Here is a 243,793-nt window from a genome sequence, read left to right on the forward strand (position 1 = left end):
TTTGGTTCTAATGTGTTTTGCTTTTTGTCTAACGTGATGCTTCCAATTTAATCTACCGTCAAGATGGATTCCAAGGTATTTTGCTGATTCTGCTTGAGGAATCGGGCATCCATTGAGTGATATAATTAAGTTTTTATTATTTCGCCTTAATGCAAAATTAACGTGGACAGATTTGGAGCTATTAAGTTGAATTTTCCAATCTTTTGTCCATTTGTAGATTTTGTTGACTGCCACTTGCACTTTTTCTATTGCCCTAAACGTAAAGATACATATTTTTAAATTTATTTATTACACTGTTACTAGTCGCTTTTGACTACAATTTGTCTTTAAAATAACTTAAATCGAGACCTGACTGACCGGCAGAAACAAGTCGGATCTTAAAGGCCTAAATTATTAACTACTTCTAAAACGTATTAAACCATTTATAAAAATACCAGATTTCTAGTTTGGATTTTGAAATCACCACTCGACAATCGACCAAGTGCACAGATTAACAGCGCTTGTTGAAAAGGCATTCGAAGAAAATAGATAATGCCCTGTAATATTCCTGGACCTCTCACAAGCTTTTGGCCGGGTATGACCTTTGGTATTAATCTACAAAATGAGCAAATTGCTACCGGGGAATTATTGTCATCTGCTGAAATCATATCTTTTCGCATGAAGGGGCATCCCAACACAAACCGATTTCGGTTAGAGTTCCACCGGGTAGTGCCTTGGACTCACTGTACTGTGCTGTATCTGCTCTACACTGCTGATATCCCAACAACAAAAGAAACAATACTAGGAACCGACGACACAGTTATCATGGCAAAACATGTATCTCTGCCTGTAGAAAACGTAGAAGTAGCGAGACCTACAAATGGTCTAGAGACTGTAAAATACAGCTTAATAGCAATAATAATAAAATCTAACTATATCACTTGACGGATGCCTAATTTCTCAAGCAGAATTAGCTAAAAATCCTGGCATACATCACGATTATAGGTTAAATTGGAAACATCATGTTAGACAAAAAGCAGAGCAGTTTAGACTAAAAGTCAAGCAACTGTAAAAGCAAAAGCAAAACCTGCACGATGACCTCCAAATCAAATGGAACAATGTCGAAGCAATACAGCTAATGGACAACACGCAGGAAATCAGAAGATTGAAGCAAACCAAACCACACGAACTTGTTTAGTGTATAAGTGTATTCTTAACTTTTGTGTGTTAATGTAAGTACAACAGAACAGTAGTAATACATTAATATGTAAATTAAAATTGTATATGCTTAGTACATTAGTTCTAGTGAAAGATGTAATTAATAAAAAATATATCTGGGAAGACTCATCGGTCCTATCTTAGTCTCTAGTATATAATGATTATGTATTAACACTGCTGTTTTTCTATTAACTGCGCCTTAGTACACTACATTACACAAAATGAAATGGTTTGGCTCGTTTGAGTCTGTGTCCTATTTTGATGCTATCCAAGACAAGGTGATACGTGAGACAAGTGAGGGTGGAAATAACTAAAGGCGTGTATTATTAGAGGATAACTGTAGAAAACTTTATTGTAGAGTGTGAAAGATTTGTGTGTAATTGTTCAGAAATATACATGAGCGTTAGATTAGAATTAGCGTTAGGAACTATGGACTGAAAACAGTTGAAACAGTCGATAGTCGCAAAACAGTCGATAATCAAAAAACTAGCGACTGAAAATAGTTATGAGAAAGGAAATAAGGGAGATAATTGCTTGGAGAAGTTCATTTTATATGTGCTTATATTTTCCAACGGTAGTATAAGCGAGACGGAGATGTAACTTCACGTACTAAATTTAAAAAAGAAAAGGAAAAAATATTTACTGAGTACTATTAACATGCAATTAATAATTCCATTTTAAACGAAGTAGAATTACTTTTATATTTGAATGTTCCGTGAATCTGTAAAAAGGAATGGAATTTTTCTATGAAATGGATTAATACACCACAAATATTTAATATATACTATAATAAATATCACTACATAGTATAAAACAAAGTCGCCTTTTCTGTCCCTATATCCCTATGTGCGCTTAAATTTTTAAAACTACGCAATGGATTTTGATGCGGTTTTTTTCAATAGATAGAGTGATTCAAAAGGAAGGTTTATATGTATAATACATGCATAATATACTAAGGCAACATTGCTAATTTTAGAGGTTTCTAACGTGATGTCGTAAATTAACCTATTTTTTAGGCTTATTTAGCAATTAGCAAAAACGCTGCCTAACCCTACGAGTTAGATCAAATTAATGTACTACAGTATTGTACACCATAAAAAGGTCTACAAAAAAGTCCGCGATGGTATATGTTTATCTTTTAGGGATAACCCACATTAACCATTTTTATTGTTTACTTTTTACGTGAGAAAATGGCTTATTTACGAAGCTATTTTAAGCAATACGGCATTAATCCTTATCGAATTAAGTACCTTAAATACAGTGTGCAATTAATATAGATCAATATGGTTCCTTACAGCATGTAAATTAAACAAATATTTTCGGAGATATTACAAATTTAAAATTTGCGTTTAAAAATGTGTAATATAATAAAAATTGTATGAATTTAGATATTCCAAAGATAGCAGGAAATCTTCATAGTAAGTATAGGGGAAGAGGAATTGTTTTACTCCAAATTTAATGCGTGCAGGCCAAGGGCAGTAATGAATGAACCAAAAATACTGGATCGATTTTAATCATGTTTTCATTGAGTGACATAGGCATATATATTTTATGCCCGTGCAAAGTCGGAGCGGGCCGCTATGTTTTCATATGCAACGTTCATATTTTTTCTGTAGTGTATTTAATTTAGTATCAGCATTGCACCCGTGTGAAGCCGGGGCGGGTCGCTAGTAGACAATACAATAGAACAAAACTAATTCATGAAATAATTAAAAATGACCGAAATGAAATGAAAATAATGTCAATTACTAAACAGTCGATAGTTCCCAACACTAGTTCGAATGTTTGAGAGGATGAATACTGGTTTGCAAATATGGCAAATGTATTAGAGATTAAATCTAATTATATCAAGAAAAATACAGGTCTAAAAAAATATATACAATCTATACAGAAAAATCTAACAAAACTAAGTATTGCCAAGATTCAAAGTAACAACTACCTTCATAGACCTAATATGTATGTTAAATTAAATTGAAAGTGCAGGTAAGTTATTTTTTATGAAAAATGAAAAACGCCTTATGTGACGCCACTGACTTGTATTATCAGCATATTTATTTTAGTTTGACATTGTCCTGGAACTTTTAAACTTCTTAATAAAATTCCTGTAAATTAGGCAATTATTGTATTTCTAAGAAGTTGTCTAATAAATAATGAAAAAGTAATACGATTTTTTGATGTATTATATATTATTTAACCTAGTTTTGTCCGAGTGAAAATTAAATACGCTGAATCATATTAAGTTATCACAATAATAAGTTATTTAATATACATTATTAAATAATGTTATAACGATGCTTCACAAAACTACATCACACAAGCCGTAATATATGTTGTTGTATATTTATAAATATTTAGACGCACCCTATATATTGAAAAATAATATTCAAAAATTTATAAACCGTATATTTTATCAGTGTCTTTATTGACGCCTTCACAGCAACATTATCGTAAGTCATGACCATAAAAATATACCGCTTTTATGATACACTATCTAATCTGTAACTTTTATTAAACAAGTAAATCAACCGTATAATTATTATTACAGTTTATCACGACCTCCAATAGATAGTCTGTACTATAATTAAATTCACCATTTAATGATAATAATTAAGAGTATTTGCTGGATATGAATGCTAGAATACAATAATAGCATTATATCAGAAGTATAACTTAATTTTTCAGCATATTAATTTTAGCTTAACACATGGACTGAAAAGTATCAGATGTAACAGTGAAAATACGTGTTTTTGTTCAAAATTGGCTTTATTCAGCAACGTAATCTCCATCAAGAGTCGCACAATCATTCGAGCGCCGCTCTAACATTCAATACCACTTTTGTAGAACGATTTATTTTTTGCCTCAAAATAGGTCTCAGTTTCAGCGATAAACTCTTCATTCCAGCGAAATTTCTTACCGGCGAACATTTTTTTTTGAGGTCTGAGAACAGCCAGTAGTCTCTGGGAGCCAAATCTTGCGAATACGGTCGATGTGGGAGCAATTCGAAGTCCAATTCATCTAGTTTCGCCATTGTCTTGTCATTCTTAGCACAATAACTCATAAACTTACGTGTAGAATATCATGAAATTTTAACAGCTTTCTTTTGAAAACTGAAAAAGCGATGAATACAAATAAAATCTATGTGTTAGGCAGAACTAGATAAGGCCCGAAAACGCTTTTTTTTTGGAGAAAAAATATCTCGCATTCAAAAAGTTAATCACGTACCGAAGTGTCCTCGTATCTTCTAATTATATCTAAGTTATCTACAAGATCTTGTAAGGTTCCTATTGAATATTCATCCTACAGAACCTATTACAGCAATTATTAAAATCAAAATCTTCTAAAATATTCGAAAGAAAAATTAAGAAATTAATTTAATCATATTCTCAGGCCTATAAATCAATTTTCAAAGATTTACAACATATCGTGTATGTATGTTATGTTATGTTAAAATGTATTTTAAATCGCGACAGATACATTTGTAACCAACTTCATATTGAAGCCTGACCAAACCGTTTGGTATGTGTCAGTTCGTCTAAGAGGGAGTAAAAAAAAAAGTTGCAAATGTCAGAATTTGTACCGACTAAACCGCATTTGCGGGAAGTTTTATTTTTTTACTAGAATTTGAAGAAAAAGGCTGTGTGAAGCTTATGGCAAACATGCTCCACCGACATCAATATGTAGATGGGGATAGTTATCGACTACAATTGATACGTCAAAGCCAAACACTGCGCAAAAACGACCGGAATACTAGCAAAGACACAATTTTATTCTTCAGTATGATAACGCTGAACCACATTGTTGCAAAACCGGTAAAAATATACTTGGAAACATTAAAAATGGAAAGTACTACCCCTCGAGCCTTATTCTTCAGACGTTGCGCCTTCTGAATACTACTCATTCCTACATCGTCCTTTCGAGATGGAATGCGTAAATTGCCTGAAAGGTGAGAACCGATTTTTCAAAATAGTTTCAAATTTAAAAAAAAATTAAAGTAATTTATAGGCATAATAATCATGATAAGTTAGTGTTAAGGTATTTCACTTCGCCCAAAACTTAGTTCGTGACTTTGGAATTACACAACGGTTAAACAAAATTCCGATACATAAAATGCAACCCACGTATGTATTAAAACACACACAGTAGTAATAAATCAATTTAATACAAAATTTATGGGATAAATAGAAAAACTAGCTATCACTTCATCCATCTATACTTGAAATAATAAGGAATGATTATGACTTGTCCATGTTGTAAATGATAGATAATTTAAAGAAAATATATAAATACAACTAAAAAAATACAATATTAATCACTGTTCAGAGAAAAAAGTATTCTATAAATGTTGGAGCAACTATTATCTTATTGATAATTTGAGGAGAGTAAATAATTTAAATAAAATATATTTGGGTCTCATTTTGGGCAAATTAGAGAAGCACAATCTTTCGCATCAAGCATACCAAGTGACCAGCTTAGAGATCATCAGAAGGCATTCGATCGTATTGGAAATGGTGGGAAGGTTGTTCCGTGTTGAAAATGTACAATTACTCCTGTCTATGGAAAAACAGTAACAAAAAATGATTAAAGGAAAATGCAATTTGAATTTATTACAAGTTTTTTCAAAGAGAATTTGTTTAATGCCCAATAAAATCAATGCATGTCATCAAAATTTAAGAATTTTTCAGATATTTGGCAACACTCTGATTCGGTTACATGTTCCGGTGCATCAGACAGAAGTCTATCTCTTTTTAGCTGGGATGGAATGAAGAAAAAATAGCTACGAGTTTTACATTTTACAAACTGCAATTGGCAATATAGTTTATCCAATGAAACAGCGATTGCGCGTCATCAAAATGTATGACGTCAGCATGTCATATGTATTGTATGTATTGTTGCATTACCTCAGAATTTTGGTTTATAACTTTTGACGGTTAGTAACCTCTAATTATTATCACTAATTTTGAAGAATATTGCACATATTCGACAACGGCGTCGACCAGTATCAACAGAAATCGAATTTTATAAACTGATTCGTTTACACGACCCAACGCATCAGACAACATTCTGTCTTCTTCCAACTAGGATGAAATGAGAAGCAAAAATCCGCTCTGAGTTTAAAACGAATTTGACTTTTTTATAAACTGCATATGGTAATATATTAGAAGTCATCTATGACGTATATTGGCTGTTTGATTTGACGAACTATAGACCCTTTTTCAGATAAATCGATTTTCACAGGTCTCTTTTGATACCAACACCAGTGTAAGTTGATAATTTTAATTAAAAATTAATCAAATTGTTGCTGGCGAAAAAATGGAATTAAGATAAAAATTAAAAAAAACAAATTGATTGTTCTCCCTGAAATAATTTTTTGACGTTTGCACAAAAGTCAGAGAGATCTGAGTCTGGCAAATAAATTAAACATTAAAACCGTTCCATTCTTTTTGATTTTTATGAGATATGAAATATTAAAATAGCTCTACTAATTTCTCGAACAACCTCGAATATCATTTTATTTAATAATTAGACCAGTACAGTATTTATTAATAAATTTGTGATAGATACAATTCTGAAGGTTTTATCATTCCACTTTTTTAAATATGAATACCTCTAATCGATTTTTCTCCAGCAACACAAATCGATAAATTATGTTTTCTCCCTTTTTTTCGACGGGCCACTGATATGCAAATAATTTCGTGATTACATTCTCAGACTTCATACTGAGTGTTGAAAAAAATCTTTAACTTCTCCTGAAAGCAACTTAATTGTTTTGAGATAGCTTTGCCGTGGTAGATATTTAGAGGGCGTTATATCCAAACTATATGATGTCCCAAAACTTTCCAACCAACGAGACTTCGAATCAACACAAGCGTTATTATTATCACTAATGTTTTAAAGAATTTTACAAACATTTGGCAACATGGCCCATCAATAACAATCCAAATTGACTAAATTCGGCTACGTGTTCGGACGAATCAGACTACACTCTATCCCTTGTTAATTACAATTAAATTAAATTAAATACGATTAAATCTAATGTTATCAAGAAAAATGTACACAGGTAGTAACAGAAGAGACTAAGGAGAAATACAGTGATGACAGTTTTGACAAGAAAACATAGCAACGGAGAGAATAAGAACTAAACATAAAAAGGTAAATATGTACACTAATGAAAATACATTACTTGAATGTACGATTATTAAATTAGGTGAATTAAGCTTCCAGGGGATATCATAGGTGGTTTAGAAAACATTTCAATGTAAATATAATAAAATAACTCTAACCTACAAACTACTGTGGCTGTTTAATTAACTGTAGTTAAAGTACTTCGATAATATATGCCTCAGACGTACTATAATGTTAAAAAAAATGTTATTTAAATATTTTATTTATATTAAAATATTGTTATATCTCGAAGCTGAAATAAATTAAAATGAATAAAATGTCAACGTTAAACGCGGTAACATTGCACCGCTTTGACGTCATAAATTGAGACTATGTGAGTTCACTGCTACTTTGGATATGCTTTATCATTTACGCTATAGCTATGTTAGTCCTTTAAAATTAATTTACCCTTCTATTAATTTCAATATGTCAAAATCTAAAACAATATACAAAATTCTACAAACATTAATTGACTTAATTTCGAATTTATGGATTACCAGGCGCTGGTGTATCAGTCCACCTATAGCATTGATACTTCATAAAATATTAATGGTTATGGTTTTGCTATTACTCTATTGATTTTTGTTAACCGACATAGCAATCGATGGATATTTTACTTGTTCATATAAGGATATTCAAAATGTCGACACGGTAAAATCGCAATAAACCAAACACTCGTTACGATAACGATAAAAAGATGATCTACAACGCTTAAAAATAAATATTTGGCCAAGTTGTGATACAAATATAACTACAGTTCCAAGAAGTTTCACATTATCTATCATTCGCATAATGTAGAAGTTATGTAAAGTTGTCCAAAATAATTACTGATGCACTGAATAATATAATCAGCATATGACGGATTATTTAAATATATAGGTTTTTCCTTTATTATTTATTTTATCCTTACTCATCAGGTATCTTTTATATCTTACATTATTTCAGTTGTGAAAAAGTCCAGTTAAATAAATGCTTGTAAATTAATAATTATTATGACGCATTGTAAATAAAAGGTCCTTAGACACTTTATTCGTACTTAACTACTACGTATTAACCTTACAAATAACTAACTAATATCCATATGACCACAAAATGAACATTCATCTATAAAAACAACTATATATACATTATTTAGGCTCCATATGTTTTTACTGCACAAATATTTATAATTGTTGATGAAAGTTAAAACCAAACCATCGCTTCATTGATTATAACTGATTTTATTTAAAATAATGAATAGAACATTTCCTAACACTATCGAATTAAAAAAGAATTAATTATTGTTATAAAAAAGATATTATCACATCTTACTAATACTATAAATCATACGTTCAATTCAAAATGCATCAAGTAACCTTGACAACTTAAAACTACTGAAAGTTGTCGATAATAAACAACAAAACATTTTCTAGAGCACTTATTTTCTGTGAATATTTTTCCTTTACCTAAATTCGAATGCATTAAATCTCCCGTATGATTATTATGAACGCTATTTAAACATAACTGCAGAATAGCCAATACGATTTTTACTTTTTGTTATAAATATTTTATGGACTATGAGAGTTAAAATTATGCGGAATAACTAAAATATAAGTAAATATATTTACTAATATTATATATGAATTACAAATAACACATTCAAATTCAAATAATACCATGGCATTATTTTATATTTGTTTACATTGTTACGTTATTTTTTATTAAAACGTTTAACTATTAATTTGCAAAAATATGTATAAAGGATATCAGAGTATTAAATTTTAAAATAAAATGCATATTTATAAGTCTAGAAAATAACTACAAGGTGGCGTCGAAACATAAGTATTGGTGATTTTTATTTTGCTTAATAAATCGAAATAATAAACTTGTTATATATGTCGAAGGACCAGTTAACATTCTGAACGAACAAGCAGATATTTTTCGGATGTCGAAATTGTTGTGATATAACAATATAATTATAAATAAAAACTATTTAAAAACAGATATATTTAAGTTACTTCCGAATAACTAAATGTGTCAATTATTCATATACATAATTTCGAACGTATTTTATATAACTTTATACAATTAAATATTATAAATAATACTTACAGCCAACTCGTTGCATTATAAAATTTTAATAGACACATAATTTTATTAAGTATACAAAGAACGAAGCATAAACAATAGAAAACAACAGTTAGAACTGTATCATTTCGCAAAATACACCTAGCCAACAAGTAAACATAAAACCTAACCTACAAATGCGGAGAAAGTAGCGGAAAATGGTAAAATTATCACATACCCCAATTTTGGTAACTGTCCAGGCCGCTTCGAATACGCACACAGTTTAAATGTCATGTCATGAGTTTTTCCTTTTATTCTTTCTTAACTTTTAACACTTAGGAACACAAAAATACAATACACCTGTTTTGAACCCACCTGAGTATATGGAAAAAAAATAAGAAACGTAAAAATTGCAGAAAAGAGACAATAAATTGTTACTAAAGGACAGAAAAATGTTTATTTATAAAAAATAGAGTGCTTTAAACAATTATTTCCAATTAATGACGGTAGAGAGCGCACCGCTGCTTAAAAGTAAATAGTTAAAATCAGAGACGACAGAATGCGCCACGGGAAAGGAAAAACTTACGAGCGCACTTGAAATCAAATTAGTGATGACTTCCTTAAAAGATGATATTAATGGAAAATAAAAATGTGTTCAATAAATTGTTTTTATTTATCAAGCTAAACAATATCAAAAAAATTAACACAATAACATCAAAATGTGTCATTTGATACTGTGTTTTACAACAAAATATATACGTACTAAGAAGTAATAAAAAGTATTTTATGTTCAAAAAACAGAACATATAGAACTAACTGTAAACTAGAGCAAAACGTTATTTTATTGTTAACATTAAGTCATTTGTACTTATATTCATCATTCCTTATGTATTGTGTCATTTGCCATCGTTTCTGTTTCCTTACGTCTATCTTACCAGCTAATTATTTATAACATATATTATTGTATATACTATTTGCTCTAGTTTAACAAACAAAAACACAAACAAATATTTAACGTCTATATGGGTGATAAGCTTGCGAATTTGGAGTTCCGTAAGCAGAGTTTCTTTGGGGCCCCCCTGAGTAACAATCACCAGCTGCTGCTCCCGGGTGGTAACCTAGGAACATTAAGTCCGTTTTCAATACTCTGCATTTGTAGAAGTAAACAAACAGAACATCGAACCTGAGGAAGATTTAGATTTTATTGCATTGATATTGACACAATACAAAGGGAAGGTGGGATTTGCAATGGGTCTGCTTGATGATGGAACTAAAGCGGAGTCCAAGGAACCTGAGACTGTATTGAGCTCTGGCACTACGTAACAGGTGGTTAATGAACCTATGTTGGACGTATATCTCGTGAACGTTTGCATTAACTTATTTTATAACATATTTTATAAGTAACATTAATTTTAACACTATTAACTAAGCTGTGATATATATAACCAAAGGTGAGCATCAAATCGATAATCCACTAATCGTTAATTGTAACGTTATTTATTTACAATACTATAAGTGGTGTACACACTACAAGATCTTTGCTTGTAGTATTTTCGCATATCTTCGGCCATTGTCCTATTATATCCATTAAAAAAATATGGAAGCTTCCAGAAGCAAAGTCGAAGATACTCAGAATAGAGAAAAAGAACCAACTGGTTAATCAAAAGCTGGTATTTTTTAAAGAAAAGGGTGATTTAGGATTAGATAAATGGATGGATCTCTGAAAACAAATTTCAGAATTTGGTGAAAGCTTGGACAAAAAAACACGATTTGTGTGGGTTCTACTTTTCCAGTTCTTAGACGTCCTAGATATAAGATAATATTCTTATTATTTTTACTTACTTCTTATAAAAATTATGGGAGTTTCCTTTTAACGAAGTTAAACTTTTGGATTAATTGTGCCCACCTGGTCTACAGCACATAATGATTTTAAAGCAACACATTCTGTTTTGAATGTTTACGAAGTTACATAGCGATACAGCGGTGGTTTACAAAAAAAAACAATGAAAAATACATAGCATATATCTGACAAATCAATTCTAAAAAATGTTTGCAATTGTAGTAATATAAAATATGTTCACATTTATTGATAAATAATGGATTGGGGAAAACGTAATTTCGGTTCTATATTTTCCAAAGCAAATTTATTTATATAAATGCTAAATTCTGATGATATTTATGCCGTTTTGATCACTTTTCTGAAAAAAATCATGATTCCGTCGTTATAGAACACAAAGCTCTGTTTGAGCCAGCTTTATACTGTTAAGACTTGTACAGAGACCGAAACAAATAGTAATCGGATGCGGCAACGGAGATAGCGATGTCATGGTTGATAATAACTCCTTTCCCCTTAATCAACTCTGGTCTCTTAAAAAAAGTGTCTGCTTCAGACACTTTTATTTTCTACGGTAGTCGAATTAATGATCTTCAAAGCGCTTTTAACCGAAAAGAATTAGGCTACCTTTATATCTAGAATGTTATATATAAACACCATTAAGATTTTATCAGGATAAACCGAAATTTTTTTTACCCAGTCTCTTATTTAATGTTCTTAACGTTTTATCCAATATCGGTTCACAACGAAACGGTCCCCAAACAAATGATTAGTAATACCATTGATAAAATGTAGTGCAATGCGAATGACAAGCATCAAGAAAACAACTATTACTACACTTACCAGTCAAAAAAACCTAGGATATGTCACAAACATATTCGCATTCGTTAAGTCAATGGAAATATGTTCATTTTTCCCAAATATCCTTTCTTATAACAATGTGAGACGTAAGTTGCTGTAAATATACTTTTACAGATATCTATAAATGTGTGCGAGGGAAACTGGAAAGGGGACCAAATCAGAAACCTTTTAATTTTTTCAACTTATATTTTTCATTACCAATGATAATGTCGAAAGTTATCTTTTGCTTTAAACTCTAAAAGACAATTCTGAGGCTAGATAATGATTAATATTATACTGAACTAACTAATGCTACTATTATACCCCCGAATTACAAATGCACTACGACAATATTTCTCAATAATATTTATTTTATAGTTAATATTCTTTTAAAATAGTTAATATTACTTTTACTAAAAACCAGGTCTCCGTGTCATCATAACAATTACTTCCTACTTATAATAGATTTTTTTTCTTTTTGTTACCGACAACCCAACACTTAAAACACGAGTGAGTCTGTTTATTTCCCTTATATACAGGGCGGTAAGTGTTTTTATACAAAGAACTAGCAAATAATCCAACTATATATTATTCGTTTTAAATTGCACAGCTTCATACTTATTATACATTTTAAATTACTCTATACTATAATAATTGTACTTAGTAATATTTACTGTCTGAACGAAAGGACCCATATATATTATATATTAATTATTATTAGACACCGCCCTGTATATATTTTTAGTTAAATTAATGACCAAGTCAATAGGCTTATTTTACTAAGATTCCGGTGGTCGGGGGAGTGAAACGACATGGCTCCCCCGCCCCATAAATACATATAGATTTATATATATAATATATATATTTAGATTTGTTTGCAAGATATTGATATTTATTTTTGCTTTTTAATATAATTAAATCCATTACGTACACACATAATGAAATAATGATCTTTTTTTTTCTAACAATGACAACACAAAACGAAGTATGTTTTTTACTGCTAACGTATCAACTATGAACACTTCAGTACCCGTTTCGAATAATCCTAAAAGGAACATAGAAGAGCATAGACCATAATAGAATGCTTTTTGTAACTGTGAAATGTATCCGTAAGGAATCCAAACCTTTCTCGCTTAAAATTATACATAAATAAATAATAAAAACCTTATATACTCCTTTCTTAGACTAATTAAAAAATATTCAGGCAACAATAATTAAGCATAAAAAACGAATAATTAAAAATTATACTGATACTAAGGTGAGATAAAATGTAATATAAACTAACACATGACTGTTTTAAACTTAAAAACCTATTATTCCTTACTCTAAGTCTTAGTCTATGCTGATCTTTTAAAAATTATATTAATAATAGATTTTTCTTTACTTAAACCACATTAATTCCACATATATATTTTTTCTAAATAAATTTTAAAAAATACAGGGTATCCGAAAACCAAAACATCAACCAAAAATAATCGAATTCCGTAAAAATTAATGGTTAATATCTCTTGATTCAACTCAACGTCGTTAAGGCACAAAATGTTTAAGTTGTAAGAAAGCATGGACAGATGATTTCGCAATTTTGTGCACGTACAGATTACAAAGGATCGATATTTTACCTGAATACCCTGTATAATTAATTACAACAGAACGTTTTGTGTGATCATTGCTCTAAAATTATACTAAAGAGGGAAATCTGAGGAAGTCAAGAGGAGGGACATGTAGTGAGTGTAACGTTTCTTTGCGTGACTATTTTATGCATATTTCTCATTTTTATCATTACTTAAACTATAAATTAGCACGATAATATTTATCAGACTTAAGAATTAAAAAACAAAAAAAAAGCTTCAACACACTAAATTTAAATTGCTCACACTCATATATAAATATACAATTTCTGCATTATTCCATTTAAACATTTTCCTTTTTTCATTACTTTTTTGGGTGATTCCTTATATGTAAATAATAATACAAAATAATATCTTTATTTTTTGAGCAAGACTTGTTAGTTTACTAATTAAATTTAAAAATAGGCTTGTCGTTTTGGGCTCGTGGCACGAACGAAGAGGGACGGTGGCGTTAAAATATATTAGTTTTTCTTTTTAAATACTTCGTTTGGTCCCCCTAGAAAGGACAACTTAACTTACCATAAAACTACTATTAGCACTAAATCACACTTACTTAAATTTGATTTATAATTTATCTAGATTTATTTACGATCATAATTAGATACATATATATATGAGACAAAACGCCTTGTATTATTTGTACAACAATAAAACCATCCCGGCCATCTTCGCTACCCCGCACCGACAAAACGACTAGTTTCTCGTAATCTTACATAACTATTTCGCTATTTTATTCAGAAAATTGCACTATAATAGTAAAAAGGCCCTAAGATTTGTTACTCTGCGTTTTTCATCTTATAAAAAGATTTAAATTTAAAACTTATTCAAGTATATCTCTGTACATCAGTCGAATAGATCTTACTTCAACTATTAAATTTGTAAAAATTACACTAACAAGATCAAATAACTATTTTCCTCATTTATTTAGGTTTTTACTTATCTCACTTAAGAACGTCCTCACAAAACATCACCATATGAAATATTATTGCTTTTGGAAAGCTCTACTTTAATTTCGGAAGACACGTCCGGGTAGTCGTCGAATTTTAGCCGAAATGTACATTCATACTTATGATATAGTGCCGCTTAATCAGAAACTTAACAGATATATCTTCCAGAATCAAAACATGATCCGTTCACATGTTATTTCCGATGGTGATGGTTGAGTTACAATTGAAAAACTTATTAAACAATTTATTAATCATAAACTTTATCTTCTAAGAGCTATTTTAACACAAGGAAAAAATAATATTAAGTTATGCATGTATATTAATATATTCGTGTGGTTCTTTCTTATCAGTTTTGGGGAAATATCTACTTCGAGACTTTGAGGTCGAAACACACTTTAATATTTCGTTTTATTTTTTAATAAACTGTAGGGAATATTTTATCGGCCACACGCCCCAACTTTTAACTAGACTCGGCGTTTAGATACGACTCAAAATTTTTAGAAAGTTAATTGTTAAAACAAAAATTAATACCGAAAAAGTGAAGGTGTGCAAGTCAAGCATTGATTTTCTCCTAGATACTTTAGTTATTTACAGCAAATTTTAGTCCCCCCACCGCATAAGAAAGGGATTAAGTTTATTTGGTCTGTATAGCGATGTATATTTTTGTTTCAATACACATAGAATAGAAAAAAAACGGTGTTTTTGTTCCTATGTATATCGCAAACCCATAAAAGAAGTACAAGACATTGCTTTAGGATTGTCACAATGAAGATTGCAAAATTACTACCAGAAAAACTCAAATATCCTACCTTGAAAAGTGTCTATTTTATTTATTTGGTTTGTAAATGTGGTTTGAGTCCCTCCTTGATAATGTTCGGCTAGTTAGAGCGATTCCACTGATTAAAAACTTGACGAGAACTAAATCAAACTCGATCAAGGAGGGGCTGAACATAAAAAAAACATGTGACAATGTCGAAAAGAGACAGGCGCGACGCAACAGACAGTCCGGATACGATCTTTCCGAGCCTTATTTCCTTATCAAGTATAGTAAGAATCGATATATATATAATATATATATCATTTTCCATTTAAGTTACCATAGATATAGATCACAACCACATAGTCCGTATTTACTTTTTCTCTTTAATTAATCTATTACAGTTAAATATCATTAATTTCTTAACTAAGTTAACGTTTTTAGACATAATTAGGTAAATAAATACAGCAAAAATTAAAAAAAAAAACAATAACCAACAATACAGTATTGGCGTTTAGAACTAAATTTTACGAAAGAAAAACCTGTTTCCTAAATGTTTCAGTCTTCTCAGCTAACGAGTAAATATTTATAAAGAACGTCTTATGGGCGAGCTAAACACGGAGAACAAAAATTAAATTAAACAAAAAAATTATAATTATAAGACACCTAATTCAGAATATCCTAAGAGTAATTACAGCCCAGATCTACAATAACGCGTAATTATTTATCCTTATTAAAGCTAATAATAATTACTCTTTGTGGTGGTTGTGCACTATTTTTATATACAAAAATTAGTTTCTTACTAAATATAACAATTAATGCGTTAAGTAGCAGAACCGCAGTTAGCCCTAAAATGCGAACATTCTAATTTAAAAACAGTCAAGGAAAAGTATTGGATCGGGCTAATGACGGAGCTGCGGGGGTGATTATCCAGGCTCGCTCTCCAGGCACTTAAATAAAATGATGAACCACCTCAGTTGCATTAACTAGGAATTTATATACAGAGAAGGGGCGTCTTTAATATTAGAACAAGCGACTAGAGATTGCTAAATGAATAAATTAAAATACAGGATCAGTTAGAACCGTGTACGCACTCCTTGAAACATCCATGATAGTTACGATACCTTGCAATTGAAAGCATCCGCTTGGATGTTTATTGATCGAACTTATCTTGTACATTTCAAGGGATGGGACAATTTAAATAAATATTCAACACCTTAGGCTAGTCCTAACAAAACTTGTGGGAAACCTAACTAACACTATGCTACTATAACATACAGATTGAGACTACAGCCATAAGATAATCGAGAATAGAGGCCAGGAGTGCGAGTAAAGGGAAGCAAGAATGGTTCCTAAACTTACATTACCGTTAATTATAGTATAGTCAATTAGATATGAGGTATTTTTGCCTTAAAAATCCACTTACCACTATCAGTGACAGTAGTTCCATTAACAGTCATTCATTATTTAAGTTACTATCTACAATTACTTTATAAATTATTGTTAACAAGTGTCAAAAATATATATATATTTATAGATCTCTGTGTTCACCGTCAACAAGGTAGACGCGATGATCTACGGAAAATTAACGTTTCTCCTTTAATTCGAGCGTAAATTTTGTTATATCGCTAATTCTTATTTCAACTAAATTCAGACATCACTAATAGGTGTAAGTGAACGTGGAATCTTCGGTTACTCAAACAATTACGTACTTATAAAAAATAGTTCAACAAGTAGTGGTTCTCGTAGGCCGAGGAAGAAAAGAGGCTTCCTAAGTCCCCTTTGCTCCCCCGCTAATACTTAAAAATAGTCAACGCGGCCAGAAAGAGAAAAAGATACCCGTCTGTCTATGCGTCGCCCCTATCGGTGGCGGTGGTCGTTATCATCGTCCTCGAATAGAGCATAACTTTACTTTAATCCTAGCGCATTGTTACAACAAACTACGACATACCCCTAGTTTTTTTAATAGGTTATATAGGTGGTGGCTGCCTGCGCAGACGCCTAGACGCCGTTATGGCGTCGCTCGGTCAATGCGACAGCTCGACAACGGCAGCCGAAACCGCCCGCACGGCTAAGGCCGCGCCGGCGACCGCGGGACCGCCTTGTGCCTCCACAGGTTGTCATGATGCTGGCCATTCCTTGAAATCACCGAAGTGTTTCGCACCTGAGGCTGGCGGCTGAGTGGAGTATCCGCCCGTCGAATCGGCCGCACCATACTGAGCGGCACTGCGTCCGGGATAGTCCGAATATGATCCGTAAGCTGAGCCGTAGGAGGCGGGACCGTAGTCAGAGCCGGGTTTCGATGCTGTGCCGGCGTTGGGGCCCGTGCCAGGTGGACCGGAGGGCGTAGCACCCGCGGATTGACCAGCCCGGGAGTAGACGTCGCCTGCCATATAGCCTGTGGATGAGAGGAGAATGGAGGATGAGGAATGGCCCAACAGGGCATAGCCCGATGATGGGGAGGAGCCGCGCGCTCACTGGGTCAACGAAATACCCACCGACAAAATCGTTGACCCATTATTATTAGTAAAAAACATCAATAACCACACTCAAAAACCCAAAATAAATTGAAGTCGTTGTTTCCACTATAAAAGCAGTACAAATATAATTACAGCAAAACGTTTTTTGACACAAACTAGCTTTTATGATGGATTAAAAGACCAAACCTATTTCTCCACTGTATTTAGCTAAACAAAACCCCTAAACTACAGTCTGTTTGATAAGGGGGCATACGACAATAGTGGACATTGATTGATAATAATCAGATCGAAGTTTTCGAGGTATTATTCAGAGACAAAAACCTCAATTAAGCAAGGGATTAGTATCTTATCTTCTTGGAGTAACCAGTATGTACTTTTATATAATGGCTATTTTAACAGCACCTGAATTACCTTTATATACGGGTGAGGTACAAAATCTGTTTTGAAAAACCAAGATGAATTATTACCAGATGTAACTCTGAAAAAAGCTTCGTTTGAAAATACTCCTCCACCCAAGGAAAACCGAAAATAACCGAAAATTCGTCTCGAATGGCCGTAAAATAATCATCGGCCTACTTTTTCATTCTCTTCTATCTATTCAACATATTTTTTACTTTGTGTAACTCACTACTTAAGATGTCTTCAATTTCTTTATGTATTTTCAGGAGTACGACATCCCTCGTAGTTTGGAGAAAAGAGCGACACTACTTCATAAAGCAAACAACTAAAACTCCGTGGCATCTCAGACTATATACTTATAACAACCCCCAAGTTAAAAAATTGCCATACGCTCTCTCGTCAAACAGACTATAAACGGCCGAATATCGAACAAAAACCCAAAACGTGGTAGTCCACGCCACAACAAGAGTATTCAAAGAAAAAACAAAGGAGTTAAAAAAAATTTGCTTTATTTTATCTTGTTATGGGCAATCATGTTAAGGAATAAAAGGTTAAAATCTACATCGTCTTTATAACACCAGCCGCACAAGTGACACAACACCTAATAACCGTTCACTTCTAATACAAGCAAAGTATTACAGCTAAGTAAATTCCTCTTAATTTTTATTATTAGATTCTGAGATCTCTTCTACATAATTATATTCTAATTGCACTATATTTACTATAATACTAACCCTACTTTGTTGGGTTGAATAATCAGTACGCCAAACGTACACATATAAAAAAAATGTTATATATCAACATAACTAAAAATAATTTACTTATACCCCAAGGTAAAGCTACAAATCACAGGTTATTTATTTGCTTGTATTAACGTGTCAATTATTATGATGTTGATAAAAAATACACACTTCAAAAGAAAACAGGGAGATGACCTTACGGCTCTTGCAATAATAAAAAAGAAACTGCTTCTCAGTTACCCTTTTCCCAGGAGTATTTACATTTAATCTGAACGCATGAAAAGTAATTATAGGAATAAAATCATCCCCGTTTCTTCAAACTGAATGGTTAGAACATAGGCGTCGCGACGTCCTCCCCCAATGCGCCAGCCACTAGATGGGTGGCGTCGTTGCTTGCCGTTAAAACCCTTAGACACCTACCCGATGGACCCGTGGAACCACTGTTTTGGGGCATGTTCCAGCTGTTCCAAGAGGCTGCACCGCTGCCTGCGTATACGTAGAGAGCCCCAGATTGATATTTTGTTTTTTACATCGCAACTACCGACCGAGACTAACTCCGTCAAGTGACAACCCAAGCAGTCGTAGCAGCTTCGTCTCGGGAGTTAGTCTCTAAGAGATACAACATAATAACGCAGGAAACGACTTACCATAAGATCCATAACCCTGCTGAGCTGGAGGCCCTCCATAACTGTTACCCCATTGTGGTGGTGGCCCTTGAGGAGCCGGTGGGGCACCCCATCCTTGATAAGACCCTGGTCCAGATGGTGTACCATATCCTGCATTATACTGTTGCTGAGGCGACGTACCCCAACCCTGCATTACAACCAACAATTCTAAATTAGGATTTAAGATCCCGAGGTGTATATGTTTCTTCTTATAAACTGAACATCTCCAAAAATAACAACATTATTTATTACTCACCAAATAACCTTGATTCATATTAGGACCCATTGGCGTACCCATATTCATGGGAGGTCCCCCCATCTGCCCATTGGGGCCTTGCATCATACCCATTGGAGCTTGTGGAGGGCCCCAAGCAGAGGATGCATCATTGGGACCCATTTTATTACCTCCCGAGCCATCTCTAGGTTCGGCTTTCTTAATTTCAACCTGAATATAATTCAATATAATTAAAATCGGAAAATAGGACAATAAATGAATAAATACCTGCTTCCCATTCAAATTCACAAAATGTTCAGAGACACACCTATCAACAGAATCTTCATCTTCAAAAGACAGAAACCCAAACCCTAGAGAGGAACAGACTATTTATTTAGCTGAAGAACATTATTAAGAACTATTACCTCTGGATTTTTTCTTCTCCTGGTCATACATAATTACAACCTCCATGACTTTACCGAATCTTGTAAAAAAACTCCTTAAATCTGTCTCTGTAACATTTGAAGGCAATCCACCCAGAAATACTTTAGGATACCCCCCTCCTTTTTTTGGTTTTTGTAAGGTTCTTGGGTTGCAAGGCTTCGGGTCGATTGTTCTAATTTAACAAAATTATAATTTACATATTGATGTCACAATTAAAAAGTAATTATGAAAAACAGAAATATTAATAATATACTTTGTTTATTTACCTTCCATCTAGTGTATGAGGACCATTCTGCAAAACCACATTTACATTTGATGCATCTGCAAATGTAACAAACCCAAATCCTCTGGATCTTCCAGATTCAGCATTTTTCATCACTACACAATCAATAACCTCGCCATATCGAGAGAAATACCGCTGCAGGTTGTCTTGAGTTGTTTCCCATGAAAGACCCCCTACAAACAACTTCCTGAAAAGTTAAATAAAAGGACTGTGAATTAAAAGTGCTCTAGAAACAGATGTCAAAAAAAATTAATGATGAGGTAAAATAGTGAAAGTTGATCATTGAATTACAATATCTTTATGATTAAATTAGCTGAATTTGAGAAAGTTGTTTACTTTCAATATTGAACTAAGTGATAATTAATGGAGTAATGATTATACACTCCCAAACATAACATATTTTCACTAAACTATAAATACTACATATTTACACACTGTCTTGTGTTTACTCAATGATAAGGCTTAGGAAAAAGCGAAAGATTAGTTTTGATCAGAAAATTGGGCGACATAAATTGTACCTGTTAAGGTTCAATATAACCTTAGTCACAAAATTACCCAGGTAGAACTAACTTTCTTCAAAGAGTTAGTTCTGGAAAACATTAACTGTTTATATATATATATATATATAATCCTATAAATATAGAAAACATATTGAAACAGAGCTAAGAAAACATATGTTGATAAAGGCATATTCAAATTAAATTAAGACCAGATTTAAAGACAATTAAAAAATAATAGTATAAATGAAATTTAATAATACATTTGATCAGCCCAAAAGAAAACGAAAACCAACATGGAACCTTCTTCATTTTGCTCAAACCAATGCCCATTGAACTAGATGCACAAAATGTGGACCTCAACGGACGTTGCGTTCCTTGACCGTTTGATATATGTCGCTTGGGGTCGGTGAACGGTGATTTTGGAAAAACCGGTACACTATTGGAATATGCCAGGTTTTTGCTAACCAGCTGTTCATCACAGAACATAGATCTCTCTAAAAAAGATCAACCTCCATAACACATTCGAATAACCTAAATATGAAAAAATCTGGGAAACCATCGTGCGTATACGACGTGTGACGTGACCTATATAAAATCCCAAGAGCTATGAAAAATAGTGTAAATAAAGCATCTATACCCCTTTTCATCGTCGTCCATACTTTCGTGCTTGAGCCTCAACATTCGCATGCTATTCCCAAACCCAGATAGTTCCAAAAAAGCGACAATTCGCGGCCGGTCTCGCGCACAACATCCACCACGTACCACAAAAGCAACGACGGAACTTGAACTACAATGGCAGCTCAGCGACTTCCGTCAATTTTTCGAGTGCGTGATTCAAGGCGCCACCGCCACATCTCGCGCACCAAATACATGCAAAAAATGGCTTACCCGTACTCGTAATCCTCCATTTTAATGTGTCTTCTTATAAATCACTATGTTTACTTCTTAAACTAAACTTAAAATTAATTAAATCTAGAGTACTACCCTAAATAACTACTAGCTTAGTTAGGAATAAACAGATATGTCACATACTGGAAAGCTTAGAGGGGTATTGGACACCATTTTTGATGGCGAGTGGGGGTAAAATGTGCCAGAGGGCGTGACTTCTGACCAATAGCAGGCGAGCATTTTATACTTCCCCTATATCCCCATTTTAAAATATAAATTTGCAAAGAAAAATATTGAAAATAATGTATGTAAAAATTTTCCTTCTATGTCTAATCACAACATCTTATTAGAAGACCATACAATATTTAATTAAAAGAAATAAAATTAATTATCATATTCCATTTCGCTAGTATGTCTAGTTGTCTAACGATAGTGACAAGAAAGATATTGACCACAAATCATTGAAATTAGTCTGTAGATTTTGTGGTATTGACCGTATAATATGGTTTTCATTATAAAATAAGGATCATTTTCTACTTTTTCAAGAACTGATAATATAATTTATTATACAAATAAAGTTTCCTCATAGACAAATTACTTTTTTTTACCAACCCAATATTAATAATTAAAGAATTTATATATATTTTCTATCTTTGCAAATTAATTAAAAAATATAATACCCAATAAATTACAAAAACAACTCTGCCCGAAATAAAAAACAACGTGCTTTATTTTAAATACATACAAAAAAATAGTTATAAAGTAAATTGACTTGTAAGTAAATAATTAAGCTCATTGAAAATATGAAATCAATATAGAAAATAGACTCTACCAAATATTAATAACAATTAAAGCACTTTTTCAAAAAAATTAAATTTAGAAAATTGCTTTTGGGTTAAAAGGATCTAAAAATAATTAATTTAATAAATAATTAATTTAAAAAAATAGAAATTAATTGCATTTTATTGAAATATAAAAAATATAGAATGGCCCGAAATGTAAAATATTATTGCATTTCAATTTTCATTGCACTTGCTTTATTAAAATAGCTCTAAGATGTTCAATAATATTGCATGCTGGAAAGATTCATGAAATTAATATAAACATATATATTGTTTTCTAAGCAGCATTTTTAAAGTCAGTTTAGCTCCAAAAAGAAAATTTAAGACATAAATTCATTTTATTTAACATCCAGAAAGCCATGAACCTTGCAATTCGTTGGAATTGGAATATTTAACTGACCCTTTTACTATAAAAAACTAAATTACGTCAAGATAACGGTACTAATTTACTTCCTTTAAGAATATTCGTGTTTTCGCCTGGGTAAATAATGGCAAATATATAAAATGAAGCAAAAGGTTCGCCAATTCGACGCTACTATATCGCTAAAGGATGAAATTACATGAAAATAATAAAGTTTATAGCATACAATAACAAATATTTAAAACGGTGAGTGCCTATTTTCATTTGTTAAACCCACAGACAACGAAATAACGTTTTAGTAACGGCATCAACATCAAAAAATTGGATACTATGCAATCAATAAAACCCCAAAAAGGTCACTTTAGAAAGGTTCATACCTAAGAATATTTATAACAGGGTAATTTGGAACCATGAAAGTCTTACATTAAATTATTATAAAACCATATTCATTAATTTCGCTCTTTGCTTATATTTCTAAACTCTTTCTTATATAAAGACTATATCATTGATTTAATGATTCTTTTTGTTCTATATGTATATATATATATATATATACATACATTTTTTTTTTCAAACACGTTTCCACTTCAAATAAATGATAAAATAACAATTTGATAAAAATGTACTTTATTTTTAAGAAATATTTTATTAATAACACTAAATTATTAAAAATAACAATCGTGTACATAAAAAAACCACAAAGTTTGGGAAAGGGCTTAATTGTTGTAGGTGGATAATTAAGCCCACTGTATATATGAAATCAACATAGATAATACACTCTTGGAGATATTACTAACAATTAAGGCCTTTCTCCAAATAATATTAGCTTTAGAACATTGCTTTTGAGTTAAAACAATCTAAAAATAATTGATAGATATGGAATGGTGTATATTACATTAGAATCTTGTAAAATTTATCCTCCTATCTGTAAATGACACACATTATTTGTCGATCTAATTTAAAGCATTTTTTCTCTGAGATACTGAAATATAAGTACAAGCCAACTCTAAAATCATTAACCATTTCTATATGACGCTGTCTTAGCTATGGTAACAAGTTCGGAGGATAAAAAAGAACTATATAAAAAGAATAATGATAAGGAGTTTTAAAACACAAATAAATTGTTGCAGTTATATGCTAATAAAAGTAAAATCAAAATATAGAATGGATGATGGGTATTTCAATAGAAAATGCATTAGAAATCTTGTAATTTTTTAAAATCAATTAACGTATTAAAGCTTCAATATATACACCCTCTTTTAATAATATGAATCACAAACAAATTATTGACGGAGCTGTTTAAAAAATTGTATAATATTAAAAATATAAAATAACTAAAAAGTGTGTATATATATATAACAGGAATCATATAACCAGAATGTTGAAATATACATTTTCATTATACTTGCTTTACTAAAATATCTCTAAGATATAGTACAATAATACTACACGCAGTTGGAATGAATATGGAATGAATTTAAACTTATTTGCTGTCTTCTGAACAGCATTTCAAACTCAGGTACAGTTCGTAAAAAACTCTCTTTGATAACAAAATAAATTTTATTCGTAATCGGGATATTCATGGACTCGGACTTATTTACCACTCCATTCACTGACTCTTCCATTATCGAAAACTAAATTTCGTCTAGGCAACGGTACTAATTTACCTCTTTTAAGAATTTCCATGTTTTCACCAGGATAATATTGACACTGAGAAATGAAATCAAGCAAAAGGTCACCCAACTTTGTACTTGATGCTATTAGATGCTCCATGCTGCAAACAAATGAAAATAATGAAGGGTTATAAAATGTATTTAAAATCACGAATACCTATCTTCATCGGTTAATCCCCCGGACACAATGGAATGGCAAATTTTAGTATTTGCATCGGCGTCAAACAAAGGGACGCCAAAATGGCAGTCTAGAAGGGTCCAAACCTACGAATATTTAGTGTGGGGTTGTTTGAGCTTACACAAATCTTATTTGCGATCTTACAATACTACTTTCATCGGATTCTTTTTCTTGTTTCGGTTGAATTTCTGGATCATCTTTGGAGTTTTCAATTTTGTCTTCTATTCTACTGAATATGCCGATATTTTCATCTAAGGGACTCTGCAACTGCTCTAATGCCTGTTTTTGTTTATCTTGAATAGCCAATTGATCTAATTCCTCCTGAAGGATGGTAGTACAGTCTTGGCTAGAAGGAAATTAACTTGGCCTTATTGGAGAAAAAAAATTCGGAAAAAAAAACCTTGTAAATCCGTTGGTGGGAGATGAACGATGACTACCGCTATCAACTGGTGTCAGAGCGAAATGTGATTCCACAGGAGACTGTAATCTGGACTCTTCCTCTTTTTTTTCAAACCTGAAATTTTCATTCGCGATACTATTAAGGCCATGGCTGGCCTTTGGCTGACCCGGTTTCGATTTTCCCGATCCTATAAATGTACATCATAAACATTAAGAAATCGCCGTGGTACACCAATACGAAATAACCTTTAAGTCGAATTTCCGGGGATTCACCTTCTGGGCGACCCAAATCCAGTATGCCTACGTTAGCGAAGGTAAGATAGCCGCACGTATGTTTCAAATCTAGTAAATCTATCAGATTCGATATAGCTGGGTGTTTGAGAAGTGTCGTTTCGACGTCTTGATTCTGCCGACTAGATCAGAATATTTGTCATTTCATAAAATATGTTCGTTTACCTCCATACCTGTTGGTCGATCCATTTTCGTCTAAATGAAACGGGAATGGAAGAAGTTTGGTCTCGGCCGGTTCGTGAACTCCAAAGCCTTGCACCAATACCGGCGCAAATTGTAAAGCTGCGTTGACGTACAGAAAATTGGCCACTGGAATGACGGCAGGTTCATGTAACCATGAAGTAACCTGTTATCCGTTCATGAAAGACATATCCCGGCATGAAACTGTTTAAAAGGCCTTACCAATAGTCTGGAAAACCCCAAGAACATCCGGGGCAACCTTTTTAGTTGGGTGCCCTTAGCTAAAAGAAGACTCGGCGGGCCATACCCCGTCATATGGTATAAAAACAGTCTAAACCAGAGACTATTAATTTCTGGGTGCACCGGACCCAACAAAGCTGGAGGGGCACTGGTAGCAAACGACGTTATTCTCACCTGAAAGTGTGATATAATTAAATTGCGCACGCGCATTCAAAGTAATACTAACATCACGGCTTATCGGTGCCATCGATATCAAAACACGATATTTTCTTCTCAGCAAACGCTGACACGCAGCCTCATCCAGGGAATTAAGGCTTTCGAACCGAACCAAATCCAAACCAGAGCCGGACAGTTTTTTTAACGCCAATATAGTCGACCTAATTGCAAAACAATAAATTAAGAAAAACATTCATTATTTAATGGAAACTTTAATGCCCGTTACATGAACATGAATCGTTACATGAACAGCGTTTCTCGCATACCATTAGGACCATACCCCAGACAATATGAGTACTGTGGAATGTGGAACTTAATTCTACGCAAATTTAGCTGAGAACAAGGTACAAACAACTCAAAAACCTCAAAAGTTCTACAGTGACGGAATTATGGTTTTACCACAAATGGGGTAAAAAAGTCATCCATCAAAACGGCATATCATTGATTTTATTCTCGATATTTTTCCATGTACTTTTTTCCCCTATTTTAAGAATATGTCATGGAATCATGATTTTTATTAGAAAAATAGCAAAAGACCATTGTTTAAAACGGAACCGTGTAAAATTTATGAGTGTTTGACCTTTATATGAATAAATTCGTTTTGAAAAATATCAAAAATTCCCAAAGATGTTGTCCCTAAGCCATATATAATATATTTTTTGTGACATCATATTACAAATACCTAAAAGGTTTTAAATAACTGTGACGTTTCATTTAAGAAGAAAATCCCAATATTATTTTGATAATAAATAATATTTGTGGCATCTGTGAAAAATTAAGGCTTGTTGTTATGATCTGCAAGAGGGTCTAAGAGGGAGATCGGCTAGAGGCTCTAGGATCTGTTTAACATTGGGATTTCTTATTTTTTATATAATTTATATGCGACGAAAAACACCTAATATTTCTCCTACTATAGAAAAAAGAAGAATTTATTTTCATGAGTATTTTCTGAAAATAAAAATCAGTCTTGAACATTCCTACTCATCGTAACATTTTCATTCCAGCCTTCCCTGGATCTCATCTTCCAACATAGTAAGTTGCAGATGATTAACTTCTACTGTAAGACCCTATAATACAGTTGACTATTTGTTATTATCGACAATGCGCAAGCGACGCGGCAAAAACAAGAAGCAATAGAAAAACAAGCGACTTAAAATCGCTGTCAAAAGGAGCGATGAACGTTTGGCGAGTTCCTCTTTGTTATTTCACATAATCACCTCAAAATTACTGCATGATCGAAAAATCTCCTTGCTTCGCCCTCTCCGTCTGCGTCCATAGCGGATACCTTTTCCAATTCCGATAAGAAGCTGTCCAAACATTCATGCTGCAGCTTGCCCACCTCGAACATGGTAACAGCATGACGTTTCAAGCCAGGAGACAAATTACCCATCATCAAAAACGCAGTAAGTGCCGAATCGAATAAGAAAGCAATACGCAATCCAACTGAATTAGTTGAGTTGCTCGAGAGATGAGACGGACTGTCGGTAGTTGGTGTAGCAGGTGCGATCATATTTAAAGGAGATGACAGATTGAGAGTTAACGGCGTTACATCCCTCTGATGGCTAAAACGGTAAGCGAAATTATTTTAATGTGACATTAAAAATAATTATAACAAACTTTATTTCAGATGGCAAGTTAAGCCAAGATGGATGCCTTCTAGCTCTATCCTGCTCACTTTCCGGATCCAATTTATGTGCAAACTGCAATCGACAATATAAAGACACGGCTTGTTTCACTAACTCAGTATCAACTTCTAAAACTCCTGCCAACTAAAATTATTAATGAATAGATACATTTGAGCTATTAAAAGTAATTCCATGTTTACCTCCCCTACTGTGGTGTGTTCATCAATTGATACAAATATTTTATATAATAAAGTCTCAAAGTAATCTCCTAAAATTCTATTCATTACAAAGCCTTGTAATGGAGGTACCTGAACTTTATCCATAGCTGTTATAGGTACGTCTAAATATATTAAGCCTTTTCTACAATTATTTATATTTAAGATATGTTCACAAACTCTTCTAACAACTTACTTGTATAAACTTAAAACAATATTATAATTTAAATCACCTGCATTTTGGGAACCCAAATCTATTAGTGTATCAATTACTGTCAATTCTTCATCATTAACCATCTAAATATGTATAAAATTAGAATTAGAATATAACATACATTCAAATGTATACTTTAATATCATCTTGCAAAATTAGGCCAGCCTCAACTCTCCACCAAGGTTCCATATGGATAAGGATAGGAACTTTAGGAAGTAATATACGCACATTTTTTCTTCCAAATAATCTTCCTCTATTAGATTTAGACTGATTCATCAGGTCTATATATTCATTTCTACCAATACCTAATAGACGCAAACCTACAAATTTTAATAAACACTGGAGTAGTTTCAAGGATCCTATATTAAATAAAAATCTTACAGTCAGCTGCAGTAAAATTTGGTAAAGTATCATAACTTTTCTCAGCTTGCATTAATCTCTCAACTATTTCTATATAGTAATTAAATGGGGTAATTCTTAAACCTTTAACTATCATGTCAGCCAAATGATATGGAAACAACATAAGTTTATCTCTACTGCAAGACACAACGCGTTCATAATAACGTTTTTCATCTTTAAATACATGACGTACTGAAACTTTAAACTGTAATGTTTATTCAGTTTATAATTTCATAAAATTTACCTAAATTCCCTCGGTACCTTAATTGATTTTTAATGCTAAAATTAACTATGTTCTTATCATATTCTCTTGTTGAATTGCCAAGAATCTACAAAATATATGAATATAATGAATAGAAGCAGACTTATATTTGTTTAACCCTTTCTGATAAGGATTTGCAGGAATTGCTTTAAAAGGAACAGGTAGGCATGTTTTACCTGCTTTACGTGTGTTGGAAGCTTTGTCCATGGAATATTTTTTCGTATATGATCTTCTATTTCAGCACTCATTTTTAAAACTTATATTACACAATTTTAGTTTCCTTAATTATCCACATTTTGAATAATTTGAATACTACTATAATATTTTGATGAAAATGTCAGATGCAAAATCAAAACATGGACGTGTATAAAAAACAAGGTCATTTTATAGGTTTGTAGGCAACTGCAAATACGTTAACTGATATAAATAAAAGTATAAAGTTTATTATTTAAAACTATGTCTAAAATATAATATACTGTAATTTATTATAAAAAATATCTTATATACTTTGTGATATAAACTTAAAAAGAATATTATACAGTTAGAGTAATCTTGTCAGATTCAGAAGTTCAATATGGCCGATATTTTGTTGTCAAACAGTTAACATAACATTTTAAAGGTCTATAAGAAGTAGTAAATTTTGTCAAAAGGGCTTATAATTATGAAATACTTTTCCTGCATTTTTAGTAAATATTATGTTAAATGAAATGGAACCTATGAATTCAAGTTTTATGATAATTGGAAGTATAGCTTCTTCAGTTTTTTTATGAGGGAGTATATTTTAACATAATTTGAACTCTATTCTTGCCAAAAAATGTGATTATTGTTTTGAAAATATGAAACTGATTATTGTTCCTTGTGTTGTACTACTTTTGTGGCTACTTTATGGCTCTAGGGCCGACGAGAGCCTATGTTCAAATAAGTGCACCTGTAAACCTAATTCACAACGAGATGGGGCCAACTATATGAAAATGACTTGTGGTGAAACTGAAAAAATATCTCATTTAGATGAGCTAGAATTATTGAATTTAGCTAGTGAGCTCTTCCAATTGTAAGTTGATTTTGTTTTATTACTTAGTTATAAGTTATATATTGTTTTTGTTATAGAAATCTCTCAAATAATAATCTTAAAACATTTTCAACTAAGGTGGAACTTATAGCTCTACAGAAACTGTAAGTATGGTGATAATTTTATACAGCCTTTAATCATAAACGGTTTTTAAGCAATTTAAGTGGTAATCAAATAACAGAACTACAAGAGAGTCAATTTAAAGAGGTACCCCATTTAAGGAGGCTAGATTTATCAGGAAATGTGATTAAACAAATACACATAAAATCTTTTGAGGGTTTAAAACATTTGGAAAGGTTAAAATTAAATAACAATGAACTTACATCAATAATTGTAGGTACATTTGATGCATTACCAAATTTGAAACAATTGTAAGATTTTCCAACTTCAAGTGATGCTTTTTTACTAATTTTTCTTTATTTTAAGGGATATTTCAAATAATCCATTGCAGTGTGATTGTGGTTTATTATGGGTTCTAGATTATATACAAAATCAATCAGTGAAGCTAATATCAAATCCAAAATGTAATTCCCCACCAAGTTTCAAGGGACTGCCTCTAAGAAAGTTACGTATTGGTGTGAATATTCATTGTAAATCACCCTCTCATAATAATGGTGTACCACTATTGGAGTTGAAACCTGATATCAATCAAGTTGTATTTGAAGGTGACTCTTTAAAACTACATTGTCATGCTCTCAGCATTATGGATACAACAGATGATTCAAAGTAACCATATATTTTCTCTAATTTAAACAAATTGAGTAGACATTGAGAATTTTTAGGTTACAATGGTTATGGGCCGACATGAATCCTAAAAATCGTTTTAAAGATGTGTCAATTATGAATAACTTTTCACCAGGAACAGGATTAATTGATAGTATTTTAACAATAAAACACCTTAAAAGTATACATACTGGCATTTGGTCATGTGTTTTTACATCAATTCAGGGAAATCACTCAAAAAATATATCAGTTCTGGTCATTTCTGAATCTACAAGGTACATGAGAGTTTCTAATATACTTTTGCCAAATTAGTAATAATTATGTTTTTAGATATTGTTCTATAAGAACTACAGTTGGAAATAAAGGTACCTATGTATGGCCCAAAACCGTAATAAACAACACAGTGACAGTACCCTGTGAATCTCTTAACTTAAATTATGATGCTTCACTGCAAACTGCTTCTTATTCTTGTTCAAATAATGGGACATGGAGGGATTTAGATACATCTCGGTGTGCATATATTTCAGACACTACCAAAATTCTAGAACAGTTTTCTAAAGTAAATTCAAGTGTATTGGAAAGTGCCAGACATTTTAAGAATTATACCTCTAATATCAGTATTTACAAAGACCCAGTAGATTTACTGTATACAGTTGAAACTATGGAGAATTATGCAAATATACAAACTTCAGATCCACTGAAAAATATCTTGATGGATGTTTCTAACAATTTAATGAATCTTCCATGGGATTATCTAAGAGATACTGATAGGATATTTAGAAGTTGCTCGAAGATAATTAGTATTATGGAAACAGTTGTTTTGAGTAGCCCGGCAACATTATTTCAAAGAGTAAGGAATATTTACACACAATATAATATATTCTAGTATATTTTTTAGGAAAATATTGTTATGGAGGCTTTTCCAACATCGAAGGATGCATTTTCTGGAATCAGATGTTCATGGTTAGTGAATCCCATAGATAAATTTGATTCAATATTTTCATGTAGTACAAATAATCTTCAAGAATCGCAAATGCTGCAAGGTAAAATTGTGGAAGCTTCAATTACCGTACCTGAAAATCTGCTCTCTCAAATTGTCAGTGAGGTAAGTTTATATTGCTATATTTAAAGGATAATAAGTTAATTTTAATTGTTTTTTGGTGACTTAATTTCTGTAAAGCAAAATATTGTTAAAACTTTTGTTATTTCCTCTAGAAAATGTAAACAATGGTGTTTTGAAGAATAAAATTTAGGTGGGATGGGCAATATTTTATTTATAGTGAGTATATATACAGATTTTTTGAAATCATAAAAGAAATTGAACTTAAAAAGGAAACTAAGGTTCTTTATGACCCTCAATAATAATAAATAAGATTAATTTTATAGAAGGAATATAAAAAAGTCAATAAAGTTATAGTAACAGTGTTCAATTGGCAGCTTTTTTTTCCATACCTTGACATGTGGTTAATTAAAATACGTGTGTGAAAAAATATTTGAAATACCAATTTCGTTTGGTAAATATGTTCAAATTTAGAAAAAACAAAAATAATTTAGTTTCGAAATAAATTCGGAAAGAGTATTCTAGATTTTTTTAATACAAGAAATTCAACATATGATCTCAAGTTATGATAATTAAAACTATATCTTCATCACTATCACTACATAGTATAAAACAAAGTCGCCTTTTCTGTCCCTATATCCCTATGTGCGCTTAAATCTTTAAAACTACGCAACGGATTTTGATGCGGTTTTTTTCAATAGATAGAGTGATTCAAGAGGAAGGTTTATATGTATAATACATGCATAATATACTAAAGCAACATTGCTAATTTTAGAGGTTTCTGACGTGATGTCGTAAATTAACCTATTTTTTTAGGCTTATTTAGCGATTAGCAAAAACGCTGCCTAACCCTACGAGTTAGATCAAATTAATGTACTACAGTATTGTACACCATAAAAAGGTCTACAAAAAAGTCCGCGATGGTATATGTTTATAACTTTTAGGGATAACCCACATTAACCATTTTTATTGTTTACGTGAGAAAATGGCTTATTTACGAAGCCATTTTAAGCAATACGGCATTAATCCTTATCGAATTAAGTACCTTAAATACAGTGTGCAATTAATATAGATCAATATGGTTCCTTACAGCATGTAAATTAAACAAATATTTTCGGAGATATTACCAATTTAAAATTTGCGTTTAAAAATGTGTAATGTAATAAAAATTGTATGAATTTAGATATTCCAAAGATAGCAGGAAATCTTCATAGTAAGTATAGGGGAAGAGGAATTGTTTTACTCCAAATTTAATGCGTGCAGACCAAGGGCAGTAATGAATGAACCAAAAATACTGGATCGATTTTAATCATGTTTTCAGTGAGTGACATAGGCATATATATTTTATGCCCGTGCAAAGTCGGAGCGGGCCGCTATGTTTTTATATACAACGTTCATATTTTTTCTGTAGTGTATTTAATTTAGTATCAGCATTGCACCCGTGCGAAGCCGTGGCGGGTCGCTAGTATTGTTATATATGGAAGTATATTTGTTAATACATACACAGAAGAAATATTGAAAATATTTAGTTAAATTAACATAATATTTAGATATGATTATATGCCTAGTATGTTGTCAATTATTATGAATAATAGTTAATATTGCAAATATTTTTTTATAGAACATTGAGGCAAAAGATGACTACAGCTTAATAATTTCAATGTTAAATTCAAGTAAACTATTCCCTATCGATGATGAGAGAAAAGGAAAGGAAGGAGTAACGTCTACAATTGTTGGTGTAAAATTAAGTAAGTTTCTGCGGAACTAATCTATAGATTTATTATATATCTCCATCTGTTTTAGATGGTTCCCTATATTCGGAGCTGACTCATCCGATTAAAGTAACCATTCGTGCTCCTCCTTCATCATCTAGTGAAGTTACACCATTTACCCCAGTGCATTGGGATCATATTTTGGGGAGATGGTCTACTGGAGGATGTCGCTATGGACATCATATTCAGGATCACGTTGCATTTACGTGTAAACAGTTAGGTTATTATGGATTGTTACAAGACATTACCTATTTAGATGTTATGGTAACGAACATGAAAGAATCATCTATATTTAGTAATGACTAAAAATATTTTATTTTAGGACAATACTAATGGAATTTTCCGTTTATCACATCCAGCTATTTATGTGGGAAATGTTGTAGTATTCTTGTCCATGCTCATAGCGATTCTCACCTATATCCTGGGCTTCACATCAATACAAATGCCCAAAAAAGCTAAGCACTGTTTGATTAATACTTGGCTTTCCATTACCCTACTTTGCTTCATGTACACATTCGGTATATATCAGACAGAGGACCAAAAATTGTGCCAAGTAATTGGATTATTAATACATTATCTCTCGTTATGTTCAATACTGTGGATGTGTGTTACAATTAACTCAATGTATAAGAGACTGAGTAAAAACGGTGATTCTATTCTGCAGGTAATATGTTTACATGTTTAATTTTTAATATATTCTATGTTATATTGGGTTTGGAAAAAAGTTCGTGGCATTTTTTTAAGTACAATTCAACTTTTCAAACCAAATATGTTCCATTATATTTGGGTAGTCTGCAAAATGTTGAATCAAGTATTCGTAGATTTATTTTGAAATTATCTCATGATAGTTCTATTGAGAGTATTTTGCAAGGGTCGAAGTAAATGATGGTCAGAGGGTGCCTTATCTGGACCATACGGTAGAGTAATGCTTGTAATGATATCCAGTTCTGGTCGTTTACATTCGGTAGCCAAGCATAATCTCTCTATCGTCTAACCAACTGGAAGATGCTCATAGTGAACCATTCTCTTTTAACTCTACCACAAGTGATGATGTGCACTCTTATTGGTTTCCATAATTTTTGATTCTTCGACGTATGGTCTCATCATGACTCTTATGACTGCATTTTAAATACATTTAAAAAATATATTTTGATTAAACATTTTTATTTGTAAAAATATATTTATTATGGAAATGTATGTTATGAACATACATGTAAAATTGTCCCTTTGAAATTCTGGTGACTTTTCTCATTCACCAAAACAAATAATACCCACCTATAGTTTACTCAATAAATCAGCCAATGGACGACATCAACATTTATGGCCTTGGACTGTAATTATTATTATATTAGGTCTTGGTCTTTTTGATGTTCTAACGTCTGGTTTTTACTGCCTTAAGCTGAGGGCACAGATTCGTCTCTTTCAAAATAATCTATGGAGGATATCACATAAAATTTCAAGCCAAAGCATAAAATTAAAAGCAATGAATCTGTTAGTTCTCTTTTGTTTTTATAACACCTCCGACCAACTAGTGGTTCCAAAGCCCAACATTTAATCACGAGGTAGTAACTGCCTCCTCTCCTCTTTTCATTCTGTTATTTTTCTATTGTTTATACATCCAAAGTATTACCTTTCCAAGAGCGTCCAGTGTTGCCTATGGCTTCTACTGAAAAACACTTTTTCCCAGACCTCATAGTTTAATATTAATGTCGTAGTAGTAATATATATTGAATTTTTTTAATGCATCTAAAATATTCTTGTTAACAGGATGATGACCTGCCGAGCGAACCGCCTATTAAAAAACCGGTATTAGGCCTGTACTTGGTCGGATGGGGAGTGGCCTTGATCGTATGCGGCTTATTGGCCGCCACGAACATTCGGGAATACGCGTCACCAACTCATTGCTTTCTACGATCCGGGCCTGCTCTCAGCGCCTTATACGGGCCTTTCACGGTTTTATTTATATTTTTGATGATCCATTACCTGCTGGTACGCTGCGCAATTTATAATTTGGATCTGTCGCATGGCGGACACTTGAGCGAAGGCACTCAGGCGACCGAACACGTAGACCTGGATTTGCTCGAGCCGAATTTCCCGCATCAGGATTCGAGGAGCGTGCGAAGTTACTCGTCCAAGACCGCATCCAGCGAGACGGAGGATAACGAACGCTCTCCGTTGGCGCAGTGGAAGGCGCACATTATATTCCTGTTTTTATTCGTAATAACATGGTTGAGTTGCGCGTTCGCCACCGTGCCCCCTTTGAAAACTCTGCCTTACGAATCCGAACTGTTCAGTTGCGCGTACGCGATCTGCTCCATAACGCTAAGTGCGTTCACGCTTTTTTTCTACTGCGTTGCCCGGGTGGATGTCAGAGCGCAATGGATACTGATATTTAGGTGAGTTATTTAAAAAAAAAACACCAATGTACAAGTACATCAAAGTCATTTTATATTTAGTCTGGAAAAGAGTTCCTAAAAAGTGATCAGTCAAAGGGTACTATGCCTAAACCATATAGCAGATATCAGGTTAATATATATTCTATTCAAAGTTATTTTGTATATATGCCATCAAAATTTGTAACATCAAAACGTCACAACATTGCCGTATCAACTCTCAGTTTGGCTTTGACATACAAGAAAATTTATATGTTGATAGGTGTTGTCATGATGGAAAACAACATCTTTCCTATTATTTAATTGTGGTGTAATCTTTCTAACCCACAGTAACATACTATGCAAGTTGCGAATATTGCGAAGTTGCTCATGGAGGATACATTCCACCATACACATAGCATCATCTTTTTAGCTTTCTAATCAGAAGGCTTCCCGACCAAGCTCCCACAATTTTTAATGGGCCATCAAGTAAAGGTGCTCTGATATTTAATTTAGACCATTTTAGTTCGATAGCTTAGAGTAATATTTCTAGTCTACAATAAAATGGTATGGTTTAGGATTTCATGGTTGTTCTTGAGTGATATATTTCTATGGACTTGAAACTGTACTTAAGTATCAGGACTATAAATTAGTTTTAAAGGATTTTTTTAATTTGAAGCTTTATTGTGAAAAATTGTTACAGCGTATTTTGTTCAAGATATTGTCTATCGATAGCCACTACTTCTTCCATCTTTTAATCAATCTACGGGTTCCATCTCGAAAAAACGATGAAACTAAAAGGCCTATGAAATATCTATGCCGAAAATATAAATTGATAATACGTGGCCAACGATGGCCGTTGGTCTATTAAAAAACTATGCAACAACTCATATATCGGATCAAGTAGTAATCAGAAGGTGCAGAGTCTGGAGAATACGGTGGGTGGGCTTGAAGTATGTTTTCAACGGTTTTTGCGACATATAGTCGAGCGTTGTCATGCTGAAGAATAACTTCGTAGTATCTTTGCTCGTATTCTTTATCGTAATCTCACTTGGCTTCAATTCATACAGCGTAAAATATCCACGTTTTTAGATCATTCCCATGTTCTTCAAGCGATTAGAAATGTGTTTGTTTATTTGTTTTTTGTATTACTCCCAACAGTTCTGCACATTCTTCTTGCATTTTACACGGATCATCATCGAGTAATGGTTTCAAATTTTTGTCCAGAACGCTCTTTCTCTTTGGTGTCAAAATCTTCACTTTTATAACATCGAAACCAGTATTCACATGTTGAAATAGGTGACGTTCAACCCTCTTTTTTTCAATTGAAGCGAAAAAGTAAAACGTTTACTATACACAAATACGATTTATTCCGTACAAACTTAGAATTTTCAATGCACTGAAACATTTTTTATTCACACTTCGACGAAATGACACATACTAAAAAGTGGAGCATGTCAGTGAGTCGTCAATATAAAATTGGTTACAATCGTATCCAACGCGATTTAATATATAATAACACTATCTGTTGTAAATCCTTTAAAATTAATTTATGTGCCTGATATTTATAATTGTTTTAAAGATTTAATAATCTTAAGATAATGTTAGATGTTGCACATTTTACAGGTGGATGAGGCGGAAACGATTATTGCGCCCTAGGGCTGTATGTGACACTCCCCCCAGAGTTCCAGTCCAGCCTTTGCCATTACCCCCTATACCTAATAGTGAATCTCAGATAATGTCCAGGTCATCTAGTAGGAGTTCTGGTCGAACAAAAAGCAACTCTGTCAAAGAAACGACCGCAGTGGATTTAAACGAGTCTATCAGTGACAGACCCTCTATTGTGGGTGGTGCTAAAATTAATAACGTCAATTTGGTAAGCAATCAAAATCACACTTTGGCGTACACCAACTTTTATTAACAAATATATCTATATTTTAGATTACCTTGCATCGGGCTCAATATCGCTCAAATGTAGTGCCCCATATAATTGAAAATCCCACTAACGCCGCCGAAGCTTTCTATAATCCCCATCAAAGTACAGTAGCGCGGAAATTCTTTAGAAGACAGAGGCGCGACATGATGAAGAGGAATAACTTACAAACGAAACCGCCCAGGGATGTTAACAGCGACGCGACATCTGTATTTTCTGAACCACGGCCTTTAAAAAACAAAACCAACGCAGAACAGAACATGTTCGGTACCAATTCCAAGGTTAGATATTGTTACGTCTGATAACAGGTCGTTTCTTTAATGGATTTCCGATTTTTTTAAATTAATGTTGATAGGTTAATAACACCAACATTCACGTCGAACATATTAAGAAAATTCAGAAGAAGAATCCGAATATATTTTCGGATAGTGGAGACGATTTTGAACGCATCAGTGAGGTTCCCATCGATAAAATTGTTATAAACGCAGAAAGGCTTAGGAAAAAAGGTAATATGGCAAAAAATGTTGTAAATACCCTGTCATTATTTTTTAAGTAGAAATTTCAAGAAATCGTACGCGAAAAAAGTCGAACATACCTCAGGAACCGCTTCATCATCCGGCTCAAATGAGGACGGTTTCACAACAGTGCACCCTAGAGTATAGTTCTGAGAATCAACTTTCTGATTCTATATTAGACAAAAGTGATTTGATGTCACCACTATCACCTACCAAGATTTTGCCCGCTTCTATGAAGCTAGTGAAATTAAACAAAGAACATCTGAGATCTGAAGAAGAATGTGTACCGATGGAAACCTCCGGAACGACAGAAGCAACCGTTGCTCATTGCTCAAGCACCAGGTATATAAAAATGAATGAAATATTTAATATTCTATAAAGGGATATTCTAAAGGAGCTTTCTATATTCTTTGAAGTGGATCAATCTTCTTCTGGTATTTGATTTTATCCCTTGTTCCTATTACTATAACCAACAAGTCACTTGATTTAACTGTTTCGAAATTGAATCCCTTCCTTTTTTACACTTTTGTTTGATTTATCATATTAATCATAATTCATTGTTATTCTGTTATTGGCCTTAGTATCCTTCTTTCTAGCTTTTCATCCTTTTGTTTCGCTTTTACATTGCCTCTGCATCACATTAAGAGCTTTTTTTAATTGATGTTTTCTGTATTGAAATTTCAGATATTCCTAAGATGGTTTTAATAATTTGCCAAGAAGGTTTTGTTGATTGTCTTTATTTTTGTTAGTTCATTTTTATAACTGTCTTCATGTTTCCAACTGTCATTATTTTTTCTTTTTCTTTTTTTTTTCGGTGCCAGTTTTTATGCTTTTTGTATATGATCAGCATTACCAAGCTCAGCTCAGCTCTCTTGACAAACTTTAGCAAACTTTTCTTTCTTTAGTAAATATAAAATTTAAATATGAACAATACACTTATTTTTTGCATTCTTTATGGTCAACTTAATGTTAAATTATATATTAATATCTTAAGGAGGGAAAATAGCCCAGTTGAGTCATCTCACCATTATGCTGAAATAGATGAACTTCGTAGCAGTGAATCTACAATAAGGGGAGGTAGATTTGGATTAGGAGGACAAGACAGTTCGCTGGCCAGGTAAATTTTACGTAGAATATGAAAAATTTAAAGGATATATTGAAGATAGTAGTAAATTTCTTATTGATTCTAGATTTAATTTCGGTTTTAAAATGGAAAAATCCATAATTACTTTCTCTTTTAGACTTCGTTCACCATCAAATCTTTCTAGAGTTAGTAGCGCATCTGCAACAGACATAGATGAACTTTACCAGCAGATAAGGAGGGGTCCCGCGGCTTGTAGGTCCCGTAAAGGACAGCACTTCAGCAAACACCCCGTGCAGCCCCAAAGAGCTTACTCCAGCCCCTTCCTATCAGATTCGGAAGTTACAAGTTTTTCGGACATACGAAGGAACATCGAAGAAAGTCTTATTTCTGCCGATGTCGAAACCACGGTATAAGGTAAAACTCTAAGAACTGAATAGGGATAGATTACGTTAAGCAAAGAGGAAATTAATGTGATGTTAACGGATTGTTTTAAGATGTTGGATGGTGTTGGTGATTTTTGATTGACTTACTGAATATTTTAAAGATCTCGCATGTTCCAACGCCATCTGTGGCTAAATATTTATGGCAACTCGTGTTGTGTGGCTTAAGTGGCAAGGCGCTCTCTAAAAGGTTGATATTATTCGATATTTAAAAATGTTTAAACAAAAGTATCATCGAAATGCTCAAGCAAAATGTGCAATTAACTTAAAATCATTAATTTTATTTGTGGAGATTTTTAAACTAGTTTCTTATATTGTGGAACCATTCAATTAATCTTTTGCTACCCTCGCGGTGTATTTTGTACACCATATCTACTACTATGAGGTTAAGTCCATATATTATCATATTAGGGAAATAAAAACACAGTCCTGATAAATTGATGTTTACTGTACATTTTCAACCAAATTCCATGGTGTGATGCGACAGAACATATTAGAATATTGATGTATTTTTTACACCAACTTAGGTAGTTAAAGGTTATTTTTTTTAAATACTTCTGTATTTCATATTTATTTATTGCACAATTGTATAGCAAAAAATGATATGAAAGGTCTGTGTGTAGGCCTTCAATCCTTATCTTATGCTAAGGGGATATAATCAGCTGTAATTGTATGCCAGTTACGATAAAATTAAAAAAAAAAACATCAAATGTAAAGATCTCACCTTAGTTTGATGTACAGTGGAGCCAATTTTATGGAAGAACGTAGAACTAATATTTAGTTGACCATGCAGCATTTTTACTTGAGTATATGGAAATCTGTGATATAGTAAAGTTCTATTTAGCATACTTTTCTTTAAGCTTAGTCAATAGGTTATTGATGGAACTATTTATTTTTAGTATTTTTCAAGTTGCTATAAAAAGCTGAATATACGAAGTTATTTTGTAATTATATTTTATAGAATATTTAGTATTTTAAAAAATTATCCTGCTACTATATAGTGTCATATATTTATTTAATATATTTTTCCGGATTAAATTTTATATTTATATACTGTGTTTTATAATATTTGCATATTTATATAGTAAGTAAAAATAATGAATTTATGTTTATATGTTCGGATTTTTATTATTTATAAATATAATGTTTTATAGCAGCTTGTAATTTAGTGTAAATGTTAGGACTATCCAAGTTCATCAATATATTTGGCTAGATTATGTACTTATTTTACAACGTATACAACGTTTTGATACCGAAATTTTAACTTACTTTTTAGTGACATACTTTTAAGCTTCGCCTTATGTAGACCTATATTCACACCATCCACTGAATTAGCGATCAGAACATCAGATGAATATTTCAATATGTTTTATCGTTAATTCGACTGGATGATGGCAATTTAAAGTATCCGAAAATGTACAACATATTGATGTAAAGACTGTTGAAATAAGAGTATTTTAAAAACAATTAAAAATAGTTATATTTGTGAGAAAACATATAATAAAAATATATATACAATAAAATCGTTATTTTATTGTTGCATCAAGAAGCAATACTGTTCACAGTCTTGACGATGATTTCGATGGACTGATTGAGCTCTTCCTCGGTAATAATTAACGGTGGAGCAAATCTAATGATGTCTCCGTGTGTCTGTTTGGCAATCAAACCCGCATCCTTCAGTTTAAGGCATACGTCCCATGCATCTGCATAATCTGATAACAAAGGACATAGAAACAAAGTTATTCCGAAGAAATAGTTCACTTACTCTGATTTATGACTATAGCATTCAATAAACCTCTTCCTCTAACATCAATTACAACTTTTTTATCGAGTTTGCTGGCCAGTTCTCCTCGAAACAGATCGCCCATTTTAGCTGCGTTGGCTGCCACCTTTTCGTCTTCCAACACATCTAGTGCCGCTATGGCTACCTTAGATCCAAGCGGATTTCCTCCAAAAGTCGATCCGTGAGTGCCCGGCTCGATGACCAACATGACGGGATCGTTGGCTAAGGCGGCCGAGACGGGATACACTCCGCCTCCGAGTGCTTTACCTAACACCAGGATGTCGGGCAGCACGTTTTCGTGATCGACGGCCAATCTTTTTCCCGTCCTACCCAATCCCGTTTGGATTTCATCGGCGATCCAGAGAACGTTGTATTTATCGCATAATTCTCTTATTCCTTTTAAGTATCCTTCACTGGGAACTTTGATTCCAGCTTCGCCTTGGATGGGTTCTACCATAAAACCACATACGTTTGGGTCCGAAAGTGCAGTCTGAAAATATCGTATATTTGTTAACTGGCAGATTTAATCACTTAAAAATTAGCGGTGCTTCTTCTGTTAAACATTCTTTACTATATACGCAAGGTCATTTGAAATACCATTCTATTAACGTGAGTGGTGTCTCTATATGTATCATTATTTCTATTATTTCTTATATGAGAGTCGATACCTAAACATCTCGGTATAAGTATAATAAATAATTTCTATATATATAATAGTTTGATTTAGTTGCTATTTATTCCTGATTTTCTTTTGTCAAGTACCATCTCCTTAATTTCTTTGTTATAATTGATTCCTTTAATTTTCTTTTTATGAACACCATATGATTTTTGAATGTTTTGAATTCCTTTCAGTTTGGTCGTTTATTAACAATTTTATAACAATAACTAAACACACAGTGTGCTTTGGCCATTCATAGCTTTGCTTTTTTGTTTTACTTTATGGGCTATGTGTCGATTTTCTGTTTTTTTTTTGTTTATAATAGAATACATGGAAATAAATTATAGTTCAGACAAGAAAATACTACATAGGGATGAAAAATATGTATACGGGCCTCTCGTCCTGATGAATAAGATGCTCGAGCTAGATTCAGAATACTGAATATTAAATTGCCATTTATTTTGTCAATTTCTAACGCAAATACGTCAGCATCTCATTTCCATAAACATTATTATTCTATTTTTTACCCTCTGTAATGAAAACAGTATTACCGTGGACTGACCATTTCTTAATAACGAATTTAGTTATAAAATTCAGGTAAGTATTATGGGAAAATTTAAAATAAATCTTATGCAATATTTTCGCTCAACAATACAATTGCATTTAATATCTTAATTTGTAATAAATTAATGAGAAACCATTTGTTTGTCAACAGTAAACTAAAAAGTGGTCGTCACTTTAAATATCATCTTTCAAAACCAAAATGTCATGATTAAATTAAATTTAAACTGACAAAGACATTGGCTAACAGTAGAATACGGCCAAACTTGAACTACCTCGTACTACGGATGCTAACATTTAAGTAAAACTAATTATTAGTTATTATATTCGGTTTCTTACTTCGAGTGCTTTCAAATCGTTATAGGGAACACAGGAAAACCCTGGCATGAAAGGACCGTATCCTTCGAAACTGCTTGGATCGGTCGAGGCTGATACGGCTGCCAGTGAACGCCCCCAAAAGTTATCACTGCAAAAAATGATCTTAGCCTGATTATTAGGGATGTTCTTTTTTCTGTAACCCCATTTTCTTGCAATCTTACAGGCAGTATCATCAGCTTCCACCCCTAAAACGTTCAATAAGTTATCATTAAAATACCGAAGGGTTATTTTGATTTTACCGGTATTCATAGGTAACACTTTGTCATATCCGAACAGTTTTGTAACTTTTTCGGCATATTCACCGAGGACATCATTGAAAAAAGCCCTAGACGTATGGTGAAGGACTCCGGATTGCTGTTGTAAGGCTTCCAGTATTTTCGGGTGGCAGTGTCCAAAGTTGTTGGCAGAATAACCGCTTAAATAATCAAAATACTTTTTACCTTCCACATCCCAGACAAAAACGCCTGTAATTGAAAATACACTTGTGTATAGATACGTTTATCTTTGCAAATTTAGATAATAAATCAGATATTAAACAAATCTTGCTAGAGCGAAACTAATACAATTATAGGCGAAAAATTTTTTTCTTTTTATCTATGTTACATACATTTACTGATATTTCAATGCTAAGCAATCAGGATTTTGAATTGCAAATATTTTCTATTAGTATGTATAGTAGCATAAAAGAATTACATCAGGGCGTTTTAAAATAATGCTGCAGTATAAAATATATAGATACTGTGGGTATATTAGGTTGGAGAAAAAGTATTTTCGATTTTTCCTTATAGATGATCACATATCTCTACTAATACTAATTCAATGAAGCCATACTACAGCGCGTTTGAAAGGTACCCATAAAACATTTAACATATAAAGGTAGCATTATTCGTTTACCCAATCAAAAGTTATTGTTCTTTTCTCTTATTTTCCTTTTTCCTTTCGAAAAATACAGCGCAGATACTAAGTGTCAGAATTGGTTTGCTTGTTTTCGTTCTTGAAAAGAACCTCAATGCACTGATGTTCCATTTATGAATATCTACTGAAACAAGACGCAATTGAGCCATTTTTTTGAACGAGCTTTACAACTGCTTATATTGTCCGCACTGACATCAAGGGTATTGATACCAAACGTTAGGATTGGAAATGAGTTGGAAAAATGTTCATTCAGTGTTGTTCGAAGCTGACCAAACCATAATTGACTTTCTTTTGTCAATAACTAGTGCGATTGAAGCAGATGAATAAAATAAAAAAGAAGGGTTGGAGCTAACAATCGAAATTAAATATAAAAAATTTAATTAAAAAAATGTTGTAATTGGTAAACAGGAAAGGTGTTTTCCATCGCAACAACACTAAATTAGAAACTTTAATGACTCACAAAAAATTGATTTGACTAAGTTTTGACAGTGAAAATGATAAAAATTGCCATTATAGAAAGAAATTCACTTTGAAAAACATGAACCACCGAAATTATTTTTTCCCCAATCCATTAAATGAATTTTAAAAATGCACTGTCTGATTAAGTCCTAATATGTTTTAATTAAACAAATAAAATACTAAAAATAGAATACTGAAACAAATTAACAGGTTTTTTCCAACTAACAAATATTCGACTCAAAATATCCAATTTCTATAATAACAAAAACTAATTTTGGTAGAAATTTATTTGACAACAAATCATTCTGATTGACGTAAAACGAGCAACGCATAGGTTATTTTGAACTTTTACACAATGCAGAATAATTATCTGAATTAATGATACTACAATTCCAATGTCGTTTTCTTTTGTGCTTGAGTGTTATTTTTAAATATCGCGGTATCTGCGAAAGTGTGTTAAAATAAAATTGTTTTTGTACAAAGCTTCTGTATTATCAATATTACTATGCATTTTGTGTAAGCAATATTTAACCAATCAATAAAAATAAAGCATATAAATAGACGGAAGAAACCTTGCTTCTATTAAGGTCAATTAAATAGTTAATTAATTACCTTTTCCCCTTGCTAAAGCCACTGGAAGAGGGTGATAATTGTGTGCGGCATACTTCTCTTCTTTCTCTATGATCTCCTGTGTACTGATCAGTCTTCTCGGTTCGTTTTGGATAACTTTATGCAGCCTAGCTGCTGAACGGCACTTGGACAACATACTTTTTATTGTCTGCACAAGAAACTGTATATAACAATATAAACGGTATATAAATAGTACGTTTATCTTCTTTTCATATCAGTCTATAGTAAATTTCTAAGAATTTAATGTATATCGATTTCACGAAAAACAAAATATTTCTTTGAAGTGGAATTATCAATTGGAATGTAAACGCGCAGACCGATACAAACCCGAACCACCTGCTCTGGTCGGCTGCAAGTAAACAAATTAAAATTCTGAAAATGTGAATGAATTTATAACTACAGTATGTTTTTTTCGTCGATGGATCTGCGCGGACACTAGTATGTGTTTATCAGTGAAAAGTCAGCGACTTTCGCATGTTACACATGGTGTGGACATCTTCGAATAATTTATTCAATTGACATTTGTATAGTATTTATTTTTATTGTTATTACAATTATTATTTTTAGTAAACGAAAAAAATTATCAAGAAAATGGTCTTTATATTTGTTTCCATAAAACTCTTAACAAAAATGTTTACACTTTGAACACGAGCACACAACGGAAATGAAAAATGTAAACATCCTAGGTTGATTTATATTTTTACATAGTTCCGTTGCCATGGTAAGTGTTATCACGTTGATGGTAGTTAGAAAGAGAATATAATTACGATTTTAATTTAGTCTTAGAGAAATATTAACACAATCTGAATAAATTATAGAATTAAAAATGACTTCATATGCTCAAATAAATCAAATTATGTTTAAGAAATGGTTATGGTTTTTTGTTTTTCCATTGCAATTTTGACACATTACTATTTTCATTTGTTTTCAAATATATAAGAAATATAATCCTTCCAGTAAAATAACCAATGAATGTCATTAACATTTATAATGCACCAAATTTTAGTTTTCGTTTATTTTGACTCCGACAACAAAATACTAATGTGAATAAAATAATAAAATAAAAATGACGTTTTAAAATATAATTCATTTTAGCATTACAGTACATATAATGCATATTTATTGAAGGTATTAAACTAGAATTAATTAAATAACCACAACAGTTCGTACGTTAGAGCTCTTTTATTATATTTACATTTACATATGACAACGGTGTCGGCCAGCACCAACACAAATCGAATTTTATAGTCCGATTTCTGTCTCTTTTTAACTAGTAATGCTATTTAGTAAAATGAGAAAGAAAACTGCCCCAAGTTTAAAAGGGATTTTAACTCTTTATAAACGCAATTTGACAATACGTTTGACAGTTTGATGACGTCCATTGGTTGTATTACTGGAAAGTCTGTATTTTAAATTATAAAGTGACTGTCATTATCTTTTAGCTATATTATTATATTTTTTTGAAATAATAAATGTAAGATAATTTAATTATACGTGTTTCCTCGCTAAATCTGTGGCCCTAGAATAATTTTAACTATTCTCCTAATAATTCCTAACGACGAGCTAGGTTTAGTTAGTCATTCATAACAAATGAGTGAAATGCTTTTACACTATTTCATTCAATCTATACATACCCTTAAAAACCTTACCATAATAAAAAAAATAATCTAAAATATTCTATTGTGTTAATCTAGTTATAACATCGAATATTTATTACTAAATTAAGATAATGTAACGGGTTTCAAGTATTTTGCTTTCAAAAAGAAAACAATTAGTGATATTTGTTATGTGACGATTAATAGTTATTGACAAGAAATTATCGTACACATAAATCTTCATTTATTACGTAAGTGCCCGTTATTTCAACAATAATAAAAGTACCGTGCTTGACATTGACAAATATGATGGTGGTGTTACGATATGAAAAATGTATGGATTTATTCTTGAACAACTAATAAAACACATATAATATTGGAAAATATTGAAAAATTAGTTATCAAAATAAAATTGTTTCACATATATATATTTGACTAGTTAAGTGTTCTACCCTGTATAAATCAGATCGTATTTATTAATTTTAATTACTATTTCAAGAGTTATGTTGAAATTTTTTTATATTATCTTATAAATGTTGATAAATACATTAATCTGCAGTTTCGTAAATAATTAACAAATGTTTAACGAAAATTATACAATGGAATATTTCGCAAATTCAGTTATCTGTTGGTAGTACCATGTCTTAAATTTACATTCTTATCAAGGATTGTCATAACACACTAATTTTTATTTTCTTTTGTTAATATAATATTTCATAGCCTAAGTTATTAATAGAAAAGATTATGTACAAGATAAATGACTATTTAATACTTTTATTTATGTTAGTGAGGTTTTTTAAACTTATTGTTGGGTCAAATAAATACGAATAACTTTTTTATGTTCATTGAGTTCTGAAATAAAAAAAATTGAATGATCGAACTGATCATGTTTAGAGATTAACTGGCTCGAAAATCGAAGTTTTTGGGACGCTTGTCCTTGAGACTTATTTATTGTCATCACAAATGCAGGTATAATTGTGAATTACTAATGAATATAACAAATATAAATATATTTTACACAACGCAGTAGAGGAACTCTATCGATACCATTAAAAGAAGTATTTGAAGTAAACGGTGAATACCTAAGATTTCTATATTTATTTTTTAAAATTTTTTTTATGTTACATAGGCATTATATTTCCTCATAATTAACCAAAAAGATAAATCTACAAATAATATTTAGCGTAAACGTAATAAAATAAACTAGAAACATAAATACATATTGGCAATTTTAAATCAATTATTTGCTAAAAACGTCAAATTAAGTATAAATTATACAGTAAATATTATTGTCAAAAAGCAACATTAGAACGACCGGTTTGTCAATTACTGGTCGAGGACATGATTAAAAATATATTTCAGACAGCTTGGTGACGCAGTGGTAAAGGTGATGGGGCGGTCCTCCTACTGTTGCGATAGCCGCGGGTTCGAATCCTGCTGGGGCATGGTCGTAAATTTATGTTCGTGATTGTTTAAAATTTGTGAATGTTTTAGACATGAGTGTAAAATCCGACAAGGAAACTGATTCCAGTCACGCCAGTAACCAGGCTGGGTAAGACCGGATGTCTTCGGGGACGATTTTCTAAAGTTGGTTACTCGCCAGTCGGTAGGCTTAATGCTGAGGACCGTGGTTCGGAGCCCACGTTAGACTTTACACCCAGTACAGATAAACCCTTAGTTGGTAAAAGGAGACTTTAAAATATATATATATATATATATATATATATATATATATATATATATATATATATATATATAAATATGTTTCTGGTTATAGTCTTTAAATTAATAATAAAGATTTGGCGATATAATGTATAACTTAAAACAAAAAAAGTGATATACTTTTTTATTTTAGAGGATTTTGGTTGAAACAGCGGTACACATATTTTTTTTATATATTATTATTATAACTTTAATTGATTACGATTTCATTAAATTATAAAGTGTATTATCTCAATTGTATGGAGTACTATATTAATAATCTGCTAATCATTTATTACTTTAAAAGAATCAAAGTCATTATATGAAAAGAATAAAATCTTTCTAGCAATCCGAATATTATGATCCGATAAACAATTACGGCAAGTAAAAATACGAACCGTATTTTTCTTTAGATTATTAATACATCATTCAATAAACTTTGGATCTGACATATAAATGACACTATCCTTAATCTTCTCAAACCTAACCTTTAAATTTCACCTGTCAAACTTTCATGGCAATCTAGCGTTTAGTTAAAGTTGCAGTGATGATAATGAGTTTTTTATTACCAAAATAATCGTTAAACAAGAACTCCGTTGGCTGTTAATTTCACCGTAAAGTTGTTTTTTTATTAGATTACTTATTAACTGACAATTCCATTTACTTCAATTTTCTGTCAAACTGTCAGATTTATATATGTTGGATTTTCGATTTCAGTATGCTGCGTAATCAACTGTCAAAACCTTGTTTTCTGAAGAATTCAAGGGACTTAAAAATAAACCCAACTTTTGCTTTTTGTGAAATCCCTTAGCAGTTTTGTTAAAACTGTTAAGGGTTCAGTCAATAGTTATAGTAATTTTGAGATATACTGACGGCTTTTACAAACTTTGACTAAAACAGTTATTATACCAGTAACCTATAATAACGTATACATTAAAATCAATGAACGTAGATGACACTGTAACCACAGTAGCAACAATAGGGGACCCCCAATAAGCATATGAATCCTCTCGTGATAACCAAATCAAATAATAATTATAGATAAAGTTATTACTGATACGTATTCGAAAATCCATTATTGTCTACAGTACATTATTGTATATATATATATATATATATATATATATATATATATATATATATATATATATATATAATTATTTTCCAATACGGTAACTGGTATAATACTATTTTATATTATTATTTTCTTTTGCCAACTATGGCTTTATCTGGACTGGATCTAAAGTTTAACGTGGGTTCCGAACCACGGTCCTCAGCATTAAGCCTACCGACTGGCGAGTGACCAACTCTAGAAAAATCATCCCAGAAGACATCCGGTCTTTCCCAGCCTGGTTACAGGCGTGACTGGGATCATTTTCCTTGTCAGATTTTGCACCCTTGCCTAGAACAATCACAAATATAAATTTACGACCATGCCCCAGCAGGATTCGAACCCGTGGCAATCGCAACAGTAGGAGGACCGTCCTATCGCCTTTACCTAGCCCCCCCCCAACTACCGTTTGTTCAAATCGGTCATTCATGGCCTAGACGACTAACATTTCGTTTTTTACCAAGCTGAACACTATATTGGGAGTACTAATATATGTGAATCAAGTTTCAAGGTTACTATGAAACCACTAAAACTAATTTGTACACCCTATATTATATTAATATATGTTAATATTTATTAATTAATTTACATTACATCGTTTTAGAAACACCATATGTTTTCTATTTAAATTCAAATAAATATAAAGAAATAAAATTAACATAAGATTTTTGGGATTGATATTTTTACTGAATAAGTTTTCTGGAATATTTACTGTGGAAATACTGAATTAAAAATGCAAAAATACGCTGGTGGAATATCTCTAAACTATGCATTAGACAAATATCAAATACAAATGTCCTTAGAAATTAGAGATTTAAATAAGCTTACCGCTAATGACGATGTGTTCTTATTCTCAGGAAATCAACATCTAAATGGTTTCACTTTGTCGGGGCGATTTTCACTGCATATTCTTATCTTAACCGGCACATCAATCGGACAAAATATCTTCTCGAATATTATCAGAAATCACACTTGAAGAATCTTTCGATCGCTTATATCGGTCATGTGTTGCTATGATATTGATACAATTTAAAGATACGGATGTTTGTGTTGAATGAAAAACAATATCAATTTGTTTTCAAGCATCAATAGTTATGAATGATCTTCATTTTAAGTATCACCAATTATAAAGCTGTAATCTTGAATTTTATTGTTTTTGTTTCGAGTTTTTTTAATTTAGGTTGTACTGTACTTAGGAAATATTGGACAGTTTATAAAGGTTCGGGGAAACAGTAATTCCAGTTTCTCATGCTTTTCCAAGTGATTTTGTCACTTTCTGCTGTAGAACTTCTCAAATTTCTGGGTGAAAACTGAATCAACAACTTTTGACTAAATAAATGAATAACGTTATCTATATCTCGGATAAAACCGAAATTACTTTTTCCCCAAAGTTATTTAATATCAGATATATTTTACATAATAAATTCTATATTATATATACCTTTGTTGCATGTACGTGAAATAATTAAATTACATATCGGTTAAGAAAAGAAAAAAGGTTAAATTGAGAAAATATCTTCTATTACCAAATGTCCAAATGATAGGGCCAAGTACCGATGACTTTTCAATATATTTTTGTTTTTTCAATACATTAAAATGGTAAACTGTTTCCCTACTCAACTAGCTTCAACTTCAACTAAATAATAAAAAGATTGAGGTCAAAAATATTATATAAAAACCGTTTAGGAGTATTTTTATTGTTTCTTATCTAACAATATACAAAATTATGATCCCTAAGGCCAATACTCGTTAGCTCTTCGTCCCTTATTCTTCGGTAAGTCTGGTCTCAAAGCTCTTGGGATATACTTAGGAAGCCGATCATTCAAAGCCCTACGATTAGGTTTCTCGAGGAATTCAAAGAATCGCCTTCTCTTATCCATGAATCTTGTGTCGTGGTCGATCTTGTAAATTTTCTCCCAACTAAATACCTCGGGAATATCTCTGTGTCTTGGCCGATTTGATACGAGAAATTTGTATTCCCGCTCTAACCAGGATCGCTTTTCGTCGTCCTTAAAATACAAATTAGTTTCAGGTTTAACATAAATTAACTAAATAGCTAAATATTATTTTGAAGAATGTGCTGTTTTATTAATATACTAAATGTGGCCTGTCAGGCCAAGATCCAGATTTATCTTGCTAAATTAAAATTGTACTATGAAATGTGATACTTTCTTTGCATGTGCAAATTATATGTAAAGGACAGGACGATGACTGAAATTCTAGACATTACACAACGTATGTGCGAAATAAAATGTATCATTAATTTTAACTCACACTCGATGGTTCTACTTTAAAGGGGATTATTCAAAAGGTTATAAAGCAATCATTAAAAGTAGTTTTGGAATAAGTGTCAAAAATATGGATGCATTTACAAAAATCCTTTTCTCCGTTATTTTGTTTACAAAAAAAATTGGTAGCCCTACTGATAGAAGTGGATTTTTTTTACATTAGAAAATATAAAAATTGTATCACGAACATTATGATAAAAATAACTACTAAAACTGTTTACACCACGTTGCCAGTTTGCTTGGATACTTTACTATTTTGTTAAATACATTTATCTTTGTTTTTATATTAATTTCTTTATAGACAATTATTAAAAGGCTACATCTGAGTTGCTAATAAATTGGTACTGATAAAAATATTAACATAATTAATACATTTAAATTCTGTATACACTTTTTAAATATTTTAGAGGATAAATCCATCACATCCTATATATAAATACAATTCATACAATCTGGCAACTCTGCGTAAAACATAAAGTTTTAAAAACACAATGGCGCCTAGATTCAAAATATGATTGCGGTCGATGGAACGTGTGCAAAAAATTGTTCGGTATGTGTTTATAAACAAACATTTTAATATAAACTTGGACCTGACAAGGGAATTTTATTATGTCGAGAATTTTGTAGGACAAACTCAAGATGACTGAATTCACTTACCTCATAGTCTGCTATAATTTTTTCTTCTTGACTCAGGTAAGGTCTTAAATTGACACCCAATCTTTCAGCAGGAGCATTACTGTATAATTTTATTAAAATACTTAAAACATCTTTGTTGAATCCAACAATCTTTCCATCTTTTATATCTTCATAAAGCTTAAGATTTTCACTTGCCCAACAGATATTTCTTTTGGGATTTTCATTAATGTGTTTTGAATGTAATAGGATAGTGTTCAGTTGATAAATAAAGAAGTTAAATTCTTTTCCATTTGTAAGCACACTTTGTGTTACCAAAGGATATGTTATGTCATTAAATGTTGTGAAACCTATAATTAAATATAATATAATAATTCAGGTATAGCTTATTAATAAAAAAAAACCACCTAAATGATTAGCTTGTGCATATAGCCAAGTATATGATGACAATATTCCTTGACGGTACACAGCATCCTGATTATCTTCAGAGTCTTTAATAAATTTTGATCTCTCCAATAAATGCCCTTTCTTCAAGAAGCAAATTACGCCAAAGGAATGATAATCTCCAGGCCAAAAACCTATTAAAAATCAATGTGACAATACAAATTGGCTGTCATACAATTATATTATGCTTATTTACCTGGTACATTGGCTATCCGCTTATGATCAGTAGTAACTCCATGAATTCGAGGATCATACTGAAATTTGGGTACTTCTAAAGAAGGATCTTCAGCTTCTGAAGGAGAGACAATTAATGGTAGAGGTAATTCTGACCTAATTTAAAAGGCTCATGTATATTGTTCGAAATTAAACTATTTGATTGAACTGTTTACCGAATTGTCAATATTGGGAAACCTTTATATGATATTAGTCTATCTGTTGGTTCATTTTCATATGGTTTCATGTGTTCTAAATTTTTTCTATATCTTTTTATATTTAGTGGTGGATTCATACCACCAACAAACCATGATGATTCTAGTCTTGGATCTAAGTCCAACTTAAAACATTAAAAAAATTATTTCCTTTCTATAAAAACCTTCATCAAACACTTACTTCATTAGAAATAAGGTGGGGATATTTACTACATAAATTATTATTTAAAATTCGATTAACTTGTTTTATTATATTAGAACTAATAATATTCTCTCTTTCAGCATCAGTTAATTTTTCATTTTTTAGGTCATATGACTTCCTTAAAAATATAGACAAGTAATTAATTATTATGTTTATTACACATAAACTTACTGGACACTATCTACTTCCATTAATAAAGCCTCTTGGAGGATTTCTGATATTTCTGTCAAATTTTCAGATTCATCAATATTATTATAATAATCTGGAAGGGTATTGTTTTTAATAAGATGTGTTCTTGTAATATGTTGAACAAAATGTAAATCATTGTATGGTATCATTTCCTCTAACAACACATATGTCTTAAAACCATAGTACCTACATAAATTTAAAACAATTTATCTCATTTTTTTTTATTCTTTACTCCTAACCTACCGAGGCATATTAAGTTTTATTTGTTTTTCTTCGACAGTTTTAACTTTTTTTATTTCTTCGTGCATAACTTCTTTTTTCCTTTCTAGTCTCTTTTCAAAGGAGAGATCTAGAATCGGCGGGTATTGAGGAGTTGTATATTCTTCATTTTCTTGTGTAACTGTTGAAAAACATTTTATTTTTTGTACAAACCGTAAAGGTAATACTCTATTTATACGTATTAAACTCATTTTACAAAAATAAGTTATTCTAAAACTTTACAAAGGTTAGAGGTATTTCGAACCTCAACAAAAATTGAGGTTAATTTGATATTATATAGTGCTGGGCAACAGGATCGATATATTTAAAGAAATTCTTTGAATAATTGTTATATAAAATTCGATTGTTTTGGTATAGGCAACTTGCAATACATATATATACTTTATATTATAATATATATATGCTTTTATAATATAAGGAATTGCAATTATCTAATAGAACTTTTGATGATACAATGATATTATTAATTTACGTAATCTAAAATACCTTTATTTCAAATCCAGATTTCTAGTAAAATGTTTAAAATGTTATTGTAATTTTGGGTATTATTTAAAACAATTAATTTATTATTTATTAATTAATTAATAGTTAGATGTCACCGTCATGTCAAATGTAACACTATGTTTGAAATAAATTTTCTTGTCTAAATTGGTTTGATGACCTTTTTCAATACTACACAATAATTTTGTTCTCTATGAAGACAATTTTACACATACTAGATTAAATCAAAATATCTTGGTCCTTGTGAATGATATATCGATTATACAACTCAATAACATAATAAAAATTTTAATTAGTTTTCATTTATTTTATTCCATTTTGTTCATTTAACATTTTACATTCCTGAATTAAACCTACTACTTCATTTCTGTACAGTGAGGATGAACAGCCATGGGTAATTTTCAATATTTCTGCCCCTTTTCTTAGGTGATGAATTGCTTCTTTAATCATATCTTTATACAGTAACAACTTACACAGTTTTAAGTGTAGCAAAGCTGGTAGTGGATGGATTTCAGGATAATATTTCCTATAAAAATAAATATCTATAATGATGATCTAAATATGTTATAAAATTATATAACATACTTATAACATTGAATAAGTTCTAAACCATATTCTAATGCTGTGTCAAATGCTTCCAAATCAATACTACTTTCAAAAGCCAGGTCTAATATTTTAATATGCTTTAAATGGAATTTATATAAAACACCTTTCTGTTTTTTTAAACATACTTTACAAACATCCAAATCTAGTCGACCATAAGAAAAAATATTTATTATAATACTGCAATCGTAATTAATTATTAAAGGATACATGTAGTGGTTTTCATGCTATCTAAATGAATTGATGTGAATTCAACTACACTGTTAAATTCTGCTTTAAATTCTTCAGATATTACAGTTCCACATTTGTGACATTCAGTTTCTGCTTCATCAATGTTTATATTAATACTGTTGTCACAGTCTTTGTTGGGACATGCTGCTCCTGCTATTTCTGAATTGTTCTCTGGCTCCAAACATTTGGGACAATCACAGTTAAAATAATATTTTTCCAACAATTCTCTTCTCCTTTCTTCAGTTGAAGCTAGTACATCAATATATGATATTCTAATCTGGAAATAAAATTTATAAATCAATAAGATATTATCAAAACAGGTACAATACTTTTGACCAATCTAAATAAGGCAAGGTTTCTAATGTCCTTATATAAATTGTAGTTCCCTCAAATATGGCCAAAGCATTGGGTTGACAAGAATGATCAATAATAGAGGCTCCTAGGTATATACCAGTACCTAAACTTTGAAGCTCTTGGTCTGATATATTAAAACTATTGACACACATCTAGAAAATGTATTCAGTTGATTTCCCTTCTAAAGTTCTAGATATACATACTCTTCCATATAATCCCATAAATTCAGCAGAATTTGGAAGCATATCTCCTGAAGAAAATTCATACAACACACCATATAATGAAGTTAAATGCTCCATTCTTTTTTTATCCATTTTTAATTCTGCATAATCTGTATTATTCATATATGTAAATAAGTTATTTTTTATAGACTTAGGGAACACTTACGTGACAATAAATCTCTCCAAGTACGAAATTTATTGGTTGTATAGTATGCTTTAATAAGATCACCACTATTTTCTAATTTTTTATATAGTCTAAAGAGTAGACGTGCAGAGTCAGGTAATATTCTTGGCGATATCTGTTTCAAATTCTTACATTCCTGCTTGTGAATACCCCATCCTTGCCGTTGGCATATTTTGCCACAATAATATACATATTTGCAGTTGGAACATTTAAGTAATTCAGTTGTTCTGTAATTACAGTAATTGTTGGGAATTTACTTACGCTATGTTAGTTTAAAAATTTAAAACAGGCACTTACTTTTTAAAGCAAAAATCACAACACTCCGTGCGATATTTAGAGCTTAGAGTATAAACAAATGGTTTTTCTTGATGAATAACCGTTCCCTGGGGAACTATTTTTTTCTTATCATGCATGATATAATGATTATCTGAAAATATCGTGAGCGGTTATATGAACAAAGGTTGTTGAAACCTGTGCAATTTGTGACATAATTCCCGGTGTATAAATACCGGCTAAATATATTTTTAGATGGTAATGAATCATATGTGTTAAAAACAGCAAAAGCAGTTCATAAATTATTATTAATTAAACACAAAAATAAACCAAAAATAATATTTTTTAAACCAAATACAGGAAACTAAGGATTGATTAAAATTATTAATCTAAATACCTTCATTTTCAGCCATCATTAAGGGAAAATACACTTAAATTATTTAATATACTAATAATTATTTCTTGATAAAAAAATCTAACCTAATTTAAAAATTTTAAAAATGTATACATAAACATACTATCAAATTCAACGTTAAAAATCCACTATTTATGATATTCTAACCTATCACTTTGATGTACTTTATATTTTAGCTGATTACTTTTGTATGGTTATTGTAACAAGTATCTTATATATTTGAGTTAATTTAAAATTTTTAAAACACTTTTTTAAATAAAAATATAAAATTAAGAATAATCTTTTAGTTTTGGGTTTTATAAAGCCTATTATAATAACTAGGGCACATAGGCCCATTAGCTCAGTTGGTTAGAGCGTCGTGCTAATAACGCGAAGGTCGCGGGTTCGATCCCCCCATGGGCCATATGTATTTTTTTGTGTTTTTAATGAAAACAAAAATAACAAAGAGAAATAATACGCGTTTACAATATATTTTTCAATCAAAATTCAATGTATAACTTTTAAAAAATATCTGGATCTATGACTAGTACACTAATAAATCTTCCCAAATAGGACGTTGTTTTTCTTAATTTCATTCTGTTTTTTTTGTAATTTGTTGATTTGTAATTTATTTATGTTTTAGATTTTTGAAACGTGCTTTTGCATATTGAATATAGACTAGTGGTAATATTTAAGTATTAGGACTTATTTTGATATTATAATTGATATCATACACCCGATTCCATAGTTTTCAGTTTTAAATGTGCAATGCCAATATAACAATTGATATTATTTTCTTATGCCTATTTTACAATATACTAGAACTATTCGTATTGATTGGTTTAGATTACTCATATTTCTATTTAAATTTTAAACTTTCTGTATAACATATTGCATAATCTCGGGCGGAATATTTTATGGAATGTATTATAGGGGCCGATTTGTGTGAATGACGTAATTCTGTTAAACAGTTTTTGACATTTTTGTCACTGTTTAAGTAGGAATTAAAAAATATAGCTAATTTTATTTGGTCTTTTTTTAACATAATAAAAAGCGCATTAATATAGAATCAATTTATTTACAATATTTACATGTTTTAGACTCATTAATTGATTTATGTATACACAGAGACAATACACTCTAAAATATTCTCCTTTTAACTCCTGTTTTCTAGCGGTTAGTTAAAAGAAAAATGATCTTGCTATTTGCTTCCTATGTGACAATGATGCCTATATTATTTGTACAAAATGTTAAAAAGAAAATACATTTTCATTGCAATGTCTTTTACAAAATATCTATTGGCATTAATTATTTCCTTGATTTTACATCTCTGTGCTAATGAAGGAAAATGGTGGGGGGGGAGGAAGGTGCGAGAACACATAGTAGTTTGGTCCAGTTATAGAAAAGAAAAAGATGTTAACGATGGGGCGTGGGCTTTAATAAAATTTTATTTATCCGTTTATTTTTCAGACAGCATATTGAATTGAATGACGTTCGTGGGAAAAATTGAAGTGGAAAACAATGCTGACTAAAAAATAAACGTCTACGATGATTCGTGTACACGTTTTCACATTTATTCGACGCATTTACATCTGTCACTCAACTAAGTACATGCACCGTTTTCTAACTCTGCTTGGGATGATGTGGAACAACTTGTGTGGCTGGTGACTTGAAGCATTGAAGTAAGAATGCTGTATATATTACAAAGGCAATGCCGATCGCTAACAGAGCATACATAAAGATGTTTAATTCTGGCTGTCTATACCTGAAATAGAAAAGGTTATGTTTATAATTGTCAGTAGAGTTTATTAATGTCAGAACTGACATTTGTTATTGAGTCTTTCATTTACTACTTTGTATCTATTGGAGCTTTTAATACCTTCTAAAGTTGTTATACCTTCTATGTTGGTATATTTATACATGGTGTTCGAAAATCTACCCAAGATATGAATTAATTAGAACAGTATTTTTTTAAAGTTGTAGTTTTGTATCGAAAGAAATTTTGCGATATAGAACAACTGATAAGAAAGTAATTTTGGTTTTATAAAAAACTTTTTTTAGTTATAGATGTGTTAGCTATTTCGATTATTCGAGTTTGTTTTTTTTGTCATTAATAAATGTTTTTGTTTCTATGAGAGTATTTGTTATAAAATTGTCAAGTTGATGATGCAAAGAGTTATGTTCTGTTTATCGTTGTCAGTTGGATTTATTAATTGTCAAAAGTGACATTTGTCATTGAATGTTTCTTTTACCACTTTTTATCTATTGGAGCTTTTAACATCTTCTGAAGTTGTTTATAGGTACATTTATACATGGTGTGCGAAAATCCACTCAACATATAAATTAAGGAGAAAACAGTATTTTTTTTAAGTTGTAGTTTTTATATCGAAACATATTTTACAGAAAGTTTGCTATATAAAAAACTGATAAGTAAGTAAATTGGGTTCTGTTTAAAACTTGTGTTAGTTACAGATGTGTTAGCTATTATGATTTTTCGAGTTTGTTTTAATTTTCTGTCGTTAATAAATATTTTTGTTTCCATGAGAGAATCTGTTATAAAATAGTCAGATTGATGAGAAACGGAGTGGCCATATATTTTATTATTAAAAACTGTTTTGTTCAGATTGCCATCTTGACTGTCAAAACTTACCGATTTTTCCTGAGCCATTCAAGTACGTCCTTTTCGGAATGTAAATCTCCTCGGTAAATGCTCGGGAATCTTCGCCGGAAATACACGATAGCGGGCAGATTGGTAACGCCCCATTTACGGGCATACCGGGCGTCCGCCATCTTGACAAACGTTATGTCGAAGTTGTCCGTTTCGCTGTCGATATTCTCCAATTTTTCCATTATAAGACCCGATTCCAACGAGTTGATTTCATCTGAAAATAAGGCGGTTTTTATTTACTTCGCCACGAATCATTTGAGTGATTTTACAGAAAAACACGGTAACAAACTCGTTCTCCTCTAGCAATTTCTCCAACATCTTCTTGTTAACTTCTTCGATTTCGTTCTTGATCTCGAATACGTCCTGGGAAGTCAACCAGTCCAGCACTCGATCCGCTTGGGTTAAATCTCCATCGTATATCTGAGAAAAGGGTTGATAGTGGTTTTGGGCGGCTCAAACATTCATTATATTACCATGGGTTTCTTTTTCCTGAAATACATAAGAGATGGCAACGTGTGCAATCCTTGTTCAGCCGCTGCGCTGGCGCTGCAGATCTTGACGAAATCTATTCCGAAAAGGTCGGCTTCCCCATCGATTTCCTCGAGGTTCTCCAGAATATCTTCACATTCTGGACAGTCTTCATCATCTATGGTAATGATGAAGGAATATATTACGAATTCACTTTATAAATAGAGAGTAGAACCGACTAATTTGACACTACATGGAATTTATTAAGATTTATTATAGACCTTCCAATAAAACAGCTAATGCACGTCAACAACACGTATTGCCAAATTCAGTTTATAAAAATGTAAAATCCTTTTTAAACTCAGAGTATTTGCCGTTCTCATTTTAGTATTAGCATTATTCTAGCAAAAAAGAGACAGAATGAAGTCTGATGCGTCTCTAACCAGATCGGTCTATAAAATTTGATTTGTGTTGGTACTGGCCGACAGAGTTGTCATATGTCAATGAAAATATAATAAAATAACGCTAACCTACGACTGTTGTGACTGTTTAATTAATTATAGATTAAGTCCTTCAATAAATATGCATTAGATATATTATAATGTTGAAATAAATTATATTTTGTAACGTTATTTTTGTTTCATTATTGTAATTACATTTGTCTTTTGTTGTTAGAGTCAAAATAAACGAAAACTTAAATTTGGTGCGGCAATGTTGCATTATAAATGTTGAAGATGTGCATTGGCTATTTTATTGGAAGGACTGTATCTTATTGGCAAGATCAACACTGTCAGTACCCATTCCTCACATACTCCTATCATATTTTTAATAAATACTATAAATTTACCAACAGTATTATATTATTATATAGTCTATTCAAGGTTTTTTTTATACATACGTCATCAAGATGTTTAATGTATTGCCTACCGCAATTTGTAAATTTGTTTCAGAATCAGACAATATTTTCCTTCTCATTTTATTTCAATTAAAGAGAGACACAGTGCTGTCTGATTATGTCGAACGCATAAACGAATGAGCCTGTCAAAGTCGTCCGGTTGTCAGACGTATGCAAAGTTCTTGAAAGCAATAATGGTAAGAGGTATAATTAACTAGTTTTTAAATGTACTATAATGTTAAAATAAATAATATTTGTTGTTTTTTTCACTTATCTTATTTAAATTAAAATTTTGTTGTACGTCAAAGCCAAACTGAACTAAAGCTCAGAGTTGATGCGTTTTTATATCACATATTTAGATGACGTATGTACAAAATAACTTTGAATATACTATATAACTATAGTTCTTCCAATAAAACAGGTAATGCACGTCATAGATGACGTCGAATATTCTACCAAATGCAATTTATAGAAATGTAAAATTCTTTTTGAACTCAGAGCGGATATTTTCCTTTTCATTTTGCCCTAATTAAAAGGAGACAGAATACTGTATAATGCATCGGAACATGTAACCAAATCAGTCTGTCAAATTCGATTTGTGCTGGTACTTGTCGACACTTTTGTCATATATCTACAAAATTCTTTAAAATATTAGTAATAATAATTAGGGGTTATAAACCGGCAAACGTAAATCAAAATTCTAAGCTGATACGGCAACATTGAGACATGCTGACGTCATAAATTTCAATGACGTTCATTGACAGTTTTAGGAAATAGAATATAGTTACATTTTACATCCCTTGACATTACACGAGCTTTGAAAATACTACTACAGTATACTACTCTATCTTGGTTTCGTTGGCGTTGTCACAACAAGAATATATTATGATTTTTTCGTATTTTAATTTTAGTTATGTTTTCCAATTAATTTTGTAGTAGCAATATAAAGTACAGTAACAGACACTAAATACTAAATACACACAATAAATATATTCATAAACTCAATTCAGTTGACCTATAATGTGTTAATGATCTCTGTTATCAATAAAATACACGTGTTCTGTTATTTAATCTGGATTTCATCGAATTTTCACAACTATATATAACAAATTAACAAGTAAGTAAAAATATAATCATAAAATTACCAAACAATAAGCATAACAAGGTGTCGAAAAGATTATCGAAATGCGCATGAGCTGAACTAGTCAATCATATAGTCAACGTTGCCAACTTGTGAGAATTCTCCAATTTGCAGGGAATCTCATGTTGGTTGTGATTTATTGAAGATTGGCATTATGCGGGAGACTTGTTTAATAACTTAAAATGATTTTGTGGGGAATCAGTAAATTTTTCTCCCCAATTTGGGGAATTTGACTTGCATCATCTTACATCTTATCAATTTCCATGTAGTCTGACTAATTCGTACTCCCAACAATAAAAAAGTTTTGATATACGTACAGAAAAACACGGCCAAAAACGGAGATTCGTTCAGCAACCTGGCCAGCATTCGTTCGTTGACAGCTTCGATCTCGTCCGCCAATTCTCGGTTATCGTCGTCAATTAACCATTCCAGGACGCTCTGTTCGTTTTGAAGGTCACCCTCAAACAATAGCGGGTTACCGTTGCGGAAGTAGACTAAAGCAGGGAATGTTTTAATACTGTATCTGGAATAAATAATGTTTGTTTATCTAACATGAATATAAATACGTATAAAGTTAAGTTGGAAAATTGTATGTTGTTTATGGTGAATAGCGCTTAAATAAATGCTAGTATCAATTGATTTTTTCGTTTTTGGTTTGAAGTTGTCGATGTTAAAGATAAATCCAGCTAAACTAAAGCCCTGTTGACACCATGGAACGCTGTTGAACCTTGTAAAACCATTAATTCGACTTTCGAGTGTCAACAACTAATGCGATTGAAGTAAGTGATTAAATACAAGACTAGAGAGCTAGCGAGTAGCCCCCAGGGCTAAGAGTTCAACCTATCGACTATGAAGTCCTACGATCGAACCTCGCTTGAGTTTAATGAACGTTAAAAAATAATTTGGTCTGATAAAAAGAACGTATATGTGGATGTGTTTTAAAATCACAATAACAATAATAATTAAATTCAATAATTAAACAATAGACATCGTCTAAAAACTCGTAAAATTGAAATATAAAAAAGCAACGATGTTAGTAGAATCTTTTGAAAGTCATATTCGAATGTGTTAAAATAGATATTGCCAAAAAAATGACAGGAATTAAGCAGAAATGATGATGAATATAACAGCCATTATTGGATGAACTATATAGTGTATCCAAATTAGCAGCGAACTCGCGTCATCAAGCTGTATAATGTATTGCCTACTGCAGTTTGTAAATTCGTTTTAATACCAGTCAGTAGTTTCCTTCTCATTTTATTCTAGTTAAAATGAGACAGAATGTTGTGTGATACTTTTGAATATGTAACCGAATCAGCCCGCAAAAGTCGTTCGGTTTTCAAATGTCTACAAAATTCTCTAATATACAAACTATTGTGGCTGTTTAATTAGTTGTATACTATACGCATAAGATGTACTATAACGTTAAAATAAATTATATTTTATATATAGCATTTTTTTATCATTATTTTATTTATATTATAATGTTGTTGTATATCAAAGCTAAAATAAACTAAAATGCGTAAAACATCAAGGTTAAATGGCGGCAACATTGCGATGTTTTGACGCCATAAATTGAGATGATGTGAATTCACTGGTGCTTTGGATAGACCATATTTATTTTGGATATACAATTATATTTTTACCTTTTTGCTAATTGTGGATCAATAATTCTAACTAAATGGATACCGTATACGTCACATTCGTCGTCGATTTGTTCAAGCTCTTCCAGGATTTGCTCGCAAATGTGACAGTTTTGCTTGTAGAAGTAAACGGCCAAGTACTGCGTATCTTCCACCATCCTTTCCAACATTATTCTAGTAATCAATTCTATCCTATCTTCCGTTCGTTGTTGTATGAGCCACTGTAATACTTCCTCCTCTTCTTCTAGATCTCCTGCAACATTAATTTATATACAGTTATTATGGTACAACATTTAAAATTATTTTACCTTCGAAGACACCACCTATTCCATTTTCAAAGTACATTAAGACAGGAAAATCCGTAGCCCCGTATTGTTCGGCTATCTTCAGATCGTTGGTTTTCACGAATTTGATACCGTGCCTTTCACAGTCATCGTCGATATTTTCCAATTCCTCCAAAATATGCGAGCATTGATCACAATCGTCGCCATCTAGTCGAACCCAAACAGAAAAGCTCACTGTTAGTTTTTTTTTAATAATTACAAAACTAATCAAAAAAGCATATACAGGTATGAATAAAACTATGCCATTAAAAGTAGAAAATGCTAGGTTTTTCTGTCATAGAGATCCTGGTTATGATAGTACTACAATAATAGTGATTTATTTACAGGGGCAATAATGAATAAAACAGGGCCTTAAATAAATACAAAAACGAAAATGAATAAGCGGGTACTAAATAAAATTTTCTAAATTTATTTGTTGGTTATTTTTCGTCGTTATTTTTGTGATGAAAATCCACGTATTTATCTGTATATTTTTGTTTTAATGATAATGTAAGTATAATAATATAGAATATAGCAAGTTTCGATTTAAAAATAGAAAATGAATGAAAATGACAAGATAAATGCATAGATACTGTCTGATATAACAACTGTATTCATTGTTTTTCACCTATAACTGTTTCATACTCAATATAGTGAAAACAATATGACAGGAAAATGACTGTCACTGTCATTATATGTTAAAAAAGTGTCTAGGGTATATTGATTTAAATTTATTTGTTACGTGACAAGTGACATTGACAACTAAATAAGTTTATCTATAGAGTTACATTTACTCCGTAATTTTATCTAAATATTATTAGTCTGAAGGCATTAGGATTAACATTCTAATATATAGTTCTACCAAATTAATTCAAAATATAATCTGATGGTAATAAATGCATAATAAAATCTGATTTTAATTAGAGACAAAAAAGAGGTTACTTAACTGATAACTGGCAGCGACAGTGACAACTTACTAAGAACAATATCAAAATTAAAATAAATGGTGTAGTGTTTTTGAAAACTTAAAAATAACAAAAACCGTTAGTAAAATTAGCAGCCCAAAAATTTAATAATGTTTAAATAAAAACAAACTTAAAATATGGCAAAAAAACTATCGAAAAATTGCGATTCCTTAATAATAACGAAACAAATCCTCTAAAAAAATATAAATAATAAAAAGGGGAATGTGTCCAAAATACTGAAAATTTTGGTACCGTGTATACTGCTCTCCAAATTATCTGCCACGTTTAATTCTTGATTCGAACGTTGTTTTTTCCCCGCTTTCCTGCTTTTTTGTTGTTCCGCTTCTCCTGCGCACTTTTCGCACAGTGTTTTGTTCCCTGTAAGTTTATTAATTGCATACAAGCTAAGCATCAAAATGCAAAATCACTAAAACGTTTCATGTCCAAGTTTAAACCCATCATATTCACTTAATTATTATTTAGTGTCATCATTATTGATATCTGTTAATTTTTAGGTAATGAAAGCTTAATTGGTATCAAAAACTTAAAACTTGGAGACTTAGTAAATTTTTTTGTTGACCAAGTAACAAGTAGACAATCTGCGAAGCTCAAATCTCATTAAAATTGTCACAAGTTTTGTCGAATAAACTGAATTATCAACAATAAACGAAGCATTGTCTCATAAAACTTACTTGAAACTTATTTTTCATGCAAAATTATTAAAATATGAGAAATTAATAGTAGAAATTAGTGGCTTTTCATTCAATCATTGTAGCACAGGCAACTAACAATACAGACCCAACATATTTAGAGGGTTTTAGAAGCTTGTAAAATTATATTATTAATTATTTTATTTTTAGTATACAATATTATTTCTAATGCGAATAAACTTGGACTTTATATATGTGTTATTGACTTCGATAGTAGTAAAAGTTATTTAAAATTTAAGCAGTATCTTTAAAATCTATGAATAAAAAAATCATATCACATCTCTATAATTTATGGCTTAATGGTTATTAGGTAAATTCGGAATAACATTTTTGAACTGTTCTCTGCGATTTATTAGTTTAATTAATGGCAAAACCTTGTCGATACATTTGTAAACATCATTTATCTTTTTAATGTAACGATTAACTGAATATATTTAATATTAGCTGTTTGCATGTGTCTTGATCAGCGTTATCCCTTGAAGAACAACATAATCTAACTATTAAATTCGATAGTTTTGACGTTTCTTTAAATGAAATAGCAATTTTCCATTTAGTATTATTGAGCTATTCAGTATATATCGGCGCTAATCATGGAATATGCTACAGAAGCTCAACAAATACTTTTAAAAATTTATAGTGATTGTCGGTTTTGGTTTCAACGATTTACAAGTGGTAATTCTGACGTTAAGGCTTGGACGACTGAAAAGAGGACCGAAGACAATGAATTGCAACACTTATTGGACGAAAACCTAGCTCAAACTATCAAAGTATTTCTTACAGTTTAGCAGTTGCTGATGCAGGTGATGGGAAAGATCCAAAAAGAGGAATTGTTTACTAGCCATGAAAGGTGGATTTACTACAACAGTCCCAGGAAAGCTATCCACATGGACCACGTAGCGGAATATTCATGGCCATAAAGTTTTGCTGTGTTTTGCTATGATGGGATCAGCAAGGTGTAGTGAATTATGAACATGGTGCCTTGTGATTACCTCAGATCGTCATGCCTCTCATCAACAACTGACAGCGAATGATGTCGTATAAAATATTCTATGGGCCGTTACCTTTCCAAAGCGCTATAGTACGGCTTCACCGAACAAGCGTTTAAAGACGTCTATTAGGAGGAAAGTCTAAGGTAAGCTCATAAATTATAAGATGCCATAAAGAAATGACAATTCAACCACCAGACCTAAATCCTAAAGCTAAAAAACCTGTTTAGTAATCGTTTTGTTAAGAACTCTAACATTTTCTATCAAGAACTAGTGGTGTTAGGACCGAAACCCCGGGATACTTACAGAAATACACCGCCAGCGCCTCTTCCTTATCGATCAGGTGAACTAAATCGCTACCTTCGGATGCCTCGATGATATCGCCGGATGGGTCCTTCTGCGTCAGCAGCCATTGCAGGATTTGCTGTTCGTCGTACAAATCTCCGGCGTATATCACTGGTTCCTTCGATCCGGATTTGAAGAACAAAATAGCGGGAAGGGCAAAGACGCCTGTAAAATTTTAATAATAGTATTGTATTACGCTGTATCAAAAAAAATAATTTTCGATATTATTGTTTGAGCTTTGGCCTTTTTAACTTACCGTATTCTTTAGCTAAACTTTTATCGTCGATTTTAATGAAATTTATCCCTGCGGCATCAGCTTCGTCATCAATATGCTCTACCTCACTTAGAACACGTGGACACTGCTTACAATCTGCACTATCTGGAAAATATATCGGGATATGTCAATATAGAACATAATATTTAATTGCCTTTGAACGTAATGTTTTATATTGTTTATGTTGTTTATTATTATGTTGTTTCTAATAAGCTGATGATGGTAACAGATTAGATGAATAGCTGAAAATAATGTTCTAGTTAGCTAAGAGTGTTGGGAGTGGCCGTGACGCAAACTATTTGCTAAGTTTTTTGACAATGTTAGAGATGAAAGGATTTTAAGATGATTTAGCTTAACACTTATCAGAACATATAACAGCGGAAGAATAAGAAAAATCTGCTGGTTCTATAAGCAAGGGTCCTAGCACTATCTCTAATAACCCAGTACAATCCACATACTTCCAGTTTAAAGGCAATTTCAATGAACAAACAGCCTTCATCTCTGCTATCCTACCCGACATCTACTACAAAGTACTTATTCTGCGATAGAAACATCTAATGACAAAAAAATCTAAACACAAAAGTCTAATTAAATTTTATTAAAAATGACGTAAAAATTGTTTAGTTAAGTATTGTTTACTCAGAATAGAACATGAGTATGACATAAAGTTGACTAGAGAAGGAGTAAAATATATAATGATGTTTTGTTAGTCAGTCATCTTGTAAAACAAGCCTATAGTCTGTCCAATAAAACAGGCGATACACGTCATCAAAATTTATGACGTCAGCACGTCGCGATGTTGCCAAATAAAATTTGACTTTTGGTTTACAAAGTTTGCGGGTTTATAACCTCTAATTATTATCAGTAAAGTTTTGAAGACAGTTGATGATGATTTGATGATCAGGCAAATTTTATAGGCTGATTCGGTTACATGTTCGAACACATTAGACCATATTTTATCTCTTTTTTAATTGGAATAAGAGACGAAGGAAAAATCTACACCGAGTTTCAAACGAATTTTACCTTTTTACAAACTGTTAGTGGCACTATATTTGACGTCATCTATGACGTATATTGACTGTTTTATTGGACGGGCTGATTCTACAATCTCTCTACAGATTCTACAAGAGTACATCTGTGCAATTTTATACATAACTCTATCCTATGTTTCAATAAATCAATTTCTATGTTAATTCATATCTTGAGTAAATTTTATCACTATAAGCGCACATTAACATGTGGCGCAAAAGTCCCGCTACCATTTTGATTGCGCGCCATCTTGATTATATGATGTTTAGCTCAGTTTCGCTTTAACCATTTTGTTGTGTAGACGTCCAAATTTTATTATAGAAAATATACGCCACAATAAAATATACTAGTGCCTCACAAAACCACATTTTATCGTTTACATGCGAATTTTCGACAGCAGACAGGCCTCATTCTTGAAGTCAACGGACATCTTATAATGCTGAAAATGTGGCTCTGGTTATATAGTGTTGCGGAGTCTCCAGAAACATCAATTCGGAGACGTGGTTCCCAGTAACACATTTCTGCACGCAGTTTAAGGCAAAATTTGAAAACTGTTTTGAAATTGTTCCGTACAAAATTCAATTAGTACAAAAATTGCTACCGAGAGATTCTGATCAACGAGTTGAGTACAGTAATGCAATCCTAAGACTGTCTGGTGAAATTGAAGATTTTTCGTCTAAATTGATAATGAGCGATGAAGCCCATTTTCTTCTTAGTGTCCATGTCAATAAACCGAAGAGTCGGTTTTGGGGAACACGGAATCCTCAATTAATTTATGAAACATCATTGCATCCACTAAAAACAACTGTATGGTCTGGTATTCATGCTGGAAACATCATTGGTCCCTATTTTTTTTAATGGCCAAGGTGTTGCAGTTACTGTTATTGCTGAACGGTACCAAGACGTGATTCGAAATTTTCTTGTGCCTGCAATGGAAGAGCAAGGACTAGAGGACATGTGGTTTCAGCAAGATGGGGCCACAGCACATACAGCTCGTTCAACAATTCAATTATTGAATGACGTTTTGATTATTGATTTAGTATGTCCCGTCAGATATCCGGATTTAACACCACCAGACTTTTTTTTATGAGGTTTTTTTAAAATCAAAAGTTTCTGTGAATAAGCCCCAAACGATTTAACATCTTAAAGACAATATTCGTCACGAGATTGAAGAAATTCAGCCTCAGATGTTGCATAATGTCATGAAAAATGTCTTAAAAAAGCCGGAATTTGCATAACGAATCGCGGTCACCATTTCGCCGATATAAATTTTCAATCATAACGAAAAAAAAATGTAAAGATTAAATAAACTTTTTATGAAAACCGAACTTACTTATCCTTTCTTTGAGCAAAGTTATAGGCAATGAAAATAGTAGCGGGACTTTTGCCCCACGTTGTATATTTGCTACAAAAAACTTACACAGGAATACGGCTACGTAGTCTGATCTTTGCCTAATCTTATCAAACATTTTCTTATTCACGCGTTCGATATGGTCTGTCAGTTCCATGTTTTCCGGATCCGTCAACCAGTCGAGGAGTTCTTCTTCGTCGTCGATGTCTCCGTCATAGTTTATATGTTTTCCTAAAGAACAGTCACTTGATGCTACCGATCGTTTTATACTATCGATGAAATGATAAGAAACCTTTTCTGAAGTAGGTGACTCCTGGAGGATTTCTGTATCCGTATTTCTTCGCCATCAGTCTGTCCTTCATTTTCACTATTTTGATACCGTATTCGGCGGCCTCATCGTCGATCAGCTCTATGTGGCGTAGGATTCTGGGACTGTCGTGATCTTCTTCTTTATCTATTAGCAGAGGTAAAAAATCGGAGGTTTTTCAAAGTTGCAGTTTTGCCGAATGCTAGTGAATAGTGTCGGGTATTACTGTCTAGCAGAGGTTATTGATTTTGTGTTCTCCTTGACTGAAAGTTTAATAATAGGTTTTTCCAATACTTAACAGGTCGATTGAAAAGTCCCCGGCCTTACACATAGATCGTGATACTAGAATTAAATCCATATCTCTTTTAGTTAGCCCTAAACCTCAAAAGATGCGTGTATAAATTTAACAGTCGGATCATTAGTTTGTGAATTATAGCATTTTGAGTGAAGCAACTTTTGTGAATAGTTTCTAACGGAATGTTGTCCTATTCTTGTACCAAAACACCCGCCAATTGATGAATTGATTGGATGGAAATCTACTCTCCTCTCTTTGTTACAAATCATCTAGGAATATGGCAGCATTTGGTAGCAATATGTCAGTCAAAGTAAGAATTTAATTATTGAGGATGTCGAGTTATTCATTCGCAGTAATGCGGCCTATGATGTGAATAAGAGGACCAGTTATGAATACCACTTATTACCGTACAATTCATAATGGAACTTTCTCTATGTTTGATTGTACGATGCATGAAAGAAGCTCCATGCATAAACCTTGCCGTTTGTAGAAAACAGTGTATGATCATCATTCATCGAACCATATCACATTCCTTCAATCATCAAGTTTTATGATCGTTATACCACTTTGTTGTTGCACTTTTTCTGCGCCGATGATGATTATCCTCTGTGAGTAATGTTGCACATGAAATATTAAATAATTCAGTTTATTCTGTTTCGTTATTGACCAACGTATTACATATGCAATCTTTTTGAGTTTTAATTAGGTTCTAATTATTATTTTGTTCGATTCTCAGGTTTTATTTAAGCATTATTTTAAATGATGATATCACTAATACTGGTGCTGCTGTTGTAGTAGTCAAGAGACAGGGCTTTCGCCTCTTTGATGGCTAAAATTTGCCTCTGCGAATTCTTATCTTATCGATACTTCTTTATGGCTTCAAGTATAGGACACTGTTATAGTCTAACATATCTAAGCTTGAGATCTTTCTAATGCGATACTTAAATCAAATTCTGCATGTTTCCTAGATGGTGTTATAAATTAAGCTAAGATGCGAGAGATTAGAATGGGTTGGATGATGATGATCATCATTTAACCAATATAAAGATCATCATCTTAGAAGTTTTTGGTAGCGAAACCAGCTGACTAAACATTTACCCGTATCACCAATACCACCGACAGAAATATATTTAGTAACAAGATGCATGCATTCGATATAACTGATGGATACTTACAAAAGACCACTGCTAAAAATTCTTTAGTATCAATATATTTAAACAAGGTTTGTCGGTCGATTCCTTCAATACTCTCATCATTTTTCTGATCAGTCATCCAGTCCAATACCTCACTAACTTCAGAGAGATCGCCTAAAATATACGCTTTGTATTACGATTTTTACTTCAGGGGGTATTCCGGTATAGAAATGTGAAAAAATCGATTTGTTTTTTCATATTTGCAAAGCTTAACCATTTAAGGATATGCACGTAAGAGGATTTATCAAAATTAAAATTATTTTCGGAGATATAAGTTTTGAAAACGAAAACTATCTTTTCTAAACGGCTGACATGATATCTTAAGTTCTATTGAACCGTTTCACTTGAAATTTAATGTGAGCTTTCTCAAGAATTCTTGTCAATTTTTGTCAAATTACGACAGTTAACAAGAAAAAGAGAAATTTTTATCATGTTTTTTAACATTTTCTAACTTAAAAATATAAGAAATCTAAATTTGTTATAGTTTTGCTTTATAAAATAGAAAAAAACTAGTTTCACGTCACTAAAACAGTAACACTATATCTCCGAAAATAATTTAATTTGAAATATCCTCTTAAGGACATGTTTTTAAAGGGTTAAGCTTTTAAAATATGAAAATAATCGACTTTTTCAAATATCTTGTCTGGAATAGCCCCTTAAATGAAGGGTCGAGAAAAAGGTAAACAACTAACTCAGTATAATAAAACATTTAACGAGCAGAAAAGTAAGACATTCATTTTTAGTATCTTACCTGTTGACGTTGCACCACTTTTAACATCTCTTGGGAAAGTTAGATGCCGAGGAAAGTGGCTGTACGAAAATCGGGTACGTAATTAATCGAGTTTTAACTATAAAAACGCTCATGTAACAGTAATAGAAAACATTTATTCAGGTAGACTTTATAACAAAGTAAATTTTGTGATGTTTAACATGCGAGGTGCGCTCTTAGCGGCAGTGATGAGGCTTACATATGCATCCCTCCGTAAAAACAACCAAAAAATACCATTCAAATTAACGCTCTTCTCGCGAAGAACACATTTGACGATAACAAAAACAATAGTATAAAAAGCAACTCCGGATTACATTTCAACTGAGATGTTATTTATACGTAGAGCCATTTGGGAGTCAGAACATTATTCGGAGTTGGTTTTTTTTGTATAACAATATTTTGTAATTTTTTTGTTGATTTTTTTAGAAATTTATCGAAACTTGCAACTGAATTCAGGATTATTTGAATATCGTGTATTTTATATACAAAACTGTCAGGTGCAAGTTTCGTTTTATTATAATTAATACCATAAAATACACTATCAAACACATATGCAATTATATACAGGTTATGTATATAGTATAGTATAACACTAGGGGGTAAAATGTCGATTCAGAAGTTATGCAACTGGTAAAACATCATATTAAAAACGACATGTTTCGTATGTTGTTGGATGTTAGACGAGAAAATTGGGAAATGTTTGTGCTTGTTTGGAGTTTTTAATACATTGTTTAAGTAAAAATTGCATAATTTCTGAATTACGTGTAAATGTGGTTTATAGATTTATAAAGTAATTAATAGTTAGTTGAAATTGAAGCGTTTATTAATTGTAATCAGTAATATTTGCATGTCAATCGAAGCTAAAATAATATTATTATCATGATCCAATTTTTTTTGTTCTAGATCTACGGTATACTTTAAACTACAGTGCGGTTATTTGTAAATGTGTGTCGTATTTGTACAATTTTGTTCTATTTTACGGTTTACAAAACAAACTTGTTCAAATCGAGACGGTTATTACTGATCGAAACATAAAAACGAAAAACAAATAAAAAGTATCTACTAGCGCCGTTATATTGTATTCAGTCAGCGTGGTACAGTTGGATGCTAGGTCAGTTGTGGTAGCTCTTACATCGAATCAACTCATTCAGGCTGCGTCACCATGAAAAAATACATTGGAGAATTTTAGATTGTTACCACCACCAGATATATTTACCCGTTCCGAAAAATCCCTTTTTGGCTTTCGGTTTCGGCTCTTTAATCGGTGGCAGAGGCTTATCCTTCGACTTTACGTCGTGATTAGCCTTGGATACCTTACTCAGAGGTTTTTGCGCTGGTTCTTCGCTTTTTTTGTGAGCGATCTTGGCTGGCGCCGGTTGTTTCTTGGCCGGCGTCTTCGGGGACGAACCAATCTTCGGCTGCAGCTTCACCACCTTGCTACTCTTGGCCGGTTTGCTGGGACAGCACTGGAACGGTTCGTAGCCCGACGAACCGGACGGGTATCTGCCTGGTTTGCCTCCCATACCGATGTAGAAACAGCCATCCCCTGTGAGCATAACATAATGTCAGAACAACATGCACGATCATCGTTTTTTTTTTTTAAATTTAGGCGTTGGTATCTTATATCGTTTTTTTTTCTTCAAATCTCAACAAAAACCATCAAACGGGAGTTAAAAATGGGGGAGGGTGAACGGTGAGGGTGAACTTGTTTAGAGGCGAGAGCAAGAACAAATTGTAAAGGTGAGTGGGGTTTTGAGCGATTCGCGCGTTCAAATCCCCACCTATCGGGTTAGTTTTTCGTGGGAGTGAGTGAGAGAGAAAGTCCGACTGCTGTGTTGACTCGAGTATGAAATGACGTCTGACACTATGCCTGCTAGCAGAGCGGCTTTTCTTTATCGGTTTGCGTTTCGCTTTTTTTTTTTGGTTTCTCTAGACTAACAGTGATTTTCACCCACACTACTCCGAAGCAGCGCTTTCGAAAACTACGGCATTTTTTTAAAAATCAAAATCGATTCTATTCTACGTGAGAAAAAGGAAGATCCGCAAGATCTTATACGTTTAATGTCGGTAGATCGAACAGGTGGGGTGGCCATTTTTATATGGAATTTTGCGACATATAAGGCTAACAAGTTCCGTCAATAAAAACTGGTTTACTCTAAAATATATTCGAGCATAGCGATAGAACGTAATATTGTTTGCGTAACTTCATAACAGTCCCACTAATTTTTGATTGATTAAGAAAAACGAATATTATAAAGAAATTTTTGTATATACGATATATGATTTTTGGTAATCCTGACATCATTCTGCAGAAGTTTTAATTGGTGTAATCTAAACCTTAGTTAAACTTCTACCTTCTCCTGTGACAGAATAAAATATGGAATGAGAATAATTAATACCTATAGATCCAATCTAAACGTTTGGTCGCTTGTTGACTCATTCTTCATCCACACTGTCTTCATGTTGTACCCGCAACTATTAAATTTGCGATGAGAGGATGAGCAAGAACTGTGTGAGTGTGGAAGAGTTCGAATAGCCAAAGATGATTCTGATATTTCACCATTCCTTTCTTTATCGACATTCCTCTTTTTATTGGAGGTTTCAGGTAAAAATAGCCGAACTATTGGCAAAGTAAAGCCAGTGGTCCTTTTTATCTTTCAGTTATTCTTCAATACACTGGGTATGTTGGTAACTTCTTTATGTTTTTTTTCGTGTTATTTACTTTACAATAGATAAAATAATATATTTAAAGTATTGGCCATTGGTACTGCCCATCTATTAAGCAATTCATGTATGCCATTCCAAGATAATAGTTTCTCCTTTGAGACAAAGTACTCATTGAGCCATTTTTTAACAGGTTTTTATCAGGTGAAGGCAGGTTTGGAGAGTACTTTGACTGTTTTTTCTGCATAAGCCGGTGCGTTGTTATAACACAGAATCTTTTATGCATTTAAGTGTATTGTGGACGTTTTTTGGCACTGATCGGTACTGTTTCTCGAGGATTTCAATAGTTCATAATATACGACTCAAGCCTGGTACCACCAGACACGGAGCACAGTCGTACGACCAGTCGATGAATTGGATTCTCGAAGTAATAACCATGATTTTTTTAACTTGGGATTTTCGAATTAAATCCATTTTTCGTCATCCGTTGCTATTCGATGCAGACATAATTTTCTTTTATAATTTCTTCTTCTGCCAATTTCTTTTGAGTTTGCCTTGGGTGATTTTCGTTTTCGGTCAACCAGTTCTTTGCTTTGATCGTTAAAATCACCAGGTTTCACATATTTTTATGGTTGAAGAATACTCACCGTAAGGATCTACCAGCAAACGATGAAATTAAGCAGTGAAAAAAACGTGTATAAAATCAATTCCTTCTTCGTTCAAGATATACAGACAATTTCTTTAGCTTTATTTCGCTGAAATCTATATCATCAATAAATCATCAATGAAACCTTAAAGTTTTACGTGTTGAATTGGAATAAGTAATTTCTTTGTAGCCATTAATACATTTTGCGGGGTCCAACGTGAATAAAAATTTTTCACAGTTAAATGTTCATGCAATATCTAATGGATGCTTGTCATACTAATATTCAAGGATGACTGAATATCATGATAAGACACAAGACAATCTTGCAATATCTTTTTGCGCATAGCTCAACGTTTTGGAAACTATTAACTCCATTTTTTTCACAGAGGCTAGAATAATTTTCAAGTCACTTACTGTAAACAACACAAATTGTGCTCGTCCTGAAGAAGGTTATTGCTATAAGGGTCAAACTTTCAATTGGAAGCATCAGATAGAGCCTAAGAATACTTAGTATTGCCATGAATCAAAATATGATTAATAACCCTCGTACTTGTAATGGATCGAGTTCCCATTTGAAGTTTTTATGAAATTCTTTTAATGGTGTAAAGCTGATTAAAAAAGGTGCTTGAGAAAATACTTTGGTTTAGCTTTTCGCTAAGAAATCTCAGTATAGTTTTAATCTGACGAAATTACGGTTCTTCCAGAAAAGTGGCAGAAGGTTATCGATCAAAATGACATATATAATTAATTAGCGCCTAGGGAAGTGGCTTGTGACCACTCCTGTATTTACTCTACAGTGCTAATATTCCAACAACAAAAAAAAAACAGTAGTTGGAACATTTGCCAGACACATTGATCATAACAAAAGATATATCTTTGCTTAAGGCTGTAAAAAAGTACAAGTAGCAGTCAACAAGATGTACAAATGGGGTAGACGGCAAAATATAACTTTTTTGCGGCCAAATGACAAAAACCTAATTATATCCGAAGGATGAATGATGTCCGCTTCATCAAGCAGAATCAGCGAAATCGTCCGGCATCCATCTCAGAAGTAGATTAAATTGGAAACATCATGTTTGACGACAAGCAAGGCAGATTAGGCTCAAAATCAACCAACTATACTGGCTAGCCGAAATATACTCTCAACTTGACCTAAAATTAAAGAGATTGGCTTATCAGTCAATCACAGCAACATAGCAACGTGGAAGCAATACAGCTACTGGACAACCTGCAGGAAATCAGAAGATTGATACTAATCCCGTACTCGCCTTGTCTGTGTATTGATGCAATTATAATAAAACAATAGTAATAAATTAATTTGTAAATTAAGATTGCACTAATCATATCTAATGTAAGATGTAATTTAAAAAAATAGGCCCTTAATTTTATTTGAATAGATTCACTTGAAAAAAATTCAGAAAAAAAGGAAATTACCTTTTCCCGGAACCATTATTACTGCTATGTAATAGATTATTTGTATTAAGCGTAACACTATAAATATTTGAAATAAAATATAGTTTAAAATTATTATTACCCGCTAACAAATATAATTTTTTTTGTTTCGTATCGCTAAGCTCGATATACTTTATCGTAAGAGTTATTTACTTCTGTTATTATTGGTGGTGGGTTCTGTCCCCCCCTTTCTTTTATCAGCTGCAAGTGATCATCGATCAGAATTAAACAACAATCAACCTAATCTCCATCGAATAGCCACCAGTATAAGTTTCCATTACCTGAGTAAGTTTTAACGAGTTCGGAAAAACTTTGGGCGGCATCTTCGTTCGAATCGTCATCCCCGTCATCGTTTTCGTTCGAGTTATCATCGTCATTACCTGTCGAAAATGAGAGAGCACATGCAGCCTCAATGATTCAGAATCCTCGATTTGGTTTTAAACTTAAGACTAAAGCCAATTGGGCATGCAAAAAGACGCACCTCGCAATTTCTTTATTTTACTTTTTTAGTTCTCGTAAAGCCAGACTGTTTCAATGTCGAAATATACGACAGACTTTTTAAAAAATCTTATTTTGTGTAACAAGCTTTTAATAATAACTCAAAAATGTATTAGGAACAAAATAAGAATTTTTTAAGAGTTTATTCAAACAAATTGTTAATGAAGTGATCTTTTGAGCGCATTTATAAATTATAAATTAATAGAAGTCTTACTTTTCTGCTCTATGAGCCAGTCCAAAACTTTTTCTTCGTTACTAAGCTCTCCTATAACATAAAACATTAAATGTTTTAAAATACGTCGTATCCTCAATGAATCTTTGATGATTATCCAATTGCTTTACGTAGCAAATGTTATTAAGAGCTATGAAGTTTATACATTTTTATATATATCATTGGATAATCATTCTTTTATATACATTTTTAAATTATTACAAAATATTGAATGATTTTTAATATTATTTTTGTAAAAACTTGTACACGACATTATATTAAATGTTCATAATGTTGTAATCAGGAAATGGACAAAATAATATGAACATCTGATATATACACAATATTTATTTACTAATAAGGCATTAAATTATTATTTTGGTTATTCTGGAGTGAAATAATCGAACTTTCGAATTTATATTTTTTAAGATATATATATATATATATATATATATATATATATATATATATATATATATATATATATATATATATATATATATAGAAAGACATCAATTTAAAAAAAAATCACTTTTCATTATAAAGGTTAAAAACTAAAGACTTCATAAAGTAAACATTAAATTCCTTATATTTCTGGAGGTTTCATTAACTTGTGATAATTTGAATGGAAACTACAGTAAACATTTTAAAAAATTTTCACAAATGTGTTATCTTTAGCTTCAATGGGAATTGGTTCTAATTAGGTTCTACTTTGATTGAACTTGTACGGACTCATTATCATCTTGAAATATGACAGTGTTTGCTGATGATGTACCGTGTTTTGTGTGTGTTATCATTACTGTGGAATATCATTAAACAAGATCACAATTTACCTACGAAGCTTGGCATTTAAACTGTGCATACAAGACTTTGCATTATTTATATGGAAGCAGTGTTATCAATATGTAACAGGCTGTAGTATATTACATGATGTTCATATTAATTTGTCTATCTCCTGTACATATAATAACAAAGATAAAAAATTATATAGTGTACTTACAAAATATAGGTTAGACCAGATTTTTTTTGTTTTTTTTAAGTATCTTACCATCATACATGATTGGCACGCCTGTCTCGTAATATACTAAGGCAGGAAAGCTGAATATGCCGATTTCCGAAGCTAGTTTGGCATCCTTTGACTTGACGAATTGTATTCCTGCATTAAATGAAACATATTCGGTATTTTCTTTGCAGAAGACGTTTGTTATTGTTTCAACTTTAATTACCATGGCGGTCGGTATCATCGTCGATGGTCTCTAATTCCTCCAGGATTTCTTCGCATTCCGGACAATTGTCTGCGTAGAACAGAACTGCCAAGTGTTCGACGTCATTGATAAGGACCTGTCGATATAAAAACGCAAATATTGAGTGTCACTAAATATGTCCCAAACTTAATATGTAGATGGTGCCTGACCTCATAACCTTATTAAATCTAATTAGTGGCTATTTCTATACAAAATTCATTATATTTAAGGCATAGTTGACTTTGCGAATATAAAAGGACAGATGAATATGACTCTATATCTTTTTTGTTTGTATATCTCATCAAAATCACAGTTCGTTGATCATATAGTTAAGCCACATAATTAAAATTGAACAAGAAACATGGAAGTTTGGCTTGCTTGAAGATTTTTAAGGTTTGGCGTTACTGTTTTGGTAAAAATATTACTACTTTTAAATTTATGTGTGTATCAAAGGGTCAGAGCTGAGAGTTATTAAAATAAGACAAAACTATGATTGTGGCTAAACCAGCGGCTTAAATCTATTGGATGCTATATTGTATGTTTAAATATTTGTGTTTAATGTTAATTAGTGTTGTACTAAAGTAGTTGGGGTCAAATTGTCACGATTTCTGGCAGCCATTTTTATATTTTAATTATTTTTTTATCGTTTAGCTTTAGAATCTTTAAATTGTTTCTCTATAGCGACTACGATCTAGGGGGAATAATACTTTCGGAACTTCATTAAAGACGCATCTAAAGTTACATATCTAGAGTCATACTTCTTCAATGAAGTCATACTATAACGCGTTTGAAAGGAACAGTCATCTATATATAAAGGAAACGTTAGTCAAGAGTTATTGCGTTTTGAATATAGAGATTCTAAAATGTTATTTCATTTGGTCGTGATATCTGCCTAACTCTCTTAATGATGTAGTAGTCAAATGCAAATGGTATAAATTAGTTTTCATAAAAATGAAAGGAGACATATCCAAATTGTCTCCACTCTTATCTATGATTGAAACTCACCTGTAAAGTTTTTCTGTCGACATTTTCGATAACATCTGGAGCCGAATCCTTCAAATTCAGCACCCACTGCAAGATAGCATCTTCATTTGTTAAATCTCCGGTGTAAATTTCTCTAAAGCGGTTCCTGCATCATCAATGAATACAATTAGAAACAAAATTGATTCAATTTACGACAATGTACCTGTAGAAAATGACACATGGCAAGCTGGGCAGGTCATATTCTTTCACTATACCTTCATCTGAGATTTTCACAAAGTCAATGTCTTTGTCCTCGCAATCGTCATCAATATTCTCCAACTCTTGTAGGATTTTCTGGCATTTCTTATCTCCTTCTTTATCTGCAATCGTTTGAATATAAATTATGAATTATTTGAGCAATCAAATATCTTACAGAAGTAAACGACAACGTATTCGTTCTCAGCTAAAATTTTGTCGAGCATCTTGACGTTGACCTCCTCAATCCTGTCGGGGATCTCCAAGGTATCTTCATCAGTCAACCAGGCGAGAACTTCGTCTTCATCCTCAATATCACCCTAATCCATACAGAAACAATTACTTAATCGATTTCCTTCATGAGTGTTAACTAATTTGAGCCAACCTGATAAACCAAAGGTTCCTTGTTTCTGAAGAATACCAGCTTAGGGAATACCTTGATGTTGTGCTTCTTGGCCAGAACAAGGTCTTCGGTTGTAACGAAGATAATGCCAGTTTCATCCAGTTCGTCGTCGATATTTTCTAGTTCTTTGAGGATATCGTCACACTTATCACCTAATAAAATAATTATGTTAATGAATTTCATAAATTCTACTAGATATATGGCAGAATTCTCGACTTGAAGTGGAACTGGCCACGGCTCTGTGTATTTGAAGGAACGAGACTGTGTGTTTATATTAGGACTAAATGGTTTGATACGTGATATGTTTTGACATGGGGGGGGGTGGTTTGATGTATAATAGAATAGATTAAAACCCTCAGTATCGTTTCCTACTTACTGTTCAACAGTCGCCATTTTTTTTCGTAAAATAACGTCCTTATTAAAGTAAAATAAAAAAAAACCTATTATAAATAGGAAACATTTAAATTTTGAAAAGCACCCCTAGTCTAGGGATTGCCAGCACAGTTCAAGGTGTAAGGCTATCAGGGACTGATTGAAGTTGCTGTGAACTAACACAGTCTACTCGAATTTGGACATAAGTTACGGACAATTCATTAAAATCGTAAGGAAAATATTCAGAAGGTCTCGATATTCATAAACACTAAAACAATGTCAACAAATACAAGGTTCCTAATATGACGAACTAATAGATCATGACTATTGATGGAAAAAGCAATCCGAAATGACTCAGTGGGTACTCACAGGTACTTGTTTAAATATGATACTCGTAAGTTGAGCAGAAGAGTGTCAGTATCAGATCTCCAGTCTTGGAGAAATCAGAAAAGGGGTTTCCATGGTGTACACCGATTATCACAACATCAACTGTATCTATCGGATCTAGTTCTTATTGATTTTTTAAAAATGCTAGAGAAATGCTTAACTCGATATGTTCCGGACATAACATATAAATCATGTCATATAAATGTCAAAATTTAATGAGAATCTAGCGTTTAGTTTAAAAGTTACGGTGGTTTTAGTCAAACAAATTTTCTTACTTTTTAAACAATGAATGGGGCTTCATTTTAATTTGCCACCTTATGCTCCATATATGGCCCTCAGCGACTACTGACTGTTTAAGTTCATTAGTGTTACAAAGAAAGAGGTTTGGCTCATAGACGAGTTGGTTAGCGAAATTCAGTATATTTTGACAGTAAAGACAAATTGTCGAACAATATTGAATTTTGCTTAAAAAATATGGTGGTGTGTGTGTTAAAAGGTTATGTACAAAATAAAAAAAAACCTTATAAACTTATTTGCTTTTGTATGTGTTTCTAATATTGTAAGAATGATTCTCCTTACAATATAGACTCCGCTGACTCACCTTCATCACAGTTGCCTGTGAAATAAACAACGACGTACTCATGTTCGTTGATCAGATCTTCCAAAATCTCGTCGGTGACTTCTTCAATTGTTGCGGTATTTTTCTGTTCAATCAGCCATGCCAATACCTTAAACGTAAATCGTGTTATCATTTCAATCAATCGGAGATCCTTCAAATGGTCTTACTTCATCTTCGTTCATTAGATCGCCTTCATAGACCGATGGGATTTTGTCTTCGAAGTAAATCAAGGTGGGGAGGTGATCGATGCCGAAATCTTTGGCCTCAGCATCGTTGTCAATTCGAACTATTACAATTCCTTCTCTTTCCAAGTCATCGTCGATGTTCTCCAGTTCGTTCAAGACTCGGATATCTTGTTTATCGTCTTTGTCATCTGAAATATAGTTACATACGAATTATTGGCAGGTCATAATACATTGATTTTGAGAGATTTATCTTTATTGGAGAGGCAGAATTTTTTGACGTGAGTCGTGAAAATTTGCGATTTTTTGCCATTTTCAACTTTTTTGTTGCCATTTCTGTTCAAATAATCGCAGGTTACTGAAAATTATAGGGTTAATATAGAATTTTACGCTAAATCGAATGGTAATATAAGAATTTGCATACAGTTTCTAGCTTTTAAAATATATAATAGAACTCTTTCGGAAAATATAGGTGGATTTCAGTTTATGTTAGATATCTTTAAAAATATAAATCCTATGGCAATTTAACATAGATTTTCGTTTATTTCACCTTAAAATACATATATTTTGTGAGTTTCATCTTTATCGGAGAGGTAGAAATTTTTGACAATTTTTCCATGTATATAGTCGTGAAAATTTGCGATTTTTGGCATTATTGGCAGGTCATAATACATTGATTTTGAGAGATTTATCTTTATTGGAGAGGCAGAATTTTTTGACGTGAGTCGTGAAAATTTGCGATTTTTTGCCATTTTCAACTTTTTTGTTGCCATTTCTGTTCAAATAATAGCAGGTTACTGAAAATTATAGGGTTAATATAGAATTTTACGCTGAATCGAATGGTAATGTAATAATTTTCATTCAGTTATTAGTTTTTAATATATATAATAGAAAAATCATTTTGGAAAAAATAAGTGGATTTAAGTTTATGTTAGATATCTTTAAAAATATAAATCCTATGGCGATTTAACATGGATTTTCATTTATTTCACCTCAAAATACATTTATTTAGAGAGTTTCATCTTTATCGGAGAGGTAGAAATTTTTGACACTTTTTCCATATATATAGTCGTGAAAATTTGCGATTTTTTTGCCATTTTCAACTTTTTTGTTGCCATTTCTCTTCAAATAATAGCAGGTCACTGAAAATTATAGGGTTAATATAGAATTTTACGCTGAATCGAATGGTAATATAATAATTTTCATACAGTTTCTAGCTTTTAAGATATATAATAGAACTCTTTCGGAAAAAAATAGGTGAATTTCAGTTTATGTTACATATCTTTAAAAATATAAATCCTATGGCAATTTAACATAGATTTTCGTTTATTTCACCTTAAAATAAATATATTTTGTGAGTTTCATCTTTATCGGAGAGGTAGAAATTTTTGACACTTTTTCCATGTATATAGTCGTGAAAATTTGCGATTTTTTGCCATTTTCAACTTTTTTGTTGCCATTTCTGTTCAAATAATAGCAGGTTACTGAAAATTATAGGGTTAATATAGAATTTTACGCTGAATCGAATGGTAATGTAATAATTTTCATTCAGTTATTAGTTTTTAATATATATAATAAAAAAACTATTTTGGAAAAAATAGGTGAATTTCTGTTTATGTTAGATATCTTTAACAATATAAATCCTATGGCGATTTAACATGGATTTTCATTTATTTCACCTCAAAATACATATATTTTGAGAGTTTTATCTTTATCGGAGAGGTAGAAATTTTTGACACTTTTTCCATGTATATAGTCGTGAAAATTTGCGATTTTTTGCCATTTTCAACTTTTTTGTTGCCATTTCTGTTCAAATAATAGCATGTTACTGAAAATTATAGGGTTAATATTGAATTTTACGCTGAATCGAATGGTAATATAAGAATTTGCATACAGTTTCTAGCTTTTAAAATATATAATAGAACTCTTTCGGAAAATATAGGTGGATTTCAGTTTATGTTACATATCTTTAAAAATATAAATCCTATGGCAATTTAACATATATTTTCGTTTATTTCACCTTAAAATACATATATTTTGTGAGTTTCATCTTTATCCGAGAGGTAGAAATTTTTGACAATTTTTCCATGTATATAGTCGTGAAAATTTGCGATTTTTTGCCATTTTCAACTTTTTCTTGCCATTTCTGTTCAAATAATAGCAGGTCACTGAAAATTATAGGGTTAATATAGAATTTTACGCTGAATCGAATGGTAATGTAATAATTTTCATACAGTTTCTAGCTTTTAAGATATATAATAGAACTCTTTCGGAAAAAAATAGGTGAATTTCAGTTTATGTTAGATATCTTTAAAAATATAAATCCTATGGCGATTTAACATGGATTTTCATTTATTTCACCTCAAAATACATATATTTTGATAGTTTTATCTTTATCGGAGAGGTAGAAATTTTTGACACTTTTTCCATATATATAGTCGTGAAAATTTGCGATTTTTTGCCATTTTCAACTTTTTTGTTGCCATTTCTCTTCAAATAATAGCAGGTCACTGAAAATTATAGGGTTAATATAGAATTTTACGCTGAATCGAATGGTAATATAATAATTTTCATACAGTTTCTAGCTTTTAAGATATATAATAGAACTCTTTCGGAAAAAAATAGGTGAATTTCAGTTTATATTACATATCTTTAAAAATATAAATCCTATGGCAATTTAACATAGATTTTCGTTTATTTCACCTTAAAATACATATATTTTGTGAGTTTCATCTTTATCGGAGAGATAGAAATTTTTGACAATTTTTCCATGTATATAGTCGTGAAAATTTGCGATTTTTTGCCATTTTCAACTTTTTTGTTGCCATTTCTGTTCAAATAATAGCAGGTTACTGAAAATTATAGGGTTAATATAGAATTTTACGCTGAATCGAATGGTAATGTAATAATTTTCATTCAGTTATTAGTTTTTAATATATATAATAAAAAAACTATTTTGGAAAAAATAGGTGAATTTCAGTTTATGTTAGATATCTTTAAAAATATAAATCCTATGGCGATTTAACATGGATTTTCATTTATTTCACCTTAAAATACATATATTTTGCGAGTTTCATCTTTATCGGAGAGGTAAAAATTTTTGACAATTTTTCCATGTATATAGTCGTGAAAATTTGCGATTTTTTGCCATTTTCAACTTTTTTGTTGCCATTTCTGTTCAAGTAATAGCAGGTTACTGAAAATTATAGGGTTAATATAGAATTTTACGCTGAATCGAATGGTAATGTAATAATTTTCATTCAGTTATTAGTTTTTAATATATATAATGGAAAAACCATTTTGGAAAAAATAAGTGGATTTAAGTTTATGTTAAATATCTTTAAAAATATAAATCCTATGGCGATTTAACATGGATTTTCATTTATTTCACCTCAAAATACATTTATTTAGAGAGTTTCATCTTTATCGGAGAGGTAGAAATTTTTGACACTTTTTCCATATATATAGTCGTGAAAATTTGCGATTTTTTTGCCATTTTCAACTTTTTTGTTGCCATTTCTCTTCAAATAATAGCAGGTCACTGAAAATTATAGGGTTAATATAGAATTTTACGCTGAATCGAATGGTAATATAATAATTTTCATACAGTTTCTAGCTTTTAAGATATATAATAGAACTCTTTCGGAAAAAAATAGGTGAATTTCAGTTTATGTTAGATATCTTTAAAAATATAAATCCTATGGCAATTTAACATAGATTTTCGTTTATTTCACCTTAAAATACATATATTTTGCGAGTTTCATCTTTATCGGAGAGCTAGAAATTTTTGACAATTTTTCCATGTATATAGTCGTGAAAATTTGCGATTTTTTGCCATTTTCAACTTTTTTGTTGCCATTTCTGTTCAAATAGCAGCAGGTTACTGAAAATTATAGGGTTAATATAGAAACTCACGCTGAATCGAATGGTAATATAATAATGTTCATACAGTTTCTAGCTTTTAAGATGTATAATAGAACTCTTTCGGAAAAAAATAGGTGAATTTCAGTTTATGTTAGATATCTTTAAAAATATAAATCCTATGGCAATTTAACATGGATTTTCGTTTATTTCACATTAAAATACATATATTTTGAGAATTTTCGATGACATTTTTATTGCAATTTCTGTTCAGATAATAGAAGGTTACTGAAAAGTATAGGGTTAATATAGAATTTTACGCTGAATCGAATGGTAGTGTAATTATTGCCATACAATTTTCAGTTTTTATGAAATACGATGTAAGATGTATTTAAAAAAAATGGGTGGATTTAACATATCTTAAAAATTATAAATCCGAAAGCAATTTAACGAGGTTGGTAATGTTAGGAAATGTTAAATTTGTTTCCATTTTTCCCGCGTATCCTATCGTAAAAGTTTGTGATTTTTTTAAATATCAACTTTTTCTTTAACAACTATAAGAGATATTTTGTACTTACAGAATAAAACAGCAAGGAATTTCTGAGAATCGATCAAAAGGTCCATCATTTCATCAGTGATATCGGGAATTTCACTGTGCTTCTTCTGGTGAATGAGCCATCCTAGTAGTTCTTCTTCTTTCGTCAGGTCACCTGAAGAGAATGGGGGCTTAACACAAAAAATTATCATCACATTATTGCATTTACCTTCATATAAATGTGGAATTTTCTTTTCGAATAAAACCAAACTGGGTATCACATCGATACCGTATTCTTTAGCCTCTTCATCGTTGTCAATCTTTACGAAGACAATGTTGTTCTGGTCGCATTCGTCATCGATATTTTCTAATTCAGCCAACACTTTTTGAGATTTCTTCTGATCCTTGTCATCTGCAATGCATGTGATTAAATTAGTGACAGGATTAATAAATGACAGAGGATCTTACAGAACAAAACTGCAACCAATTGTCTCTTCTCCAGAAGAATGTCGAGCATCTCGTCAGTTACATCTTCGATTTCGTCGCTTTTCAGTTGATGTTCGAACCATTTCAGAACTTTATCTTCATCTTCCAAGTTGCCATCATAAAGAGTGGGGATACCGCTTTCGAAATAGACTAACGATGGAATTTTATCGATACCTGAAATATTAAAAAAGATGTAAGTAAGCAATTATCGTTTTTTTTTATAAATAAAGTTTTGTGGTTTGGTCTATTTTAGAGCTGGTCATTCCATACGAAAGGTCGATATTGCTATAGAAATATGTGAGGATTCGTTCATCTTTCTTTGGACATGTTCACACATTTCCAAAATATTGAAATTTGCATCACTGGATTTGTTTTTCAACTATGAATTGAACTACTTAAATTATAACTCAATTTATATGTTATATATTATATATTTATATTTATATGTTATATTTTAGGAAAGTAACACCGTCATAGATTTATACCTCTTTGAAAATGTCAATTTTCGTATTATTTTTTTTATTCAATCAAATAGAAGAAAGCCGATAGTCATCCTTTGCTTGTACAAACTTGTAGCCCAAAACACGATTAACGACTGAATACGAGCAATGAAGAAAATCTAAAGGATGGGAAGATGGATGCATGAAGCCTTTAAACTTACCATATTCTTTAGCTTCATCAGGATTATCAATCTTGACGAACACGATGCCCAGTTTATCGCATTCGTCATCGATATTTTCGAGTTCGTTTAATACTTTTGTTGATTTTCTGTCATCATCGTCATCTGAAAAAAGCAAAATATTTAGAAATATATTCACAGGCTGGTTAAATTATTTAAAACAATTAATGTCAAAAACATTAATAAGAAATTTATTGGGGACGTTGATGATTCAACTACGATCGACTGTATTTGTTTGTAATCGACAAGAAAAAAAATTTCTCGGAACTCCCATAAAAATCAATGTTGTCAAATATACTGTTTTATCAGTAGATCTATCCATTTTCAGAATTATTCATTTAGTGACTTCCTGAAATGTAAGTATATTCCATCTAATAAAACAGCGAATGCACATCATCAAAATTTATGATGCCAGCATGTCGCAATGTTTTTATATACCTCCAATACAATGGTTTATAACTTCAAATTATTGTCACTAACGTTTTGAAGAAGTTCATAGACATTTGACAATATGCTCGGCCAGTACCAACAGAAATCGAATTTTATAAATTAGTTCGAGTTCAGACAGCATTCTGTCTCTGTATATCTAGGGTAAAATGAGAAGGAAAAAAGTGTTTAAAACGAATTTTACGAATTGCATTTGGTAATATATTCGACGTCATCTGTGACGTGTATTGTCTGTTTTATTGGAACGACTATATATCTTGTTTTTAATAGTAAGATAACAAAATTTTTACATTTACAGGATAGAAATCAGAAATATATATAGTTGAATTTGACTTATTATAAATAGTATAAATTAGAATCCTTAAACGAACATTATATTTGTGTTCTGGAATAAAATTAATCACTCAAAATGAACTGTCTGAAAAATTCTAGAAATCAGAAGTGATTGTTAAGGTTATAATTTTTGTTAAATGATTTTCTTAGACATTTTTATGATCTAAAGCGATAACTATAACTGCCAAAAGAAAAACTGTAGATTCTTACATAGAAAATAAAAACTTTGAAACGAATGACACGTCAAGACGTGAGAATACGATTATTGAGTGAACTTACAGAATAACACAGCTAAAAATTTGGATTCCGCAATAAGTTTGTCAAGCATCTCATCGGTAACATCTTCAATTTCGTCCTTTTCTAATTGTTCAACCAGCCAGTTCAGCAGATCTTCTTCCTCCTCTAAATCACCATCATATAAGTTGGGAATGCCTTTTTCGAAATAAACTACGCTTGGTAAAGTATCGAGACCTGTTTAGATGAGGAAAATTAGTAGTTTTTATAATTTTTTAGTTGAAATGATATTACCATATTCATCAGCAGCTGCAGCATCGTCGATTTTGACGAATTGTATGCCATATTTGTCACAATCGTCGTCGATGTTTTCTAATTCTTCAAGAGCCTGCATCGATTCATCTTCTCCGTGATCATCTAAAACATATTTTCAATTCAAACTTGTAACACTTGATAAAGAGGATAATAAACTTACAAAATTTTATATTTTATTTATTATATTTTCAATTCAAACTTTAACACTTGATAAAGAGGATAATAAACTTACAAAATAACACTGCCAAATGATCCACACTACTGATTAAGGTGCCAAGAGTTTTCAGGGTAACATCTTCGATGATATCGTCTTCATCGCCAGTGCTTTTGTGCTGAACTAACCATTCTAACACGTCTTCTTCCTTCATTAAGTCACCTGATAAATAATAGTATCATATAGTTGGTCTTGCTGGGATTTTTTAAGCCACTAACCTGAGTAGATAATAGGAATTTGATGACGATAATATACCAGAGATGGTAACGGGCCTAAGTTGTATTCTTCGGCCAAGTTTTCATCGTTGATCTTTACGAATCCTATACCGAGTTGATCGGCTTCATCATCGATGTTCTCTAGTTCCAGAAGTACTTTGGAACATTTTTTGCATTCCGGTTTATCTATAAAATAATTTTACAACACCTTAACAACTGAATCATGGAAATAATTGTGTATGTAAAATAGGTTTTTGTCTAGGGTGGTGGATTTTATGTTAGCAAAAATGTATGTAAAATAGAAAATTGTGTCATCCCAAGACCTGTTCTATCTAATATAATATCAAAGATTATATTAAAAAGTTATTTCAAGATTAAATAAATAGATACCTTTGGAGACAATTTCTACAAGGGGCAGGATTAAAATAGCTGTAATTTTTCGCGAAATTAAAGTGTCTGAATAGTTTCCATCGGAATTATATAGTATTTTATGTACGAAAACCAGTTGCTTCACTGATGTTGGAGATAGAGACCTACTCCTCACTCTCTGCTGTAAAACTCCTGATAACTGAGCAATTATGTTGAAGTCTGGTGATTATGCTGGTCAGGGAGGATGTCCGATGATATTCTGATGCATCTCAAACTAAGACTGGACCTTTTTGGCTGAGTGTATGGGCACTTCATCATCTTGGAATATGAGAGTATTTGCAGCAATATGTCAGTTATATAAGGTGGGGCAAAAGTATAGCTACCTCGGTTATGTGACGTATAGCTCAGTTAATAACCATTGTGTTGTGTAGAAGTCCAAATTTTATATATGGCAAATATACGTAATATAAGAACGAACAGAAATAGTGGCAATGTTTATTGATATAATAATTGTTGCATTATTGACACTCAGCGGAAATTGCGTCAAGCATAACGGGGCTTTCGCCCCACTTTATAGTAAGAACTTTCATTCTCAGTAAGCTGACCGGTGATGTAAATGAGGGAACCAGCTGTGGGAAGCAGGAAATGCGGAATGTAGATTTATTTTGGCATTCTCTACACATAAACCCGGCCATTTGTAAGAAACAATATAAACGATGATACATTATACCGTACCACATTCTTCCAATCATCAAGTGTCTAACAAGATATACTATATTGCATAGCAGTCATTTTATTTTGTCTATCCCCTGTATATATTTCAATATTTATATTCAATAAAGTTATGAATAACTCCTTTGAAGCGTAACAGCCAATAGAGCATTTTAGATATAAAAGTAGCGTCATACTTTCATTAACTTATATTAAGATATAACATTGAGAAAAAAAATCGGGGTTTCCTGATGACTAGAAAGCCACATATATTTCTAGTAATACTTATTCAGTAAAACTATGTTATAGCGCCTGGGGTAGCAGCCCATAGAATATTTTAGATAAAATGTAACGTCATATTTTCACTCAGTCGAAACGTATTGCTTTTTGAAAATGCAAATTTTCAATCCAGATCAGAGAATAGTCTTTGTCATATTTTGCTTTTTTAATTGCCAAATAGAAATAACTCAGCGAAAGCTTATCAAAAATTTGTGGTGTCTATGGTGATGAGTACTTAAGTGAACGCCAGTATCAGAATTGGTTTTCTATTTTTGATTGTGCGACGAAATGACAAAAACCTAATTATATCACTTGACGGATGCCCGATTCCTTAAGCAGAATCAGTTAATGAAATAAGGTTGCTAAATCAGAGCAACGTGGAAGCAATACAGTTACTGGACAACAGGTAGGAAATCAGAACATTGAAGCGAACCAAACCACACGAACTTATATAATTTATAAGTGTATTCTTAACTTTAGCTTAAGTTATTAATTTTATTTTAATTTGGGAAATACATACTGATGTATTTATTAATCATACATTATTATTATATTAATAATAGTAATACATTAATTTTTAAATTAAGATTGTACATATCTAACGTAATGTGTAATTAATTTAAAAAAATGGTCTGAAAATGGTGATGTTGATGAAATATATAAAAATTGTATTATTATAAATGACTAATACGTTTTTCTGTAAGTCGAGGCAACATTATCTCTGATTTGGAGTTTTTATTTCGAAATATATCTATTTTATAATCGAAATGAAATATTCTTGGCACGTAATTCCTAAACGTGGATAAGGTTACTAAGATGCAAGTCAGGTATATTTAGATTTTTATGGCCTTTAAATTTTACACTTTAAATAAGCTTTTACGCGAGAGACATATGGTTCTTCTCAATGTATTATTATGATATAGCACCCAAATAAGAAAGAAAAGCTTTTAATTAAATAACATTCACAATGTGGTAATTTTTAACTATATTTTAAGCGTTACCCATGTAGAATAATGATTCCCTTTCAATATACCTTAATTAATTTACTAAGAAGGAAATCTTTCAAGAAGAAGAAAATTTCTCTATATGGTTATGGAATAAAGCCTTTCTTTTGAAAGTAATATAGAGTAATAAACGCAGAGCTATAGTTCAATTTCGATAACACTGTTTTATTAAGTTGGACAATAAGTAATTTCGTTTTTTTTGTTTAGTGTGTACGGTTAAGTTATTTATATAAAAAAACCTTTGTCGAATGGTATATTCAGCTGTCAAATAAAAACAGATATATGCATATTAATTTTGAAAAAATAATGTGTCTTCTCTATCAATGAAAGAACTTTTTTTTTATAATATAAGTCCTATTTGAATCATGATTTTTCTATCAATTTCAAAATATAGAGAACACAGGAAAAGTGCCTTTTTTGCTCAACAAATGATTTCGTAGTTGTAAGTTTTAATGTATTTATCAATAAATTCAATAAAACATTAAACATTTTTTCGCATATAAATATAGGAGAATTTAGTAATATTTTATATTATTTTCTGCATGTATGTTCATGTAACGATTTTACACAAGCTTTCGCTATGGCAATTGGAAATAAACTCTATGAGATGTTTTTAAATCGCCCAACGCTTATTGTCAACAATATTAGCATTATTTTAACACCAGCACAAATTATATTATTAACAATGTTATGCCTTGTGATCCATTTTAGATATTTTCGTTACGGTTATAAACATAATTGTTACTACACTTTCTGTGGCATTGCATTGTAAATATATTTTTACATTTATAACACCTTGTAAGCTACTTTATAATTTATAAAAAATACATCTACTATAAGAAGAACATTAAGATTGATTATTATCAGTTAAAAGTATTTCCATATGACTGTTCAAATTTAGGGCAATTATTTTCTTATTTTATTATTGGTAAGATATTTATTAATTAGTATATTTTTATACAGTTTCATAATTCTCCATTAATTGTTTCTAATAATATTTAATTATTCACTTTTTGTTTCAGATTTAATACAATGTAGTATTTTCAAAATATCACATGTAAAGTTCTCTTACTGAGTAGTATTAGAGAAAATAATCAGATAGAACAGGTCATCTATAGAGTTTCTCGTTATTAAAATATCTATCGAGTTCGTTTTGAATTTAAAATGTAAAAAAATACTGGCATTGTTAAATTGGGTTTGGAAAAAAGAACCTACATAATTTTAAACTACTCGAAGAATAAAATTATTAAAACTTATTAGTGAAAATCAGAAATAGGTGCAAATAAACCAGAAGCAGAAGATCGTAAAAGAAGAGTGAAATTAGTGGGTGAAATAGTAAACATAAATTAAAAGATTAAGTGAAGTTACACCATTTCAAGTTCAAGGGAGGGTGTTGAAAATCAGTGAAACCATTAAACCACGAGGAATCATGTATGTGTTTACGTCTACTTACTGGTTCCAGCTTTCTGACATGTTTCGGCGTCTGGACCTATGGTATAAATGTGTCATAAACTATATTAGTTACTATTCAAACCAAAAATAAAGATTAGAATTTTGATTAAACCATACTGTATGTTTAGTTATAACTATTGTTTGTTATATAAAATGATGAATAACTGAGGAACATCTTATAGGTTGTCCAATAAGCCTTGTGTTAAAAAAATATGATATTTGTATATTTGTTATCTCCCCAGTTATAGATAATTTAACGTAAATCAAAACAAAAGTACATAACCAAAGTATTTGAACCAATATTTTCCACTGGAACTTTTTTTTGAGGTCTGAAGAAGCCAGTAGTTACTGGAGACGAGATCTGGATTATATAGTGACGGGAAACGCAATTCTTTCTTTGTGACTACCTTTTTGGAGACTTATGATCAAACAGCAGTTTTATTGTACATTTAACTCAATATTCATGTTAATAGTGTCGGATCATTAGTTTGTGAATTATAGCATTTTGAGTGAAGCAACTTTTGTTATTGTGAAAAAAATTGATAAAAAGGAATTTCTCGTGTTGATAAAATATTGCTTTTTGAAGGGAAAAAATACAGTTGAAGCAAAACCTTGACTTGATGCCGAGTTTCCGGACACTGCCCCAGGAAAATCAATCATCAAGGATTGGTATGCTAAGCTTAGACATGGTGAAATGAGCGCCGAAGACGGTGAACGCAGTGGACGGCTAAAAGAGGTTGTTACCAACGAAAATATTAAAAAATCTACGAAATGATTTTGAACGACCATAAATTGAAATTGAATGAAATAGCAGATACTCCAAAGATATCAACGGAACGTGTACATCATATCATTCACGAATATATGGATATGAGAAAGCTCTGTGCAAAGTGGTTGCTTCGCGAGCTCACTTTTGACCAAAAACAACGACGAGTTGATAATTCGGAGCAGTATTTGAAGATCATCAAGCATAATAAACTCGAGTTTTTCGTCGATATGTGACAATGGATGAAACATGGCTCCATCATTTCACTCCGAAGTCCAATCGACAGTCATCCGAGTATACTGCACACGATGAACCCGCTCCAAAACGTGGGAAAACGCAACTGTCGGCTGGCAAGCTTATAGCGCCTGTATTTTGGGATGCGCATGGAATAATTTTCATTGACTACCTTGAAAAAGGAAAGACCATCAACAGCGACTATTACATAGCGTTATTGGATCGTTTGAAGGACGAAATCGACGAAAAACGGCTGCATTTGAAGGAAAAGAAAGTGCTGCTTCACCAAGACAATACACCGTGTCACAAGTCAGTAAAATCGATGGCAAAAATCAATTAATTGGGCTTCGAATTGCTCTCTTATCCACTGTATTCTCCAGATCTGGCCCCCAGCGACTATTTCCTTTTCTCAGACCTCAAAAGAATGCTGGCTGGAAAGAAATTGCTTACGAATGAAAAAGTGATCGCCGAAACTGAGGCCTATTTTGAAGCAAAGGACAAATCGTATTATAAAAATGGTATCGAAAGGTTGGAGGGTCGCTATAATTAATGTATCACCCTTGATGGGAATTATGTTGAATAAAAAAACTAATTTTGGCAAAAAATTGTGTTTTACTATTGTAGGCCGGGGACTTTTCAATTGACGTGTTATATACCAAGATTTAAACTATTGTATAGATAAATTTTAGATTAGTCGGCAATGACTAGTAACAATATATATAATAACATAATAACAATAAATTCAATAACAAGAAATTTTATTATTAAGAATGATCTTGAATCAAAGCAATATTTTAGAACGTGGTTCCAGAGATATTCATCTCCAGTAATCTTGAGGATTAACTCCAAATTTGTAATTATTCGCTATATTTAGCTCCCTTTAATTTCTGGATATTCTCATATCCCAAATAATTCAATCAACGATTTTAATTGAACAAAATGGTTATGACAAATCTATTAAGATTCACAGTTAAAATAAAATATCTTTCTAACCCTAAATGTGCGTTTTGCTTATCTAACGACATGACTTATTGAACAACCTAGTATTTTATTATTATGTTATTTTATGTAAGTCTGAAAACTGTTCAATGTGTTTTGTTTGTACTGCAGATTTAGTTCTCCTACTGAACATTTTTGAAAGAGTAAAATTGTATAATGTTTTTACCATGAATTTAAAATGCTATTAATCCAAAGATGAATATAAAGGAGTAATGATTGGATATTTAATTTTAAAAACTTCTAGTATTCTTCTAACTTCGTTTTTTAAACGAGATTCTTCATATTAAAAAAATGTTATATAGAAAAATCAATTCAGAACTAGTTGGAACGAATAACAGATGATACTACCAGCGTAGGATGAAAAGTTCTCAGTCTGGCAAAGAGATGGTAACAAGATTGCGAAGATTGGAGAGATTAAAGGTTGCGAAATATCTTGTACAAATTATTAGGAATGCGAAAGCTCTCATCCCAGCAATCTTTGCACCGATTCATTGGGGATCCTACCGAGTTTGGGTGGCTATTTGTCATCATAAATCAGGAGTAAAAGCGATGGGTGGAATACGGTAGTTTAGCGTCAAAGAAAAGGAAATTGATAGCAAGAGTGGGAAATATTATAGTCAACGTATTTTGGGTATATGATTCCCGTAATCTTCTGATTTGGTATCCTCAGTCTTCCAATCTGTTCTCAAACTTTAAGCGCTTCGTATATAATGAGGAAGTTAAGGTAGTCATAGATGAATATTTTAATGTTGAAGAAACGCTGATTCGATCAAATATATTTGTTTTTGTTCTGGTCTAAAACCAGGCAGTGGAATGCCTCGACGCATACCTGTCGCGGAAACTTGCCCTGGAGTGACAAGTTGGACCTGGTTATGTGAGACTGCCTCTGGGCTTACCAATACACTAAACCGAAACCGCCTTACAGTTGACCCCTGCGGATCGCTACTGCTACTGCATTAAAGTTGGGGATATGGTACCCGCTGATCGGGCAGCCGTTATTGGGCACGAGGACCCGGCGAAAGAATAGATAGTGAAACTAACTATAGATTTGCAAACTTGAGTTAACACTTGACTGAATGCTGTCGTATGGGGGTTAGATATATTGTAGTTGTAGTAGATAAATTACGTAGAAAAATAAAGCAATTTTTGACTAAAATAGCACTCTTTCAGGCTGAGAACTTTTTATCATACTCTAGTACATATCGTGAACATAGCAGGTGAGATAGTTTAATCAAGTACAAGCGGAATCTTTTCCTGATTTTCTCCTGATTGTTTGTTTTGTGACTTGTACCACCTATCGTGAGTATATTTGAGTTATTGAAGTTATTAATGCTGACCCTAAAGCAGTTTATGTATTTTTAATAGAAAAAAATTAATACTGATTATTATCGATAAATAATTCGTATTAAGATGAGAGATATGCAAATACGTTAATCCAAAACACAGTTTATACTTACAAAATAGTACGGCAACAAAATCGGTTTCTTGTACTATCTTTTCTAGGATTTTAGCGTTAACTTCTTCTATTCTGTCGGGTAAATCCATGGCTTCTAAACTGGTAAGGAAGTCTAAAACATTTTCTTCGTCCATCAAGTCCCCTGGAAACAGATTATCGTTAATTATAACTAAGTACTCCGACAACGTTTAATCAAACAGAAAATAGTTTGTATTTTCAGCATCATATTTCGACATTATATTTTATATTATATGTTAGTTTTGTTGTTATTTATAATATATATCGTTTGTTTTAAGTATTATATGACGATATATTCTAATCTGAATTAAATAATTCTAAATATTAAACACTCCCTCATTTTTTTTATGTATGAATTTAAGTCAATATAATTAAATAACTATATTAATGTTATACAACCGTCCATACTGTAAGTAATGAATTATTTATACTACGAAAATCTTGAGATGTTTTTTTACTTTTAATTTCTATACATTATTTTGCTATATAAACTTCAAAGCTCTATAAAACTGAATTAAATTTGACATTTTTTTCTTATATCTCATATTCACATAGTACGTCTATTGGTTCACGTTTGTTCAGCGTGTTTATTCTATTTATAGTGGGCCATGATTATATATCAAGAATACAGTATTTTTATATGTGCCATCAGTTTACGGTTTTTAATAATTTTGCTGATTTTTAGGTCAATGATCACTATACCTTAATATCTTAATAAAATTGTATATGTCCTATTCTATTAAATGAAAAAATCTTCTATATTCCAAGACGGTCTGGGAAACGGCTCTAATGATTGTGATGCAAATTTCGATTTCCTTGAAATACACTCATATTAAATAAAAATTTTAATTTGTAGTGTGACAAACCAATTCTTGCGTCATTTTGGATATTAATTTCCTTCGAACTGATTTTGAATTAGCTGCTAATGTGGATCATCTCGAGAAAAGACTTAGTTTATAGAAAAAATAGGTTTGCCAAGACAGCACAATACAAATGTGTTAAAAAATAAAGGAAATTTTGAAATTTTGGGTGTGTGTGGTGCTATTGTCATGATTTTTTTTTTGTTGTATTGATAAGCAAGCTTAAGTTTTCAGTTATATTGATCATTGAGCGTACTTTGGTACTATTAATGATTTTTTATTTTACCGCAGTTTGAGAAAACGATAAACTTTCTTATCATTTTTTAGGTATTTCCGATTCTTTAAAAAAAAAGTAAAAATCTATATTTTATTTCTTATATCAATTAATAATTTATTGTATCCATTTTTGATGTAATTTTATACGATACGATAGATTAATGTATAGGCAAGGATTCACCAGATTTCAAGTAAATTGGTTCATTACAAGTTGAGAAAAATGCGTTTTTCAAAGAAAAAAAACTTCTAAATGCAGCATCACTGAAACAATTAAATCTTCAAGAAAAATTTTAAATAATTTGAAAAATTCTCTTATGGACATATTCGAAAAAAAAAATTTAAGAATTTCAACGACATTTTCACCAACTGAGCGACTAAAAGCAAAGTGTTTCTTTAACATTAACATTTTTGAAATGAAAACGAGCACTACAATTATGAACACTGACAAAAATGCAAAATATGACAAAAACAACCTTTTAGAATCTCCATTTTCAAACGCAATAACTTTTGATGACCCAACCCTTTTATCTAAAATATTCTATAGGGTGTATAATATGACTTCATTGAATACGTATTACAAGTGATATATGACTTTAAAAGCATTTATTAGAAAAAAAAACCCTTTTTCTCCAACCTTATATCGATATCAATATTCTCATAAAACAACGCAGTAAACTATAAAGTTATTTTCATTTCAAATAGATTGGGATTTATTTATTTAAACATAAAACCAACAAATTTTTGCGTAATATATGGCGAACATTTGTTGGTCGTTTTTCATAGTACAAACGATATTGAATGATATAAATTTCGCACTCGATTTTACAATAACAGAAATGCGATTAATTAGAATAGTTAAAGATGTTTTCGAATTTTTCTTCTCGCGAAAAATATTATTTCTTTCAGTCAAATAAATATATTGAGTTTTAACTAGATGGACGCTTCACCCTTGACTATGAAAATTGTTCAGTTTTTATTCGGTTATTTATTAGTTTCTACGAATATTGTAAATTTATATTTAATCATATTGAATTAAATTAGTTTAAGTAAGTTTAAGTATAAGTTTTTACTGTTTTTGTTTCTTAAATTAATATTTCCTTAAATAATCTAGATATAGTATATTCAAAGTTTTTTTGTACAAACGTCATTAAGATGTTTAATGTATTTCCTGTCGCAATTTGTAAATTCGTTTACATAGAATCAGACAATATTTTTCTTCTCATTTTGTTCTAGTTAAAAAGAGACAATGCTATCTGATTAGTTCGAACATGCAAACGAATGAGCCTGTCAAAATCGTCTGGTTTCAAACGTATGCAAAACTTTTGAAATGTAAGAGGTGATAAGAGGCTATATATTGGATAATATTGTGGCTGTATAATTAACTGTAGTTTTTAGATGTATTACAATTTTATAATAAATTATATTTGATAAAATGTTTGTTCAATTATTTTATTTAGATTAGTATGTTGTTGTATGTCAAAGCCAAACTGAACTAAAACTCAGAGTTGATGCGGCAACATTGCGACGTTTTGATGTCACAAATTTAAATGACTTGTGTATAAAATAACTTTGAACAGACTATAGTTATTACTATTTCTTGTTTTTCTGACATTTTTTTTAGTTTAACTTTGTAAAAAATTGATAAAACTTACTTAAACATAATAATATAAGATATGTTGCAATTATTTCGATCATATTTAACCATAATGTACCATAGCATTAAACATACGCATTGAGATTAAAAATTTCAACAAAAAATTGAGTGTGTTTATAGAAGATATTTACCTATTGCCATTTAACTCAGCCCTTTTTGTATGTATTCTAGTCATCTTTTCACTTAAAAATACCTTATTGAGAAAACTTGGTTTAATGTGTATTAATTAAAATACTTTCCATTAAGACGATGATTTGGCAGCACTCTAATCACCGATCTATTTTCGGACTCCTTTATGATTTAGAAATCATGTACCAACAAAGGTATGCTGCTGATCTGAACAAGTGATAGTGTGCTAGTGCTATGCTTGGTGAGTACAGTGAGTACCCATTCACTGTACAATTCCAGGAGCAACAATATATGCTTCACAATTCTTTCAAAATGCGGTCGAGCGTGATCACGTAAGATGTTGACTTTTATTACCAGATATTGATAATCCTTTTTTTGTAATAGTGCGTGGTTCAATTTGTTCAATTGATGTCGATAGACATAGGTATCTATAGTAACAGCTTCATTCGGTTTTAGCACTCCATAATACACTACAACTTGCTGATCCCATCATATCTATAGCTTCAAGACTTTTTGGCCATGTATATTCTGCTTCGATGTCGATATGGATGGCTCTCCTTGACTAACCCATGACTTTTTACGCTTGGAATAGTAGTAGTACATCTAGTTTTCATCGTCACTCACAATACGTCACAGAATTATTCTTTTTTTGCACGACAAGCAGTGAAACCGCGATGTCGAAATGGTTTGAAATGATATCGTGTATAAACGCCTAGAAATAGTTGATTGATCAACTCTGTATGAATGTTCTTTGTGAGTTTTGTTTAATAAGTCTTGCCACTAATTATTTTAAAGTTTTCACGTCACATTATCGTCACTTTTAAATCGTTCAAACAGAAACGGCTAATTTATTTATGGCCGGGCAGCATCGCCATATGTTTCTAAAAGTGTTTGATGGGCTTCGGTAACAGGTTTTCTCAAATCAAACAACAAAAGTAATGAGTCATAAAGCGAAAGTGATTAGCATCTATATACCCTAAATAAATTGAAGATACTTAATGAAAAACTGTTATTTTGTGTAGAAATGTTAAAACCATGGGATTTAACAGTTGTTTATATTAATACTTTTGCCTCCTAATAATCTTACATTTATTTTGTATACTATATAGTAAGTAATTATATATATATATATATATATATATATATATATATATATATATATATATATATATATATATAGTATAGCAGTAAAGCTATTAACATCGAGTCCGATCAAAGCTGAGTTAGATAAAGTTAATGGTACATCTGCTCTAAATCCTGACCTGACATATGAATGATACCAAATTTTAACTTAACATCCCTAATTTTGTATCGATGTGGGTCAAAAAACACAAAAAGAGAATTGTTGAACGATGAATACAAATGTCAAAAAAGGCTGAGAAATCAACATGGAAGAAAAATAATGTAATCAAAATCACACATAGAAGATAAGAACGATGTTTGTGTCCGAAGAAATGAAAAAAGTTGCATGTAAACTGGAGAGAGGAAAATATAGCACTAGTGTATCAAAAAGGTAAAAAGTGTGCCGTAAACATAAAACAACGGATACAGAAAGCTTCTTTATAAAATATAAAGTGCGTAATAGTGCCATTTTTTATAAACAACAAAATTTTAGAGCAACCTATTACAAGTTATGAATATATAAAACTGTAGCAAGATAATAAGATAATTGTTTTCATCGATCTGTTTTTGCTAATTGGAAGTGAATATTTACATAGTCCCAAACAAGTTAAAAGAATGCATGAAAAATAAAGCACAAATGTTCTCTATTCTTTGCAAGAAATAAATTGTGATATTTTTAGACGGGTTAGGAACCACCGAGGTGGAAATTTTATAAATAGCCCACGCACCGGGAGCTTTCGCTATCTCTCTCTCTCTCTCACACTCATCCCAATTTTCATTCAAGGATGACCCACATTACCGATAAACTCAAACTCTTGAAGATACATTCAAATATCTTCAAGTTGTAATAAAAATAAATGCATTAGATGTGCAAGTACCTTTCTTATGTTGAACAAAACAACAAGCCATCATAGGATGGTGAAAAAAATCTATATATATTCGAATATATTAGTCAACTCTATAGAAACTACAAGAATTTCAATGTCAAGCAAATGTTGGGCACTCACGTTAAAATAATTTAGGTACCTTTGTTTAGTACCGAGTTTTTTTCGTTGATCCCTTTTATTCACAACTTTTGTCTAGTCATTTTACTGCATTAAACCACAAAGTCACATTTTATACTCTAAAATGATGTTAGAAAAATATCAATCTTTATAGTAGGTTGGAGTAGATAGTAGATACGCATTATATTAAAATGTATAATCAGTTTTAATATCAGATATCACACGAAGTGTGAATAAAAAAATGACACAATTTGTCGTTATATAAGTAGGAACATTATATGTATGAACATATATATTTAAAAAGCTTAAAGTTATGTAGCCCGTTCAATAAGGCAGTCGATGCGCGTCATGTCAAAATGTATTACTTCACCACGTTGCAATGTTGCCGCTTCAAATTTGACTTCTGGTTTACAATATTTGTCGTTTTATAACCTCCAATTATCACACTAATATTTTGCAGAATTTTGCAGACATTTGGCAACATATAGACTAATCCGGTTATTGTATTCGGCGTTACATACATCAGACAGCAATCTAACTCTTTTCAATTAGCATACAATTAGAGAGAACAATTCGCTTCGAGTTTTAAATGAATTTTACGTTTCTACAAATTGAAATTGGTATCACCTATGACGTGTATAGGTTGTTTTGTTGAACAAGCTATAGCATGTTCCAAATAGAAAAATATTTAAATGTACTTACCTTCATAAATGATCGGTTGTTTCTCTCTGAAATAAGTGAGGGCGGGGAATTTGGTAATTCCATACTGCTTGGCTACTCGTTTGTCGTTAATCTTCACGAAATCTACCCCAAAGGAGTCTGTATCATCGTCTATTTGTTCTAACTCTTCGAGAACTTTGTCGCATGTTGTACAGCTTCTTGTATCTGAAAAATAAGGAATTAAATTGAGTACAGCTAAAAGTTCAATGCAATTTTTTTATGAAATTTGTAAAAATTACAATATGAAAAAGAAAATATCACTATGAAGATTTTCACGTAAAGCAAGCGTCTACTTTGTTAAGAGTAATTTGAACAAAGACAGTGAAATTTAAAACTAAAAATTGGACAGCATACTGCCCACCAAAATATTTCGTGAAAAAACGAGAATATCATATCACACACAACCACTTGGGAGAAATATTTGTCGTTGGATGAAGCTTTAATTGTAAACATATAGATTGCAGATATTAACCACAACAAAAGGTAAAAAAAGAAGACAAGAAACTCAAGTAAGAAGCTATAATAACCATTCAACAAGTAATCCAGCCTATTGGTTTATTAATATATTTAAAATGTGTGATTTATTAGATTTTTTATTATAAGAAAACTACTTTAATATAATTAGAAGAGAGCTTTCAGTCATTATGTTAACCTCAAGAGAAAATATATTAAAATAGACAGCTATAACCCTTTTTACCGACAAATATTGATTACAATAGAGTCACCATCTCTACACCATTGTCCAAGCCAGAAGAAGTTGAATACTTCATGAAGACATCATTAAAGGTGTATTCAGAAGAGATACGATAACTAGTCAATGGGAAGACAAAATCGAAAAAGAATCAACAAACTGCGGATCCTACAAACATACAGAACATATTTCATAATAAAAATTAAAATCTTATTTGATAAATTCAATAAGCTAAAGAGCAGTTTATTACTTTTATTTACAAGAGCTATCAGCATATAAAGGGTCAATTTACAAACTCTAGTAACCAAGAGGAAGTCGTGAAACCTATAACATATAAATCTCCTAGAAGAAGTAGCAATGGATCATTAAAATACATTAATTTAATTATTGTTAGACATATAGATAGCATAAATAAAAGTAATAATAGAGTGTAAGATAATATCAGTTATCTGTCTGGGACATTAGACGATTTAGAGCCATCCCTAAATATTTAGTTGCGGTTAGGATTGAACTCTTAGATGATGGTAAGCTGACGGATAAAGTAGAATTAAACACATGTTATTTGCGTTAAATAGATAACTCTGCCGTTTTTTTGATACTATCAAACGTCAATCCGACATCATAATCCAGTGATCAGTGGTTTACGTAGGAAATTAATGACGATGCTCTGTAAAACATCACTTGGAGCACCTCCAGATATTTTTCCACCGCCAGTTAGCCTGCCATTTGTTTTATTGTTATTCCTTAATATTTGGTACGGCATAAACAATGACTGATTCACACAGCTAAGAACAGAGATAAACGAAAAACAGATTTTGTATCGCTATCTATGAAATATTTTTAGAGAATGATAAATTTTACAATATTTGATGACGTCGAAAAAGGAAATATGAGAAGCACAATTCATTTGGACATTGTCTTCTAGTATAACGGGGAAAAGTTATTTCCATTGTTTTCACGTCTTTCAAACTAAATATACGTTATGTAATCTGACTGTCTCTGACTATCGCGGCCATGTGAAAGGGCCACCTGTTTTAAAACTACCTGAATGAGTGAGACGGGGTGGCTGTTTTCTAATAGATAAAAACCCCCAGTGTCGCATCGTATCGCTGTTCAATAAGTCGCATCTTCTTTTGTCAGCTTTATACGTAAATTTTACATAGACCGGAATAAATGGTAATTAGATGGAGCAGGGTTTGTGTTATACGGTGGATGCCTCAAAAATTGCTTATACTTTTACGTTCCTATGATGGAAAACTACACCTTCCCTGTTAATTCATTTTGATCGTTTTTGAATGGTTTACTTTAATTGTATTAGTTCTTGGTAGCAAGGAATCGATGTTAAGGTAAGCTTCAAACAGCCCATAATGAACTTATTTCAATCAGGCCATCACCTTCTTTGCCGTCAATAGGGGCTTTAGAACTGTTTGTAAAGTTTTGATCACAATTTTCACCATAATTTCTGTCAAAACTAGCTCGATTTTGTTTAGTTTCAGTAGAGATCCACATGGAAACTTGGTTTATTGCATTTTTCATTGTTAATTCATATGAAGATCAAGTATGGAGCTTTTTGGGTATTCAATTTATATAAATGTTTCCAAACTGCAATATATGAAGAAAAAGACCTGGAATCTCAATTTTCGAAGCGCAGCTATGGAAAAGCTACTATATTATGGTGTTGTTAAATAAGTATTAACGAAAACATGCGAGCTTCAAGCCATTTTTTAGGAAAAACCGAATTTACTTTTTACCCAACAAGTTCTGTAATGAAATCGATATCTCCGTTATTAAACGCGTTTATCTAATATTCTGATATGGAATTAAGAATTTTGCTTGTGTATATCATCGAATACACTTTACAAATATCAATATTCGATGTTTCGGCTATAATTCTATTACTTAAGGAATATTTAGCGGCAAGATACAGGTGAATTTAAAAATACAATAGCATAAATCATTAAGAGCGGAGTTTGAAAATGTGTAAAGATCGAAACCTTTGCCAGAACGCGTGGGACATTATACATTATCTGCGAATTTTTGGATTTATACCAACTATTCTATAGATAAAAGATCTAATAATTTAAAACCGGGCAATGGGAAAGTATTTTACTAGACGATTTTTTGTTCCTTTAATTGTTAGCTTAGCATTTTAATGAACATTAAATATTCAACGAGATAATAAATAAATACATGGTATTATTTTCTTAAAATGTAAAAGCTTTAATAAGACATTTATGAATACAATCTATTTATCTATGTAATTCAACCAATATATGCTAGAAATGGTGATTTAATTTCACTAAATCATTTCCGATAAATATTTCACCATGACAGTCCCCCCTAGAGATTATAAAGTCGAGATGTAAGTTAAAAATGAATAAGGCATTACACACGCTAAACCGACAAGCAGTTGTTTTATTTTTAAAGTCTCAATTATGCTTTGGCTTTGGCTGAACGGGATCAACCAGATATCTCCCGGTTTATTTTTAAATATCGAAAAGTTTTGCGACGTTGCCACTGACTCCGTTAAATCAGAAGGAACTCGACAAAGCACCTGTTGCCTCTTCAGTTGAAGACCCCTTATTGGTTCTTCTCCCCTATGTAGTGAAATAAAAGAACCGACAAGATCCTTCCTAATCCCCTTTCAATATTTTTTTCGTTATATTTTAGAATGTCCTTTTTACCAACTTGAGGTTATTTGAATTGGACATACTGTTTAACGTGGTCTCTGAACCACGGTCCTATTGAAACCGATTTGCCAGTAACCAACTTATAAATCATCCAAGAAGACATCCGGTCTTACCCAGTTTGGTTACTGGCGAGACTGAGATCACTGTCCTTGCCGACCATACAATTATGACCATACATAAGGCATCTGCGAAAATTGTTAAGAACTAGATGGGAACAAAATAAAAATAATATCACCCAGGAAGTGGATCATCCACTGGAACATCGATTTTAATGCTTCATTTATGAGAAATTTGTTGTTTCCCGAAATCAACTAAGACGAAAATAAGACATTGATCAGGATCATCAAGTCCTGTGGCTACAACAGTAGCCTATTGGTTAAGAAGTAGACATTCAACAATGTTTTTGATGTGGCACAATGATTTTTCAATTTTGGATCAATATTATGCTTTTATGTAGTTATTTAGAGCATACTGCTGACGTTGAATGCAACTTTGATAGATGGACAGTAAAAGCCATATGATTACGACTGTTCCTTGAGTCACAAAATGAGTCACATTCCAATCCTCACCCCTAAAATCAGTGCAATGTTATTACAAACAGTCTTAGGTAAAAAATAAACATTACTTTTACTTTTTCTTATTTATGTTTGTGTTTTGCTATCAAGTAACTATTTTAGCATTATTAGAATTTCACAGATTAAAATAAATAAAGTCTAGGACAGAATCTATAATCATTAATGGTAGTTAAATAGAACATTTTCTTTAATATAGGTGATATTAAGATTATTATTAATTACTTACGAACATTGTAAACGCGCCATAAAATAAATACAAATAATATTTCCCTCTATTTTAGTGTGTTAGTTTATTTACCTCGAACTAGTTATTAATAAGATTAGTAGAAATAATGTTTCACTATTACTATATGTTAGTTTGTGTTATTAAGCGTTTTGCTGGGTGTAATATTGTTTATCAGTGATAAAATGGAAACCATATCGTTATTTTGAATACTTTGAAACCATATTGTGCATCGTATTTCTTGTTTTTGTTAACCCTAACCCTAATATAAACGACAAATATATATTTATTGCGGGGATACTAAAATCGGTAACAACGGCAACGTTGCCGTGCGAATTCGCTCGCCTCTCGCACATTTAAACTCAAACCCGCCACATCTCTACGTTCTGGCAGAGAATTTTACTCATTTTCAGATTGCATCACTGAATCCCAACATTTTGATGCGGGAGGACATATAACACCGCGACCAAATGAGGCAATGTATGAGCCGCAAGGTTTTGTTTACCCGGTTATTTTAACCGTATGTTTTATTCGGGAAATCCGAGATCGGCTCAGGTTTATGTCGATGGAATAACGCTGCCAGGACGATGAGGACAGTTTCTTCTCGGTAGATTTCATTTTTTTCGGATCGGAAGTATATAGGCTGATGAAGAGTTCTGGAAACCTTTTACCGTCGCTGACTTACGCAAATAATTTATTTTTGGCCTTTGCGTATTCGGACAAGCAAGTTTTTTCCGTATTTCTGTCCTATTTTTTCTTTTTTTAAAGTCTAACCGTAATTTTTTTCTAATTTAGCTCCAAGCTCACAATGACGGTTGATCCAGACGGTGGTGGTGTGACAGGATAATACTCACGGGTTGTGAATGTAACATTTCAATAATATATGCACAATTTCCGCGTTTTGAACCGAAAGAAAAATTTTTTTGGGGTGCTGTAAAAACGATGTTGGTGTCTGATGATTCAAATACAGCTCGTGGTGTTATTTTAGCCACTGCACTGATGCACCTTACGCACTGATTCCCTTTCCATTTCGTCACTGATTCGATATCACACGCGCTTGAGGGCACTTCGGCGAGACGCTGGTTGTATGCCGCGAAGAGGAAGAAGAAGAGGAGGAGGCTCTACTTACACCAGAAGACCGCGACATATCCCTTTTCTTGGAGGACGCGATCGAGCTGTTTGGCCGTGACCTCTTCGATGACAGATTCCTGGTGCTGCGGGGGGCTACGCTTGGCCGCCACCAGCGCCACTAGGAGCAGCCACCTCAGCATGCTGCAGCCGCTACACGACGTCGACCGCTGACTGAGCTGGAAAGGATCGGGGCGTCGCGACGCTGCCACGACTCGGCCGGCGAGGGAGGCTGGATTAGACCACGGCGGTTACGTAATTGATGACACGTTTCTATCTTTGTCTGAGCGGCGATCGAACGTGGTGGGAAAACGATTAGCCACCAAGAACGACGTTTAAATTGTCATATTAACACTTAATATCGTTTTGGTTTGTCAAGCGACTTCAAAAAGGTGGAGGAGGTTCTATGTTCGACTGTATATTTTTTTTTATTATGTATGTTCCCAGATTTTTCTGTCAATGATGGACCGATTTTCAAAATTATTTCTTTATTCGAAAGAGGACTTCAGAGGTGGTCCCGTTGTTATGCTTTTATGGAGTTGTTTAGAAAGCCACAACAAAGAATGGTTCGAGTAACTGCGAAACGATTGTCAACTTGTCTGAGTCCTGCTCTGGTGGTATCCAAAAGTTGCAATACTTCAATATTCTCATGAGAATGGAGTCTTTCCTCATGCCCCCTTGCAATTCTCTTGATTTCTTGACTGACTGTGTGTATCTGAAGGTCTCTATGTAAGTAGTCAGTCCTGTAGTATTTGGGTGCACCCACAATACTTTTCAGGACTTTGTTCTGAAAAATTTGTGTTTTGTTTATGTGACTCTTTGCAGGACATATTGGTTTCAGTACTTGCTTATATATTATCAATTTATTATATACTGATAATTGTGATGTTCTTCCAATTAGTCAATACATTTTCTTATATTTCAACTCCAGTTCTTTTCTTTTCTTCTTTATATGTTCCTTCCAGCGAAGTTTTGCATCAAGATTCATTCCGAGATATTTAGCGTTGTTGCTATATGGAATGATAGTAACATTTAATGTTATTGGTGCTTGTACGGCCAGATTGTAGGTGAAGTGAACATGCACAGATTTACTTTCGTATATTTTTATTTTCCAAGCCTGTGTCTAATTATTTATATTGTCACTTGCCTGTTGTAATTTTCGTGTGGCTTCTTCACTATTGTCTCCGACAGCTATAATCACAGTATCATCATCAAATGTAGCCATCGTAATATTCTCCGTTTGTGGTATATCACAAGGGTGGAGTAGATAAAGTACTGGCCCCAGTACACTCCTTGTAGTACACCTTCTTTAGCTTCTTTTATTGTAAAGTAAACTTGTTCTTGTTTAACTCTAAAAATTCTGGCTGCAATGTTCGATTTTAATAGTTAGGTGTAATGTTTTGATGACATTTTCTGTAGTTTATGAACAAGGCCTTCATACCAAACCTTATCGAAGGCTTGTGCTACATCTAAGAATATGGCTGCGCATACATATAGTATCTGTTGTTCTGTAGACCTGCTCAATTGTTGAATGCTTGTTAACAAGCTCAAACTGGTGTGTTGATATTAGGTTTTTTTCTCTCTATGATAAATAATTAAATGATTTCAAAAGAGAACAGCCTTATGATCTCTCGGAATCCTACCGACTGCCCCAATTATAAAACGTTAAAGAGCTATAATGGTTGTATTATATACGTTAATATATATCCCTTTAAATTCAAACTCAAATTTTTGATATTAGTACAAATTTCATTTTCTCAGAATATATTTTACTGCAAAAAAAGAAATACGTACAAATTTATGTTTATTTATTTATACACTTTTTATTAAAAATTTAAATATTTAATTTTAAAATTCTGCGCCATTCTGTTGATTGTAACTCTCTAATTGTTGTATTCCTTGCCAACGAAGCAAAATGGGGCGGAAATTGCCGAAGTTTACTAGCTCGTAGTCCAAGCCAAGTTTACATGTAAGTTCAAAACTAAAAAACGTCCTAACTTACTTAAACTTAAAATAATTAGTTTCACAAAAAATTGTGATACTAAAATGAAATCCCTAATACTTAAAGGTTATGTTGTTGACACATGTCAAATCTTAGAATATAATGTTTCAAATCACATAATTTTACATTACTAAACTGATGGCATCTCTTTTCTTGAAAGTACGACACTTATTTATGCACTTTTTATAAATCCTCAATACGTCTTGCAAATGTAATTAGGATGCACAAGATGGTATATTTGTATGAATAAAAGTAGATAATACCTGTTTTAATTGCAGTATTATATAAATGTTAAATGTTTCTACATATTTAACCGATATATAAATGTATTGTATTATTATCTTCTTAATTAATTGACCTATTCTTAAATAGCTTCCTTGTAGATTGGGAAAATAATTTTGAGTAGCTATATACAGTATCATCGTTATATCAAATATTATTAATAAACTCAATTTAACAATTATTCTAAAACCATATTTATACGACAGCCATTTTAAAATATTTAAAGAATTTTGAACTAAACATTCAATTAATAAAATGCTTTATCTCATTGCCATATATCTGTCATCGGAGGTCACTTTACTATAAAAAAAATAACATTCAAGTTAATTCATTAATTTAAGTACTTGTTTGGATTTTAAACGTTATCAAATCAATTTAAAACGTTAAAGTAGTTTATTTATTAATACCAAGTGTATTTTAAATTAGTTTATATGGTGATTTATGTCTGAAATTATTCATTATTTTTGAACCATTTACATTGTATTAAAACATTCTTATTTTTTATGCTGCAAAAAATAGATTCAATGTCATAATTGTCTCATTTTTTACAATACCATGTAGGGCGCGTTCTTTATTCCATTTAAAAATACACGTATTTTTTCAGAATGTGTGTTTAGGTTATTTATTTATCATTATTTTAAAAAGAAATTCTACCCCTATGCAATCTGTTTTCAGGTTATTCATATTTGTGATATCTTTGCTGTACACGCTGACATTTTGAAGTTGACAGTAATACTTCCATCACGTCAACAGAATTTTGAATAAATTGTCATCGTTTTTTGACAGTGTTGGTTAGTTCGTTCTCGAAACCCCGTGTAATAATTTAAACAAGTTTACTGTCAAAATAAATAAAGAATTTTATAACGCTACTTTATTCGATGTATATGTATAACGCAACAGAATTGTGTTGAATATACAATTTCAGTTGCTTTAAAACAAAGAACTGTAAGTATTATACGAGAATGTTTATGTTACACTAGAACTACTAGAACACTAGATAAACTTGTACTGTCCACTAATGTTACATAAAATTACTTAAAAACAAGAATGCCATGGGGCTGTAATTAAATGACATCTTATGAGATTTGTTTGTGTATCAATAGTTACCTTCATAGAGCAAACAAACAGTTGTTACAATGTGACAATACGGCCACATCAAGCTTGAAAGCCGGTGAAAATGTAGTTGCAAGAACTAAAAAAAAGGACAAAGCGCTACACTATCTACTGTATTTGCCAGGTATTGTTCCATATGATTTTTACTTTTTTGCATTGTCTGTCTGATGTATTAACCAAAAATATGGATACATCCTCCCAATGGTATACCTCAACATAAATAATGTGTAAATTAATATTTACTTTGAGACAATATATTAGGAAAATCATAGATGATTAAGAAAAAGAAAAATTTATATATTCTTATAATAAATGACAATAAAAATAACAGTCTTAAGTTTAGTTAGAAGATACACATTATAATACCAAGCTAATTTTAAAAATTATGAGGATTCAATATTAATAAGTAAACCGTATCGAATACGCAAATTTTTTTGACTTTACAAAGTTCGGAAGTTATACTGAGTTCATTCTAACTATCTGATAACAAAAAATAGAAACACACTAGAAAATCCAAGTAACTAAAACATTACCAGTTATTGCCCCATACCATCTTACTTTTTTTGTTTATAATGCCAGGTTGAATTAATTACCAAAAAAATGAATAAATCTTCCCAATGATGTATACCAATATAAATAAATTGAAATTAATAATTGGTTTCACAATATATTGGGAAAATCATAGATGATTAAGAAAAAGAAAAATATATTAATACAATTTAATTAAGTTATAATATAGATAACTTAGGCTTCTTATAATAAATGACAATAAAAATAACAGTCTTAAGTTTAGTTAGAAGATACACATTATAATACCAAGCTAATTTTAAAAATTATAAGGATTCAATATTAATAAGTAAACCGTATCGAATACGCAAATTTTTTTGACTTTACAAAGTTCTGAAGTTATACTGAGTTCATTCTAACTATCTGATAACAGAAAAATAGAAACACACTAGAAAATCCAAGTAACTAAAACATTACCAGTTATTGCCCCATACCATCTTACTTTTTTTGTTTATAATGCCAGGTTGAATTAATTACCAAAAAAATGAATAAATCTTCCCAATGATGTATACCAATATAAATAAATTGAAATTAATAATTGGTTTCACAATATATTGGGAAAATCATAGATGATTAAGAAAAAGAAAAATATATTAATACAATTTAATTAAGTTATAATATAGATAACTTAGGCTTCTTATAATAAATGACAATAAAAATAACAGTCTTAAGTTTAGTTAGAAGATACACATTATAATACCAAGCTAATTTTAAAAATTATAAGGATTCAATATTAATAAGTAAACCGTATCGAATACGCAAATTTTTTTGACTTTACAAAGTTCTGAAGTTATACTGAGTTCATTCTAACTATCTGATAACAAAAAATAGAAACACACTAGAAAATCCAAGTAACTAAAACATTACCAGTTATTGCCCCATACCATCTTACTTTTTTTGTTTATAATGCCAGGTTGAATTAATTACCAAAAAAATGAATAAATCTTCCCAATGATGTATACCAATATAAATAAATTGAAATTAATAATTGGTTTCACAATATATTAGGAAAATCATAGATGATTAAGAAAAAGAAAAATATATTAATACAATTTAATTAAGTTATAATATAGATAACTTAGGCTTCTTATAATAAATGACAATAAAAATAACAGTCTTAAGTTTAGTTAGAAGATACACATTATAATACCAAGCTAATTTTAAAAATTATAAGGATTCAATATTAATAAGTAAACCTTATCGAATACACAAATTTTTTTGACTTTACAAAGTTCTGAAGTTATACTGAGTTCATTCTAACTATCTGATAACAAAAAATAGAAACACACTAGAAAATCCAAGTAACTAAAACATTACCAGTTATTGCCCCATACCATCTTACTTTTTTTGTTTATAATGCCAGGTTGAATTAATTACCAAAAAAATGAATAAATCTTCCCAATGATGTATACCAATATAAATAAATTGAAATTAATAATTGGTTTCACAATATATTGGGAAAATCATAGATGATTAAGAAAAAGAAAAATATATTAATACAATTTAATTAAGTTATAGTATAGATAACTTAGGCTTCTTATAATAAATGACAATAAAAATAACAGTCTCAAGTTTAGTTAGAAGATACACATTATAATACCAAGCTAATTTTAAAAATTATAAGGATTCAATATTATTAAGTAAACCGTATCGAATGCGCAAATTTTTTTGACTTTACAAAGTTCTGAAGTTATACTGAGTTCATTCTAACTATCTGATAACAAAAAATAGAAACACACTAGAAAATCCAAGTAACTAAAACATTACCGGTTATTGCCCCATACCATCTTACTTTTTTTGTTTATAATGCCAGGTTGAATTAATTACCAAAAACATGAATAAATCTTCCCAATGATGTATACCAATATAAATAAATTGAAATTAATAATTGGTTTCACAATATATTAGGAAAATCATAGATGATTAAGAAAAAGAAAAATATATTAATACAATTTAATTAAGTTATAATATAGATAACTTAGGCTTCTTATAATAAATGACAATAAAAATAACAGTCTTAAGTTTAGTTAGAAGATAGACATTATAATACCAAGCTAATTTTAAAAATTATAAGGATTCAATATTAATAAGTAAACCTTATCGAATACGCAAATTTTTTTGACTTTACAAAGTTCTGAAGTTATACTGAGTTCATTCTAACTATCTGATAATAGAAAAATAGAAACACACTAGAAAATCCAAGTAACTAAAGCATTACCAGTTATTGCCCCATACCATCTTACTTTTTTTGTTTATAATGCCAGGTTGAATTAATTACCAAAAAAATGAATAAATCTTCCCAATGATGTATACCAATATAAATAAATTGAAATTAATAATTGGTTTCACAATATATTAGGAAAATCATAGATGATTAAGAAAAAAAAAATATTAATACAATTTAATTAAGTTATAGTATAGATAACTTAGGCTTCTTATAATAAATGACAATAAAAATAACAGTCTTAAGTTTAGTTAGAAGATACACATTATAATACCAAGCTAATTTTAAAAATTATAAGGATTCAATATTATTAAGTAAACCGTATCGAATACGCAAATTTTTTTGACTTTACAAAGTTCTGAAGTTATACTGAGTTCATTCTAACTATCTGATAACAAAAAATAGAAACACACTAGAAAATCCAAGTAACTAAAACATTACCGGTTATTGCCCCATACCATCTTACTTTTTTTGTTTATAATGCCAGGTTGAATTAATTACCAAAAACATGAATAAATCTTCCCAATGATGTATACCAATATAAATAAATTGAAATTAATAATTGGTTTCACAATATATTAGGAAAATCATAGATGATTAAGAAAAAGAAAAATATATTAATACAATTTAATTAAGTTATAATATAGATAACTTAGGCTTCTTATAATAAATGACAATAAAAATAACAGTCTTAAGATTAGTTAGAAGATACACATTATAATACCAAGCTAATTTTAAAAATTATAAGGATTCAATATTAATAAGTAAACCTTATCGAATACGCAAATTTTTTTGACTTTACAAAGTTCTGAAGTTATACTGAGTTCATTCTAACTATCTGATAACAAAAAATATAAACACACTAGAAAATCCAAGTAACTAAAACATTACCGGTTATTGCCCCATACCATCTTACTTTTTTTTGTTTATAATGCCAGGTTGAATTAATTACCAAAAACATGAATAAATCTTCCCAATGATGTATACCAATATAAATAAATTGAAAATTAATAATTGGTTTCACAATATATTAGGAAAATCATAGATAAGATAGAAAAAGAAAAATATATTAATACAGTTTAATTAAGGTATAATATTCAGGACTTAGGCATTTTATAATAAATAACAAAAAGTAACAGTCTTAAGTTTAGTTACAAGGTACACATTACTCTACCACCTAATTCTAAAAATTATAAGAATACAATTAAGTTAAGTAAAACTTATTGAATACTCAAGTTTCCTTGCTTTACAGAGTTCTGAAACTATCCTGAATCCATTCTAACAACCCCTTAACAAAGAAAAATCTAAACTATATAATCTAAGCAACCAAAACGTTACAAATAACTTAGGTTTTACCCTATTATTGCAGAATTCGTTGTCCTTGTTATAGGACCACGGTTTCATGAAAATATCAATTTCTAGTTATATCACTTTACAATATAACTAATTTTTTGTTTTCAGGGTCTTCTAGATAATTGTACTTTTGCTCTTCAAACATGTCTTCTAAATGTTTCACGAATTGGGAATGATATTCATCTATTTGCTCTCTACTGGGCTCTGGTATTTTTGGTACATCCATGGGGTTTCCAACTGAAAATAAGGTGGTTATTAGTATGTTATTTTATTACTTAAATATTTATAAAGTTGAGTTTATAACCAGAATAACATGTTTTTGTTTATATATAAATTGGTAAACACATGATTTAACGAGTTATGGTAATTACTAGCGGCTAGAAATTTGAAATAATGATTGTTAATAAAGTTTAAATTATTTAAAATCGATTGATTAAAATAAAATATATTTATAGATAAATTATTTTTCGAGAGGATAATACAAATCGAAAACAATTTCAATTAAATGACTACCACAGCCAACTTGATATTTAACTGTTCTCTTAACCCGATTTTGCAGTCTATTGATTGATTGAGAGATTGTTGGATTTACTTTCTCAATATATAACCAACGAAGGTCTCCAAAACGACTGAAAATATTACTGCCAGTATTGTTTTATAGATGGCGAGGGCAGTAGCTACGTCTTTATTTTCATGCCACCATTTTAAAATCCAAATCAATCTGTTATTTATTTCTGAATACAATGGTAAAATTGTTTAAATTTAATATACTAGTATTATTATTGATATGATTTTTGAATAACCATATAAACCTTATTAATGAACATAAAAAATAATTTTCTTAAAAACATTCTTTGTTGTTACTCACCAACTACAACTATACGTTTCCTTCTAGGTACTAATCCGAACGAGTATTGGAAGAAGCCTCTACCTATTGGTATAGCCGGTGCCAAGCCGATGAGTTTCCTCAGTTTTTCTTGAATTTTTCTTAGGGTACTTCCCTCGAGTTGATCGAAAGTGTCAGTTTCCCCGAAGGATAGTACTGGTACCAAAGGGGCACCGTTTCGAAGGGCTAATTTTATAAAACCTTTTCTCTGAAAAAAAACATCGTATATTGGTTGACTGTACATTAAATTAATTGCATAAATAACATGATACGGGTGATGATGGACGGATTATGTCGTCGAAAAAAACAGCCGACTCACGTCATCAAAAGTTATGACGCTGGTGCGTCAAATTTATTTGTTGGTTTACAACGTTTGCCGGTCCTAACCTCTAATTATTATCACTAATGTTTTGAAGAATATACCAGAAAAATAAAAATGAGAACAATTTGAGTGAATTTCATATAATTTGAAAATAAATAGAGTTGTAGAGTATTGTGTAGTGTCGCGTTCACTTAGTGTCTAAAGCGTATAAATGATGGACAAAGCTAAAGACAGACACTAACCAAAAATGTTGCTAATGGAAAAGTCACAGTTTGTGTCATGGACTATTTAAAGAAGAAGAAATGATATATTTACGACTTACCTGTTTTAAAATTATTTGATATTGTCCTGGCTTGCAATAATATGATTCTTGAGCTCCACCAGGCATTAGAACACATACGTTTCCTCCTTCGGGTTTCCTTAAAACGTACTCTATGGAATTTGCTTCGGCCGATATACCACCCAGTCCTAGTGCCATTTCTCTAAAGAACGGCATAGTGTAATGTTGAGACAGTGTCACAACTTTTGGAGTATGGTGGGGGAAATAGATCTTATATTCTCCGTAATCACTTCCTAAAATGCATGTAAAGATACAGTTACATATTGATAAATATTGGGACTGGAACAACATTTTTATTTTATAAAATGTTAATCACTTACCAAAATTAGTAAAAACTCCTAGAGACAACATGCCATGAGGAAAACAACAAAACAAATAATTCTTCTTTTTATCTAGCTCTACCCAAGGTAAACGTTCCATTCTAGATGGAAAATATTCTTTCATATAGTACCACCATCTGAAAGAAGTGAAATGCTTTACTTTTGTGTTTTATTTATTGTGTAACATTTATAAGCTAATATTTCTAAACATTTAGATTATATTATACTACGAAGTTGTATAGTGATTTTGTTGTGATATGTTCTTATAAATGAAAAATGTTTAAAAGATAAAAAAAACTATTGCAGCGCCACCTACCGATTCCGGTTGTGAATCTAAATCATTCTCGAATCCACATAAACACACGCAAAACATTTCATCAAAATCGGTTCAACCGTTTAGGAGATGGAGGTTTAGTGACATACACACGGATAGAATTATGCATATAAAAATAGGCGAATACCACTGAATCACAAGTTTGTTATTCCATTATCATTAAAAGCGGGTTTTGTTTGCGGTTTTCATACGTTTTGTGTTCGCAAAATTCTAAAACTATTTGATGGATTGAATGATGTTTGTATATATATTTTAATCCGAAATTCCAAACGAAAAATTCAGGGTACTTTAGGCAAATGTATAAATTATCATAGATTCCATTCCATGATAACCGTTGCTATGGAAGATATTATACTTATGACTCCAATTTAATCCTTATAATATGTTTCTAATTTTTAATATATATGAATTTAGCTTTTTGAACATAAAATTAATAAAAATGATTTTATTTAGTTGACACATCTACTAAATTGACATTGACATGCACTCTACTCAAATCTTAGATAAACATTTGTTAACTTCTTGAAATTAGACATTTCGTTCACATATTCCAGTCTAGGTCCCACAGAAAAATTTTCACCGTTTCAACAATCACCGTGCTTTTATTATTAATAAAAATACCGCTTTCTAATATAAAACAAAATCAATTGATGTATTAAATAAACGAGACATGGCCCATTAGCTCAGTTGGTTAGAGCGTCGTGCTAATAACGCGAAGGTCGCGGGTTCGATCCCCCCATGGGCCAGTTACACTTTTTTAATTTAAAATGCCGTTTCGTGTACAAGGTTGTATCTATCTGCTAAATATTGAAATCTAAAATTAAATTTACGGGAGCTTTAATGGCAATGACCGATGTATGATATTTCAGATTTATATTTCAGACGCAGACTTCAGACTGTTATATCCCGGATTGGAATAAAAAATAATGTTTTTTTAATTAATATAGTCTGATAGTATTTCATGTTTAAGTTGAATTATTGCTAGTATTAATTTATTAACATATATACTTCTGGTTTTGATATATCATATATAAATAAGTATAACCAAGAGTTGCTTCTCTACACAATCATAATCAATATCATATAGTCATATATAATCATGTATATCATATATAATCTTTCCAATAAAACAGCCAATGCACGTCATCAAAATTTATAATGCAACGTTGCCCCACCTAATTTAAGTTTTTTTCTTTTGACTTTGACAACAAAATACTACTATATAATTTATTTTAATATTATACTACATCTAATGCATATTTATTGAAAGGCTTAATTTACAGTTAATTAAACAGTTACAGTAGTTTGTAGGTTAGAGTTGTTGACGAATCGAATTTTATAGACCAATTTGGACGCATTAGACTTCATTCTGTCCCTTTTTAACTAGAGTAATGCTAATTATTAAAATGATAAAGAAAAACGCTTAAGAGTTTAAAAGGGATTTTACGTTTTTTTAATGTGAATTTGGCATACGTTCAACGGCGTTGATGACGTTCATTGGCTGTTTTATTGAGACTTTATTAAGATATTTTATTAAAGACTGTAGTTATATATAGTTACAATTAATGCTATATATAAGTAATTTAGTATTCTAATTTTATGATAGCTAATACAAAAATAATAAAAAATCAATTAAATAAACACAATATATTAATAGTTTCTATAAATATTTTTTATAAAATAGAAAAAAGATTATTGGCCCATGGGGGGATCGAACCCGCGACCTTCGCGTTATTAGCACGACGCTCTAACCAACTGAGCTAATGGGCCATCTGCTTGAGTTTTATATAAAATTATTAGTTGCAACACAAGACAGTATTTGAAAGTTATAATTTTATAATAAAACTTTTAATTTCTACTGCTAAAAACTGATACTTACACCCAATTCCTCACCCATCTTGATGACCTGCCGCCCGTCTGACTTGTGTTCAAATCCCACCACATCCATACAAAATACAAAGTGGTCAGATGCCAGTATTTCGTAAACAAAACTAGGTAAACCGACCAAACCAAACAGAAAAATCCACCGAAAATGAACCAATTGAAACCGCATGCCACGGCTAGGGTTTGCAGTCTTCGGTCCAGTGAAATATCTAACGGTGCAAACTTGATGCCGGCGATTTCCATCTTCGTTCTTCCGTTCTAGAAAAAAAGTGAATATCTTAAACTTGATTGTTATAGTTTAAAAGCGATTTTTATAAGTGGTGATGAAAATTGGTTGGTTGCCTTATCTTATCATCAGATAATATGGTATTTTGTATTACTTATGGTATTTAATACCGATCAAATTAATATTATCTTAGATTTTCTTATTTATTTATTTATTTAAAGCCACAACTTATATATTTTTCGCCATTTTAAATATACTAACTATAAAGGGGAATCTATAGAGACTTAGTAGCGAATAATAATAGAAAAATAAAAATATCCCATTTTCTTTAGCAAATAATTTTAGATATTTACAATAATCTGAAAAAATGCCTAACAAACATAATATTTATGTTAATGCAGCTTTTAATTTCTAATGGCAAATAATTTAGACTATCAAGGCGCTCGATATAAAAATGTCATTTCAATGACAACCAAAATGATGAAATAACTATTGAAGAATAAACTACATACATCCTTCCTACCTTTTTAATCATAAAATTCTCGTCTTGCATGATGACTGTTGCGTAAAAACGAAAACTCTGCACCACGAAAGTAAAGATCGTAGAATATATACTACAAATATGTACTTGAATCAGATTTTTATTTCATATAATTCTAAACATCACAATAACATCGTTACGAAGTGACATAGTTCACAGCTTGAAAATATATTATTGTCTAGAGTATTTAGAAAATAAATAAACAAATAACAAGTCTGATCTAAACTGCAAAGAGCAAAAACGTGTCTGATTAAATTTTTACTTGGAACAATCATTAAATAGCATTCGTCATTCCCATAATACTAGAAATCAAGTTACCCAGAAAAAGTGACACATTATATATTACTTATTGATTGATAAACTGACCTTTAATACTTTTTAATTTGTTTGATAAAACATCTAAACATCCATGTAAATATTATGATTTAATAATTACAGTTTGTTAGCATTTTAATTATTTATTTATTCCAACAGATTATTAAGATATGTAAATATTTTAACATAAATAATAATATATTTCCTTAAATAATTAAAATAATGTTACTTTGTACCTATTCCATTCATAAGTAAATATAAATTAACCTTTGTATTTGAAATACGAAGGTTGAAATTAAAGGGAACAAACAATCTTTGGAGTGCATCTATTGTTAGTATTTGACGCTGACAGAAGGAATAATAAGTATCAAATTATGAAGGAAATTGTAGTTGACGGTACTTATATTTCACTCAGTTTAAATCTTAATCGATTGCTATTGTTATTTTAATTAATTGTGATGTTGTAAACCAGTTTTAAAAATATATAATTAAGGTTAATAAATAAATAAAACATTCAAGAAATCAAGCCTTATTAGAATTATGTGGTACTTTCTCTTATTGCGATATAAATATTTGCAGGTCATTGGATTTCTTTTAAGGCAAATAAGTCATCAATATGCACACACGCACTACTCTATTAATAAACTTTAAAAATTGACAAAACGATTAAAAATCCAAGAGCATATGTTTGAAAAATATTATGATTCTATATAAGCGATGATTGCGGTAGCAATTATTTTAAATTGTCGTTAATTTCAACTAATCTAGCAGGCTATAATAACAACTACGTAAATAAATAAGTCTGCTTAAAAATGACAACTAATAATACGAAATTAGATACATTGTAGTAAATTAAATATTATTAAATATAACCTAGAGAGTTTTATAAAACAGGGTATGTAAATCATTTAATAATTGATAAGAATACGTGATAAGGCCAACGATTCTCACTACAACAAGCTTCAAATTAAGTTTTTAATATAAACGTTGGTTGGGAATTGTGAGAATTTCTAGTGACATATGTGTAATTTTACTTTAGTACGGAACTTACTATTATGTAGTTTCTATAATAATATATACATTTTCATTTACCTTTTATCTGCTTCTAACTAACCATATAAAGGTTTTATGTAAATAATATTAATATAATGAAATTTAAAAAATGTACTGCTAAATAAAACACATCATATAGCACATTAATTCACTAAAATACCGGTGGTTCGAATTAATGAGAACAGATCATTACCGTGAATAGAAATATGGACGAAAAAAAAACATAAATTTCAAACGGCTAGAAAAGGTCAGAACGACGGTCACTTATAATCCGATCATGGGGCCTTTAAAATCAAACTGACTGTAAAAGCAGAGACTAGTGGACAGGAACTCATCGGTAAATATTTTCCCGCCACTGTGCCCACATTTATAAGTAAGCGGTGCCTCTACGAGAGTCTATTTAAAAGTAGAACTGATTTTATCTCAGAATCATACGGTTCAAAATAAATCAACATAGCGGTGGTACAAATATCATACTTGCGTTAATTTTATGTTTGGTCCTTTTAATTTTAACTACGATTTCATAACAACCAATCAAAAATAAATAATCTAAAGTTCAACGAGTAAGGAATACTTAATTGATAACATTTTATTATTATGTTGGCGACCAAATACTATTCATTCTGTCAAAATATATACACATATAATGGGTATACAAATAAGGCTTTGACAATTAAATCATTGTTTTTAAACGGCATCGGAGATTAGTAGTTGCTATTTCCGGAGAATCCTAACCGGTATTCGATAAACTTCGATATTTACCGCCTGATTATGCGACGTTGCCATTTACAAGCAATCAAGAGGTAGAATCCAACAGATTTAGAGAGGTGAGAGTTATTCAAATCAGATAAAAATATGATGCAGCCAAACTAGCTACTAAAATTCCAATGGATGCTATATTGGATGAAATCCGACTTATTTTAAGCAATGGTAATTTGAAGAGACTAGATTTATTGACTCTTAAAGATTTATATAATATTCAACAAGCAAACCAATTGAAATGCACAGGTACAAAACATAAAAGTTATGCTACAAGTGTCGACATATGGGTCTCATTTATCTAAAAGTCAAGATAAAATACAGGATGGGTGTTATAAAACCCACAATCATAGTTTCTGAAAAGAAACTTTAAAGAAAGAAGATTTTATGTTAATGATAATAAATGAAGGAAATCTTGATAAATAAATCATATTTGTTGCCTTACATATTGTTTTATTTTCTCTTTTTCCTTTTAAAATTAAATATGTTTATATAAAGTTAAATAACTTATATATAAACTAATATAACTTATAGAATAACTATACACTTATATTATTTATTAAATTATTTTAAAGTATAAAATGTTTATAAAAGGCTCTTCATAATACATTTTTTATATCAGAGGAAACGAAAAATGTACCAAAACATTTTAACTTGGATCTCAACAGAAATCTTAGGTTAATCTAGAACATAGGTTAAATGTGAATTCAAGATAATTTATTCTTCAAATATATGTATAATGTTCAATAACTGGCAACGTTGCAAATTCAAATCCTTGTGCGCATAACAGCATTCTCCAGAACTAGACTCTTATCGTGAGGGTAGACATCTGTCAACAGCATATCCCTAATTGTTGTTTTCTTTAGTTTTGGATCTGCGAATAAGTAATAATTGGAGAGAAATATGTATCTTACATCTTTAATTTGAAGAAATCTGCCGAGAGACATTTATTTTTTAGTAACACTTGGTAAGTGATGATTGAAAAAATATGAAAGCGTACCCAAGACATTTGATAAGGTCTAAACTCTATAGGGTTTTTTATATCTGCTCTGTTCCAGCATTGCGTTCAGTTTATTCGTGAAAGACATCCTAAAGATTAAGGATAACATATGTCAATAATAATATCAAATGTATTCGTTATATCAACTTCAGAAGAAACCATTACATCTCTCACACTTTTTTCGGTTTCACCTTTACCCACTTCACTCATCTTTACTTTAATTAATTAATATTTGATAAGTAACTATAACCTCAGTTTATACTGAGTCTAGAGTTTCCTCATAAAAGAATACTCAAACTTAGGTTACATTGAAGTTTGCAGCCAAGTTCATACATAGTTCTAGCCTTCAAATCATAAATATTAAAATTTCATGGCTATCTGTGTTTAAAAGTTTCAGGATTTTATATTTCACATATCTGTTACTGTTAAAACAACAGATACAAAAATTTTGAGTAGTGATTACAAATAGCTCTATGCTAAAATATTGTTTAAATAAGGGGAAAATAAAACTACTGAGGTTTGGAAATAAAAATGCAGTCAATAATCAAACATTAAAAGGGATATAAAGTTTAAATATCAATAAAACTCTATACCTATTAGTTATGGTATCAGGAAATGGAGACAAAATTAACTTATGAAAACAGAAGTTTTCTAAGAAATGTATTTTTTAAATAGGGATACTGGGACCAACAAATAAAAAAACGAGAATTAATATAGAATAAAAAAACTAAGGAATAAAGAGGTACAGAAATAAACATAATAAGAAAAATAAAACAAATAGTAGTGACATGTGATGAGATGTGACTAGGCAATAATTGTAACCATAATTACAGAGCGGAAGCCAAGAGTGAGAAGGAAAATCTGAGATAATTAAATTAAGTATAGCGTTTGTTCACATAACAATAGGAAAGTGTGAACTTTTTTCACTACCGGCTGGTAATGTGGAAAACATTATAAATGTTATACATTTATTTATTTGGACTAATGGATGACAATAATATATCGATATATAAAAAATGGAATTATTACATAGGGCTCCCTTGCATGACTAGTATAGATATCCTCTGAACATATTGACAAGTCAAGACATCTAAAAATGTCTCAATCCAGTTTTCGTAAAAGGAGTAAATAAAAGTGTATCCACAAATAAAACAAAAATAGCACGAAAAGTTTAGAAATTTTCCCTAGAAGCATCAATACCCCACTATTAAGTGTTAATCTATTCATTCATTCACTCATGTCTATTTATGTACTTATATCCATTAGATCCAACTTCCCACTGCCTCGACGATAATTCCAATTCACCTTTTTTCGATTCTTCCCTTCTTATTTGTGGTGTACAATTTTAGAAAAGATTATCTTAAATAACTAGAGTCTAATTATTGAAAATCCTAGCACGCGTACAAGAATTTGAATTTGCAACGTTGCCAGTTCTTGTAATTTATACGTATATTTGTATAAGATATAGGTATTATGGAGATACGTATATATCGAGGATAAGTAATTTTACTTATTTATATGAAGAGAGAGTTAGGATTTTGGTCAGGTTCACATGGTTTTAATAAAAATAAAAAATCATACTTGTAAACGAACTATATTAACATAACATGAAAATGTTTCCAGATGAGATTTCTAATAAAATTTTACTGATATATCTAATGGAAGATATAAACTTAAAAATAAATGTAACAACACTTATGCCTTAATCTGGAATTATATATAAAATAGACTGATACAACTCCTAAATATATTTAACATAACAAACAAATAAGATATGCTTAAAAAAGAGAACAAGCACATAACATGTCAAATGGAAACTTTATAACAAGTTTAACTGACTTTAAAATGTAGCTGAAAATAAATGTATGGCAAAATATACATTTAAGGAAACAACATTATGGCAACACGTTTTGTTTGATACATTTTAGATCTTTAGCTCCATAATTAAGTTCTTAAGAACATCAATGTTTACACCACTATTAAATATTTTCGAAAATATGCTTCTACATAGATCTTCCTCCTCAATTTCTTTCGCAATTCCACGTGCCCTGACTACTACTTCTGGTATAACCCCAGCTAATTTTGCCGCATTGAACCCGTACGATTTGGGACATCTACCCTCGGTTAATTTATACAGCAACGTTACGGATTCTTCTGAAGAGCCATCATCATTTTCTACCATACAGGCCTATGGAACAGTAGAAATAGCAATTAAAATAATGGGTTGGGGAAAATGTAATTTTTCATGTTTTTCAAAGCGCATGCATATTGCCGCATTAACTTCATTTGCAACCAAAAGCAAAAGCCTGGTTTGCAAGGTGTTGGATTTAAGTCTTGCTTTTTAACACTTTATTACTAATAATGACTTAAATGTTAATTAGTTGATGGAAATTTATTGAATGTCTTGCTGTTGATGCCCCCCGAGCGAAGCCGGTTGCAATATTGCCAAAAATGAAGAAATTTGCAGACATTTGGCAACATGGTCCACTAATATCAACCTAAATCGAATTTTATAAGCTAATTTGTTTTCCATCTCATTTTATCTCATCCGCTCTGGGTTTAAAACACATTTCAAATGTTTATTTACTGAAATTGGCAATATATTCGACCTCATCTATGACGTGCATTGGCTGTTTGGACGGACTATATATGTGTCATTTTGATTAATGACCGTTTTCCATTTTTCTAAGTAAAATTATAATTCCGCTACTGTAGAACAGGTCAGAATACGGACTGGGCTCTAGGATGAATGCGTCAAAGTTTCCCAGCCAATTAGAAAAAAGTAGTTACTAGTTCAGCTTAGAGTCTACAGATGAGCTCTCTCTATGTCAATACCTTCAACCTCACTATGCGCAAAACTTGTTTGTAATTATGGATTGAATACCATAAATAAAAATCGGTCTTCAAATCTGGGAATATACAACGCGCGTTCAGGCACATTTTATATTCACATATGGCTTCAAGTTTATCACTTTTGGTTTTTAAAAGAACTGATACATATGATTCAATACTTTTAACACTGTACATAAAAGAATTATTGAAGAAACAATTGAATATTTCGGAGTCGTACCGCAAATTGTTCAAGTTGACAATGGAATAAAACGAGAAGGCTTTGAACAGATAAAATCAAGTGACAGTCAAGAATTAAAACGACAACAGGGACATTTTACTGAAACCGACTCCGCTACTGCTTTAAGGCAAAAAATCTGCGTGTAATGGTAGATTAATAGACTAAAAAATTGTAATAAAAACAGATTACATACCATATGCCCCAAGTGTACATCCTTATTATCAAGAAAATGATCTACTAAACTATGATAGTGAGTTGAAAATATGGTCCTACACTTAAAATCCATTAATTTCCGAACATAAGCTGTGGCAATAGCATTTCCTAGAAAACGAAGATAATATTGGAATGTATGCTAAAATCTCTTAAGGCATCATGTTACCATCATGAGTTGATGTACCCCTTCCTAGTTCATCGATAATCAACAGTGACTGTTTAGAAGCATGTTTTAATATCATGGAGGCTTCGCTTAGTTCGACAAAGAATGTCGACTGGCCCCTGATAATATCATCGCAAGCTCCAAGCCTGGTAAATATTCTATCTATCAAGCTGAGAGAACATTTCGTTGCTGGCACATAACTACCCTGTAACAAACAAATGACAATCTCGTGAAATTGATAACCCATAAATAATTACCATTTGAGCCATGATACATATCGTTGCAACTTGTCGCATTAGCGTTGATTTACCACCCATATTTGGACCCGTTAATATTAGCAATGGAGCAATATTATCGCCACCTAATGCAGTATCATTTGGGACAAAGTTATCGATATCTTGAGCGTTTGGAAGTTTCCCGTCTTCGATTGATATAAAAGGCTAAAATAATGTGTTTGTTTTTACAATAAATTAGGTGTATTAACAAGAAAATATACCTCTTTCGAAAATTGCTCAATGTTAGGTTTGCAAATTTCGCCTGAATATTTTGAGGCATATTCTGTTAAACAACATATTAGGTCTAATATAGTTAGACAGTGCAATGCTTGTTGCCACTCATCAAATCTATATAAAAAATGTACTATTATATGTTTTGCTCTTCAAGATTAAAAAAAAAAAGAGAAAGCCTTTTAAAACTTACCTTTGACTAAATTTCTCAAATATTCTTCTATTTAAATCCAATATAATCTTTTGCTTTTCGGCTTCGGCCCTCATCATTTTTTGGAGGAGTTCCTAAAAACAAAAATAACGTCAAATTTAATACTTATTGTTTACTAACGACCCGCCCCGGCTTCGCACGGGTGCAATGCTGATACTAAATTAAATACACTACAGAAAAAATATGAACGTTGTATATAAAAACATAGCGGCCCGCTCCGACTTTGCACGGGCATAAAATATATATGCCTATGTCACTCAATGAAAACATGATTAAAATCGATCCAGTATTTTTGGTTCATTCATTACTGCCCTTGGCCTGCACGCATTAAATTTGGAGTAAAACAATTCCTCTTCCCCTATACTTACTATGAAGATTTCCTGCTATCTTTGGAATATCTAAATTCATACAATTTTTATTACATTACACATTTTTAAACGCAAATTTTAAATTTGTAATATCTCCGAAAATATTTGTTTAATTTACATGCTGTAAGGAACCATATTGATCTATATTAATTGCACACTGTATTTAAGGTACTTAATTCGATAAGGATTAATGCCGTATTGCTTAAAATAGCTTCGTAAATAAGCCATTTTCTCACGTAAAAAGTAAACAATAAAAATGGTTAATGTGGGTTATCCCTAAAAGATAAACATATACCATCGCGGACTTTTTTGTAGATCTTTTTATGGTGTACAATACTGTAGTACATTAATTTGATCTAACTCGTAGGGTTAGGCAGCGTTTTTGCTAATTGCTAAATAAGCCTAAAAAAATAGGTTAATTTACGACATCACGTTAGAAACCTCTAAAATTAGCAATGTTGCCTTAGTATATTATGCATGTATTATACATATAAACCTTCCTCTTGAATCACTCTATCTATTGAAAAAAACCGCATCAAAATCCGTTGCGTAGTTTTAAAGATTTGAGCGCACATAGGGATATAGGGACAGAAAAGGCGACTTTGTTTTATACTATGTAGTGATTATCATACCTTCGTAGTAGGCGTTGAAAAACGCTTGGCCGGTTTAGTACCTTTCCTCTGGCCCTCTATCTGATATTCATCGTCGGCTTTGCGAGCTTTGTTCTCTGGTACCTCCAACTGAAACCTAGTTGAAAACATTAATGCAATAATGAATACATCGAGTGTGATATTTATAAATTACCGCTTTTTATCGGTACCAAAATATGTCACCTGACAACCAAAGAATTTCGATTGTTCTTTTAAATAATCTTGCAATTCTTTGTTGATTTCGGCTATTGCTTCTTCTGCCTGATCGTAGTCCTCGTCGACGCCAGATTTGGGTATAATAATACCTTCTTTTTCGGCTTCATCATGATTAAATGCTTCCTGTTGGTAAATAATTGATTAGTATTAACATATGTGAGTAATAAAAAAGGCTACTGCGATAAAAAACAGCAAAACTAAACTTCTTTAAAGTTCCTTAAAAATGACGATTACTTTGATCCTCTGACTATTCTGATTTCTGCAATGGGCTTGAGAACTTTCTTCAATTTAGATATAATATCCCCAATTGAATTATAATGAAGCTTTCGAATGGATTTTTTAAAGTAGGAAATAAATTAACAACAATATTTCTACGTTTTACTTTTTTTATAACAGCAATATATACGTAAAAAAGTTATAAATACCTTGAAGAACTTCAACGTTTCTGTTAAATCCGGAAAAAGACCATTCGGCTCAAACTGTGTCAATTTCTTCAATAAGGAAGATTCACAGCCTAATAGAAGTAAATTAAAACATTATTGATTTAATTTCTACACACAAAGAAAGGGATTGTTAAAAAATTTTAGCTGAAAAATAACTAATTTTTTAAAAACTAAAACATATCCTTATTATTTTGTAGTTTGCTATAATAAAAAATATTTTTGCATCAAAGGTACCTTAGATGGTGACCGACCAATGAGTAAAGTTGTTAACAAACCTTTGAATATCCTAACTAACTCTTGAGATGCCTCGAAACCTCTAAGGGTTTTAATCAAATCCATGATTTTCCTCTTCGAATAAGTTTTAGCCTCATAGAGTATTGCTCTGCTGTCCGGGTGATCGGTCGAATAAATTTTGTTTCCATAAATATGAATCCTGAATATATTTGAATGTTATGAAACTAATAAGAAACACCAAACTATGACCTCTTACTTAGCAACCTGTCTTTCCAAATCAGGGAGTTTATTTAGTATTTCCTGGCACGCTTTAAACATTTGTGCGTTGCTTAAAAGTTCACCGATAGCTTCCTGCCTGGCTTTGATTTCTTTGATGTTGCAGGATGGTCTACAGATCGACAGCGGTAACATCCTAAAAAAGGTTCCATAATAATATCAGATTTGGTTAAAAAAATTATACAGAAGATATTTGGTTTAAATAGAATTACTTTCACGCGATAAGAAAACGGGTTGAATCTAAAAACTACGCCACGAGCAAGTAAAATATAAGTGATATATTAATAAAATATTAATATGTCTCACCTCTTTCCAAACGCAGTCTTGCAAAAATCGAGGGTCTTTTCTAAACTGCCAGCACTTCCCAGTAAATTCAAATGTTTAATGGTTGCCGAATCGACTATCATGTGATCCCGCTTCGTTATTTCTTGTGTTTTAGAATCTTGGATATCAATCGGACTATAAAGTTCGAATTGATTTATCGAAAATACCTGAATATCTAACAAAGAGTTTTTCAAGAACCAGTGCACTGCACCAAGAGACTTTAGAGCTAATTCATACTCGGGCTTTGGGTTACCTGAAAATATAAAAAGTATGGAGCTGTTATGTGTATATCTTAGTGCGAGGGTGGATGAGTCTTTCGGTCTCTTACTTAAACAATAGAGTTACCAAAAAGTGGTAAAAGTTGTTATTAATTGACTCACATTCATCTGCCATCAGGGCGAAAATTTTTGGCCACTTAAAGTTGCCATCCGCATCTTTGAAATAATTTTGCGATCGGAGCGTTTCTAAGGTGTTAGAGGCAGTGTAAAATTGCGTTTTGGGCGACAAAGTTTCTTGCAATATGTCTTTCAGTTGACCGTTAAGCAAATTTTTGAAATATCCATAATTGGATGTCTTCTCAGTTATTATCTATGAAAACAAATTTATTTTAAAATTAGCATAAAATCCTGGCCGAAGTACTTACTAATCCGGGGGGGTACTCGGAAAATATCGTTAATAACTTTGAACAGAATTTGTCTTCATCAAATTCTGAGATATAAAATTTGCCTATGGAGGTCTCCACAAAGGTAACTCCGAATCTGCATCTTCCATCATTTAAAATCTAAAATTACTCGAAATAAACGATGAGCTTTATAATGTAAAGTTGTTTTTTCATACTCTGGCAGCTATAGCATACAAATAGCAACCCATATCTGATCTAGCATCAGTCATTTGAGCTCCATAAATACAAGAACCTCTTGAAGAAACTTGACATATCTCTCTTGATACAACCTTGTCATACTTTGTAACTTTCTTTTGTTGCTTGCATCTATAATTAAACATGAAATTTATGATATAATTAAAGAGGAATTAATTACCTGTCTGCCATCATTTCTGGAGTTTCGGTTTGTTCTACTCTAGCCACCTTGTAACCTCTATCAACCAGTGCAGTTGCCATTTTACCATATGCACTTTCTGGAAACCCAGAATGAGCAAATTCCCCCTGAAATATCATGACTATATAAATAGAACAAAACTAATTTAATTTTAACAATAATATACCTTCATATAAGAAAATCCTAATTTCTGCACACCTACCACAGCATCCATATGATATAACTCATAAAACTTCCCAACTTTAAAAAATAATACACAATCCATATGCTGGCTTTTTAACATCCACCACTGTCGCATTGCTGGTGTTAATGAATTAAGAAAATCTGTAGGAACGTACAATGTTCTACTATCATATTCTGGATCAGAAGGTTTCCTATAAATTTTGATTAGTCAGTACTAGTGAATAATATTACTATCATAAACAATTGCCTTTTGTGTGCATCCCTTATATTTTCAGGTTTTAAAAAATCTAATTTTTCATGAATCCACCCAGAATCTAAGCTATTTTCCACTGTTACTTTATTCATTTTCTTATCTAATTTTTCTTCTTCTTCCTTTATTTCAGCTTTCTTGTCACTCTTGCTAAATCCAAATGAATCCATAAGTGTTTTTTTGGATACGGATGAACTAGCTTCTTTCTCAGATGTTTCAGAAGAATCATTATCAGAGCTTTCACTATCTGACTGAATTTTTTGCTTTTTAACAGCTCTTTTGCTAGCAGAAGATTTTCGCTTTTTTGGTGTGTTTTCATTCTCAGATTCTGAATCACTATTAATAATTGCTATACGGTTACGTTTCTTTGGGACAGCAATTTCTTCATCACTGTCTAAATTATTAGAAACAAATATAATAATGTATATAGAAATATAAAAAATGAAAATATTATACAACTACTGAAACATTGCTTGTTAGTTTGAGTTTTATTATAACAAATGTTAAAATGCTTTATTAAATAATGAAAGGAAAGACGTGAATAAATTTGAATTTATACATTATGAATTGTTAAATTTATGTATTGCCTTGTTATCCATCTCTACTGTACAAATACTAATAATAAAGTGTGAAATAACTGATAAATAGTTTTACCTTCATTGTTTTTTATTTTTGTATTTTCTTTATTCTGAAGGGGTGCATTGCTGGTTTTACTAGGTGTCACAGTTTCTCCACTCTTTTTGGGAGTTAATTTGCCTTTTGGAGAAGAAAAATAGTTCAAAAGTGTGTTGGTTTGACTTAATCTTTTAGACATGATTAATTTCAATTAAAAACAAGAAGCAAAAACTGGAAATACACAATAAAGATTTTGCCGGCAAAATACCTTTGACATATTTAAAAACATGCACTAACTTCACGTAGGTTATATATTTTGAATGCCCATTTGTAAAATAAAGGAAAATAGTATAGCAAAAATAATATATATTAAAAAAATAAAATACTATATAGTATTTTAAATTAATGTTAAGCAAACTAGATAAAATAATTTTTAAATCATTGCATATAGGCAACCCGTAATTGTTTATTAGATAATTTTTTTTAATTATGCATAAGTTATTATTATAAAATATATAGTACTCCTGATTTTATGATTATAGTTAGTTTTTTTTATCGATGTATAACTTGTAATCGTGTAGCAGATAATAAAATTGTAGAATTAGGACATAACCTTATATTGAGAGTACATAAAATGTAAACTTTTGTTTTCAATATGAAAAAATATCAAAGATTATTGCTTACATTAACATCAGTTGCCAGTGTTAGTTTATTTCTAGTTTATAGACATCAGTACAATCGCCTGCATCATGTTCTTGAAGTATTTAATTTTTTTGGAACTCCTTGCAACATAACTGAATTGCAAAGAAGTGAAGGTGTGCGTTTGGAATATGATTGGGGCCCATTAAATGTTTGGAAAGATGTGGATTCAAAGTGGTACATATACAACGCATTTTTATCCCATCATAATAATATACAAGGCATAACTGTTCGTAGTAATAGTAAAGTATGGCCTAAAACATGTTTTTTAATGTATGAAGATGAAGTGAAGTACAGAACTGGAAAACTATACGCGGAAAAGTTTTTGGAAGATAAACATAGTGATTTGGCTGCATTTATTTATACTTGCAATTTTTCAAATCATGTTGATAAACCTTACATGATAGCATTTAAAGCACAGTCTCACTCCAAGTTTAGCTCAGTTCTTGTTACTAGAAATATAGGAAATAAGATAGTACTAAATACAACTATTTGTGTGTTGGTAAATAATTACAGTAAAAAGGCATTATTGGAGTTTTTAAGTTTCCACAACATTTTAGGAGTTAATAGTTTCATAATTTATTATGAACAAAATATACCTTATAAATTGATAAAGATTCTTAAGAATTTTTCAGATAATTTAAATATATGGTTGAATTTTTTGCCATGGAACTTGCCATTTTTGGTTCCTGATAATTTTACAACATTTTTGTTGGAAAAGGATTGTGAATTTAGAACAAAAGGACATGCTAAATATTCAATACTACTGAGTTTAAATGAATATGTTATGCCATATGGAGACAGTGCAATTAGCAAGTCTCTGGACTTGCCTATTAAGGAACTTTGTCTTAATCATATTAACAAAAATCGTCCAATTATATTACAAAATTTTGAGTCTGTAGATAACCACAAGTTTAGTGAAGTTAAAAGAGTTTATAGGAGTAGAAGTAAAACACACATGGAATATAATTCTGAGTCTTCTATTTTTGATAAGAGTTGTGTAATATACAGATATGAAAAATGTCCCAAAGGTGCCAAAACTACCAGTGATTATTCAATGAGAACATTCTCAACAGATTTAACTAGATCAACTTTAGTACAATTGTTAATAAATGATGATGTTTAACTATTACTAAAACTATTTTTTGAATAGATAAAAAAGTTATTGTTGGAAGTGCAGGAAATTTTTGATCTCATGGAGCCATATGTTTTCCTAATTGTACATTGAATGTTCTAAATTTGATCAATTTTTTTATATAAATTGAAATTACATAATTTAAGTGTAAGTTTTGGCAATAAATTGTTATTTTCCTATGATTTATGACAAGATTTTATTATGTTTATGTTGTATTATAGATATATATGTACGGTATTAAATTGTTGTAGAAATAATAAAATTTATTCTAGATTTCATTTGTTGTTGCTCTCTAATAAAATGTGATACTGAAATATATAAGTTTTGATACTGCTTTACAATTGTTTTATTTATTTGATTTATGACATAAATATTTCAAACTGTTATACCACTTCAGGATTAAATTCACTCACACATTGAAAAAGTGAAGATGGTAAAAGAAGGCATTAGAAAGTTTAGTTACTACTAATTCAATTTGATCAGTGGATATCAGTATTAATATAATGTGAAGGTAGTATTTTATTTTAACATTCGCCTACTGCGTTTAATGTTGGTGCTTAATATGGATTTAATCAGACCAAATGGTTTATTTTTCGTCAGCTACAGTTAGTAATAATGTAAAGAATGAATATGCTGTTTTCAAGACCTAAAAAGCACGGAAAATATAATTATAAAAATATTGTATTTTAAAATGTAATTAAAATAAAAATGTTAATGCTCACCGACACAAATCGGACTAAAGAGATTGTGCCCATATATTTAGCTTTCAGTGTTAAAGGCTTTTGAGCTCTGGCTATCACTAAAATGATATCTCGCCGTAACGCTGTGTTATGCTCAAAATAATTACTATTATAAACTGCATCTGCAATATTCATGGACTGAAAAAAGTAATTTGAATTTATAATAATAATATTTTTCAATAGTTTGTTGTCTGTCTGCTAATGAAAACTGATAACTCTCAATACTAGAAAATGTGATTCGTTACTAAGCGACGGCTATTAAAACAACAGGGAGTGAAATTGACATTTCTGCCGGATACGTTCAAGAAAAAGTTTAATTCAAGAGTTTCTATGTTAAGAAAATCCCTCCCTTGTTAGTTATAAAATAAATACTCCAATAAAGTACTACTTTTTATTATTGAGAATACCCTTTTTATTACCTCATCTTTGATTTTCTGCCCGTAAAAACATATGAAAGAAAACAGTAGCAGCCACCCAATTAAAAGCATTGCATACCGAAGCCTATCTTGTACGTTTGTTTTCGAACTTGCTATTTGATAGCTAATGACTGCTAATGTAAAAGACGTTATCGTTACGTATATTATTAACATAGTGCTGAAAACATTAAATATTCTTTCGGAATAGCTGAAATAGAGACACGTACATATATTTATAAGAATTAATTCTTATTAAATTTACCTTAATATTACTTGGTGGTATCTAACACACCATTGAAATTTCTGTTTTATAATTTGTTCCTTGTTTTCGTGGTACTCTGTCGAATTGAATACCTGTTCGAAGGTTTTTCCACAATGTTTAAGTTGTGCGATAACTTGCATTAATAGACCTGTAATTTTTTAATTTATTTATCTCATTATTCAATTAATGTTAAAACTGTTTTAGTATATATCAGATTGTTTATTAAGTTTAAGGAATATTATTTATTGGTCATGATTGAATCGAAGTCTGTCTAACTGACACTTTAAAAACTTTAGAAAATTGTTTTCTGAAAAGCGATTTTCATGAAATAGCTGCTGTGCTACTTAAGTAAATAGTGATTTCCCCGAACTTATTTCACAATTGGCTATTTTACAGGTGTTTGTTTTATCTGTGTCTCACCAGTAACTATCGATGTTGCTAATGAGAAAGCATAACAGATATGGAAACAATAATTGGATTCTATGATATAAACAATCCAAAAAATGTAGGGTTTGCTGGCGTCGAATGGATAAAAATTTTGCGTTGGCATTCCACATGGATCATGTTGTAAATAAAATTCGGAGCCTAAAAAGTTAATTCGAAATCGATATATTAAAAATCGTAAAACAAAAGTAGTAAAGATGTTATTACTAAATGAAAAATTAGTATTGTTTTAATAAGTATAATTTATTTTAAAAATAAAGACTTTCTGCTTAATTGGCAATCAAAGCTTGATTGTGGAATCTAGACGCAAAATATTAATAAAAAGTTTTATATAGTTCTTCCAATAAAACAATCAACGCACGTTTCAATACCGTACCACGTATTGTCAAATTTAGTTTATAAAAATGTACAATCTCTTTTAAACTGGCAGATTTTTTTTCTCATTTTAATAATTAGATGAAAATAGATAGAATGGAGTCTGGTGCGCCCGGACATGTAACCAAATCAGTTTTTAAAATTCGATTTGTGTTAGTACTGGTCGACATTGTTGTCATATGTCTATATAAATATAATAAAACAATTTTAACCTAAAACTATTGTGGCTGTTTAATGAACTGTAATTTAAGCCTTTTAATAAATATGCATTAGATATACTATAATGTTAAAATAAATTATATGTTATAACGTTATTTTTGCTCCATCATTTTATTTACATTAGTATTTTGTTATCAGAGATAAAAATAAACGAAAACTTAAATTTGATGCGGCAATGTTGCATTATAAATTTTGAACACGTGCAATGACTGTTTTATTGAAAGGACCTAAATGGTAAATTTTGGTTCTATTAATCTATTAAATTTTATTTAAAAAATATAGCATTCTCTATGATATTGTAATTGTTATTCTTTCCATAACAACAGTTAATAGGATAACAATTGCCATGGCAACATATAGCCCTCCTAATAAAACAGCTGATACATGAAGTCAAATAGAGAGCCAATTGTAATTTGTGAACATGTAAAATTAGTATTCAAATCGAAGCGGATTTTTCGGTCTCATTTTATTCTAGTTAAAAAGAAGTAGAGTGCTTTCTGGTGCTTTCCATTAAATCAGCCAATGCTGGCATAGATTACGTTAAATATATTGCCAAATGCAGTTTGTAAAAATGGAAAATTTGTATTAAACTCGGAGCGAATTTTTCTTTCTCATTTTACTCTAGTTAAAAAGAGATAGAATACTGTCTGATGACTCGGTAATTATAACCGAATTAATCTATAAAATTCGAGTTGGGTTGGTAGTCGACCCTGCTGTCAAATGTATATATAATTCTTTAAAATGTTAGATACGCGGATTGATTGTTTTGTTGGACATGCTATAATATGTCATCATTGTGTGACAAATTACACGTCAACCTAAAATGCGTATAGCTTTTCGTTTCTGTTTGAATTTCGAAATAATCAGTTACAAGAAGTACATAAATCTCATAAGTCTATATTGACAATTGACATGATAATGGTTCCCATGGCAACTTAACTATGACAAGTCAACCTTAAACATTTATAATATTTGTTTTTCGTCAGGATTTCAAAATAAAAAATAAAGAAGCGTTCTTCCGATAAAATGCAATACTTTTCAGAAATATCAAGCCAATCCGTCAATCCGTCGACGAAAAATCCATTTGGGATAGGATTTTCTCAAAATCCATTCTTAGTGGGAGTATAAGCCGTAAAACAAATGTTACCTCGAGATTCAATGCAATTTTCTTTTGATATCAATGGCCATCCTACATTTAAGCTAACTCCAATTGTAACATATAATATTAGATCTGCAAATATATTATAAGTTTTGTAAACTAAAATGTACTAAATGTTACATTTTGTATAATAAGAACATCTCTCATCAACATCTGTTATAATAGTATGTTCGGAGAATTCTAAAAATATCTGGATATCTTTCAATATATTTTCTACGGTCTCTTGATTTTTTAACAGGCAATAATACACAACTAAATAACCAGTAATATCGCACACTGCTATTAAAGCTTCGACCAGTATATTGTAATCTTCTATACCTACATAAAGCTAAAACACAATTTTACAACTTAGGAAAGTTATTGTATCATTTAAAAACCTGATAAACAGAAGCCCAGACAACCGGTATAGCAAAAGATGTACTTAATATGAAATATCCATAGCTAAAAAACATATTTTGCTTTTTAGTAAAGCAATCTTTTGGCCATAAAAATAAATATTTTAGAACTTGCACGTGCCAATTTAATATAGGAACGTTAGAACTCATGATTTTCACAACGTTATCACAAAAAATATAACTATTATATGCTCTATATTACAAATTACTGCTACTACTTACTTATTCTTTTGTTTTCTTTCCTAGTAATTTTAAAGAAAGTATTTATAGTGGTTATATATCTATACTGTGACAAGTATTCATTTATTAACTTAATTTATGGTTTCATAAAGAAATTATAAATACAATCTTACTAGGATTTCAGCTTTATTAATATATATAATTCAGTGTCAAATATTAATTTGTATATTATGTTTTAATTGACGATTTTATAGTACATATGTGTTGTTGTTGGTTAAAGAAATACGCAAAGTAAATCATAAAATAAAATCAAGATTATAATTCCAACCCAGAATTTCAATGTCATAAAATGACAATGACAGTGACAGTTTTTAAAAATTACAAATCGATCTGTAATTTAAATGTTTCAACTCATTTTCGATATTTCGCTAGTGTTTCTATTTTTACATTCAAGCGTTAATAACAAGATTTTCACTAATCCCGGTTTAAGAATGTTAATAATAATACTGTTTACCGTCAACAGTTGTAGAATTACAGATTAAATTAGGGTTCAAATTAAAGTTATCTGATAAATTTTCTATAATATGTTATAATGCATTGCATTATATTTTGCATCTAATGATGAAATAATTAAAAAGATATTGTAAAGTGATTTTATATGCATTTCGGAATCATAATTTTTTAATATTATACTATTTAAGCAAATATTAGAGGTAGCTTGTTTAAATAACAGACATGGCAACGTTGAAGTGTTTATAAAAATGACAATGACAGTGACAGCTTTTTGAATATTACAAAATGCTGTTATGAAAAATTAAGAATGGTGGTTATTGCCCTTTATACGTTTATATCTATATTATAAGTATAAAACACACGTTGATATTCAAATACAAATTTGGAAATTTACTAATTTTATGAAAATGAATATTTACATCTTTTCAATCATATATATTAAATAATCACAAACAGTAACTATAGTTATTCCAATAAAACAGCCAAAGCACTTCATTAAAATTTATAATGATAACAAAATATTAATGTAAATAAAATAATGAAATAAAAATAACCTTATAAAATATAATTTATTTTAACATTATAGTACATCTGCTGTATATTTATTGAAGGACTTAAATTATAGATAATTAAACAGCCACAGTAGTTTGTAGTTTAGGGTTGGTTTATTATATTTACATTTACATATGACAATGGTGTCGACCATACCAACACAATTAGAATTTTATAGATCGATTTGGGTACATGTTCGGACGCATCAGACTTCATTCTGTCTCTTTTTAACTAGAGTTACGCTAATTGGTAAAATGAGAAAGAAAAATGTTCGGAGTTTAAGATGATTTTACGTTTATATAAAGTGATTTTGGCAATATGTTCGACGGTCTTAATGACGTACATTGGCTGTTTTATTGGCAGGACTATAACTAGCAAATAAAGTTTTTTTTAATTTCATGTATTGGTCCTTACATTGGACTGTTTATTTTTGATGTATGTCAAGTTGTTTCTATTTTTATATTCAAGCGTCAGTAACAAGATTTGAACTAATTCCAAAACAGTAGTAAAACTATCGTTTAAATCATTGTTATCTGGTATAAATATATTTTTTATATTTTCTATTGGGTTGATATTATTTTTCAGTATAATGCTACTGTGTTTTTAGTTGCTGAATCTAATCTAATGTAAATTTTGATATCGTTATACTATTATTTATGGAAATATTAGATGTAGCTCGTGTCAATTAATGACGTAAATTCCTCTAATTTCTTTTTTTTAACCGGGATGCTGTCAGGGACAATAATTTATAACTTAATCGTGAACAAACAGGATTTGCGTCGATATCGGGCAAATAAAATCAAACACATGAAGGTTTGCTTACATTTAACTTTTAACGTCTGAATTTGATAGTGTTACTATTGATGAACAGCATGGTCGGTAAATTGGTGATTTTCTTTTTTTTAGGACAAATTTCGATCACGTTGGGTAAGTTAAGTATTCAACGAGCAGAGGAATATTTTATTGTATATTAGAAAATACATTATGCATAAGTACCTATCGAATAGAAATAATTTGTATAAAATTATGAGGATTAGTTAGTTATTATATCATTACTAGTTTTTAAATGTTTCAGGTCTTCCGCCGTACAATAAGACTACCAGTTTTGTACCTTTTATTGTGGGCGGCCAAGATGCCAATATTGCCGACTACCCTTATCAAGTCCAAATTTTGATTCAAGGTCAACATGCTTGCGGTGGTTCTATATTGACCAATACATTTGTACTGAGCGCTGCTCATTGTTTCGAGGGTGTGTAAGTATATTTACTGAGTAATGTGTAATGTAAGACATAATACGAATTTAGTTGAAAAATCTCCGGTCTGACTAGTAATGTATTTAATTATTTTGGTTATTATATATTTTCGGGTTTACTGAAAAATTTATTATAAATAAGATAAAACACGAATTTAGTTGAAAAGTCTCCGGTTTAACTAGTAATGTGAGTATTTATTTTGGCTATTACTTATTTTCATGTTTACTGAATAATCTAATTTTAAATGAGACATAACATGAATTCGGCTGAAAAGTTTTCGGTCTGACAGGTTAAGTTATCCATCGGTTTATTTTTATAATAATTGATATTTGAGCTCTTTGATGTATGTGCTCAGTTGTAAGCCGACTTATTATTAGTAGTATCGATTATTTTTTCGAATATCGATATCGACGTTTATATTTTAAGTACGCAGTAAGTTTCTTTATACACTTACAGGAATATCTTTGGGATTATTTATTGATTCAGTGTAGGGAAACAATATCTCTTAACATAAAACGGCATCAATGATAAATAATATTATTACATACTACTATTTATCGAAGCTAGCTATTATATTAGACGTATGACTTATTATCAATCTACTCCCTTATCTGTTCGAACAATAAATCGATGCCCATGTATAATAGGTCAATTGACGGGGACTTTGGCCTACCATAATAAAACACATTTTTTTGGAAAAATTAGTTTTTTTATTCAATATAATTCCCTTCAAGGGTGATACACTGATTATAGCGACCCTCCAACTTTTTGATACCATTTTTGTAGTACGATTCGTCCTTTTTTTTCAAAATAGGCCTCAGTTTCAGCGATCAACTCTTCATTCAACGAAAATTTATTCCCAGCGAGCATTCTTTTGAGATTTGCGAACAGAAAATAGTCGCTGGGGCTGGTGCTAGAGAATACGGTGGATGAGGAAGCAATTCGAAGCCCAATTCATGAATTTTTGCAATCGTTTTCACTGACTTGTGACACGGTGCATTGTCTTGGTGAAGCAGCACTTTTTTTCTTCAAATGCGGTCGTTTTTCCGCAAGTTCGTCCTTCAAACAGTCCAATAACGCTATGTAATAGTCGCTGTTGATGGTCCTTCCTTTTTCAAGGTAGTCAATGAAAATTGTTCCATGCGCATCCCAAAATACAGACGCCATAACCTTGTCAGCCGACTGTTGTGTTTCCCCACTCTTTAGAGAGGGTTCATCGTGTGCAGTCCACTCGGATGACTGTCGATTGGACTTCGGACTGAAATGATGGAGCCATGTTTCATCCATTGTCACATATCGACGCAAAAATTCGGGTTTATTACGCTTGATCATCTTCAAACACTGCTCCGTATCATCAACTCGTCGTTGTTTTTGGTTAAAAGTGAGCTGCACGGCACCCACTTTGCACAGAGCTTTCTCATACCCAAATATTCGTGTATGATATGATGTACACGCTCAGTTGATATCTTTCTGCTAGTGAGCTGAGTGTCTGCTATTTCATTCAATTATTATTCCATTAAAATTACGGTTATTCAAAATCATTTTTTGCGTTTTTTAAAAATGTTTTCGTCGGTAACAACATCTTTTGGGCGCCCACTGCATTCACCGTCTTCGGTGCTTATTTCACCGCGTCTAAACTTGGCATACCAATCCTTGATGGTTGATTTTCCTGGGGCAGTGCCCGGAAACTCGGCATCAAGCCAAGTTTTTGCTTCAACTGTATTTTTTCCTTTCAAAAAGCAATATTTTATCACTACGAAAAATTCCTTTTTATCCATTTTTTTTTCATAATAACAAAAGTTACTTCACTCAAAATGCTATAATTCCCAAAATAATGATCCGACAGCTGTTAAATTTATACACGTATCTTTTGAGGGTTAGAGCTAACTAAAAACCATATAGATTTAATTCTAATAGCGCCATCTATGTGTCAGGCCGGGGATTTTTCAACTGACCTGTTACGTGTACGTTAAAATTTAATGGGTCCCATGGAATTTATTTATCGCTGGGGCTCCTTTTGATTCCTCAAAATCTATGGTGGAAGTTTTTTATGTTTCCTTTTTTATGAGTAACATAATTAGTGAATAATGTTTTGTGATGAGATAGATTTCTCTTGAACCAAAGAAAGTTCTTCACGCGTATCTTCACAGTACATATTCCGTGTGTACTTGTTTGGTTTGCGTATTTCATTCCACTGGACTTATTTGGGGTGCCCCCAGAGCTTGTTTTACCGCCTTGTTATGAAAAATGTAGAATGCTTCATGTTTTGAGTGACATCTTTGGGTAGGGGCCATGCTAACCTTCGCTATTCGTTCTAATTTTAGTGTATATACTGCCGACGCGAATACAACTATTTATTGAGTTTAAAAACCTATATAATTTCTACTCTGTGGTAATACTCATCATCAAGAAAATTGGCGTAGATATTAATTTTGTATGTTTTCTTTAATGTTATACTAGTTCGAGTGTCAGTCAAATCACAATACGTGTTGGATCGTCATATCGAACATCTGGAGGTCAGATCGTGAACGTGAAAAAGATCACCTCTCATACTAGCTTCAGCTCTGTCACATATGATTACGACGTTGCCGTTGTTGAATTGGCCAGTTCGTTGGTAAGTCTGCATCGATTTTTTTTTAAATTATAATCGCTTTATTTTGTTAATGATACCCGGTAGACTTTCGGTACCGGAGTGCAGCCCATAGCTCTGCCGGACAGCTCTTTTAAAATTGTGAATGGAAAAATAGCAGTCGCGACAGGATGGGGACTAACTACTGATGGAGGCAGTTTGGCGAATCAACTCCAGGTTTGGCAATTTTAATATAAAGTGTAGTAGCGTAATAAGGAGAAAGCTCGATGGGTGTCTCTGGAGAAAAGTTTCGCAACGTCCAATATCCAGATGGCATTGTGATCGTCATTCTGACAATTTGATACCTTACCTTAAATATGCATATGACACCTGTACAGAAAATATTTTGTTGTGTTGGTTCTTAAACGGAGTTCAGAATGCTGATACATCGTGTGATACCATGACATTACTCATTATCTTTGATGTCACATTTTATTGATTAATAAAATTGAAAAAAAAAATTAGTTTCTCAAAACAAGTTTATTAAATAAAATGCAATTAAAGCATATAAAGTATGTATGTCCGTTCAATAAAACAGTGCACTGTCATCTGAATTGATGACGTTAAAACGTCGCAATGTTGTCAGTTAACAAATTTATAAATCGATATACATAATCGAAATATATAAATTGAAATTCCTTGATTTTATCACATGTAGACCTCTCCGTAGTTCTAACGAATTTTCTTTACACAATTTAACAAATATTTACACCATTTAAAGGCAATATTACCCAACAGTGTATGAAAGTATATTCTGGATATTATGTTTATATTGAAAAAACCTGTCACTGTTTTTATAGATTTCATATATTTCAGCTCTGATAGAGCTAAATTCAAGCTGATCTTGACTCGTCACCTGCTTCGTGTGAAGACGGTTTCTTTTCGGTGAATCCAAGATTATATTTTCCTTCTTTGAGATATTTCAGTGACCTTGTCAATACTAATATTTATTGCAGTTTCAATAAGCTAAAAACATTTTCAACAAAAACCGCACTAACTTAATATTTAAGAGTACAAGTTCTTACCTTTCTAATGAATTTCACTGGCAAGAGAGGGCCTCTATTATCAAGAATTTTGCATACGTTTGACAACATTGGGTCTCTTTTTAACTAGAATAAAATGAGAAGGAAAATATTGTCTGATTCTAAAATAAATTGCGGCAGGCAATATATTAAACATCTTGATGACGTATATACAAAACTTCTTTGGATAGACTATAGTTACCATGTCATCTCTCAACAATTCTCCAAGGTTCCCTACAAATTTTCCCTATGAATAACACGACTTTGATAATGGATTAACGAAAGTAATTCATGTTTTAGGTGGTCAATTTACCACTGATCACAACCAAATCATGTCAAAATACCGTATATAGTAGTGCGATTACATCTAGGATGTTTTGTGCAGGAGAAAGTGGAAAAGATACCTGTGCCGTAAGTATTGACTTATTTAATTAACTGGTGAAATGAATAATTAAGTGAACAAAATCCCAACATGACAAAATGTACATAATATTTAAATGAAATAGAGAACCTAGTTAATTTTTCCTTCATAGGGTGACTCCGGGGGACCACTGGTTGTCGATGGGGTACAAATTGGAATTGTATCATGGGGCGATATCTGTGGTCAAGTCCAGACACCCGGGGTATATACGAAGATCACCAAATTCTTGAATTTTATTAGTAAAAATGTAAATTAAGTGTCAGTAAATTGATATTGTTATATCAGGTAGAAAATAAATGATTACAGAGCATTGATTACTTTTATTTAACCTTGTACAGGGTATGTTTTTAATAACTTTAAAGCTTTATTCCCAGAAATTGATTTTTTTTACTTTTTCATAAAAAAAATTCACTCAGAAGATCAGTAAGAAGTGAATAGCAATCAAACGGAGCAATGTCTGGTGAATAAGGTAGCTTGGGTAGTTTGTCACGGATTTTCCAGGAATACTTTAATAGAATTTAAGTAAGGAATTAAATTTAATTTCTGAAATAGATATTAAAAAAAAAATAAAAATGTCAAGTAACATCAAACAATTTAAAAATAACGATTATAAATAATATCAACAGCAGAAAATCAACTTTCAATTTAACTTTCCATGAAGATAAATATATAAAATATTAATGAAAATTTAAATATGTCTTTATTATAGTAAAGGTTAATCTCACTTCTTCCATTTTCATATTTCTTAAGTGCCATTTATTTAATTACCCAACTTGATCTAAAATCAAAGAGGTTGATCTATAATACAATTGTAAAGCCAATTTGGACCTATGGGGTGCAAATATGGGGTTGCACTAAAAATTCAAATCAGTTAGTCATACAGCGCTGTCAAAATAAGGTTCTTCGATTGATTACTAATGCCTATCGCTATGTAACCAATGAAGAACTGCACGATGACCTGGAAATCAAATGGATTTGCGAAGTTGTGCAGGATTTCGCCTTGAAACACGAAAGAAGTTTACTAAATCATAATAACGTGGAAGCAATACAACTGCTGGACAGCGCGCAGGATGTCAGGAGATTGAAACGAACAAAACCATACGAACTTGTGTGAACATTTAGTGTGTATTATTAGTGTAAACTATAGCTATAAGTTAATAATTAATACATAATTATAATTTTATAATTGAGGAATACATTCTGAGGTATTTTCTCGCACTCGTCTTGCTTGTTAATTAATCCAAGTACATAGGAAAAGTAGTAATAAATTAATTGTAAATTAAGATTGTACTAAGCGTATCTAATAAAGATGTTATAAAAAAAATTATTTAATAGAATCTGTTGAAGCTCTTTTTTTCTTATGTATCTTTTTTCCATGTTCTTTCTACTTATTAAAACGAAAAATATATTGAGCATCTTATACTTAAAATGATAATTAAAATTGCTGTCAGGAATAAAATAAACGATAAAGCTCAGGGAACTACAAACAATATAATAAAACTTGCTCTGCGTCTATAAAACTAGTTTTAACTCAGTCTAGGAATTTAGTCATATTTTGTATATTGTTTAAACAAAAATTGCATTTAATTTTACGTATAGTGACGCACATATAATGTAATGTTTTACTCTTTCCTATAGGAACATTATCTGGAATTGAAGATATAGTCGATTGAATAAAACAGCTGACTTACGCTATCAAAATTTAGGACACCGTAATGTTGCCAAATTGATACAATTAAAAAGGGAACAAGCATACGGTCAAAACAACGTTTGTCGGTCTATAACCTCTAACTATTTTCTCTAATGTTTTGTAGAATATTGCAGAAACTGCAAATAGTAGTATATTCAACATCATTTATGATCTGGTAGACGGTTTTATTGGACCAAAGTTAGATTCAACCCCTATTCCTAGTAATATATACCTTATTATAAAACAAAGTAAATTATCTAAAGCACCCTCATGTATATCTTCATAATTTCATAATGGGAATGAGATGAAAAAAATTACGATAAGTGCTTTTTTTTTGAGGAATGTATATTTCAGACCCTTACTGTATTAATTAGTATTATTTACTTATTGTGCTTTTATTACTATTCAGTTAGAAAAATGAATCTTGACAAGACAGGCTGACTCTGGACAGTTGAATTTATATAGAAGCCTTGCTAAAAAGCTAAAATTAAAAGTTTCAGAAACAGATTGTGTTCTAATTTATTGAAATTATGACAAAAGTATTACATTTTAGGGTACACAGGATACTCAGGTAGTTAGTCAAAGCGTCTCTAGCCTTGAAATATTAAAATTTGGAAGTACTTCATATTAAGAAATATCTTTTCGTTAATTTATGTAACTAGATAAAATCAAGGTGTAAAACCACTGTTTTTGAAGCCTTGTAGCTACAAACCATTGGAATTTGGAAATTCTTAAGTTATAGAAATAGTCTTTTAGTTTATGGAATTTGAATAGAAAAAGTACAGGCACTGCGTAAAGACACTGAAGATCAACTGATGTTCTAAAATATGACCATTGGAATTTGCCAATCAAGTCTATTTAGAAACGTTTGAGTTGCAGACAGTAGTATTTTAGTTTAATGAAATGCAGATAGAATAATTTCGCTTCAAACTATATGCCCATTAAAAATGGACTGAATTTGCTGAAAGTTGTAATTTAGTCGTGAACTATTCGATTTTGGGAACATCAAATTAGGAAATGCTTTAGTTCAAGCTTTTTTTTTGTTTAATGTAACTTGGATAGACGCATTACAGTTTAGGCTGTTTAAATAGTTTAGCCATCAAAGTTAGCTTAGAAAACAACTTGATGTACTCGTATTTCTCAGGCAGTAGGTGCTAACTCATGCCAGTGATAACAGCACAGTAACGACAAATGTTTATATTATAAGCTTTAGTTTAGATTAAAATACAATTTGTATTTCAAGAATAAGTTGTCGTTTCTTTTTCTTGAAATAAAATATTTTGACTAGTGTAAAAGCGTGTTTTCATCTAAATCTAAGTCAAACCTTGTTTATATATCCGGTTACTATAGTACTATAGTACGCATTGAACGTAGACAAACAATGATAATTAAAGTAATAAACCGTTACGTATTAATTTCGTACTAAAAGTAAATAAAGATATTTTATAATTAGCAGGTAACGGAGTTCAAAACGTACAAAATATTTTATATCACGACTATGTTTTTGTTAGAAACGTTTGTTGTCATTCTCATTTCAACAGCATCAGGTAAGTTTTATTAAAACCTTGATAAACGAAAATATATGAAAAGCCTCCAGCCTCTCCTCCTTCTCTAGTGAATAATATTTCTCCATTTGGTGTATATATCTAATTGAATGATTAAAATGTCTTTCATTAATGTGACTGGAAGCTGTTTGGCTGAATGTGTTAATAATAGAAAGTAATCGTTTAATTTATTTGTTTTTAAATTATTTTAGCTACACCTTTAGGAAATAACTATGCCGGTGGCTCAAACAATCTTCAGACGAGAATTGTTGGTGGCTCGGTTGTTAATATCTCGAGTTATCCATATCAGGTGCAGATACTGAACAAAAACGAACATATTTGCGGCGGATCAATTTTGTCGAAATTGTTTATTCTCTCAGCAGCTCATTGTATGAATGATGTGTAAGTACAATTAGTTTTGCTAGTTGTGTTGCTAAATATAATCCTTTGTCTACTTTGTTGCTTGTTTGTCTACATTTACCTTTGTATAGAGTTTTCTGTTCATATATATTGCTTATTATTAAAGTATTTCGAGTTTTGAATAGATAATTGTATCGCAGTTATATGGTGGAAGTTATATGATCATCTCTGACGTTGTAGGGTGTAAAAATAAGATTTGAACGTCTCGTTTTTAATTTTATTATTAACCTTTACTATTTTATTCAAAATACGTGTTGGGGCAATTGTTACTGATTCCTGGGGTTAAACTGGACTTGTCTCGGTTGTGTCTAGTTGTTTAGAGTTTCTGGTATTTAGAGGATCTCTGTTTTTTTTTATGAACACTTACCATGTAATTACTTTCCGGTTTTCGTAACAGTATACAATATTTTGGTTTGACATATATACCATTTTATACCATTGACATTAACCTTAACTGTATAAGTTGTGTTCCTTCAAAATAACAGCGCTATGTGTTTTTATAACTTACTGAAAATGCCGAGTTTGCGCCAAAAAATATGCATTTGGTTTATTTTTATTGCTTCGTCAATAGAAAAAATCCACTGAAAGTCGCTGTTTGCTGGCAGAAACCTTCAGTGAGCATGATTCAACAGTAAGAACATGTGAAACGTGATTTCGACAATTCAGATGTGATGATTTCAATGGAAAGATAAATAACGTCCTGGTTGATCTGGTAGGTAAATAGAAAATTCTACTTCAACTAGGTATGAAAAGAAGTCATTCCTACATCGGGTACTAATGGCTGATGAAAAGTGTCCACAATACGCTCTAAGACATGATAAAGTGATTTGGCATCATGACAAAACTGTTTATCATAAAGCAAAAATCACTCAAAGAAATACTGAAATCATTGGACCACTGGCTCCATATGATTATCACCTTTTGCATCGACGGGGAAAGCGCTTGCAGAAGTACAAGAGAGAGCAAAACATTGCTTAATGGATAGCACAAATGAGAAGCTGTCCTTTTGAAATGGCATCCATAAATTACCTGATAGAGGGTTAGAATGTCTATTGTAAATAACATGTTTCCTTTAGCGAAGGAACCGGAAAGGAATTAGTGACAGATCTGGTATATGAACATAAATTGGTGATGGCAATGATTACCCCTTCAATATGACATCCTGAAATGTAATCAATTCTGAAAATGGTACTTTCACCTCTAGACAACTTGCTCTTTATTTGGATATTTTTACATGAAAATGATCAAACATTTTTCTTTTAATACTCCTATTATAGTTCTGTTCCTTTATGCTGCTTGTAAAGTTTATTTGTAATTTTTGAACATAATAATATTTATTACTTTTGAAATGCTTTTTTCTTTTAGTAGCACAGTTACAAATTTGGTTGTACGAGTTGGATCAACATCCAGAAAACAAGGAGGCAAATTATTTAGTGTTGCAAAATTGTATTCCCATTCTAAGTTTGATATTGATACGTATGACTATGACATTGGTATTTTAAAACTTGCACAATCGTTGGTACGTATTATCAAGTATTAGTATATATTTCGGTGTTTTGTTCTCTGTAGGATCTATATTTTTGTTATGAAACAATAAAAATTATAGCTGCTGTTACGTCATTGCAGTATTTCACAGTATTATTTATCTTTCGTTATACGTTATTAAGAGATTTATATACTTAAACACCACCTCACAGAAAACGAAACAATAATCTACATGTATATATCATATTATTAAGATGCTGCATATATTTGTTTTTCAATCAATTGTTTATTGAATCAAACTAACTTAATCTATTATATTTATTGCTTCTTATTTACAACATGCTAACAAATAATAAAGCATCGACATTCTTTTGCATAAAACTAGCGGGTATTGCGAATATAGTCGTTATCATAAATCATATAGCCCATCTAATTAAACATAATATAGTGCCAATTACAGTTTATAAAATTGTAAAATTCGTTTTAAATGCTGTCTGATGCGACGGAACATGTAACCGAATGAACGTATACAATATGATTTAGGTTGTTACCAGTGAGCTATGTTGCTAAATGTTTCGAAAATTCTTCAAAACATTGGTGATAATAATTGGAGGTTATAGACTGGCAACCTTTGTAAACCAAAATGCGGTAGTATTGCAAGGTGCTGACGTAATTTATTTTTTATAACGTGCATCGGCCCTTTAATTGCATAGGATATACTTCTCAGTAAATTCGACGCTGTTGGTGCCAATCTTCATTAATTTTTTTATTCATTATATATTTAAGATAAAGTTAGTGTTTTGTTAAGAATAGTATTATAATTATTAATTAATTATATAATTAATATTACAATATTTTGTTTCGGATCATCCTTGAATTATCAGTTTATCTAATATTTTACTGCAATCTGATATTTGATTCCAATTAACCCAAAAAGGCTCTCTAACAAACCAATTTCTTTGATTTTAAGCAAAATTAGGACTGTTGTCAAGTATCCTCTGACTAACCAGTACACTTCTTTGTTTTTGAGTCTGATCTGTTCTGCTTGTTCTCAAGCAAAATTGACACGGATATATCTGAAGCTATTAAGTTGTAATTTCTAGTTTCTGGTCCATTTGTGGATATTATTGATGGCTGCTAGTATATTTTTCCATCGCCCTATGCAAATGATCCAAGAACTGCTTCTTTTGTTGTTGGGCTATCAGCAGTGTAGAGCAGATGTAGGAATGGTCCTGGCAAACTCTTGTGGATCATTTCTAAATATCATACTCGATCAAATAGGCTTTAATAACAGCTTCTCAAATAATATGGATATCGCAGGTAGTAGCGAAATACACCTATAATTTTTTCATTAATATAATTTTTATATATAATTTTTTAATTAATATTAATATTAATATTAATTTTATATTAATATCATAAATATCTCGCTGTTATTACAATTTCCGCAATTATTGTTGCAATTAGAATGTCGCTGTTTCGAATATGTTTTTTTTTAATTAAAATAAATGTATTTATACACATTAGTTATAATGCAATGGTACTTTATTTTAAATATATTTTGAATGTTTTCGATAGACTTTTGGAACAGGAATTAATGCTATTCAGCTGCCTGACAAGTCACTAAAACTAACTAATAAACAATTAGCAGTTGTCAGTGGATGGGGATTAACAAGCAACGAAGGTAATTTGTCTGATGACCTGCGTGTAAGTAATTCTTCTGTATATACAAAATAGATCATGTTAACTGTGTTCGATATGTTCTAGGCCGTTAATGTACCCATTTATACAACTAAATCTTGTCAAAAAACGGTTTATGGAACATCCATAACAGCTAGAATGATATGCGCTGGAGCTAATGGTATTGACAGTTGCGTTGTAAGTATACCGTTATAACTATTCTATTTCATAATCAAACATTTACGTTAACACTAAGCAAATATGTCCTTGTTGTTCAAAAAGACCACGTCACTTAAATAATGTAAAATTGTTTCAAACCTTTCGTTGCTTTTAAACCTTGAAATTGTCAATTTAAATATTTTGATATAAGTATATAATAAGGTCTAACTCGTAAGGTTATCTCGATATCTTCTGGTCGCTGCTAGATGTACATTTTATATTCTTAGTCAGTCAGTGCTAGTCGTAGTTATGTACAGTTAGTTATATATAGATAAACTTAATAAAGAAGACATGTTGCAACTAACGAATTTGTAGCATAATTGTTTTTTCGGTAGCTATAAATCATTTAAATACTTGGGATAAGTTAAAAATCATATTTTTTTCCTGAAATAATGAAATATTTATATCATTTTGAAGATATACAAAATCGTTATACCATATTCTATGTACATTCCCATGGCATTCGACATTTTTATTGATTTTGCCTGGTCTGGCTGGGTATTGGGTCAAATAAAATGATACTTATTTTGGTTCGTATAAAAATTATAAAATAATTTAACACAAAATCGGTATGGATATTGAAAGTTTAAAAAATCCCCAAAGATTATTCATACCTTCTATAATCTGCATGTATTAATTGCATAACTGTTACTTATAAATTGTATAACAGTGTAATATTTTTAGGGAGACTCTGGAGGACCTCTCGTTTTAAATGGCGTCCAAATTGGAATTGTTTCTTGGGGTTACGAATGTGGAAAGGCCGAATCACCCGGTGTCTACACCAAAGTAACGCAGTTTCTAGACTTTATAAATAGTACTATCAAAAGTGGGTAACTTTTGGTATATATTAGTAATATTCATGTTATATATTATAACAGAAATTAAAATATAATATTTAAAAACTCAAAAAGTGTAATTATTACATATCTAAATAGGAATTATGATAATTATGTTCAATATTATACCATCTGTGTAGCTTTATATATGTGCGTAAAGTCTGCATATATTCCTTATAAGCCTAAAAAATCTTTAAAAAAATATAAAGGAATTTCTCAAAATACAAAATCAAAAAAAGGGTTAATCGAGCTCTATTATGATCGGATTACAAAAACCCAGGACCATAAAATATCTGGTACTTTTTACACTAAATGGTTTAATTAAATAAATTCCTCCAGATTATCGAGTAACTGATACATGTTTGTTTGAATCTTGTAATTTTACAGTTTACAACTTGATATGTGTAGAACGGTAAACAGGTGATAACAGGCCAAATATTCCGAACAATATTTATTTGTGGATAGTGTTTTGCCATAGGACTCAAGTAAAACAAAAGAAAAATACAGATAATTACACAAACAGCAAATTGTTTTAAAAATTAAATATACATGTGTCGTTGAATGTTATAAATATGTCACCAAACACTCTAATTTGTGTTACTAGTACTATTAGTATTTTACCATGAGCGATGCAAAAATAACTTTTGTAGGTCTGTTAAATACGTTTGTATCTGTGTAGTAGATTTGACATTGATATCATTTTGATAGTTTTATTGCGGGATACTTAATATTCTCACAGTCTTCATATAGTAACTGTGTACTTTTTAGCGACTGTGAGTACACACGTTCTAGTTTCTTTCCAAGTGTATAATATTGACCGTATTTTGTAGTTATTTTTCTCAGTTTCTACCACATTATAGACCTGAAATACTCATTTCCTTTATCAATACCACCATTCCTTTTACAACGACTAAGTATTCATTAATACAATAGTGTAATACATTCCTTTATTATATATACATAAAAGGTTTCAAGCTATCAGGCTTGTACTTTGAAAATAAGTTACTACTTTAGAAAGGTTAATGACAATACCCTGTTTTGTGATTGGATTTATATTATTTTATATATATGAAATATATTAAAATATACATCACAATTTCAAACGCCGCTGTTGTCCCTAATCCATTCTCTGAAGGCTGGAATGCTGGTGTATACTCCTGGTGCACCGGCAACTGCACACTCATATCCCCAGCTGACCACACCAGTCAAAATTTCTTCATTAACTAGTGGACCGCCAGAATCACCTTGACATGCATCCCTACCGCCATATGGTGACCCAGCACAGATCATAACGTCAGTAATACGTCCGGCTAAAATTTAATTCACTATATATCCAACCCCAATACACAAAGGATGGATAGAATAAGATGAACACCTAACATATATACAATATTTATTTAATAAGATATTGAGCCACAATTTGTTTGACACGTAGAGTGTCTGAATAGTTTCCAACTGAATGTTGTCTCATTTTTGTACATACATGTCACTTCAGTAATATTGGAAATAGAAATATACTCTTATTCTTTGCTCTAAAACCCCCTACAACAGTTCAATTATGTTGAAGTATTAGAAGATGTTTGGCGAGTTTGCTATTTATAGTTGGAACTTTAGTCGCAGTGATCCGGTCAGATATGTCAATAAGAGGATCAGCTGAATAGCACGATATTGCCATATAAATCATAACAGAACATTCCCCATGGTTGACTGTAGGAAGTAGGAATTTTGCTGTAACTTTTGCCGTAGTACTTTTATGTTCGCTGGTCACAATACTCTTTAATGCTCGCCGCTTCCTGTCAGTAAACTCTAGGTTTCGCTCACTAAATCTGATCAATACATGTGCGTCACAATATTTACTCGAAAGTAGTATACGAAGAACAAAATATACTATATTGCATGGTGTTCATATGATTTTGTCCATCCCCTGTATATCATTAGTTGTATGTGTTCATAACTATATACCTCCTATTGATGATATTTGAGAATAGTACTCCTCACAACTTTCATTGCTGATCAGTGGTACTTGTACCATATGCAGCTTGACTGGGCTGACGCCTGCATAAGATAAAGTTCCCCAACCAGTAATTGTACATACGGATCCTGGTATTAAAGCCTGCAATGATTAATTATTACATATAGTCTATCCAAAGAAATTTTGTACATACGTCATCAAGATGTTTAATTCATTGCCTGCCGCAATTTGTAAATTCATGTTAGAATCAGACAATATTTTCCTTTTCATTTTATTCTAGTTAAAAAGAGATACAATGCTGTGTGATAAGTTCGAACGTGTAACGTAAAATATAATCTTGAATTCACCAAAAAAACTGTCCTCATACGAAGCGAGTGACGAATCAAGATCAGATTGATGTTAGCTCTATCAGAGATTACATATATCTACTGTATAAAAACAGTGAGATTTTCTATACAAACGCAATTTAATACAATTATCTCAATTTTATTTGACTGAAAAGTATCGACAAGGTCAAAAAGAACTTCCGGATATTGATTTTAAAATAATACAATTTTCAAAAGCGTATAATAAAATGAAGGAAAACTTATTATTTCAATTAATGTATTTAGATGAGACATGGGTATTTCAGAATGGGATCAGTATATCCAATGGTCACTCATAGCAAGATGATAAGAAAAATAGTGTGATGACAACAAAAGTTGATGCAAAAAGGTAAACGTTGATTAGGTTTTATTAGACATAACATTTATTAATAATTCATTGCCGATATATTGTACTTCATGCTGGAAACAGGAATGGTTAATAACACCTTCGGTTGGAATGAACTCGATCAGGTACATTGAAGAAGAAATTGACAAATGATGGACTTGTGAACAAATATTGGATAGATTGGAAATTAATAGCTTAATTATTCACTTGAATGAAACATTCTGAATATGGTATGATTCAATGCTACCAATTTCTAAGACAGGGTGAAACAAGTAAAAGTTAGTGTATAATTAATAACTGTAGGAAATGTTATTGTAGACTGTAGAAGATTTATGTGCACAGATATGCTATTAATTCAATGTTATTAATTGTCCAGAATATACACGAGCATTTGGTTAAAATGTGTGAGGCGAGAAAGAATACTTACTGTTTTGCAGATATTGCAAATGCATTAAGAAAAATGCAGTGATTAAATCTAGTTTTATCAGGAAAGGTGTATATCAAAATATCAAAATATCTTTACAAGGAAACACTGTACCAACACAAGAACGATATGAAATTAAAATATGTTACTTGGATATACAGTTGTTAATTATATGGATTAGTCCTTCAGCGGATACAACTACATAAAAAACGCGGTTAGAACTGTAACTTATAGGTGGTATGGAAAATAGTTTAATGTAAATATAATCAAACATAATCCTAACTTACAAACTATTATAACTGTGTACTTAATTGTAGTTTTAAGTTCTTCGATAATATATGCATTAGATCTACTATAATGTTAAAATAAACTATATTTGATAACAGTATTTTTGTTCAATTATTTTAATTAGATTAGAATTTTGTTGTATGTCAAAGCCAAACTGAACTAAATCTCAGAGTTGATACGGCAATATTGGGACGTTTTGATCTCACAAATTTAGATGATATTTATACAAAACTGATTAGGAAAGACTATATATAGTTATGATGAAATGAATAGTACCTGGTTTGATTCGGCTAGTCTGATGGGTTCAACTGTTGAAGTAAATATAACATCTTGTCCTAGCTGAATCAAAGCTATGTCATAATTGTATATCGTAGCATCAAATAAAGGATGGTCAATGATCTTCGCGACAGTGTAAAGAAAACCTTCCGTCTGCACGTTTGAAGTTCCTAAACGTACCGTGAAAACTGGTAGTGGCGCTGGTAATGTAATACTGAAAATATACGTTAGGAATTCCTCGATTTTATTTGGAATACCGGCTTACGCTTGGGTACAGTGAGCTGCTGTGACTACCCATCGGTTCGAAATTAGCGCCACACCACATATATGTCTGTGCCAATATTCTAGGGATCCTTGGTATTTGTAATAGAGTATTTCCACAGGAACACCTCCAACAATTCTTTCTTCATTCAACGACCATAGCTCTAAAATGTTAACGCTTCTTTAGTGATAATTGTAATAAAACTATAATCACATGAAATATATTCGTGGTGTTTATACATTTCGTTGTTTCCTTCACACCTAACTGTTAATTCGACTAAATATAATTACAAACAGGATTTTCAGGTTGGATAAAGGTTGTTTAATTCATAATCTATATTCATAATTCACGGTTATATATAATAAAGCTAATCCAAGAAAAAACATGCACAAAAACTACATTATTGTTAATTATTAAATGTTTTAATTAAACTATTATATATAACTTACCTGTGTAATTATTGGAATTAACACGAACTGAACAACAAAAAACTAATAATAATATTAAAAACATTTTTATCTAGCCCGACACTACTTTACACAAAGTGATTCGTATATAATATCCTTTTTGAAAGCGGCCTATAAATTATCAATGGCTTGTAGAAAATAGAGATTATAATACAATTTTAACTAAAATTCAGGGATTATTAGATGATTACCGCCTATGTATTTTCAAATAATATATTACTTAAAATAACTAGAGGTATTAAAACTTGTCATTAGATTGTTCTGATGATATACAAGATCGATTGGTTTTTAAGTACTTGAAGCTTGTAATACAACATTAAAATTTTATCAATAACTAGACGACCTGGTGAACTTCGTATCATCTACATCTTACGAGTTTTCTCCGATATTAACAATAATCTCCTGGCGTGCTCACCTGCAAACGTATTGTCAGGTCTGATTACGACATTATGGCTCTCAGATGGAGTCTGATCAGATTATATTTAATATTTTGACCAAATTATTACTCTGATGTCACGAAATAAATATCCGAAGGCATTCATACGTTTTGGACAGCCAACAAAAATGTCGATCCTTGTGATAATGACAATGACAATTTGGAACAACAAAAATGTCGTTCTAACTATTTTCCTTCATCATTCCATATTTTGTCACCATACAAACTTTCCATGAACTTAAAACTAAAACTAGCGATATCGGTCCAGCCTTTATCGAGTTTTTGTGAGCCTAACGAACAGCAATGCATTTTTGTGTACATATTTAATGTCGTAAGGCCCAGAGTATCCCGCCATTTGTTTCTTTTTTGACTTCCTGAATAATGAACGAGTGAAACGAGTTGGTTTGTTTTTACCTTCAGTGTCCCTTCGTGTCGCCGTTCAACCAGTCGCCTCTTTCACAAATTAGAACTCAAATATAGATAATAAATATTCCGTAAGAAGTTTCCTTAGTAGTCCTGGGTTACTCAGTAAATAAAATATTACTTAGGTACTACCTAACTTCTAAACTAAAAGGGATCTATTAAATATGTATGTATATATGTTAGGAGAAATTAGGAGTATTATAAGTTACGAATCAAAGATTAATTATACGTGACACATGGACACATAGTTCAGTTTTCTTTGGCGAACATATATATTATAATTTGTGAATGATAAAAAACTGATATCATATACAGTTTCAGCATCTAAAATGGATAAGATTTAGGTTAGTTTTAAAAAAGTTTTTGCAAACAGTTATCTTTACCAAATTCTTAAGTACTATTTATTGGAAGCACATTGTTCAGGATCGAAGACAGAGAATTGGCGCCATTACATGATAATTTTGGGTAAAGAGCACTTTATAGAATCATTAGCAGTTTGAGAATGATTATTCTCAAACATGTGTTCAAAGTTGATTTTCTGCTGTGTGTTTGCTCGTCTTTTCGCAGAAACTGATAATTATTAATACTGATGATGGGAAGAAGCAGTGGCCAACTATGGATAGTTTTTTGCTTAATCTCTTCACACATTTTGTTTCGAAATAAGCATATTATTAATAAAGTGAAATAATTCGTTCTTCCCATACTTAGTATCAGTAGATTAGTGTATTATTTAAGGTCCTTCTAGGGACTAGTGTTGAAGAACAACCACCACTGCCCTACTAGTAAAAAGGCTGAGTATGTTTAAATATCTTGGTTATATATCTTGTCTTATAAGTTGGCTTAAGGCACAAAGGAGACTGTCAAATATGAATAAAACAATTTTTACTTACTGTTAATTTAATTTAATAAAATATGTTTATTGAAACGGTAAAACAAAAAGATACTAATACAATTTTTAGATAATGTTCCTTATCACGGTATTAATATTTATTGGTGTATCATTATGATATTTTCTTATCAATTTTTTTTTGCAGTAATAACACTGAAATAACTAATTGTTTTATTATACCAACTAACTTTAATTTTTTTATGGAGAAAACAAACATTTCTATATTCCAGTAGTTTCTCGAATCCATTGTCTGTATGCTAAAACACTGGCGTAGACTCCTGGTGCCTGAGGTCTAGCGCATTGGTACCCCCAACTAACCACTCCAACTAGAACCCCATTGTTCACTAAGGGACCACCGGAATCTAGTTGGCATGCATCTCGTCCTCCATATGGCGATCCAGCACAAATCATATTCTTACTTATGACGCTATCTATAAATTTATTAGTTATAAAAAGGTTTTAAATGGATTCGTGGTTTATTATGAATAATAGTGTCGGGGCCCAAAAATAGCAAGACGTACAATTCGTGAGACTACAGTGAAATGAACAAAATGTAGATTATGATTTATTTGTTCTGCGCATGCATATTGCAATATGTAAATCTATGTTTATGTCTTCACTTATTTGTAAATTTTTTATATATGGTTGTGAAAATTTGATGAAATTCAGAAAAAAAACTATTAGTAGTCGAAGAATGAACACATTCTAGAGAATCTGAAACGATAAATAGAGTTTATGAATGTATTTTAATCCCAATAAATATCAATTAATAAAAGTTATATATATAATATATTCTGAATGTGACTATATCCGCGAAATCACCAGGATAAGGTATTTTTCAAAGCCCACATAATGGCGGATAATGTAAAATGTAACTAACAGGTTAACTGAAAAGTCCCCGGCCTACCATAGTAAAACACAGATTTTTGTCAAAAAATTTTTTTTTATTCAACATAATTCCCTTCAAGGGTGATACACTGATCATAGCGACCCTCTAACGTTCCGATATCATTTTTGGTACCAGTATGATTTATCCTTTGCTTCAAAATAGGCCTCAGTTTTGGCGAGCACCTCTGCATTCGATGAAAATTTCTTCCCAGTGAGCATTCTTTTGGAATCTGAGAACAGGAAATAGTCGCTGGTGGCCAGATCTGGAGAATACGGTGGATGAGGAAGCAATTCGAAGCTCAATTCATGGATTTTTACAACGATATAAATTTACAATAACGCTATGCAATAGTCGCTGTTGATGGTCTTCCTTTTTCGAGGTAGTCAATGAAAATTATTCCATGTGCATCCCAAAATACAGATGCCATAACCTTGCCAGCCGACTGTTGCGTTTTCCCACGCTTTGGAGTGGGTTAATCGTGTGCAGTCTACTCGAATGGCTGTCGATTGGACTTTGGAGTGAAATGATGGAGCCATGTTTCATCCATTGTCACATGTCGACGCAAAAACTTGAGTTTATTACGCTTGATCATCTTCAAGCACTGCCCCGAATCATCAACTCTTTAACAACCTCTTCTGGGCGTCCACTGCGTTCACCGTCTTCGATGCTCAATTCAGTACGTCTAAACTTAGCATATCAATCCTTGATGGTTAGTTCCTGGGTCAGTATCTGGAAACTTGACATCAAGCCAAGTTTTTGCTTCAACTGTATTATTTCCCTTTAAAAAGCAATATTTTATCAGCACGCGAAATACCTTTTTATCCATTTCTTTCATAATAACAAAAGTTGCTTCACTCAAAATTCTATAATTCACAAACTAATGATCTGACAGCTGTCAAATGTATACACGTATCTTTTGAGGGTTAGGGCTAACTAAAAAACATATGGATTTAATTCTAGTAGCGCCATTCCAGTGACGCCATGTGTCAGACCGGGGACATTTAATTTTTAATTATGTTCAATAAATAAAACTAATTTTGCCAAAAAAATATGTTTTACTGTGGTAGGCCAGGAATCTAAAAATTTTTGTTCGTAACATACCGATAAATAATAAAGGTTTGTCACGAAATCCTGTGCTTGTATGAAACTTACATTGGTATATGGCTGTATAATATTCGTCGCAGGTTTCTTGACTGATGAGAGGAACGAATGCCCTTTGCAACACCGCAGCAGCAGGGCCGCCAAAGGAGACTGCTCCCCAGCCAGTTATAGTACACGTAGAACCAGGAACTAATGCCTATATAGTGACTATTTTAATAAAATCATGTTTATAGCCTGTTCAATAAAACAGCCGACTCACTTCATTGATAACGTCGAATATACTGCCAAATACAGTTTGTAAATGTGTAAAATTCATTTTAAAGTCCTTATCATTTTATTTCAGCCAAAAAGAGATGACACTCTATACTATTACAACTCAATTTGTGTTGGTTCTAATGGACCATGTTGCCAAATGTCTACAAAATTCAAAACATTAGTGTTTACAGGTTATAAACCGTTCTAAACTAAAAGTTAAATTTGATGCGATAATATTGGGACGTGCTGACGTCATATATTTTGATGACGTGAATTGGCTGTTTTTTTGGACAGACTACAGTTTTTTTTAAATGTAGCTAAGTTCTCATTAAATATATGGTATATATTATTAGTTAGTGTAGGGATGTAGAGTAGAAAGTTTAGAGATGTCGTGAAAACTAATTACTATTTTGAGATGATTTTATTGCACATGAAAATGACGTAATAGTGATAATCTAAAGAAAACATTTTTATTCTCATTTTTGTCTGTAGAATTTTTATTTATTAATTGATAATACGTTGTTTACTATTCTATTAATGTTTATATTATTTATTTTCATGTCTTCAACTTTTAGTAAATTACTTGAAATCGGTTATTCGATTCATGAATTGACAGATTTATTTTTAGAAAATCTTGGGTAAAACATAATTCGTGTATTGAATCGAATCGCAGTTTTTTAAATATTTTAACTATACTACTATTTCTGTTAATGTATGTATTTTGATCATCTCTATCCATTGGTGAAGTTAAAAGTTTGAATGCAAACAACAGTTAAATTCGATGGCTTTGACATTTCTCATAAACTAACAGACGATAATCTAGCTCTCTCAAATAATTTTCAGACGGTTTAGTAGATGAGGAGTTGATGATGGCAAGTATCTCCAGACGATTACATAACAACGGCTGGATTTTCATCGAGAAAAGTGATAAAGAACGTAAAAATTTCAAATTGGTTAGTATAAGAGACTCATTTGTGTCGATACCAAAACGAAATTCATATTGATAAAACCTTGCTCTGCATATGATAGGATTGGACTACTGAAGCCGAATGAAATTGTTATTGTAGATGCTTGCCAGCGTCAGTTGACGAAACTGAATGACTTATTGTTGCAGAAAATACCAGCAATACTCAGTGCTAGTTGCATAATCATATTTTTGCATGACAGCGTTTGAAGACGCAGTGCAAAAGTTCGAGTGTGTAACGGTGAAGTAGTTCGAATGGACTGTTCTGCCATACCCTTTCTGATTATCCCTTGTATCATAATTTAACTTTTTAAAGTTAAAAATTATCAGAGCACATATAATAATTTGAATTGTTTTTATACTGACCTGATTCTCATCGATAAGGGCGATAGGTTCTATGGTACTACTAATTTCGACATCGCGACTCAGTTGCAGCAAAGACACATCGTTATCAAGACCATACACTTCATATGAGGGATGATCAATTACCCTAGATACGGAGTATACGAATCCTTCTGACTGCATGTAAGAGGAACCAAATCGGACGGTGAACGCGTGGAATGGTGGTATCTTTGGATTATCAGAAATTTGTCTGAAATATATATTAATATATTTTATTTTGTATATATATACTAATAATTATATATATTACACAACGGTACAATGAGCTGCTGTTAGTACCCATCTTGTAGAAATTAGAGTAACCCCACAAATATGTCGATTCCATCTTTGAAGCGATCCTTGATATCGATGATTTTCTATATCAACTGTCACGCCGCCAACTATTCTAGTATCATTTGGTGGCGCTTTGTCTCCTAGAGCTATTTGTTTAATAAATAAGATGAAAGCAATGTAAATAGGGTCAAATGTTAGTAGTAGAAATATGTTTTTTATGTTTAACAAAATTAAGAGTTTAAGTCCAGCCATAGATAGAAAAAAATTAATACCTGTACATCTGTTTGTTTTTATAAACAAAGATTCAACAATTATCTACATAGATATTATAGAAAAAGTCTACGAAGAGACAAGTTTTCTTAGCTACGTTCGTGGACGTAGCGCAAACCTTCTATAAAGTTTGGTATAAAGGATTTTCATATATAAACTCGATAAAATATTACCGAAGCATTTCATTGAACCTTTTTAACTTCTACATGTCAGCCGGGATGTTCGGAAAAGGAAATTACTCCACTATGAAAGAAATTGTTCCTTCCTCTCGCAAGTCTTGTTCTTTCCTAACAGGTTAATTGAAAAGACCACGGCGTGACACATAGATGGCGCTACTAGAATTAAGTCCATATGTTTTTTAGCTAGCCTTAACCCTTAAAAGATGCGTGTATAAATTTGACAGCTGACAATGGATAAAAGGGATAACAAAATGGATAAAAAGGAACTTCGCTTGTTTATAAAATATTGCTTTTTGAAGGGAAAAAATACAGTTGAAGCGAAACTTGGCTTGATGCCGATTTTACTGACACTGCCCCAGGAAAATCAACCATCAATAATTGGTATGCTAAGTCTAGACGTGGTGACATGAGCACCGAAGACGGTGAACGCAGTGGACGCCCAAAAGAGATTGTTACCGACGAAAACATTCCAACAAGACCGAGTTTTTCCGTCGATATGTGACAATGGATGAAACGTGGGAAAACAGAACAGTCGGCTGGCAAGTTTATGGCGTCTGTATTTGGGATGCGCATGGAATAATTTTCATTGACTACCTTGAAAAATGAAGGACCATCAACAGCGACTATTACATTATGACATACCGAAAAACGACCGTATTTGATGAAAAATAAAGTGCTGCTTCATCAGGACAATACATCGTGCCACAAATCAGTGAAAACGATGGCAAAATTCCATGAATTGGGCTTCAAATTGCTTCCTCATCCACCATATTCTCCAGATCTGGCGACTAGCAACTATTTCCTGTTCTCAGATCTCAAAAGAATGCTCGCTGGGTAGAAATTTTTGTCAAATGAAGAAGTGATCGCCGAAACTGAGGCCTATTTTGAAGCAAAGAGCAAATCGTACTATAAAATTGGTATGGAAAAGTTGGAGGGTTACTATAATTAGTGTATCATCCTTGAAGGCAATTATGTTGGATAAATAAACGAATTTTGCCAAAAAAGTGTGCTTTACCATGGTAGGCCGGGGACTCTTCAATTGACCTGTTAAAAGCAGCACTTTCTATAATATTTCTATGGGCCTATGGGGTTCAGATATGGAGATATTCTGCGAGAAGTATGTCAGAATAAAATCCTGAGAAGTATTGTGGGTGGACCCAGATATTAGGAACAACTACTTACACCGAGACTTTCGGCTCTAAACGCCGTAGGAGAAATTAAAGATTCAGATGTTAAAAATGAAGCGCCTCGCACTCAAGTGATCAAAACCACGTGGTCTTGTGTAGTTGTGTAGTGATGTAAGTTGAAGTTGAAGAAGTTGCGTAAGCGTAAAAACACTGAAAAGTGCTATTAACTTTATTTTATTTGAGACTAACTAAGGGTCGGTGTGTCTTTTTAGGTAAGAACCTAGTTTGGAATTATTCTAGAGGCAAATTGTAAGTTAGCCGGCAAGGATTAGTAATAATATACCAATAAAAAATGTTTAACAAGAGAAGACGTAAGATTGTCAATCAGTATTAGCGACATTACATAATAACATGTTTTTTCCCTTTTAATCCGATCTTAAGACCTGGGTGGAGAAATTGATAATTTGAAAAAATCTGTTTTGTTTGTTGGAGGATGGTTTCTAAAAGACTGTCAGGTTCCATATTGAGATCTGGAGGAGAAGGAGGATTTAGAGGATATCCAGTCATCTTATTAACAACAAGTTTAATTCTTACGAAATTGCTAAAAAAATGGAAAGGGAATTGGTTAAGGCTTCAGAATTAACAACATAAAGATCTCTAATGAAACTCACCAAAGACACACCTGTAAAAAGCCCTTTAAAGCTAATAACTGGCATGTGCCATTTTAAGTCAAATATAAACCCTTTCAGGGACTGATTATAATAATAATTTTTGAATAGAGGTTCAAAATTATAATATAAAGAACAAAAGCTATTTATAATTTTTATAAAAGGAAAAAGCATTAATGTAATTTAAAAATTGTGTAGTTTACCTGAGGTAATGAACACAAAACACAAAAATACTAGTGATCTAAAGAGCATTTTGCTAGATTACTTAGAGAGGCAGAGGACACTTTAAATATAAACTAAATTTGGCTATGTATTATCTAAGGAACAATAAAAATTTATAATATCACGAGTAAGACGATAATTTACAACATATATTGTTCAATAATATTATTTCGTATTAATTTATGTTTCTGATATCAAGATATAATGGTAATGGTGACTGCTACACATTTAGGAAATACGTTTCCAGTTTAAAGTGGTTATTAATACGTTCCAATTTTTGAATACGTCTTCACAAGTCGATTACTAGGATTGTGAATTATTTTTTTCTGAAGGGGAGCCAACATGACGTAATTTATGAGAACTTTTGTTTTTCACTATTAATACTATTTCGATATTTTGATTGTTTGCTGGAAGCATTAAATAAAATAAAATCAAGTAATTTCTGATTAAAACAACCAATATAAAATTGAAACAAATTATTAGGGCTATTTTTACTCAACTTCTTTCAACAAAAAATAAGTTACAACTTTGCAAGCATTGCTTCATTATTGCGGCTTTTATCTATCTGTCACATTGTAGGGATATCTTGGAATGAAATTAATCCTTTTCCCATGAATGAATTACCGAGACGTAGAAAAAAAACGAAATTAAAGTGTTAACAATTTTTTTATAAATTTTCTTTTTTAGTAAGTAACAATTTATATCCCGTATGTTATTTTATGATGACCTAGTGAACTTTATATCACTTAGATCTAGATTTAAAATTTTGTGATCCTTTTGTGACCTTATAGTTGCGTTATAGTGTTATAGTGCGATACTCAACATCGACCTGTCTTTTTCAAGGTTAGTCTTTTTAGGGTTCTTTGGTTAATTAGATGATTTCAAAAGAGAACAACCTTATATCTTCCCGGAATCCTACCGACTTTTCTAGTTATAATATGTGAAAAGGTTGAGGAAACAAAAACTGTTAATTTATTTAAAAAATATATTTTATTTAATGGAAAGAAAAGGAGACCGTAAACCGTAAAGTATTCCAAGTAAGAAATGTTCAAGATTTGAAAAACACCCCCACCAAATGCGCATTGCAGCAGCTCAGTTTCTTAGAGTGAGACGGTATTGTCTGTTTTCTAATAGATAATAGGTCAATTGAAAAGTTTCCGGCCTACCGTAATAAAATTTTTTTTTGCAGTTTCGGAGATCACCTCTTCATTCGACGAAAATATTTTCCCAGCGAGAATTCCTTTGAGACCTCAGAACACGAAATAGTCGCTAGGGGCCAGATCTGGAGAATACTGTGGATGACGAAGCAATTCGAATTGATGTATTTTTGCCATCGTTTTCACTTGTGATACACCGTATTGTCTTGGTGAAGCAGCACTTGCTTTTTCTTCGAATGCGGCCGTTTTTCAGCGATTTCGTCCTTGAAACGGTCAAATAACACTATGTAATGTCTTTTACTGTCGCTGTTGATTGTTCTTCCTTTTTCAAGGTAGTCAATGAAAATTCTTCTATGGGCATCCCAAAATACAGACGCCATAACCTTGCCAGCCTAGTGTTGTGTTTTCCCACGCTTTGGAGAGAGTTCTTCGTATGAAGACTACTCAGATGACTGTCGATTGGACTTCGAAGTGAAATGATGGAGCCATGTTTCATCCATTGTTACATGTCGACGCAAAAACTTGGGTTTATTATGCTTGATCATCTTCAAGCACTGCTCCGAATCATCAACTCGTCGTTGTTTTTGGCCCAAAGTGAGCTCGACACGCGATACCACTTTGCACAGAGCTTTTTCATACCCCAATATTCGTGAATGATATGATGTAAATGTTCAGTTGATATCTTTAGAGTGTCTGCTATTTCATTCAATTTCAATATACGGTCATTCAAAATCATTTTGTGGAAGTTTTAATTGTTTTCTTTGGTAACAATCTGTTTTGGGCATCCAGTGTTCATCGTTTTCGGTGCTTATTTCACCGCGTCTAAACTTGGCATATCAGTCCTTGATGGTTGATTTTCCTGGGAAAGTATTCGAAAACTCTGTATCAAGCCAAGTTTTTGCTTCAACTGTATTTTTTGCCTTCAAAAAGCAATATTTTATCAACACGCGAAATTCCTTTTCGTCCATTTTTTTTCACACTAACAAAAGTAGCTTCGCTTAAAATACTATAATTCATTCAATTCAACTAATAATCCGATAGCTATCAAGTTTATACTCGCATCTTTTGAGGGTTATGGCTAACTAGAAAACATGTAGATTGAATTCTAGTAGCGCCATCTATGTATCAGACCGGGGACTTTTCAATTGACCTGTTAGTTATTTTTTGTTTAAAATCCTTTCAAATATTATAACTTATAAAGGTGACAAATTGCTGACAAGTTTTGATGGAATGATAATAAAATACATACTCTTTAATCTTGCATATGATTTTATTGCGTGTCCATATATCTAATCAAGACTACGATAAATAACCATGTGATTTGAGTCCAATTTATTCAATATCCAGCCTGCGTATATATTCATGTATTCAATGACCATCAAATTGTAGAATTAACGTTACGTAGGAATAAGCTGCTTTTATTGTCTGGAAAGAAATTTAATTAGGTGGTTTTATATATGGTACGTTTAAGTGTTCATTATAACCGTTAGAGCACAAGAAAGTGTCATAGGAAATAACGTTCCGATTTGAATGTATATTGGTTTTTGCGATCTCATCATTACAATCATTATAGTTCTTTTAACGCTGGTTTTCCTGTCGTACCATTTGCTTTCATACAAGGCGTCTGCTATACCCAAACTCTAAAATGTTATTGCTAAAGAATAGAATAGTTCTTTTTATAGTCTAAATATATGTTGTAAATTACCTTTAACTGAATTTCATTCGCGTGCCATGTCATAGTAAATAATTGAGTAATGACAAGTACAGAGTAAGAGGACCAAAATACATAATCTGTCAGAGTAGAGCTCTAAGACCAACAACAAATCAGTTTATTTATAATTCTTTTTCCAAATACTAAACCTGTCACCAGTTACTCTATATCTACAAATATAACTAAAACTTAAAAATAGCATCAGTTTTGTAATTATTTAGGAATTTTAGGATTTCTTTAACCAGAATTATTTGGAATAACTTGTAAAAATATTCATATATAGCGAATGACTGACTTTGTATCTGAAGAAGAGATATTGCGGTTACTGAAGTTTTCTAGATTTTATTGTATTGGTTTTTCTTCACCAGCTTTTATATTCTCCGTTGAATTAGTTTTTTGTTTTGTTATTTAAGATCTTTGTCTTGATATTTGTTCATAATGCTAAGGTTGTGTAGAAAAAACTAAGAATTTAGTGTTGGCGTACATGAAATAAAATAAAATAATTGTTTATAAGTTAATAATAAATACTTACGTATAACAAAATTTGAACCATAACTGACGCTAAATGTACTGAATTGAGAATAAATTCCGCCAGTAATAAATAACATATTGCATTATTAATTCCTTCGACATAGCTAAAATATATTATATTACAAATATAAAGAAATTTCCTTTTCTTAATGTTTGTCAAAACTAAATCAACTAGAATTTATTATTAATTATTAATTAAAATTTATTCAAATACATTTCAAACACAAATGAATGGTAAACACTATCAATGAGTGCCGACTATCATCAGTGGTAATTTTCATGGACAAAAACGAATTTCACAGACAATTCATAGATAACACCAATAAATTTAAGATCTGATTCAAGTACAATTAAAGGCACTATTGAAAAAATACAAAATATGTAAAGGGTGAAGACGTACACTTAAGCAAACAACTCAGCATTGAGAGGAATTTTATGATGCTTGTAGGGCCACTTTTGGTGCCTCACCAAATATTGTGCTTTCAAGCTTGGACCCTTAAGTGTTAGACAAATTTATAATTAAATGAGATTGAGATTTGCAACACTATCTTGTGATTGTATCGGGTTGAATATTTTAACCTGATCTTGATTACGTGGTCTTTTGCATCTTTTTTTTAACGGAGCCCAATGTATCAGTTTTAATATGCAACAGTTTAGTTACTGATTTGATATCGAGCTGTACAGCTCCATCTGTGGTTTTATAAACATATAACTTTATATTCATATTATTGATGCTCATTAAACATAAATAGCAGTCAATTGTATGATACGAGGGGGAATCAAATATAAACAGTAATTTTACTATTTAGCCTAGCAGGTAATTTCGATCCAGAGGATTCGATGCTCGTTCTTTGGTTTATGATCAGTGGGGAAACCGGTGTGGGTAGCATCTGCGAGGATACATTGCTCCACAAGATCTCCGGATTTGGCGTATGCGCATATTGGCACGAATTATGTGTATATACAGCTTTATTTACTTATATTTTATCGTGATCATTGGATTTAATATTGGTTTAATGTTGGTTCTATCCTCAGTGCAGCTATGACTGAGCGCGAGATACCTTCGTCTGTTGGTCATTGTTGGACGTAGTTTGGAAATAGTATACTGTTTCAGAATCGGGTGTATACGTGGGTCAGAGAATTCAGGGTGAGAACGTGTCGAAAATAAAAGTCATGATTGACGCTCACAAATCCCTACTGTTCGAGAAGTTTTTGGAGGTGATCGTCGGTTAAGGATTGACGAGTTCTTATCAGAATTGGGTATCAGCAGTGCTCAATCCATCATTACTAATCAACTTGACTTTAAAAACACACCGCAGTTTTGACAAGGAATAAATTAGAAGAAATGGGCTTCGAAACCCTCGAGCATCCTACTTATAATCCTGCCTTGTCAACTTGTAATTATTTTTGTTTGCGCACTTGAAAGAATCACTTGGAGGCAGAAGATTTGAAAGCAATGAAGACGCAGAGGGGTATGTGCGCAATTGAATGACAAATCGCCCTCAAACGTTTTATGAACAAGGAATATTCATGCTCTCAGTCGGTGGTAAAAGTGTGTAGAGCACGGAGGTGACTATATTGAATAATGTTAAATGTTTAGTTTTTGTATATCATCACTACATAGTATAAAACAAAGTCGCCTTTTCTGTCCCTATATCTCTATGTACGCTTAAATCTTTAAAACTACGCAACGGATTTTGATGCGGTTTTTTTCAATAGATAGAGTGATTCAAGAGGAAGGTTTATATGTATAATACATGCATAATATACTAAGGCAACATTGCTAATTTTAGAGGTTTCTAACGTGATGTCGTAAATTAACCTATTTTTTTAGGCTTATTTAGCAATTAGCAAAAACGCTGCCTAACCCTACGAGTTAGATCAAATTAATGTACTACAGTATTGTACACCATAAAAAGGTCTACAAAAAAGTCCGCGATGGTATATGTTTATCTTTTAGGGATAACCCACATTAACCATTTTTATTGTTTACTTTTTACGTGAGAAAATGGCTTATTTACGAAGCTATTTTAAGCAATACGGCATTAATCCTTATCGAATTAAGTACCTTAAATACAGTGTGCAATTAATATAGATCAATATGGTTCCTTACAGCATGTAAATTAAACAAATATTTTCAGAGATATTACAAATTTAAAATTTGCGTTTAAAAATGTGTAATGTAATAAAAATTGTATGAATTTAGATATTCCAAAGATAGCAGGAAATCTTCATAGTAAGTAAAGGGGAAGAGGAATTGTTTTACTCCAAATTTAATGCGTGCAGGCCAAGGGCAGTAATGAATGAACCAAAAATACTGGATCGATTTTAATCATGTTTTCATTGAGTGACATAGGCATATATATTTTATGCCCGTGCAAAGTCGGAGCGGGCCGCTATGTTTTTATATACAACGTTCATATTTTTTCTGTAGTGTATTTAATTTAGTATCAGCATTGCACCCGTGCGAAGCCGGGGCGGGTCGCTAGTTGTTTAATAAATTTATTTTACAAAATTACCATATACATTTGAATCTCCCTCGTATTTTAAACCAACTGGATACTACTGGAATAACTTCTTAAATACCGTACACATCTAAAACCAAAATTAACTTGGCTAAAGGTTTATTATTAAGACACATTCTCCACAAAAATAGCAAAAGGTAAAAACTGTTCACTAGTGTGTTAAAATTAAATAAAAATCACTCACTTAATGACGAATTGGTGTTTTTTAATGATAGTTCGCAACCAAGCTTTAGTTTCAGTTTCATCACCTTCAGTTTGTACGGAGCTGTCATAATTTCTGAACGATTTAGTTAACATATCTAGCTTAGCAGAAACAAATATCATTAAACTCGAGAATAGGCACAACGATGTCATGTAATATATCCCTCCAATTAAGGCAAAACAGATTCCTTGAAGAGAGAAGGGTTAAACAATCATTTAGTTCGATGATTACTAACTTACCGATGCAACATGAGATGTTGTAGTAATAATTTGAATTGTAAAAGGTCCATATCGGAAGTATAAGGGGCTTTTCAACAGTAGAGTTATATTTTCGAAACTCGAGATACAGCCCTACTTTGGTTGAACCAAAGGTTATGTAAAGAAAAACCAGAAAGCATACCAAACTCTTGTTTAGCGTAAGGGAGTACTGAAAAATATTATAGAAAGTGCTGCTTTTAACAGGTCAATTGAAGAGTCCCCGGCCTACCATAGTAAAGCATATTTTTTTGGCAAAATTAGTTTTTGTATTCAACATAATTCAAGGGTGATACACTGATTATAGCTTTGCTTCAAAATAGGCTTTAGTTTCGGCGATCACCTCTTCGTTCGACTAGAATTTCTTCCCAGCGAGCATTCTTTTGAAATCTGAGAACAGGAAATAGTCGCTGGCGGCCAGATCTGGAGAATACAGTGGATGAGGAAGCAATTCGAAGCCCAATTCATGGATTTTTACCATCGTTTTTACTGACTTGTGACACGGTGCATTGTCTTGGTGAAGCAGCACTTTCTATTTCTTCAAATGCGGCTGTTTTTCGGCAATTTCGTCGATCAAACGGTCTAATAACGCTATGTAATAGTCGCTATTGATGGTCCTTTCTTTTACAATATAGTCAATGAAAATTATTACATGCGAATCCCAAAATACAGATGCCATAACCTTGCTAGACGACAGTTGCGTTTTTCTACGCTTTGGAGCGTGTTTATCGTGTGCAGTCCACTCGGATGACTGTCGATTGGACTTCTGAGTGAAATGATGGAGCCACATATCGATGCAAAACTCGGGTTTATTACGCTTGCTCATCTTCAAACACTGCTCCGAATCATCAACTCGTCATTGTTTTTGGTCAAAAGTGAGCTCGCGCGACACCCACTTTGCACAGAGCTTTCTGATACCCAAATATTCGTGAATGATATGATGTATACGTTCAGCTGATATCTTTAGGGAGTCTGTTATTTTATTCAATTTCAATTTACGATCATTTAAAACCATTTTTTGATTTTTTTAAATGTTTTCGTCGGTAACAAGCTCCCTTGGGCGTTCACTGTGTTCACATCTAAACTTAGCATACCAATCCTTGATGGTTGATTTTTCTGGGGCAGTGTCCGGAAAATCGGCATAAAGCCAAGTTTTTACATCAACTGCATTTTTTCCCTTCAAAAAGCAATATTTTAGAACACGCGAAATTCCTTTTTATCCATTTTTTCACAATAACAAAAGTTGAGTCCCTCAAAATGCTATAATTCACGAACTAATTATCCGACAGCTTTTTTCTTTTCAAATTTATACTTAATCTTTTGAGGGTTAGGGCTAACTAAAAAACATATGGATTTAATTCTAATAGCGCCATGTATGTGTTGGGCCGGGGACTTTTCAATTGACCTGTTGTTAAGAATTAATTGAAACCTTAATATATTTTTTATAAATTTCCTTCAGATCAGGTAACTCAGACGTCAGAATTCGAGTTTCTTCATCAATGCAGGAATCTATAAGTTTCTTCATCCCACGTGATCTACATACCAATCCTTTCCAGAGCATCATTAGAGCGATGATGAAATAACCAATGTTTTCAGTTAAAATTTGCACGCTGTTTGTTCTATAGCTCTTCGGTATATTCAGGGCTAAACAAATTGGACATGCGAAGAAACATGTGACAGATGAAACTGAATAAACATCATAAATGCGACGAAATAATTTTGTTTGGTTTAATGACGGTTTCCACACGCCTATAATTAACATTAAAGATTTTGCCACTGAGAGAATGCTATCTTTTGAGGTCGGCATATTACCATTCACCTAATGTGTCATCTATTGTGATTTATATAATATCGTATATAATTATTCCATGATCGATAGTAATATACTCCTCAACATACTATAGTGATAAAATATCCAAAAAATCCAAAGGCGAGGCCCTTCAAAAATCTTTTCAAAATACTAGTAACTCAAAATAATTGTAATTCTCTCATAATGAGTGAAGGGAATAATTTAAATATGATATGTTACTAAATTTTGTTTTTACAGTATTTTCAATATAAGATCAAAAGTGTATTTAACATATGATATTTATTAAAATAATAAATATGTGCATATTAAAATTATTCGGAAATGAATCAGAACTTAATACCAATACCATCAAATTTAATCAAAAGCTGATTTATATGATATAGAAATTTATAAGGACTCTGGACTGTTTTAGGATTGAACTTCTTCCACTATTTGTTTTATACTAAATATTTGGTCTTCTATATTTTTACTCTTTTAAAATCCATTTTGCGAATCTATTAGCAACTTAGGTAATATTTATTTTAAACAATTTGAGCTCGTATTGGTGGATTATGTTGCCAAACATCTGGAAAATTGTAAAGTTAAAATAAAGCAATAGTTAGATTGGATGCGGCAACATTGCGACGTGCTAACGTAATATATTTTGATTAGGTGTATTAGCCGTTTTATAGGATGAGCTATAGAGGATATATCCTTATGGTCCCATGGTTGAATAATCTAAAGAGTTTAACTCATTCCAATGTATCTTAAAAGAATTACCTTTTTCTATAATAAAAATCTTTTGTGTTATAAACATTCTCAAATCTTTTAATTACTGATTCATATATAATTATGTTCCATGATATAAAATCTATATTATAGTACAAATTCCTTATTATATACATTATCCTTGGTGTAGCAGTATATTCTAAGTAAATTAAGAATCATATGAATATTATATATAATTGCAATTGTTTTCTTATCAATATATTATTATGTATATGGTGCAGATAGTGTGATTTTAAAATTGCGATATTGTCTTTATTAATAGATGAGTAAATTGTACATACTGTGTTCCATATTTGAATAATTTAATATCTGCATTACGTTTTTTATTGGCTAATAAAATTTAATTTGCGTGCAAATAATTATTAGGAGAATAATAGGATAAAATGTAAAAATAAATATAAATGACAATTTATTAGAGATTTATTATTAGTTTATTTAAGCAGAAAAATATTGTATTATAAATTAACATGTTAGAATAAAACTAATTTGTATCAAGTATGCGTGAATAGTTGTATATAATATAGTGGTTTTATTTTCCTTGTGATAGTAGGGAAAGATATGAATAAGCTCCTTTAAAAATCTGAAAAAAAGACCAACGTCATACCAATGTTTTGATTAATATTTTTAATTCATAGTATAAAAATAATTAGGTAATATTAAACGACTTACAGCTATCACAGATTCTGCTGTCATTGCCCCAAAAGGTCCTATTGTTAACATTAGCGGTTTCGCAGACCTCATCATGGAAAACAATATCAATTTTTTAGTGGAAATGGAACGTTCATACCAGTTTGTAAAATATATGTTAGTTGCTATTGCTTCACTCTAAAATATTCGAAATGATCAATAATCTTCCCTTTTCTTTCATAAAATATGGTTATTTTTATTAATAAGATATGCTAACTAAAAGTTAGTAGTAGAAACGTACGCAAGATTTAATATAGTAGGTTGGACACTAATTTACAATGTTGCTAATACGTGGCTTTAATATAGTGTATATTTCTAGTAACATTTATTCAATGAACAATACACATTTGATAAATAAGTTTTATGTTACAATGCATTTCTTATGTAACAAATAACTTAAATGACTAAAACTATTTTATACCTGAGTTCTAATTTCATCGGCACAAATACCAAATAGTAGCAGTTGAAAAGATACCTGCACCAACATAACTCCATAGAAAGCCATATGAACTCCCTAAAAATATAATTTTAATCTATAACGTTAATAATGATGAATGCACTTTTAAACATTATTATCCAAGAAATTTATACTTTTTTATATTATTAAAATGTTTCCTGGCAATGCTTCTATCTGTTTAATTATAGCAGATGAGGGCAATCAAGAATGAAATCGTAAAAATTACCGAAAAACATTTGTAAAAATGTATCGTAGCTGATTAAAAGAATCTTATGGAACATTATGTTAGATTTTCGTTCGCTAATTTCTTTGTATCTATTAAAATACTTTTTGTATCTACTAATGTATCCAATTGCAGTAACAGAGATGACATCTTCTTGGTGAACTCATAGTTACTAGGACAATTTTTAAATATTTTAAAGAGTTAATATATTTTATTAACTTTTTAATCAAAAGCTTAATCAAGATTAATAAGAGATAATATTTGGTAGAATATTAACACCGTGAACTATATGGAATTGAGATAACCTAAAACCCTAAAACATTTTTTGAGGTTTCTGTTTAGAGTTTTGATTTTGACGTAGCATTACTTGAAGTCAAGGTGATTTTTACTTTATTATAGTTTTCTTTCATAGTATTCAGTATTCATTGTAATAATTCGAATAATAAACAATGTTTAAATTGAACGGAAATATAGTTTAAAATAACTTACATTCATAAACTGAATAATCATTGAAGCAATCATAACCGATGAGAAGTAATACTCTATCAGAACGGCTATATTTATGGAATCATTTAAATCCTCAATAGTCCTAAAATCGTATTCTAAAGGCGTCAGAATAATTGCTCAATTATGATAAAACTTACTTTATAAGAACTTGATGACGATGTATAACACTTTTTAACTTCTTCTGTAAAACTATTTCGGTCAATTGGCTTTTGCCATGCTTATCATAACTACCAAAATGATACTGAATTACCTTAAAATAATTTCATGTAGAATATAATAAATATATTATATAATAAAAATTATGCAATTTTAGTTATGCTTAATTTCATTTGAAAATTAATATAATTCTACGGAATACCTTATATAGGCATCAAAAAATATAAGAACGCAAAATGTACCGTAAGGATTTTATAACATATATTTAAAACTCATCATAAAACAGACATTAAATAGTACAAAAGTGATTAATATAAGGAAAGAATGTAACAAATTAACTAAATTACCTTTATTTGCGCTACTGCATTCACCATTATTGAATTCAATAAAGTTTGGTATGCGCAACTTAACAGTGTAATATATATTACCAAAACGTTTTCACATATGAAAACGGTGTAGAAATTCTCTTCGAATGGATAATACACTGCCATTAAATGCTTGGGCCTTATTGTAAAGTTGTGTTGTTTCTCAAATTGGTATGCCTCGACAAAAACTGTAAAAATGTGTTGGACTTGGGATTGGGATATTTTTATGGTTCTAATGGTTGATATTTTTTTTATTATTTAATTAATACATTGTTACTAGTTTCCATCTAACCTACAATTTATCTTGATGATAACTTAAATCTAGGTATATAACTAGGAGGACCCATCGGCCGTATTTTTTAATATATGTACCTCACTACACAACACGACACAAGATCAGATGGTTTGATTCTTTTGAGTCTTAGTCCTGTTCTGGTGGTATCCATTGGTATGGTATCCAAGCTGCAATATTTCAATATTCTCATGATAATGGAGTCTTTCTTCATGTCTCCTTACAGTTCTCTTAATTTCTTGGCTGACAGTGGGTATCTGAAGGCCTCGATATAGGTAATCAGTTCTATAGTATTTGGGTGCGCACACAATACCTCTTAGGACTTCGTTCTGAAAAATTTGTATTTTATTTATGTTACTCTTTGCAAAACATCCCCATAATTGAACTCCGTATAGCCATATAGGTTATATAATAGCAATTTATTATGTACTGATAATTGTGATTTTCTTCAAATTAGCCAGTACATTTTCCGATATTTCAATTCCAGTTATATGTTTTTACTCTTTATATGTTCCTTCCAGCGAAGTTTTGCATCAAGATTCATTCCGCAATAGTTAGCGTTGTTGCTATATGGAATGATAGTATTATTTAATGTTATTGGTGCTTGTAAGGTCTGTTTATAGGAGAACTGCACATGTACAGATTTTCTTTCATTACTTCTTATTTTCCAAGCTTATATCCTGAAGTTTCTTCACTATTGTCTCTGACAGCTATAATCGCAGTATCATCAGCAAATGTAGCCATCGTAATATTCTCCAATTGTGGTATATCACAAGCGTAGAGTAGATAAAGAATTGGTCCCAATACAATTCCTTGTGGTACACCTGCTTTAGCTTCTTTTATTATAGAGTAAGCTTAATCTTGTTTGACTCTAAACAATCTGGTTGTAATGTACGATTTTAATAGTTCGGTTTGTTGTTTTGGTAGTATTTTCGTACTTTATGAACAAGGCCTTTATGCGAAGCCTTATCGAAGTCTTGTGCTACATCTAAGACTAAAGCTGAGTATATATATATATATATATATATATATATATATATATATATATATATATATAGTCATAGTGATATATCATATAGTTGCATCATCTCTCATATAATAATTAAGTTATATCAGAGGATAATTGGGAACGATATAGCTATTGGTAGGTAGGTACCTGCAATATACTGAAGATCTACAATGTGGACAAGGCCTGCTAGCATTGTGATTGCTTATAACTTTGCTCTAAAGAATGATGAGTAAGTTTGGGTTTAGTAAACATTTTATTTGGTCTTTACATTTTTTTTTGGTATGATTGAAAAAATTATATCAATTATAAATAGTGATCGCAATTCGCTATGCAACTTTCGTGTCTGTATAAGGCATTTCCCATGACATCCTGCAACATCTGAGACTGAATTTGTTCAATTTCTTGAGGAATATTGTCTTTGAGATGTTGAATAGTCTGGGGTTTATTTACATATATTTTGATTTAAAAAAAAACCCTATAAGATAATAGACTGGTGCTGTTAAATCCAGAGATCTGACTGGCCATGTTGCGAAATTAGTCTTCGTGGAAAAAAGTTATTCAATAATTGAATTATTGAACGAGCTGTGTGTGCTGTGGCCCCATCTTGCTGAAACCATGTCCTCTAGTCCATGCTCTTCCATTTCAGGCACAAGAAAATTTCGAATCATGTCTTGGTACTGTTCAGCAGTAACAGTAACAGCAACACCTTGTTCATTTTCAAAAAAATAGTCACCAATGATGTTTCCCGCATTAATACCAAACCATATAGCTGTTTTTAGTGGATGCAATGATGTTTCATGAATTAATTGAGAATTCTGTGTTCCCCAAAATCGACTGTTTTATTTCTTTAGGCACCCATTGAGAAGAAAATGGACTTCATCGCTTGCTATTAATTTAGACGAGAAATCTTCAATTCCACCAAACAGCCGGTAGCGACTTTTGGACTAACTGAATTTTGTATGGGCACATTTTCAAATCAGTTTTCAAAATTTGCTTTAAACTGCGTGCAGAAATCTGTAACTAGGAACCATGTCTCCGAATTGATGTTTGTGGAAGCTTTGCAACACTATAGCGCACCAGAGCCACATTTTCAGCGTTACGAGACGTCCGTTGCCTTCCAGAACGAGGCCTGTCAGCTGTCGTACCGTATTGTTGAAAATTCGCATGTAAACAATAAATTGTGGTTTTGTGAGACACTGGACTATTAGGATATTTTTGACGCAATTTCCGCCGAGTGGCAATAATGGAACGATCATTTTCAATAAATATTGTCACTATTTCTGTGTGATCTTGCGGCAAATAGTTATCCATAATAAAATTTAGATGTCTACACAACACAATGGTTAAAGCAAAACTGAGCTAAACATTATATAACCAAGATGGCGCGCAATCAAAATGGTAGCGGAGCTTTCGCCCCATCTGTTATTATGAATTGCTTCATAAATAGGAAGGATATAACCAGCAGTCGTGCCTAATTCCGAATTTAGTGAATTATATGTAACATAATTTGAAAGATTTTTGTTTGTTTGCACTGTTTTGTTTCAATGATATGGCGCTTCCATATTAAAGATTGATAAGAAAAATAATAATAGGAATTTTGCATTTATTTTGGTGGTGATACTTATTATAGTATTTACATATATTACTTATTGAACGAGCTCTTCCTATAAGGGGATTTGTCCGTTTTATAAACCTTTTTATAACCTGAGCTTAATTATGACATAAAAGTAAATTACCGTTTATATCGTAGAAACTACCAGCCATTATAGTCAAAACAACTACTACCAGGTTTACGTTGTTACAGAACCTAACATTTTCCAAAATAATGTTTCGTATTTTTTCACTCGATTTTCCTGCTCTGTTAGAGTCTCTCATTCCAGTCCCGATTAATTTAGTGATCGCTTCGCCACCATATATACGACATTTTATAATCAATATAACACTTAAGGTGATCTTAGCCATATGTTCAATTACTAAAACAAGTATAACATGTTAAAATAATAATAATGATTAATGTAGTAATTCTAAAAATATAAATTAATATTGAGGGATATACAATAAATGTTGTAACTTTTTATTTATATTCAACACTATATTTTACCTGGTGTACCGAAAAATCATTACCGTTTTTTTCTTAAAAAGCTACATAATTTTAAAGACATGAAAAATTATATTGACCATTTGTTTGATTCTATACATCTTGGCCATCTTTCGGGCAATTTATGTATAACCATACATCGAGCCATTTTCTAAGTTCTTCGAAATTAGCGACATGCTACTCTGTGCCTCAAGATAATATCTTGAGGAGTAAGAATATATTGAATGATTAACAATAAAGTTTAGAATTTAGAAGTAATCCCTCAAAATTATTATAAACTTCTTATATAAACTTTAATACCAGACATATAATAATTTACCTTGTGTTATTTGACCTCCAGTGCAGATCATATCAACTAGTTTGACAGCAGTAAAGATGCAAGTGACAATAAATATCCCGAAGAAAGTATACGCATATACGTGATACCAAAAACGAGTTCGAGAACTCATGTTGCCAGTCAGTTTCCATGTTCCGAGGCTTAACATGAAATTCTTACACATTTTGAATAACTCATCTCCCGCATTTAACTAAAATAGATACAAACATCAACTCGTTATTATAAGTCCCATATAACTCAATAGGTCTCAGATTTAACTATGTATAGATGATGCCAACTCCTTTTTAATCCTGATGTAGTAGGTCTAAGCTTCATGACACAAGTCTGTTGTATCGACGCTTTTTTTTGGCATGGAACCGGGTAGGGGAATCCTGTTACGGATATCTGGTCGGGAAGACCCGCAGGAATAAGCGAGTTGGACTGGTTATGTGGAGACTGCCTCTGGGCTACCCACTAAACCCCACCCTATCAGCTGATCCAATGACCCTAACTGATACTTCTTACTGTTAGTAAGGAGGATGCCCGTAACCGGTAACACCGTTAAGAGGCACAAGGGCCAGGCAAGGACGTGGCTTCGTTATCACACCACGCAGCTTGCGGTACATGAGTTAATCGCTCGCCGGAGAAGATCGAGACAATTTGGAGTTAGAGCACGACGGGGTAGTGTCGGCTGTCGTAGAATAAGGCTACGTAGAGCCGAATGAGTTATTGGCCTAAAATATCGGCCAGCTCGGTAATACATCTATTGTCCGAGATACGAAGAGTGGAGATATATCTCGAGTAAACCTCGGATATAAAATCGTGAACTTAGGGGACGTCTGTTTCCCTATGAATTTGATTGTTCCTGACGAACCAGGGGGCACTGATTATTCTCCTGAGAATTTTGTTTTGAAAGACTTGAAGACGTTCCACCTGGCTAGGTGAGACGTATTTTAGATATACACTGGAGCCGTATAGAAAGACTGATCGAACCAGCATCTTGTACAGGAGAGATTTTATAGATAGAGGAAGCCTGCTGGCCCGGTTGATAAGCGGGAACAGCAAATTAACAATACCTTGACCGTTATGGAGGGACATTTGAATGTGGGAATTCCACCTAAATTTGCGATCGAAGACAAGACCGAGATAGGTGGCTTCTTCTGACCATGGGATTTAGGCGTTCTCGATTTTAAGACGCGAAATGCTCGGTGCAAGACGCTTCTTGTGGAAGAAGATGGCCTGGGTTTTGTGTGGGTTGACCTGCAACCTCCAGAAATGTAACCACTGGACCGTCTTATCGAGTTGTTTTTGGAGTCTGCTTCGGATGTGCGGTGTTACTCTTGAAGAAGCAAGCAGCCTCAATCGACGCTGTTTGGTTTCCTCCAAATAGTTGACAAAAGTTCATCAGTTGAGTGGAAAAAAGTGCATCAGTTGCAGATTTTACCATATCAGTACAACGTGTCACTAGTACATGAAAATTGATCGAATTCAAGGACTTATTCTTCCGAAATTCTTTCATACTTATTGAATAGTCCAGATTTGGTCGCTAGTGACTAATGGTTGTTTGCAAACATCGAAATGAAGCTTCGGGAAAAGTTGTTTCACAAAGTAGGAGCAGAGATTGAAATAAAATGTCAAACCATTTCTCTAAAGAAGCATAAAAATTAGGGACTGTATGTATCAATTTTGAAGAAGACTTATTTGATTAAGAGTTGTTCTTTTCTTGGATACGTCCGGACCTACTGAGTGACATGTTGTACACATAACTATAAACTTGAATGCTACTTACCTCCATTATATCACTATTATACGTTGTATTAGAATTTTCTTTGTTTATATAACTTAGTGTCAATTTATAATTTATTAAAAATTTTCTCTAATCATGCCTCATTACTTAAGAAACTTTTAACTAAATAACTGCACATAATAATTTAATCGATACAGTAGATAGGCAGGTAAAATAGTAATTTAACATGGGTATTACTTTGTTTTACTCCAAAATACATGTAATTTGAGACTTTTACATTTATCATTTTTTCTATGTACACAGTAATGAATATTTACAATTTTTCACCATTTTCGAATTTATTTCTGTCATTTCTCTTCAGGTAATGGCAAGAGATTTTTAAGTTACCCAGGAAGAACTGCATTTTCTAAAAATGAGTGGATTGGTTTATATCACATATCTTAAGAATTATAAACCTCAAAGCAATTTTACATTTTATTATTTTGAGACTTTTGTTTTGCATCTAAAATCTTTCATATTCTGTATTTTGTATGTTTTACTTCTTAAACGTGTTATGGTATATATTCATTCTATAAGAATAATATACTGTCTTTTTGGAAAAACTGAGATTACTCTTTCCCTAAATTAACGTATTTTAATAAAATGTAACTGACATAGTTTACTTCACCTAGGTAAAATTATTTAGTACACTTTGTATTTTAATAAGAAAAACTTTATACATTATTTGATGCACAATAATTACCAATTATCGTTTTAAACCTTTTTTTTGAAATTTATTGAAACTTTAACAACTAAACACCATTCATTAATACGGTTTATTAGGTTTACAATTTTCAATCGATTCGAACACAACTACTACTTGTAGTAAATTATGGTTTATAAACCAGAGTGTAATGTCACTCTATACTCGATATAAAAATTAAGTTTGTATCATTGTATCATTGAAATGTAATTGTTTTTGTTAGACTGATTTAACATGGACATTCGTTTCTTATATCTTAAAAAGAAAATATGTAAATTTGCACTATTTTCAAGTTTTCTTGTCAATTTCGTTCAAATAATAACAAGGTAATAAAAATTGCGAGGATTATAAAAAGATATTTACTATTTAGTAAATAGCAGGTCAATTGAAAAGTCCTCAGCCTGACACATAGATGACGCTACTAGAATTAAATCCATTTTTTTCTATGTTTAAGCGTTTGAATCGAATGGTGCTATAATAATTTTCATAAAATGTATAAATCTTAAAAAATATAAGTTCTAAATAGATATAAAATGAATTTTATACAAAATGAAACGTTTATTCGATCGGAAAACACATGTATTTTGATACTTTTTATCAAAACTAAAAAAATATTATTTTTGATAAATACATTCCACTTTATTCTCGAGGAGAGACCTATCCTATTATGCACGGAAATTTCTGAAAATTACTCGGTTCATATTTCTCCATTTTACTTCGATAGGCTTTGTCTTAGACATAAATTCATCACAAATATGGAGTGTCATCACATCTCTTCTTGCATAGCCAAATCCAACTATAACTTATTAGAGTTATTCATTAATTCTTCTAGTATATACATTTTGAGCAGTCATGCAAGCTGTAATGACTTTTTATTAACCATGGGCTAAGTGCAATTCTTATTTTTCTCCTGCATGACTTGAAGATTGCTTGTTTTTGCACTGTATCAATATTTTTCTATAAATATTCTTTACAATTTTTAAGTCTTTGCATTCCATTCCACCGCATTTGTATTTTTTGCTCTTCATAAAGAATTACATATATAATTCATGGCCATATATTATTAATTTTTTTTTTCTTTGGAAAATTGATGTCAATTTTACTTAAAACACGTTCAAGTAAATAATATATCCAATATATTGCATTTCTGGTAAATCAAAAATATAGTGTAGTCGAAACGATACAAAATTAACGAATTATCAAATATTAAATTGTTGGTGTTAGTATAAATGCCTGAATAGGAAGAAATCGTTTAGATATAGAAATTTATTATTGGACAGCAGAAGTTAGTGGAGACACGATGGAGCAACAACATTTTCAGGTAAATTTATTCGTAATAACAAATTTAGTTGGTGTTGACATTTTATCATATTTAAGCGTAGATTTGTCAAAAACTGTGGTTATTTATTTATTTTAAGAAAATTGTTGAGACTATGTGTAAATAACAGGTCAATTGAAACGTCCTCGGCCTGACACATAGATGGTGCTATTAGAATTAAATCCATTTGCTTTTTAGGTAACCCTAGCACTCAAAAGATGCCTAAGATAAATTTGACAGTTGTCAGTTTATTAGTTTGCGAATTATTGGATTTTGAGTGAAGCAACTTTTGTTATTGTGAAAAAGTGGATAAAAAGGAATTTCGCATGTTGATAAAATATTGTTTTTTGAAGGGAAAAAATACAGTTGACGCAAAAACTTGGCTTGCTGCTCACTTTCCGGACACTGCCCCAGGAAAATCAACTATCAAGGATTGGTATGCTAAGTTTAGACGTGGTGAAATGAACACCGAAGACATTGAACGCAATGAATGCCCAAAAGAGGTTGTTACAGACGAAAACATTTAAAAAATCCACAAAATGATTTTGAATGACCGCAGATTTAAGTGGGTGCCAAGCGAGCTCACTTTTCATCAAAAACAACGACAAGTTGATGATTCGGAGCAGTGTTTGAAGATGATCAAGCATAATAAACCCGAGCTTTTGCGTCGATATGTGACATTGGATGAAACATGGCTCCATCATTTCAACCGAAGTCCAATCGACAGTCATCCGAGTGGACTGCACACGATGAACCCGCTCCAAAGCAAGGCTATGGCGTCTGTATTTTGGGATGCGCATGGATTAATTTTCATTGATTATCTTGAAAAAGGGAAGACCATCCACAGCGACTATTACATAGCGTTATTGGACCGTTTGAAGGACGAAATCGCCGAAAAACGGCCGTATTTGAAGAAAAAGACAGTGCTGCTTCACGAAGACAATGTACCGTCTCACAAATCAGTGAAAACAATGGCAAAAATCCGTAAATTGGGCTTCGAATTGCTTCCTCGTCCACCGTATTCTTCAGTTCTGGCTCCCAGCGACTATTTCCGGTTCTCAGATCTTAAAATAATGCTGGCTGGAAAGAAACTTTCGTAGCCCGGGGACTTTTATATTGACCTGTTGTATTCATTATGTTTTATTTGTTTTAGGGGAAGCTTGGAGATGACATGTTTAAAGTTACAAAAAACTTTATGTTATTAATAGGTTCGTGGAGAATGAAAAGTGCAAATCCCAGAACTATTCTTTTGTATAAGATGTATGGTTTCACAATTATGAGTATATTTATTACGCTGACAACATTAACTGCTATTAAGTTGTCGATTTTGTTAATTGAAGGCAATGAGATGAACCTGGGTAACTTATTGTAATATTTTACATTTTTACATTCTTTACTATCTGCACGTATGTTGAAAAAGACGCCTGGAAAGTTTGGTTTGGTTTATATATGTTATTTTCAACGCTAATAATTCCGTCATATCATAAAAGGATCTTGTTTCAGTTATCGAACAGGTGGGAAAAATAACAATGGCTTTTATACTTCTTTTAAAATTTCGTATATTTGGAACCAAACGTATGGCAGACGTTTTTCTAATGGGAATAAAGGACACCAATGAAGCGGCTGAATCTAACCAAGATATACGAAATATCATCGTAGAAACCGTGACTTATTGTAATCGTACAAATTTTATTTTAGTTGGTCTAACTATTGCAGCTGGCACTCTATACGATGTAAATAGTAAGTTTAACAATCAATGTATGTGAAGATATTTCTTCTTCGCAAATAACATTATTCGAGGCAAAACTGATAAAAAAGTGGCCTTCTTTCTTCGTTTCTTGAAAGTAAAATATTTACTGGTGCACTAACATATATTTTTCTAGTAATCATCGAAGCGTATCAATTTGAGGAAAAACACAATTTTTCTGTCAGGCCGATACATCTACTGTCATCGTATTGTCCCTATGAGGAGCATTTTTATATATTGTTTATTGCAGAAAATTGCATTGCTATATATGTTATTTTATTAATTTGTTCATATCAAACCTTGTTAAATTCAATTATGAATAATGCGGTTGGTCGCATTCGGGTGAGTATAACATTAAGTAGCATTATCCATCATTTGAATATTAAATTGTTAATATAACAATTACGTACTTAAAAATAATTATGTATCTAATTTGAAACTTAAAAACTATACATATGGATTTGGTTAAATACTGGTTAAAAATTTTGTTAATCAATTGGAAAATTAAAAATTTGGTTTTACATGTAAATTGAATTCCAGTTATTGCGAACTATTCTTGAACTATTTCTTATTAGATCAAAATATAGATATACTAGCGACCCGCCCCGGCTTCGCACGGGTGCAATGCTGATACTAAATTAAATACACTACAGAAAAAATATGAACGTTGTATATAAAAACATAGCGGCCCGCTCCGATTTTGCACGGGCATAAAATATATATGCCTATGTCACTCAATGAAAACATGATTAAAATCGATCCAGTATTTTTGGTTCATTCATTACTGCCCTTGGCCTGCACGCATTAAATTTGGAGTAAAACAATTCCTCTTCCCCTATACTTACTATGAAGATTTCCTGCTATCTTTGGAATATCTAAATTCATACAATTTTTATTACATTACACATTTTTAAACGCAAATTTTAAATTTGTAATATTTCCGAAAATATTTGTTTAATTTAGATGCTGTAAGGAACCATATTGATCTATATTAATTGTACACTGTATTTAAGGTACTTAATGCGATAAGGATTAATGCCGTATTGCTTAAAATAGCTTCGTAAATAAGCCATTTTCTCACGTAAAAAGTAAACAATAAAAATTGTTAATGTGGGTTATCCCTAAAAGATAAACATATACCATCGCGGACTTTTTTGTAGACCTTTTTATGGTGTACAATACTGTAGTACATTAATTTGATCTAACTCGTAGGGTTAGGCAGTGTTTTTGCTAATTGCTAAATAAGCCTAAAAAAATAGGTTAATTTACGACATCACGTTAGAAACCTCTAAAATTAGCAATGTTGCCTTAGTATATTATGCATGTATTATACATATAAACCTTCCTCTTGAATCACTCTATCTATTGAAAAAAACCGCATCAAAATCCGTTGCGTAGTTTTAAAGATTTAAGCGCACATAGGGATATAGGGACAGAAAAGGCGGCTTTGTTTTATACTATGTAGTGATATTAAAATGAGCAAAACATCTTTGTTTACAGATATTAATTTTAGGTTCTTCACTACCACTTCAAGTGTTTCGGTGATAATGAGACATCAGACAGTGAAAAAGTATTACAAGAAAAATTAAAGAGTTTACTGCAAAATCACCAGAAATTGATATTGTAAGAAATAAAATTTAAATCATCGTTTATTCTATAGGGTTTTTCAGTGAAGGCAGGTGTTGATACAGAATGACAGATATTGCGTATGAGGTAGTACTGAATCCAGCAATAGAACTTCATCAATTGCCGCTAAAGGTCATTTTCAGGCCAAATTAGTTGGGATCTTGTACGATTGCAGGCCTAAGATCCTACACAAAGTTCGCCACATTTAAGTCTACGATAGACTGAGTTCTGGCTGACATTTCTTTGACATACGGGTCTTAATTATTACCTGTACTCTTTATTTTTTCGGAAAGAAACTACATAATTTAAAAATGAAAAAATGTATTTATTCAAAGTATAGGCCATTTGATTTTATACATTTTTCCCATCTTTCAAGCTATTTATGTGTGTAATCCTAAAATAAAACTGTTTGTACTTTGAGAAAAGCCATTCATCGAGCCATTTTCTAACTTCTTCGAAATCGGCGAAGTGCTGCTCTGCAGCGGGTGTCCCATTGATGTGAAACGTTAGTAGTCTGACGGGACAAGGTCTGGAGAGTACGACGGGTGCGCTAATATGTCCTCCTATCCAAATGCTTTCGACGCATCCTTGACCGGTTTTGCTTTATCAGACTTAAAATCACTTTACTGTACCTTCGTGTCCATTCTGGACCTTTCTCGATAAGTTTTTGGTTCAAATAGATAATTTGTTGTCGGTAGCGTATCACTATTAACTGTTTCACCAGGTTAACTCTTTACAGTTCGTAATACACTACGCCACTCCCACCAAATCCAGAGCATTATCTGACGACCAAAACTATTCAGTCTTGGAGTCGATCGGCCAGCTTCCCCACGTGACAATTATGATTTTTTGCCCTTAGAGTTTCCACAATAAATCCACTTTTCATCACCCGTCACTATTCGATGCAGAAATGACTTCAGATCATACCTTTGAAGCAGCATTTTACAGCCGATTTTTCTATTTTCCATTTGCCTGTCATTCAATTGACGAGGCACCCATCTTGCCACCTTTTGGATTTTCAACATTGCTCATAATCGGCCGTTAATCGTCCCATTCAACGCTTATACCATTTGTTTTTGAGTTGGGTCTTGTCTTGGATTTTTTTATTTGAACTATTTGAAACCACGATTCACATGTTTTTAAAGTTAGAGCAAGTTTAGAGTAAGTTTCTACCACCAAACAATGATTTTCAGCGGCTTGTTTCTTTTCTAATTCAAAGTACTTACTAAAATAATACCTAATTAATTAGTGGCAATACTTTTAAATTCAATATAGATATGCTTCCGTACTAATTGAAAAATACTAACATTCACTTATTTTAGGGATATGGCAGATTTAAATAAGGCTATAAATATTGCAATACTAATAGAGTATGTCATATCATCCTTAATGATTGCTTCAATGATTGTTCAGTTTTTACTTGTAAGAGACAATTACAGTTTAAATTAAATAGTAAATCCATCATATATAAAGTTGGAGAAAAAGTAATTTCATTTTTTTTTGCTAATCCACTGAAGACAGAATATAGCGCGTTTGAATAGTAACGGTCCATAAAACATTGTAGATACAAAGGTGGCGTCATTCGTTTCATCGGCTTGCGCTTTGAAAATGGAGATCCAGGAGACTATTTTGGTCATATTTTGTTTTTATTAAAAAAAAATTGACCGAGATTTTATCTGTAAATTGTTGTCGAAATGATGATACGGTCCGTATATCATTAGCGTTTGAAAGGTATATGAATAAATTCACTTCAACAAATATTAAAAACAAACAAAATTACTTATTTTCCAATTCATTATGCTCTTACATAATACGTGTTATTATATTTTAGGCTGTCCATATTGCTTTTTACGGGGCGATGTTAATGCAAGTATGTTATCAGCTCTTATTGTTTGGTTATTGTGCTGATGAAATCCAGAGTTTGGTAAAGTTATTTAAATATATTATAGTCCAAGATACCGTGTCACAGTAAGAACAAGTGGCTGATATGAAAATTCAGTTGCAATGTCCTTTACAGATAATAGCAGCAAATGTGAAAAATGGTAAAAATCGTCATTTTATAAATTTATAATTTATAAAATAAGGTAATGTATAACAGTAAAATTAAGTACATAGAGTAAGTGTTGATGGAAGAGATAAAAAAACACGTGTACAAGATGTACAAGAACAAGCAGAATTTAGATGGCAAGATATAGGATCAGATATCACATTGTAGGTCAAAGATTTCAAAGAAGGTGCAAGGTTTAAAAGAAAATTGTATAGTTTTAAGAACATCCAGAGGTATCGTGGACTAAGTCACATTACAAGAATTTGATTGACACATATCTTGCTTCAGAATGAGACCATTCGACTAAGAGAGCGATTTGGAGACCGAAATTCACTTGATCTTATTCATTGTCATTGAGAAAATATACTACGTAAAATCACCAACATTTTCCCACAAATGTATAAGTGTGTGTTGTATAAAATGTATAAGTAAGTAAGCATTCCATCTAGTCTCTTGTAAAAAATGAAACACAAACAAACGTAAGCGCTTTACAGTATAACAATTTTGGCATGACATTTGCTGTCTTTTATCTATCAAAGCACCTGCAACTGAGTTTTCATTCATAAAGCCAATTGTTTTCTTTAAAAAAACTATTATAAACAAAATGATTTAAATCTTTTGTTAGTGTAATCTAACTCACATTTCTATAGAGTGGGGAATTATCTACGACTATTTATTGTACAAACTGGTATAAACAATCTACTGCTATAAAGAAACTATTTTTTTTGGCTATGATGCGTTCCAAGAATCCAATAGTACTAACCATTGGTCCGTTTGGTGTTATGTCTGAGCAATCTGTAATTGCTGTAAGTATAACTATTGGCGTTATAATATTAATTAATATCTATAATTTTGGCTCAAAGAATATGTATGAAGTGTTCAAATTACTTAAGATGGCTTAGATAAAACAGTTGTTGTTAAGTACCTTTTTTAACCAGAGTCAAAGGTTGAATAAAACAGCTTTTTTCACTATTTTAATATTATTTTTATATTATATTTAATATTAAAAACATGCGAAATAAGGAATGTGGAATTACTTGATCAGTAGCCACGTCAAATGCTTTAATTATAAACTAAAACATTTAAAACTGAAAAAGAGGTAATGATGGACAAGAAAGTCTGCATTATAAATCTACTTCAACGATAAAAAGCAAGGGATAATTTCAAATTATTAATATCTACCAAGAACTAAGAACAGCTACAACTAAGTTAAATCATTTATGTTGATAAGTTGGAAGCACATATTCAAGAAAAAGCGGGATAGAGCTTATATAAGATAATATTAATTTCTTAAATAATATAATTAATTGAGCTTAAAGGTTTAACATTTTCTAATTTATATTTAATTGCAGATATTCAAAATGGCTTATTCATATGTCTCACTATTGTCACGGGGAAAATAACTTCAGTTCGATAAATTTGTCGAAGGTATGTTCTGAAATAATTGCACGAACCATTCGAAGCAACAATTATTCGAAACACTTATAGTGATGGAAAGACAGCATAAATTAAATTTTGTCTAACTGTCTTATGTCTAATTATTTAACTATAACCTTTGACTGACACGTGTCAATTTTATGACTATACTAGCATTTCGAAGTACAAGACGTACAAGTCGATAAAAATGTGTTAAAGTGCTTGAAATTGCTTTGCCACCCTTCGTATAGTCCAGATCTGAGACCGGTAATTACTGGCTGTTTGAAAATCTCAAAGGAATATTCTAGTGAAAAATATTCGGTTCAAATGCTTAAAGGCACATTTTCCTACGACAAAGGTATAAAAAATTGGAGGAACACTGGATTGAATGTGGTAAACTATTTTGAAGAATGAAGTTAAATTGTGCTAAAAAGTTGTTCTTTTATTCACAGGATCCTATTGAGCCTTGTGTTATAATATTATATTCATATAATGATGTTATATGTTTAATTGTATTAGAAGTCAGGTAATGTATTATTGGAAAAATGGGAATGGTGAAGGTGCTTCAATAAAATACAAAAAATACCTTCGCCATTATATCTTTAATTAAAGATTACTGAAGTTCAAGAGCTCTGTTATTAAATTAATTTTTTTCAATGTATTTTATTTGGCAGATTTGCTGGTAATCTATCTCATACAGAAGCTTATCTTATTTTAATTACTCTCAGTTCATTTATCTACAGGAACGAAAACAAAAGAATGAGAGAAAAAAATTAATTTATTATAAATTTTATATTTATTAAAAAAAGGGAAAATTCAGGCACATCATACATTGTGAATTGCTTTGTATATGTATGGGTTTGCAATACCCACAGTATGAGTATATGATTGTGAAGGTCACCTAGCCCAGTTGTGTTTTTACCAGAGTTGGCCCATTTGATTGATTTCAACAACCTAGGCCAGACCGTCCTTCCTCCTTGTTAGTAATAAAAGTAATAACATTTCCTGCGCACTCTCAACATTTGTATCTAAGTAATAAAAAATGTGAAATATATTTACGAACTATGCTTTATGGTAATCAGTGACTACATATTTGAACCCCATTCTTGGTAAATATGTAAATATTTACTCGACCTCAATTAAAGTACTATTCGAAATTACCGTTAACACATAGTTATATCATATTTGACATATATGTCATTATTCTTCACTGGATTTCTACGTTATTGAATTGATGTACCTATCAAGAAATGATATATTTGTGTGAAATATAAATCGTGGTAAAGTATGAAACAGCCAACGGCGAGAAATTTCTTTCAATGTATTATGTATTCAATTCACGATATGTGTGTTTGTCTTCACGATAATAGTGGCCGGTAGTTTTAATAAGTATTGAACAATTTTTATCCAAAAAGAAATATTTTATAATATTATAGAACAACCAGCAAGAAAGTTCATTGTTGTTTTTAACCGACTTCGAAAAAGGAGGGGGTTCTAGGTTCGCCTATATATATATATATATATATATATATATATATATATATATATATATATATATATATATATGTATTTAAAAACAGGCAATTTAATATATGTTCACCGATTTCTCCGTCAATTGTGGGCCGAGGTGGTTCTATTGTAACCAAATCAGGATCTGATTGGCAGAAGGGGGGAAAGTCGAGGAAAGCGCTTAAATTTCAATAGCACGTACAAAGTTTTCACATATTTTTCATCTAAAATAATCAGAGATTTGTGTATAATGTTATCGCTGAGCTGATCCGGCGGACAATCGGAAGTCGTTCAGTGCAAAAGCCATTGAGTTTGCTGTTTAAACACTAACTGTAGCATATAAGACCTCGTAGAAATATTTTTAGCAAAAAAATTGAATCGACTTCAAAAAATAAATGAGGAATTCTCTAAACATTAAGAAATAATCAAACAACTTAGACTTTTAACAAAAAAAAAAAGTTTCAAAATAAAATATTTAATAATAATTATTGACTTTGAAGTCGGTGCCGAGCGCAAAAGAATACAAAAATAATTATATAATTTTGTAACATACAATAAATAAATTACCAACAAAACAAATCTGTGACGCCGGACATTTTCTGCCCTGTTGTCAACGCAAAAAATCAATTAATTGAGAGTATTTTCCTCGATATACAAAATAATTACTTGGATCATAAGTGGCTCAGTAATCGGGCTATTTTGGCACCCAAAAATGATGATATCGACAAAATTAACTTCCAGATACAACAGTTGTTGCCAGCCGATCTGATTTCTTTTAAATCAATCGATCCTGTTGATGAAAATGAAAGTGGACGTTTTCCATTTCTTAATTCTCTAGATATATCCGGAATGCCATCACATAATCTACGATTGAAGATTGGTTCAGCTATTATTCACCGGAAATCATCAGTAAAAGATCACCGGAGATATTCTTGAAGGAACCATTTTGACTGGAAAGTTTAAAGGAGAAGTGGTCTTGTTGTCACGTATTCCAATGACACCATCGTAATCTATAAGTAAGTTTCATGGCAGGAAAATGTGTATTGGCCGTTTAGATTTGGAAAATCCGTATTTTTCCCATGGGCGACTATATGTTGCATGCTCACGTGTGAGAAAACCATCGAATTTATTTGAGTTATTAGTTTATGTTATTAGTTAGAGACAGGTTAACAAGAATATTATGCACCAATTAATGATGAATTATTATTATTTTAAATTAATTTCTTAGAACTTCTGCCTGTACAACAATCTGCCCGTGACTCTACTGATATATAGAAGATCGCTTCAGTAAGTAATCGGCTGTACAAACTTATAATCTAAATCTTATTCTAGATTCTATTCTAACTTATCTAATTATTCTATTCTAAACTCTATCCTACCTCATTCTAAAGACTACTCTAACTTATTGTAGATATTATTATATATCACTCTATGTGTCTATTAATCAGTTCGTATGGTAGATTACGTTTGAGTCTAAGCACTTCACAGTCATCACGCACGTTAAACTATTTGGCGAGTGCATTAGGATGCACTGACAGTCTTTCAAAACACTTTGAGCTAACACTTCGAAACAAACTCGTTATGGGTTTTAAGGGGATATCGCGTTGAATTGGTATGAGACGTAATATGAGCCATCGACGATGACTCGCAATACTTTATTCTGCAACCTCTGGAGAATATATATGTTAGATTTGCTGGTAGTACCCCACAGTTCAATACTATAGGTCCAAATGGGTCTAAGTATTGACTTATACAGCAAAAAATTATCTAAGGATAATTTAGATTTACGCCCTATCAGCCAATACATTTGATGTAGTTTAAGCTCAAGCTGCTTGCGTTTTGTCACTATATGTTTTTTCCATGTCAAACGTCGATCGAAATGCATTCGCGTTGGTAGTTATAATTATTAATTTTTACCGAGGGACAAGTTCTACCAACGGTGAATTAAATTAAAATTGTAAACGTTTATGTTTCGAAATAATAAATATATTTGTTAGAAATAAAGAATTATCTACCCTACCTACTTTATTTATAAAATTACATGTTACATGTTATCAACTAACAAATTTATAATTTACTCATTTGTTGAAAAGTTGAATATAGGATTAATAAAGTATACAATTCAAAATTTTATGTTGCTTTGTGCTTAATATCAATTCTGTATTGAATAGTTTGCTATAATAACATTTAGCGTATACCTTAGCCACAGTAACGCTTGGCCGGGTCCACTAACAGGTCAATTGAGACGTCCCCGGCCTGACACACAGATGGCGCTATTAGAATTAAATCCATATGTTTTTTGTGTTAGCCCAAATCCTTAAAAGATGCGTCTATAAATTTGAAACTGTCGGATTATTAGTTTGTGAATTATAGTATTTTGAGTAAACCAACTTTTTTTATTGTAAAAAAAAATTAAAAAAAGAATTTTGCGTGTTGACAAAATATTACTTTTTGAAGGAAAAAATACAGTTTAAGCAAAAAGTTGGCTTGATGCCGAGTTTCCGGACAATACCCCAGGAAAATCAACCATAAAGGATTGGTATGCTAAGTTTAGACGTGGTGAAATGAGCACCGAAGACGATGAATGTAGTAGACGACCAAAACAGGTTGTTACCGACGAAAACATTAAAAAATCCACAAAATGATTTTGTATGACCGTAAATTGAAATTGAATGAAATAGCAAACACTCTAAAGATATCAACAAAACGTGTACATCATATCATTCACGAATATTTGGGTATGAGAAAGCTCTGTGCAAAGTGGGTGCCGTGCTAGCTCACTTTTGACCAAAAACAATGACGAGTTGATAATTCTGGGCTGTGTTTGAAGATGATCAAGCGTAATAAACTCGAGTTTTTGCATCGATATGTGACAATGGATGAAACATGTCTCCATCATTATACCCCAAAGTCCAATCGACAGTCACCTGAGGGGACTGCACATGATAAACCCGCTCCAAAGCATGGGAAAACGTATCAGTCGACTGGGAACGTTATGGCGTCTGTATTTTGGGATGCGCATGGAGTAATTTTCATTCACTACGTTTAAAAAGGAAGGACCATCAAGAGCGACTATTACATAGCGTTATTGGACCGTTTGAAGGGCAAATCGTACTACAAAAATGGTATCGAAAAGTCGGAGGGTCGCTATAATCACCCTTGAAGGGAATTATATAGAGTAAAAAACTAATTTTGCCAGAGCCGGGGACTTTTCAACTGATCTATTAGTTAAAATACATTTTATAGAAATCAGCGGCTGCTAAGCATTTATATTAAGCTTTTTATTAGACGCCAGATTAAATTTTAATGACAGCGGCACACTAAATCATATACTTCTGTTTTCCTTAAGAATAGGTAACTTTTCCTCACTCGACAGATGATGGATTATTTTTACCGCCTGGCTAAGTGTTCCGCCAGCGCATCGACAAGCAGTAAAAATCCGATCGTTGGCCTTAATTTTTCATAGTTTTGTAATTAGTTTTCAGCGTACACTCAATTGCACTCGAATTTCGCTCTGATAAATCTCCCTAACACACTTAACGCGTTGCTTATTAGTTTCTTCCGTAATGGTCTTCTGTTTTACTTCTGCAACTATTACTTCGGATTTTTTACAGCTTTCTCCGCCGCCGACAGATGTTTCTCGTGCGTACTCGTTAGTTTAAAAAATACGAAAAACATCTTTTAGAAAAGAAATTTGCTCATCACGCAAATATAATTTTCTTCTTCGGCCTGCGCTTGATGATGATTATTGCTCATGGCTAATACGCTACCGTAAGTGCCACTGGTGTTGATTTTTTGCCGTTGAGCTCCTTTCAACTTTACTTTTCTGTTGTTTAGGCGTTTTCATATTTCTGGGTTATTGGGACGAACTCTATTTAAATTGTAGTCGCTTGTTTACTGTATAGGAATTATAATTATAGTCTATCCAAAGTAGCAGTGAATTCACGTCATCTCAATTTATGACGTCAGAACGGTGCAATGTTGCCGCATTTAACGTTGACATTTTACAGAAATTTCTTTTGTTGCTGTATTTTCTTTTCAAATCGTACTAATATCACTGCATTTCTCCTTAGTTTCTTTTGTCACTACCTGTGTATATTTTTCTTGATAAAATTAGATTTAATCACTGCATTCTCTTAAAGTGATTGTCATATCTGCAAAATAGTTCTGTGATTATTTCCTCTTCGTACAATTTAACCAAATGCTCATAAATATTCTGAACAACGCCACTTCAGAATTCCATCATTTATCAATGCATTCTTCGATGTGTTCGATGGAGTTCATCCAAACCGAAATTTGTTATTGTAGAGAGTGTATTGCTTTCCACATATCCTGACAGTCCTTGCCTATATATATTTTCGATGTGTCTTTTTTCAGGGTTGTTTCTAAAAAGTAAATTAGATAAAACACAATTAAATATTTCTTTAAATTACAGATCACTTTGATATGATGGATCTTTTGTGTGTAGCATGAAGAACAATATATCTTCATTTCAGATTATTAAAAAAATAATTTATAAAGTTTTGCTCGTTTTTAACATGTTCTTTCGACTTAAGTTTGATATCCAGTGTCGTGCCCAAGTATTTTTATGCTTTTGAATACGAAATTACTCTAGAACCAATTATCACTGGAATGTTAATCAAACTGAATGACACTAAACCTGTTAACTCCAACTCATGAATACAAAAAATCTATAAAATAAATATATCGCCGTTACTATAAGCAATATCTAACAATATACAATATCCAAGTGTCAATGTTAACACAGCAAAATATTCAAGAATAGCAATAGCCATGAAAATACTCTGGAAATCTCATGTGAAGAAAAAAAGAGTTAGGTACAAAATTTAGAAAAATGTATTTGCTATTTAGGAAATTATCTATGTTACTCTAAATACTAATACTTTATACTACCAACATACAATAACACAACAATAAAATACTTCTAAATAAGTAAATTTTAAGCCCATATTGGCATATGTCATCTAACTATAAAGTTGGTTTAGGTTCAGAGGAAACTTGAGATATATTGTTAAGAGGCCTGCTTATATTCAAGCCATTCCACACATATACATAGTAAACAACATAGTACTCAACATTGATACGTTCTTATTAAAAATAAAAATGCTATTACTATACTACGCTGTTTAGAAATAAACCAACGAAAATAATCCACCATATAATTATTAATTATATTATTGTATTATAAAACTATATTGTTTATTAAATTACATTTTTACTACTACTTACTACTTTATTTAAAAAGCAGTACTAATTACCTATTGGTTAAATCACGAAGAGGGAAATTTTGTTTTCACAAACCTTAATGGATGATGACAAAGTAATACTGCTCAGTGACCTCCTTAGAAATTCAATTGTGTATATGCCCGGCAGTTCATAGTTTACGGCTGAAGGCGTTTCGAAGATCGTGCTTTAATGTTACTCACGATGTAACCTAGCTAAATTATTTAAACGTCTTGGGCTGGTACTAGAACGCTAAACACCTGACATTAAGTGACTGTGATAACATGTAATTTTCACGTCGCTATGTCCAAAAAGGGGCATCTTTGAAATTGTTTAAAAATACTTTTCAAATCTCTTGAGATCTGTGTTGTTACCAAATATTGTAACTATAGCCTATTCGAAATAACAGTGCACTCACGTTATCAAGATATTTAGTGTATTACCTGTCGCAATTTGTTTTAGCATCAGACAATATTTTCCTTCTCATTTTATTCTAGTTGAAAAGAGATACAATGCTGTCGGCTACGTAACCGAATCAGCCTACAAAAGTTGTCCGGTTGTTAGAAGTCTCCAAAATTCATCAAAATATTGGTTATAATAACTACAAGTTGTAAACTGGTATATGTTGCTTTAGCGCTTTGCTTGATTTGATTAATTTCAAATTGTTGCTTATTATTACTCTGATTCAAAATGCCGAAGACAGACAAAACAGATTGATATCAGTCAGTTCGAACAGGAACGAGATAATAGAGGTCCCCTTTAAATCCAGTAAAAATCGTTAGATAAGCATTTTTTGAAAATATTTCACCGAATATCTGTATGGGCGTGGTCACTAAAATATCTCAAAAAATGAAAAATATAATCTTGGATTCACTGAAAAGAAACCGTCATCATATGACGTGGTTATCGAATCAAGATCAGACGATGTTAGCTCTATTACAAATCAAATATATGAAATAAATAAAAACAGTTTGTTTAATACAATTATTTCAAACTGTTAGTCTGAAAAATATCCATAGAAAGCTTAGAGATATGTAACTCTTTGAGGGATGTAGAACATCCCTTCATATACTCTTGGGCAATATGGAACTTTCAGACATTGCTTTTATTATAATAATACAACTTTTAAAATCATATAATATAATCAAGGAAGATTTGTGTATTTAGATAAGACATGGATATTTCAGAGGATAGTAGGATAATAAAAGTAGTGTTAAGACAACCAAAGTTGATGGAAGAATCGTTCAATGAAAATATAATAAAACACAACTCTAACCTACAAACTATTATAACTATATAATTAATTGTAATTTAGATCCTTCAATAATAAAAATGTTAAAATAAATTATATTTGATAAAGGTTTTTTTTGTTGAACAAAATAAACTAAACCGCAGTCAATTTGGCAACATTGCGACGTTTTGATGTCATCAATTTAGATGATGTGAGCTCATTGTTTTATTGAACGGACTATAGGTATAGTTTATTCAATGTTTTTTGTACATACATCGTCAAGATGTTTAATGTATTGCCTGCCGCAATTTGTAAATTCATTTTAGAATCAGACAATATTTTCCTTCTCATTTAATTCTATATAAAAAGAGACACAATATGTCTGATAAGTTCGAACGGTAAAGGAATGGGCCTGTCAAAGTCGTCCGGTTATCAGACGTATGCAAAATTCTTAAAAGCGATAGTGATAAGAGGTTATAACTCTAACCTATAAACTATTGTGGCTATATAATTAACTTTAGTTTTTAGATGTACTATAATATTAAAATAAATTATACTTGAGAACATTTTTGTTCAATTATTTTATTTAGATTACAAGTTTGTATAGATAGAAGTAACGTGGATAGATATAAATACGTTGTCTAGCATAATATGTATAATAAACCGCCGAATGCCATAAATAGTTGAGAGCATAATTATTTGGTGAATAACAAATTGGTGTCGAATGAAAAGTGAAAGAAATTCTTATAGACTTGTATCGTGGCGAAATCGACATTTTTTGTGAAAAATTTAAATAATTAGCTGTGATATTATCAGAACAATAGGAGATTAGTATTGTCTAAGGCTAAAACAGCCGCAGCCGATTGCCTACTGTGGTAAAATTTTATGAAGAATATTCGAAGTTCTGTTCTTAATAAGAGATTTATATCCTTTGATCGCATGATATTAATACCGCGCGTTGCCAATCGCTTATTCCTCATTAGTGAACGTGCAGTAGCCTAACAGGTCAATTGAAAAGTCCCCGGCCTGACACTAGAACTAAATCCGTATATTTTTTAATTAAACCTAACCCTCAAAAGATGTGTGTGTAGATTTGACTGCTGTCGGATCAAAAATGGCACAAAAATGGCATCGAAAAGTTGGGGGCTCGCTGTAATCAGTGGATCACCCTTGAAGGGAATTATGTTCAATAAAAAAAACTAGTTTTTCCAAAAAAATATGTTTTACTATTGTAGGCCTGGGACTTTTCAATTGACCTGTTATATTGTGGTAACGTCGGCATAAGTAATTTGCAATTGGCGCCAGCTATCGGTAAATATGTCACGAACTTTTTCCCAGACCAATATTAATTACTGTCTTCATTAAACTATCTAATCATCGAGATAGACAATCAGATCATGCGTCTTCTTCATGCAATATCGATAACTCCTTACAAGAAAAATACTTTCACACGTTTACCGACTGTATACCTTCAGAATATCCAGCTCCTCGAATAAATTAACATTTTTCTGAATAGATTATCGTCAGATTACGGCGAGCTTCGATCGGCTAAATGGCCAAGGGCCAGACGGTGGCGGTAGCTGTGGTCGCGAGCGCGACAAGACTACTATACAGTAATTTTATCCGATTTCGTATTCTCTTGTGCATGTACAAATATTTCTGAATATCCAGAGACTACAGGGAAGTGAATAAGATGTAATATAGGAAGGGCTAGTTAAACGCAGGTGCATTGAGGCAAAATTAATAACATTTTAAGGGAATTTGGTTATGTGTAACGTTTTTATTGTTTACATACCCGTATTTATATTTATTTTATTAAGAAGTACATTTAGCAATATTTTAAGACAATTAATGAACATGAAAGTTGTAAAACTCAATTCAAAATAAAATCAAATTTGTATCAATGGATACTTTTATTTTGTTGCTAAAATTTACTAAAATACCCTTCTTTTTCGCTAAAAACTTAAAATAATATAAGCATTAAATGAGATCAAAATTGATGCCAAATATGCTATATTTCAATATCGATGTGACAGCATCGGTATATTCAATCACTACATAGTATAAAACAAAGTCGCCTTTTCTGTCCCTATATCCCTATGTGCGCTTAAATCTTTAAAAGTACGCAACGGATTTTGATGCGGTTTTTTCAATAGATAGAGTGATTCAAGAGGAAGGTTTGTATGTATAATACATGCATAATATACTAAGGCAACATTGCTAATTTTAGAGGTTTCTAACGTGATGTCGTAAATTAACCTATTTTTTTAGGCTTATTTAGCAATTAGCAAAAACGCTGCCTAACCCTACGAGTTAGATCAAATTAATGTACTACAGTATTGTACACCATAAAAAGGTCTACAAAAAAGTCCGCGATGGTATATGTTTATCTTTTAGGGATAACCCACATTAACCATTTTTATTGTTTACTTTTTACGTGAGAAAATGGCTTATTTACGAAACTATTTTAAGCAATACGGCATTAATCCTTATCGAATTAAGTACCTTAAATACAGTGTGCAATTAATATAGATCAATATGGTTCCTTACAGCATGTAAATTAAACAAATATTTTCGGAGATATTATAAATTTAAAATTTGCGTTTAAAAATGTGTAATGTAATAAAAATTGTACGAATTTAGATATTCCAAAGATAGCAGGAAATCTTCATAGTAAGTATAGGGGAAGAGGAATTGTTTTACTCCAAATTTAATGCGTGCAGGCCAAGGGCAGTAATGAATGAACCAAAAATACTGGATCGATTTTAATCATGTTTTCATTGAGTGACATAGGCATAAATATTTTATGCCCGTGCAAAGTCGGAGCGGGCCGCTATGTTTTTATATACAACGTTCATATTTTTTCTGTAGTGTATTTAATTTAGTATCAGCATTGCACCCGTGCGAAGCCGGGGCGGGTCGCTAGTTATGTATATTATGTTCATATATTATTGATATATTTCCTTTGGATTTACTTTTTCTCACATTACCTATACCCAAAATGTACCTTGTATGTATGTATTCTTCTATTTTAACTTATATGATATTTTTCATCTATTAGCATTTACCAGTAGTCAGTACAAACCGGAGAGTCAGAAGAAATACACATAATTTTCAAGAAAATGGAAAAATGTATTTATTCAAAGTATTGGACATTTGATTCTATACATCTTTCCCATCTTTCAGGCAATTTATGTATGCCAACCCAAAAAACACTGTTTGTACTTTGAGAACAACAATTCATCGAGTCAGTTTCTAACTTCTTCGAAATTGGCGAAGAGCTGCTGTGCAAGTGCGTGTCCCATTGATACGAAAAGTTGATAGTGGGACGCGGCAAGGTCTGAAGGGTACGGCGAGTACGATAATATGTCACTTGTTTTATGAGACGGTGCGTCATCGTGCTGTAAAATCACTTTACCCTGTCTTCGGACTCATTCTGGACTTTTTTTGATCAATGCATGGTTCAAATTAACCGTTGGTTATCGGTAGCGATCACTATTAACTGTTTCACTAGCTTTCAACAGTTCGTATTGTTGTCTTGCGACCAAAATGATTTGGCTTTGGTTTTCAAAATAAATGCACTCTTCACCACCAATCACCACTCGATGCAGAAATGACTCTTGATATGATACCTTTAAAACAGTCTTTCATTAGCTTGTCATATGTTATATATTTATATGATATGATATGATTTTTTCTAATTTTCTGTATTAAATAATAAATAATTATATTACCTTAACAAACCTTTATAAAAATAAAATTAACCTAAAAATTATTTCCTAACCCCAACTCTTCTGACAATAACGCGTGGCTGCAAAATCTGTCAAGCATTTCTGGCCAATCAACACGCCCGCTCGGGTCCTTTTACTGTTTTAAGTTTTCGCCGGCACCCGGTAGACGCGGATTGGCAGAAGAACATGACGGAGCACAAACGCGACGGTCTTTATTCATTGTTAACAATAAAAACAGTTGTCCGAATATGCCGTTAAGATTTTTAACATTCTGTCGTCGGGATTTTTACAGGTGTACCGAGCCGGAGCGTCAACGCATACCGCGAGGTCCGGCCGAAAGACAGGGGCGGACGGCAAAAAATCGTGTCGATATTTAAATTTTTAATTTGCGATCAGACGACAGTCACGTCTAGGCGGCGACGTCGCCCGCTCTCGGGGCGATTCGTTTGTTATTTGGGTTCGGCGAAGGACGTGCCTCAATTTGTTAATGTCCATTAACAGTTCCGTGGACGGAGTGCTCGAAATGTTACGTAGGGTACTTCACTTGTTCGACATAGACTTTAATACAATAGATAACCCACACTTCGATGGAACAATATTTTGGCTCCAATTATTAAATGCTTGTATAGATACTGCTTTATATGGATACTGTTCTTTTTATACATCGATGTTTTAAAAATATCGATATATATTTTGCAAACAGTATGAAACATATAGATATTTTACAAAAAATATATCGATATTTTTAAGAAAAATTAAAAATAGTGAAATATTAGCCTAAAAAGATATATATTTTTTCTAAACATTTTAAAAAGTAGTGATGTTATTGATGGACTTTATTATTGGATTATTAAGTACCTATTTTGAAGGTTAATTAAAAATCATAATTAATTTATTTTGAAAAATTATCGATATATCAGTCACAAAAATATCGGCCAAAAATATCGATATATCGATATTTTTCAACATTCCTAATGCAAGTTGCTGTAACCGATGATGCAACTGAAATAAATTGCACTACGAACTGCTTTACCAAAGAGAGGATATTATAATAAAGTATAATATAGAAAAAGATAAATATACAGTAGAAGAATATATAAGAATATAATCGAATTTTGCCTAAAAGTTGACTTTTGAATAATGTAAAAAAATATTTCGATAAATTAGTATTATCATGTGCTTCTGAATGCAGATATGTTATGTTATAGGTGCCAACTTGTGTTAATAGGCAGAATCTGCTATATTGCATGGTGTTAATATTATTTTGTTTGTCCCCTATAAAACATGGGCTGAAAGTTCCTGGGAATAACAAAGAAAACGCGTTTTTTTTCCAAATTGGTTTTATTCATCAACGTAATCTCCACCAAGAGCAATACAATCATACCAGCGCCGCTCTAACATTTCGAAAGGACACTTGTAGAAAGATTTATCTTTTGCCTCAAAAAGGCCTGTCACCAGTTGCTGTCGACTGAGATGACGATTGTTTTGATTCTGGAGCATTATGAATTCATGTTTCATCCATTGTCACACATAGATGCGGAAGTTCCGGCTTGTTACATCAACTCCTCCTTGTTATATTCATTTGCCCAGCATCATCAACACGTTCTTGTTTTTGGTACGCGGCACCCAATTTGAACAGAGCTTTCTCATAGTCCAATGCTCATGCAATATAAAACCAACACATTCTTTTGATATCTTCACGATATTAGCTAACTCACGCAACTTCACTTTTATATAGTTCAAAACGATTTTGTGATTTTTTTAAATATTTTCTGATGTTACCACCTCATTTGAATGTCCACTGCGTTCTGCATTATCGGTGTCTCTACGACCACATTTGAAATCAGCAAATCAACGTTTCATTGTTATTTCCGGTATAACACATTTCAAGCCACTGCTTCACTTGAAGGGTATTTTTTCCCATCAAGAAACAGTATAAAATTAAAATGCAAAATGGTTTCCGATCCATTGTTTTGAAAATAACAAAACTAGTGCCACTCTTAGCACAATAACTCACAAACTTATGAGTAGAATACCATGAAATTTTAACAACTTTCTTTTGAAGATTAGTACTATCTGAAAAAGCGGTGAATATAACAAAACTAGCGCCATCTATCTGTTAGGCATGGGACTTTCCAGCCCATATGTCCTACTATGAAATAATAAACATTTTAAACTTGTTTTTTGATATTGTAATATTAAAATCTGTGGAACATATTCGGAATCAGTACATCAAATAAGGCAATAATTCGTTAAAATATTTGAAAACTTTGTTTCATCATCGGCTATGGTTGCCGATATCGATTTTCTTCATTAGACCGTTCTATTTTCCGCGTGCGTTTGTGTGTGTGTGTGTATGAACGATCGATGCTATCCGTAAAGTTGGATCCGGCTTAGCGACCTGACACTTCCCCTTTTCAGGTCGTCCGGGAAAAAAGCGACGTCGAGCCTTCCTCGAATCGGACCATTAAACTCGCGCGATGCCTTTTCGGGCGCGTTCGGAGGCCGCAGAGACCACACATCGCCGCGTCGATGCTGAAAAATGTGGAATAATTAAAAATGTACTCGATCGACGACAGCCTTAAATGAGCAGCATCAGCTCTGGCGCGGCGCGCCTATTACAGATTAACATTGTCTCTGTCGAAACGTAGACCATGTAACAATAGGATTCTTTATCGAGCATTGTGCCCTATATGACCGCCGACATGCCGCTCAAATTCTCAAGAAGAATCCGTCCGCCATCAATTAAAAATCTTTTGCCGGACATGCTCGAAATATTAATAGATATCTAAAAAGTTTTTTACTTCAGACGTCCACTATATTTTAATTAACTCTGAAATATAATAAACTAGCTGACCCTATTGGTGGACTTTCTTTCTTATGATGTTGGAAAAACTTTTCTAATATCAATGATTGTTAAGTTGTTAAGGTAGAAAACAAAGAAAAACAACAACGTAACAAAGAAAATGCGTTTTTTCTTGGTTAAAATTGGCTTTATGCAAAACGTAATCTCCATCAAAAGAGACAGAATCATTTCAGCGCCGCTCAAACATTTTAATTTACGATAACCTCCCCATACGAGCGCGAAATTTCTTACCGGTAACAATTTTGATGAGGTCTGCTGAGTGTCCAGTTGTCGTTGTTAGCCAAGTTTGGCGAATACGGTTGATGTGGGGGCAATTTGAAATTCTATTCATGTAATTTTGTCATGGTTTTGATTGACTTGTGACACGATGCGTTATCTTGATGAAACAAAATTTTTACTCTGTCATATGCGGTCATTTCTTTGCAATTTCGGGCATCAAAGTTTTTATGGCTTTAGTTGATTTCTACAGCGAAAAATTCGTATATACTGTGAATGTTATTGTCGACTGTTTTATTGTTATAACTCCAAGAATAGTTCCTTTTCTCCTTTTTTGATCTTGCCTATCTTTCTATGTTATCTCTAATAGAAGTTATTTGAGTTTTTTATGGTTTTATGGTCTTCGACAGCGAAAAATTCATCTACTGTGAGTGTTATTGTCGATTGTTGTAGTTCTAGGTGTTGTTGTTTGTGAACATTTCTATGGGAGTTTTCAATTCTGATCCATTAATGATAATGAAGAAAAGCAGTTAACAGAAAAAAGTGACGACACATTTATTACATGCTAAATAAACATTTAAAACAACTTAACTGTACTGTTTACGATAATGAACGTAATGCTTCCCGAGTTTTCTCCTTTCAGATCAGATCTCTTTATCGTGATGTTGACTGTGTAATGGTTGCGGATATCAAGGCGCTAAATCGTCAGAGAAGCAGAAAAATCAACGGCGTTTAGGCTGCGGTTTCGTTTTTACTACATTTAAATTCGTTTCGACAATGAGCGCGTTTAACGCTACCGGAAAAAACCCTCGCCGTACCATTTGGCGGCTTCTCCCACCGTACCGATCCGTCATACGATTGCCGAGGGGCGCCTTCATACTGGCCGGCCATACGACCGACTAAAGACTCATCCGCGGCCGACCATCTACCGCTACTTCTTCAGTCTTGCAGGAGTTTTGACCGCGACCGCCGTTACCATCCATCTGTCTAGCCTCAATACTTTCCGTTAGTTCTCGTTGTGCGTGTTATCGGTGATATTGTGCGGCCTGCTGACGTCGATTTAACTTTTTTCTCTCGTAATTTCGCTGTAAAAATCGCTTCGAGACCATTCGTATCCCTGTTTGAGGGCTGCGGGTATGGGATATTGCTCGGACGATATCAACTGATGATTGTTCAGTCTCGTTTGCCCAAGAGTAAGTACCAATTCGTCCGTTAGAACACGAGACAAATCGTCTTTTTAGTTCCTTCTAGTGATAAGTCTTGTAAAACACCTATGAATTAAATAAAAACTTGTACATTAGATTTTTCCAAACCAAACAATTTTCGCCCAAAACAGTAGTAGTAGTTAAATAGTTATATTATTAGGATATCTAGAAAACTGTATCCAAAATCGTCTTTTTATGTCCTTCTAGTGATAAATCTTCTAGTACATCTATAAGTTGAAATTAAAAGCTCGTATATTAGATTAAAAAGGTTTTTTCCAAACTATTTTCACCCAAAATCGTGCTAGTACTTCAATAGTTATATTCTTAGGATATTTAGTAAGACGTATTCGAAATATAATTAATGGTTTCAAATATAATGTCTTCAGCAGAACATAATAATTTCTTGTTTATTTCAAAATTTGACCCCTTAAATAAAGTTAAATATCAATAAAAGTTCATATGTATATGATCTCATTTGTTATCAATAATAGTACATTAATATGGCGGCGGATGTATTGTTGCTGAAGTCGATTTACTATTTTTTCTTGTAATTTCATTGCAAACATTGCTTCGAGACCATTCGTATCCCTGTTTGAGGGCTCCGGATATGGGATATTGCTCGGACGATATCAACTGATGAGTGCTCGGTCTCGTTTGCCCAAGAGTAAGTACCAATTCGTCCATTAGAACACGAGACAAATCGTCTTTTTAGTTCCTTCTAGTGATAAATCTTGTAAAACACCTATGAATTGAAATAAAAACTCGTACCTTAGATTTTTCCAAACCAAACAATTTTCGCCCAAAACAATAGTAGTAGTTAAATAGTTATATTATTAGGATATTTAGAAAACTGTATTCAAAATCGTCTTTTTATATCCTTTTAGTGATAAATCTTGTAGTACATCTATAAGTTGAAATTAAAAGCTCGTAAATTAATTTTAAAAGGTTTTTTTTCTAAACTATTTTCACCCAAAACCGTGCTAGTACTTCAATAGTTATATTCTTAGGATATTTGGTAAGATGTATTCGAAATATAATTAATGGTTTCAAATACAATTTCATCAGCAGAACATAATAATTTGTTTATTTCAAAATTTGGCCACTTAAATAAAGTTAAATATCAATAAAAGTTCATATGTATATAATCTCATTTGTTATCAATAATAGTACATTATTATGGCAACGGATGTATTCCTGCTGAAGTCGATTTACTATTTTCTCTCGTAATTTCATTGCAAAAATTGCTTCGAGACCATTCGTATCCCTGTTAGAGAGCTCCGGATATGGGTTATAGCTCGGACGATATTTACTGATGATCGTTCAGTTTCGTTCGCCTAAGAGTAAATACCAATTTGTCCGTTAGAACACAAGACAAATCGTCTTTTTATTTCCTTCTACTAATCAATCTTGTAAAACACTTATCAATTGGAACAAAAGGCTCATAAATACATTGAAAAAGATCTTTTACCAAACTATTTTTAAACAAAACAGTGGTAGTACTTAAATAGTTATATTTTAAGGATATTTAATAAAATGTATTCGAAATACATTTAATTATTTCAAAGACTATTCTATAGCACGTTATTTTAAACTAATTTTATTAGGTACTAGCGTAAGGAAATAATTGTTGCTTTGTTTGACAATATGACACTTTAAATAAAGTTAAATCATATTTATGAACTTAAATATTAATATCAAAGAGCTAGTTGTGATTGTATACCAACATATTATTTAAGGTATCTTTGTTAAATCTCATATATACACGATTAATTAACATATCTTTAGAAAATAAATTTCAAGATAATTTAAGTCTCCAAATGGACTATAATTTTCAGATCTGGTAAATATGGAGGTGAAAAAAACTTAAAAACTATTGTATTTGTTGTTTATAAAATACTTTTTGGAATAAATGTAAAATTCTAAATTAAAATATTTTCGGCAAAAACAACTTTTAAACTATTCTAGCGTTAAATTTTCAGATTTACATAAATATTAAATTATCATCTTATTTAGCTTTCATTTTTACATAAGTAGTGATATCTTTAACTATCTACCCTAAATTGCCAACACCTTTTTGGTTTTCAAATGAGGTTAAATTTTCATATTTTATGAATATTGGGATGAGAAAATCGAAAATAACATTATATTTTAAGTAAGACTTAGAGTTTTTAAGATACAAACAAAATTGTGTTCAGTATGTATATAGCGAAAATAACTCTGTCATCTTATTAACGGTATTATTTTATATATATTCTGATAACTTTAGAAACCTATCTTGTTTCATTCCATATTGTAACGAAAAAATAAAAATTAATAATCCAAAATTCCTTAGAAATGGACAAATATACACATAATTTCATTCCATCCGTAGACATAACATATCGTAGACTCTTCCAAAGTTATAAAAAGGAATAGATGAAGAATTAGTTATAACTATTTATAGCTGAACATATATTTTTATAATTATTTTTGAGATATATACATATTATAATTATACATTTTTTGATCATTACATTAAAAAAAAACCAAAGTTAAATTAATATCAATAAGTCAAAAGTTAGCGTCTAAAAAGGTTAATTCTAAAGTATTAACATAAGAACTTTGAACTTATATTTCTCTATACGTAACTACTAACTAAAACTAGGATATTTTGGAGTTAAACTGAACAGTAACCAAAAAAACCTTTAAACAAACGATTGTAATTTAAAATTGGATATTAAATCTGTAAATCCAATAAATTAAAATAAATATCTTAATATTTTCATTTTATATACTTAAACATTTAGTTTTGTAGGTAATTTAAATAAATGTAAAAGTAGTTTAACTAATTCACAAACGAACGTTGTTATTTTGTTTTTTATATCCCCATATTGTACAGATGTCATGAAAATTTGCATTCGTTAGCTTGTTCTAAATCTAAATAAGATATTAACATAAAAATTGTCTGTACATATATCATGGGAGTAAAGTTTCTTTCTATTCTTTTGATAGTATATATATATATATATATATATATATATATATATATATATATTTATCTCAATAACTATATGAATATTATTCAGTTTTTCAGTTTTTTGATTACCTCAAATGTAACAAAAAAATATCCTAATAAAAACCACTGTAATGATAACAAAAATTATTGTCAGAGGCTAGGTCACAGAACACATTACCTTACATTAGAACTTCATTAATAATGAAGCAGAATCTATTTTACATTTCAAGTAGTTTTAAAACTGGGACAACATCTGGGATTTTAAAAAATCTCTCAGTTTCAGTTCACATAGCAGCCTTGTTCTTGAAATGTTCATCGAAGAATTCTACGTGTATTTTCTGCCATTCTCAATCTAGCAATAAATGACTCAAAATTTTACAAATGATATTCACATTTCTATAATAGACACATTCTAGTGTCTTCCAGTCTCTAGAAGTGGTTTCAGTAGAGGTTGTCTGTTATAAACTTTGCAGGAATACGAATATGGTTTCTGTAGCAGCAGTCTTCTTTAAAGATTTTTTTTCAAAGGCAAAACGTGACTGTAATGTAGCAAAAAAATATAATGTTATAAGAAATGAAATTCCCAATTAACTATGCTGTTAGAGTTAATCTATAAAATAAGTGAATTCCTCGTCAAAAAGCGAAAATTTATGCATACATCAAAAAGTAAGGCATATATAAAATGTAGAGTTTAAATTACATTTAAAACTCCACCTATATTAAATAAATTGTAAATTTTACGGCGTTTTTTTACCACAAAACAACGAACATTATTAATTAATCCAAAACTGGTTAATTTACTCAATAAAATTGTTTTAAATCTCATTATATCGAATATATACGATATAAATGATCTACTACTTTATTAATGGCGTTTTTTTACTAATTAAATCTCAATCAAACATCCTCGTTACTTTTAATTAGTCTGATTTATTATTTATGTGTTATTATTACAAAAAACACAGACCTAACTGTAAAATTGTGCTTTTCATTTTGGCTTGTTCCATAACTAGGTTAAATTTTAAATTATTTAATAATGGTGGAGAAATGGATATTATGTAGATTGACTACTAAAAAGTGAAATAATTGTTCAATATAGTTTTCCATCAATTATTTATATGAAAATATTGTATGAGAAAAGTTTCCAAAATTAGACAGTTAATTGGGTAAAAATCCAAAAAGCAAATTTTTATTTTGCTTCGAAATTTTTCCTACGTAATAATTCATTCCAATAATGTCTAGATTATTAAATTGTTGATATGATGGGGGTGAATTGTAAATGATAAAACCATTACAAGAATTTTGTTTCAATTTTAGGCAAATGTTGTCATTTGTGACGATAGAGATATTTGAATGAATGCCTTACTGATTGCATAACCATAACTGCAGTAAAAATCAATAATTCTTTACACAATGGTTATTAGGAATAAAAACCGAAATATACCTTTCCTATATTCGCACTAATATGATAAAGTGTATTTTAAATTCAATTAAACGAAAATCACGCAAAATGTGCGGTAAATTTAACATTCATTGTAACTGAGACATACGTCGATGTACCGCCAATTAAAAACTTATTCTTAGGGCACTCCTTCCATTAACCAAACAGTCGTGTGCGTGTACCGTTAGAACTCATTAAAAAAGCGCATTAGCTATAAGTATGCGTTCAAAGAATTTATTCTCATATAAATAATTAGTGAAAAACGACATATTTTGTAGTTTCTACTCGTAAACTTTTTAATAGCCAATCTATTTAAAATCAATTTTCTTCTCATTATAAAAGGCATTCTGTCAAAAATGACGGGGCCGTAAGGGAAGGCGTTGCCTTCGATCACGACAATGCCGTACTACATATATATTTAGGGATTTTCCCAAAAATTGGCTGGAAAATGTTGTTGCATCCACCGTATGGTCCAGATCTTGCTCCCACCGACCACCATTTTTTCGGGTCTCTGCATAACTCTCTCAATAGTTTGAAAATCACTTCATTCTGTTTATTGTTTTCAGTGACAGATAATAGCACATGTATCACAAGCATGAAAAAATGAAAAATTATTTTCATTGCCTTTTGTATTCAATATTATACATGCAACTAAATATATTAAATTGTTCTAGGGTCCAGGGAAAATGCGGATATCACTTTGCCAACATAGGCATCCATTTTCTGCATTTACTTCTGGATTGTTGTTATTGGTAAGTTGCAAATATTTCTCAACAACTCTGTTTCAATATGAAATAATGTGTAACATTAATTTTAATATTTAATAATAATTTTTTTAAACAAAATATAGCTTAAGATATATACAATTTAATATTAAAATTGTAATATGGGATATAATTTAATTTAAGATACAAATCAAATATAGTAGTAAGGGACATAGGCTTTTCGTACGAGAAAATGTCATACATAATGAAAATAATAAAAGTTTATAATGAAACTTTATATGAAACTTTCCTTATTCTATTAAGTTGTATTGTAAAGGAATTACGGATGATCAAAAAATTTTCATATCTACAGATAATTTATTTTAAATGATTTTAAAAGTGTTTACAAAAATATTTTAAATTACAACACACACACAAAAGTCCCGCTACCATTTTGATTGTCTATAAGTTTGGTTTTCATAAGAAGTTTGTTTCGTCTTTACATTTTTTTTCGTTATGATTTAAAAATTATGGCCATGCTAAATCGCTATTTCGCGAATTTAATCTTCGTGGATAAATGCCATTCAATAATTGAATTGTTGAACGCTGTGTGTACTGTGGTCCCATCTTGCTGAAGCCATATGTCCTCTAGTTCTTGCTCTTCCATTTCAGGTAGAAGAAAATTTCGAATTATATCTAGGTGCCTGAAATGGAATTTACTGAATGATATTTACAGCATGAATGCCACACCACAGAGTTGTTTTTATTGGATGCAATGATGTTTCATGATTTAATTGAGGATTTTGTGTTCTCCAAAACCAACTGCTCTGTTTATTGACGTGGCCACTGAGAAGAAAATGGACTTTATCGCTCATTATCAATTTACACGAAAAATCTTCAATTCCATCACACAGCGTGAGGATTGCATTACTGTACAATTCGTTGATCAGGTTCTCTCGGTAGTAATTTTTGGATTAATTGAATTTTGTACGGGAACATTTTCAAATCAGTTTTCAAAATTCACCTTAAATTGCTTGCAAAAATGTATAACTGGGAACCACGTCTCAGAATTGATGTTTCTGGGGACTCTGCAAAACTATCCGTAAAACGACTATTGTCTTCCAGAACGAGGCTTGCCTGATGGACAGATGCGGACTGTCGACAATTCGCATGTAAACGATAAATTGTGGTTTTGTGAGGCACTGGACGATTAGGACAGTTTTGACGTAATTTCCACTGAGTGGCAATAATGGAACCATTATTTTCAATAAATATTGTCACTATTTTTGCTCGTTCTTGTAGCGTATATTTATCCATAATAAAATTTGGACGTCTATACAACACAATGGTTACAGCAAACTGAGCTAAAACTCACATAACTAACATGCCGCGCAATCAAAATGGTAGCGGGACTTTTGGCCCGCCTGTTATCATCGGCGAAGAGGAATAGTGGACGAAACACAGTAACTAACAGGGACCAACGAACATTAAAAATTATTGTGACAAAAGTGATAATATAACTCAACACTCACTTGAGCAATATTATTTCGACAAAAACAGCACGGCTGCGATTGATTGACACCCTTTATAATGCAAAGACCATAAAGACCATTGTCTATCAACTGAATTCCTTACTATAACTAGAATATTGCTGCTAAACACTGCCATATTCCAAGATGATAAATCGCCCAAACATACAGCCAAAAAAGTTGAGTACTGGCCAGTATAATCGCCAGACATCAACATAATTGAAGCGTATAAGCGTTATAGAGTTTTTAAACCAGAGAATGGGTAGATTTCCATACATAACATCAATGAAGCTATTAGTGGTACAAGAATGGGACAACATTCCGTTGGAAACTATTTAGACACTCTACTAATCTATTCAGTAAAGAATTTCAACTATTTTAAAAGCAAATGCTTTCTCAACATACAATATGGTAGTAGGACTATCCACTAATATTTCATTTGGTACAAGTAAATATTATGTATATGTTAGCTGTACATATTATTTTGTTCATCCTCTGTATAATTAATATCATGTTATAATATAATTGTGACTGACTAATTTTTTAATCATATAATTAATCATCAGATATATATGTATATATGTTACTTAAAACGAATTGACCTGATTCACAAAGGACTTTGTTATTTACGCTACTTAATGTTGATTTTAAGCGGTCGAACTATACAGCTGTCATATAAATTTGCATTCATTTCTATCCTTTGTAATCCCCAACTAATAAATAATAATAAATATTCATGCTGAGAGAAAGATAACGATGTTATGAGACCCAAAACAAAGTCCACATAGATCAAACTGATTTTCCATATCGCTCTCGATAGTGCATCTTGCCCTACTATCACCAATAGATGCACCAGGTGTCACATATACAATCGGATATCTGATCTTTTTGGTTATAGAATTTTATTAACAGAAGGAATGTTTATTAGCACTCGGTCAAACGAATTGGAAATGTAAAATTATAGTTGATAATTGACATTTTCGATGATGTTCCCCTTTTCATCTCGCGCATAATATCTTTAATGAAGAGTCTCTCGTGTGAACACACTTGGTGACATATGGTTAATACAACTATGTCAAATTAAAAATGTAATTTGTGAGAGTCGCATATACAGTTTCTATATTGTGTTGTATTACTTGTTGGAATTATTATAAAAAATATAACGCTGTATAAGATAATTGAAGCACGTTAATGAAATTTGATAATTCCTAATTTGGAAATCTACGCCAACAAGAAAGTATTTTACTATTATTTATGAAATTATTTAATATTTTAATGTAGAAAAAATACTATATTATAAGATTAAATTTTTTTGCCTGTATATTATTATTGCGAACAATTTATTACAATGCGAGGTAATTTGCATCCATTATAAATGCTTGTATTATTTTCAGGTGATTGTGCTTGTTGATGGTGGGAGTGAGTTATGGCCTCTGGATCGACCTGATGGCATGCCCTCGATTCAGTCGTTGGAGGTGATGTGTGGTAAAGACCACATGGATGTTCACTTGTCATTTTCGCAACCATTTGAAGGAATAGTCTCCAGTAAAGGACAACATGGAGATCCCAGGTAGAATTAGTACTTTATCTAAATGGTGTAAAAGTGGTTTCAAGTTCGTTCGGATTCTCGGGAAAAAATCTCTACATATCTGTAGTAACAGAATTATGGTTTTATCAGAAAAGTTATTAAAGGTCGTCAAAATCAAAACGACTCATGTATTATTGATTACTGTCTGAAGATTGTAGAACAATGGATGGTAGGGTACAACGATTTGAGTTTCAGGAAAGTTTTTAGAAAAGTTATATATTAGAAATGTATATGAATGAATGTGATGAGAACATTTGCATCTTATCACTACATAGTATAAAACAAAGTCGCCTTTTCTGTCCCTATATCCCTATGTGCGCTTAAATCTTTAAAACTACGCAACGGATTTTGATGCGGTTTTTTTCAATAGATAGAGTGATTCAAGAGGAAGGTTTATATGTATAATAAATGTACTACAGTATTGTACACCATAAAAAGGTCTACAAAAAAGTCCGCGATGGTATATGTTTATCTTTTAGGGATAACCCACATTAACCATTTTTATTGTTTACTTTTTACGTGAGAAACTGGCTTATTTACGAAGCTATTTTAAGCAATACGGCATTAATCCTTATCGAATTAAGTACCTTAAATACAGTGTGCAATTAATATAGATCAATATGGTTCCTTACAGCATGTAAATTAAACAAATATTTTCGGAGATATTACAAATTTAAAATTTGCGTTTAAAAATGTGTAATGTAATAAAAATTGTATGAATTTAGATATTCCAAAGATAGCAGGAAATCTTCATAGTAAGTATAGGGGAAGAGGAATTGTTTTACTCCAAATTTAATGCGTGCAGGCCAAGGGCAGTAATGAATGAACCAAAAATACTGGATCGATTTTAATCATGTTTTCATTGAGTGACATAGGCATATATATTTTATGCCCGTGCAAAGTCGGAGCGGGCCGCTATGTTTTTATATACAACGTTCATATTTTTTCTGTAGTGTATTTAATTTAGTATCAGCATTGCACCCGTGCGAAGCCGGGGCGGGTCGCTAGTTACGTATATCCCATCTATTACATATGCATTTCTATAGCTCAAGATGTATAAAAGAATATACAGAGGAGGGGACCTATTTTTGATAGAATCAATTTTACATAATTCTTGATGATAAATTTTTTTAAAGTATTTTCATTGTCTAGTAGATATAGAGGTAGTGTTTGCTTAGAATGCCTTGTAAGCAACATTAATTATATATGAATTGGCTCGTTAATAAAAGGTCAAAAGCTTCAAATCACTTTTATGCATTTATCCTAAATAATTATGTCCTATTTGTAAATGTGCAATATCTGCGTGCCAGATGCTCTGGTATTATTGCACATAGATGCTTTAGTTGGTCGTAATTTCAGTATATAAAAGAAATAATATTAACACGTTTGCTAGAATATTTATAAAAAAAACTCAAAATGAATATGTTGACTGTTAAGTTATTGTAATTTTCATAGTAGCTATATTACGGTGAAAAATACAATAGAACCATTGCCTTGAAAATGTTCTATCTCAATCAGTTTTCAAGAATTTTCAATCAAGAATATACAATTTTTGAAATTAAAAATGTATTTTTTGTCAAAAGGATGCATAGACTAAAATTAAATATCATAGTTAACAGTTACGGTCAATTTAGTACTTGACAATGAAAGTCCCATGGAAGGACTATCCACTAATATTTCATTTGGTGCACGGGTATTGCTTATTTATTGAGGTTAATTTCTTTTAACCATTCATATTGGCCTGTAGCTATAATTATTCATCGTTACTAACAATTTATTACAAGACCCGTGATTAAGAGAAGGTACTATATATCAGCAGTGATTCTAACATTATATTCCTAAAACGTAAACGCCTAAATACATTTTATTTGTTCAGTTTGTTTTACGGCATGCAAATGTTTTTCATATTTAATCACATACCATCACAAGAAAGACGTTAGATTGACTTTTTTAGTCTTCTCGAACTGTAGTTCTTAAATCCCACTGATTTCTTGTTATTCATATTATGTATACTTCGAGTCCTAATTATCTCTCCTCGTGGGAATATTAATTAATAAGAATACTGATGTTTTAGCTAAACACATTATCTTCAGTCAGCCCCTCATAGATGAATACAACCGCCTCACAGACCTCACCCTCACCAAATATATCAACAAAACTCTTCAAACCGTTCCAGGCTAAGGGTCAGGTTTCTTTACCAACCTATTTAACCATTTACTCATTACCCATCATTCACTCTGTTATAGCCAATTAGCCAGATTGGTCGGCTTCGGTTTTTGTAACAAATTGCACTATGACCTTATACGTATATAATTTTATTCTATTAATATTAACCTCAAAAGTATACAAATTATGTTCCACCAAAATAACAGCGTTAACGATTTACAATTTTTGGAAATGCCGAACCGAGGACTGAAAACTTGAATGCATTAACATACTTATGTCCTCAATATAAAAAATAATTGTTTATTGGAACGATAAGAATGCGTGAAAGGTAGTTTCGGCAATTCAAATGGGATAATTTCAACGTTCAAGACAAAGGATTGGATCACGTTTGTTCTTCGTATGGCGACTTGATGACTTTGAGCCTGCCTGCTCACTTTGCCCTTACCTCAGTGTACCGTATACTGGGCGACTGTTCACGACTCACCCTTCTTAGGGCTATGTATGGGTGTTCTTAACAGGAGATAAGACGTATCGATTCCTTGGATTTATGGGAGAGATTTAGTACCTTCACAGAGTCCAACTGATGCTAAGATGAATGTCGATGACCAAATCACCATTGCCATTTGGTATTAGTGCTAGTGCGGTCTGGATGGAGTCTCTATTTGGTCGTGATTGTCTTTGGTTTGGTTTGGTCCATTTTAAATTATATATACACTATTTATACATTTAGTCCTATCCAAGTGAGTGATTTCAACGCTTCTTTGGTCGATTTTGCGTTATCGTGCTGTAAAACTACTTTACTGAGTTATCGGGTCCATTCTGGACGTTTTTCGGTGAATTCATGTTTCGAATTGATTATTTGCTGTCGGTAGCCATCACTATTAACTACTTCGCCAGGTTTAAACAGTTCGTAATACACCACGCTACTCTGGTCCCACCAAATAGAGAGCATTGAGTGAGCTTGCGACCAAAACGATTTGGCCTTGGAGTCGAACAGCCGGCTTCGATAGGTGTTAACCATGATGTTTTTGCGCTTAGGATTTTAAACAGAAATGACTTCCGATCAAACATTTGAACCTGCATTTCATTTCTATCTTCTCATCTTTTGGATCCAACTGCCAGTTGTTTCTGAATTTGGTTTAGGTCTTCATCTAATAAAGTTTCGCATCTTTAAATCTCTTACCAGAACTTTCTTTGTCTTGCACATCGAACTTACTACTTTTTAATGTTCGAGACCACACTTCACATGATTTTAAGGTTAGAACAGGCTCACCGTAATTTTCTACCAGCAAACGATGACTTTCGTAAAATATAATATGTATAATCTTGAAGCTTAATGTCAGTAGAATAAAAGGACGTATGTGTCAAATCATAACATTGTATCTGTAGCGCGACATCTGTTGGAGAAACTTGTAATGACTTTCCGGGACATCTACTATTATTTTATATATAAATATACATATTATGTAATTGATCCATTTTTACTATTGCAATTTTTACGGCATTGGTTGTACTGGTTTATAGTCGCGAAATGACAACATCCGTGAAAGTGACAAAAATACAGATTTAAAAAAAATATTAAATATTTATTGAGGCTTAATCGATTTATTATCTAATAACATAAAGAAAGTCAGTGGGCCGCACGCAACTACTTAATAAGCCGGAGGTAAGGAACGATCTTAAGCAAACATTTTTTTCTCTCGCATATATTCGTCTAGGAGTGGTTGAACTATGGGAACTCAAATAACTCTTTCTTTTCATTGATCTAAACCGAACCGGCGCGGTTCATTCAACTGGAACCTGTGACATCATAAAGTGACATTTGATCGTACACCAACAGCGATCCTTTGTGGGCGAGTAACGGTAATGTATTTAACTGACAAAAAATCTACAGGTGTTTTAGTAGATTTATGACCAAAAATGATTTAGAATCTCGATAACTGTTACGGAAGAGTTTGTACAGCTGATTGGGCTGTGGTAGGTCTAGTATACGTGGATTGTTCGATATTTAGTTATCCGTTGATAAGTTTTTTGGTTAATAATGCTAATTCCTGCGATATTTTATAGGATTTATCTTACCTAGAAAACACAGGGCGCAAAGTAAAAATTATATTTGATAAAACAATGTAAGACAATTTAACATCTTAAATATATGAAAACAGTGGTCAAAATAAATCGTATAATGACTACACAATAAATGGCAAAATAAATAAAACAAATAAGCGTGCGAGATCTTGATGTCGAGGTGGCCGGGTGAAATGAAGTTCTGAAAACGAAATGGGATCGGTGATCATCACGACAGGTACTGACAGTTATATACTAGCAGCTAAAAGTTCGAATAATTATTTATAGCGTACTGATAAATAATGGTATCGATAAATAAATCGACAAGCACTGATAACGGATGGTATTTAATTAAAGGTTAATTATTTGTTAGAATTTATTTGGGCACACTGAAACTTTTTCAGAGTACTTTACACTGGTTCTCCGAATCACACTTGTTATGATTTCCAAGGAGATATCGCGCTGAATTTGGTTGTTACTAGCATAATATGTGGCGTCAACGATAGTATATAGTATTTTATTTTGGAATCTTTAAATGATGGCTGTGTTAGATTTACTACTAGTTCGCAGTTCGATACCATACGTACATATGGACCTAAAAATTGGCTTATACAGCAATACCTTATTGTTCAAAGAAAATTTGAGCCTACGCCATAGAAAATAAATTGTTTGCGCTTTATTAATATGTGATTCTTCCAAGTTAAGCGTCGATTCGGGCGCATTTTCAGATATTGAGTATTATCTGCTTACGGGAATTCATGATTATTAAGTTTTACCGGAGGTTAGGTCCTCCTACGCAATGAACATCACGTGGGTAGATTTTGTCTCATTCGCCTTGATACGCCATATTTCAATCAATGGATTTTGTTGAAATGCATTAGGAGGTTCCTTGTGGATAATATTGGATTCTTGAGATATGATAATATCGTCGATAAATGCATATGTAGTAGAGGTATTTGAGGTCAGTACGTCGGTTCTACACATGAGATAGAACAATATATCTTGCAGAACACTTCAGTATATTGGAAGTAGTTCAGTGTATTCGTCACACTGTTAAAAATATAATAAAATGTATCTGTATGTCTCTCTATGAGATGTAACTTTAGTAGTTGGAAGTGTGAATGGAGCAGAAGCTCTTTTAATTTAACTTTAAGTCCAGTGTGCCACGCTTTAACAAAAGCTTTAGATATATTAAAAACCGTAACCGAGCAATATTTTTTATCGTTTAAGTTTTTATTTACTCAAATTACGTTGAGCCTCTTGATTTATATTTACTCGAAAACTTTGGATCTCACAGATAATAAACACATAGGACGATAGGAAGAAACTCCAATTTTTTCCTTGGTTTGGGAATCATAATGATTTGAGCCACAGAAAATAAATATGAAATAAATGCAAAAAACAGGTATTTCAATAATATGTCAGCAAGATTTAGCTTTACTGGAACTATGTATTTTGTTACATGGGATGCACTCGGGTCGATTCTCTTAAATGAAGCGCCTTGTGATATACGAAACCAGATAGTCGAAACCAGGATGGTGAACATACCACGCACAATTAACCATAAGAAAAACATATATTTTCTAGATTCAGAACCGAAATAATCAAGGATTAATCTTGCGATATGTTAATCGTCATGGCGAATGCAAGACAAATCATAAATTGTATTTGTTAAAAGTCAAAAGGCATATCGGTTGGGATTATCGGAAACTCTGGAGTGAAGTTCTTCCCCATCGAATTTTTCTTTGAGTATCGTCACGTAAATCATAATAATCATCAGTTTTCTTATCACCAAAAGTGTTCCATTGCATAGTTTTGGTTGGTTTATATTTTGAAGCATGATGACTACCGAACTTTTTAGTTGTAATATGTGCATTTGTTAAGACAAACACATCAAAGGAGTTTAAAAATACAGTTGTATAGTTGGTAATTTTGTCTTCGTTTGTTACACAGTCGATAGATTTGAATGAATACAAAAAAAAAGCAAAGTATAATTGAAATTATCATATATAATTTTCAAACACCAGTAGGTTTTGACTGTTTAAACGAATGATGCTACCCTTACATCTAGAATATTCTACAGACTGTTAATTTTAAAGTACACTATAGCATAACTTCATTGTATATGTATTATTAGATATATGTATGAAACTGTTTATTATTCTAACACGAGATATTTGCGAAACATTCTGGAGGTATATGACAACTAATTTTTGCACATCTATGTGATAAAAGAATCTCTATAAAGAAATTAAAAATATTAGGTACAGCTATGTTACTATTATTTTTGTACATAACATATGCGTTGTGCTTAAAAGGATACAATAAAGATACAGCATTACTTAATTAATATTTTAACTTACATGGTATTTGATTACCACTTTACAGTATGCAATAAATCTTATTTTATATCACATAGTTAGTATATCGTTTAGCAGTATATGAATTATATGATAAAATAAGACATTCTACCAAAAAAAGTTGCGTTAATAGATCATTTATAAAGCCCGCTTAAAAGGATTATCAGAATTCTTTCTATCACTAAGTTGTTATTATAGTAAAATTACTAGAGACTGTTTTATATAATTGTATACGTACCAGGTAAAAACAATACTAATACATACATCCTTAATCTAGCTCACTTGTACTGTTTCTTCCAAGGAAAACCACGTCTCCTTTTTCTATTTCCGAACATACACTGAATAGACAATACTTTTGAGAGTGCAGACACACTGTAATCAAATAATTGTGATTATAGTTAAGTCATGCAAATACTAAACGCCTCTATGTCAGAAATATTCAAACGAATCAGTCAAAAATGGTTTCAATGCCTTCATGGGTGGTACTACGCAAGAGATTTCCTCTATTTCGCCTATTTAAGTTACATCTCTATGTAATACACTTTAACTTCTTAATAATCAGATTATTCTGGAGAGATACAGAGGGAGATCATAGAATATACTCAAAACTTTAAATTAATAATATTGATTAGAAAATTGGTCTTTCTAATATATGATTTTTTTTTAAATTTTCAGATGTGTGTATGTACCTCCTGCGACTGGACAGACGTTTTTCTCATTTAAAATAGCTTATTCCCGATGTGGTACCAAACCCGATCTTCATGGGCAGTTTTATGAAAATACTGTTGTAGTTCAGTACGATAAGGACTTGTTGGAGGTCAGTAATAACAATATAATAAATCCGACATTTTATTACTATAGATATTTTTAAAGAGTTTTGCCTCTGCATTTGATACTGCAGTCTCACAATTAATTAGTTAATAACATTTAAGACTTACAGGAGCTATCAACAATCATTTAACTCTCTCAAATTAAATAGCTATATAATATATCACTCCCAATGTGCATGGGCCCATAAACTGTTGATAGTTAGAATTTACAAGTAGTAATGAAAATATTTTACTTTAAGATTAGGACTACATCAGTTACTAAGAATAAGACTCTTCCAACATCTAAATTTTAAAACATAAAGCTAAATAGCAAAAGGATATTTACTGTATGGAAAAATTACTAAATTTTGTAGTTAATAACTATAGATTCTCCAATAAAACAGCCAATGTACATCATTAAAATTTGTAACACAACCGCACCAAATTTAAGTGTGCGTTTATTTCGACTCTGACAACAAAATGTTAATGTAAATAAAATAAAGAAACAAAAATGACGTTATAAAAAATAATTTATTTTAACATTATAGTACATCTAATGCATATTTAGTGAAGGACTTAAACTACAGTTAATTAAACAGCCACAGTAGTTTGTAGGTTAGAGTTCTTTTATTATACTTTCATGTACATATGACAGCGGTGTCAGATTTCATTCTGTCTCTTTTTAACTTGAGTAATGCTAATTAGTAAAATGAAAGAAAAAGCTACGTATTTAAGAGAGATTTTGCGTTTTTTTAAGCTATATTTGGCAATACGTTTAATGGTATTTATGACGTGTATTGGTTGTTTTATTGGCAAGACTATATTTGTAATATGTGTATTATGTGCTTTTTAAATTAATATAGAACTGTACAATATCTAAACAGTACATGTTTAATTATTATATTTTTGATATACATTTGTTCAACGATTTATAGTCAATTACGTGCCTTACAGGTCTGGGATGAAGCCAAGAGATTGAGATGCGAATGGTTTAACGACTATGAGAAAACAGCCTCTAAACCTCCTATGGTTATAGCGGATCTTGATGTCATTCAATTGGATTTCAGAGGTAATACGCTATTAAATGCCACGAGTTGTATGTTATTACATGGCTCTTAACATTTAACAAGTTAAGTCATAATTAATTTATTAAATATAGAAAATTATTTATTTCATACGTAGTTAAGATTTCCTTATTTAATATAACAGATTTAATGAAAATTTTAATTAGGACACATTTCTAATAAATATTCCATTAAGGTTTATTCATTGGTTTATAAGAAATAATAAATATCCGATCTTGTTCTATAAGGATTGTTCGATATTTTTGTTTCAGGTGACAATGTGGACTGTTGGATGGAAATTCAACATGGTAAAGGGCCTTGGGCACCACCTGTTAGTGGTATTGTTCCTCTGGGATCGACACTGACTCTCGTAGTGGCCATTAATGATTACAGAGGTATGTTTAATCTGTATATATCGATATTATAATAATGTAAACTTTTGTTGGTTTTGCCATTAATTTTTAAGCGTTGAGCGCGAAAGGGAAACATAGTTTCTGTTTACGATTTCTAAATAGAATATATATTTTGAAATGACGTGTCTCGGTACAAATGAAGTATCCAAAAAGACATCAGCCATAGTCCATTCAATGAATAAAACATTGAATGAACCTCATCTAAAGTGATGATATTAAAACATCGCAATATTCCAGTACCAACTGTAAGTTTTAGTACATTTTGGCTTTGACATTCAACAAAATTCTATGCTAAATAAAGTAAATAAACAAAAATACTGTTACTAAATATAATTTATATTAATATTATAGTACATCTAATGCATATTCTATAGAATAACTTAGAACTGCAATTAACTACACAGTGATAATATTTTGTAGGTTAGAGTTGTGTTTTATTATAATTAAATTGAATTCTTTTTCATACTACCCATGAGTTAGAGCTCTAGGCGTGTTTTTATGCACTGATGTTCCCTGGAGGCCTATTCCATCTAATTAACAATTGCATATCCAAGAAATATATGTTATTTTCATTAGAGAGAATATTTACCTTACCACCGTATTTCTTTTTAGTTGCTTCTATTATTACCTGTATACATCTTTTTTGATAAAACTAGATGTAATCAGTACATTCTCTCTAATATATTTGCCATATCTGTAAAAAAGTTAGTATTCTTCCTCACCTCACACATTTAAAAATATTTTCAATAGAACTGTAGCAACTTAATATTTAACGGTAAGAATACTTACCTCTCTAACGAATTTTACTAGATGATTAGAGACTCAATCTGTTCTGCCTGGCTTAGGCATTTTCAACCAGAGTAATAATAATCAGCGACTTGTAGTGTATCAAAACAAGCAAAGCGTTAAAAGAACGTTTGGCGGTTTATAACCCATAATTATTGTAATTAATATTTGGACGGATTTTACAGACGTTTGACAACCGGAGGACTTTTGCAGGGCGATTCGGTCACATGTTCGAATTTATCATATAGTATTCTGTCTCTTTTTAACCAGAATGAAATGAGAAGGAAGGAATATTGTCTATTGTTGTATTATAAAACGAATTTAGAAATTGCGGCAAGGAATACATTAAAAATCATGATGACGTGAGTTCACTGTTATTTTGAATACTATTGAATACTTGTAAATGTTCATCCGAGACATTCTCATATAAATTACTTTATTTGCCTTAATAAATTTGAAGCCGACATAAGTTGAAATGTACTTCGTGAATTATTTATAAAATTTTATCCATTTTTTATATAGAGATCGGTTCGATTAGTACATGTGCTAGGCGAAGTCAAGAAGACATATCTTTTTTGGGTCAGATAAACGGGATACTTAGTTCATATTTAGTAGTTGGTCTGAAAATATAATTACTGTACAGTTTCTTGTAGTTGTTTGTTTAGAAACAGCTGGTTTCATAGTAGCAGCTGATTTATTGGGCTTGGGTGGTCTTACGTTTATTGGTTCAAAAAAGTATTGAGAATTGGTCAATAAAACACATGTTCATTTAAATATGTTGTATAGCGTGTTAGTTCTAAAAAAGAACGGATTTAAAACACCGAATTTTAGCTATTTGTACTAGATAGAATAGAATAGAACTAATCCAAACCATCTTATTAATCAGTAAAAGAAGAGAACATTAGATTTTCTTCCATGAACATTAGATTTTTAAATGTACTATCAGACAGAAGGATCTTTATTGGATAATACATATAATCTGTTAAAGAAAAAATTTTGTTAAAAAATCAAATTTGTGTTATATTGTATGAACATATTTTTGATAAATAATAATCATCCCGTGGCCGAAATTAGAGCATTTATTTATTAATTTAATCATGTTTTACTCATAACACAGCAAAGGGAATAATCTAAAATATTATGCTACTATTGTAATAACAAATAAAGAATTGATAAGTTTAAGGCACTACACCACTGAACATTATAACAAAGTATTATAAGTAAAATTATTCTTACCACTATAACAACTTCAAAGTATCAAATATAAGTATACTCATGAACTTTCTTTACTTTTATGAATATATGAATAAAACAATATTAAAATTGACATTTGACTTTAGCATGTATATTAATACAATATTAAAACATAGTAATTAATATTTTACAGAATAATTTAGTAATTTAGAAATATATATTAAATGAACGTACTTACGATTACCAAATTAACTATTAATTTTCGAAAACTTCGCTCTATAAAGTAAATAATCAAAATAATTGATACAAATTTCAGTAAAATGTCATGTAGTCGCGTATTTTATAACGTTAATCTTTAAACGTATCCTTTTTACCAACTGTGGTTTATCTGAACTGGACCAACAAACAAGTTTAACGTGGGCTCCAAACCAGGGTTCTCGGCATTAAGCCTACCGACTGGCGAATAACCAACTTAGAAATCGTCCCAGAAGACATTCGGTCTTATCCATCCTGGTCACCCAACGTGACTGAGTTCATTTTCCTTGTCGGATTTTGCACTCTTGCACAGTTTGGACAATCACAAATATTAAACAGTCACAAACATAAATTTACGACCATGCTCCAGCAGGATTCGGACCCGTGACTGTCGTAACAGTAGGTGGACTGTCCTGTCGCTTTTACCACTGCGCCATCAGTCCTGGCAAGAAAATTTTTCTTAGCTGCTCTCTGTTCACCAGACATCAAATTATATCAAAAGCCGATTTCGAGACTCTAACTATTGAATTTTTGCTATAGTTTTCACTGACTTGTGACACGGTGCATTGTCTTGGTGAAGCAGCACTTTCTTTTTCTTCAAATGCGGCCGTTTTTCGCCGATTTCGTTCTTCAAACGGTCCAATTACGCTATGTAATAGTCGCTGCTGATGGTCCTTCCTTTTTCAAGGTAGTCAGCGAAAATTATTCTATGCGCATCACAAAATTCAGACGCCATAACCTTGCCAACTGACTGTTGCGTTTTCCCACGCTTTGGAGCGGGTTCATCGTGTGCAGTCTACTCGGATGACTGTCAATTGGACTTCGGAGTGAAATGATGGAGCCATTTTTAACCCATTGTCACATATCGATGCAAAAATTTGGGTTTAATATACTTGATCATCTTCAAACACTGCTCCGAATCATTAACTCGTCGTTGTTTCTGGTAAAAAGTAAGCTCGCGCGGCAACCACTTGGTATAAAGTTTTCTCATACCCAAATATTTGTGAATGATATGATGTACACGTTCAGTTGATATCTTTAGAATGTCTGCTATTTCATTCAATTTCAATTTACGGTCATTCAAAATCATTTTGTGGATTTTTAAAATTTTTTCGTCGGTAACAACCTCTATTGGGCGTCCGTTGCGTTCACCGCATTCGGTGATCATTTCGCTACGTCTAAACTTAGCATACCAATCCTTGATGGTTGATTTTCCTGGGACAGTGTTCGGACGCTCGGCATCAAGCCAAGTTTTTGCTTCAACTGTATTTTTTCCCTTCAAAATACAATATTTTATCAACACGCGAAATTCGCTTTTTACCCATTTCTTTCACAATAACACAAGTTGCTTCATTCAAAACGCTATAAATCACAAACTAATGATCCGACAACTGTCAAATTGATACACGCATCTTTTGAGGGTTAGGGCTAACTAAAAAACATGTGGATTTAATTCTAGTATCGCCATCTATGTGTCAGGCCGGGAACTTTTCAATTCACCTGTTAAATATCTTGTAAGCAATGAGAAAAAACGATTATTGTTATTCTCGAATTTTGTTAATCTTTGTTGGGATGACATTTTCACATATCGAGTTTTTCTTTCAAAGCTGTATATGCCTTCCGATAAAGCTGACACATTAACTTGTGCTCTCTACAAAATATGTAAAATATATAATTCCTAATCGTTTTTTATCAATACTTGCAATAATTTTAATGGTTCCAACAATAATATAACACAAAAAGTATTAAGACACTCAATATTTAGGAATTATCTTGCAATTAAAAATTGCCTACCGGCCTTTTGAGCCACAAAGGTGGCAGATTCTTATTTTAAAATGTGCCCGTCCGTAGTTGATTTAGGTACAACAGAATCACCGAATAATCTACCGTATACAATTTCCAGCTGGTAGAGCCTCGACCACAGCCTAAAATATGGTTTAATGATGTCGATGATAATAGACACCAACAACTAACAGGAATAACGATTTAAACGATTTTGAAGAAAACATACACGATAGTCATTGAACACGCATTGTAATACAGACTACAAATAACTACGATAACATCAATAAATTAAAAATAAGTAGATTTTAAGGTCAATCACAATAACTCACAACGTAGCCAGACTCATGGTTTACTTCAATTCATACGCATGGGAACCATCTGCCCATGCCACAATAAAAACGACCGTCTGCTGAGCCACACAACTATTTCGGGTATAACGGCTCATCGAATTGTGTGTGGTGTGAATTTCACATGGATGCGAATCGGGTTAGTTAAGAGGTTCCGACAACAGCATACTGATTAAAATCGTCATGTACCCGTTAGGACTTCGTTTCGCCAATAGACATACAATAATTATTCAGAACATAAAGATGTAAGAAACCCAGGTCAATTCTAGGGATACGAGTATTTCCCAGTTAATGAATGCCAACTGTACTGTTTTCAATATGTCGCTGTTATCTTCATAAGTTCATCACTACATAGTATAAAACAAAGTCGCCTTTTCTGTCCCTATATCCCTATGTGCGCTTAAATCTTTAAAACTACGCAACGGATTTTGATGCGGTTTTTTTCAATAGATAGAGTGATTCAAGAGGAAGGTTTATATGTATAATACATGCATAATATACTAAGGCAACATTGCTAATTTTAGAGGTTTCTAACGTGATGTCGTAAATTAACCTATTTTTTTAGGCTTATTTAGCAATTAGCAAAAACGCTGCCTAACCCTACGAGTTAGATCAAATTAATGTACTACAGTATTGTACACCATAAAAAGGTCTACAAAAAAGTCCGCGATGGTATATGTTTATCTTTTAGGGATAACCCACATTAACCATTTTTATTGTTTACTTTTTACGTGAGAAAATGGCTTATTTACGAAGCTATTTTAAGCAATACGGCATTAATCCTTATCGAATTAAGTACCTTAAATACAGTGTGCAATTAATATAGATCAATATGGTTCCTTACAGCATGTAAATTAAACAAATATTTTCGGAGATATTACAAATTTAAAATTTGCGTTTAAAAATGTGTAATGTAATAAAAATTGTATGAATTTAGATATTCCAAAGATAGCAGGAAATCTTCATAGTAAGTATATGGGAAGAGGAATTGTTTTACTCCAAATTTAATGCGTGCAGGCCAAGGGCAGTAATGAATGAACCAAAAATACTGGATCGATTTTAATCATGTTTTCATTGAGTGACATAGGCATATATATTTTATGCCCGTGCAAAGTCGGAGCGGGCCGCTATGTTTTTATATACAACGTTCATATTTTTTCTGTAGTATATTTAATTTAGTATCAGCATTGTACCCGTACGAAGCCGGGGCGGGTCGCTAGTAAATAATAGAATAAAGAAATGAAATCCATAGTATATTCTAGATTTAAATAGTGATAAAGGGTAACCTCATTAATTTACTGTGTCCAAAGTAAATTCATATTGAAATTGGAGATTTCAACACTTTATCTTATTCATAATTTGGATGTATACTTACGAAAAGTGAAACACTTAGAGTAGACAGGACAGAATTGGTTTGTTCGTTTTTGTTCTGGAAATTTCGACACCAAAGATGAATTTTGCCGTGGCTGGTCAGCAAATATTTAAAAAATCGACGTGGAACATTCCATGCACTCCATAGCCATAAAGATTTTGAGATATATAAATAAAACTATACATCATAAAATATTTTTAGCAAAAAAATTGAACCGACTTCAAAAAATAAATAAGGAATTCACTAAAACTTTAAAATTAATCAAACTTAGAATTTTAACACAAAAACATATTTTAAAATTAAATATGTAATAATAATCGTTGATTTTGAAGTTGGTGACAATTAAATTGCAAAGAGTCAAAACAACGTTTGTCCGTTTATAACCTGTAATTATTATTACTAATGTTTTGAAGAATTTTGCAGACATTTGGCAACAGGACTATTTCTGTAGGCTGATTCTGTTACATGTTCAAACGTATCAAACAGCATTGTATCTGTTTTAAACCAGAATAAAATGAAAAGGAAAATACTGTCTGATTTTAAAACGAATTTACTTTCAATTGACTATAATAAGTCAATTGAGAAGTACCCGGCCTGACACATGGATGGCGCTACTAGAATTAAAGCCATATTATTTTTAGTTAGCCCTAACCCTCAAAAGATGCGTGTATAAATTTGACAGCTGTCGGATCATTAGTTTGTGAATTATATCATTTTGAGTGAAACAAATTTTGTTATTGTGAAAAAAATGGATAAAAAGAAATTTCGCATGTTGATAAAATATTGATTTTTGAAGAGAAAAAATACAGTTGAAGCAAAAACTTGGCTTGATGCCGAGTTTCCGGACACTGCCCCAGGAAAATCAACCATCAAGCATTGGTATGCTAAGTTTAGACGTGGTGAAATGAGCACCGAAGACATTGAACGCAGTGAACGCCCAAAAGAGGTTGTTACCGACGAAAACATAAAAAAATCCACAAAATGATTTTCAATCACAGTAAATTGAAATTGAATAAAATAGCAGACACTCTAAAGATATCAGCTGTACTATGTACATCATATCATTCACGAATATTTGGGTATGAGAAAGCTCTGTGTAAAGTGGGTGTCGCGCGAGCACACTTTTGTTTGAGGATTCGAAGCAATGTTTTAAGATGATCAAGCGTAATAAATCCGAGATTTTGCGTCGATATGTGACAATGGATGAAATATAGCTCCATCGACATAGTCCAATTAACAGTCATCCGAGTGGACTGCACACGATGAACCCGCTCCAAAGCGTGGGGAAACGCAACGGTCGGCTGGCAAGGTTGCCCTAACCTTGTCTGTATTTTGGAATGCGCATGGAATAATTTTCATTGACTACCTTGAAAAAGGGAGGACCATCAACAGCGACTATTACATAGCGTTATTGGACCGTTTGAAGGACGAAATCGCCGAAAACGGCCGCATTTGAAGAAAACGAAAGCGCTGCTGCACCAAAACAATGCCGTGTCAGAAGTCAGTGAAATCGATGGCAAAAATCCATGAATTTGGCTTTGAATTGCTTCCTTATCCACCGTATTCTCCAGATCTGCCTCCCAGCGACTATTTCCTGTTCTCAGATCTCAAGAGAATGCTAGGAAGAAATTTTCCTCGAATGAAGAGGTGATCGCCGAAACTGAAGCCTATTTTGAAGCAAAGGACTAATCGTACTACAAAAATGGTATCGAAAAGTTAGACCGTCGATATAATCAGTGTATCATCCTTGAAGGGAATTATGTTGAATAGAAAAAAACTAATTTTGCCAAAAAAATATGTTTTACTATGGTAGGCCGGGGACTTTTCATGTGATCTATTATAATATAAAGGACAATTACTTTCCTATGGTTGGCGCAGTGGTAAAGGTGGTCACACGATGGTTCACCTACTGCTGCAATAGTTGCGGGTTCGAGTCTTGCTGGGGCATGGCCGTAAATATATATTTGTGATTGTTTAATATTTGTGATTATCCTAGACAAGAATGCAATATCTGACAAGGAATATGATCCCAGTCACGCCAGTCATCAGAGTAGGTAAGACCGGATTTCTCCGTGGGATGATTTCTAAGTTGGTCACTCGCCAGTCGGTAGGCTTAATGTTGAGGGCCGTGTTTCGGAGCCCACGTTAAACTATAGGTTCAGTCCAGATAAACCCCTAGTTGGTAAAAGGAAACTTTTAAATATAGAAAACAAAATATGAATATATATTTACTTGAATAAAATGATGGAAGCAAAAATAATTGTAATAAAATGAGTGAAGAACAAGATCACGTAGTGATGAGAGACTTTTGTATTACAGGTGAATTCGATATGAGAGTAAAATCTTGTGTGGCATCGGATGGAGGTGGCCACGTGATACAATTATCAGACGAATTCGGTTGTGTGCTTCGACCGAAGATGATCAGCCGTTTCTTGAAAGCACGTGGTGCTGATGACAGAGCCTCGGTGATCACTTACGCTTTCTTCCATGCCTTCAAAGTCTGTATTATCGCATCCCATAATTTCTCCTAGTTTAACGAAATCCCTTTTATAGTTTCCAGATGCTCTAAGTGTTCACATTAAATGTAAGGTGGAAATATGTCGGCACGGATGTCTGGATCACTGTCAGCTTCACGCAGATAAAGCGCCGGGCATTGAGAATGGACTAGGTCAATACATCAACCCCTTAGAACGAAAAGACGATAAAGTGGCTTTCTCTGACATAAACGACAAGTATGATCTCAGTTCGTGGCATTAAAAAATATATTTTCCTAATATTATTTGATTCCAGATCATCGAAACCAGTAGATCAATCTTTACATGACCAAGAGATGTTATACGATGACATCATCCACGAAAGCGATGAGTCAGGTGAGTAATTCTCCGTTGATGTTATATTTGATGTTTATAGGAATTTCACAGATCCTCAACCAATAGTGAAGATGTCTCTGAATGCAAACATCAACAATCAACAGAAAATCGACTGGAACAAACCGTCAGAGAAAGACGACAGGCAACATTTTATTGGCGAAGACAGCGACAACAATGATGGCTTAGATATTGAAGAAATCGACGTTTCAAGCCAGGTAAGCTCTCATTAAGAATTTTCATATATGTATAGAATTTTCAATTATTAATAGAATATTGAGCCATTATTTGCTTTCAAAATAGTTGATATTCTTTGCGGAATAGACTCTTTGAGAGTCTGAATAGTTTACATCGAAATATTATTCCAGTCTTGTTCCAAAACATACGCCAATTGCTTCAATGATGTTGGTTTCTGGCATTTTCATATTTTTTGCTGTTATTTCCGTTAAACTAATTGCAAGTTAGTGGATATTACAAGGATGATAAAGAATTTTGTGCTGAATCGAATAGTAGTATAACAATATTTATATATCTGTTTGATTCAAAGATTTACAATGAAATATTTATTTTCTAAAAAGTAGTTGGGCTAATTCATTAGTTGATTTCGGTAACATATTTTAAATGTTATAAAATCTGAAGAATTTTAACGTCAATTTTCGTTTATTTCATCCTAGTCTGAGAGTTTCGCCTTTCATATTTTTTGCTGTTAATTCGGTTTAAATGATTGCAAGTGAATGAAAATTACAAGGATAATAAATTATTTTGTGCTTATTGGAATGGTAGTATTAACATTTTTGAACAACAGTTTTAGAATAGTTTAGAATTTTATAATATGCACAATGAAAAATATATTTTTAAGAAACTAATGGATTTTGGTTTAGGTCACATATCTTAGAAAGTATTAAGTCCAAAGTTGGATTTTCGGTTAATTTATCGCCAAATACATATTACATCTATGTTACATGCATGAAATTTTTTTAACCATTTTTACATTTCTTGCTGGTATTTCGGATCAAATGATTGCAAGTTAATGAAAACTACAGATATTATAAAGAGTTTTGTGTTGACTAGAATGATAGTAAAACAATTGTTAAATATTGATTTAGAATTATCAATAAAGGATATGAAATCTAAAGCATTTTAACGTAGGATTTCGTTGTATGTCGCCCTTAAATACTTATAATTGAGAGTTTTACCTTTTACCTTTAAAAAATGTTGGCACTTTATTTTTTGCTGCTATATCCGCTCAAATAATTACAAGATAATGAAAATTGTAGAATTTTGTTTGTAATCGAATGGTGGTAGAATTATTTTTATATAATCGTTTGAAGATATGCGATGAAAAATGTGTAATCTTAAAAAAATTCAAAACCATTTTAAAATGAAATTTTCTTCATTCCACCCCAAATTATATATATTTTGGTAGTTTTGCCTTTGTCCGAAAGATTAAAAATGTTCAGGTGTGGTCTGGCATGGTATCTCTTTAGAAATTGGTATTTTTAAAGTTCTTAGTAGTATTCCTCAATGTCAAAGTATGTCCATATTACTATTGGCACAACTCTATATCTAGATGCCCTATGTCCACACGGTCTTAAGGATTTGTTCAAACAGCAGCTCCTCTTGCATGTTGACAAGGCAGAATTTCTTCCAGTTTTCTTTCTTCTTCTTTACAAGAACCTTACAGCGCAGCGTCAGTATCATTATTAAATATTTTGCTGTGTTAACAACGACACTTGAATATTGTTTATTCTGTAGGAGATATTTTGATTTTGTATAAAACTAACTTGGACATGTTTAGTCTCATTCAAGTTGAGTCTCCTTTTATTAATCCAGTTATTAATTTTGTTCACTGTCATTATTATTTCCTGTCTTTGCCTACAGTCATTAAGGCAGTATCGTCTGCAAGAGTAGCTCATGTAATCATGTGCGTACATCATTTAAAGGATGGGTATTTTAATTCCAAATAGATACTCTTACTATACATCATACTTAATTTGAAATAAATCCAAATGTCAGACCTTATCAGATAATTTAGAAATCACATCTAGAAAACATCTAGAATAACGGTAGATCAAGCAACTTTTCAAGAGTTTATGTTGTTACTCTCTGTTAATGACTTTTAAGTAGATTATTTTTCGAATAATTTGTAAATTTTGATTACAATATTTACGATCAAAAAATAATAAATAATGATATTAATTTACAAAAATATGTAAGTTGTTCTTTAATGTTTATTGAAGACTATTCATTGTTAGTGCTTATGTGTTTGGTTATCGTTGACGACAATGAGCAAAAGTTGCGAGTGAAAAAAAACGCACACGACCGGTTTTCAAGTTGGACGTATTTATTATGTCACCCTGTATAGTAACGGCGAATGTCCCCATGGCACTTCGGTGCTTATGGGTTTTAATTACCGATCGATAAGGCATTAAAGACTATAAAAACGGTTCATTCGTTAGACGAAGCATTTAAAAAACTGTTCGTTACATTGTGCAGAGTCTTTACATCGATTACAAAAAATCGCCATTCCCACTAGAGCTCGGCTGTTTAAATACCAACGAGCGACTTGCCATTCCCGGATCATTCTAATGGCCGGCCGGTCTGTACGCAAATTCACTATATTTATGTCTGAGCCTATTGTTAGTTATATATTTCATTCTATTGACATCTCAGATCGGTCGTGTTAAACTATCTAGCAGTTTGGTTTATATTCTAATAAATTCCTTTCCTTGTCTCTCCGTTTCTTAAAATAAAATACTATTTTGAAGTAATAATAACATAATTTTTGTGTTTTGAACCCTTTTCGTACTTCATAATTGGAAAAGTCAGTAGGATTCCGAGAATATTATAAGGCTGTTCACTTTTGCATTCACTCAATTAACCGTAATCAAAGTTACTAATAAGAAGACAGATAGTAGTAGTTAGTTCCTGAAGCTGTAGGGTCACAAACTGTGGATTCAAGGTGCCCAAAAACTCCTTACCATAAACTATTCCAATTCAGAAACATTCAAGCTTTAAAAAACCTCCCTAGTCCGTGTATTTCCGGCACAATTATCACAGTGCAGGGTGTATGGCCATCAACTGCTGACTGAAGTTGTTGTGAACTAACATAATATACTGGAACTTGGACAGAAACTGCAGTTCAAGATAAACGGTCACCAAAGGCCAGTCACCAAAGGCAGTTAGTGGAAAGTAGTAATAGCTTAGTTTCTCAGCCGCGGACTATTGGAATCTGAAGTCACCAAAACTTGAGAAACCATTCCTTACAGAGTATACTTTGGAAATTTGGACAGGCACAATATTATTTAGAAGATCAACAAAGACAAACTGGCGGCCAAGTTGCGGGCGATAAACACAAATAATTTTACAACAATAATCTGTTCAGACGGGAAAACCTACACTACGTACATACTTTGGTCGTTTCTTTAGGAGGGAGATGTTAAATAACGCGACTGTGTTAATAATACTGTTGTATTGACTATGAAAAGTGTATATTCGAAGACAAGACAGGATGCCTACGTTAATAATAAATGGTGGTGATGTGTGGTAGGTCTAGACATAAGCAGATTGGTTTATGTTCAAATAGATTAAATTCGCCAGTATTTTTTTGTATCCTAGTTTAATAAGTCGCCTCTTCTTTCCTTATTTTAACGTAAATTAAACATTTTTTATATTAAATCCTTTCACATATTATAACTTTTAAAGATACTACATATATTTTTACAGAATATATCAACACGTCTTATAGTGATCGCTTCTGGCTCGATGAGCTCCCTAAAAAGATCTTCATCACCTACTGGGACCATTCATCCACGAACTGACTGTCAATTTGATAATCAGTGGTAAAACCGTTACCTTTATGTGGCTTCTTTCTTATATTGGAATCAATTTGGATGGGACCTGATGAAGAACAATAAATTATGGGAGGTAAAGAGAGAGTTCTGCCAGGGTCGTAGTGGTGCCAACATTTTCAGATGTAAATTGTCTATGTTTACACGTCTTGGAATTGGCCACTGTATGTTTACTCATGACTTTCTCCTAAAGAGGGAGTCTCCAACGTCATGCAATGAGTGCGGATCGTCACTGATCGTTAGACATGTATTGATTGAGTGCTATATATACCGTTCACATAGGCGACTATTTAGCTTGGGAAAAACGATGGAACAGTATCTTCAGCTGAAAAACTGATCGGCTAATAAACTTTTTGGCCGCAAATGCCATATTAACAGTTCCCCGGCCTACTGATTATAGCGACCCTCCAACTTTTCGATACAATTTTTGTAGTACGATTTGTACTTTGCTTCAAAATAAGTCTCAGATTCGTCGATCACCTCTTCATGCGATGAAAATTTCTTCCCAGCCGGCATTCTTTTGAGATTTGAGAACAGGAAATAGTCGCTGGGGGCCAGATCTGGAGAATACGAAATTCGAAAAGCAATTCGAGCAATTGGAAGCCTAATTCATGGATTTTTGATATGGTGCATTATCTTGATGAAGTAGCACTTTCTGTTTCTTCAAATGCGGCCGTATTTCGGCGGTTTCGTCCTCCAAATGGTCCAATAATGCTATATAATAGTCGCTGTTGATGGGCCTTCCTATTTCAAGGTAGTCGATGAAAAGTATTCCGTGGCGCATTCGAAAATACAGATGCCATAACCTTGCCAGTCGACTGTTGCGTTGCGTTTTCCCACACTTTGAAGCGGATTCATCGCAGAAACAATAAGTGAAAAAGAAATGGAGGGAACTAAAATATAGGAAATGGATTGGTCTATTCTAGTTGTTGTACATTTATTTGTATTTAACTATATAAATATCTTTTATTTCATTTTCATTCGTTTATTTGTATTTTCCTATTGTACATATCATTCAACGTCTAATATTGATCATATATAGCATTTAATTAATAACATAGTTTAACTAAATTATTAAACATTTCTTACAGGATATTCCAAAATTAAGTCAGTTTCCACACGGGCCACGTACTCTCAAGTATCATGCTGACGACTTATCAGTACCTACCACAGACAGCGAAGAACAGACGTATAAAAATGATGCTCATGAAGTGAACAATACCAATAAGTCCTCTAATGCATCTACTCAATCATCAGCGACCTTGGTAAGTTTTAGTTCATTCTATCAAGATCTAGATTGGTAAGCAATTATTTTAAATTAGTTGTTGATGAAAACTATAACACCAAACGTATAAGGATGAGGAGTAAATAATTTTAGGTTTTCCCTAATACATGGTTTTAAACTCGTGTATATCTAATAATACTTATTTGATTGAAGTTGTATTATAGTGTATTTAATAGCACATGGGACATTCACAGGTAAATAATGGGTCATGGCAAAAGTTGCCAAGTTCAAGAAGAAAAGCATGTTCAGAAATACTTTGTATAAAGTTCAGTAAATGTGGTGGTTACTTAACGATTATCCAAATTATCACTCTAACAAATTGTTATTATGTAAATTTATGTAATTTATATCAATATTTAAGAGTGCCACCGACACCGCCAATGCATCCATTAATCGCTAAATAAGTTTGAATCTGAAACCTTAGCTAGACACTACGAACAATATTAAGAAAAAAATGCTATATCTTGAATAACTAGTTATAATATGTGTGGCATATGTTAAAGCCAATAAATAAAAAAATAGTTTGTAAATTATGGATTATTGTTAAAAATAATGGAAATTATATTTTCCTAAGGTATTGTATAGATGAACAAATAATTTTTATAGTAATTCTTCAACAAATTTAACGATTGAAACATTTGCAATATTTCTTTCATTTAAAAAACCAAATAAAATGTTTCTTTTATAGCAATGGCCTGAATACGAGTCCGCAATATTGTTTTTAACCTATTGAATAGCTTAATTGATTATTCTCATACCCACTTAGCAAATAAACACAAATGAAATCGTAACGGTGTAAAACCGCACTATCTTGGAAACCAATTGGCTTGCTTGATAATATTAGACGAGCATTAGTATGCGAATGTTACGTCTCATTAAAATCAGAATCCCCTTACATGTAATTTATCTATTTCAGGTTATAAAATTTTCATTAATATGCATAAAACTATTTTCACAAGATCAGGTTCTAGTATTCTGTTCTAACGATTTCGTATAATATGTAGAACGAAGTGTTATATAAGTCGCCAACAGAATTACAGAGCAGATTCCGTAAAACAAGAACAATACTACATATAGGGTATGGAAATGTAGAAATAATCGAATTATCGCTGAAGCTTTTGCAGATAATTTAATAATAACAAACCATAGGTTAGAACATCTATAGAAAATCTTAAATATATGATATATACCAATGTTATCCAAATTGATGGTGTAGAAATAATGCAAATAATTACTTTTAAGTATTTGGCTATATAAATCGAAAGTAATGGATGTCAGAAGATACCAAATTTGGAAACCAAAACTAAAATGGAATACCAGACCTTATTGAAGAGAAATAAAGCAAGATAGAGGCAGAGTAAAATACAAGTAGCAGAATTAAAGTACTTTGGAAGAGTCAGGAGTTTAAGAAAAGTAGTCAGGATGAGAAGTAAAGATATTAGAAAATACCTAAACTGTTAGTCGTATTAACATATATTATATGTTACCTGGGAAAAAATTCGTAGTTTTCTTATAGTATAAAAATGAATATATTTAAAATAGATGTACTTTATTATTATGAAAATTTTTTCGGATATTGTTATGATGCAATGGGTAATTAACTTCCAAGATCCCTGTATAGAAAAAAACTGAAATAAAAAAAAACTTTACTTTACTGGAAGTTCTTTCGATATTCAAACCAATAACAGTCAAAGCGACAACACTACATTTTTCCCGCTATATTTCGAAAATTTCCAGGGATTTTAAACGTTATATTTGTCAGATATTTTTTCAGGTTTTCGATCACGTTGTGCTGTGAAAAGGAAATATCAGAATCATAATATTTTAACAATGTTTCTCATTTAGCATCTTGAGGTCTGGTTAGTTTTGCAGGTTCTCCTTGATGTTATATCTGCTGTAGATCATATAATCGAGCCAGATCATGTATTTGATTGGCAGGGTCGTCCTTGATTTCTTGTACTTGGTCATCTTGGTTGGTTAATTTACCACTCTCACTTTTCCTGGTACTGATTTATGGTGTGGATTAAGATGCTCAAGCTTTGGCTTCTTACCGGAAGAGAGGAAATATTACATTCAATACTAATACCGGCCTTTTTCGAGATCTTGTTCTGCCAGTTGTTCTGTATGGCCCTGATATTTGAACTATAAACTGTTTCACACTGACGTCAGTTTTCTAATGCAATGTTTAAGACACATTATGCATGTTTCTTTCCAAGATCGTATTAGAAATGGAACCAATAAAGTTGTGACAGTCATTGTCTAGCTGAAAGACAGATCCAAAAAGAGAAAACAGATCTGGTTAATGGGCTTATTAAGAACCAAACTGGATTCTGTATATATAGCAAAATCGCTGGAAGATTTACTTGACTCTCGGTCACTTAGATGTCACTTAGTGATATAGACTACACAACCATTGCCTCTAATTGCAATTCGGTGTTTATTTATAACCATTTTTTTTTCTTTTTTGTTTTGTTCCTTGCAGATTCACCGAGTTAACATTTTAATGCTTTAGGGTTCTGTTCTACTTAATGCAATTCTTATAATAACATTTAATACACATTATCTAATTATAATACCCTTGAAGGTATATAAATATTACCATACTTATATAGTACATATATAGGCACTTCCTGGAAATGTTACAATTACAATTAAGTTGTACAATGCAAGGTTAACTTTCAATATCTTTATATATAACTTTGAAAAAATTCCTCTATTGTCATTTTTCGAGTTGCATTCTATCTCACATGGATAAGTAGTCACAAACTCTTTTGGTAGATATCCCTTACAAACTGAAAAATGTTATTGGAGAGCAAATTCCTAGGTATTAATATTTTAACTTAAGATTTGATAACATTTTAATAACAAAATTGTTATTATTTACAATATACATATTATTCTAATTGTGAATTTTATTTGTAGTCAATCAAAAATGCGAGAAAACGTAGATCAATGATCATATCAGATCGCAAAGCACGAAGTGCTGATGTAGGTGTAAGCGGCACATACGAGGTGATATCCGAATCTGATCTGGCTTTCAGTCCTGATAGCCGGCCAGAATCAGTGGCTGTTTTTCAGGTAAGACAGACTCTGTTGCCAAAACGGAACAGGTAATTATAAAGTGTGATATATGTTTGTTTCAGGGTCGAATTAGGGAAGAAGTAGTATATGGAATTTGTATGCCTGTACCTGGATTCAGTTTGCTGTTCGTCCTTGTAGCTGTATCAGCTGTCGTATCCGCATTGATAGCAGGAACTCTTCTCTATAGGTATGATATCTTAGTATTCTATAGTTTTATATTAATTATTAAGAAAATTTCTCCCATAAAAGAACAAGGGTAATTATTTAAAAATGATATATTACTAAAACCTGTTTTCACAGTATTTTCAATATAAGATCAGAAATATATTTGATAATAAATAAATAAATGTCTTTATATTAAAACAAATTAAAATAACCATCTTAAGAACTAACATTCAATAACCTTTTTTAAATGGCATTTAATTAAACTTAATTTCCATTAAGTTTCATTAATTAATAAAATATTGAAAAGTAAGATTAACGTCAGAATTTCAACAACTTCAAATATATCAAACAGTATCAAATATAAGTATACATGATCTCTTTGCTTTTGTGTTATAAACATAAATATAGAATAACATATTTGTATATTAAAACAGAGTATATATGGATAAAATAATTTTGAAATTGCTATTTTATTCTACCATGTGCATTAAACAATAACGAATACAATTAGGTGTACAATTAACTATTGGTTTTTCAAAAGATAGGTCTATAAAAATATCACGCATCCAGGTGCTCCCGTTTTTAATTTATATTATGCCCTTACAGATACCAACTACAAAAAGAACACATCGCCACTCACCAACATCCTCCAACCGGTTCGATACCCATGAATTTCTTCTCCAACTTCATGGGACTGAAATTACTACGACCATCAGTACCATCACAGACCCCTCAGAGAAAGAATTCGACGTGTATGAGCGACGGAACTTTGGAAACGACACTGTCTTTAGGCCGAGGTCTACCCAACAATGAAATCATTCAAAATACCGATTAACAATTGCTCAAAGTTTAGTTCAAATTAAATGAAAAACAAAAACAGTTCGACGAAAAAGAACTTCTTTAATTGCATAAGGTATTTATGGAAAAATTGAGACAAAGTAAGGGGCAATAATGCAATATGTAGATATAAATATAATATAAAGTAAAAGAAAAATCATTTTCTGTACATAATTCATGCTTAAATGTAATGGGAATATCGGATCATTCAAGACATCACATTTTTAATTGTATTTTATTGTTTCATTTTCCTGAAAATATAATTAAAAATGTTCAAACTTGATTTTGAATGACCCTCTTAATCTATTTTTGAAATATTCCCTAAATCAATCAATCAGTTGGTTTAGAGAATATACGACATGGTCTTTCAGGTTATTTGTTAATACATTTAAAGTGTTAAGTAATTTAGTTGAGCCAAAGATATGTGTTTTTGCTCAAAGAATAATTCGAAAAATTTTATACAAATTTATTATTACTTTATAACAAATATAATTTTCATGTATATAAAAGTTAATTGCAGAATACACTGCCAACAGTCTGTAATTTTAACTTAAGTTTTAAAATATTTATTATTTATATGTAGTTATGTTTAAGTATATGATAATGATTTGTTTTTATTATTTCTACTGACTACTTGCTCAGATATTTTTTTCTAATTATGCAAGAGGCTATCATTTTATTTATTTCATGTTTCTGTCTATGTAAGTTTTTAATAAATCATTTTTACATCAACATTATTTTTTTAATTTTATTCCATTGTTATTTAAATGGTCTGCTAATCAACGGAGATATTAGTAATATAAGTTATAAAAATATATTTAAAATAAAACACTGATACTGTCAAACTTTGTATATGTTAACTTAGTCAAAACTAGAGAAATGTTGATTCTTTACAACAAAAACAAACTTACCAAATGCGCAAAACTAAAAAATATACTAATTTGCCTAATGTTTTTCTTCAAATATTCATTGAGGAGCTGTGGAGATTCTAACTGTGAACTAATAAATGTGATAATTCTAGAAAAGAAAAATAGGAAAATTGCATAAACAATAAAACCATTAGCGCTATTTTTCTTTAACCTATTAATGTTATTATAAAAGTTTACACTTTATAAAAACTATTTGAATAGTTTTGTAGATTTGACACTTTTTCTTTCAAACTGTTGCAAGCTGCCACTTCTAAGATTGGTGATCTGAGTAAACCGTCAATGAATAAAAAATTTCGACATTTTCAAACCTTTGACAAAGAACTGATATGACAAATTCCCTCTAGATCTCTTCCTCATTTCCCAACAATTTTTGTCATTTTACAACATTAAAATACATTCCGAACAAAATTACAGAGACTATATTTGGTTGAGGGAAGGAGCTATATTGAATGCCAAAAGCACGGTTATCAGTTAATTGAATTTTAAAATTCAAAATGTAATTGGGGATGAATTGAGGAAGTTCAAATCACTTTATTTCTCTACTGACCAAGATGGTATAATAAAATATTTACCAGAATTTTTCAACTGACTGGATTTGCCTTCATATACCTTCCATACTTTGTAACAGATAGCGATGAAAAAATTCTGAATAATGCGAATTGAAACAAACATTCAAAATTTATAGAATAACGGAGTAGATGTTTCGATACCAAACTGGTTAATGATGGATTCCGACTAACTTGTTTGTTTGCAGTAGTTACTTCAACTGTAAGCACTGTTTTCTTGTAAAACCATCAACTTTACTTTTATTTATATTAAGTAATTTATAAATTATATACTTTATTAATTTATAAAAAGTATTATAATTTAAAAAGCATTTAACACAATATTATAAAGTATGATAGTCAGTTTACAAAATAGAAATAATTTTAAACAATTATTGTTAACATTAAAAAAGATTAAGGAGGTCTTCTAGTCTAGAAATTTGAAAAATATCGATTTTATTTATATTTGCAAAGCTTAAGGATATGTCCTAAAGACGGTTTTTCAAAATTTAAATTATATTCGGA

The 243,793-nt window shown here is 31.6% G+C and overlaps 18 protein-coding genes and 4 non-coding genes across 44 annotated transcripts; 8 read left to right on the top strand and 14 right to left on the bottom strand.

Moving 5' to 3' along the window:
• Positions 1-10,055: 10,055 nt before the first annotated feature.
• On the bottom strand, positions 10,056-22,208 carry Hrb27C (Heterogeneous nuclear ribonucleoprotein at 27C). 8 transcript variants are annotated; one of them, XM_076402535.1, is made up of 9 exons: positions 22,025-22,208; positions 20,620-20,823; positions 20,335-20,525; positions 20,198-20,280; positions 19,952-20,140; positions 19,678-19,843; positions 19,451-19,516; positions 17,576-17,809; positions 10,056-10,523 (listed from the first exon to the last, which is right to left on the bottom strand). In XM_076402535.1, exons 1-9 carry the CDS (start codon positions 22,042-22,044, stop codon positions 10,417-10,419), a joined length of 1,260 nt encoding a protein of 419 aa, XP_076258650.1. In that variant the 5' UTR covers positions 22,045-22,208; the 3' UTR covers positions 10,056-10,416. The 8 variants fall into 8 exon arrangements, with proteins under 8 accessions (XP_076258650.1, XP_076258649.1, XP_076258654.1 ...); XM_076402534.1 differs by lacking the exon at positions 22,025-22,208 and adding an exon at positions 21,774-21,943; XM_076402536.1 differs by lacking the exon at positions 22,025-22,208 and adding an exon at positions 21,774-21,943 and having other exon boundaries at positions 10,392-10,588.
• Positions 22,209-23,837: 1,629 nt separating this feature from the next.
• Positions 23,838-29,519, bottom strand: LOC143196102 (protein FAM91A1). The gene is made up of 16 exons (XM_076403706.1): positions 29,296-29,519; positions 29,102-29,186; positions 28,840-29,049; positions 28,594-28,778; positions 28,441-28,541; positions 28,230-28,389; positions 28,022-28,173; positions 27,622-27,966; positions 26,415-26,565; positions 26,171-26,362; positions 25,942-26,114; positions 25,724-25,890; positions 25,479-25,665; positions 25,223-25,424; positions 25,058-25,164; positions 23,838-25,001 (listed from the first exon to the last, which is right to left on the bottom strand). Exons 1-16 carry the CDS (start codon positions 29,365-29,367, stop codon positions 24,821-24,823), a joined length of 2,670 nt encoding a protein of 889 aa, XP_076259821.1. The 5' UTR covers positions 29,368-29,519; the 3' UTR covers positions 23,838-24,820.
• Positions 29,520-29,667: 148 nt separating this feature from the next.
• Remo (Remoulade) lies at positions 29,668-41,610 on the top strand. Of its 4 annotated transcripts, XM_076402549.1 has the most exons (18): positions 29,668-29,738; positions 29,807-30,170; positions 30,227-30,292; positions 30,344-30,559; positions 30,615-30,914; positions 30,971-31,186; positions 31,242-31,761; positions 31,810-32,016; positions 33,593-33,719; positions 33,775-34,007; positions 34,066-34,407; positions 35,511-36,139; positions 37,742-37,991; positions 38,057-38,329; positions 38,404-38,554; positions 38,602-38,905; positions 39,558-39,680; positions 39,805-41,610. In XM_076402549.1, the coding sequence occupies exons 2-18, from the start codon at positions 29,956-29,958 to the stop codon at positions 40,058-40,060; spliced, it is 4,428 nt and encodes a 1,475-aa protein (XP_076258664.1). In that variant the 5' UTR covers positions 29,668-29,738; positions 29,807-29,955; the 3' UTR covers positions 40,061-41,610. The 4 variants fall into 4 exon arrangements, with proteins under 4 accessions (XP_076258664.1, XP_076258663.1, XP_076258667.1 ...); XM_076402548.1 differs by having other exon boundaries at positions 29,668-30,170; XM_076402552.1 differs by having other exon boundaries at positions 29,668-30,170; positions 39,832-41,610.
• Oat (Ornithine aminotransferase precursor) lies at positions 41,543-50,840 on the bottom strand. Of its 2 annotated transcripts, none has more exons than XM_076402554.1 (6): positions 50,707-50,840; positions 45,454-45,619; positions 43,707-43,931; positions 43,429-43,652; positions 41,853-42,360; positions 41,543-41,799 (listed from the first exon to the last, which is right to left on the bottom strand). In XM_076402554.1, the coding sequence occupies exons 2-6, from the start codon at positions 45,605-45,607 to the stop codon at positions 41,630-41,632; spliced, it is 1,281 nt and encodes a 426-aa protein (XP_076258669.1). In that variant the 5' UTR covers positions 45,608-45,619; positions 50,707-50,840; the 3' UTR covers positions 41,543-41,629. The 2 variants fall into 2 exon arrangements, with proteins under 2 accessions (XP_076258669.1, XP_076258670.1); XM_076402555.1 differs by having other exon boundaries at positions 45,454-45,631; positions 50,707-50,817.
• A 714-nt stretch (positions 50,841-51,554) lies between these two features.
• On the bottom strand, positions 51,555-54,599 carry mRpS30 (mitochondrial ribosomal protein S30). Its single transcript, XM_076402553.1, has 8 exons — positions 54,306-54,599; positions 54,045-54,248; positions 53,853-53,991; positions 53,633-53,796; positions 53,440-53,573; positions 53,207-53,377; positions 52,824-53,149; positions 51,555-51,887 (listed from the first exon to the last, which is right to left on the bottom strand). Exons 1-8 carry the CDS (start codon positions 54,530-54,532, stop codon positions 51,612-51,614), a joined length of 1,641 nt encoding a protein of 546 aa, XP_076258668.1. The 5' UTR covers positions 54,533-54,599; the 3' UTR covers positions 51,555-51,611.
• A 529-nt stretch (positions 54,600-55,128) lies between these two features.
• On the bottom strand, positions 55,129-57,489 carry Smyd3 (SET and MYND domain containing, class 3). 2 transcript variants are annotated; one of them, XM_076404556.1, is made up of 8 exons: positions 57,106-57,489; positions 56,733-56,862; positions 56,418-56,662; positions 56,234-56,361; positions 56,006-56,182; positions 55,656-55,953; positions 55,428-55,590; positions 55,129-55,368 (listed from the first exon to the last, which is right to left on the bottom strand). In XM_076404556.1, the coding sequence occupies exons 1-8, from the start codon at positions 57,122-57,124 to the stop codon at positions 55,146-55,148; spliced, it is 1,383 nt and encodes a 460-aa protein (XP_076260671.1). In that variant the 5' UTR covers positions 57,125-57,489; the 3' UTR covers positions 55,129-55,145. The 2 variants fall into 2 exon arrangements, with proteins under 2 accessions (XP_076260671.1, XP_076260672.1); XM_076404557.1 differs by having other exon boundaries at positions 57,227-57,302.
• On the top strand, positions 57,453-57,526 carry TRNAI-AAU (transfer RNA isoleucine (anticodon AAU)). The gene has a single exon. It is a non-coding gene; the product is annotated as a tRNA-Ile (tRNA).
• Positions 57,527-58,160: 634 nt separating this feature from the next.
• hlk (hulk) lies at positions 58,161-108,295 on the bottom strand. Of its 5 annotated transcripts, XM_076402543.1 has the most exons (33): positions 108,041-108,295; positions 102,715-102,897; positions 96,951-97,091; positions 93,496-93,531; positions 89,683-89,865; positions 89,483-89,626; positions 89,230-89,352; positions 88,981-89,172; positions 87,904-88,026; positions 87,225-87,416; positions 86,986-87,168; positions 86,800-86,931; positions 82,346-82,551; positions 82,161-82,287; positions 80,783-80,952; positions 80,576-80,717; positions 80,366-80,522; positions 80,185-80,308; positions 79,162-79,276; positions 78,984-79,091; positions 71,678-71,809; positions 70,193-70,354; positions 69,970-70,131; positions 67,503-67,625; positions 67,208-67,411; positions 65,458-65,583; positions 64,226-64,408; positions 63,921-64,170; positions 62,592-62,797; positions 60,244-60,416; positions 60,040-60,190; positions 59,753-59,984; positions 58,161-58,867 (listed from the first exon to the last, which is right to left on the bottom strand). In XM_076402543.1, exons 1-33 carry the CDS (start codon positions 108,180-108,182, stop codon positions 58,726-58,728), a joined length of 5,169 nt encoding a protein of 1,722 aa, XP_076258658.1. In that variant the 5' UTR covers positions 108,183-108,295; the 3' UTR covers positions 58,161-58,725. The 5 variants fall into 5 exon arrangements, with proteins under 5 accessions (XP_076258658.1, XP_076258660.1, XP_076258659.1 ...); XM_076402545.1 differs by lacking the exon at positions 65,458-65,583; XM_076402544.1 differs by lacking the exon at positions 93,496-93,531 and having other exon boundaries at positions 108,041-108,261.
• Positions 108,296-115,278: 6,983 nt separating this feature from the next.
• On the bottom strand, positions 115,279-122,140 carry LOC143195443 (2-acylglycerol O-acyltransferase 1). 3 transcript variants are annotated; one of them, XM_076402557.1, is made up of 6 exons: positions 121,841-122,140; positions 119,662-119,924; positions 117,449-117,585; positions 117,111-117,361; positions 116,449-116,674; positions 115,279-115,817 (listed from the first exon to the last, which is right to left on the bottom strand). In XM_076402557.1, the coding sequence occupies exons 2-6, from the start codon at positions 119,907-119,909 to the stop codon at positions 115,660-115,662; spliced, it is 1,020 nt and encodes a 339-aa protein (XP_076258672.1). In that variant the 5' UTR covers positions 119,910-119,924; positions 121,841-122,140; the 3' UTR covers positions 115,279-115,659. The 3 variants fall into 3 exon arrangements, with proteins under 3 accessions (XP_076258672.1, XP_076258673.1, XP_076258671.1); XM_076402558.1 differs by having other exon boundaries at positions 121,995-122,116; XM_076402556.1 differs by lacking the exon at positions 121,841-122,140 and adding an exon at positions 120,416-120,570.
• On the top strand, positions 118,455-118,528 carry TRNAI-AAU (transfer RNA isoleucine (anticodon AAU)). The gene has a single exon. It is a non-coding gene; the product is annotated as a tRNA-Ile (tRNA).
• TRNAI-AAU (transfer RNA isoleucine (anticodon AAU)) lies at positions 119,479-119,552 on the bottom strand. Its single transcript has one exon. It is a non-coding gene; the product is annotated as a tRNA-Ile (tRNA).
• A 3,000-nt stretch (positions 122,141-125,140) lies between the features above and the next one.
• On the bottom strand, positions 125,141-132,637 carry Msh6 (DNA mismatch repair protein Msh6). The gene is made up of 19 exons (XM_076404077.1): positions 132,377-132,637; positions 131,720-132,116; positions 131,456-131,663; positions 131,272-131,396; positions 131,072-131,222; positions 130,878-131,015; positions 130,615-130,822; positions 130,217-130,487; positions 129,891-130,046; positions 129,676-129,833; positions 129,383-129,471; positions 128,896-129,080; positions 128,724-128,838; positions 127,706-127,797; positions 127,503-127,629; positions 127,264-127,446; positions 127,010-127,211; positions 126,824-126,951; positions 125,141-125,748 (listed from the first exon to the last, which is right to left on the bottom strand). Exons 1-19 carry the CDS (start codon positions 132,534-132,536, stop codon positions 125,485-125,487), a joined length of 3,357 nt encoding a protein of 1,118 aa, XP_076260192.1. The 5' UTR covers positions 132,537-132,637; the 3' UTR covers positions 125,141-125,484.
• Positions 132,638-132,906: 269 nt separating this feature from the next.
• On the top strand, positions 132,907-134,506 carry LOC143195444 (uncharacterized). Its single transcript, XM_076402559.1, has one exon. The coding sequence runs from the start codon at positions 132,993-132,995 to the stop codon at positions 134,160-134,162; it is 1,170 nt and encodes a 389-aa protein (XP_076258674.1). The 5' UTR covers positions 132,907-132,992; the 3' UTR covers positions 134,163-134,506.
• On the bottom strand, positions 134,003-138,350 carry LOC143195447 (odorant receptor 67c). Its single transcript, XM_076402560.1, has 8 exons — positions 138,164-138,350; positions 137,907-138,114; positions 137,775-137,858; positions 136,010-136,174; positions 135,590-135,737; positions 135,331-135,535; positions 134,894-135,049; positions 134,003-134,817 (listed from the first exon to the last, which is right to left on the bottom strand). Exons 1-8 carry the CDS (start codon positions 138,329-138,331, stop codon positions 134,758-134,760), a joined length of 1,194 nt encoding a protein of 397 aa, XP_076258675.1. The 5' UTR covers positions 138,332-138,350; the 3' UTR covers positions 134,003-134,757.
• Positions 138,351-140,195: 1,845 nt separating this feature from the next.
• Positions 140,196-152,699, top strand: LOC143195743 (transmembrane protease serine 9). The gene is made up of 13 exons (XM_076403176.1): positions 140,196-140,353; positions 140,502-140,679; positions 143,140-143,293; positions 143,357-143,485; positions 144,631-144,741; positions 144,864-145,001; positions 147,730-147,834; positions 147,895-147,988; positions 148,198-148,387; positions 149,771-149,924; positions 151,469-151,597; positions 151,658-151,768; positions 152,474-152,699. Exons 1-13 carry the CDS (start codon positions 140,290-140,292, stop codon positions 152,621-152,623), a joined length of 1,707 nt encoding a protein of 568 aa, XP_076259291.1. The 5' UTR covers positions 140,196-140,289; the 3' UTR covers positions 152,624-152,699.
• LOC143196777 (U6 spliceosomal RNA) lies at positions 142,923-143,027 on the bottom strand. Its single transcript, XR_013005841.1, has one exon. It is a non-coding gene; the product is annotated as a U6 spliceosomal RNA (small nuclear RNA).
• A 962-nt stretch (positions 152,700-153,661) lies between the features above and the next one.
• On the bottom strand, positions 153,662-165,234 carry LOC143195744 (transmembrane protease serine 9-like). The gene is made up of 10 exons (XM_076403177.1): positions 165,105-165,234; positions 162,635-162,803; positions 162,349-162,574; positions 160,815-160,959; positions 158,996-159,204; positions 157,008-157,077; positions 156,562-156,721; positions 156,297-156,510; positions 154,588-154,738; positions 153,662-153,935 (listed from the first exon to the last, which is right to left on the bottom strand). The coding sequence occupies exons 1-10, from the start codon at positions 165,151-165,153 to the stop codon at positions 153,724-153,726; spliced, it is 1,605 nt and encodes a 534-aa protein (XP_076259292.1). The 5' UTR covers positions 165,154-165,234; the 3' UTR covers positions 153,662-153,723.
• A 2,297-nt stretch (positions 165,235-167,531) lies between these two features.
• On the bottom strand, positions 167,532-173,304 carry LOC143195448 (odorant receptor 10-like). Of its 3 annotated transcripts, none has more exons than XM_076402562.1 (7): positions 173,047-173,304; positions 171,489-171,675; positions 171,232-171,436; positions 168,524-168,626; positions 167,986-168,087; positions 167,765-167,920; positions 167,532-167,705 (listed from the first exon to the last, which is right to left on the bottom strand). In XM_076402562.1, exons 1-7 carry the CDS (start codon positions 173,263-173,265, stop codon positions 167,649-167,651), a joined length of 1,029 nt encoding a protein of 342 aa, XP_076258677.1. In that variant the 5' UTR covers positions 173,266-173,304; the 3' UTR covers positions 167,532-167,648. The 3 variants fall into 3 exon arrangements, with proteins under 3 accessions (XP_076258677.1, XP_076258676.1, XP_076258678.1); XM_076402561.1 differs by having other exon boundaries at positions 172,933-173,304; XM_076402563.1 differs by lacking the exon at positions 167,532-167,705 and having other exon boundaries at positions 167,801-167,934; positions 172,933-173,304.
• Positions 173,305-174,526: 1,222 nt separating this feature from the next.
• LOC143195450 (uncharacterized) lies at positions 174,527-180,610 on the bottom strand. 2 transcript variants are annotated; one of them, XM_076402566.1, is made up of 8 exons: positions 180,195-180,610; positions 179,514-179,750; positions 176,459-176,664; positions 176,093-176,205; positions 175,938-176,037; positions 175,190-175,282; positions 174,751-174,906; positions 174,527-174,661 (listed from the first exon to the last, which is right to left on the bottom strand). In XM_076402566.1, exons 1-8 carry the CDS (start codon positions 180,373-180,375, stop codon positions 174,611-174,613), a joined length of 1,137 nt encoding a protein of 378 aa, XP_076258681.1. In that variant the 5' UTR covers positions 180,376-180,610; the 3' UTR covers positions 174,527-174,610. The 2 variants fall into 2 exon arrangements, with proteins under 2 accessions (XP_076258681.1, XP_076258682.1); XM_076402567.1 differs by lacking the exons at positions 175,938-176,037; positions 176,093-176,205.
• A 3,317-nt stretch (positions 180,611-183,927) lies between these two features.
• On the top strand, positions 183,928-188,820 carry LOC143195745 (uncharacterized). Its single transcript, XM_076403178.1, has 6 exons — positions 183,928-184,001; positions 185,152-185,356; positions 185,502-185,738; positions 185,882-186,087; positions 187,259-187,368; positions 188,694-188,820. The coding sequence occupies exons 1-6, from the start codon at positions 183,981-183,983 to the stop codon at positions 188,818-188,820; spliced, it is 906 nt and encodes a 301-aa protein (XP_076259293.1). The 5' UTR covers positions 183,928-183,980.
• Positions 188,821-189,181: 361 nt separating this feature from the next.
• On the top strand, positions 189,182-191,247 carry LOC143196680 (odorant receptor 10-like). The gene is made up of 3 exons (XM_076404564.1): positions 189,182-189,295; positions 190,069-190,224; positions 190,771-191,247. Exons 1-3 carry the CDS (start codon positions 189,230-189,232, stop codon positions 190,819-190,821), a joined length of 273 nt encoding a protein of 90 aa, XP_076260679.1. The 5' UTR covers positions 189,182-189,229; the 3' UTR covers positions 190,822-191,247.
• Positions 191,248-206,503: 15,256 nt separating this feature from the next.
• Positions 206,504-242,528, top strand: m (zona pellucida domain-containing protein miniature). 2 transcript variants are annotated; one of them, XM_076402565.1, is made up of 14 exons: positions 206,504-206,824; positions 211,947-212,024; positions 214,900-215,075; positions 222,359-222,500; positions 223,447-223,561; positions 223,829-223,951; positions 232,028-232,206; positions 232,262-232,440; positions 232,499-232,578; positions 232,645-232,793; positions 237,518-237,691; positions 240,634-240,789; positions 240,855-240,979; positions 241,564-242,528. In XM_076402565.1, exons 2-14 carry the CDS (start codon positions 211,959-211,961, stop codon positions 241,790-241,792), a joined length of 1,893 nt encoding a protein of 630 aa, XP_076258680.1. In that variant the 5' UTR covers positions 206,504-206,824; positions 211,947-211,958; the 3' UTR covers positions 241,793-242,528. The 2 variants fall into 2 exon arrangements, with proteins under 2 accessions (XP_076258680.1, XP_076258679.1); XM_076402564.1 differs by having other exon boundaries at positions 206,505-206,824; positions 232,630-232,793.
• The last annotated feature ends 1,265 nt before the right edge of the window (positions 242,529-243,793 follow it).

The sequence above is a fragment of the Rhynchophorus ferrugineus genome, unplaced genomic scaffold (assembly GCF_030347505.1).
Source record: "Rhynchophorus ferrugineus isolate W39M unplaced genomic scaffold, kcgeb_rfMv2 rfM4, whole genome shotgun sequence".
NCBI lineage: Eukaryota > Metazoa > Arthropoda > Insecta > Coleoptera > Curculionidae > Rhynchophorus > Rhynchophorus ferrugineus.

What these genes read in the sequence shown, in the direction of transcription:
- LOC143195450 (XM_076402566.1), bottom strand. Translation starts at nt 180,375, where the DNA reads ATGTGTAAGAATTTCATGTTAAGCCTCGGAACATGGAAACTGACTGGC. An exon ending in CCGATGAAATTAGAACTCAG is followed by an intron (nt 174,907 to 175,189) that starts GTATAAAATAGT and finishes CGAATATTTTAG; the next exon opens with AGTGAAGCAATAGCAACTAA. An exon ending in CAGCAGAATCTGTGATAGCT is followed by an intron (nt 174,662 to 174,750) that starts GTAAGTCGTTTA and finishes TCTTTTTTTCAG; the next exon opens with ATTTTTAAAGGAGCTTATTC.
- Smyd3 (XM_076404556.1), bottom strand. An exon ending in TTATGGGATTATATGGAAGA is followed by an intron (nt 56,183 to 56,233) that starts GTATGTATATCT and finishes TACATTTTCTAG; the next exon opens with ATGTGTGTCAATAGTTTTAA. An exon ending in CTTATTTAGATTGGTCAAAA is followed by an intron (nt 55,954 to 56,005) that starts GTATTGTACCTG and finishes TTTTATTTCCAG; the next exon opens with ATTAGAATATCATATATTGA.
- LOC143195745 (XM_076403178.1), top strand. Translation starts at nt 183,981, where the DNA reads ATGGAGCAACAACATTTTCAG. An exon ending in TGGAGCAACAACATTTTCAG is followed by an intron (nt 184,002 to 185,151) that starts GTAAATTTATTC and finishes TATTTGTTTTAG; the next exon opens with GGGAAGCTTGGAGATGACAT. An exon ending in AGGCAATGAGATGAACCTGG is followed by an intron (nt 185,357 to 185,501) that starts GTAACTTATTGT and finishes ATCTTGTTTCAG; the next exon opens with TTATCGAACAGGTGGGAAAA.
- Msh6 (XM_076404077.1), bottom strand. Translation starts at nt 132,536, where the DNA reads ATGTCTAAAAGATTAAGTCAAACCAACACACTTTTGAACTATTTTTCT. An exon ending in CCAGAAATGATGGCAGACAG is followed by an intron (nt 131,223 to 131,271) that starts GTAATTAATTCC and finishes GTTTAATTATAG; the next exon opens with ATGCAAGCAACAAAAGAAAG. An exon ending in TATGTATCATGGCTCAAATG is followed by an intron (nt 127,212 to 127,263) that starts GTAATTATTTAT and finishes TGTTTGTTACAG; the next exon opens with GGTAGTTATGTGCCAGCAAC.
- LOC143196102 (XM_076403706.1), bottom strand. Translation starts at nt 29,367, where the DNA reads ATGAGTGCTGAAATAGAAGATCATATACGAAAAAATATTCCATGGACA. An exon ending in TGGGGTTTTCCAGACTATTG is followed by an intron (nt 26,115 to 26,170) that starts GTAAGGCCTTTT and finishes AACGGATAACAG; the next exon opens with GTTACTTCATGGTTACATGA. An exon ending in CCCGGAAATTCGACTTAAAG is followed by an intron (nt 25,666 to 25,723) that starts GTTATTTCGTAT and finishes GTACATTTATAG; the next exon opens with GATCGGGAAAATCGAAACCG.
- m (XM_076402564.1), top strand. Translation starts at nt 211,959, where the DNA reads ATGCGGATATCACTTTGCCAACATAGGCATCCATTTTCTGCATTTACT. An exon ending in ACGATAAGGACTTGTTGGAG is followed by an intron (nt 222,501 to 223,446) that starts GTCAGTAATAAC and finishes CGTGCCTTACAG; the next exon opens with GTCTGGGATGAAGCCAAGAG. An exon ending in TTCTCTGACATAAACGACAA is followed by an intron (nt 232,441 to 232,498) that starts GTATGATCTCAG and finishes ATTTGATTCCAG; the next exon opens with ATCATCGAAACCAGTAGATC.
- LOC143195443 (XM_076402556.1), bottom strand. Translation starts at nt 120,445, where the DNA reads ATGCAAGACGAGAATTTTATGATTAAAAAG. An exon ending in AGGAGTTTTTACTAATTTTG is followed by an intron (nt 117,362 to 117,448) that starts GTAAGTGATTAA and finishes CATGCATTTTAG; the next exon opens with GAAGTGATTACGGAGAATAT. An exon ending in GAAACGTATAGTTGTAGTTG is followed by an intron (nt 115,818 to 116,448) that starts GTGAGTAACAAC and finishes CCTTATTTTCAG; the next exon opens with TTGGAAACCCCATGGATGTA.
- Hrb27C (XM_076402534.1), bottom strand. Translation starts at nt 21,823, where the DNA reads ATGCGAATGTTGAGGCTCAAGCACGAAAGTATGGACGACGATGAAAAG. An exon ending in ATGGACGACGATGAAAAGGG is followed by an intron (nt 20,824 to 21,773) that starts GTATAGATGCTT and finishes TTAACTTTTCAG; the next exon opens with GAAGTTGTTTGTAGGGGGTC. An exon ending in TGAATTTGAATGGGAAGCAG is followed by an intron (nt 20,141 to 20,197) that starts GTATTTATTCAT and finishes AATTATATTCAG; the next exon opens with GTTGAAATTAAGAAAGCCGA.
- LOC143195744 (XM_076403177.1), bottom strand. Translation starts at nt 165,153, where the DNA reads ATGCTCTTTAGATCACTAGTATTTTTGTGTTTTGTGTTCATTACCTCA. An exon ending in TTTTGTGTTCATTACCTCAG is followed by an intron (nt 162,804 to 165,104) that starts GTAAACTACACA and finishes TTAAACAAATAG; the next exon opens with CTCTAGGAGACAAAGCGCCA. An exon ending in TTATACAGCCATATACCAAT is followed by an intron (nt 159,205 to 160,814) that starts GTAAGTTTCATA and finishes ATAAATTTATAG; the next exon opens with ATAGCGTCATAAGTAAGAAT.
- LOC143195743 (XM_076403176.1), top strand. Translation starts at nt 140,290, where the DNA reads ATGAACAGCATGGTCGGTAAATTGGTGATTTTCTTTTTTTTAGGACAA. An exon ending in GCTCATTGTTTCGAGGGTGT is followed by an intron (nt 140,680 to 143,139) that starts GTAAGTATATTT and finishes ATGTTATACTAG; the next exon opens with TTCGAGTGTCAGTCAAATCA. An exon ending in GTGGAAAAGATACCTGTGCC is followed by an intron (nt 144,742 to 144,863) that starts GTAAGTATTGAC and finishes TTTCCTTCATAG; the next exon opens with GGTGACTCCGGGGGACCACT.
- mRpS30 (XM_076402553.1), bottom strand. Translation starts at nt 54,532, where the DNA reads ATGAGTTTAATACGTATAAATAGAGTATTACCTTTACGGTTTGTACAA. An exon ending in GCGGATAGCCAATGTACCAG is followed by an intron (nt 53,378 to 53,439) that starts GTAAATAAGCAT and finishes GATTTTTAATAG; the next exon opens with GTTTTTGGCCTGGAGATTAT. An exon ending in TGCACAAGCTAATCATTTAG is followed by an intron (nt 53,150 to 53,206) that starts GTGGTTTTTTTT and finishes ATTTAATTATAG; the next exon opens with GTTTCACAACATTTAATGAC.
- hlk (XM_076402543.1), bottom strand. Translation starts at nt 108,182, where the DNA reads ATGCTGAGGTGGCTGCTCCTAGTGGCGCTGGTGGCGGCCAAGCGTAGC. An exon ending in ATGTCAGAAAGCTGGAACCA is followed by an intron (nt 89,866 to 93,495) that starts GTAAGTAGACGT and finishes ATTATTTTATAG; the next exon opens with ATAAACCGGAATGCAAAAAA. An exon ending in AATTCCACATTTATATGAAG is followed by an intron (nt 86,932 to 86,985) that starts GTAAATGCAATA and finishes CATTCTCTTCAG; the next exon opens with GTGACCTGACGAAAGAAGAA.
- LOC143195444 (XM_076402559.1), top strand. Translation starts at nt 132,993, where the DNA reads ATGAAAAAATATCAAAGATTATTGCTTACATTAACATCAGTTGCCAGT.
- Oat (XM_076402554.1), bottom strand. Translation starts at nt 45,607, where the DNA reads ATGTTGTCCAAGTGCCGTTCAGCAGCTAGGCTGCATAAAGTTATCCAA. An exon ending in GGCTTTAGCAAGGGGAAAAG is followed by an intron (nt 43,932 to 45,453) that starts GTAATTAATTAA and finishes TTTCAATTACAG; the next exon opens with GCGTTTTTGTCTGGGATGTG. An exon ending in TGCTATAGTCATAAATCAGA is followed by an intron (nt 41,800 to 41,852) that starts GTAAGTGAACTA and finishes CTTTGTTATCAG; the next exon opens with ATTATGCAGATGCATGGGAC.
- LOC143195448 (XM_076402561.1), bottom strand. Translation starts at nt 173,265, where the DNA reads ATGTTAATTATAGGCGTGTGGAAACCGTCATTAAACCAAACAAAATTA. An exon ending in AAACACCAATTCGTCATTAA is followed by an intron (nt 168,627 to 171,231) that starts GTGAGTGATTTT and finishes AATATATTTTAG; the next exon opens with CTATGTCGAAGGAATTAATA. An exon ending in TGGTTCAAATTTTGTTATAC is followed by an intron (nt 168,088 to 168,523) that starts GTAAGTATTTAT and finishes TGTTGGTCTTAG; the next exon opens with AGCTCTACTCTGACAGATTA.
- Remo (XM_076402548.1), top strand. Translation starts at nt 29,956, where the DNA reads ATGAAACTGATTATTGTTCCTTGTGTTGTACTACTTTTGTGGCTACTT. An exon ending in CTTATAGCTCTACAGAAACT is followed by an intron (nt 30,293 to 30,343) that starts GTAAGTATGGTG and finishes ACGGTTTTTAAG; the next exon opens with CAATTTAAGTGGTAATCAAA. An exon ending in AAATTAATAACGTCAATTTG is followed by an intron (nt 37,992 to 38,056) that starts GTAAGCAATCAA and finishes TCTATATTTTAG; the next exon opens with ATTACCTTGCATCGGGCTCA.
- LOC143196680 (XM_076404564.1), top strand. Translation starts at nt 189,230, where the DNA reads ATGTTAATGCAAGTATGTTATCAGCTCTTATTGTTTGGTTATTGTGCT. An exon ending in CTGATGAAATCCAGAGTTTG is followed by an intron (nt 189,296 to 190,068) that starts GTAAAGTTATTT and finishes ACATTTCTATAG; the next exon opens with AGTGGGGAATTATCTACGAC. An exon ending in CTGAGCAATCTGTAATTGCT is followed by an intron (nt 190,225 to 190,770) that starts GTAAGTATAACT and finishes ATTTAATTGCAG; the next exon opens with ATATTCAAAATGGCTTATTC.
- LOC143195447 (XM_076402560.1), bottom strand. Translation starts at nt 138,331, where the DNA reads ATGAGTTCTAACGTTCCTATATTAAATTGGCACGTGCAAGTTCTAAAA. An exon ending in AAATTGCATTGAATCTCGAG is followed by an intron (nt 136,175 to 137,774) that starts GTAACATTTGTT and finishes TTAACTTTTTAG; the next exon opens with GCTCCGAATTTTATTTACAA. An exon ending in AGCAACATCGATAGTTACTG is followed by an intron (nt 135,738 to 136,009) that starts GTGAGACACAGA and finishes AAAAAATTACAG; the next exon opens with GTCTATTAATGCAAGTTATC.